Here is a 203375-nt window from a genome sequence, read left to right as displayed (position 1 = left end):
GACAATAAATTGCTTACCATTTAAGTGAACAGTGCACAAATTTAACTTCTCACTAGCTGCTACATGACCTATGAGATACCTGAAATACTTGATAAAAGGCTGTAGATATACAAACCCACCAATTGCCAACTGCAGAGTATGAAACTCCTTCCTTCAGCTCCAGTTGCACCTTCTCTATCAAAGCACCTGCAAGTCAAGCATTTATAGTACAGCAACCAACCCCTGTTCCTGCCCTGGGACTCCATTTGCCAGATCCAACTCCTGAGGACCTATGATCTGACAATCAACTGTATCTGTCCTGGAGGCAGATGCAAAGTGGAATAGGAAGGACTCAAAAATGGGAGAGTGGCAGCAATGTTGCACTACAGCTGCAGGAATGTGTTATTAGGAAGTACCATTTCCAAGATTAATCCAAAAGTTTCCAGGACTAGCATAGTGCCACAGGTTCTACACACAGGTACCTGCCTGTCAAATGACCCAGTTCATTGTTTAACTCTCAGCACATGCGTGCTTCTGCCCTGTGACCAGACACTCAGCTCTATCGCATGGCTTGACACCCAAGTCTGTTACTAGAGCTCTGATGCGACACAGGAGTTTTGGATGGGATAGCTGTGTGACAGCCACACACCAGCAAGATCCCCATCACTGATTGCATGCTCACCAAGATGGATCCAGCTACGGGTGCTTTACTTTCTCAGCTTTTGAACAGCAGGCACGTGGGAAGAGAAAAGTCACCGGGAAAATCCATTTATTCTCTCATTTTAGAGCAACTTCACTAAAATTGAATGCAATGGAGCCTTTCTCTGAGTCATATTAAGAGAACTCAGGTCATCTTGAAACAGGCTATGGCCAATACACATAGGCCCATGCCTCCAAAAAATAGTTTGCCTGAACACCAAGATAAAGATTATCTAATGTTCCATCTCAAAACTCGATAAAGAACATTAACCCCACCTGCCAAGCTAGAAGAAAGCAAAAATGAAACAGTATTACACAAAACAGTGCAGCTTGTTGGAAACTTTGGACTAACATAATACTATGCCCCCCCCTCCAAACAAACAAAGAGGAAAAATTGGGAAAAAAACTCTTTAAAAAAATCATAGTATTTAATAAACTACTTTCCATGACAATAGAAATTTTGAAAAAGATGAACATTTTCATTCATGGAAATCCTTTTCTCCATAGGTCTACATTTGTACCTTTATACAGATAGAGCTGTATTAGTATTACACAAATCATCTTTATATTTCATTTATAGAAATACAAAGATTACACAGAGTATCTATATTCAAAATTTCATAGACAAAACATGACAGTAGAAATAATAAAACAGACTCAAATTCATCCCTGTGAAACTACCTGTATTACTTCTTTCACTGAAAAGAATCAAGCAAAGTCAACTTCCCTATTATGCATAACTGGGCAAGAGATACCCCATGTTCAAGAGCATTGCCCATGGAAAATCAGAACAGAATTTTGTCTAAAGCCTGAAAAATGTTGCCTTTATTTATTAATGCTAATGATTAGATGAATCCAGTGCTGTTGCAATCACTAGATTGACATTCCCAGAGGCTGAAGGCTTCATTTAATCCAAAAAACTGGAATGCCCTAACCAACCAATGCACCTCATTTTCCTGAGAGACTGGTGATTGGGAGAGGAAGGACAGTTAAATATTCATCGGATTCCATCATTTGCTTTTTGCCAAGGCTAATTACAAGACTGCCAACCAAAAATGTGTTGGTGATGTCTCTGATGTAAGTAGCAGCACCCAGGAAATGAATGGAAACTACCAATCCATTTTGCTGACATACATTAGGAAAGAAATGCTAATTGTTATGCAGACTGCACCTTCATCTTTATAACTTCCTGAGCCAAACAAAACAAATATAATTAAAAGCACAACAAACAAGACACAAAGAATGGAAAACCACCACCAACAAAAACCCTCCAAAATTTCAATGATTTTTGAGGGTTCAAACGAGTAATGAATAAACAGATAAATAAAACAGTCAACTAATTGATGTTAAAATAAAAAGGAAAACCAAACCAAAAGGCTATACAACATGTTTTGACAAAGGATGTAGTTCAATCCCCAGAAAAACAGACCAAGTCTACTATAATTATCTCAATACAGCACAATGTCTTAAATACTAACACTGAGGCTGACCATGACGTTTTATGCTGGATACCATCCGAACCTCATGGTACTACAATGCACAAGGGAGTTATGTTTGGGATTACCTCAGTATCAGCTTGATGAAGCTCTCTATTCTCATACTTTTTATAATTTCCTGAAGAGGAATAAATCTGTGAAATTAATAATTACTATCTTAAGACACCTCTTCTTATTTTAAAGACCTTTATTTTTAATGCTGATAGCTGATTAACAGAAAACTCTTTATAAGTAGTTTCTGTATGTGTAACTGTGTGTGCACCTGGTGTGCCTATATATAATCCATCCCTAATGGTTAAACACTCCCGTCTCATTCCCTCGTAGTCTTTCCTGCACAATATGGTCAGGGATTATTAAATGATGCTAATGACCCTGTTATTTGACATTACAAATAATACATTCAATAACTTGAATGGCAGATGTTTCATTGCTTTTCCTTCGTAGATTTTTTCTTAAAAACAAAGAAAACCAATGAAATAAATCTCATTTTAGATGCATCTATTTTAACCTGATTGACAGAAGATTTAAATTACAGACACACAGGTTTAGTTTGCACACACATCAGTAACTGTGACACATGGAGACGACTAAACCAAGCAGAATTGCTCCTTAACCTTTTCATTTGAATCAGTTTACTTTCAAAAAAATAAAGCGACAGAGGGTTTTTTCTAATTAGTACTAAGTGAAATATTAGTACGCAGTTCTTAACACCCGGGTTTCCCTCAGGTAGCCCATCCACCTGCAACCGACACACATTTCAAAAAATAAAAAGATATTTTCACCAAGTGGAGTCGAACAGGCAGTTACATAAATCGGTGCTAAAAATAAACTTCAGGCACGCGGGGTGGGCAGGGGATGGGGCCGGGGCCCGCGAGTGCTGCCGCCGAGGACCCGCGGGCCGGGCCGCGGCCCCGCCGACCGCCGAACCGCCCGCTGCCCGCAGCGCCGGGGGCGCGGAGGGTCCCCGCCCGCCGGGCCCCCCCAGAGCCGCCCTGCCGGCGGCGCCGCTCCGGCCGGGGCCCGCGGCGAGCCTCGGCCCGGCCCGGCCCAGCCCAACAAGTTGCCAGAGCGGCAGCGGTCCGGCGGCTCCTGCTTACCACCAGCACGGGCACGCCTGCCGTCAGCGAGTAGAGGAGCACCGGGGGCACGGCACTGCTGTCCTCCGGGCCCGGGTAGGGCTTGCGGTAGGCGCCCTCGTAGCAGAAGAAGCCCTGCACGTTGACCGTGAAGGTGTCCGTGTACTCGAAATAATAAGCCAGCATCACGGTCCCTGCCATGATCACCATCTGGAAGTAAAGCATGCTGGTGAGCGGCGAGGGCACTCGCATGTACGCGGGCCGTGGCGGCCGCGGCAGCCCCCCTCCCCGGCGGCGCGCTCCGCCCGTTCCTCGGCGGCATCCACCGCGGGAGGAGGCGGCGGCGAGGCGGCAGCTAGGCGGCGGCCGGCAGCGCGGGCAGGCGGCTCAGGCGAGCCGGGGGCGCAGGGCAGGGAAGGGAAGGCGGGGGCCCGGCCCGCCGCTCCGGCACCGGCTCCAGCGCGGCCGCCGGCTCGTGCACCGGGCGGGCGGGCGGGCGGGCGGAGCACGGCGGCGGCGAGAGAGGGCGGCTTTGCCCCGCCCCGCCCCGCCCGGGGAGCCGCAGCCGCGCCGGACCCCGGCCTGGGCCGGGAGGGGAGGAGCGGGGCGGCGGCGGGTTCAGCGCCGGCTGCGAAAGCGAATCCGAAAGTTCTCCGGAGGGGCAGCGGCGGTGGGGGGCCCAGCCCGCCCCCCGACCACGATTAATAAGTGAGCCCTCCCTCCGCCCCGCAGGGTGCGGCGGGTCTCTCAGGTGCCCCATATCCATATACACACACACACACACCTGTCTCGGACGTGCACACGCGCCGAGAGCTCCCGCAGCCGCCTGCTGCACGGCCCTGCCCCGGCGCGGAGCTACCGGCAGCGGCCTCGCGGCGCTCGGAAACGCGGCCCCGGCTGGGGCGCGGCGCGGCCGGGAGCGGCCGGTCACTGCCGGCGGTGCCTGCCCCAAACGCTGAGGCAACCACGACACTAACTTCTCAGGGCAGGCAAATGGATCAGCACGATTTACCGTGGTATTAAAGGCCTTAAAATGGAAATATATTCTCTTTGGTATATGGATAACTAATAAAGCAATCAGTGTTTAAATCTTTCATTTAATAGCTATAAACAAAATACATAGCTAGATACGAAACTATCATCTTCCAAGCAGCATCCCAAAAGTAAAAGGAGAGTCTGCTCCAGTGCTGGGAGAAGTCATACATATATGAATCCAAACAAGTTCCATATAAAAAAACAAGAACATATATATGAACTTAAGCATAAACAAATGTGCCAAATATTTGTACAGATTTATCTCTGTATGGACTCTTGTCTGTGCTCCAAAAGCCAACAGACAAATAGATAAGTTACCTAAAGGCAGTCGCCCCAACACCAGCATGTGATACAGATGGCAAACAGTCTTTAATGGGACACATTAACCTTAAAGATTTCACTTAGGTTGCTAATAATGGCTTTTTGAAATTGCAAACTAGATTTGATAGACCTGTCTTTACAACATGTAATCATTCTTCTGGTTGTTGTACTTTGGTTTTAACTGTTTGTTTTCCTCCTCTTTCTGGAGAGTTTTGTTCATATTCAGTGATGTTAGTCTCCATGCATTTATTTTTCATCGGCCCTTGAAAGAACACATTATTCATGTCTGGATTCCAAATCTAGTTTATTTTTATGTGTTCTTAACCTATTCTCCAGAAGAATCTAAAACATGGCATTTGCATTGCATCCACCAGACTTAGCTGGATAGCTCCATGCCTTGTGAACAATATGTAGTGACACATGAGACACCTTGTGGTGAATTTTGCCTAGCATAAAGTTTATTTTCCCTTTTCTTTAGTGCAGGGTCCAATATCCATTAATGTCTACATAAAAACCTTAATTTCATCCTGTGTATTGCCTACAAATACCCACATTGCTAGGATTTAAGGTTGGATCCAAAGACTAAAGTCAACAGTAGGACTGTGACGAGCACTAGACTAGGTTCTTCAGATGTATTTAAGTAGATGCCCAAGAGGAACACTGGTAGCACCCAAGAATTAACGTGAGTACCTTTGGTACACTGCTGTGCTATGAAGCTCTTATACTTCTACTAATCCAGAATGTCCCACATTGGGGATACAAATATCACAATAAATCTGGTATATTTCTTTCAAAAATTTGTATTGGAGGAAACCCAAACCTTTTTTCAATATCTAGCTAATAAAATACTCCTGCATTCTGGTATCTATTACAAGCCAACTTCCACTTATAAATATGCCAGTAAAGCTACTGCATATAGGAATTACAGGACAGAAAATGTCCTGTTTTACAAAACTTTTTTGAAGGTCCTATCAAAATCAAAGAATCATATATTTTGGAAAGGATCTCCAAAGGTCATGTAGTCCAACCTCCTGTTCAAAGCAGGTACAGTTAGATCAGGTTGCTCAGGATCATGTCCAGTCAAGTTTTAAATATTTCGAAGGATGGAGATTCCACGACCTCTCTGGGCAACATACACCACATTTAAAAAAAAAAAATCCTTATCATTATTGGTCAGAATTTCCTGCGTTCCAACTTGGGTCCGCATCCTCTTTTCCTAACACTGGGCACCTGAAGAGAAGAACCTGTCTCTCTCTTCTCTACACCCTCTCATGAGGTAGGGGTAAACAACAATAAGATAACACTCTTGGCCTTTGCGTCTTAAGATTGAACAAAATCACTAACCCTTCTGGCAGTACATGTCCCAGGAGCGCTCTGTCCTTTTGGTTGATATGCAAATGATAGCAAGTGTATCTGACTGCCATTAAATGAAGCATAAGACTACTAAAGGAATTATTAAGAGACATTACAATGAACAGAGGCTTTCTTCATGATTTTCTTTTACTTTACAACAGTGACACTATACAGGCACAAATATGTAGCTTTCAGACATTTAAATACATGGTGTGCACCAGATTGAAATAAGTCTTTTAGATGCAATATTCACTTCTGTTATTTGGCTGAATCTAGTGCCTTGTGCTACAAATACCACAGGTGGACAGGTGCCATGTATTAATACAGTTACAAACCAGAGAATATAGGATTTAAGTCAAAGAGGAGTTTTAAAGTCAGCTTAACTGACAGAGGACTCAGATCACTGATGAAAGAAACTAAAACATGAAAATGTCATGCTCTGTTTTTCATTCAAAAATCATGGTGTTATGTAGGCAAATGTAGTGATTGTCAACTTGATGCTTTGCAGAAGAATTAAGCAGGCAACTGTGCTTATTTTGTCAAAAGATAGATGTATATATATTTTTAATCCAGGAGCTTCATACCAGGAGGACTTTCATGTTCAGCAAGGCTCATTCTTTTTTCCAAACTCCAACTTTTAGAACAAAGATCATTAGGCAAGAAAGTAGTCAGGTAACCTTAATGAATACCAAGGGGCTCAACTACAGAGTGGAAGACCAGATCCCAAAAAACTTTTAAGCAGAAAGTATACAAAATTTCAACACTTTTTTTCATTCAAAATTCTGTATGGTTATGACTGTTTGAAAATAATGATGAACTCTGTATTTAGTCTTACACAGGTAAGGCCTGCTCATATACTGTCATTCTCTCTCTGCCCCTTCCTCCTCTTCTCCCATTTTGGAGGGTTTGTTCCCTTAGGACAAATCTTGTCCAGATTAGTAAAACTGTGAATTTTACTAATTAAGAATTTGTACGTATTGAATACAATTCATTTCTGCCCCCAAATATTCACCTGTTGGCATATTTGACTAGGAGAAGCATCTAAAAGTTCTGCGGAAGATCTTTGTCAGGATTGGTGAAAGCTGTCTGAAGTTACTTTATGCCCACTTCTAAACTATTGTCTGCCTTTGTCACTGTTTGCATCCTCTCCTAAAGTGCAAGATGTGCAATAGAGTATTTCCTTTTATAATGGATAGTATCAGACTTCTGCACCTGTTCATACTCCTGCATAGTCTGGATGAAGCAATCCAATGTAGATTTTGTGTGTGGTTTCTTAACATAAAATAGAGATTTGTTTGGTGCAAGGCACGAAGAATAGAGTACATGGGGGACAGAGTGGTTCTGTGCTGAGGATTTCTCGGGATGGTACAAACTGCTCTGTCCATGTGATTAGAGATTAGAAAGAGGCAACAACATTCGCTTCTTCTGTACCTATATACATTGCTAGATGCAGTTGGTATCTCTGGCAGTATTGCACAGTCACCACAACATTCCCAAAGGCACTAATAACGCACATAAGACACTGAAGAAGATTTCTTGTTCTTTTGTAATCGTTATTTTTAATGGCATGCTGGTTTATTTGCGTATTGACAAATGACTGGTTAAAGCACTCCAAAAGATTTGGTTTTTAGCTACTGATAAAGTTAAGTCAAAATCTGGACTAGCCTCTGTCTGACTTGCACCAGTTGAAAAACATACATGTACTTGTTGCTTACTGCTGTTCTAGGCACAAATGTTGACTGTTCTACTATATAGGAAACTATTTGTTATAGCAATGAAGTTTAAAATTTTTAGGAAAGCACTGGGAAGGCAGATCTGAGCTCCACATGATGCTTAGGGAATTAATGAAAAGCAAAAAGACAATAATACCAAATATTGGTTTTCTTTGTATACTCATAAATTAATTCCCAATTTTGCAGACACACTTTATAAGCATGGCCTGTACACCAGTGGCTTCAGCTCATGAATATGCAGTTGGCTGAAGAAGTAAAACCAGAATAAACCAATACTTCTGATACCAGTAAAAAAAAACAGTAAAACCAGTAAGACCAATACTTATGATTATAATGGATGTGATATGTATTGGCTGCACAGTTAAATATACAAACATTTATTAAAACAAATGAATAGAAGCATAAGCACACAATCCCCAGTGGCTTATGCAGTCAGCTAAATATATTCTGCAATGACAGTATTCCCTGCTGATTTATATCAGTGATATGCAATGACAGCAGAATGGCAGAGAAGAGCCCAGAACAGGCAATTTTTGTTTCAGAAGGCTATTGGTAAAATCGTCAATTGAAACTTAGGTGACAGACAGACTGGTTTTGAAAGTACCTTTCTTGGGAATAGTTTCATTGATCTCAGAGCAGGAGTTCCCCTGATAGTCCTCAAAGATTTTTCTTGTTCTTTTCATTTGCTACCTAATCTTAAGTGAAATATCAGCTCAAGAGACATCGTGTAGAGCAGGGTAGACAAAGACACAGAAACCTTAGCTGCATTGTCTTGCAATACTTTGAAATCATGACCTTCATAGTAGGGACATGTTTCCAGTTCTAAAACAAATCCACTGACCTTTCATGTGCTTTACCATCACTTTTATGGTATTTTCTAGTTACAAAAGACTGTTATGGCAAAAGGCAATAAAGAAACAAAGCCAACCCTCTTTACTTATAGAAATAAAATCTAGCAATCCAAAAAGGCAAGAATAATCAGACCTCTAAAGAAGTTAAAAGAATGTATGTTGTTAGTCTATAGAAGGAAGACTGAGGAGGGATGCAACAGCTTTCAAATACTGTACGTTAAAGGTTGCTGTAAAGAGGAAAGCAATTCAAAGATATAATTGTTCAAAGATATACTTCATCCAGCAGTGATTTAAATTCTAAAGCCTGGTGCTAAAATTTATGCTTATAGGACCATCACAATGCAAAAAACAATTTTCTAGTATGTGGAGCGCAGCAGAGAATCAAAAATGGGGTCTTGCCCAAAATACCTGCAGTACAATTCAGACAAGTTAGGCACCTAATCTGAGTTTTTCATATGAGCTTATTATGTAGTTCACATAGAGAGACAACTCCAGTAGGTGACTAAGCTGTACTACATTAGGGCAGGATGAATCATATTCTGAAAGTGTCATTCATCCCATCCTGAGACATACCAAGCTCTGATGAAACCACTTTTCAACAACAATGAAACAAGCTTTGATGACTAGTTTAGGCTAGCACCCATCTTTTAAAGGGCTGTAGTGAGATGTGATCAAATTTACTCTTAACTTTTACTCACACATCACTGAACTAGCTCCAAAACAGGAATTATACCTTTCATGAGTCACACAGGGAGAAAAAAGGCAAATTAGTAGCATCATAAACACTAATACTGTATTTGTATTATAGTCTTATGTAGAAAACCTGCATGGCTAGACACTATGTACATAGAAGACAACATTTTGCCCCAATAAGCTTGGGCACCTCATACAATGCAGTCCAAATATATGAAAAAGCAAGCAGATGGAGATGAAACAAATGAGGAGGAGGACAAGGCAACAATGAAATGATTGAGTTTGATATAATGAGTAGCAGTCACAGCACATTAGTTGCCTAGTCAGTGTTTACATCGATAATTTATCTTCATAAAACTGCTTGCTATCTTCAAATTCAAGAAATGAAAAGTACTGTTGCATTCAAGTTCTTCATAGGTTAGAACAACAAATTCAGGATACCAGAAGGACACTACGTATCTAATGCTTGTGCATCTTAAGAACTAAAGCCTGTATTAGCATATCTACCATTATTCTTTCAAAATAAAAAATACAGAACATAGTTTTGTCAATGTAAAATGAACACTGATATTTGAAAGCACAAGTAATGGTTATTTAATCTGACCTAAGATAAACTTAGAAAGAAAAAGCCTACCAATTAGAAAATTATTACTACAGCTATAAAGTTATCATCACTGGTAAACACATTTTCAATAACTGCAGTATAATATAAACTGACTGCAAATTTGGCAATCTTTGGTATAATTGGTTTGATAAAAATTGTATGAGTAACCTCAGGAATTAGGAACAAAATTCCTGGTCTAATGCACCCAGAACATCATCTTTCTTATCTTATAATTTCTTTTGATGAATTAAAAAAAACTCTCAGAGGTAGCCAGTAATACCTTGGAATATTGATGCAGCACATTATTGAATCAGTAGCTAATACAAGCATTAGCTTACTCATGGTGCAGTATTCAAGTGGAAAAATCATCCTGACCTGCCCTATGCAGTACACTGTATGTATCTGTTCAGCTAGATTTTAGACATTATCCAAATTTAGTTCAGACATTTGTATAATGCCTGAAGACCAATTCAAAAAACTGCCTTTACATATTACTGAATTAATTTCACTCATTTGAATCTGGCAGTTTTTCTGTGCTGTAATTTGCCTTCTCCTCTGTAGATTTTTCACTGTAAATAGTGAGACTAATTAATACAACTTATCATTTAAATATTCTGTATAGCCATTACTGGGATGCCCTCAAATTAAATGCATTTGCCTGTTCATCAAAGTTATATCTTGACAATATGAAACCTCATCAATCTGCAAACACACATGGGTATGAAGCAAAGAAATGCTCAGCCCATCCAGCCTGTGGATATTTATGCTTTCACCCACTGCTTAGCCACCTATAGGAACTCTTTAACTAGCAGTCCCCAGTGGTTTTATACACACTGTAAGTGCATTGCTCAAAGATCACAGAATCACAGAATCACAGAATGGTTGAGGTTGGAAGGGACCTCTGGAGATCATCTAGTCCAACTCCCCTGCTCAAGCAGGGTCACCTAGAGCATGTTGCACAGGGTCGCGTCCAGGCAATCTGCGAGCAACACATGCAGTTACCAGAGAGATGAAGATAAACTTGTTTTGACTAAAGGAGACCTTGTTCATTTGCAGTAAAACTTGTATGGAAGCCATCCTCTGAATCAACCCTTTGGACTTTTTAAATTCTCTATTTAAACTGAAATGCAATTCTTATTTTTAGCTCTGCACACTTGCCATCCTCATCTTTTGCTAATTCCATGACTAGAGAATGATATATTCTGAGATACTGAGAAGGGGAAAGGTAAAACCATCTAGAACCATCTAAAAGAAGTTAGACTGCCATGTTGGCATGGGAGTCTGCGAGGAACTGTGAGATCTGCCTTCTGACACTGAGGATTCATCAATTCAGGAGAAATTGCAAGTTAAAAACTTGTGTAGTTATCTCTCTCTGTAACAGAGCTTGGCCCTTAACAATTTTATCATGAACAAGTAAGTTACACAAGACTCCAAAGACACTTTCAAATACAAGTCTGTGAGTAAGATTAAATTAACCCACTTACTAACTTTCTCGCAAAAGGAAAAGACAAATAGGTTAATATCATAAATTATGCACTGTAATCACTGCATACTTTCCGCTCTGGTTATCATTAAATGTATGCAGCTCATTCTGGCAGCAGTCCAATACATTTTTTATAACAGCTTCTGCTGGATAAGTTCAAACACAGTTGTGTGGCAGAATTCCTTATGTTCTTACAAATTATACCAGACATTTCTCATTAACATTACACCTGAAATCCCATTCCCAGGTTGGATATTATCCATTTACTTCATAAAATTAAGATAGGAGAAGTGTTGAAAGAACAAGTTCAGGATATTTTTAGCCAGTGTTTCAATGGAGATGCCCCCCCAAAAAACCCCAAACATTTCCCCCAACCCTGCATTTACTAGTCTAGAACAGCAGAATTGCAGACAGCATTCATTGCTACCATGTAATTGTTTAATAAAGCTAGAAATAGAGCTAATGATTTTCTTTAGATTACTTTGAAATTTTTAATTATTAAAAATCCTTGACATCTAATTCATGATGCTCATTAGCCAGAACACAGCTGTTCTGTACCCTGATTTAGCCCTCAGGATGCACCATCCACAGAGCCAGAAGAAACATGGATATGGTGTGTTTTTGTTCAACATCAACTCTACTTCATTACATTCATGTTGTTACACACACACTTACTCTGGAAAATGCCCTTTCTTTTGTAGCTTGTTCATGAGCATTCAGCTAAAACATAAGACTCAAAGAAGAGGAAAAGCTGAAATCTAATGGCAGTCTTATGGCAAAAAGCAGTCAGCTACAAAGACACTGAACATTTTTACAACCATGTGCTAATGCTGTGTATGACACTATCACCAGGTCAGTGAAGGCACGCCTCACGGGGATGCCCTACACTAGTTTGATTCAGAAACCCAGACTGTTGGTTCCCATTGCAGGACAGAAGCCTCTGTAATTTGAGAAGCTCACCTTCTTTAGAATGCCACCTCTAAAATATTGTTTGTGGTTTATAATGCTAAGCCCAGAAAAGGACTAAAAAGACAACCTTTGTTGAGGCATTAGGCCTGCTCATACTGAAGTTAGTAAGTGCATTTCTCTGAATTACTGGATTCCTACAGAACATTTTTTTGCAGGAAGCATCCATTTGCATCCATCATTATCCAGACACTTTCCTCCTATCACAGTATCTCTGTCCTTGGAGATATTCAAAACTTGACCGGACAAGGCTATGAGCAACCTGATCTAGAATCAAAATTAGCCCTGCTCTGAGCAGGTGGGTGGATTACATGACCTCCAGGAGTCCCTTCAAATCTAAATATTTCTACCATTCTGTGAATTAGTTCTGATCTACTGCGATCCATAGCCTTTATCCTTAATGACCATAATCCATTCTAATAGTGATTCACCACAATTATTATAATTCTCTTAATTATTGTAACTCATATCAGAAAGCCATTTTTCCTCAAAATCGGTGAATTGGTACAAAGTGAAACTAGCCATCTGCTTACCTACACAGGTAGCAATAAAGACATTGCTTAGTTTTCCCCTTTATAAAGGGACAGTCCTATACTGATCTATATGCCCAGAGAAACACAATCCCCTCCCCCTCTGCCCCCCATATATATATATATGTATACATACACACACACACATATATATACTCCAGGGAGCTGCTACATAAAGTCTATTACAGGATTGGTCTTAAAGAAAAGTCCAAGAGGCTATCCCTTTGACTTGATCATCATTTCTCACCATAATCACCTTTCAGGCAAAAAGCACACTATCAAGCTTTAGCAAGAAGCTCAGGAGGGTAGCATGGAAGAAAATAACTTCTCAAGAGTAGAAAAGTCATTTCTGAAAGATAGAACAACAGACTTTGCTGTTCTGAGAAGTGAATCCTGAGCTGCAAGAAGCAAGTGGAACGTTAAAGAGCCAGGGTAATAACAGAATGATAAATGAACAAGCTTTTGAAGATACTTTGGGATAACTTGCTATCAATTGGTATCATCAATTATTAATATCTGAAGCTTTCAAGCTCTTAACTAAATCAACTTACTTGAGATTGCTTCTCATTTAAAAATACTCTGTGTTTAATAAATTGTTAGGCTAAAGGGTAGGGAATTTATTAGAGTAGAATATGAGTATCACTGATACAATAGGGCACACTGTCAAATTATTATGTAATAAAATATATGCATGTTTAGTTAATATGAAACTCTGCTTTGGTCTCTGCTTTTGGAAATCCTCACTAGATGCCTTCTTCATCTAGCTAATCAGCTTAACTCCAGAGAGACTGTACTAAAGAGAGAAGTGGCAAGAGATCATTCAGGAAAAATCATTAAAGGAGGAGAAGTGAGGAGAGAGATTTGTCCAAAAGTAGATTTAGAAAGTAGGCAAAAACATCAGAAGTTCAAATTACAGGTTTCTTGTGGGAAAATGCAGTAAGTGGGGAATTCTGTAGGCTCCTCCCAGAGAAAAAGGATTAAAAGGTAGCAGCTGAAAAGCTCAGGCGGGTAATAGCACACTGGCATGACAGCAGAAGGAATGGAAGAAGCAAGAGCCTGAGTATGCGGAGTCAGTCTGGCTTTCCATGTCAGACAGTTTCTAGGCCTAGCAGGTGGCAGAGGGCAAAGGAGGCCCTATTGTTTGGACAGAATCCAGGAATACAAATGTCTTCCAAATTCCTTTCTGGAGAGGATTAATTGCTATCTGCCAGAACTAAGATCTGTTTTCTCTTATGGTCACCTAGTGACTTTGCTGTGACAGCCTTAAAGCATCATGCAGCTTTTGCACACTCCACTTTGCCAGAAACTATTGTTGTTCTTAGAAGTATCTAAGATTCCTTCACTTTGAACTGAATGCTGTGTAGGAGAGCTGTAAATATGAAGTACAACTATCTCAGATATAGAGAGACATTAAAATATTATTAGTGTTTGGTCTTTCACCTCCCCCCTCCCCAATAAGAATTCTGTTATTTTAGAGAAATTAAAATCAGTAGGAGATCTGAGTACAGAACATAAGGGCTACAAAAGCAGATTCTCACTAAGCCTGCATGAAACTTAACCTTTGGGAAATGGAGTGGGCAGTTGCTAAAAAGATACAACCATCTTAGGACACGCAATTTTATGGCATTAACCTTTTCTTCATAAAGCAATGCCAATATCCAACATACTGCTTCTATAGTAACTAGGAGAGTATCCAAATTGGATTTAAGCAAATTATTTAGCTTATTAGACATGCTAATGTCCAGCATTTAATTCCATTAGGAACATTAGGAAATTTCAGTTAGCAAAAAAAAACAACCAAACAAAAGAAACCACAGAAATGGGGACAATCTCTGATTTGTCCCAGCTGACCTTGACATTAATTACACAGCCAAAGTCAATAATAAGCTAAGTCATACATAATACACTGTACATGGTATTTTTAACAAATGCATATCATCCACACAGGCTGTATTCATGCACTTCCTACTTAATATCCTAACTGTCTTGCAATAGCTTTGCAACTAGCAGCTCCAGAAACAAGAGTAATGAAAATAGAGGCAAAGAGGAGCTTTTGTCATATACTCTTCCTCTAAAGATAGAAAAAATCTCAGAAAGAGAAATGTTCATTACTGTTGATACATAGCAATTTAATCCAGTGCCAGTAGCTGTATCTTACTAGACTAATGTAATGAATAGATACTTCTAGATAATCTTTTCCTTTCATTTTTCATGAGAAATATCACCAGTGTGGGTGTTTTAAAGAAATGCAGAGTAATAAAGCAGAGTAATAAAGCTTATAAATCAATTGGAATAGTTATTACACACAAGCTCTTAGAAACGACTTCCATTGTCTAAATATATCCCTAAGTATACTAAAAATATCCCACAGACAAAGGAAAGTTCAAGACCTTGTTCATATGCAACAGGTACAGGACTCCTATTGCTCTCCCTGTTTCTAGGATAACCAGCAGACAAGGTAAACCACAATGCATTCACTGGATGCAGGGAAATTTCTGGTCCCTGCATTTCTCATAGTCAGGGCTGGAAAAATCATTGAGAGAAGAGCAAAAAAAAAAATTGAGATTTCCATGCAATTATGGGTTTTAGTTTGCTGTCCTTGGCATCTCCATTTACTCTTTTCTTGTGCTTTGATCTATTTCTTATAAGTAAAAAAGGCATTAAGAGGAGGAGGAGGAGAAACAGTACCTGCTCCACGCTATTGACCAGTTCAGTTGCTTTCTTTACCAGCAGGCGAGGACAAACAAAGGGCAGGTGGCTCACTTCTACACTTGCCTGGGGTGACTGACACAGCACTTCCATGCAGGACATTTATTTACATCTGGTTCTCTGTTATGCAAGTCCTTAACAACTTAAACAATTATCTGTAGCAGCAAAATTGCTTACTATGGTGTTACGTTTATGAGAGCCAAGCTGAGAAATTGCTTGGGAAGATTACATTGGAAAATAAAGAACAGTTACTGAATTACTACGCTTTATCCATTTCAAAGAAGGAGCAGCCTTCCAATGCTTGCCTTGTCAGTAGAAGACGTTAAAAAGTTTCATTAGCACAATTAGTGCTTTTCATCAGCATCAGTTCTTTCTCTCACAGTTGCACTGCTCTCAGTGAATGATTAGCGCTGAAATCCTCCTCTCCCTGAATGTTTCTCATCCTGTTAGATGTGCTTGGAAGTTTAATTTTTCAGGGCATTGTCAGATAAAATGTGTTGCTGTTCTTGAAATTAAAATACCACACAGATAGCCAGAGCCTCCCTGCGGACTGTTTTTAACAGTGGACTATTCCTGTTTAACAATGATGGACCAAATATGTATTGCTGCACATACATTTTTCATTGTAAAATGTTACTAAAATAAACAAATTAGTAATAGAAAAGGATTGTGAAAGAATGTTTTTCAATTAAGGTTTTTCTGTTCAAAAGCAGATTAAATGAACAATGCAGCAAACAATATAGGCTAATCAATATTTGGCACTAACATATACAAGACTCAGGTTCAGAGCAGACAAACTCTTCCATTTTCACAAAGGAAAAGAAGGATCTATTGGAATGGGAGAGCAACACACAGATTCCACGGATGTAATTCCCTGGGTGCTCTTTGTCAAATTATCCATATATCAAATTCAGCAAAATTTTAAAAGGACTGATATTTTTTTTCTTTTTTGGGTGATTAGGGGACAGTCAATCATGACACTGTTCTGTAATGGATCTCTATAACTTTTTGGAAAATTTTAATGAGAAAGACTGTCTGAGCAATTCACTTTGTCCTTCAAAACTCATGTATTGCTCCAAAAGCCGCTTCTTTGTGTCACCTGTTGGGATTGTGTCTATATCTGAACTCATAAGCCAGGAGTAGTTAATGGGATGCCAGACTTGAAAAAACAATCACTTCCCCAATTCAGATGCTCCAAGAAATCCGCACAAGGATCAAAAACATATTTTCCCTAAACCAAAATGAGTAAAAGAGCTACCTATAATTGAAGGAACAGCTTCCCACCCAGAGAGCAAGCCAAGGACAGCCAAAGTCACTAAAAGACATGGAGGATACTTTTTAAGTGGGGTTTTCACCTACAATTTTATTCTTCCCATGAAGTCTCTGCATTTTCTCGATTGTATCAAATACTGTGCATACTTGAATCTGTCCTGATATTCTGCATTAATGTACGCTATTTAAAACCTTGCAGTGCTTTAAAACAGTTTGCATTTCCTTACAACATCATCAAAAAACCTGCCGAATATTTTTTATTATTATTAATACGTAGAACTACTATCATAATCTTTGCACTTTCTGTAATTCCTTCCATGATGTACATCTCACATGCAATTCTATTTTGCAAGCTGTAATACCTTATTTCAAGTGGCTATGCAGAACATAAGAGCTAAGTCATGGAGAAGAGATCCACATTACATAACAGTATTATTAGAAAAAAATCTGTATACCATTTTAATATTGCACTTCCCTTTCATGTGTTGTTTTATTTTGCATTGAAGAAAAAAGTTATCAGGCATCTTACTCAATACCTAAAGGGTATTACAAGTCTTGGAATGGCAATAAATATACAAATAAATGAACACTGACAAATATAGTTGGTAAAAACATATATCTGGTAAAGCATGCTATAACTCCATTCACCTAAGAGCAGACTCCAGCATACATATTTAGCATTTTCTTCAATGGAGTAGTTTAAGGGTCCATTTGCAAAAAAAGCTAACTGACCCTCTAATATATTTAATTTCTAGATTTAAAGAAAAATGTATTTTTGAAATTACAAAGAAAAATACAAATTATTTGACAAGTGATGATTTTGAGGGCTGTTTTTGGATGGGAGATTTCTTAGGGCGTGAAATATTTTTTGCTTACTTCCTTGCTGGAATTCCAATATCATATTGGATATCATATCTTATCATAATTTCATAAAACTGCAGCTGATTCATTCACTTGCAACTGGTTTCTGCATTCTATGTTAAATTCCTTACTGGCCAGTTTTTAAGACCATCAGCAAGCTACTTAGGTACTGAAAGCAGGAAAAAGGGGAGAAGGAAATTATAGGCTGTGAAAATTATACAAGAGAGAGTTTATAAATAATGCCCTTCTTAGGCAGAAAATAATTTCTGAGAACCCAAAGAGTAAAGGAGAAACTAAGATTGACCTCCTACTGTTGAATCAGCTGTAAATCATCTGAGTCATCTTGATGCTCAGCTATGAGAAACTCACAATTCAATGGAAAATAAATTGCATAAAGAGCTCTGCAGGGTGCATATCTGAGGTATTGACAAGTGTCAGCCAGGATCACGTTTAGTAACCAAATTATCTCCTGATGCAACACCATTGCAAAGCAAGGCTGAGCCTATGCTTGGAGGCAAGCTGTAAGAAGTGCAAAAAAAACCCAAAAAACCCTGTTCTGCCATATTGGAAGAGAGCAACTACTCTTAGCATTCCCCTAATATAAGTCACTCTGATCTCCTCCTCTTCTTTTCCTCCTAACCTGAAGGCTACTCATGAAAAAGTCATATTTTTCTGAAAAGAGTGAAATAGAACCTGACTAACATGTACATAGCTATTCCCTGCTATAGCTTCCAGCCAGCACCCTCACTTCTTCCAGGGCTGAGGTACAGACCTTTATATAGCTTCAGATGTACTGACATATGCTCTGCTACACCAGCATACCTCCCAGCAGGGAGTGCCTGGCGGGCTCCAGCTGAGCGTTAGCATCCCAGCTGCTGCTGAACTCAGGAGGAAGTGCTCCCAGGACATCACTGGTATGAGGTGTAACAGGATCTCTGACACGCTTCTCTGAGAAGCAAGTTAGGACTTGCGTACAGTCCTGTGTCATACCCTGTATCACATTTATGTCTGCTCAGATGCTCTAATACCCAAGTAAATAAAAGCTGACAGCTTTTCAGGAAATGGGATTTTTCCTAACTGTGTTCTATGCAAAACAAACTCTTGAAATACCGGCTGGTGAAGCTGCACACAGACACTTAGTTACTACTGGGCCTTTGCAGATAAACTGTCTCTCTGGCGGGTAGTCCAGTTATATAAATTTTGCCGAGATGTCAGGTATCCACAAACAGTCACCACCAACTGACAGTCACCACCACCACCACCACCACCTCACGTACTGTCTCCCTAGTGCATTACATGACATAAACATACACAGTAGTATGAGGATATCATCAGATTTTTGGATTCCCAAATGCCATTAGAGTTGACGTTATGGAGATCGTGCATCTTGATGCTGTCACAGGATGACATAACACAAGCAAGAAAAGCCAGTGGATCTGCAGTGATTTGTGTCACAGCAGATCATAAACATTATTTGAAAAGAGTGAACATAAATTGCCAAGTTACAAAACTAGTTGAAATGATGTGACAGAAATAATACCAAATAATGAAGCAATTTTCTATCCACTTGGAAGCAACTTCTAAAATGTGCTGATAAGAGCACAGCAATTTAAAAGACAAAGAAGAAAGACTTCATGGAGGAAGAAAATTTATTAAGGAAGGGTCACTTAAGTCCTAATGTTTACACCATGGCTAACTTTCTCTTGGCATGTCGCTATGTCCTGCCTCAATTTATGATATCCTCTCTCCCTTTTTCAGATGTCTCTAGATGTATCACAGAAAGATTTGAGCATCCCACAGCAACCAGAGCACTCACTTCCCAATGCCACTGTGAGGTAAGGAGATGGGAACCAAGATACAAAGACTTTAGGAGCTAGATCCACAAAAGAATCTTAATGTTCCTCAACTTTTACTTCTAAGGTCCAATATTAAGCCCCACTGAGACCACCAGGACCCAATTTAGAGGCAACCACACAGATTAGCTAAAATCCAGGCACTACAATGCCTAATTCTTTCCCTAGGTGTATTCAACACAGCACAGGAAGTCTGTTGTTGAGCAGTAAACTGAATGCAAATCCCTCATTCTCCCACAGCTTAAGTAGTGTTTATCCAAAAAAGTTCTTTGCACTGCACTCCACAGAATCCAATGTTCCACAAGAAATGTATTGTTATATAATACCATGGTTTATATATAGAGAGATATATATAAATAATATATATTAATAATATATTTGTTATAATACAATTTGGTCCGTACCCCAGAAGTGAGCCTGCACCTGTTATGGTAGCAGGAAATGGGACATTCCCACATCATAGACCTTGCTGTGACTGCAATGTAGTGCACTTAAATCTAAAAGCTAGCACAAAATTTACCACAGGGACTAAGGAGCTGTAATTGCCTCCTTCACACACCCAGGCACAATAAGCATACTCCCAGCCACACACAGTTATGGTTGTGCTGCATCCTCATCCATAACACTTCTGGATCTAAACCTGGCTAAGTTAGCTTTAACATAGTTCAGCTTAACAGTAGGATTACAGCCAGGCTGCCAGGCACTCCAAACCCCTCTCAGGTGGCTAGTTCTGCTGAGTTCATGGTGGGGCTGAAGCCACCCTCTCTAAAGACAGCTCAGATAGAGCTGAATAGATCTACGCTGTACAGCAGCTACAGCTCCACCACAGGGCAGACTGAACTGGTGTCATTTCTGTTATGAAGGTGACCTACAAGCATCAGAGTAAAGAAAAGGAACTCTTTATAGTCCTCAGTAATTATAGTGAGACTAGCCTCAGAAGTAAACCAGAAGCAAAACAATCTACTTAGATGGAGCTAAATTTTCTCAATATCGACTATTTAAAAATGTTTCCTGTTCCTAACACTGACTCACCTTGAACAATTAAAGAAACTTTCTGCTCCACTGTTCCATATCTTTAAAATGAAAAGGATGATACTCTCAACTGTAAAGTGCTTTAAGACTGATGAATGAAAAGAATTCTAGACCTATGGAGTGTTATTAGCAAGATTTAACCACCAATATCTATATGGGTCCAGCTCAGAAGTATTTCACTCTTGGATTCTGGCACTTCAGAACATTAAATCTACTTAAAATGAAAGTTCAGGCTTAAGTACCCCCCTTCACTCCATCTCATGCAAAAACTAAAACAAAAAATTACAGTTACGAGGACTGAAATTGTATTCACAGCCATAAAAAATGATTGCCACATAGCAGATAACACTCCATATTGGGATAAATACAAATATCTTGGTAAATATAAATCTGTTGCTGTTGAGAGCATTTTCTTAAAAAATACCCAAGTAACTTAGCAGTGCATCTACAGTGTTTTCTTACCTCAACTAATATGAAACATAACGACATCAAGTAGCTTGTCTGAGATTGATGCCTGATGTTTGAAATCATGTTCACCTGTGAAGAAAACAAAGTACATTATGTCTATCTGTAAAGAGCTGGCATTGTTGAGAATGAAATGCCCACAGCAGACTATAAAAGGCTTGAGTAAAACACAGATTTGTACCAAAATAAGGAAAGTGAGAATTACAACTGGGAATAGGACCAGGAAGAGTATGTGCGCTCCTTTATTGCAGAATAAAAGAGCTCCAAGTTAATTTATATCTGACCATTTTGTTAAATTGATTCCAGCCATTATTGTTCCAAATAACAGTATCTATACAAAGATTTGCACTTAAAATTGTTTTAATAATATCCCTGCATATTTTGACCTGCTGGGATTCAAAACAAATCTTTATCTCTTTTCAGCAGAGCTACTCTAATTCCATTGACTTCAAAGAAACTTAAGCATGTACTTAAAGTTTATACTTAAGGGCTTTGCTGAAGAGGCATTAGTAGGAGGCACAAGTTTTACAGAAATAAAAACTGTATCTACCAGGTGTTAGTATCTTCTACAGAAGCATGGGTACACAAGACTAGAAAGAACTACCAAGCTGTGAAGTCAAGTCCCTCATAATCACAGTACAGTAATATCTTATTCTGAAGGACCCACAGAATATTTATTCTCAACATCACAGCCGCAAAACCAAAGGGTACCTTGTAAGAAAGGCACCTTGTAAGAAAATTAAGATCTGTTCTTAAAAAAACAAAAAAGCAGTAATCCCCTGGAAGAAAATCCTACACTACTAATTTCTGCCACAGAAAGAGACCAGGAGAAACCAATGCATCACCAATGTGATGATCCTAGGAATCAGCCCATGACTGCAATAGTAAATCAGCTAAAATCTCCAGGGGAATAAGCATCCTCAGGAATTAAAAAAGTGCTTCCAAATGCTGGGCAGAATATGCTTTCAGTTATAGGCATGTGAATCCAGATGTATATTTTGGTCATCAGTGGAGTGGTTCCAGGTTTATGCTCATGTGAGCAGGAGAAAAGCCTGCCTCCTCTCTTCTTCCTTAAAAAAGTATGTATTTTAGATCATTTAATTTTTCTTAAAATTCATCTCCCATTTTTCATCTTTGTTTTAGTCTCACCACAAGCTCTCACAGGACCCATGATGTTCAAGTACGCTCTCCACATGGAGCTTTCCAGCTAACAGGAGCCCCTGAAACACTCTTTTCTATTAGCTCTTTTCAGACACACTCTGGAGTACACCTCTTGGATAGCCTGGAGCAATATATTGAATGGCAGGCCACTCTTAGGGCTTTGAGGACTGCCTTACCCACAGGAATAGGGCAACCCTGTTGGCCTGTTAACTTGTAAATACCTTCTTTAAGTGAGGTTAATGTAAGAGCAAATGAAATACACAACACGGTATTTAAAAACCTAGACCTACAGAGATTAACAGAATCCAATCTACCCCTATCTAGTACTTACACTGTCTTCAAAATTTTTTTTAACCCTCTACCATTCAGCCAATAAGTTGGCAGACCCTTCCTGTCTTCCCTAGTTCAGGAGGAATAGTATGAGAGAGTGTATGGGCTCAAGCACAAATAGTCAGGCTAACAGTAGGGCTACCTCAGAGAAATGGGGATGGACCCCATTTTAATACCAACTTCTTCAGGATTTTTTCAGATTCAGAAGTCCTCCACTCCTTAAAGATTTCTTAGTCCTTAATTGAATTGAAAAGTTTGAACTACATGTTCTTATCTACCCCCTGAACATTTGGAAAAATTAGTGTTACTAAGTCATGGCCTGCTTCAATTCTTACTTCCAGACAGTAAGTAAAGATAGTTAATGAATATTTTCATGTTCACCTACCCTGCTAGCTAATTTTAATTCACTGTTATGCAAAAACACTCTTCCCACCTACTGAAGTGATATTCAAGCTTTAGAATGAAGCCTCTTCATGCACTGAGCCTTATATTTCAAATCAGCTTTTTCACTGCTTTATATGTATATACAACCATGCTTTATAACAACATTTATTTACTTGCTCACTACTAGAGTTTGAGCCATATGAGTATGGCCGTAAACAACTGCTTGGTAGTAGTAATAGCTTGGAGGGGGCTACTCCAACAGCTTTGTCTTTAATGGATACTGTGCCAATTCTCATTCCCAGGTATTCCCAGCTTTCTCTCTAGTCTCTTCTTAAAGCCTACTAAAAGAGTCCTTTAGCCCTCTTCTGTTTTTTCTCAACTGTGTCCTTTACTGTTCTTCCTTCCTATCTCATCACTCACTCCTTTTTACTCTTTCTCATCCCTGTCTTCCTGTTTTCCTTCTCCAGTTTCTTTTCTTGTATCTTCCCTTCTCCTCATTCTGCTTCTCTCATGTAGCACTCTCAGCATCTTGCCTCTTCTTCACTCTCTCTTCCATGCCTTCCTAAATCCCTTCTTCATTCCCTTTCTTCCGCTGCTGCTTTAGTAAGCTGCAGCTGGCTCTTGTATTTAAACTGCTGCCTTTGGATTCACTCCCTCCTGTGCTCTGCCTGTGCATGTGCATACAGGGTTAGGGGCTGACAGGTCCAGGAGACAGCATACTAAAGAGAAGGCAGATGCTTCCAAGCAACATCAGAAAAACAAATTCTGCTATATGTGTGTGCAGCCCAGCTGCCAGCAATGCAGACAGCATCCCGGATAGCCCTCCTCCCCTCACAAAGGTGGCTGGGAGAATCTGACACTGCATCTTCCTCCCCTTCTGAGTGAGTTAATAGAAACATGGTGCCTAGACGTTCAGTGAGACTTGTGCATGCACCAGCTGGGTCTCCCTGGGAGCTATTAGCTTTTCGATTGGGACCTTGTCACTCTGGGCTTTTTTTGCACAGCCTTTGGAACCATCAAACACAGCAGTGGTTAAATGCATTCAGTTTGTGCTTATCCAAAGCAGTGAAACAGAAAAATGCTTCATAGGGCAAGGAGCATGGCATATGTTCTTGAAACCTCTCTTTGACTGTTAAAGGCTGAACATATTTATCAAGCAAATAGAAAATAATGGCTCTATGATTGATCAATTTACTTGTATGCATCCAGGGCCAACCTCAGCTGTTCATATTCCACTGGATTCAAATTCTCACTCAGGCAAAAGTCCCTTTGACTCCTCTGACACTGTTACATAGTTATATAATATAACCATTAATATTGGAGATATGCATGCACAGCTACTGTACATTGTATATAGGCTCAGCTCATTAAAAAGACACCAACATAACTATTATTTATTATTTATTGAGTGCTGACAGTGCATTGAGGATAAGAAAACAAGCTCTGAGCATTAAGGACCAATGCATGGCTGCTCTTCAGAAATCACCTCAGGAATGAGAAGGGCCTAAGATTCCTTTCCTCCAGCATAGCATCAAAGGAGAGATACATTGTTGTTAGTGCCTCCTAAAGTACTGCAGCTAGGTATGTGCCCATGTCTGAAGCTCTCAGTGCACCAAAATGGGGATGAACTGCACAGCCTGAGGTGTGTTCCAGAACTTCCTTTTTCATAACACGGAGACAAACACTGGCTGGAGCCTAGGACATCCCTTATGAACTCATACTATAGGATGAACACATACTATATCTGAAATTGCCTCTCCAGAGGTTGTTGCTATGAGCTTCGAGGAAGATGAGTGAGCTTGAATGAGGCATCAAGAAGCCATCTGTGAGGGCATAACTGAAATGCTACAGACATCCCTATAAAAAGCTCTACATAAAGAACCAGTTCCGTTTCAGTAATATAAAGTCTTTTCATGTAACTAGTTACTAGGCAGCCTATGAAAGTTTTTCTGGCAGTACCCCAGAGCATGCATTTGCCAGTCTGCCCATCTCCAGCTACTGTTCTGGGAGTATGTCTAACAGTAGCCTACAGGATCAGTCTCCACACAAGCCCATCTCTGCTATATGTCATCACCAATCTGCCTCATTACTATACTAGAGTCAGTTTCATATTTGTGCGCTCCCTGTTTTTGAGAGAGAGACTGCAGGCACGCACTTCCATGAGGAGCTCTAGACAACAGCGTTTGAGTGGAAGTACCTCCCTGCAGCTCTGAACAAAGGCTGGTTACAAGCCACAGCTGAATCTCACTCTTGGAAGCTGTAGGCTGAACATCCTCAATTTATGTAGTTCTCACCAACATGCTCACTGTTTCTAATCCCATTTGGAGGTGCACAGCACACTCCATTCAGCTTGTAAGAAGCCTCAGTATCTCTCCTCAGCATGAAAGAATTGCATTTGTGTTTCCAGGATATTTTTCTTACTTTGAACTATTATATAAAGGGTAGAGAAGCAAGACCTCAGCCAAAACAGCACGATGTTTTAACAAAAAGCAGTCACTGCCCTGCATTTTACCTGGAAACCAATCTTGTAGGTGATTAATAGACATGCCTATTGCTTCCAGTCCTTCAGGTTCATAGGAATGCCTCCTCTTTGAATGTGACATCAGCAATGAGCTGTGGGCAACTCTAAATGCTTTTAACGTAAAAAAGATGCCTAGAGCTTAGACACTTCCAGAGTTACTCAGAAACAGAAGAGGAAATACTTAGGCTCACAGCTTGAATACAATTTCAAGTGCCCTACTTAATATCACATTTCTGGCACAGCCACAGAAGGTTGAGAACTGAGGTATTCTCAGTTGAGAGAGAGTCCCCTAATCTCCTCACTGTGTTACCACCTGTATTCTCCACAGTTGCTATTTGTATGCCTGTCTTCTGGCATGTCCCTTTTTCAGTGAAAGCCAATTTGAAGGTAATTTGAGAGCTTGGTGCTACCTATCTTACAAAGCTTGTTATACAAGTGCCAAACAGATCTAAGACACCATCATTACAAGAATTCTGGTCCATCACAGGTTTGCCTATAATTTGGAATTCAGTTAGAAATACAAATGACATATTCTATTTCATCTTTCCATTTATGGGTGAGGTTCAGCTACACCAAAGACAAAATACTTATCAATAATTCAGGAGAGGTAAAGATATGCTCTGAGCTAACAAAATCTACTAAAATACAAACACAACTCGCTGGAGTTATGTGTAGCATTTATACTCCCTAGTGTGGTAAAAATGTAGCACCTTGCCAGAAGGTAAACAGAGAATGTGTCTGAAGAATGTTAAATTTATCAAGAAAACAAAAAACAAGGTCACTGTGTTATGAAGAAAACAAATCTTCATCACAGAAACCCTTTTTAAGTGCCAAATCTAGGAGGTCTTTACAGAGGCAATGGAGAACGGAGAAGATGATGATTTATTAATGAAGAAAAGGAGTGAAGACACTTTTCTCTAAGATACTGATGAACACCTCTTCGTAAAGAGGGAAAATGTGCTCTGTGTGCTCTATGAACATACAGCACAAGTGCTTAGAGTCTGCAGGCCTGAAACCTACCTTGATTTTATGCAGAGAAACAAGAAAAATCTTCTACAACTGGTAAGAAAAGGCAGTACTACAACAAGATCAGAGTAAGCACAAGTTCCCAGAACCCCTTCTAACCTCACCCTACTGGTGGCAATCCAAGCCACACCAGTTTCTATATGATCTTCTATTGCAGGAGTTCTGTTGTAGGAGTTCTTTAGCAATTCCTGGTCCCCCTGCATTTTTGCTTCCAAGTCCAAAGCAAGCGCTTTCTCACTTTGTATATATGTATGTCCGTGTTTGTGCATGTGTCTATACATAAACATATTGTAAAAGCTAAATAAAGCCTTTTATTGGCCCTTTATAGCATAGGTGAACATAATTCTAACAAGTTTTAATTGTCTCACTTTATACCACAATTTCAGGCAGAAATAGACTCCCAGTGAACAGGTGGACAGCAACCAAACTGAAACAAGTTGCACTGGGACAGAAGCTGCCAACAAACAGAACACGAAGACTTTTCTCAAGCTCCTGAGCTGAACTTTGAGCAGCTGGAAAGCCATGCACCATAGCTGTCAGATCAGATTATAGGAACATCTATGTCCACTTACATTTCCATTAGAATTCATCTTAGACATATTTAGGCTTCAATATAGGGTCAAATGAAATCTACAGCATGTGTTTTCTTATTCCTCTGCAACCTGGCCAGTGTGGTAAGAATAAAAAATGCTGTTCAACATCCATTGTCAGTTAAATTTACTGGAGAAAGACTGTTGTTGCCTACTCCTTCCCTTCTGCCCCCTCACTAGTTGTTTTTTTTCACAAAGGTTATATCTACGTTCCTGACTTCTAACTGGTATTTAGTTAGAAGCCAGTTCTATCAGATACCATGATCAGCTATCAGAAAAATAACTGGTAGTAACATTCTGAATGATAACTCAAAAGTAGGGGGTATTCCACACACTGAGAGTGTCTCATCTGAAAGGAGGCAAGCTGCTTTCCTAACTGCCCAGAGCTCTTGCTGCAGAAGTGTTTAAAATAAGAAAGAAAGCTTTTTATTACATCTGGAGACAATAACTGAAAAACTAAAATGAAAATGCTTTACAGTGTTCAGTGCCATGTTTGATTTGTGTTACTTTATCTATTTTTCAGTTTGATGAATAGTACTTGGCAGTGTAAATCTGTTGTCTCCTATTTCTTTTGATAAAAGGCAATTTCTACATGCTTTTTAAATGTTTGAGTAGGAAACCTCACCACATTTTGACATGCAGAGAGATATGAGTGTAAGGGCAGGAAAGACAGAGAGAAAGCAGGAAAGAAAAGTAGTCATCTAGGGACTATTTTGGAATTACAAGCTAAAACGGAGGTAGCTTAGGTCTTAATAGAAGAGCAATAGGGATTAGTGGTTACTGATGTTACTGAATCAAACACTACTGTTAATGTTTTGTCTTTTTTATCACGGTACTATTCAGCAATTTTTTTTTTTTTTTAGAGAAACATTTGTGGTCTCCTTTTACTGTTACAGTCTCTCTAAGAGAAAATTTTCAAGTACAGAATTTTGGGGCACACTGAGCAGTCCTTAGAGGGTGGCACAGCCAAGCACACTGCATAGGAAAAAAGAGGATCAGAGGCTCATGTCTACCATGCATGTATCTAGCACATATGTCTCTGGCTATGTCCTTACTGTCTTTGGCAGAGGAGCCTGAATTCTTCAAGCCAAATCATTTATCCCATTGTGTCCCTATTGCCTATAGTGGCAGAGCTCAAGTGAAGAGATTTGATGGCTTGACTAGAGCCTGCTGGCTTGCTCCAGACTGGGGTCAGAAAGTCACTTACAATGAAGGCAGTAGGAAGATCATGAATTTTGGGGTGAAAGTGTGAGGCTGAATTTTGATCTAACACAAAGTTATGGATGTAGCTAGAGAAACCAGGAGGACATGAAATATGTGGCAAGTCTTCTGGCCATAAGAAGGCATTACTTGGAGCACCTTTTCAATTTCTAGGACTATGATAATGCTGATTAAACCTGAAGAGCACTGACTTTTTTCTGATTCACACAGGCAACTATCAATTTACAGGTAAATATCAATTTAGATATTCTGCTAAAGGAGTTGATAAATTGGCAGCTCTAATCTTTCTCATTGCTCTTCACAGACAAATGATAGCACAGATGCTAAAAAGGGAACAAGCCCACCCAATTTCCTTGCTCAGCTAAGTTGTACAGACTCTCATGGATAAAGTGTTAAGAAAAGATCTAATTTACCGGGATCTTGGCATAGGGTAATGCTTGTGTGGGGAATCAAATCTCAAACAGGACAGTTGGTCACTGCTTGGATGGTGATGAGAGTCACCTCTGCAGGGTTCTTTGCAAAGGTGTCTTTAGCTGAATTGGGTGAGACTTCCAAACTGCTGTTCTGTTGAGTGCTTATAACCCAGTTGGCCCATGGTCCTACCTGACCACTTCAGCACATGCATGATCCATCATGGTTGATTATCTTAAACTACCCACAAAACACCTCCTAACTATCTTAGCTATGTACAAAAGACTGCCCTATGTGACCACTTCTGCATCTGCAGGAACAGTTTCTACTGACGACTAAAGAGAATGTTATCTATGTACAGTTTGAGCAATTTTCCAGGAGGAACTGCCTGGGAAGTCTCTGGAAGAGCCAGATTCGCCACCCTGGATGTTAATCAACACATTGAGACATACAAATTGGTCTAGGCACAGCAGGAGCTTCTGGGAGAAATCTTCAAGACAGTTCAAAAATTCCCAGCTAGACAGCTCCTGTGCTAGTCAAATAATTAATTGTGAAGGTGGCCAAGAGGTCAGTCAACCACCTTGTCTCCAGTTAGTTCATTGTTTCAAATTGTCCCTTACCTCATCTCTGCAAGTGACCAGACTAGGACTTCCTGGACCACCCAGTGGACTTCACTATGTGTGCAAAAAGGCACAACCATGATATCCAGCTACACAGTTATAATTATAGGACAAACCTGAATTTCATAACTTGAGTTCCATAGCTCCTGTCACTGTTGGAGTTCATTGGGGTGAACAAAACACTTTTTAAAGTTAATTTTTACAGCAGCTGATGCTCCACTCATAGAAAAATAGTGAAGATTTTTACCTTTTTCTTTTTACCTGTGGTTCTACCTCTCTGTTCCATACAAACATATACACACACGTACAGCTGCTTCCTAAAACTCTACTCAGGCTTTCACAGATAAGGCAAGTTGTTGTTCTTATATCAAAAAGAAGTCTTATATGATCTAAAGTTGCATCAGAGAAAAATCTTGTAATAACCTAACTACATTTTAAGGACTTCCTGTTTAGAGTGTCATTTATGGTGCAAATACTGAAATGTGCATTCAAAACAATCTGTAGAATAACTCAGTAGAAGAACTCAGGTTTTCCAGATTTTCAGACTATTCATCCTCTTCCTCCGAAAGGGTTTCTATTACATTTTAAGCTTTGGTGGTACAGTAATTAAATGCCTCTTTTCCCTGAAGCTGATGTTAGTGCTGATACTGGGGTGTGAGGATAGAGGACATACAAAGCAATAGGAAGCTAACTCTAGCTCTATCTGTGAACAGCACACTGAGCATGTTGACTAACTAACAGAATAGAGATGAACCTAGTTTCTAATGCAAACTGAATATCAAACTGCAGAATACCAAATAACTGATCTGCAGATATAAGTGACAGAAAAGGAGAATTTTATATAGTAATGTCTATACCTTTTTCAATAGTAAAATGCTGGAGAGTTTGCACTCAGACAAATATGTGACATTTTTCCAAATCAGTTTTCTCCTATGAAAATATTGTAAAATGAAAAAATATGAACAATTGTCCATTCAGGCTCAGGCTCTGCCAGGGTAAGAAAAGAAATACATGAGAGCCAAATGTCCACCAGTAGGAATGTTCTTCCATCAATCTCTCATATATGTAACAGGAAAAAGTAACAGAAGTAGCACAGCTTATATCAATGGTCAAGATGCTCAAGGAAGAAATTACTTTTTGAGGTAACTTGGACACAGACCATATGGATCAAAATCAATATTTTCAAGTATATCCAAAAATAAAGTGCGAAGCCAGTGAAATTAAACAGTGCGAGAGTAGGTTGCCATCAGCTGCCGAGATCCACATGAGAGGAGAACCACTGCAGAACTCCTTGATGAGAGCAGAAAAAGACATTCTTGACAGCTTTTGCAACCTGCAAATTCAGGCAGGGGTGCCCCTAACTGGTGAATTTTAGTGATGAACTTTGGATGCTCTTTCCCTCTGAAGCCCAGGACAGTTGCTCACTTTGCCACTTTCTCCAAACATTTTTCCACCTCACATCTATCTCATCTGGATTAATCCATAGCCTAGAAGGTCTCTGCAGCATCTGCCAGGCCCTCAGTGATTTTCTAGGGACAGCAGCATCTAGGTGAAGAACAAACTAAATGTAGAGGAGAATGTTATCAGCAGGTTGGTGACAGTGCAACTTAAACCATCACACCATCTTTCCCAGTGGTTTCCCCATGTTGCACAAATGTCTCTTGTCTCCTCATTATTTGCTGGCTTCTGATAGGTGTACATTTGTAATGATGTTGAGAGCTAAATGGTGCTCTCCTGTCTTGAATTTAAATGGAATGAGTTTTAAAAAAATGTAAAACAAAGAGCTGAAACAGTACTGAGAGACAATCTTACTACCATGAAAGATGAAAGTGAGGAACCAGAGAAGCTACAGCCACTTCTTTCTTAGATTATTCATTATCTAAAGATTAATAATAGGACAACCTGGAAGCCTGTCAAAAACAGAAACAAAAACTCCCACAGGAGTTCAAGTAGTAAAAAGTTTTATCAGCCAGAAGGGGATTCACTGGATTGCATTTGTAGTGACAGGATTAGGTCCTGCCCAACAAACTGCATTATCAGAAATAACAAGGTCATTTTTTATGTTAAGAAGATGAGGGGAGAATGCACTTGCTTTACAAGGAGGCAAATTAATAGGGGATTAACCAGTAAAAGAATTTCATAGAATGGCTTCATTTGTCTAATCAAGGCAAATCTTAATTCTATAGCTTTGTACTTAAAAAAAAAAAATACCCCACTGGAGTGAAGGAGCAAAGTCCTGGTACTGCAATGAAATCCCATCAGACATGGATGTGACAATGATCCTCTACAGTAACAACCGGCAGCACTTGCCACTTAGAAGGTATATACAGAGACACCTCAGTCAGGCAGCTGATTGTGGGAATCTCTGCAGAGTGACACTCACAGAAATAGTTATTATAGCGTAACTGTCTAGAGTAATTTCTCATGTATGTCTTGGAACAGCTTATTGTCTTTGTCTTTCTCTCTGTTTTAGAATAAAATATTCAAACATTGAACTTTTTAAGCATACTGTGTCTTAGTCTGCAGCTTGCTCTGCAGTCAGACATAGACTTACCATGCAAGGCAAACTGGGCTGCAGCTCTCTGTGTATTACCAATGCCCACTGAAGAATGAATGAGACAGGTCATGCAACAGTGTAGCAACATTGAGTCTGTTGCAAAGACAGCATAAACAAATCTTCCTAGAGGGAAGTTCTGAACAAATAATTCACAAAAAAAAAAAAATTCTGTGAATTTAAACTTCCTTTTTTTTAAGCTGTAGATTGATGAAACTACAATTACTGCTGCTGAGAGTCCCTCACAGTCAAGGCTGGTAGTGCTGTGGAGGAAGTGGTTGAGTTAAGCTGGCTTGATGCATGCAGGATTGTACAAACCTACGTATGATAAGCACCCTTTGTTACACCAGTCATTGCTTCATTCAGTGCTCAGTCAAGCATATCTTTAGGGTCCTTTAAGTCATTTATGGCCAGCCACACTTTTCTATTCACCTTCCAGTTTGCCATATAGGATCTACAGGGGCATTTACGCATTGCTTATTCCAACTACGTGACTGGCCCATCACAGTCATTACAAACGATGGACATGCAGTCAGCCCACTTCAAGCGCTGGACATTTACCTGTCTGTCATATTTGGAATCAAATGTGAAACAGTTGCTGGTGAAACTTCTCCAGCTGATGAATGTGCTTTCTGTATATCAATGGGGTCTCAGTAACAGTATTACTAGAGCAATATAACAACAGAATAAGTGAAGTCACACTGTGATTTCCCCAAATATGTTCAGTATTGACATTTTCATCCTGATTTTTTTATTCTCATTATGAACAAATGTCCAAATTTTGAGTTATGCTGATTAGTTTTGAATAGATGTAAAAATCATTTATTATTGTTTCAGTTACAAGGTTTGACAAGCCTCAAGCAATTCCATCTTGAATTAATTAAAAGTTACTTCACATGCCAGACTGTGAAATTTGCTATTTCTAAACATTTTTGCCAGAAAAACTCAATTGTTCTAATGTTCACCAGAAGTGTATACAAACAAGAAGCAGAAGTCACTCTGGTCACATGTATATCAAAATTTATGTGTTTTTAATAATGGCTGCGTTTCAAGTTGTATTGAACAGCTGATCTGAAGAATCCTTGAGGGTGATTTATGGGAAGCTGGCTGCTCGCACAGTACTGGTTTTCTTCCCAGCCTTTGATTATTCTTTAAACTGTATCTTAAAATAAGTACTTTCCTAATGTGACCATCTAAGCAAATTCTGTATTGCCAAAAAGATGTGATGCACTACAGGTGAGAGTGGTATGATTCTTCTTTTTGCAAATCAAAGACAAAGAGGTGCACCATGTCACCAATGTGAGAGTCTCTGTGCAGCTGCAACAATCTGATTTTCAAAATGTTACTCATTAAGACAATTTGATGGGGACAGTGTGTATAAACCTCTATACACTATTTCTTTAGATTCTGCTTATTTGTTCTACTTCCTGCTGGCCAAATCAACTCTGTTCATTTCTCCTCATGTAACACAAAAACTTGGCATTATTTCTGAAGAGATAAAATTCACTGACAATTCCTAGCTTCTGCATAATACCTAATATATGCAAAATAATATGTGTAAAAAGCCACAATTAAACCTCAAAGAACATAAACATGATAATCATCTTCATACTTCATTAAAATAGAGAAATGTTGGAGTCAACTGACTTGAAATTTGATTGCATAATTGTAAAGATTCCAGTTACCTGATATATAGCTTTCTTCTTCTTAATCTCTTTTCACTAAAAATATCACAATAAATATCTTAAAGAACAAAAGAAACAAAAAAGGTGATTTTTCTTCACATGGAAAATTTAAGCACTGACCCCTATATGAAGGTGTATGAGTTGATTGGCTCTATGTCTTGGCCCTGTTTGATACCAAAACACCACCCCCACTAGCCTCCTAAGTACATATGCTAAATCCTACAGACTCCTCAAATAAATCCACAGATTTCACAAATAAAATGAAATAGGACCTCTATGCTGTGTTTGCATTTTCCAGTGACAAAATTATGTACTTCTTACTCAAGCAACTGGGATACCTCTCAAAGGATGGTGTGAACTGCAGGATTTGTTATCTACTAAATGAAAATATGTACACATGAGTATATAGCCACATTATAACTTAAGGCCAAAGTAAACAGAAAATATAACCTCAGTACGCATATGTGAGGATCATCACAAGCAGTTTTGTGCTGTGGATCTATCCATGAAAGATTCATTTTCTAAATATGTCATCTCAGCCTGTGATTCAGAAGTAGAATACTTCCATCTGGCAACAGATGGTCAAGATGTATCTTATTTGTAGGAGTGTCTTCTGCTAAAAGCACTGGGTCTTCTCTGCTATCTAGATAATCAGATAAGCAGCTTCTTTCTAGTATTGCTAATGTGAGAAACCATACCAGCATCGTATCTCACAAGATCAATCAACCTTGTATATACACACCTACCTCCCTGCTTAAATATTAAGCACCCTTCCAAACACCATAGCAATTTACACATTCAGTCTTAATTTTATAGTTAATAAAATGCTTGCTACATATGTAACATCTGTGTGGCTTCTCTAACATGCTAGTTGATGTTCTGAATCTATTTAGCATTCAATCATAGGTTGTGACTAGCTTCTCAACAGCTCTTACTACCAGCTCTCACAGTTGCACTTCTACAAACCCTGACTGGAGCAAGCTGTTCTTACTGACTGAGGGGTGCTTGTAGCCTTTGCCAAGGGTTTGCAAAGCCATTCCCTCAGACGGAAGCTACTGCATTGTTTCACATGGTTTCAATCACCCCACACATGCGCAAGGCAGCAGTATCTGTGGGAGTAACAGATGGTAGCTAACAAGTTGGTTTATCCTATTTCCTTCCTCACTATCCAAGATAAGTGTTGCCCTTTGCTGGCTTCCTCTTCTAAAGGTTCTGGGAAGAATATCCCAAAGCTCAATACATCCTAACCAACTGTTTGATATTTACTTTCTGGTGGACTCCTCACCCTCTCAGTGTGACGGCATATCCTTCCAATTTACTCCTGGGTAGAAACCCCAATCTTAATCCAGAGCCCATAGAAATCCTTCTCTGGTACAACATTCCTTCTCTGCCAAGAGTAACACAGGCATGCACTGTAATGCCTGGCACTATTGCATTGGTCAGGACTTTCGCACTTTCACACTATGAATCTTTCACAGAAAGGCACGAAGCTGGGCAGCAGGTAGCCAAGAGATGGAGCTAGCTCTGCCATCTTCAGCCTAACCTGGTGTTCCATGCTAGCAACTCACAGAAAAGTACTCTTTAGGAAACTGCTTTGAGAAGTAACATTTTGATTTTAAAAACAAAAGCAATGAATCTGGAAGAACAATTATGGTGGAGGGGACAGGAGACCTGGTAATAGTGTACTTGATGAATAACGGGAAAAAAAATCACCATTTGGGGAATTCCAAATGGAATGTAACTCTAGCTAAGTTTAGGTTCCATTTAACTTTTATGAGCTCATGAGTGTACAGAGTAAATCCATAAATTACATTTCAGAACTATAATTAATATAGGTCAAAACATCCTTTTTGCCCTGAGATGGGCATAATTTCTAAGTCTTTTATAATGAAGAGCCAAGGAATGGACTGGATATCACATCACTTGAAAGCCTGTCACACTGCTGCAGTATCAGATTAAGGATATTCCCAGATGTATGGATACATGGGCAACTCCTATTCATAGGAAACATTTGGTATATCATTCCTATTTGTGAAAGAATTTGTAAAAGTCTGACAGATTCTGTTTAACAATAACTGGCAAAAAGAAAAAAAGGGTTACATTCACTAAATGAATTGTTCCTTAGGAGTTGTTCACTCAGCTCTAAGAAAAAGCTCAAACATCAGCTCCAGTGGAGAGTTATGAGTCATCTGATAGGAAAATCAGCTTCCTCATTTCTGTGTGATTTGGTAAACAGGAAAAGCAACACAGAATTAATCCGGTGCTTGCTTTGGTCACAGAATCTGAAGTGACTGTTGCCATGGGTACGTGGAATCAAGTTTTTAAAGGGGATTTAAGGACATGACAGAGGAAAGAATAAAAGACAACATGGACAACTTGCGAATTGTAGGTGAAGGAAATAAGGATCTGAAATACAGAAATCTAGATAAGGAAAGTCACTATTCATGCCATGAAGACAAGGCAGAAGAGACTGCTGCTTGAAAGAGCAATGTGCAGAAATAAAGAGAAGAAACAGGCAAAAGACGACTATGGGGGAACAGAATAGCAGCTAGCTCCATAAGAAGAGAGGAAAGGACATGAAAATAAGAAGGGACTGCATTATGAGGACAACCAACATATACAAAATCATGACAGATCAGAAAAGGAAAAAAAACTGATAAAGAAATAACAGATGAAAGAAAACAGAAAATGCATATTTATAACATGAAAAGCAGATATAGGTGACTGGGGATTCTTCATTAAAAAGAGTCAATGAGAAAGTCATCAGAACTGATCTGCAGGAAAGAAATACATGCAGTGTGGCAGGAGCAAGAATATCTGTTGTCCTGAATTACAAAAATTCTTCATAGGGGAAGGGAGGAATCCACTAACCCTACTTCATGGTGAAAAATGTCATTGCAAAATTCCATCAAGAAAAGGATCAGATGTCTCTGCCAGTTGGGAAAGACAGTGGTTTATGTGGATCTTTAATGGAATTCTTCCAGTCCCAAGAGAAGAAACATCTATGAAAGATAAAATGACCAGAAATGACTGGCTGATAGCTCAAGGCCTAATCTTAGAAGGAAAGTTTTAGGCTGCTTGACCAGTTTATTCATGGATAGAGAATTCTTTCTGAATGGAGGGCTTTTAAAAGAAGACACAAAAGATAACATTAAAGAAAATATCAGGTGAGTCGGTGACACAGCTATGAAAATCTTGCTTAAAGAAAAAAAAAGACAGTAAGTAACATCTGAAATGTATGTGCACAAAGAAAAAGAGGGAAGCTTCCCTCTAGAGGGAAGCATGTTGAAATAGCAGTTGTGACTAGGATACCAGCATTGAAAAGAACCTGTTGGCCAGGAAAGAGAAATACAGTGACATACCATTTCATGGTAAAGACGTGACAGACTATAAAGAAATAAGAAGGGCTACTGTGGATGAAACAGATTCTAGCTGGGTCAAAATCAGCATGTAAAAGCAGTTCCACTGAGTAGTGTTGAGACTGTGTGAGCACACCACTGTCTGGTTGGAATTTTGTTGCAAGATCAGTTGCTTTGCAGAAAATGTCCATGTAAGTGCTCTTACCTCAAGGCACTTACTAGAAAATACAGGGTTACTTGCTCTTCAGTGAAAGCTTACCTTCAGCACAGCTTTCAGCTTGAGAGGCACAGTCTGGCCTTTCCTCATCTTGCTATTATAGCATTCAGAAATGAAGCACTAAGAAGGGTTAAGAAGAAAAAATTTCTAAGAAGAAATGCTTTATTTCAGAAAGGTTGTTGGAATTTTTATATTCTTGTGAAAGCTAAAGATATGAAAGGGCTCACAAAAAGTTTAGACTCATTTGCAGAGGACATTATCAGCTTTTAAACATGATGATCTAGATGCAACTTCCAGATTATAAGTCACTAAACTCAGGTTGTCATTCCAGGGGAATGGATCATTCAGATATACATTCTATTTCTTTTACTTTTTCCTTAAGCATCCTTTAATGGTCACAGTCAGAAATGAGAGACAGACTAGATGGCCTTTTGTTGTAACTCATTGTGCCTGTTCTTTAAGATTGAGATTGAAACATGAAACAAACCTTTGTAACCAAGCAAGGGAATAAGAACATTCATATCCCTGTATGGGCAGCTGACTGCCTGAATACTTTATCCTATGGAGCAGGCAGATGCGGACACAGTGGTCAACAAGCCTTCACTCCATAATGCTTTTGCGGACAAAGACCCAGAAAAAAGGCTTAATTTGATACTGGTAAAAAGACCTTCTACTCTTAGAAAACAAGAGAAGACCTGCAAGTCAGAAAGCTGTCTGGAAGTTACAGTGCCATCCATGGCTACTTCTAGGACAAAACATTTCTCTACAGTTTATTCCCTTTTCTGCACATGAAGTGACAGTGCAGTTTAAAAGGATGTCCTGGAATATATGTGTAATTCATAATAGTGCTTGAAAAATAAAGTTCATGTGCTCTAGAAGAGAGTAAAGCAAAGGTAACCTACTGTTTAAACTGGAATGCCTTTCTTTTTCCATAAGAGATGTGCTGAGAAAAGCCTATTGCTAACAATTACCAAGTAACATTTTTTTTCAACAACAGTGTGCTAGTTTTTATGAGATGATTTGCATAATTTTAATCGCTGTGCAATTTACCACATGATTCAATCTTTTTCTACAGAAAGTAGCAAGCATATACTGTACCTATGAAGAGTAAGACTATCAAAAAAAGGCTCATTCACCCACCACTACTGTCAAATAATCTCAGATAGATCAAAAGAGAGTTAAAGCATTGCTACTGGAACATCTTACATTATTAAAAACACTTCTTTCCTCCTGTTCGAAGAACTGTGTGCTCTTCTTTCACAGTCAACAGATTTTCAAGCATTTAGGTCAAACACTTTTCAACTGGTTGAGACCTGTTGGAAAGCATCTTACTAATGTCTTACGTACTGTGCAAGTTTCTCCATGATAATGAATGCTGCAGTGCCATGTGGCTCTGTTGCAGCTTGTAATGAAGTTGCTGAATTAGTAACATTCATTAATGTTTCAATAGTGCTCCAAAAGTGTTAGCTGCTGTCCAGATCAGAAGAGACAGTCGTTGCAGTAAGGGGCTTGTAGTTTAAAGTCAGTAACAATGAATAAGGGAAAAAACAAAGTTGCAGGCTGACATGATGATACTGTCCATATTTTACAAGGACAAACATTTCACTGGAAACATCAGTTAGAAGCATTTAGCTTGGCTAACAAAAAAACAGTGGGACAATGGCAGTACTTGAAAATGTGCAATGACCCATACTCATCTGAATGAACCACTGAAAGCTTTAGCATACCCTGGAAGGACAACTGAGTGGGAGAAGAGGGATGCAACCCCAAATGACTTTTGCATAACTAAGTGCACAATTCATAATTTACCACATACCGTATTGAAAACTGACCTTTTCAAAAGTTTTTCAACTATGGATTAAGCCATGATCTATCTACAGTTAAGCTGAAGCTATGATTTACGTTCCTACGTGGCTTGTGGCTAACTTCTCCGAGAGAAATGCATAAATGGTAAACACCACACAGTAAAAAATGGTGCAAATGAATACTGTTGTCCCAGACAGTCACAAACTTTTCCTAGCTTTTTTCTTTTAACTAATCTTAACATAGTGTCTCTTTCTGAGGTCCAGATGCTACTGCAATAAAAACAGTACAAGAGAGAGATGGAAAGGCAGATTAACATCTTGCTGCATAGCTTGAAAAGGACCATATCACAAATAGATTTTTTTTCAAGGTAAGTAGCAATAGTAATAATAGAACAGACAGTGAATATCACGCACTGAAATTTCACACTGACATCTGAAGTTTAACTTCAGTTGTGATATCTGAAGAATTCTAGGAGAGAACTTAATGGTTCTTGATAAGGATTTATTTTTGCCATTCCTAACTCTTTTCAAGCTAAAAAAAAAAAAAGGTCTGGTCTTCTGTTGAAGTGAATTGGACTTTCCACAATAACGTGCAGAATAATGGATCTCAACATCCTGCTGTTTTCTGAACAGGTTTTTGTCTTTACTTTGGGGATATGTTATATTTGGTGCAATTGCTTCTGAACACTTGGTATATTTCTGTGCATAATTTCAAATACTTGGTGATATAATTTCTTGAGATATAATTTATACCTTTAAAAAAATGGCCTTTGACACTAACATTGATGCCATACAGACTTACCAGTTAGTAAAGTGCTAGCTTAAAGTACCTGAACACCCACTTGTTATTTCTACAAACAGTGAATTTAAAAATGCTTTTGCAGGATAACATAAGAATTGACTCTTGTGAGACTTCCTAGCCCTAGCTGCAGATCTCCTCCTGTCAATTCACAGAGGGTAGATATTCTCATCCTTTTAAACTTCTGTGTATAACTTTTATGCCATGAAGCCTTCAGGCTTTATGGAGCTCTAACCTGTATAGGGCATAGCTCTGTCAACATGGACTAAAGCAGGTACATCAGCTGTTTTGCTCTTCTCCACTGCAAAGCTTACCACTGTTTTCCCCCAAGCACTGATTCACATAGGTCTAAATTTTCAAAGTCAGCTGTAAGTCTGGGGATAAAGACAGGGACACTACAGACTTTTCTACACAAGGATACAGATTTTCACTGAAGGAACTAGAACTCCTTTCCAGTACAGACCAAGGCTATGAAAGAAGTGCCAGGAGAATGCATGTCCGGCACCAGTCTCACTGCCTCTTGCTCCTAGCAGCACAGTCTGAGAGACTGCCAGTTCCAGGATAAATACAGGGCAGCACGTGCATGTGTAGGCTGTTTCCTCTATGTAATGCCTATCACATGCAATTCTCACCTAAAGAAAATAATGAGGCAGAATGAACCAGTATCATGGGTTTTGAAAAAACTAATTATATGGCCTATTAATCTCCTGAGAGGCCTTCAAACTCTCTGGTGACTAAGACAATATAGGAGACAAACAAAAATGGATGAGAATTATACAGATAAAAGTCATATTAATTTGACTGGGATATTTTTGAGATCTCAAACAACATAAGTCACACTACTTTCTCTCTTTGAAGGCCTTTATAAAGCATTCCAAAAAGTGTAACACTAAATCATTGTATTTTCTGTCATATAATTTAAAAAACAGCAGACACCTACTCTGTAAATGATGTCAGGTTTCAAAATATAAACACTACAGAATCACCTGATAAATACGTAGCAAGTAGAAATTAATACATAGATCAGGTGGATCTTTAAAATCCAGTAAATCTGAGAGGAATTTTTAGGTACAGTGTAGGTATAAGTTTAAGAAAGACTATAAAGTACAGAAGAGGATGTAACAGAATGGATTAAACCATTACTCTTCACCTGCAGAACCCTGGCAAAAAGCCTGCCTTCACTTACAAGTGTGAAATGAATTTAAGAGCACTCTTAACCTCCTTTGTACTGAAAATTTGCTTATGCCTCATATTTCCTGCAAAGGTCAATATGACTGGTAGGATAGATGGAGAGCTCCTCTGCTAGATTAGAGCATGCAATCTCAAGAGCACTTTTTTCTAAATCCAGGACTAGCTAAAGCCCTTTGATACAAAGTGATTTAAAGCCAGGTTTCCTTGGGAACAGTAGTTCAAATAGGAATTCAGAAGCACCTAAATGAACATATTAAAGTACCACCATGAAAAACTATAGTCTAATATGTCCATTCCAACCTGCTGCTTTTGCGGAAAAATTTTCTGGTGTACTTCTTTGAACTGCCAGGAGGTCCACTGTCACTTAACATCTCATCTTGAACTCCCCGGAGGACTAAAACAGATGAAGGAAAGGAAACTAAAATCCATTCATACAGGATTAAGTATGGCTGACACCACTGGTCCAACCAAATGGTTGAGCATGTCTTTAGCCAATCTTACACCAGCCTGTCACACGTCATGCCACTACCCCCCATTGTTGAATCTATTCCAAGACATGTCCTCATTTTTCTTTGTATGATCACTTTCTTTAAGTTGTCCTGAGGTACCCAGATTTGTACCTGAAGATTTCCGAGAATAATCAGTTTTTCTCAATATTTCTAACATACATAAAAAATCCTCAGTGTTGACAGGTAGTAGAAAGTTAGTAGACAACTGAATATTATAACTCCTATAATAAGACCCATTTGTGCTCGACTTTTCTGAATTGTGTGCAAAGACAGTCAGAAGAAAACACCACCAATAACATCTATTTTAGCAAATGCAACTATTAGAAAATAAATCACATTGCCAAGGTTGTTTCTTTCCCAGCATAGTATAACATGGTATTGTAGAAATATCGGGGGGGGGGGTGTTAGAAAACAAATTCTATAAAATTTTACAGCCATACCTTTCAAGTAGGCATTACTACAAGGAATGAAACCTGTTTTAGTCCCCAAGCTCTGGACATTTCACACAAATTCAGCACCCCTCAGTTTTATGATTGAAAACCTTTACCACTGGAAACTAAGGAAAATGGATAAGAGACTCTAGAGTTTACACAAAATCTCAAGATTATTTTGTTATATGATAGATTACTATGTAATTATATGATAGATTACTATGTAATTCTAAATTTGAAAAAGAAGCTGATGTCTGTCTTTTGTACTTCTATCCATTACTGTTTTCTATACTTACATCTCCTAATGTTCCCAGGTATCTTTTCTTTCCTTTTGTACTTACACCACCACATAGATACCTCTGTTTCTCAGAGGTCTGAGCTGTGGGCATACAAACCACTAGGTTCTTCCATCACACATGCCCCTAAATTTCTATCAAGAGCACAGCCATCGAACCCCTAACATTGTGCCACAACTAACTGGCTGCTCAGAAACCTATCTGAGTCAAGCTGAAATAGGATTCTTTAAATCTCCTTTATGTCTTTTTCTAGTTTGGCCTCATCGTATAGGAAGAGCATCCTAGGCATGATTATGGTGGATGAATCTGGAACAAAATCAATATTGCATGTGTGAGTGGGAGAGGGAGAGGTATAAATAGTGGGCAGATGCGTATTTCATGTGACATGGATGGTTAGCATATGTGTGAGTGGTACACAGCTTAGTGAAAAATGTAAATGATATGTGATTCATCTGTTTAGTGGAAGTCACTCCTTCTAAGACCTCTTAGTGTGGTTTCTGATGAGAATTTTTACAATAAATGTTAGGAAAGTAGTTGTTTTAACATTCACCTGGGACACAAAATCCTCACCTTACCTGCGGTCATTATGTGGGAAGTGCTAGATCATGTGCACTCTAGGACTGTAGTAATGGTACATCTGGTGTTGGATGTACTGCCCATTATTTCTAATATAAAAATGCTCCTCTGTCCTGACCAGAAGGAATATATCTGTATGGTCTGCTTTTGGTCACTTCATTGATAATTATTTCAGTCACGCAAAATTATTTCAGTAACTAGTTTAACCTTCAAACTGGCTTATGAGGTCCCTTCCAAAGGTGCCTAACTATCCCCACACACTGCACGAGGTACCTGGGTACCTAGCTTAGAGTGAAGGATTTCATTAGGAAGTAGGGCATTATAGCTGTCAATTGCTATAGCAGTACAAATCAGGGCCTTCAGCAGAAATGCAATGGTAATTGCTAAGTCATCAGTGCATTTAATGTCATTGCTTTTTATTTTCTATTTTCAGAGAAAAAAATTTTGCGGAAGGGGTTTTTTGATGTCTGGGGAGTGAAATATGCCTTATCATTTCCCAATAAATATTACTGAAGATTTATTTATTATTTTTCATCTTTATAGAAAAGAATTCTCTGAACCAATTCCTACTCCTTTTATGATTTTGCCAACTGCCTTCTGTGGAACTTTTTGTGCAAAGGAGGCAAGTTCTATCTGAACCAACATTTGCAACATTTCTTCCTATTTTAGCTATCCATAGCAATTTAGGAACATCAGAAGCACCCTCCTGGAAAAGATCGAAGATCCATCTAGCTTTATATCTCTTCTGAATAATCACTGTTGCTCCAGAAAGCATTAAATCCCAGTAATTCACTATTTGACGGGGGATGAATTTCTTCCCTATATGAGCCGGTGATCAGTTTATGCCCCAAACCTTAAACATTCTTGGTACTGCTGTGCATGCAAAGCACATGCCAGCAAATGTATATAAAGTTCAATATGGAAAAGCATCATATCCCTCATAAACTGAATGCAACAGTTCTATTGCAGAAAATATCTTCTGTCAACATCCACAAATCACTTGTGAGTTTGGAATTGTATATTAGAAGAAAAGCCTATTGGAAAAAAGTGCAAATATAGAATATTTTACTTTTAAATCCCATATATTGCCTTGCAGTACACTTTCTTTCCTACTCGTTAAGCCCTGAACATCAATAAAAGCAGTACTGTTTACATCCTGCAAGCTTTGCACAGATTCATCCTGTTACATGAACGCCTCTTAGAAATCAGATTCTATTTTTCCCGTGGAGTTGCATCTAGTTTTGCTACAGCTGTGTAATGCTTTGTCTCCTTATTTACATAGCAATCTATCACTCATTGCATATAAAAAGCATTTTGTAAGCCATACAAATACACGTGTGCCAGATTTCAAAAAGGTAAAGCCTATTTTGTGTTCTATACACTAAAGATTTCAGAAAACACTGCAAGGGTGCATATCAGGCTATGCTCAGCAGAGCAGTCTTTAGCTATAATTAGTCTTTCTAAATACTAATCAACTTATTCATCTATATGAGTTCTTATAATATATTCAATTCCCCAATGCATTAAAGAGTATTTCATTGCATATTTCAATCTCTTTGGTTCATTTCTTCCAGAGGGAAGATAATTTAGGTAATTAAAAAATATTAAAGTATTGCTATCCTTATCAGCACTAGTTACTCTTTATGCCTGTTAATTCAACATTAACAGAATCAGGTGCAAAGTAACACCAGACTTTAGGAAGTTTCCATATGCACTAGGTATTCACGTAAATAAACTAACTTGCATGTTTTTATTGAAATAAAATACTTTTGTTGAAGCAAAATATGATGCCAAAACTTAATCAAATGACACTGTATTTTGCTACTTTTGCTTTAGTAAGTACTGTTTTTTAGAGGAAAGTAAAGGAAAAGTCATTAGTGCTCTCAGATGAAGAATGCCAGAGCGACTATTCAGTCACATCCTGGAACCCCTTAGCTGGAAGAACACATTTGTCCACAAGGGGGCCCTTGAAATGTAAAAATATTGTTCGCTGCAGCCATCTGCTTGCATCTGCTGGAAGAATTAAGAAGGAGAAATAACAGGATAAAAATAAAAGGGTCTAATATTACATAACTGCTTCTACCTTACATAGGTTTACTGATAAAAAGAAAAATGCATTGTTTTTGACCGAACAGGTTTCATACTTACTAGCTTTTGAATTTCAAAATTCATTTTGTTAGAGCAGTGAAAAATTCAGACAGTTAATTATCAGTGTCAGCTGAAATATTATTTTGCACACATGAATGAAAGTCTTTCATAACCAAGGAAGAAGCAACGCAAATCATTGCTGATAGAAATATTTTGTCTTTTAAACGTAATTGATCTGTAAAGAGCTATCTCATATAACACATTTTCTACTCGGTCATTTGGATTACACCATCAGAACTGGATCTGAAACTCTGCGTTACTCTAGGTCCCATGCATGCCTACTGCCCCCTAATCTGGCTTTAGTCCCCGCGAAAGACCCACCCGTTGGGGTGAGCGCGGCCTGCGGCCCAGCCCGGCCGCGGCAGGGCGGTACGCGCCCAGCGGCTGCCGCCACCGCTGCCCGGCCTCGCGCTGCCCACGTGCCGCCGAAGCAGCCCGGGCGGAGACGCGGCGCCCACGCCGCAGGCGCGCCCCCCGCGGCCCCATGGTGACGGCTCGCTGCCGCCGGCGGGAAGGAGGGGGCGCCTCTCGCCCAGACCACCTCCACTGCTCCAGCCGGGGCCTGCGTTTTAGCACTCTAGACCTCCTGGTACGATGCTTATTTTAATAAACTGCCAGGGTTCGGGCTCTCAGGCCTGCCCCACGCAGGTGGGGACTCCACCTTTCCAACCCCGCTATCGAGTCAAACATACATCCTCCAAAATAAGGGCAGTCTGTTACACGCATTTTTGCTCTATTGAAAAAAATCTACACTAACATCTCCCCTCTTTCCTTCTAAGTCCAGGATTTCTACACATATGTTTATATTACGTGGCCCATACTTTGGCTCCAAACCAGAGCTGTGTGACCATGCTAGCACAGCAGGACGCTCTTGGGCTCGCAGGGCTTTTGTTTAGCTCAGAGAGAATAAGAACAGGCCTGTGTCTGCCTGTAATATACAACACAAGTAACACCTACAGATTTTCTGGGGAGGAAAAATACTCAGGCCAGTAGCTCAGGAAATTTGGAAGTAAGGCACTGCATTTTGTTCCCGATTGTTAAATCATCCTTACCTGCGAAAGCCAGATTTGAACTAAGTTTGGGAGGCACTGAGGCCCTGCAGCTCCTGCGGATTTGAAGCATTGACCCCACACCTCTTTCACAGAACAGGCATAAAAAAAATATGCTGTGGTGAGGTTCAAATAAACATCAAAGTGACTGGAGCTTGCTGTAATACAATCCCATATTGTCATTCTGCTAGACCTCTACATTTTACTAGTAGAAGAGAGGCTGGGTAAAAATACTCATGACCTGTTCTAACACCACAGAAAAAAAAATAAGAAAAATGAAGGAAAGTTTGAAATGCCACAAAAATGTGCAGACAAATATACAGAGACCAATATCTGCATTGCATTTGCAAGAATTCGTTGCTCACCAGAGGCTCCAGCCTGCAAACAGGTGGGTGCTCACTACTCCATGTGTGGGGAACAGTGCTGCCATCAATGCAAATGCAAGCAGGGAATGCAGAGCTCTAGGAACTGTAAACCTCTATCTTAAAATTAAGGATAAAATATTCACTGACTTGAAAGGAGAAAAAAAATAGACTACATGTTTTCTGTTCATACCATTGTCTGAAGATCACAGTTATTCCTAGCACAAAAAATCTATGATGTTACTGCACTGAGGAGCTGCAGGGATTGAAATAAAATGGTTCAAGTCCTTTTAGTTTCTGTGAAATATCTACCACACAGAAAAAAACAGACAGCAGAGCAGGAAGCATGCCTGGGTTCATGTGTCTGTGCACTCTATATTAGTGACATACTGTAACTTGTTCCACTAGAGTGAGCTGAGTGAAATACTTGTTCTCTCTCTCATTAAGATGTTTGTAAAAATCCATGCCTGGATGTCAGTCACTGCCTTCGGTCTTCTCCTTTATCTAGTGCTTTCTAGGTTATAGAACAAACACCAAAGTAGTCAAATGTAAATGAAACTGAGCTTAAGCAAGGAAGAGCAGAACCACCTTTCCAGGTCTTGATAATACCACCATAAAGTGTAAATATTTGAAAGAGCTATTTAATCAAGCCTAACTTAAAACTACAAAAGCAACCTGACTGGCTTGATTTTGAGCTTGTGCTGAGATTAATCCCTTCACTGCAGTGGAGTTGCTCCTGAAGTGTGCCACTGCAAGTGGATAAGGTCTTACTCTAAATTAAATCTTCTTCACAAGAATATTCAGAGTCCGCATCCCATCCCTATAGTGCTTTGTAATATATGTGTCTAGAGGATAAGGTGAATAATTATTATCTATTTCTTTTTTATTACAGTCATATTCAGAGGTTCCAAAAAAGATCAAAACTTCTTTGTGCTAAGTGCTATAAATATACTCAGTAAGCACTAGATCCATTATTTGTATGGTCCTTAATTGTACAACGGAAAGGATCCTCTCCTCATCTTTTCCCTCCCTCCCCCCATACACTCACATTTTTATTCAGAGGTCTCCAACAAGCAGACTAATTGTAAGTGCACAAACATGCATATGGATTCATACACATGAAGCAAGGCAAAATTGCAAAGGAGTGGGCTTATTTGAAAGAATAGACCTACAAATATCTTCTTTTCTTTTGGACTACTATTAGAAGACAATTGCTGTATATTTTCCTGCTAAATACAAAAGATCTGAAAGAAGAAAGTCTAGAAAGGGAAAAAGCAGACTTGGAATGGGAGTGAAGTTATGGGCATGGCACAAAGCAAGTCTTGTATATTCCTAACCTAGCATAAACACAGATTTCTCACTCTTCTGCCTGAAAGTTCCATTTATTCCAAGAAACCTATTTAAATTAAAACAGGAAGATTTGAAACACACCATTCTTAAGATGCGCTTTCCTACCTTTCTCTGGCTGATTTTAATTAAGAAAAAGGGTGATATGGAGTAGGCCATGAAAAGGGTATATACTGAGTTATGCATGCACAAATGAGTTTTTCACTGAATATAGTCATAATGACTTTTTACAAGGTAGTACATTCAGGACTTCAGACTGTCATATCCTAAAGTACTGTAGCACTGTAAAAAGCAAGCATTTGTTATTTCAATAAAGATAGCTATTTTAATTACACCACCAGCAATTTGAAATACAAAATGTGCCTTTTAGAGCTCATTTTAGAGCTAAGGACTAGAGGTACTAAAAACACACAGTGCAATATTATACAGATTTTCCTCTTGGATTTGCTTCTTTTCTGTGATAATGGGAGTCAAAATTTTCTTCTTCTTTTTTTAAAAATAATAGAAAATACCTTTCAGGACTGAGTTAGCCATTTTCAAGGTGTTCGTTATCCTATTACTGAGATAGGAATTTAGTGGAAAGCATATTAGATTTCAGAGCAAATGAAGTTCTGCAAAGAAAGCCTGCATCATGGAATGCTGGATTTAGTACCTGAGAGTTTAATGCTAAAATAACTAGCTCTCACTGAGAAAGGACAGAAAACTTAAGCACTAGTGATTTATCATAAGGTCTTTTATCTGAGTGTAGTCTATGGAGAACAAAATTGTTTGAGCAAGATTCTCCCATATAATCTCACTATTTTGTGTCTTTCTGTGAGGGTTAAACAGCTTAAAGAACTATCTGAAAGTCCTTTTTCTGCTATAGGGATACTCAAGCTACTGATCTCCAACCCTTCAGAGGCCTGGAAGAGCAGGGACTTGGATGATAAGATACCTTAGAGCAGTTCATCTGTGTCAGAATGAATTTGACTTTGCTGATGCCATTATACAAAGGACCATTACAGCTTGACTTTGCAAGCAAGAAATGCAAAGTCTTGCTTTGCAAGCAAGAAATGCAAAGTCTTATTTCACAGAGGAGCTCTGGCTCAAGCACTACATCTCTTGTAAATCCAGGGAATTTGGACTACATCACTTTGGTAAGATGAGTGCCATTTTTTCCGCTTTATTTTGATCCATGCAGAATAGGATCTTTTTTCAAAATCTTTAAACACTCAGGTGCCTTGTTCCCTACAATACTCCACATAGGAATGAACTCCATGCTTTAGAGAAGAGAGAGCACTAGGAGAGAACTCTATGCATTCGTTATTCCCATATGTTTTACAAACCTTGGCAGTCCACTGGATACAAGTGGGTAGTGAAAGAGTCTTTTTCTAATATGATGCACATATTTTGTAGTGGTAGTGGAAAGAGGTAGTGGGATAGATAGGACGGCACCTCACTAACACATCCAAGTCATACTAGTATTATTGGCTGCTTTGTGAATTTGGTTTTAAAATAGTTTTGACTCCACTTCAGTTCTCTTTCACTTGCAGGAATGAAAGCCTCTCAGACATCTGAAAATACCATAAAGTTCAAATTAAATAAAAACCAAGACGACTGCCTCTGCATTGAGCCAAATTTACCAGTTATCATGGTGGAGCAAAGACAACCAGCTGAGCCATGAAATTGTAACTGGTGGATTTTTGCAATAGGGGTGAGGACAGACTCTTGTACAAACACAAGCTGCTGTAACAAGGAGGCTCCATTCTGTGAAATACGAGGTTGCAATTTCATATCCACCACAACTATAATTTGGCATGACATTAAGTGAAGATACGTATTCAAGATTGCAACTCACAATGGGTCTTAGTTTAATGCCACAAAATAAGATACATTCTTTACAGATTAATCCTGATACTCTAAAAGCTGGATTTTCCCTGACATAACCTGGGGGAGAAAATACACACCAAGACCTGGATTCATCCCACTCAAGTTTAGTTACTTAACTGAAGTACCTCAGCTAGGAGCTACCAATTCCCCCAAAAGTCAGCAGAACATGAACAATACCTCAAGGAGTAACCTTACCCAGTCTGCCTAAAACCTGAATGACTCTCTGGAGAGGCCTCTCTCTCTATCTCTCCATAGACTATATGGAAAACCTGGGAACTGAGTGCCTAAACTTAGGCAGAATTAATCTGTGCCCAAACTCTGGGCACAATCTCTGGCCTCCATGTGTCCTGGAAGAACACAGGACTAAGGCAAGTATACCATCCTACAAAGACTGAAAGAGCGAACAGATCACAGTTCCCAAGAAGCACCCAAGGACAATGCAGCTTACATACTACCCAACTCATTGAGGAGATAGCAAAATGACCCCTCTCTTTCTTTGAAGGACGCTTACTACAGCTTTACTTTCAATCCTTTTTTCCTTATACAAACTATTTTCATTAACTACAGATCACTGCACTGCTGGGTTGATAGGATAAAAAAAAATACTGACTGCAGAACACTCCATAACTTCAATTTTTATCTTTCCAGCATTAATAGACTTCATATAAATGACAAAATGCAGTTATTCTGCATGTCACCTCATGCACTTTCACCATAGCACATATCCCCTAAGAACTGGAGAGATCTTTGTGTTCTGGATAACCTTGTCTTTTCAAGTATGAGACAGAAAACTCTGATAGAGGAAGGTGAAGATAACCTAAGAGGACAAGCTCTTCATGTTTTGAAGTACTTATTGGTCTTTGGTGCTGTATCTTCAGGCCCTTTGTCCCAGTTTCTCCAGATCTCAAGTTTGGGGCAGGCAGGCAGAACATTCTGAGAAACCTGTGCCTTGCCAAGTCAGGACTGATTTAGTCAATAAAGGTCTAGGGCTGTCAAACTGGAGCTTTTCATGAGCATTGGAGCCAGCAAAATTACTTATTTCAGCTGTTTTGCTTTTTTGCTGTTACCACTCCAGTTACATATCTTCAAATAGTTTAGAAAGCTCAAATAACCATGGTCTTACACCACAGAATTGAAACTCTGAGGTTGTTTCCTTTCTAGGAAGAACACTAGGTTTATTTTGTACCTTGGTGAACAATCTTCATAAAGTCACAGAAAAGGCCTTTTTTTTTTTTTTAAACATAATTGATTGTTTTGAGGAATTGATGTAATTTACTGAAGTGACTATATTCAATTCATAAAAACAAAAGCATTTGATTTAAGAAGTTGTTGTGGCTAAAGAATGACTGGTAGAATCTCATATGGCCCTGGTTCTACAACAAATTTTAAAATTAGTATCACACAACGTAACCCAAAATATATCATTTATTTATATATACAATAAACACTTCTAAAATATATATTGTAAGGGAATGCACATTTTGTTCCTGTAAAGTGTTCTAAATAGACCTGTTGTATTATAACTATACTAAGCCAGCTCCTTCACTCAGTGGAGCTCTACAAATTTGCTGAATTGATAACCTTCTGTAATACATTAGTATGGAGAGCCATAATAACTAATTGGGTTCCCAAATCCTATGAAAATGAAGAGAGCTTCTCTGAAACACCTGTGAGTGATGTTTGGTTCAAAGGTTTTTTGCACATAAGTCAGTTATTTTCTGAGTAGCTCCTACCAGGAAGATATTTTGAAAGATTCATTAGATCTATTGACTTCAGTCTTAATACTAGTTTCACTGCCTTAAAATAAAAGTGAAGGCAGAATCAGGCTATACATACTCTCTTTCCTGGTTCAGAACACAGCTGTTCTCCACCTGATAGCATAACTAATTCATTTAATAATATTCAAAACATAGTATAGCAACATATTCTAGCAATTTCCAGTAGTCCATTATTTTTTCAGCTTCCTCATAATCAGACTTGACTGAGAGAAAACGGAAGGAAAAAATACATATTATGCATTACACATGCATAATATCTGAACTATGATGACATTTCCCTTCATTTGCACAGAGATGCAGAATAAATTACTCCTGGCTACACCAATCTTGAGTTTTTCTCTCCCACAAAGATGCATCACAAAGATACATTTTATAGTAATGATCTGACATTATATGGTACTGAAACAAGGTAAGCCATATGGGGAACAGGAAATATCAACATTATTACTGTAAAGTTTCATGTTCTGAAAGATGAATTAAAATTTCAGAAAGACTTAAAGAAAATTTTTTTTAAATCTCAGGCAACTCCAGACAAAACAGCGCTGTATGTATAACAAAAGAATACAAAGCTTAATGGATTAGTAATTTGGCTTTTTTTCCTCTTGTATCTTTTTTTCAGGTTAAAAAAAAAAAAGATTAGATTCATTTCAATAAGCTATTTCCTTAGAGAGACAAAGGAATGCAGGTCTCCATGAAATACTTTAAATTGTGGTTTGACTGAAGGCAGTGGGAACCTTCTCATTAATTTCAGTTGGGTCTTGGTTTTTACCTCTTACGTGCAATCTTAGTCTGAAAAGTCATTGTGTTAAGAGTCACTTTTTACTCAGTGGATCACCTCTTTGACATATTGAGCAGTTTCTGCTGACCATAGTTTCCTTTACTTCTTTTTAACTCCTGAGAAGACATGAAGGAGCCAAACTCTGTTGTTGTTTCTGATCAGCATGATCATTCACTGAGCACCACATTTTCAAAGAGGTTGTGGTTCTTTTGCTAAATACTATTAGTGTCTCCTGGTCCTAAACATAGTATAATCCCCTGAAAACAGGATCATTCTGGAGGCAGGGTCATCCACTGAAGATGGGAAGGGAAAGAATTTCTCTTAGGTCTCTCACTGAAACCTCTGCCATCTCAATACAGGCAACTTAATGCAACTGGTCAAAGGTGCAAGGCCAAACACATGGGGTCATGAGCTTCATTTTTGCCCTCCTGGGTGCATTTAGCCATCAGAAAGTTGTAACACAGCTAAGCAGGACTAACTGGGAGCCAAGACAAGCCAGACACAGCAAAGAGCACAGCTGAGCAGTAACCTGTGTTTCCACATACACCCTGCTTGGCACATTGTATAGAGTGTTTGGGCCTAACATCCATTAATAACTCTCTCACAAACCAGCAGAGGGAAAACAGCACAGTGTAGGGGACAGCTCAGTATAATCTGAAGATATTGATGTTGCCAGGTATAAATGAGTAACTAATACAATCTTCAGCATTTTAAATGTAGGCGATGGCTCACTGGAGGAAAGGACTCAGCATGACTCTCCCATCCAAGGTTCAGCACTCAAGGCTGGAAGCAAGGACAAATGACTTTTGCTGCTTTCCAACAGTTTTTACAGGGAAACTGTTGAGGGGAAAGATGTTGTCCTGCTATGCCGATTATTGTAAAATCCATTTCAGATAGAAATGGTAGTTAAAGTACCATTTCATTCCCAGGAGGTTGAGTAGGTTATTTGAAGGAGATGGGAGAGGGCAGAGGTGAGAAACAGCTATGCATACTTCCTTTTTGTTTCTTCCATCCCTCTCCCACTTCAGGATACTACATTTAATGCATTCCACATTAAATCAGATATGACAAAAATCTGCAGCTCTCTGTTCTGTATTTTGTTGTAACTCTTTTTTCTAGGGGTAGATTAACTAGCAACAAATAACTCAAAAATGCCATTTATTTTACTTTTTTTTACAAAGTAACTTGTTAACATTAGATTTTGTGGTAGCAGGAGCCACTGAAAAAACAACCAAACAAAAAAATCTACACAACTTGCATCTACATGGCTCCTTACGTCTTTGCTTCTGTGTGGTAGGCATCTAGCAGTTTCTTCTGAGCTAAATAACCCTTTCTCTGCCCTTAGAGGGTTCACTGGAAACTGTTGACTAGAACGGGCTTTCAGTCACCCCCTACAGGAGGTACACTGGTACAGATAATGTAAAGGGGTAAGAAAATGAGAGTATGAATTGAGACTTGGGGCATTCTATATCAGGAGTCTATTCTGATCGAAAACCAAAACTTTTCATTGTCAGTAGACCACACAGATGTGGAAGGAATTCTTCTCCCCTTTGACTGCAAGAACTTAGAAAATTTGGGCTGATGTCTCCAGTAATAGCAGTCAGTAGAAGGCCCTTTCTGAGAGAGAGCAAAGACAGACCACTGAAGAGCTTGAAGGACCCTCTGCATTCCTGTGCTACCCTAGCATCCTGTTTCTGCGCTCTGCCCAGACAGTCCTTTGTAGCAGCCATTGTCACCTGCTCAGAGCTTCAATTCTGAAGCGGGAAGAGCAAGGGAGGCCAGCAAGCATGAGACTCTGCAATTGCTAGTTTAACCACATTCCCATCTATAATGTACTGGTTGTCTTAAGCACGTTTGGTTGGATTGCTGTAAGCAGAGACTTCTAGTAATACCAAAAATGTTTAGAGGCCTTATGATACTTACGTTAGCAAGACCAGTGAGACTGTGAATTCCAGTCTGTATAACAAATGGCAAGCAGAGGGTAGGTAACGTAGGCAGCTTTTTAAGAGCAAGCAGTGACAAGTCTAGTCCTCCTAGTCTCATTTCCTGGTTATAGGACCCAAGTGGTCCTAGTCCCAAGCAGAGACCAAATGTGGAAAGAGTGCCTAACCCATGTGCAGAACTACATAGCATCTACACAACCATCCAAGGAAACCACCTTGAGGGCATGAGACAGCTAGGAGAGTGGGTAGCAGGTGCTATATGGTGCCTTCTATTTAAAGAGGGGAGAGTATGAAAAGAAGTTTTACAGGTAGTGGACTGAGAAATTCTCCAGGGAGTAGCCCAGTAATCACTGTACCACTTGAAAAGCATGTACTCCAGCTGCATGCTGTATTTGGCATTTGAGCAATTTGCTTCATCCAGTGTAAAACAACATGTAAATCTTTCACAGAGCACTGGACTTTTCCAGTACCTACACACTGCATTTTCAGCAGCTCACAAGGAAAATGTAAAATCAGATTGGCTGAATGGTACAAATTGGGGTGAGGAGGATGGGAACTGCAGTATACCTCCACGTCCAGCTATGTGGCCATTGCTTGGCTTTGCACACAGATCCATTGCCATGCCTGATGCTACATGCATTGGGAAAGAGGATTTTCTTTTCATACAAAAGCTGATCTTACTCAGAACTGATTTCCATGACATCTGGTCATTAAATAGCTAAGGTTTCTTGTGAAACTGCTGTTTCACCACATTTCCATAACGGGAACAAATTGGAAGAAGAGCTACTGCATTTGAAAAAAAAATGTCAGCAATCATCATCCCTCCTCTCTTCTCTTTCCCATTTTACATTATAAAACACTCCTTGGGGACCCAGAAAAGACTGAGGAACGTAGTCTAGAATTTAAGAACAGTCAAAGATGATAAAGTTATTGCATTTACATAGAAGTCATGCACTATATTTAAAAGGAAAACCTGTGATATATAATTCATAGAACAGCACTGGTAATAACCCATATTTATTGCTTGCTGTGAAATACCTATATGAAAAAACATCACTTTTGTGTCATAAAAAAAAGTCATTGTGTTAGAAGAATTACTAGCTATGGAAAACACCCAGCTGAAGGCACAACCTCAGGTTCTCTGTTTCCTGGGGGAACTTCCTGTATGATATGGATATTCTTCTGTAGAGGCAGAAGTAGCTAACAATTGTGCTGCCATTTTGTGACAACACAACTGGAAGAGGGGGCAAGAACATCTGTTATCATGGCTGATTCTAAAAATTCTAGGGACAGTGCAGGGTCCCCAGTAGCTCCTCTGGGGAAATGACTCAGTCTGTAATCAAGCTGTATAGAGAGGAAAGGATCATTGGTGTTTTTTTACAGGAATTCATCTCAAGCCTCTTCTGAAGTTCCTTAAAATTTCTAACTCCCACTAACATTGTTAAAAACCGTACACACTCAGCATCTTCAAAGATTAGAGTTACAATGAGCGACTTTCTTCTAATGATCTCTCAGTACTGAACTTAATTATGGTTTGCATAACCTCGTATCATCTCCTGAGACTGAAAAGGAAGTTATTCCCATTTTACAAAAGTATGAACTGCAGCACAGAGAGCTTATGAGATACTAAAAAACTGTCATGGGACAAAGTTAGTGGAAGAAACAAGGACAATTTTATGCACTGAGCCAATGCCATTCTCCTGGTTTCTGGAAGATCTTTTGGTGATTTTATAATCACATTTTTCTGCTTTCAAGAATAATCCTTGATCGATCTCAGAAAGAGTCACACAGACAACTGGGAAAACTGAGTCACTAAAGAAATAAACTGACTACACACAAAGAATTCTCAGATACACAAGCTAAGCAAGCTAAAAAATAGACAAACTTTCTCTAATTCTCCATGTAGAGATGTTACTTCCCAAAACAGAAAATTAAAATATTCTAGGCAAGAAATATGATTGCTTAGTTGAAAATGTCCATAAAAAAAACAAAGTATTATTTGGAGCAAGGACAGGTAAAGGTTGATCCTTTGTACCTGTCAGTGCCTCTCACATCATCTTTGTTCCTCTACACCAGATATCCATTACATATACTCTAAATGAAAGCCTACACCAACAGACCGGTAAAGAGTACGTAGGTGTCAGTTAGTTCATAATATTGATAGCAATGCAAGGAAGCACATTTTAAATGAATTTTCCCAAACATTGAAAACAATCACACTGGATGGGATGAATTGGATATAGAAAAAAAATACATTTGCATATCTGACATCTCTAGCTAGGCAAGTGATTAGGGAAGCAGGATAATTGCAAACTATCTGTAATTCCATCTCCTTGTAGAAACTGCATGTTCCTTCTGCCAAACTTTGCAACAAGAGATACTGCTTTCTACTGTATTCCTTATCTTCTCCAGCTAAAGTGGTGTCTGACCTATCTGCACTGCAAAAATCTACTGACTCCACTGCCTTCAAGATTGTAATCCTGGATTCTACCAGCCGGTCGCAGATCAACAGACACCTCCCCACAGATTGCAGTGGAGTTACTAGGACAAGAGAAATGAGAAGCTTTCTGGCTATGTCCACAGCAAGTTTCTTGAAAAGCTCAGAGCAAAGATACTGTAGAGGTGAGAGACAAAAGGAGAGGACAAGACCAGCCAGCCAGCCCTACCTTGGACAGCTCCTCAGCTCCACTTTCTCCTGCAAAAATGGAAAACCGTGTCACATTGGCAGGCAGTAACCGTGGTGTAGTTAATATTTAAAGGGGTAAGATGAGCACAGGGCAGAGACACAAGTAAAGAGAAGGGTGTTGTATTGCTCTTCACTTCAGAGCTTAGTCAGCTGGTTTCTGCTTTCTGTCTCAATTAACTAATTGCCCTAAGCAAGCCTGGTTGGCTGGCATCACCCAGAAGACAGCACAAGAGGGAAAAGACAGCATGTCAGATAAAAGCAAAGAAGCGAAGCACTATGGAGAAAGGGATAGGGAGTTTGGAAATAGACTTGGAGAAGGTAAATAAAAGAGAGAAGATTAAAGGGAAGATTGATAGGAGAGCTGAATGAGAGAAAAGGATAAGGAGGGGAATATGAGGGAGAGAGCAAGAGAAGTAAGAAACCATGTAGGAGGGAGTGAACAAGACATGGAGATGGAAGAAATGTAAGAAAAGATGTGTAGAAAAAGGGAGTGATAGAACTGGGACAGTGAAATGGCAAGGAAAATGGGAAAATGATATGGAAGTGAGATGAACAAGAGAGAGATGCAGAAACACATGGAGAGTACAAAATAACATACAGAAATGTAGCAAGCAAAGGGCCCATATTATAGTGACACCTGCTTCTGGGGCATCACATCCTTTTTAAGTACCTTCCTCAAATTTCCAAACCTTATATCCATGTCCCAGGACAAAACAATATTCACTGGTTCAGCCACCAAATCATTAACAGATTAATGCATATGCTTTAATCTCTGGCAAGGTGTTATGTTCTATCCTCTTAACACTGGTCATAATTTTGACACCACTCTGTGATTAAAAATGTAGCATTTTAACCTGTTTAATTATGGTGATAGGTGTAGTCATTGCTTTTAATTTTGCTTTTGCACCATAAATAAACTAGCTGATCATGTCAACGAGTCAAACAATTTCCATCTGGTATCCAAATGATAACATCTTCTGCATATTCATCAAGTGGCATGGATATAAATAAGAAAGTTTTACTGCTTACTTGGCCTACCACTTCTTCTCTAGTGAAATTTGCAACCCTTAGGATCTTCTAAGAGCAAGTCAGACTATTTGGACTTAACCCCAATGGGAATGAAGGGAAACATTCCCAGGCTCTTACTTGATTATTATCAATTAAGTGTAGAATTTCACATAAAAATGGCAATCTTTTCTGTAGCCAAAGAGGTTATTAGAAGCAGAAAAAAACAGTAGAAATAAATTACTGCTATTAGAGAGATGAGCTCATTCAAATAATAGTAAAACCAAGTATTAAGCAGTAATGAAAATATTAACCTCCTTCACATATTTTCCCTCTTTTTAGGCATGTAATTTGTCGTTGGTCATGGTTCCCTATTTACCTATCATAAGAATTTGTATCTGGAAAGCATTCTGCCAGGGTAGGAAGGCAAATAATAGTAATGAAAAATTCATGAAAATTACATTCTACCAAATAAGTGCTGATATAGATGTTCTGTTTTCAAAGCCTTTTAAATCCCAAACAAATAAATCCTTCAATCAACATAAATGGGCTCTTGGGGGAGATGAAGGAGGAAAACCACTCAGAAAACTAAACTATTGTATATATGGATTGGATTGCTTTAGAATTAAGAAAGTATTTGTGAAGACTTTTGCTTCTTCCAAAAATCCAACAATTTGCTTTTTAATATGAGTTAGATTAAGGATATAAATAATTATATTTCAGTGCAATTCTGCTGAAAATTGGGGTAGGATGATATTCATTTGTTCACAGAAGGGAAAAGTGATTTTAAATTTTCTGATGTCTAATTAGGCTGCACACTAATCTGAGATCCCAGTACATAAAATGCTCAGGGCGGGGGGGAGGGGAATCTGAAGTAGTATTTCAAATACGGAATGAGCTGCTTATTGTGGATTTACAACTGTTTGGATGAAATAATCTTTAAGCTCAGTATCAGTTTTTAACCAAAGTAAACCACTATGGGCTCTCTTCACCTACGGTGATCTGTTGCCTCAGGCACTGCACAGTTCCTTTCTCCATAATAAGCTGACAGCTGACTTATTCAATAAAAAGGTCTGTCTGTCTGTCTGTCTGTGGAAGATGTTTCCTTATTTTCTTCCATATTGTATAAAAGGAGCTTCTCCCCTCTTCATAAAGCCTAGCCTCAGGCTGGAACTCTCCGAGAATGGCTGCTGAATTTTTTTGAGCTACACAGCATTACCCGCCCCTCCTCCTCACCAAAACCAATTCAGATGTTGTGGAGAGTCTCTGCTGGGCCACCCTTCAAATGTACAAGTCAGAAAATATTTTCTTCTGAGATCTTGAGGTAGTAAAGACATTTTGAGCTATTCTGTCAGGTTAAGAAACAGTAAGTCAGTGTGATTTAATGTAACACTAAGCTATTCTTTAATCATTAGACCATAAAGAACTTGGAAAAGTTGATTTATTCAGAGTTGCTGGGGCATTAAAATATCTAAGCTGCTAAACTTTAGCTGTGGAACAAGTTAGGTGTAAATTTCAAGCCCATCTGAATGAGTAAATCATTGCAGAATTTATGGATAAAACATGAATTAGAAGGACTATAATCCACACAGCTCTCTGGATCTTGGCAAAAATGTGGAAAACATCACATCAGTTTATATTACTAAATTAGTAAAGCACAGTGAATGGAATTATTTACAGAATGATTAAAGTTATCAAAGTTGATTTATTTAAAACTATTGAGAGACTTGAGTTTTCCTGGGAAAAACTGTCTAGTTTTATAACTTTATGCCTGTGGAGTAGGATTCCTATTTTCATCTTTGTATTCAGAGATCTTTGTCTCAGTTAAACAAAACAAAAATCACACAAACAAAGGCACATAGTCAGGCTATAGGCTGAAGCAAACATACAGAAATTTAACTCCACAAACAATAAACAAATGAGTGTGGGTTTGGATAACATACCTCCTTACAATGATTTACAATTATGCATGTACCACACTGTATGGAGGCAAACGGAGTCAGTAGATGCCTCATAATGCTTTTATTTCTATACTGGGCAAGGTTTATTCTCTCACAGCTCAAATATGTGATGTGAAAAGCAATGGCTTAGGTCTGTGGGGTTTTTTGCATGCTGCTATGTAACACAGAAGTTCTTCTGGCAGTGTATATTTGCATCTGTGTCTACATCTATACAGTACTGGCTTTCTATATGGACAAATTAGTTTATTGCTTTTCCAGAAAGAATGGATTATATCATCAACAGAATCTGCCTTCAATTCTTCCACTTAGGGAAAATTTACAACTCAGTGAAATGATGTTGGCCCTGTGCGATCAATGCAGGTGTTGAATTCTGTATATACATCTACAAAATGGAGACTAAAGACTAACTCCTCTCAAGTTATATGAGTACAGCCTTTGTTGCCCATTTTGGGCTTTCTTACAGTTCTTTGGTTATACAGAAGCCATAAAGATGTCAGATGTCTCTTTGGAGAAATGTCAGTAAGCTAAGGGACACACTGCAGAGATATAAGGTCAGTAGAAGAACTCTCCACCAGCCAGCCCACAACACAGAGAGAACAGGGCAGGCAGAGGCCTGCAGAAGCTATGGCTATTATCAACAGAATTTGCCTTCCACCCTTCCACTCAGGCAAAATTTACAACTCGATGAAATGATGATGAGTTGAGCTATTCAGCATTGCTGAATCCTTCCACAGAGAATTGTTGCAGGCAACAAAGCAGAGGTACAGTTCAGGCTACTTCAGCTTATGTTAGATAACACTTTTAGCCCTAATCTCCCCAAAGTTATATGTGCCCATTTCCTTCCTAGACTGTATCAAATTAAGGAACAACCACTTAGGGAAAGCCAGGTGCTAAATGGAAGAACATGATGCCAAAAGCATTCATTAAGTCATTAGATATGTCTAATTCCCTGATCCTCCCCACTTCTTTTTATCCTGTCCATTGATGATTACTGGAGCAGCCATACAGAGCAAGAACTCACTGCTACACTGCGCAGTGAGCAACACAGATCAAGCAGATACACAGCCTTCATTTCTGCTTGTCCCATTGCAAAACCATCTTGTATTTTCTACACATTCTGCAAACATAACCAGCAGCAGCACAGTTATCTGTGGGGGCTGAATCTGGGACCATCAGCAATAACTGCCTACTCCCAAATGCTATCTGAAAAATCAGCAGTAAGAGCAGACTTTTGTAGGTATGTTCTAGAAAACAGAGACTGAATTTAGATGTAGAGTTGACAACTTGGAAATTATATATCCTAATATGCATATGCTCCCAAGTATGTGTAGAAATACCTATTTATTAAAGCAGTCTATTTACTGTAAAGGAACTAATTGTTAGTAATTCAATAGTTTTTTAAAAACAAGTTATTGAATAAGTGCAATTATAGAAAATGGCACCTATTTAACTCTCAAGCACATACAGTAGAAGCAGTAAGCAGAATATGGCCCACATTACTCAAGTGACAAACACACATCTCAATTTTTTGTGCAAGTTACACCTAACAATTACAATCCCTAAAACTCAGTGAAAAGTTGTAATGGCTTGTATATGTTTAAAATATTCCACTCAGGAGAAATGAAGAACTGCACCAAGACAAATCACCCTCTTCTTACATGATGGATATCTCCCCATTATTAGTCAAGATTACTTATGATAATTTTCCTTCAGTTATTAAGCTAATTCATTCACTCTGTTTTATTATTCTTTGCCCTAGCTTTTGGCACAGGAAGAAATGGAAGTTTGGTACAGTGGTTTAACATGCTGGCAAGACTCAGAAGATTCTAGTTCAGCTCTCAGTTCCACTTGAGACAGATTGCCACAGCACAGCTTACAAAGTTTGCTTCTGCAACTATGACGAGGAAAGAGCAAGATTTTTTACTTCAGAAGCCTTAAGGGCAGTTGTGTTTTATACTGGAAAAAAGTCTCATCACTAGAATAATGCATTCCTATTCTCCAAATGAGAAGCCATAAAGAGAATTTTTCTGTCAATATCACTGAATTGATACTAAGCTCTTTCTGGCAAAACTATGACAGGTACTTCTAACCAAAAGAGCCATTCCAGCAAAGCTAAAGTCTTGTTAAGGTCTTTGGTCTTTGACTTTCATATTTCAGTTTCTCAGCTACAAAATAGGAATATTTTTAGGATAAATACGTTAAATTATGACATGATCATTTACCGTGATAAGCTAAATCAGTATTTTAGATGAATAATCATAAAAACCCTGATACTGAACATGAAATGCCAAAGTTCTCTACTTAACATGGATGGAAAGCATGCCCAGTGTATGAGTCTCTACAGCCTCTCACTTCAAGTTGACTTCAGTAGGCTGAGAGTAATGAATAATTACTTAATAACTGATCCTTTTTTTATGGTGAACACCTGTTGACTGCTTGTGCCTACATTCCCTCTGGTAATAAACTTTTCCACATGTAATTTAGTAACAACTGATTTTAACAGCATTCTAAGCATGACTAAAAAAAGGATTGAAAGCCAACTGATTGCTCTTCAGCCTCACATTACATAACCAAGATACAAAATTAATGTATATAGTGTTTTATACTTTTGCCCAAGTATTTGCTTTATAAAGGATGTTCCCTCAGAGAATATTCAACTAGTTTTTACAATCAAGCTATTTCAACTCAACTTATTCACTGATTGATTGTTTTACTTTTAGTCTAATAAATGATAGACTGGTTCTCATGCAGTGGCAGTGAGTTATATTTTCATTTTGTAGCTATTTCTGCGTAGCATATATTGTTAATGAGTTTTTCTGCTGCCTGCTGAGGTAGAATTTTTTTCATGGAAAATATGTCCAGGGGAAAATAATGAAATACAACCATTTCATAAAAAATAAATAATAATATACAAAATATGTCCAATGGAAAATAATAATAAACAACTAATAAAATAAAAACATTTCATGGTTTTCCCTTTTCTATTAGCTTGGTGATAGAGTTCTCTGGTGCTATACAGTAAAAATTAATACTAATAAGTACTGAGTGCTATTGTGGAATTGCAGTCACTTCTATATGACATGCTGTCATTCCACTCTTACTTTGTATCTAAGCCTTATAGACCTCATAAGTTCATATATATATATACATATTTATATGCATACATACATATACGGTAGGTTCTATTGACATGCATTTAATAACTAACAGTGAAAAATCAGCATTTAATGGTGGAGGGTAGGAGTTTCCTTCAGTCTTGAGGCCACCTGATTCATGCCCCTGACAATCAACAGCACTGTAATTCCATACTTCCAAAATAATGGATGTTCTCATGGAAAAATTATTGTTGGAATTCAGTATTGGCAAAAATAAAAGATTTTTCTCTCCTGTAAATTCATAACATCTAAGAACACTCTGAAAATACACATTTCAGTATTTTAGACACTTGTTCTGTTACCTCCTATGAATAAGCTACCATCTTATGTTTTTACCATTCACTTGCTAAGTTTCCCTCTCAAAGCCATGTACGCAGTCTGTCTTGTTCACAGAATTTGAAGCATACATTTTTCATTAAATGTACTGAATAATATTGTGGTTATGCATACTACTTTAAGAAAAACATTTTTGAAAGGGAAGTTATTCAAGCTGGAAAAGTATGACATGAAAGTCTTGGAAATGGCAGGATTAATTTAAATGTGCAGTGGTCAGAAAGGACTGAATCAGGATCAAGTGGCTATAGTAGCAGTACTCCTCAAAATTTCAGATGTATATCAGCACTCTTCTGACATGGTGTTTAATACAGACTGCAGGTAAATGGGATTTGTGCTGAGATTTCTGCATTTTGATTTAGACCAACGGGTACTACTGTTAATTGCATAGTTACAATTTCCTTGCTCAACCTCTGCCCCAGCTAATGCACCAAATACATGATATTTAATTAGCTGGTTATAACTAACTTGTCCAGATACATGCAAAATATCTATAGCAGAGGGTCACTGCATAAACATCTGGATTTGTGGCCTACCGGTTTCTACACAAAGTTGCTTTAAATGGTATTGATGTCCCAGATTTTCAAATTCTGACATTTTCATGCCTTCATGCCTGTAACAAAGATCTTAAATCCAGACATATGCAAGTAACTAAGGATATACCATTATCTGAATCACATTAAAAGCATATCTGGTATGTTGTATATAAACTCCCTTTTCCATATTCCACACAAGCCATCCATGAGCCAGCTTCACCAAAAGCCATATAAACCAGATTTAAGATCAGGCTAAGAGGGGTTAACAAGGAATTCATATGAACCATAGTTCAGCATTATGCTTCCACAACCACATGGCTTCCAAACCAGAACTGACCCACAGCCAGAAAGCACAAGCAGATGTTTGCAAAAGACTATATATAGATGTGTTTGCAGGTGGTATTTAAAGCCACAGACTTAGAAGAATGACCCTAGCATGACTCATGCAAGACATGCAACATTCAGATTCTTGACCAAACATTGCAGTGTAAAATGCAACATGGAAGACAAGAATCATTCACAGTCATATGCTACTTTAAAGCTGTGACCTACATCTAGGAACCAAAGAAAGGGCATTAAAAAACAGAGCTTTATAGCAACAGGAGATTATTAAGCACAGAAGATAAACAATTGATTGATGCAATTGCAAAGGTAAAGCAGAATTTAACTTTCCCATCTGCACTGTGGATCTTCTTTGTATGCTTTGAACTTGTTCCACTACATAACTCCCAGTGCTGTCACATGCCATCTATTCAAGAGCAGTCTGTGCTTCTCACAAGGGAACTACAGATGGGTTAAAGAGGAAAATTTTGCCCTAATATGAAAAACTAAGCAAAGAAAAATCATGCACTTGCTAAAAGCTAATGCAAACATTAATAATTAAAGGAACACCCTTGATATCATTCAGCTATCCAATTTTCATATATCCTCCTATCATTTTTTCCCTTGATGACTTCCAGCAGGTTTAGAGGAAGGTTACCTTGTTAGAATGCCAGAAAATATTTTGTCCTGTTGTCTGGCATGGATTTTGTCCTGGGAGCCACCATTTTGTTTCATCTAAGTAACAGACTACATTAAAATAGTTGCACCAAAGATTAGAAAGCCTCTTGATGAAATATTTTTTAAAATTCCTGTTTTATAACCACAAAGACCTTTTAAATGGATAACTGTAAAATAAGCAACGTCCTCTCATTTGCTCAGGGCAGATTCACTTCTGGAGTAACATCTGAATTCAATACACAGAGCAAATTCCCCCAACCAGATATTTCCTGGGGCACTGAAAAGATACATATATACATTGCTGCATTTCTGAATCCTGATATGGCAAGCAAAGCAGAACAAAAATCATCTGTCAGTTCCACACCACAGTGCCCAATTCCCATATGCCACTCTTTCTCCAGAAGAGAATTACTGTTTTAGTACGATGAGCTCACATCATCTCTTCCACACTCAGCAGACAAAACAAAACAAAAAATTCCATCTATATAACATGAAAGAGCCAACCCTGATCCCTGCACACAGCCCCACAAAATGGACTGTGTGCAGGGGAATTCTGTGGAGACCAGGGGAAAGCAGGTTTCCTTAGGCTACCAAGCAACAGTAGCGGCAACTGTAGCTGCTACTGAAACTTCTGGCGAAACCTCCGACTGCTACAAATTGCTCAATGCCATTGTCTGGTCAGTGGGTCTGCACATGCACAGACCCTCTGTCTCTCAGGTGATTCCAGTTCTTCCCCGAACTATTTCATCATACTTTTGCGAGGAGATTTATTCAGTGATATAGCACAGGTCCCTGCTTATGCAATGTGCTTTCTGTTCCTATGGAAGCAGTAAAACCATTTCCATTGTCTGTGTTCAGAGCTTATCAAAGCCTGGGGATAAAAGACTTTGGTCCAGAGAGCACCTGGATAAAGAGATGATAATCTACAGTCTTATTTTATACAATGCACCTTTGCCAGCATGCTAGACTATAAGGGTAAATAATTTCAAATCGTGTTTCTAATAACTGAGGCAACTGCTCTCTGTCTGACAAGTAGAAGGAAAGGTGCTTTAACTGAAGAAGCTCCATCAATAATACTTCTTTAGCAGGGGCAAGGTTTTGTGTCCACTTGAGCTCTTAAAAATCAGCTTGGAATCTCCAGGGTCACCCACTCATCACTCATTTTCCTTTCTGTTGAGGCCAGAATAAATCACTCCTCCTAAAAAACTTATTCCAGATGAGTCAGGAGAGGCCTATTCTCCACATCTAGGACTTTTATTTTCTAGTTCCCCATTTTCTTAGGGTACTTTTAATTTTTCCATGAACTCAATTGTTTTTGCTGCAGCAGAGCATATATAGTTTTATGCTTCATGCTAACATGTTTCCATGACACTTTACTGTTATAGATTAATTGAAGGTGTGTAAAAAAAGCTGTCACCATTGGTTCTGACACTGTACATATGACCATCCTGCACACAGATAATAGGCATTCATAAGTCATGCATCACCACAGTTACTTGTAAGACTATCTTAACCGAAATGGACAGGGGGCACATTCTGAATTTTTGACCACCAACACACTTTCTTTTAGAAGGCTGTATGAATGAGATATTCACTTACACAAAGGCCATTTCACAGTGTTCTGTCAATGTTAAGGGATTTTAATATGCATATAAATGTATGTTATTCCCATCTGAAGGCTGCTTATACTTCTAGAGCAATCCAAAAAGCCTTTATATAAACACCAATCAATCCCATGATTTCTAGTAACTATCCTGTCAAAAGAGCTTTGGAGGACTTGTATATTTCCAGGTGTTAATATATAGATGAATCCCGTAGTCCAAAAGCCATATCATTCCACTCAGTAAGGGATTTTTTCCATCAACATTCATGTGCTTGAAAAGGGACACACAGGAATCTAAGCACCAGTCCTGAAAGGCAGAGAAGAGATACTTTTACTCCATTATGTTATTTCAGGACAAGGGTCAAATGACTGCAGCCCTGCCTGGATACTATAAGATGAAGAGACATACATAGCACAGAATTATCTCTACAGAAGTCAGTCAAACTCCACCCACCAAAGGCTCTGCTGTGTAAGCCATGAGCTCAGAATATGTTGCCATCAAGGGTGAAATGATTAAGCGACACCATAGCTGTACCTTAGTTACTTATTCTTGAGAAAGTGGTTGCTGTATCTGAGTCTCAACAGAGAACACATGAAAGCACAGTGAGAAGGGTGGGAAATGCAGCCTAGCCAGGGCCATACTTGTCCATCAATACCACCTTTGACTGGTGCAAGGCAGACCTGCCACACTCTGGGACCCAGGCATTGCTGTTCCTTTTCTCCCTCTACTTGACTAGACAAAGGACAGAAGTTGTTGTCAAGATCTGTCAAGGACAGAAAAAAGGAGCAAGGTGAGATCCCTAGCTTCTGGAAGCAACAGAAGAAGCAACAAAGATGGTAACTCAACAAGGGGAAAGTATTGGGGATGAGACTTTCTACCATATGAGGAAATTCTAGCAGCATTAAAGACCAGAGGCTTCTTCCTGTACAACACACAGGTAAAAGGAAAAAAAAACATAAAAATCTAGTACATGAAAATAGCTGCAGAGGCAGGCAAAGCTAGTTAGTCCCTTTACACCTGCGTGCAACATCTATACCAGTAAACTAAAAGGCATCAGCAAATGTTCCTGAACATTGAAAAGCAATCATTTGTATTGTTAAAAGATCCTTGGCAGGATTTTGGCCCAGGTCACCTAGCACAGTCTTTCACAGTTCCAAAGAGTGGTTCAGGAATTGCACAATCCAGGGACCAGACCCAACAGATGATCTGCAGGCAGCCACTAGTCCAGGAGGCTAACAGAGCTCAATAGTAAGGACACAGGCCATTCCCTTTCAGCCTACCTCAGTTGCCACAGTGCAGCTTTCCGAAGTGTCACATGGCTTATCCCTGTCCCATGCTGACTGGCTAATTCTCTTCATCTCCCCACCATACCTTCACCCTTAATACATACACAACATACATTTTTTCCACAATTGCTTCACTTCAGCTATATCATATATCACCCCCTTCCTCACTCCCTCTACCAGTAAACTCACAAAATAGTGAGAAGCAAAACCAGAACACTAACACGACTCCTCCTGCCCTTAAATCACTCACACAGCATGCATTGTATCCTTCCCACCACCCAGCAACCACCATCTATTTATAGTGAGAGCTTGCAGATCAAGGAGTAGCTACTGCTCTGTGTTCTACTGTACCTAAAAAGCACAGCTGCATGCTTAATTGGTCTTTAGGTGCTACTTTAATAAAATATAATTAATAATAGATTTTTGCCAACTTTTGAAGTAACACTACCATGTGAGTTTCTCAGTTTGCTTCACCAGAGAAGCACTCTAACCCTCCCTAGTCTTCCAGAGTGCAGCAATCTACCTGTGAAACTGGGAAGCAAGCAAAGCACTCTCAAGTCATTTTTAATGGTTTGTGTTCATGATTCTCAAGCCAGTCTCATGACTTCAGAACAAGCGAGACATATACAGTAAATGCAACTCTGAGTGGCATCGTTCATTAACCACTCTCCCCATTAACCATTAAATGTTTGGCAGTAGCAAAATCTAGCTGCACTTCCTCAACTTTTGCAGTTTTACTTGGAGTAATCCAACAGCAAAGCTAACAAAAAGGACTTTTTTACTTAAAGGCTAGACCACTAATGAGTAGAAACCACTAACAGCCACCCACACACGGCCCAGAATCATTTCCTGGAATTTGGGTCTGACAACCAGCCACAAAACTCCTCTGCTCACAGCTCCTCTACTCCCAGAAAACCTCCTCACCACCTGCTCAGCCCAGAGCCACCCGGCCTCCCTTTTACAGAGGTATTGCAATGAGACCCCTGCATCAGCGAGTCAGCAGAACCCCTTAACTATTTCCTCACAGGTCTAGGACAAGACTGTGTGTTGGTGTGGAAACACCATCAATGTGTCGCAGCTCTGAAAACTCTTTTTCAGTGATTTGGAGTCAGATTATAGATTTGCCTTCCATACCTGCCTGCAGGCACACAGAATGACGAGTACATTTTTGCTTTTATCCTCTTATTATGAAATGTCTTTGCATATCTGCTTAGTGCAGAGCATGGACTTGGCACTCCCTCTGTGTGTAAAGGAGATGGGAACAGCTGGAAAAAAGAAGGCCTGGAGAGAACCTTCACTCCATTGCTATAACACACTCGCTACAGCAGCCAAAATACCATGGACCATCAGGAGTCCTATTCCCCAGAAGCAGGAGGAACAGGAGATAAACTATGACTGCTTGAGTCACGCTTCTTTCCTAAAACATTAAAGCTATACACCACAACACAAGGCTACGTTTACAGGGACAAGATAACCTGTACAGACATTACAAATGTGTCACAAAAGAATGAAAATGCTATCCCATATAGAGAGCTCCTGCAGGCCTTTTCCAGGTTACTGTCTCATTGACATCAATGGGAGCTTGCCTGAGAAAAGACTGCAAGCTTAGATCCATAAATAGGATCTCAAAATAACATTTCACCATGGAGACAATTGTTCACATTAATTCTGTTCTTTTTAAGATATTAGCAGAAATTGCACAAGATCCTTCAGGGATTAAAGAAATCACATGCCTCCATATTGCACATGGAACAGAAGAGCTCTGCTCTTCCCTTGGTCCCCGACACACCACACCCTCTGGAGCTGAGGCCAGGATCAGCTGTTACTAGCAATTTGAGCTCAAAAAGAGTATGTCCAAACAAAGATGTTGGCCATACAAGAATGCTATTCCCAGTGCCATTCCACTACATATTCTGTTTCGGAGAAAGATTTCCCTGAAAAAAGAAAACAGCCCTAAATTCCTCTTATGTCAGTTCTCTACATCTTCCCCCCCCCCCCATGCCTGCAGGAATCTTTTTCAGGTTTCTCAGGCCTATATGTGGACATTTGTTGATTGCTTGCTGCAGCCAAGCTTCCTCTCAGTCTGAGAAAAGTAAATTTAAAGTTCTTGGGTTTACTGCTGATTTTTTTTTCCTCCACTAACTGAGTGACCTAAAGAGGAACAACTCTGGTTTGCTTTCAGGTCCTCACATACTGCCTGACCTTTGTAAGGGACCTTTCTGATCTAAACCTGTTGATGCTTAGAATGGACCCCTTCAGCAATCACATACAGTTATTGCTTTGGAAGGATTTGCAAGCACTTTCAGCACTCTTCACTTCCTTCAGTTTACTGGCTCCACTGGTTTCACCACTGCCGAAGACTCCCTTGTGTATAAAACCCTGTGAACAATTTTCCCCCATCACTACTCTCCACCTTACCCCAATACGTCCCTGGAAGCTCTCTTCTCCATTTCAAAGAAGGTATTTAGGTGATCCTGCCACCATCACCTCTATCACCAGAGCAAATAAGCACCTTCCCAGCATAAAGCTTTGCTAGGTGCACACGGCTGGTACAGAGAGGTTTATTGAGTAAAATGAACTGCAATTCATACTTGGACTCCAGGCCTGACACAGAATCAGCTGTGTTGTATGCAACACACTCTAGAGGGTTTGGTTTTGGGAACACAAGCATTTATGATACTGCAGCCAACAAGGATAATTAATTCAAATTCTGCCTAAGCAACTTCTAAAATGTTCTTTTTCTACTGAATGCACTGATGAATTATAGCCCACTCTAACAGAGGAAGCCCAAGCAATTACAACTAGAGATGAGAGATGTAAAAAAGCCTGCAAATTACCTGCTCTCTCCACCAGGAACAAGCTCATATTCAACCCTTTAAGAGAAACTTCCTGAAGACTAACCTGGTGCCAGATGCCTAGCCATCTACATGATCCAGCAGTGCACTGTCATATCTGATGTACTTTAAAAAAATTTTTTTCACAAAAAAAAAAAAAAAAAAGGAAGAAGAAACTCATGGTGGGTTTTGGCAGAATAATTGCTAACTGCAGACCGCCGACCCGGCCCCACGAGACCGCTAAGGCCCGTCCAGTCCCATCCCCTCAGGCCCGCCTCAGCGCGTGGCTCGCGAGCGTTACCTCGGCGGACCGTTAGGATTTGAACTCCGCTCCCCAATGGGCGGCGCGCGCCTCAGGCCCCGCGCGGGCGGGCGGGGGCATCGCGGCTGCGCGGGCCGGGGCCGGGCGGCCGCCGCTGCCGGCCGCGGGGCTGAGCTCGGGCGGCGGGAGCACAGCGCGGAGCCGCCGTCCCTCCGCAGGCGCGCTCTGAGGGGCCGAAGCCTCTCAGGGAGCAGCGCGGGAAGCGGCGGGGCGGGGCTCTCGCCCGTGACAGGTGCCTCCCGGCGGGCTGGGCGCCCCTCGCCCGCCCGCCGCGCCTCGCCCGCCTTCCCCTTACCTGGCCGGCGCCCCGCCCCGCCGCCTCCCCCGCGCTCCTGCGCCGCGGCGCTTCCCCCGGGCGCGGGAGCGAAGGGGTTAAGGCGGCCGGCGGCGCCCCCCGCACCCCGCCCGCCGCAGCCGGGCCCCTTCCCCCTGCCCGCCGAGCGGCTTCCCTGACGTCAGGCCCGCGCACGGCGCGAGGCGGGCCGCGGCCGCCGGCGCAGGGGACGCGCGAGCGGGGCGGCGCGGGGCTCCGCGCGGCGGCGGCGGCGGGAGCCATCGCGGCGGGCGGAGGAGGCGCCGCGGCTGTGAGCGCCGGCGGAGCGCGCTGCCCCGCGGCCGCCGCCCGCAGCCCCCGGCGGCAGCCAGCATGTCCGCGAAGGAGCGGCAGAAGGGCAAAGTGACCAAGGACAGCGTCACCCTCCTGCCCTGCTTCTACTTCGTGGAGGTGAGTGGCCGCCCCGGCGGGCCGGGCGGCGGGGGGCGGCGGGGCCGGGCGCGGGGGCGCCGCGCCCCGGCAAGCGCCGCTGCCGCGCGGAGACCGGGCGCGCTCCGGCAGCGTCTGATGCAACCTCCCTAGGCGCTGCTCTGCCATTTCCCGAAAGCAGTGTCGAAGCCCACCAGTGCTATTAGCAGCCGGCATAAATTCACCTCTCCTTTGCCGTCTTTTCAGGTGGGAATTATTTCTGAGAGTTACTCGGAAAATGAACTAAATCATGCAACGTACACAGTATCCTCTCAAGGGGAAGGCATGTTTCACGACAGGCTTTGGGCAAATTACATTTTTTGGTAGAATATAAATCACATTCGTAAGGGAATGCTTAGCAAAACAGAAATGCTTCCAAAATGGTAATCAGTGGTACATTTTAATTGACCCCTGGATTATGTGCTTCCTCCAATAGAGCTAAAAATGTCTGTTTTGAAAACGGAATGAGGTTCTCAGCAGGTCTTAAATAGCAAAACCTACTATGGCTGCTCAGATGGTAGCAGGTGGAGTTGCAGAGACGCCCGCTGCTCGGTGTGTCACTTGGAGGCATTCAGCCTCCTTGGGAAGCCCAGCCGTTTACATACTTCTAGCAGATCGTGAGGTCATGAGACACAGTTCAAGCTTCAAATTCACATCACACCAGTTTCCTGTCTAATGACACAGCAGTGTGAGGTAACTACCTTTTATGGATGGGCAAAGTGTTTCAGATGACCCCACTCAGGGAAGTAACTGAGGCACTTTGAAGCACTATATAACTTACCTCAGAGACATAGTGTGAAAATATTGTGAAGAGCTTTAATGGTAAAATATGATATAAGAGTTAATTATGACTGGCAGGCTAAATAAGAATATACAATTATCTACAATATTTAAAATGTATAAAATATAAAAATATGAAAAATATGAAAATGGGGAAATTATAAGGAAAAAGTCTTATCTTTCAGGTCTGTTTGAAGCACTTTGGTGGTTCTCTGGGATGCAGAAGGGGTCATGTCAAGATGGGATTTTAGGTAACAGTGGGGTCTTTCTGTCCCCTGAGCTCTCAGTAGTTACCAGGACATGGTTAGGCACTAGCTCAAAATAAATAGTACCTAGTGGAAAGCTTTGCAGAGGTTGTTTCTATGGAGGTACCAGGCATATATCCTATCCATGTAACTAGGCCCACTTAAGAAAAGCCCTTTGATGGAAGGATCTTGCTATGCCATATAACTTACGTTAGCTTTGTACAGGAGGGAGAGATCAAGCTTGGAGAAGCCCTTAAAAAAGCTAGGGTCTCATGAGCCTTCCTCACTTTCTGGGCCATCTTTCATGCTTTCAGAATCCAAACAGAAAAGAGTTCACTGGGCCTTGCTCAGCTTGGGTGAATTTCTCACGCAGGGGGCTGCTGTAGAGATCCTGCAAGACACAAGAGAACGGGGCTGTTCCGTGGGCTGTGATTTGGCCTGCAGCAAGATGAGTGAATTACAGAGCAGCAGCACAAAATGTGTGCCTGCTCTTCAAGAGTTGTCTTATGTAATATTAATTCCATACTTATAGTTCCCCTAGAAGCTCCCTGTAGCTGTTACAAGGAATAAGACAAATGATTCTACAAGTGATGAAGAAATTAGACTGAGCTTTGTGTGCTGTTTGCACATGAAGCATGCAAGTTCTCCACTCTGATGTGGTCTCTTTGAGATCTTTGGTAAACCATTTACAGCTAGATCTAAAAAGAGGTGGAGATCAGCACTGCAGAGCCTCTTCAGCACCCAGCTGCACTGAGAGGGAGTCACAGTCCTAAGGTCTCCCAGTGAACTTTTAGGACTTCTATATTATTCATTCACATGAGCAGAGTCCAGAATCTAAGCCCTTCTCCCCCAGGAGCAAGCCCTAATTTATTGAACTGTGGAGTTATGCCCCCCTTGGGCTACTGTACATTTAGGTATTCTATACAAGTTAAAACAACATCAAGAGGAAAAACTGAGTGCAATACACCTGACACCATACATTGATGAGGAAAGTCTTTGGTGAGCTATCAGTCCTCTCCCATTAGACAGCAGCAAGATTTGAACCCATTTCCCGCATTCTAAGTGAGGATACAGGTCAATGGGGTGAAAGGGTGACAGCAATTCAGATGGTATCTGGAGAGAAACACTTATCTTGTGTTTCTTGTGTACATCCACCTTGCATACACCCACATGCGCGCTAATTCTGACTGGACTAATGAGAATGTTTTCTTAGAGCTTAGTAGCACAGGAGGATACCAGCACTTCAGCAGCATCAGAAGAAGGAAATGATGGCTTAGATTCTTCCACTGTGATTGGCTGAAGGAGAACCAGAGATTGAGTTGTACCTCATAAAGAGGTTTTTAATCAAAGTTAATTTTATTGGCATTAGAAATTCCCAAGTGTAATGGATGGAGGGGTCGCCCTGTGTGGTTGACTGGCATTACTCTGTTGTAGGGATTTCTTTTGTAAGCAAGAGGTAGGTTCCTACTAAGATCCAACAAAAGCCAATTGCTTAGAAACCAAACTTAGCCAACTTAACTAAGGCTCTCTGAATTTATATAACAGCACATTATTTTAAAGCTTTTAATTTCATGAACTTATGTGTGTGTGTTATACAAATGAAAGTTATTATACAGTTAAGGAAAGAAAAAAAGTCAGTTGCAACTGATATATTTTAGGCATACAGAATTAGTAAAGACAGATTCTCTGCTTTAGAATGACCTGATCTTTTGAATTAGCAGCACACAAATACTTATAGCCCTGACACTGAGTTTTTCCACTATTACGATCCTTACGAATACATTATAAGTGAGCCTACTCTTATTAGTAAATATGTTTGGTGGCAGGAACTTCCAGGAGTGGATGAAATACAATTACGTGGACTGCATGCATGCCAACTGATGGTCAACTTTAACGGAAATACTCTGGGCCTGAATTTGATTTCAGTCTAAATTAAGAATAATTCAAACTAACAGATTTAAATAACAAAGTTACAGCATAAAACCAATATGCCCTTCTTAAGATTACTGTTTTCACTAGAGCTATTCCTCATTTACACAGGAAAAGTAAAGAGCTTTAGAAGACGTAGAAATAAAAAGGAAATTAAAAATGAAAAGAAGAAATGGAGCTTCTGAAAAATACTTATGGGTCATAAACCAAAAACAATCAGAGGCAAACAAATGAGCATTACAAAATACATCATAACACATTTCTAATAACATGTTTTCAATTTCATGATTCATAAAGTAAAACCTTGATGATTTATCTTAGGTATCAAAAGTACGTGTTAGAGGTTATTTTAAAATATTCAGAGCACACTCCTGAGAGCTGAATAGTTCTAGCTTGCCTTTTGTGTCACACTGCTCACCTGAAGTGTGTAGTAATCAGCACTACCAAGCAGTCTAACCTATCTTATTTCTAATTATGCTTGTGGCTTTTAGGATCTTGCAGACTGTGTGGATAATCTGAGCTTCATTTTCATAGCTGAGAAAGACAAAACTTGCCATGGAAATTCAAACTCCCTCTGGTCTAGTGGAAATTCATTTTCATGGTAAAAAGTCTACAAGCCTCTGAGAGAGAGAAATTGGCTATTCCTGGAAGAAGTTCTGCTGTTTGTTACCTGACTGTTTCTCTTCAGCATATTCAGAGTATATCATGAATATATTCACTTACAGATGAAATTTGCATGATGTCTCACATTTTAAATATGTTCTGGAAAACTCCCAGGTTTATGTACTTTCTGTTCCTGGGAGAATAGGCACACTTGCAGAGGCAGGACAGACAGATACATTTCTTCTTGGTGAAGGAAAACAACTGTCTCATTAAAGATCCATGAGTGTTTTTCTTCTTCACCCACATGCTCCCACTTCAGAAACTCTTGGTTTAAATCCTGGTTTTACAGACATCACTATGAATCTTGCCTTTGACTTCAGCAGCACTAATGCTTCACCTTCTGCCCAGGATGTGGGAATGCAAAAGCCCAAGTGTTGTCAGAATCACTTGATACGCTTATTCTCTAAGTAGAGATCTGGCCTCTGAATGTTTTGTTCCTGTGGCACAGTTTTCATCTGTTGGTTGCTTAACTTTCAGGGACTAACATAGGATACATTTCAGAGAGAACACCCACTGCACATTTAAATTTGTTCCTCACCTTGTCCTCTAGACTCCTGTGTATGGTGCATGCATACAGATACAGGTAGCTCTCTTCCTGGGCTTTCCAAGGCACAAATGGGAATTAATCAAGCCCAGACTGTTTGGGAACATGCCTTTCAGTATTGGTTTTACCGCTTACTTTTGTTGGTCCACAGATGAGCTGAAATCCTCATGACAGTGGTCCTAGCAGAAAGCAAAGATCTGTTACTGTTGCAGGACTCCAGCAGGTCATCAGCTGCCATTGAAAGAAATGCAATGTAGAGAGTGTTCACTGTGTCTCAGCACCAGACACTCTATTTCCATTTGTTTCTAATATATTCTGACAGAGCTAGGTTTGAAATGTCAAATGTTTGTACACATCACTAGGTAGCTGAGTGCCACTTCTCAGACACATCTGGATTTTTTTTCAGCTATTCAGCCACACATGACCCACTACATTTAAATTATGCACTTAGTTACCTGCAAGTCATGTACAGGCATGAGTGCAAGACACATGACTATCCAAGGGGAGTTCAGTGATTAGAAGAAGAGTGTGGGGAGAATAGGCTGTAGGGTTAAGTCTTCCTAAGAACAGGATGTTAGCATGCCAGTGTAAGAGCTAAACTACACCACTGTTTCCTGGAGGCACAAGGTAGTCACAGTTTTCTATATGTATTTTTTCTGTTATGCTTAAATTAGTCTTAGGAAAAAAAACTATAGAAGCTGAAATTATCCCCATACTGCAGCAGGAGACTGTGGAAGTAGTGTAATACTTTCCACATACATTGCTTTTTTGTCTCAAAAGAGTCAGCTATGTGTGAGGGAGGGGGAAGAAGAGAAATACACCTAACAGCCTGCTCATTAAGCTGACCTTGTGCCATGGCTGACTCATAGAGGACAGGTGTCAGTTTTATTCATACCAGTGCATTAGAGACCACTCCCAAAACAGTAAGGGGCAGTCTTGGGCCTGAGAAGGCTGCTGCTCATTCAAAGCAGCTAACACCACTCATTGGCAAAGCCGTCAATGTTGCATCCTCCCCATCATCTCTAGGTGCACAGAAGAGCTGTGCGACCTACACACTACCAGCTTTTAGCAAAAGCTAAGCAGAAAAGGGGAATGAAAAGGGAGGAGTGAGGACCTCTCCTCGGGCTGTCATGAGAGAGAAAACTAGCAAATAGTGAGATTGCAAAAGAGCATGGGAGTAAGCCCCTGGAGAAGGGCTGGAACCCACAGGGTGGGTTGGTATGTTTGTTTTTTCATATGCATGGAAACCAGTGGATTTGGGAGAGTAGAATAAATTGAATTTTGTAGGGATTAGCAGTTTTGTCTGCTGCAGATAGGTTTTGAGTAAATTTCTAGCTGAAATTTGGTAACGCTCTGACCTGAAAACAACCACCTTTTTGAAATGTCACTTTCCTTGATTCACCCTAACCTTACAGCAGAAATCTCATAATCAACAGTCAGTGCAAACCCTAACTGCATTGTTTATAATTAGTTATCAGTTATAATTACTCATCAATTAATAGATTAATTGTAATTAATTGTAATCATAATTAATATAATCATCAATTATATTTGAAGTCAGAGCAAAAAGAAATGTGTTCATGGTATTTTTTCATGTGTTGTAAAATTTCTACATAAGGGTTTGCTTTATATTTAAGTACATGTTCTTAATTAAATTGAAATCTCTTAAAAGTATTTTTAGATTATTCCTGCCTTAAAATATTTTTGTTAAACCATTTTTATTTTCTTGATTGCTCTCTGTGTAATTGCTACTTCATACACAGGTATGAAAACAAATAAGCACTTTTAGGATTATCAAGCATTCAGCATGAGTTTGAGATTTCTGGAAATAAATAGGAATTTCATCACTTATGTATCATTTACATTGTTTTGGTCTTACACATAGTAAGAGGTTTTCCATTAAGATCTGGCAAAAGATCAAGAGGTTTGAGGAGTTATACTAAGGTATCTGTTGTATTTCTAAAGCTACAGTCTAATTGGCAGTAGCAGAACAATTCAATTAAACTCTAAAATCAATGCTGGAATTAGGGATAATTTAATTCTACAAAAATGGCAATGATAGTAGATTAATATGGCACCTGGATTTAATTTGAACTCCAAATTTGGAATCCCAATAGAGTTAAATCTGGGAGAAGAAAGACCATCACATCATATCTCTGCAGTTAGTTTCCACAAAACTTAGACAATGGTGAGGTAAAAATCCTTTACAGGAAAGAGCAGTTCCTTACAGCCTCAGGCTAGATGAAACCTGCATCCAGAAAAGGTGCAAGAAGAAGCAGGAACTGGAGTTCAGAGAGAAAAGTTAAAAAACCCTTCACATGGAGCCAAATTGCAGAGTATGGCTTCTCTTTCAAGCATGAGGGGTTTAAGAATTCAGTTTAAAACAAAAAAAACATATTTACAAACCTGACTATTCTTTTAAAACAAGCAGGGGGAGATGGCAGATCCTCCACTCTACATCCATCCTGTACTGTCTCTTAAAAGTCCTCATGATAGCCCAGTTTGCAATGCAAATAAACTTGAGTCTTAATCCCAGCTCATCACAGCAGTCTCACCGAGGGCAGGGTCCAGCACTGGTATGGCTGTGAGGACTCTGCGGAAGAGCCCACAGATTGTCGAAAGCAAGAGAAAATGGCAGCATTTGGGCAAGCTTGGACAGAATCAGAACTGGATTTTTTTTTCTTTTTTTTTTTTTTTTCTCATCATGAAGATGGCTGCAAATGGAGTTCTGAGCAATGAATTCAGAGCAGCAAGCAAACAATCCCCCTACTGCTGCAACAGGCAGATTTGATCTAATAGTGAGGAGAGCAAAACAAATACTCCTGTCCTTCCTGCTACATTCCATCTGTTTAATATAGCTGGCTCCCAAGGGTCCAATAAAAAGATGCAGGAACATTTGTTTTCATCTTTAATTAATTCTATTTAAAGGCATAATATTGCTGCCATGAAGGGAGCCCAATCTTGCACAAGCGTCCATGTGTACCCCACATGGAATAATTTGCAAAATCAGGGTCTGTCTCCAGTAAATGTATATCCATTTTGAAAAAGGGAATAGGACCAGTCTGAAATGCGTGACACCTGTAGCCTTTGCTATCCATCAGTAACCTGTATGTTAGTGCACATGACTGTTTATCAGAGAGAAACATTTCTTGCATGTAAATACTGTAATCAAATCTTTCATTTTAAAGTTACTTCAAATACGTTGCCAGGAACTGACTCTGGTCCCATTAGAGCAAGTTTGGAATCAAGTCCCATTCTTGCAAATGGCAGTGCATGAAAGAAATCTGGTATCTTGTATTAATCAGAGACTCTGAAGAGCACCCAGAACTTAGATGCTTCAACTCTCTGTCACTTGCATTAGGTTTCATAACCAGGCTGGATAATTACTTAGATATAAGAAAATAACAGCAAGGCAAAATAATTGCTGGAATCCACTCCAGTTCAGTCTCTAACTTTTCTACAGACATCTTTTAGCAAAATGTCATAAACGTTTGTGATTACGTTAGGTTGTATCATTCCCATGTCTTTGTATATTTCAAAGTATTTAGCAATATTTTCCAAACCAAGAATGAACTCAAATCCCTGCTGAAGTTAACAGGAACCCTGCCAACTTTTCACCACTAATCTTCACAAGAGAAGTATGTAATACAACATTCATGTTCACATAATCACAATGCAAATATTACTTCATAGGGGCGGAATAGAAAAGAGTCGTGTATGAAAGGTACCATTTCTTCTGCTTACCGTATTCCTGAAAGGTGTTCAGACCTCATAGTAATGACCTCATTTCTGTCCGGATAAAAGAGACTTGTTCTCTTCCCAGTCTCTCCTCCTGTCTTTAGTAAAGCACACAGCAGAGTGTAACAGGACAACAGCTACAGCGGTTGAAAGCTGTAATTGCTGTTAGTAGTTGGCTAAGAATAGGAATACCTTGTCTCCTCCAACCCACCACAGGCCTCTTTTTTGTCTCATCCATCTGTTGTGCCTTTTCTTTTAGACCATGAATTCCTTGGCATGAGGACTGACATTTATGATACATTTTAATAGATTCTATCACAATGCTATGGCCTTGCAGTGCTAACACAACGTAATTATTAAATAGACAGTCCTCCCAAGCACTTGGCTGAAATTGTTTCCATGAGGATAAAGTGATGGCATTCATTAGCTATCTCTTTGAGGCAGTCCTGTTTATTTGCTTAATTATTTACAAAGATTCCCTGATTCCCAGAAGACAGGAGAAACACCAGGAGGCAGCTCCCATGCTCAGGAACTCCTTGCCTGCTGTGGAAGGGTTGCAGAACAGCCTAAGGATCTAACAGTTTCCTGGCCTCCAGTACTTGGCCACCCTGGTTCCCCATCGAAGTCTAAAAATAAGAAAAAAATTGTTTCCAAATATAAACAATCTGTTCTCCAAATAGCCTATCAGACTTCCATTAACCCTTCTCAACAGGCAGGCTAGTCATGCTGTCTTTATTCTGCATCTGGTAGATTGTGTCTTGGCTTTCTCTGGAAGCTACATCCACACACATATATACTGTCTCTCTTTCTCTGCCTACCTTATTATTTCATATACAGGCAGGTAAAACAAACGAATTCCACAGTCTTTGTATTTGCAGCCAGTCTCCAGGAAAACCACTCAAGTCATTCTGGCCTATGCACTGAGCAGTGACTTCAGTATTTAACTGTGATTGCACAAGAGGCACCTCATTTAGCCTGAGTGAAATATAGCCCAGGATAATTACTTTTGTAGCCCATATTTAAAGACCATCTGCTGGTAACCACCAACACAGTGCAATACAACAGTAGTGTTTTACAGCACAGGATCCAGATATGAGTTTACTGATAAAAGATAAAGCCTGTACTGCATTGTAGCAAAACAGAGGTCACATAACTGCATCTTGCAAAACAGAGGTTCAGATGTTTTACTTGAGTATGCGACACTCCATGGTTGCACTCTCACAGAGCCCATGGATTTTATGTTACTCACTTGAAGATAAATACGGATTCTTTGCTTAGTTAATTACTAGCAAATGTAAGTATCAGATGTGTAACTACCAGTGTACAGTTTTAGAGAAAGGGAATTTATAGAAGCTATGATTTTTATAGAGTTTTGCAATGCTTATGTGTACCAGATTGTGTATTCTTTCAAAATAATAAAGAAATTGTGGGGGCTTATTTGTTGCCTTTCTTCTGGTTTGAGCCTCACTATCTCCATGGTGTCATTTAGGAAACCATCAGTATTTGGTTGCTAATGACTTGCCTATAAATGTTGCTTGCGGGGAGAATGTAGTTTTAGGGAAGCTTTGATTATTTGGAAATTCTCCAGGAGGAGTGAGCACCTTGAATTAGAAATGTAGGGCTCTGCAGAGACGCTGTGGGATGGTAAAGTTAAAGGTCCTACATTTTAACTCCAGAGCAGGGGTTCAGTGTTTCACTCAGAACAACGGGGTGTGTGGCTGGCAGAAGGTCAGAGGCAAAAGTCAGTGACCCAGATTCTGAGCTGTCCAAAGGACAACTTTGTGCTATTTAGGTTTCCATCCACTCCAGTAACAGGATTTTTCCACTGTGGTTTGACCTCTCCCTGCCAGACCTGAGGTCATAAGAATAGTAATATCAGTATCTGAAGAAGTAGAGGACAATTAATGCTGCTCCTAATGGCACACAGTGAAGAATGATAGCTGCTTAGCTTGTTATACCCCAAATCTTGTTCTGGGCAAAAAAAGGAATATATAAAGCTAGGAATTTATTGTTAGTATAATTGAAATCTTGACAGTCTAATCAAAGAATTATTATTAGTCCAGGTCTAATTATCACAGGAAAATAAAGAAAAAATAAAGAATATTACTATACGGAAGAAGTCTCAACAATAATAATAGCTAAAATTGTTATACACGCACTTTTTAGTATCTATACCTTTTTCTAGTGTTACACTCACCTTTCCTCTGCCCCTCAAGGTCCTAACGTTGATGGCTGGTAGGGGAGTACAGCAAGAAATTAGCATCCCAGATCCTTTGTTGGGAGCAGTGTGATGGTGATGGTGATCACTTTGTCACTCTAGGGTTTACTTGGGTTCATTTTTATGTTTGCTAACATGCTTTTACGCCTTGCTCTTTCATTATTGGTCTGCCCGTTCACATTACACTCCAATTTACTATATGTGGTGTGGTTTACATATGTTGGATACTTCTTGTTTATACTCTTTGTTACTCCTAAAATCAGTTTTGTGCAGCTGCAGGTCTGAATTTCTTTAACTGACTAGTGGTGAGTTGTTTATAGTCTTAGGGCCTCCAGTGCCAGCTTATGCCCCATCCCTTATCATCTCATGCATGTACTGCTCCACACTGCATCCTTTGTCTCCATTTGCAAGGCCTCTGCTGTCATATCAGGCCTGTATTCTTGCATTACATTAGAGTCACAAATATCTCATTCCACACAGAATCAGTAGTTGTTACTACTGTCTACATAAAAATCATAGAGTTGTACCATACAAAGATATGGGAAAGTAAAACAAATTAGGCATAGCTTCCTGATCATTAGAAAAATTGCGGTTAACAGCTAAATCAAATAAAAACCATGCTCCTGGCAGATCAAGACAAGTTCAGAAAAAGCATGTTTGACAATCCTCAGTCCTGAGGCCTTGCAAACTCAGTACAAAGTCTGTGGCCTATTAACTAGATATGGCAATACTGTATTTACTGGGCTACATGTCTACAGATTCCTCTTTTCATGCATTCAAAGCCATGGAAAACTAATCATATGGAAATTTCGCAGTCCTGAGCAGGCCCAGCATGGCCCAGGTGTAGGCTATACCATATGACTGTCAATGAACTGTGCTGCCACTGTGGCTCTTGGATAATCTTAATCCTCACAAGTACATGAAGATGAACTGCCAAAGCCACTGTCCCAAAATGGCCCCAGGACTGAGTACAGCCTGTCCAGCAGTGGCATGATGATAACCTTATCTCCCACCTCTGAACTGCTCTCAGAGCTGTCTCTTCTTTCAGCCATCTGCAGTATGTGATATACATCTTGTGGCTCTTGGCCGCGAGGAAGATTTGTTACATATCCCATAGCTTCAGAGAGGTAAATCACTCCTGGGCTAATGGATGCTCTTTTGCTTTGTCCTGCAATATGTAAAAAACGGAGGCTTTTCGCCTTTTATTGTTCTCCTTACAAGATCTCTAGGTATTTCCATCCTTGTTGAGGATGATTTTCATCCTTGTTTCATCCTTGGGAATACAGATTATCTTTTCTCATGCTTGGACAATACCTAGCTCAATGCAGCAAGATCTTTGCAATGTAAATTCTATCAATAACACAGTCCTGTGGCTTAAGAAAGACTCTCAACTTACAGTTATAAAAACAGGAGGAAAAGAAAAAAAAATCCTTTTTGTACATACATAAACCCCAAATCAAAACTTTTCAGCAGCTTTGCTAATGGTCCTGATTCAAAGTCTCTGAGCCAAAGAGAGTTTGACCCAAATGGGTCAGATTCTACATTTCCAGGTCTAAGTTACAGGCTAAACAAGAATCTTTCTCCATTAGCCAACTAAGGAAGCAAGAGCATAAAAACTTATTAGTCCAGATACGTAAGCTGAGGTCAGCGGGTTTATTATTCTAATTAGGAATAGGAAAATTCCTATTCCATTTTGTAATTAAAACAATACACATATACCATCTAATTATATTTGACATTTTCAAGGTGTTGTGAGCTAAAGTCTGTAATTATAGAGCTACTGCTGCCTTAAGCAGAACACTCAATAAATATTCATATATTAAATAGCCACTTACAATCTTTAGAAGATTGTAGAAGGATTTGCTTTTCTTTAGCCTTTTGAAGATGCATTTTATATTTATATTTTTAAAAGGTATAAAGAAAAATGTACTGTGGAATCTGACATAACTGTATGTAGCAAATTGACTATAAACCTCTTCACTAGTATTGTAAGCAGTTATGTTGGGGATTCACAGTCCTTTAGAATTATTTCTTTTCTTTTAGGGGAATGGGTAATTATAGCCAGAAATAATATGGTAGTCATGTAGTGCACAGCTCAGAGGAGCCATAAGACAGTGAAATGCAATTTTTGTCATTCCTTGTTTTATAGTTAACAATAAAATTTTAGTTAACACAAACAGAAGTTTTTAAAAATCAAAGTTAACCACATCTTCTATTTTAATAACTCACAATGAAATATCACTTCAAATATGACCTATTTATGATAGTTCAGTATTGCCATTTAAAACAGTTGCTTATCTAAGAATACCATAATCAGAGTAATTACCTGTGGGTAAGGCAGGGACCTTTTTTTCCTGGAGAGGGTTTTCTTCTCTTGTCATTAAAGAAATGGAAGGATACACAATGGAGAAGAAGCTCTGAGTGCAAAGTGTCCCATGAGTCTTCCTGGTTTATGTTTCCATCCCAGGAAATGGACTTTTGGGGACATCTGGATAAAAGGACATCATTTCTGAAAAAAAGGGTAACAGACCCTTTGCTTATCTTGTCCATTTAGCTCATTGGAATAGGTTTGGGTCTTGCTGTAAGAGGCTTTGCCCCATGAGATCTGAACCCTGGCTAAATCATTTAGGTATGACTTTCAGATAATTAATGATAAAAGATGTTGCAAATGCCTCAATAGTTAAATGCTGTGCAGAAGTGAAGTTGCGATATGCACAAGTTAAAATGTTGTGCAGAATTTCAGTGCCCAGCAGGAATGGTGGAGACTCCCTCCCTCCCTCCCCAAGCTGCCCATGCACCAGGGCAGCAGTGCACCTTAGCAGCCCTCGGACAGGCCTCTCGGCCCAGACACCTCCAGGGCTTCTGTGCAGCTGTGGGGAGAAGGGCAGGCAGTGCCACAACTGAGTTCACAGTGTACCCATGGACATTAAGAAGGAACAATCTTCATTATTCCCTGAGTAGGGAAGTCCTCTTGGATCCCTGCACTTCTATATAACGACTAGAAACAGTCTACCCTCGGTGATCGATTGTGCATGGATGCATTACAGTCAATAGGGACTGCATCCAGCATGAAGTGAGAAGTAGTATTAAGTAATGCATCCAGCTAAAGAATTTGACTTCTTCCTCTGATGGGCAGGAAGCATGATTCAAATTAGTTAAGTTTTATACAATTAATCTAATATATTATAAATGTATATTATATAATATACAGTATTCATAACATATAATACATATTTTACATTATATATTGTATTACATATTGTGTATGTTTATTATAGGTTGTAATATATTATGAATAATAATACAAATGCATATATTATATAATACAATATTATCAATCTAAGCAAGTCTATTTAGTAGTTGCAAGCTTGTGCTTTTCAGCTGCAGTTAAAAGTGAGGAAAAGTTAATGTGGTAGCCATCTTAAAAAAAAGGGGGGGGAGAAGATGGACAGGTAACATCCCATTATCTATAGGTACCTTCACTGCAGCAGGGACATAGGAAGGGAGTCATTGCATCCCAGTGGAGAAGCAGGCAGTGACTGTAATGTGGCCTTCTTCAGTGAGGACTCTGGGAAATAAAAAACAAAAACTGATTTGAGAATTTACTAGACATTCGGTAAGAGGATGCAGGGAACTATCATAAGCTACTGGTTCTCCCTGAATGCCCCGCTACACACGGGGGCAGCGCTGCCTTGTCTACTCTCTTGTAAACCGGTGGCCGCCGAAGGCCTCCTTTGCTGTTGTTTCCCTTGAACGACTTCCTTCCACAGAGACCTGTTGGCACAATCTGTGCTTTCTGGAGCTGGTGACAAGCTGGGGTGAATTCATCCCCAGAGGGGCTAACTTCTCTCTTAATAAATTAATGGAAGTAATTGCAAAGGGTAAAATCACTAAATACCTAGAAGATAAAAGAATTGTGAACCATAATCATCGTGGTTCCATGCAGACTGAATCTTGCCAGAGTTTTTTGCTTTTTTGACAGAATTACAAAAATGAACAGGGGAAGGCAATACACTATATTATCACATATAACGTAGATTCCAGAGAAGCCCTGGATAGTTTTTTTTCATTAAATGTTACTTTGAAATTTAAATCCAGTTGGCTTGGGTACAAACACTGTCATATATATGACAGAGAACTGCTAAAGGCCCAAACAAAGGATGATGATGAACAGCAGAGCGCCATGGCCCTGCATGGGAGACTGCAGGCCTCAGACTTCCATTTGAAAAAAAAAATCAGAGTCTGCCCATGAATGATTCATAGATAAAAAGGCTAAATTATGTGGGTTGAAGATTGGATCAGGTATTTTGACTAGCTCAGTTGACAACAGGGGTACTTGATATCAACTCAGTAGTATCATGTATCTACAGAATTAATTATTTAAAGATGGTAAAATGGATATAACAAGCAGCAATGAGACATAAATAACAAACTTCGCAGAGATTAATAGACTTTGTTGTCTTTGCAAAAGCATTGCTATTCCATTTCTGAAAAGTAATTTGTTGCTTTCTTCTCTTCCTAGTTGCCAATATTGGCATCTTCTGTTGTTAGCCTCTATTTTCTTGAACTTACTGATGTCTTCAAGCCAGTTCACTCTGGATTTAATTGCTACGACAAGAGTCTGAGTATGCCATACATTGAACCTACACAAGAGGCTGTTCCCTTCTTGATGTTGCTTAGTTTGGTTTTTGCTGGACCTTCAATTACGGTAAGTTTGAAGTGCCACTGTCACTTACTAAGGATTTTGAATGGAGCTTCAGCTGGCATAAAGAAAGGTAGCTCCTTTGGCTTCAGTGAAGCTACAGAGCATCATCCAGGCTAATTACCTTTCCTTAGAATTTTAAACTCACCTTTTATTCTTTTGTAGCAGAAAAAGATACCCTCCTTAAAACATTCCCTGTAACACCTGTTCCACTCACAGTGCCCTGATTGTGGGCATTAAAGTGGAGAAACAGCCCTGTGGGCATCTACACTTGTGTGCAAAATAGTTTTAATCACTGTTATGCTGTACAAACATTCGATTGAGTTGAGCTATTTACAGACAGGACATCTCCATACTCTGAGATACACCATAAATTCAAGATCTTGCTGGAAATGGGAGCCTTCCATTTACAGCCCTGAACATGCCACTTTCTTTAGAGCTAGTTTTTTTCAGTGAGAAGTTATATTGGTCTTGTCAGTAGTACTGTTATGCTTTCCAAAACAGCACAGGGACTCTTCTAAATTGTGAGTTAATCAGCCATTAAGAGCAGGCAAAAAGGAAACTGATTTAATGACTCCTCCAAAGGGAGAACATGATTTCAGCAGAAAAGAAACTTCCTGTCAGAATATGAGCAGTTTGGACACTATAGTAAGTGAAATAAAATGTCTGATACAGATAAGTATAGTCCCTGCTAGAATTGCTGTGTCAATTTAAAATGAAATCTAAAGACCTTACCTTTGTATATCCCAGAGGGGATTCACTGCACCTGACTTTAGGCACCTCAGCTAGGAGCATTATTCTCACACCACTCCTCTTCAGCCAACGGAAAGAGAAAGTCACCTCCAGCAGGTGATTCCAGGCACCTAAAATCTGAATCAATCTTTGGAAAGGGTCTCTGCTCTCCCATGACCACAGTGACTGTGCTCCTTACTTAGGCACCTCCACAAGGCCAGGTACAAATGCATCCCTGCTGCTAACTCCACCAAATTCCCTTGAATTCAACCAGTTTTTTCCTTTGTGACAGTGGCCAGTTTGCAATTACAAAATCTCTAAAATGTGATACCCATATGAAAATCATCGATCACTGTCCTCCCTACAGTCACCAACATGTTTTGTTCTTTTTCTTAAACTGAACTCTTCTTACTGTGTTTGATTTTGGTTCCTTTGGAAAACATTTTGAATGGTTTTGCATAACTGTCAGACTAAAAATTGTACTTGGTTAGGAAGTAGAACCTAAGAGTTACAGTGCTCCAGATATAGGCGCTTGCAGCCAACACCAAATACTGAGAGAAAGTCACTGCTGACTGTATCAGACGGTCCTACTGCCTCCCCTACTGTGGTAGTCTGTTTCCTTGGAAATACCAGCCTCGGAATTTTCCTCTTGTCATAGGCCTTGCTCTTTCCCTATTTTCTTCTCTGTCACACAAGCTAATCTACCATTCTGGTGTTTCTCCCTATGCCAGACATTCCCTAGAGTTTGGCAAAAAGCTATTTAAGTTTCTCAGTTTTTTAAATTTAAAATACTGATGATTTCTAGTGGAAAAGTTTCATCTGTAAAATGACCAAATGGAGACAGATAATAGTGACTGTAGTTCTCATCTAATAAAATTCCTTAAATATCCCTTATCATTGACTTGGTAGTAATGGTAATAATTGGTAGTAATTGGTAGTAATGAGACTACCTTCACTACTTCAATTTTTCTGGGAAAGAAGTGGATCCAGTTATTATTATTAAAAAAGGGTTAGACTAGGCTTGTCCATTGTATTTCCCTTCTTCCAAGCCTAGGGCTCTTAATGTGTACAAACTTAATGTAATTACAGCAGATTCTTCATAATTCAGATGTTTTAGCATCTCAATGCACTGTAAGCTTTTTGCATCGTCTATGTTACTTTTCTGCTGCATCTGTAGATAGACACAGTGAATCTCCTCTTGCAGGTAAGAACTGCCCCATTCATTTCAACATAGCCTGGATTCAGCCCTCTAGAGATTTCCAAGTTGTTGCACTATTTAGCAGGAAGAACACTCAACCCTGAAATTGCAAACTTATGACTGGTTCCAGAATTTCCAGCAAGTAATATTTTGTTTTCATTTATAGTTTCCTCCTTATTTCTATTCTAAGCTCTTCTCTAGGGCTTCAGTCATCATCTCTTTTGCTTGGTGTGTTCAGAGGGCCATAAGGACAGAACTTCTGCTATTGCTGTGGATCTGGTTAAAACCCAGGCCAAATTAAACAATTAGGAAGATCAGGTGGCCAGGTAATTAGAAGCTGCTAAGGATTGCTAGGCGTGAGGCCGAGGCTGAGAGCTAAAACCACCTTAGAAGCACTAAGATATTGCCTTGGAGGACAGATTTTCTAATTATTGCTCTTTTAGTTTAGAAGCATCAAATTTCAGCTGTAGATCAAGAACACCATTCCACTGAGCACTTTATACACATAAAATAAAAAAAAGTTGTCCTTCCAAAACCTTATGCCACTTACATTCAATTTCAGTGCCACCTTACCGCCTGCTCCCACTCCAGCTAAACTGCATTAGTGAATGTTTACATATTGATACAGATCTTTTAAAAGCAAGTACTTGTCAGTGGATGGCATTTGTTGCGTTATAATTATATTTCAGCCCTTTAAATTCAATCACTGTCTTCTGAATAACCGCTTCATTTAACTTAACAACTCCTTTGTCATTGCAGATAATGGTAGGAGAAGGAATTCTCTACTGTTGCCTGTCCAAAAGAAGAAATGGGATTGGAACAGAGGCCAATATTAATGCAGGAGGATGCAACTTCAATTCTTTTCTTAGAAGAGCTGTCAGATTTGTTGGTGGGTTTCAAATGTTAGTTACAAAGAAGAGCCTTCCATGCACATTCAATTTTCATCATGCAAGTTTCCTTCTCTGAAATAGCCTTTTAGAACATTTTAGGGCTGTCACTGGCACAGATCTTCTTCTGCCAGAAAAATGTGAGAAGAAACTGTCAAATGGAATGACAGAGCAACCCCATATCCAATAATGCAGCATCTACACTCTCCATTTTCCCTTTCCTCTCCTATACTACTGTCAGTGTTGCTAAAAGAATCATTTGTTTTTCCTCCCTCCCCCTCCACCTTGAGCTGGCTTTCTTTTAATTGTTTCAGTGTGTAGTTTCTCCCGCATCTCTTCAATGCATTATAAGGTCTCAACGCAGCTAACAGAGTATTCAGGAATAGCATGACAGTAACAACTTGTCAGAAACTGTCAGTAGATTTGACATTCTTTTTCTGGGATGTGTTTATCTACCTCTTGAAAAATGGCTAGAGTCCATCAAGCTAATGATAGGGAGGAATATGGCGAATTGTTCTATTTTATTTTGCTTTAATTGATATTTACTAAAACTGAATTTGAAAGGGCAACTGGATTTTGCTCCCCTCTTACAGTTAAGTTCCTCTGTCACTGAGTGGCCTAAGGAAAGGTTTTCTGTGTTGCAGAAATCTTTCATTAGAGAGAGCAGCTTGAGCAAAAACAACTTACAGGACAGGCATACTGAAAGCCAAGGAGGACTATACGCTAGGTTTCTATAGGCTGGCAAGCAGGGAAGTGCTGGAGTGTGTGACAGAAGAGGTTATGAGCTACACGACTAGGAAAGTAAAGAGTGGCAAGGACTTGGTATGCGAGAAATACATCACAGAAGTGAAGGTAGCCAAGGTTATTGCCAGCTGATGAGTGTCTGGTGGTAAAAGAGAGCGCGGCTCCTCAGAGCAGTGAACTACTGGGTAGCTGTCTGTATTGTTAAAAACACCTATTTTAGTGGGCAAATCCAAGGATTGAATGAGCACATATGCTCATATAAATGCCTGTCCTTGAGTCAGCTCAGCAAATTGCTTTCCAAATGTGCAGCTCCAGTGTAGTGTACTTTTATGTACAAAGATGTTGGAGAATGACAAACCATCAAAAGTAAATATTAATTATCAACTGGAAGAAAACAAATTCTATTTTCTAAACATAAATAAATCTTTTTTTTTATGTTAAAGAATTCAGCTCTGCAATAAGATTTCATAAAAAATGATTCTTCAGTTAAATCCTCTCTAAAATCCAATGATATAAGCCACCAAATTGAAAGTATTTGTCACAGTGAATTCATCCAATTTACACTTACAAAGATTATAATAAAGTTAACAAGTTCCACCGATTTCTTTCCTAGGTGTTCATGTGTTTGGTCTTTGTTCTACTGCTCTTATTACTGATATTATACAGCTATCAACAGGATATCAGGCACCATATTTCCTGACTGTTTGCAAGCCTAACTACACATCCTTAAATGTATCCTGCTCAGAGAATTCCTATGTTGTGGAAGATATTTGTTCTGGAGCTGATGCCAATGTTATCAATGCTGGAAGGTTGGTTTTATCCTTTATTGTGTACATTTTAAAGTATTCTTTGTTATTATTTTCTTTCCTAGTTTCAAGACTTAATTTCTAGTTAAAGTCTGAATGAGTTTTGCCAGTTTTTTATAATGAAGCTGAGAATATGTCTTTTTAGTGATGTTCAGTTTTCTGTATAAAGATTTTAAGCCAACAGTGGGCTTTGGAAGCCTTTCTGTCAGATTGGGAAGCCCAGTCATGAGTAGCTAGTTATTTTCTCTCGTTCAGAGGAGACATAATTTTCTATACAATTATTAATATAATTAATAATTGTATAATAATTAATGTTTCTAATGCTTTTCCCAGTAGGGTCTGCATAAGTTTCCGATATCAGGTAAGGGAAGAAGTTACACAAGTACTTAATATCTGAGACCTCTATATACTGTGCATTACTGTCCTGGCGTTTTGGGCTTAGTTTTTCAGGTTTGGTTTGGGGTTTTGTTTGGCTTTATTTGTTCTCCATTTCTGTGCTTCATTAGATTTTTGATACTAACAGCTATTGAGAAAATTCATTCATCAGAGAAAAGACCGTAGCAGTGCAAAATGTGTATGTTCCCAAATACATGCCTCTGGTTTCACAGGATTCCTAGCTTGTGGTTCATCCTCCTTGGTCATTTAGTCTTTAGCCTCCCTACTTAGAGAGCCACAGTAGAAATTAATATTATTTGTAGTAGCAGGTTTTGGAAATTGCATATCATTCAAGTTGAAATATAACCTGGACTACATACCTCATTTTAAACAACTCAGATGTGATAAAATGGTGATAATTCTCAATTACTGATGACAGGTCATAGATTTAAACGAGGAATCTAGAGATTTAAGTCAGTAAGTTGTACATATACATTTATATATATACATATACACCTGCTACTCCCTAATTCAAGGACCTTATTACTATGTGTCCTAAATATATGTACTACCCCACTGAGAAATCATAAAGCTCTTCTCTCCACTGAATACGGTATCAGTCTTCCTTATCTTTTTCACACAAGGTTAACCTCTCTTGTCTATTAGTCATTTATACTGCATCCCTTTGAATGTTTTGCAGTCCTTCAAATTTTTTTCTATGTAGTGCTTTTTTAATTTCCAGCTCACCAAAAAAATATATCAAAATTATAGAACGTTTGAAATGTTTACAATTTCTGTCTCTGACTAAGCTACATAATTTCTCTGTGTACCAGATTAGCAGGTATGAAGCTGTGTCACTTCTGTCATGTCTTCACTAAAGCTCTGCACTCCTTTCTTATTCTCTGTGCAGCCCCAAATGCTAGCTTCCATTTTAACTTTATACCTCATAATATTAGATTTTTGTCAGATGGATATTGCTAAGCTGTTCTGTCTCTAACATTAAGGCACCTCTCCCCCGTTTTATTTGCTCTTCCATTGATTTCAATGGTTGGCATGCTTGTGAATCACAAAATCATTCACTTTGTAAGTATCTTCCAGCAAATCTTGTAATCCATTTCCTTTCATTGGGACAAACCAATTTCACAGATGTCTAGAGATCCATAATTTGATGTCTTTAGTCTTAGATGTGTCCAGTAGGCTAAGACTTGTAATTAGCATTGACTAATTTGTTATATTTTTTCAACTTATAAATGCAGGCAAGATTCAGAGCTGGCATGAAGGATTATAGCTTCATTTGGCCCAAACAATTTGGTGAAAGTTATCACCAGAATTACTGTCAGCCTTCATTTCACTGTCTCTTTTCACATAACCGTTTGCTGTTACTCGGATACTGCCATTGAAGTCTGATGTTTAGAAGCAGTCTCTTCTATCTACATGGAGCCCCAGTGAAATCAGGGTGGCTTTACATGTGAGCAGTCATCTATCTGTGCAGAAAATTTTCCATTATTACATCCCAGTTCATTTCATTATAATCTCTAATATGGCATCTCTTGCTATGTCACTCCTAAGTTTAAATATCATCACTTCCCAAAAAACAGTTAAATTAGTTATAACAGATGAAGGCTAAGCAGTCAGTTTTTGTATGTTCATATTTCCCTACAAAGATGACCTTATATTGATATCTCTAATTCATTCCTGTCACAGAGGATACATTTGGTGATCTATAATATTCTGGCACCGCCCTCAGTTTCTCCTTAACAGAAAATTAAGTGTTGCATAGTGACACACCTTATATACCACAGAAGTGCTGTCAAATTAAGGTTAAGTTCTGAATGGTACTAAAATTCATAGAATCAAATCTACACATTAGCTCCACAGAGATTGTAAGTAGATTTATGCTTACACTAAAACCTGCAAAGGGGAGAGGAGCTGATTAGCCATTAGAAACATTTACAATTATTTCATGTCTTTAGCTTCCTGTCCTCAACCCTGAGCTTGTTCCCCATGGATTCCATTGTGAAAGGTTTGTTCAGATATAAAAAACTGAAGGATTTAGATCTCTGTCTTTATTAATGAAAAGGAATCATGCTGATTTCAACTTGGACAGAGTCAAGGACCTGCTGGAGCCATGGGCTCAAATTCAGGTCAGCAGCATGCATTCACACTGAACTACATACACACATTTAATTGCCAGTGAATTATTTAGAACAGACAAAGTAAAATGCATAGGGAAGAAATTTAGAGTGCAGATGCTGCTGCTTTGTGGAAGAACGATGTCTTTGTCTAAGGGCAAAGGACTGTACTTCAGTCCCTGCTATTTTAAACTAGTTAACTTAGGTGCTGCTAGCAGAATGGCTGTAGGAACATGAAGCCCAGTTAGGGCAGCAAAAACCATCTGAGAAGCTAAATGACTGTTCAACCAGTCCAGACCATTCAACTCCCCAGCTCTTCAGTGGGAGCAGAAAGCCCTCAACAATTTCATGAATATACCTTGATTTTGCCTTGTCTCACACAGTTTTGACATACTTTCATTTGCCCTCTTTATCTGCACCTCAGGAAGAGGCTTCATAACTCTTAAAATGCCCTCTCCAAGTTCTTGCACTTCATTCACAACTACCAGGTTAGAAAGTTAGAAAGTTTGTAAAAAATAAACATGAAGACATAGCGAATAAGGATGCATCTCTCTCAGTGCCCTGTCATGCCCCCATAATTACAGCAAAAGCAGGGCACAAAGTGTAAGTCACACATTACGCAGTATCTCCATGTTGCCAGTGGGAGACATTTCAAGGGGCAAAGGGGTGCTGCAGATCTTAAGCCTTCAGATTATAAGAGGTCTGTAGACCCACTTATGCCACTGGAAAAAAGATCCTTATTTTCCCTATCATCAGTCTTTGCTGTGATACCCTCTTTTTTCATATTATTTCAGTTGCTGAAGTTAGGGCCTGATTATCAAAGCGTATATATAGCTGATGAGTCTTTCCATTGAAAAGAGCTCCAGTGAAGTCAGTGAGAATAATCATAAGATCCAGGTTCCTGCATTAAAGAAGTTGTATAACTAGGTACTTACTGAAAAATGATTACAGAAATTTATTTATAGAAATTTCTCTCTTAAAATCAAACATCCAGTCTTTAGTTCATTTACACTCTTTTCTTATTTCACAAAAAGACTTTCATGTTGAATATTTAATCCAAAAAAGGCATTTTATTAACTTTGGTCCTTTCTCCAGACTCTAGAAAAGAAATTTAGAAATGAAGTGTTAAGTATCATATATTGCTTAGGATGTGTAAGCTGAAAATGACTGTACCACCCAGTGTTTTTTTCAAGTGAACATTAGTACAGTGGTTTTGAACTGAGAAGCATAATTTGAGTGTCCTTCCTTGGCAGAAAGTCATTCCCTTCTCAACATGCCACCCTGGCAGCCTTTGCAGCTGTGTACATTTCGGTGAGTAACCAACTTTGTTCATTTTCATTTATACAAGAGAAAAGTCAGAATGTCATTTGCTGTAAAGTGGTGTGTTAACTAATGTAGTAAGGATATAGGTTCTTATCCTGTCAGTTTGACAGCAAAATCGAAATTACTAACAGCTAAAATAAAAGCAGGTCTACTAAGAATACAGTAAGGATATAACTGGTTCACACTCTTTGTTATGAAGCTACATTATCTGTTGTAGTAGAGTGTAATATTAAAGTATATTTAATGCTTCATGTTATTCACATATAAGATATAATGCTTACCTGTTTTATAGGGTGATATTTTAGTTTACCATTCAAATGAACCTTTATATGTTCTGCCTTTTTCTTTATTGCTGTCTTCACTTGACTCACTGTTTTAAACTTTAAGAAACAAACATTTATGTGATCTAGTTTCATTTGATTTCCATAGAATTGCAGCATGGATGAAATGGCACAACCACTTCCAAAGGCCTCCAAGGTGCTACTGCAGAGCAAGTGAATAGAAAACAGCAGTAACTAGCAGGGAATAGTAGTACATGCTGCAGGGATCACAGTTTATTTCCCACCTCTGACCAATGACATTTCTGTAGTTCAGCGTCCCATGTTTGTATGAGTGACTCCTTATTTGAAGGGAAAAAAAGGGGGAATTTCATCATAAAACTCAACAAAGAACAACAACAACCAGTTAATAATAAGATTTAGGTAATGGAATTGTGTGTGTACTGGGAGTTTGCCAGAGTATATTTATTCTGCCCAGGGAAAGGCCAAAAGGTGGAATAATACTGATGAACCATCTCCACTTAGTTCTTGTGACCTCCCTGGATCATGGCCCGCAGCTGAGAAATAGTTCTTTAAAGCATCTGGTGGTGGGTTTTGTTAGAATAGGGTACTGCTTTCATCTGGCGTGACATCTGCCTTCTGTGTTTCAGAAGTGGTGACTCCTTAGTCACATTTACAGAACATTTAAGCTCTGACTGAACAGTATTTAGGCATAAAATCCTTATCCTAATTGACCTCAATAAGCAACAATGCCTAAGCTTTCAGAAATCTGTCCCTTGTGATTTCAGATTTTTCTGCAGTAAATAACCAGATTTAACAAGGCTGTAAAACAAAATTAGTAAAAATGACTGTGTAATATTACCATATAATAGTGATCTATGTGTCAAAGAAATATTTAATGCAAGAAAAGTCATATCCTCTTATGTAAACTTGAGTTTCTTCAACCACTTTTTCTTTTTCTGTTTTTTTAAGATGTACTTCAATTCTACATTAACAGACTCCTCAAAACTTCTGAAACCACTCTTGGTCTTTGCTTTTATCATCTGTGGAATTATATGTGGTCTGACTCGTATCACCCAGTATAAGAACCATCCAGTTGATGTTTACTGTGGCTTTCTCATAGGAGGAGGAATTGCTCTCTATTTGGTAAATATAATATGGATGTAGTAAGTTTTAGAAAATAAAATTTCTAAGTATATAATAAGAATACCAGTATGTATTATGAAAATCTTTCATCATGATCACATATAATAATTAAAGATACAGTAAAAATGTGTTGAAGATGACTATGTTAGGGGTAGTCACTTCTAAAAATAAACAGGAAAAAGCAAATATGTATTTCAATTTGAAGTGCCATAACAATGCACATAGTGATGTATAATGGTCCAGCATTGTCCACAGAAACAGCTCTAACATGATATGCCTCATTAAATACTTAGAGATACTCGGCTTTTCTACTCCACACTTTTCTACTCTACAAGAAAATTATAGGATTAATCAGTATTTGCTGCCAGCCTGAATTTATATTGCTAACGTTAGCTTTATGATCTCAAAAAATGGTCAAAATTAATATACTGCAACTTAACTGAATAAACTGCTGAACTTTCAGGAAATCAAAGGCAATATCATGCCTCTGTGGTTCTTTGGAGCTCTTGGGGAAGGGATACATGGGAAATGATGCAGGGGAAATAGGCTGCCCGGAACAGGTTACTTCAGTGCTTTTCCTCTGTACTGGGTTGGAACAGATGCAGCACCGCAGAAGGGCCAGTAGGATAAGTCTCTTTGTATCCGTCAGTAGGAAGCTCATCAAGCATTTGCCTTTGCTTGCTGCTCTCAATATGTCTCCAACCTGACTGTTGCTGCCCTAGCTGTTCAGCAGAATGTCAACCCCTGTGCCTGAGAGCAATCAGGAACTTCTACTGACAACATTTTTGGCTCCAGTGTGGACAGCTGAACAGAAGGGTCTTAACAGCCAGTGCATGCAGTTTTGACCTCCAAGAAGTCAATGATGAATTTTTGTGTAATACTAAAATAAAATCATATCCTGTCACATTATTTTTGCGATATGATAATCTAATCTATGTGCAGATGGTCTACTAGGGTGACTGTGGGGTAGAAGTGACAGCAGCCAGGGTAGATAATAGAAACCCCATGAGTTTCTATGACTACACTGCGAGCAGAAAGGCACTCTGTTGGGAATATTATTTCAAATGATTAAGCTGTTAAAAACTCTCATAAACGGAGTTATTGTTCCCATGTTTGAATTGCACAAACAAGTATGTTCTTTGTTAGGTCTTCTCCATATACTGTTGCATGATGACACGCATCAAAAAGGTACATTGTCCTGGATACCCAATAGCCAGTAAATCTGTCCTGAAAACTACACATCGATAAGAGGAAGGGGAGGGGAAATACTGTGAAACTATAAATAATGCTGAAAAGGGTGTAAGGAATGAGTAAACTGAGTGATTGAGTCAAGTATTTCAGCCTGTCATAAAATATGCTCTCAGTTTTTTTTAAATGATACCATCTTACAGTGAGTCTGCTGAATAAGAAAATGTAGTGTAACTTAATCTTGTTACAGTTCTGTACAGCTTGAAAAGCAATTGATTTAAAGTTGATAAATTGTTTTATCATGTAGATATTGTATTACATGGTTATTATGCAGTAGAAAGGGCAGAATCACGGAGCAGAGAACAACTCAAGCTGGAACAAGATTCAATAAATCTGAGCAGACAATAGTGCAGCTGTAAAATATCTTTAACTTGCTCAGAATACTGCAAACATTAATTTTGTTATTTTTGTAACAAAACATTCTTATTTCAGCAGTATCTGTTGCTATATAAAGCAAAGAACATAGAAGGAGGCTAAATATTTTCCTTGTCTATTTATTGCCACGAACTATGTGCTCTACTTATTATACTGAGACCACTTCATATATACCTAGATGTATCAGAATGAGAAGAGAATTTGGAATAAGGATAAGGATTCACTGGTGAGGAAAGGAAAGTGAATATATCCTGTCAGTTAAACTGGACTAATGCTATTACTCTATATTTATTTAAAGGCAGAAGAGTGTAATTAAAATATCTTAAAATGCTTCTTTTTCCGTAATTGGTTGTTGATACTGCTGTTCAAATATCAGGGCCTGTATGCTGTGGGGAACTTCTTACCAAGTGAGGAGAATGTGTTTCACCCGAATTTTCACAGAGAACCACTAAGGTCTTTTACAGACCTTAGTCAAGATGCCAACAGAATCTTGCCTGGTAAAAATGGAAGCAGCAGCGATGGCATTGCCACTCACCGTTCTGAAAGTATCCTGAATAGAAACCACAGAGATGCAGGGTCTCTGACTAACATCAAGAGAGCAAATGCTGATGTAGAAATCATAACGCCACGAAGCCCAATGGGAAAGGAAAATATGGTTACTTTCAGCAACACTTTGCCAAGAGTCAACACACCATCCTTGGAAGATCCAGCAAGACGAAATGCAACAATTCATGCATCAATGGATTCTGCCCGCTCCAAACAACTGCTTTCCCAGTGGAAGAACAAGAATGAAAGTCGAAAGTTGTCCCTGCAAGTAATAGAGACTGAATCTGGCCAGTCACCACCAAGAGCTATTGAAATGAGGTCAAGCTCAGAGCCCTCCAGAGTGGGTGTAAATGGGGATCACCATGGCCCAAGTAACCAATACCTGAAAATTCAACCTGGTAGTGTACCAGGTTGTAACAACTCAGGTCTCTCTGGTGGGCCAAGGGTCTCTATTCAGTCACGTCCTGGCTCATCCCAGTTAGTGCATATTCCTGAAGAGACTCAGGAAAATGTGAACACATCTCCCAAAAGTAGTTCAGCTAGAGCTAAATGGCTGAAGGCTGCTGAGAAGAGCGTTGCATGTAGAAGCAACAGTCAGCCAAGAATCATGCAAGTAATAGCCATGTCTAAGCAGCAAGGAGTGCTTCAGGGCAGTCCAAAGAGTTCAGAGGGAAGCACAGTCACTTGTACAGGAGCCATTAGATATAAAACCTTGACAGACCACGAGCCAAGTAGCATTGTCAGAGTTGAGGCCCATCCAGAAAATAACAGACCTGTAATTCAGATGCCATCAGAAGGCGAAGGAAGTGGGTCATGGAAATGGAAAGGTCCTGAAAAAGTCACCCTTCGTCAAACATATGAGCTAAATGATCTCAACAGAGACTCTGAGAGCTGTGACTCCTTGAAAGACAGTTATGGGTCAGGTGACAGGAAAAGGAGCAACATAGATAACAGCGAGCATCACCATCATGGAATCACTACAATAAGAGTCACGCCAGTGGAGGGAAGTGAGATTGGCTCAGAGACTCTGTCCATTTCTTCTAGCCGGGACTCAACACTTCGAAGAAAAGGTAACATCATTTTAATCCCTGAACGAGGGAGCAGTCCAGAGAATACCAGAAATATCTTCTATAAAGGCACATCCCCCACACGAGCATACAAAGAATGAGAGGAGACATATCAGTTGATCCACACCACCACAAAGTAAAACACATCTTGATACAGGTTCTGCTCTCTTTGTTTTGAGGTGATATTTACCTTTGATGTGCCAAGTTACTGACCATCAGCCCAACTTCTGTTGAACACTGATGATGTGTAGTGTACGTGAGCCTGTGCAAATCATGTGGTGGGGGGGAAAGCACAATGCCAGAACCTAACTAATGTGAAACATTTTCATGCAACTTGCTTCTTCAGACTCAAAACATTTATCTGAGAATGATGATGTCAATCAAAACACTGGTCTTGAACACAGACACTTTATTTCCTGAATGTGCCAACTTTTTATTTTATTTATATTTGTGTCCAAAATCAACTGAATTTTTCACAGCAAAGGCTGTATCAGTGTTATAATACTCACCTTTGCAGAGTTTGCACCAAAACTTTAATACAGGATGGTGCTGATGGTAACTTTAAATGTTTTGAAAATTTGCAAACTTACTAGACTCTACAACACATGACATATTGATGTGCAGTTACTTTAAAAGTAATATTGCTAATACTATGATGATGCTGGCTGCATTCATTTAGAGTAGGAAATATTTACAGCTTTGTTATAGTGGATCTGTCACATTCAAAGATTGCAAAGGTTTTGTGTAGTTCTTTAAGATGTCTACTGCAACAAAAAACGTGTCGGTGACATTCCATTAGAATGGAATAACTATCTATTTTGAATAGTTTTGCTGCTACTGCTCAATTTTTGTTTAAGAACAGGTGCTACTAATGAAGAGGCTGCTTCTTAGTGGGCTAACTTGTAGAACTGTTTTAAATATTGTTTTTAAAGGGGTCTTTTAAAGTACTAAAAGTAATTCAGATTTTGCATTTTTAAATCTGTCATTCTGTCCTTCAGCAACCCTTCCATTTTTCTGTTAGTTTTTACCTACATGATGCGTGACACCAGTAACAGTGAGATGCACAAATGTGAAAGGTAAGCCATGCGTAGATAAAAATAAACTGCCACTTTCTGATCAGCTTCTAAGGACACCATAATTAATATTCTAGCTCACACTTAGAAGCAGTTATTCACCTCACTTGCTTAGCATGCCACAAGAACAATCACAAGTTTCACCCCAGTGACCATCATTTGGGGAATTTATGCTTCGCTTTAAAGATGGAATGCCTTGGTATTGCAGAATCCCTAAAGAGTGTTGCACTGTGCCACCACTACTGTTCACCTCCCTGGAGATACCCTCCAACAGACCCTCCTTAAGCATTATATTTTTCCTCCCCACTTAATAATATGGAGTGTTTCTGCACCTGAGAGAATATAGATTATTTTAGTAAAGTGAGCTCATAATATAAGGAAAGAATTTACCCACTTAAAATCTGTGTTGCCAGGAATTGATGAACTAGAGAACTCTAAAAGGAATAAGTATGGCATGTCCTGGGCATGCTAGAAGACAAACTCAATTTAATTTGGCTTGAACTTAAATAACTTAAACCATGAAGGAAGTCACTGGCAATGCTTGTCCAGTGCAGCTCCTCATTCTCTCCTAGGTCACTTCTACCTGAAGGAGAGCTGCTGTCAGATAGTCTTCCAGGATGGGGAGGAAGTGGCCTTGCTGTCCCCTCACTGAATAGACAGTAGCAGCTCAGGTCTGTCCTCGGGCTTTTTTAGTGGGGTGACTTGCTCCAAGTCCTCTTCTGATTCAGAGTATCAGAGAACCAGTTACCTACTACATAGCCAGTACCTGTCTACAGACCTTACTCCACAGACCTCTGAGGAAAAGGTGGAAAAGCCTACCATTCCCCAACCAAGCAGAAGGTAGAATCATCCCATCCTAAGAAGGGAAATAGCACAACACACACACACAAACCAGAAAAAAAAAGAATCCAAAACAAAATACCAAACCCAACTCCAATCCTAAGCAATCTCAGAAGTAGGAGGATGGTGTTTGCTAACCTGCATAGAGGAAGGGATTTAGAGTCCCTTTCCATAGAAAGCTTTATATACCTTCCCAGTTACACAGATGCTCCAGGCTTTAGCTGGGTGCCATCAACCAATCCTGTCAAGCAACGCTTCCCTCACCTGCCCATCACCCACTGCTGTGGAAGAGGGTTGGACCTTAAAGAAATGACCACCCTTTTCCTGCTAGTAACAGACAAAAACCCCATCAGACATCTGATGTTGGGGAGGGGGGATGTATTTTGCAGGCTACATGTAAGGAAATAACCAGTAGGGTTACAATCTGTTGTACACGTTGAACGTTATCTCAAGGCACAGTAGCTGGGAAAATTAATCAAAGATACTAGGGAAAAAAAAGTAATTTTTTAGAAATGTGTTCTCAGACTCTAGTATTTACAAGTCAAGATTTATTTTTGCTTTTTAAATAAATGAATCTTTAGTCCTTGGTATTTAATATCAAATTTTGTACAAGGTTCCTAGGAATTACAAACACTTGGATTGTCATGAACAAAAACCCTTTCGATTGAGCTTAGTTCAGGTACACGATAAAGCAGGTAGGATTAGCTTTAACAGAATGGCTAAGACTGGCCTATCAATGCAGGGAAGTAAGATGCAATCATTTGTTAGTTTGTAAGTGCAGGGGAAGGAACATAAGTAGATGAACCTGGAAATAATGGAAAATTGAAATGGAGAATAATGGCAATAAAGCAAAGATTAGAAAATGTTCCCTCTGGCAATTTAGCTGTTTTGGAAACAGCAGGATTCCTGGTGGGAGTGTTTGTTCTTTATTCCTTGGTTTTAGTCAGATATATATTGGCATATGTGTTGCTTTTATTACTCTAAAACTTGCTGCACTATTTCAAGTGCAGTATGATATTTTTCCTAAGCTTTCCTATTTCTTAACAAAAGATTTTAAAGCACTTGTGTAATCATTGAAATTGTGTTCTTTACATAAATATTGATATATTCTTTTTTTACTCAAAGTGCCAAAGGCTACTGTTTTTAATAATGGCTTATCAAATTATATTACATTAGAGAACAGAAATGTAATAATATATACATTGGAACTCAGACCTCTGCATGTATATTTGATATGGAGCCTTTTGTAAAATTACTCTTTGTTTACATTCCACTGATACCTTAATTTAAAATTAATCAGATAAATTGACAGGTGACATCTTCTTAGTGTTCTAATTTTCTTACTTGCTAACAGGCACGAATTTCTTTGTTAGGCTGTGCTTTACTGAGAAAAGAAAATACTCAAAAATAAACTGTTTTTAAATGAGAATTCTCTATATAAAGTATTGTGTTTAATAAAATGTTATGCAATGTTTTCAAATGGAAAAGAATTTGTAAATTGCTATATATGTATTTTGTTAAATAAGTACAGATCAATGCTACTGTGTGAGTTATTGTGCTAACATCATGAAAATAAAGATAAAATTCCTCATTGATGTTCAGTCATCTCATCTGTGGTAAAGTAGAGCCCCATTCCCCCCAAAACTGTTTTTTAATGTTAGGTATCCCACAGCATGTAAAAGTGGTCCTCAGTGAGAAACCTCAAAATCTAGCACAGCTGTAAAAAGTCATGCGGATGATGTCCAAACAAGGTGTCTCTGTCTGAACAGCATGGTACAGAAAAGGAAAGTGAGCGAATCAGGAGCTTAAGGCCATGTCAGCAAACATCTGCTAGCTCATTCTGCAGGAGCAGTAGTCACCAGCTACCCGCACTGTTCTGCCCCGATGTCACTGCGCCACCCTGCCAGTATTGCGCGGAGCTGCTGGCATGGAGAGGCCCCTCCTCGAATTTGTGAAGGAGACAGGGCAGGTGTGAGGACACCGGAGAGGAAAGGCTCTTCCCCAGGGTGGGCAGCTAGGACACAGTCATCAGGTGACACACACCTCATTTCTGGCAACCATCAAAAACATTACACCTAGCAGTCTGCTGTCAGAAACGCTCTCTTATCTAGAAACCACACAAGGTGCGTAACAGAAAACTCTGTCCCCAAGCCTGCGCTGAAATGCTCTGAAACGGGGCAGCCAGCAGGGCCCTAAGCACAGATGGTGCCTGCCCCTGCACAGACACTGCCGGTCCCACAGCAAGGTCCCTAGAGACTAGCAGGTCCCCTGCAAAACACAGCATCAAATCAGACTGGCTTTGCAGGAGAAGCTTTCCCTGCGCGTAGCTGAAGTGCTGCCAGCCAGCCGGGTCACCCACCCGTGGCTAGGGGAGCGGAGGGGCGCGAGTGGTGAAGGGACCCGCTGGCTGCAGCCCACCCGGTGCTGCCGCCAAGGGATTCGATGGCACCAGGCATGCGTGTGCAGGCGGCACTCGCAACAAAGGCGCGCTGGGTTTGGCTGGTGTCACACCAAGCTGCGGTGGCAGATCTGGGTCACTTGGCAATCCATGTCCCAGGATTGCCAGTTCATGACAACACAAGAACAGGTGCCTCCAGCAAGAGAGAGTTAGAAAGGGATATGTTGTTTGTGAAGGAGGGGAGTGTAAGCCCCGGCATGATGCTGCTTCCTCTGCAGCGACCTAAGGGACTCTGCTTCTTGCTGAGGCTGGGGAAGGTCGTGGCCACACCGCAGGAGTAGCCAGGTTCAGCAGAGGCCTCTCCTTTGGCCAACAGTAGATGGTGGGGTGGCAGTGGGTTACCTGCCTGTGCAGAAGGACCCTTTGAACGAGGCAATATGAAGTCCAGGGGAGCGTGGCGAGGGCCAGAGTCGAGATTACGCTGCGCTGCCTTCCAGAACAGACAGTGGTAGCCTGGGAAAGCTGCAGGGAGGGATGTCCCAGGTACAGGTCAGAAAGACCCTTTGTGGAGCCATCAGGGAAGGACTGCAAGGCCCTGGCTCTCCCACGCTTTCCAGGTAAGCTCTTCTCGATGCCTACAGGGACACTGCAAGGCCCAGAAAGCATGCACATAGCAACAGCAGGGCCTGGAGCGCTCTCTGGAGGTGCCTTAACAGGACAGGGTAAGCTGCATGCTGTTATCGTGGTTGCATTAGGTGATGTCATGGTACAGCTCTTTTATGGTAATTTTGTGTCAAGAAGTATCAACCTTCTTCCTAGACAAACAAAACTTAACTGAATGCCATCTCAGGGTTGCCAATTTGAGACATGCTGCCATCAGGCCGAGGTGAGACTGTACCACACTGCATGAGTTTGTCACATCTGAGAAAGTTACAGGAGGCGACTAGGAGCAGAGGCTCCTGTGAGGCACTTGCCAAAGCCTTTGTGAAGCTGAGCAAGGTTCTGTGTCCTAAGGGGCCAGTCAATTTTGGTCATGTAAAGTGGGGCAGATTCTCCCTTTCCCTGCACTAGTATCAGCTGAGTCTCTACCTTTATCATTCCAAATCTAGGACATTTTATTCACATTTCACATTTGCAGCAATGACTTCATGAGGAATAAATTAATAGTTCTGTCCATTTTCTCTGGATTTGCAATTTTATTTGTATATGTCCATATACAAATATCCTGTATATGTTCAAGAAGCTGATTTCGTATAAAATGCTTCTTGTCTTTTTCATGTGGAAAGACCAGAATTTATCCAATCAAGTACATATCTGTGTTTGCCATATAGAGACACTTTACAGCCTGCAAAGTAAAACAGACCCTTCTGGGGTATGCCTCTGGTGAAAAGTGGTGTCTAATATGTATCGGATGAGTTCTCCTCTGGCAATGCCCCTTTCCATGGGCTACAAAGGAGCCTAGACAATTAGTACAAATTTTTTAAAAAGAAACATTTTAAACATCTAAAGCTGGGTAAAAATGAAGCCCCCCCCCACCCTTTGAAGGCTAACTTTGACGTAGAGACTACATTGTAAATCTTGAAAAGAAATTACCTGTATCAAAAAAACATGTCTTATGTTTTTAGACCATCCTGGCTACAGCAACACTATCACTAAATTAAGTGAGCTGACTCCCATCCAAATTGCTGACAGTATCTAATTATGCAAAAGCATTTTCAAAGGTATGAAAGACTAAACTGAATCTTTTAAATCTATTTTGTGCTGGATTTTAAAATAGCTTCAGAGGTCCTAGAGGTGAGAAGCCAGATGACACAAGATTGTACTCTAATGTTTGGTATAAATTTATAAAGACCTTTTACTTGACAGATCAGTGCACAGCTAATTTAGCAGGAACATTTTAAAAGCATTACAACTGGGTTCATAAAATTGTAAATAAAATGTCTTCACAAATCGTATAGCGCAGGATGTATCAGGCATTGAATGAAACTAATAAATGCATCAATACTGCACATACAAAAGGAAAATAAGGGAACTCACCACTCCAACTCCATACACGTGCATGCAGACACACACACACAAAGTTAATGTATTCCTTTCTTCAAGCTAGGCTTTAGAGAGCAAAAGCTAAACAGCTAGTTTAAATCTAGGAACAAACTGTGACAAGGCTGCAACTACTCTCTCTAAAATGTCTTCACTTTGCCTGCAGTAAACTCTTCAGGCACTCCATATATGCCTAATAACATGAGCTGGTTACATCTCGCGTAGAAGAAATCTGTTCCTCCAGTGGCCGCCATTAGGGACAATAGGAAACATGCATATTTCATGGCTTTACCAGCACGCCGCCGCTAAAGGAAAGAGTTAAGCTGAGGAAGTCATCGAGAACTCAGGTAAGTCTGCTCAGACCTAGGTTAATGCCTTTTTAAAAAAAAAAAAAAAAAAAAAGGAAAAATCTCATTTCCTTCAGAGGCCAACTGCCATTCAGCTGCTTCAAACAGTATTAGTGTTTCCAGTGATGTTCAGAGAGAAACAAAAGTCATGGGGCCTTGTAAACCTGTCAAGTCCCTGCAGCTCCTAAATGATGCATAAAGGAAAGCTCTGTTCTCTCATCGAATCATTTGGAGGAGACTGGAGCACATCTGGGTGCAGCATGTCCAGCAAAACTTGATTTTTTTCCTTTTTTTTTCCATGCTGCAGATTGAACTTGTTAATTACAATATCTGTTCCCACTCGGTGTTGGGGCTGAAAACCAAATCAACAACCTCTACTATGAGAATAACATCACTCTAAAGAATTGAGGATTAAATATCATTCAAGAGCCTCTAATCTGATTTGTACAATGCTTTGCATCCTCAGAGAAATGAAAAAAACCAGCCTCCGATCCTTCATTTCTTATACAGGCAAAATCCCTGTAGAAGTTCAGCAGAAGGACTAGCATCAGTTGGTGCAGAGATGAATAAAGGGCATAAAGGGTCCTGAGAGCTGGATTTCTTACGTACAGGAAAGTACCACTGATTGAAAAGGAAGATTTTCTTGCATTAGAAATATGTTTTGGAGCTTCATTCTGTGGGACATAGGTACTAAACCTGCATAAGTAAAATATTCCTTAACTTCTACAGGGATTTTAACGCAACAGACTTGAAACATGTAAGTTGGCATTTGCTGGGGGGCCCACCCAAAAGACAAGGCATGGCTTCTCCCCCGCAGAAGAGGCTGGTGCTCCCTGACCTGCACGGGCCAGGGAGGAGACGACACAGTCAAACACCCCACACAGCGGGGGACATGCCCTTCCCCGGCACCTCCTGCAAGTGCTCTCCTGTTGCGATTCCTCGCGGGGGGTGCCTGGGCTGCTGCTGCTGAATGACAGGGAGCACAGGGACGGGCATTTCCAGGGACTCCTCAGCAAGTTAGAACTGCCTTTGCTTTTACTTTTTACATTCTCCTGAGTCCAACTTGCATGGCTTCGAATTAACCCCTGCCACTGTATTTTCTGTTTCTATGAAAATTCTGTTCATTGTATGAATACGAACAATAATTTATAAATCACATCTATGGAAATCCAATTTTTTATCATCCTTCTGAGGCAAGGGATGTCTGAAAGATTCAGATTCAGATCTAGGAATGTTTCTCAGCTTCTTCACGTGCTTCCCCACACTTTCCGCTCCCCTCTGCTCCTGGCCCAGGGCTCTGCACACTGCCTGCCATCACCCCACTTCTACCTCTGCTGCTGGGAAGTGTCCTTTCAGCCGAGCCTGGATAAACTACACACACAAGCTCCTTAAGAGCAGCACATATAGAAGTGTAGGAGACAGGAAAATGCAGTCAACTGTCGACAAGAGTTTAATTAACCTGACATGTCAAAACACATCCAGTAAAACGCCCCACAAAACTGCGCATCTGATCTGCTGTTATAACCAACCTCATCCCAGGCTTGTAAAATTTACCAGCCCGTTCACCTAAAGTACAACTGCTCTTCGTGGAGTCAATGAACTCTCTGAACAAATAAAAACAAGCCACTGTGTAAATCACTGCAGAAACAGGGCTTTAAAGGTTACTTGTAGTGAGGGGGGAAGATGACAACATTTTGAAGCCCAAATGTTATTTCCATGTTGTCAGTATCCCATTACGCATAATTCTACAGTGAAGTGCAGACATACTTCTGCTTTAGAATTATGGCATCATGTAGCTTTAGATTACCCAGAGGGAGTTCAGCATATATATATAGCTGATGCATTGAATTTTGTACCCACCAAATTCTCACTTCCTTAAAAGGATTTGACCATACAAAACAAATTAGTAGCGTAATAACTTACAGGGAGAGATGTAAAGTCTGTTATCTGTATTATATTTAGGGCACAAAGATGACATTTGCTAGATAGAGAGACATATAAATATGTTATAATCTCCTGAATCTGTATTAATCTTTACTGAGTGCTGCCAGTTCCTGGAAGAATTCTGATGATATCATTTAAATGGAAAAAAAAAAAGTTTGAAAATTATTCAGTTTTGCTCTCTTCATTGAGACCAAAATAAGGTGGTTCATTTAAATGCACTCCTACATGGATTTCACTGCATAATGGTATCCAGTGGCAGCAGGTTACATAGTAATGCTGCTTTGTGTTAAAAAGCATGAGTTGACCTCATATAAACTGCAGTAATTGTTTCCTGCATTAATGAAAAGATCTTCCATCTTTCCAGAACAGGAAATTCAATTGTATTAAGCTGCTATCAATTCAAAAGTTCAGATACTCGCATTATTTACACATTTCTGGTACCAAAGACATAGAACAACTTCTGCAGGCAGATGCCTCTGGATATGAATATCACAGATCTGTCATGGTAAGAGCAGAAGTGTTAAAAGCACCTTCAATCTATGTGTTTTTAATAAGACATATGCTTTCTAAATATGGAAGTAATTCACATTTTTAGACATTTTAGCTGAGCATCCAGTTGATTCTGGTGCTTCTTCACCTCGCTTAGAAGAGGACAGCCTTTTGGCTCAGCAGTGCTGTTCACTGGGAACACATTATGCCACCAGTGTCTACACTGGTTTTCCGCTGAACACAAAGTCCAAATCTATCTGTCTTCTTGCAATTGGTCCTAACTACCTAAAAGGAGTCTTAAGAAAAAAAAAAACTATCCCAGTTAGATTGGGGTTATTTTTACTCTTAGAGAGAGGTTGGTATATACTGGAGTAATGACTGCTAATTAAGAAGTTAAGACAAAAAGACAGAAGTATTGTATATTGTTTCTTTTTGAACTGCCATCTACATAACTTTGGGGGGGGGGGAAGGATGTAGTGTCTCTCTGTAGTGAAGACCCAGGACTCAGATAAAACAAACAAGATTCTTTAACTATGATAGTGGATGTCGAAAACTTCTGTAATTCTCTTACTGTTTATGTGTTAGCTAACATGATCACACAGTGTTTTAAGGATTTAAATTCCACTGAGCTGACTGGACCAGAAAAATCTTGGGGAAATGCATACTGTTGATTCAACTCTTCTGAGTAAATAAACTTATATTCATGTCTAGTTTCTGTTGAAATCTAACAGGGAATCTTCTAGGTGCTGCTGTCACCTATAGCTGTGCCCAGGTAAGCAATCCTGACATGAGAAAGTGTCAAAATATAACATACACACACTGACACACATATGATGGGTGGGTGGATTACGTTCATTTTTAAAAGATTAAAAATAAATAAAAAAAAAATTCCCTTGAAATGTCCAGAATTGGTTTTATAACTGCCAGCAAGGAGTGACACCAGTGAATCATCAACTGTCTTTACATTGTTATATATGCAAGTCAAACCAGATGAAAGATGTTTATGAGAGTTCATAGATATAGAACAGTCAGTTTGCTATATCTGGCATGATGAAGTCTGCTCTGAACTATTAGCAGCAGGAGGAGCAAGGAGACAATGCAATCCTGAGAGTCTTTTGCCCTTGACAAGGATAGCTCTTTCTTTGTAATAGCTGAAAAGTTCTTTGGTAGTGAATCACATTGCTATTCTCTTCTTTCACATTGCCTGCTTCTGTTTTCTGGAGACAGAAGTTCAGTAATAAACAGATGATTTTGTCTGAAGCTAAGAAACCACGTGCAGTTTGCTTGGTATGACTATACAGAATATCCGGACTCACACAGGCTCCCTGTGGCCCTGGCTGTCCTTGCTCCAGTGCAAGTAACCCGTGCGAGGCTTCGTGCTTTGCAAGTCGTTAGCAGTAAGAGGCTGGGAAATGACAAACCCAGGGTGGCAGTAGCAAAGGTCAGCGATTAACCAGCATGGATTGGCCGAGAAGAGAAGAGTAGGAGGAGATGACAATGAGGTCTGGAAAACTTTATCATCTCCAGTTTCATTGGTTCTCCTTTAATTCTGTTAGAAATGTGTAAATACAGATATTTCTTAACTTTTATACTGCATGAAACCATCTGGCACTCCTCACCATGACACTGATACCATGTCCTGGGTATCCTCCTTTCTTTTCTCACAAAATCTATGACTCCATAGAATAGGTAGTGTTTACTCATTTCTTTCTTTCACTCTTATCTTTACTTTTCTTCTTCCTTAGAATGTGCATATTCTGGGAAGGACAAATCTCTCCATGTGTTTGTCATTACACAGTGGAAAAGAGAGCGAGTGTAACCTATATAAATGGCCTGGGGAAGTGACCCAAGAGGTTAATCTGTGCCAAGCATTTAGGTGCCAGCAGTCAGGACACCACAGGTACTGCATAATCGGAGATAAACTGCTATCCCACAGCCCACCAAGACAGTATTGGGCCCTATAGTACTACTAGTATTGGGCCCTATAGTACTGCTAGCACTGTTATGCCCTTTTGTCTACAGAAACAAAAGCTGACTGACACACTTCTGACAAGCAGACACTATTTCAAGGTAGCCATTTTAAAAGTTCTCCATTCTTTCTCTCCTTTTCCTTCTAAGAAAGGACAAAAAGATAACTACAGAAGGAAAGTGCAAATAATGTGCAGCACTATCATACGTAGCTTTCAAAGTATGAAAGGATAGTGTCTTCTAAAGCAGATCAAATAATCAGCACTAACAAAACCATCAGTGTAAGCAGGGGCTAATTATTAACCCACCCTAACAAATGCAGGTTGCAGCATTTGGTGTTAAAATTAAAAACTGCGAAATCAGAAATGTTCTAGCTGGAACCTAGTAAACGTCCTAACTCTCTGTCTCATCGGTCTGTCTCTCATGCCCCTCAAATCCAATTGACTGACAGGCGGTTTGTATGAGCATTTGTAGCATGGAAGGTGTAAGAAGGAAAAAAATGCATCTGTGCGAACACCTAAATTTGGCAGAAATCTACCCATCAACTCCCATTAGCACCACTCTCAGACATAGCAGTTGGGATGGGCCAATGACTAACTACCACTATCTCATCATTTTACTTAACCTCTTGAGAAAAAACAATGAGATCTTATCGGCCTATTTAACATCTAGGTCTTGTCAGACTATCTTATCTCAGACTTAGTCAAGATTGTTTGGACAGATGAAGCTACAGAGCCAAGAAATCCTGAGAATGAGACATTTTATAACATGAATTGGTCATTTCTTCAAGGAAGAGTAAGGATTATTCCTCTCTTATCATTTCCCTAGCAACAGGGAAAATGAGGGCTTCTTTCTAATTTATAGAGGAGCCTTGATTTCAGGACTGCCGGAAAATAGAAGCATCTGCTTGTAACCAAGGCATCTTTTGACCAGCATGGGACTTTCAGTTAAAACCCTAAGAGCTTTTTAGTCCTTATGCCTTATTATGGCAATTATTTCAGATAAAAGGAAATTACAAAGCCTGAGGTATGGCAGGGCTTTCATCACACCACGTAGTGCTCATACTATAATCCGTCCCTAGGAGGGAGCTCGCTTGACAAATACTATAAATAGGAGCCTACATAAGAGGATAAATAATTATTCATCTGCTGATAACTTCTGACAGATCATCCTTCCTATGCAACTTAAGTGAAAGACATAATCAGAAAGTCCTTGATCTGTTAATAGGGAAATAGCATGCTAAATCCAAGCTACCTTGAAAAATACTGAAAGCTCTAAAACATCAATTTACATTTTTATCTTTGTCATTGACATAACTGTACAGAACTGTAAGCATCACATTGACATAAGACTGCCCTTTTTTCCTTTTCAATCCCATAATGTGTAGCAGAGTTATTTTCATTCTCATTAAATTGAGCCCAAGCTCTCAAGCACTGCTTTCTGTCAAGGAGGCCAGCCACTCTCTGAGCTGAGAGGGTTAAAATGAACCATACTTAATTCAGTAAATCAATGAATCAAAAAAAAAAATCTTACCAATTGCTACACTTGTTCTTTAGTCAGAATCTCTGTGTTGACTTCAAGTGGACAAGCAAATAATATTGGAGAAAACAAGCAAGAAAATCCTGCAACCTCTTACTACAATCCTGCTATGTAATGATTGTTGGAGGCTTGCAACTAAGAATTTCAGCTGCTTTCATTCCTTACGGAAACTGAAGAAATTCTTAGGCAAGGCACCCAAATGTCCATACAAGTATAGATCACTAAATAGAGACTAGAAATGGAAACAGGTCTCCAGAGCAGCTTTACCTTTGTCCTGACAATTCACAGGGAGGGAAGGTGACTAGTGGTGAAGATGAATAAGAGCATTTCTTTTTTTCCATGAGACCAATTATTTTTAGAATCACTGTGCTGCTGACAATTCGGGGCCTGCTACATAGCTCCTAAGCTAGCAGATCCAAAAAAATCAGAATAACACACCTCTCGTGTAGAGAGGATAATGTTTTTTAAGAGATTTAAAAATACTTGAATGCATAACAACCCGTCTCCCAAATATTTTCCACCGAAATCATGAAAAAACAACTTTTGAAAATGTAATAAAGGTTTTAACCACGTGATATAGTCACTTTTTCAGATATTTATAAGAATCTTGTGGAACAACTTAGCTTTTTTCTTTTTTGTCTGTGAAATGACACACTTAAAATAAAATTATAATTGTTCATATTCAAAGTGAACCCTCCATGCCAGATCCCTGAAGAGTAATGTTGCTAAAAATAAATGTTACTAGGGAAACTGAATGGAACAGAAATTAGCAGTAGGGCCTGAATGTAAAGCCACTGAAATAAATGGGAACAGGATCAAACCACAGCAAAGAAAATAAATCTGTGTTCCGGAATTTCCTCCTTTCACATTTCAGTGGTTTCTGTTCCATATTCATGAGGAAATTGGTCTGAACTGAAATAATACATAACCTGTTAATAGGAGATGAATTCCTAAGATTCACCATGCTCAGTACTGTGAATTCAGCAACAGGTGCTTTTGCATGGACCTTTGTAAGAGGACTCTGGCCCATTTTTGCTCCCTTCTTTAAGGCTACAGACTAGAAACAGGAAAGGAGCCTTCCACTGAGGCAACACTAGAGAAGACCAGGGAAGGAGACTATAAAGCTGACCGGATGGGAAACCTGTGAGGCACATCTTAGCTTGGACTTTACCTCCTGGAGCCTACTTGTGGAAGAAACATGATGGCAGATGGCAGGCACCGGTAACACGTGGCATCCCACAGTGACAGAGGAGAATCCACGGCTGGCTGGTGGAGGGATGGGGCCATCAGGTTGAATAACTGTCTCAGCAAGAACGTCAAAAAGGAAGGATGTGCACAGGAAGTGGCTGCATGGGAAGGATGAGCGAGAGTGAAGTCCAAGTTCCAGTGCTCAGGATGAGGTAGACACTGCAGAGAAAATTCAATTGTAAAATGTTCTTTATGCACGTAAATACAAAGAAAGCAACAAGAATAAATAGACAAACTGTCCTGATTGTGCAGTAAGGATTAAAGGTAATCTAACTGTGGCCCAAAACCTGAAAGAATACACTGCCTCCAGTGATGATAACAGCACTGAACAGGAGCCTAAAGGAGGTTTTAATTACTCCCACATAAGGTGGAAACAATATTGAAGCAGCACTATGATTGCAAATTGGAGAGGTAACCCCCACCCTGAAAACCCAAAAGAACTGAGTGATTACATTTCAGATCTGTTAGAAAGGGATTTTAGCAAATCTGTTGACCTAGGATGAAACTGTGTGCCTGGAGAAAATCAAAATAGATACCTATAGTATTGAAAAAAAGCCACAGCTTTCTGGAGAGAGGAAAAAAAAAAATCATATCAGGGTCATTTTTGTATCAAAGATGCTAAACAAAGGTGCTCAAAATATTTGTCATTTCCAGAATAATATATGGAGTATATAAATGGAGTGTGTATGCAGGAAATGTACACCAAATCCATCTCTCAAACAGCAAATCAAATATGCTATTACGAATTTCTAATAGAGTACATAAACAATATTTATAAATTTATAACAGAAACAGGAAATTAATTTATGAATATACCAATGAGGACAGATTTTGGACCTACAATGAGCAAAATCATAATTACTGTTACATATACCACAGGCTGGAGATCTTTACATCTTATGGATAAATATCCCAGCAGATCTGGTTGCATTTTTCACTGTTTCACAGATGATGCTAAATGTCCAGAGCAGCACGTAACCCGAGTTGTTGAACCAGACAAGTAATTAAACTCATTCTCACAAGTCACAGAGAGCGGGGCCGTCTCCTCCAGAACCTGCAGCCGTGTCAGAGGCAGTCCTGGGAGCCCTCGTCTCAGCTCACTCTCTCCAATCCCAGGTGTCTTCTGTGGGAGCAGCCACCATTTGCTCTTCTGTGCCAGTGGTTATTTAACAGTTAACAGCCTTGCTCTCAGACCTAAAAGGTATTGCCCTTGAGAACATTATTTACCAATTTGATCTTTGGTTCATTGACAGCTGCTGTTATTAATTACTTGGCTGATACTTCCAGGTCCTAGGGCCACAAGCAATAACTCTGTTTTGGAGAGGCAGAACATGAAAAACGGATAAAATCACACTGAATAAAATCCACCTCATTGTGTTCTGCCAGTACTGGAAGAAAAGCACATCTGAAAACTGATACTCTCAGGAGCCCTGAAACTCTATTCTTACAACACTAGGCCAAGTACACAGACCTCACAGATCTATTTAGCAGTATTCAGTAAACTCAGTAATTCTTCCAAAAAGTCACTGCAACCTGCAACACGCAGCAGAGATGAACAGCAGCTTTAACTGACACACGCCAAAAGTTCAAAGTAGCAGAAACTCAGTGCAACCTTTTCTGCAAAGAAATCTTTCTTCTCTTCTGATGAGCAATCTAAAATGGACAGCTCCTTTCACTTAAAACAATCATTAAAACCTACGGAAGTAAAAAACAAGTGAACTGGGCAGAAACTTCTGAGCTTAGCCTCATCTCCTTCTTTTCACTGTCCACTTCTGTGAAACTTAGAAGCAGTCTGCCAGCACACAATATTAGACTGGGAGGAGGGAAAAAACCTCAGGAAAGTAGGCTTTAGAGAAAGCTGTAGGTCTTCAAGTATAGGTTACCTACAAAAGCAAACAGGACAGAAGGAACAGAAACAAATTTCCCATCATTCATCTATCATACATAGACACATCATGGGGCCAGTATTTCAGCTTATGCAATTGCTCAGTAGCATTGCTGAAATCTCTGGAGTTACCTGCATTTGCTTTGGCTGTGTCAAGCTTTACATTTGCAATTGCATTCGCTTGGGAGTCATGAAGCTCTGACCCTGCACCTGGATCTCCACAGCAGAAATGCTGTGCCAAGGCAGGCATCCTGCAAAGCCACAGAAACTTTGGTGTAAAGATCCCTTTGCCGTTGAGTCCTTAGATCACAGCAACTATGGACATAGTCTATTTTATACGTGTACAATGAGTCCATAAGTCTCATCGTGATTTCTAGGGGCTGTGGTAACATAGATATTTATTAAACACTAATAATTACCCTGCTGTTATGTTTTTATTCTTGAAGTCAGCTGCATTATTTTTATTTTGAACTTTCTTGAAGTTTTTAAAGATGTCCCTTCATCTTCAAGAAAGGAATCATAATCCTCCTTTATACATAAATTATTCAGCTTTTTAAATTAGAAACAATAAAGAAATTATCAGCTGGAAAACAAAACTATTTGTCATTTCTATCAGTCTGAGTTTAGCAATTACTAAAGCTAAGACATGGGAAAGAAACATCTGAGATTTAAATCTCATAAAATTATGAAATGTTTCTTCCTCTTGGCTGAGTCACTTCATTTTGGTCAAGAAAGGGGGGGTAGGAGTTTGGTCTTTTAAAAACATGATCCCACTCTCACGTGTCTGCATTTGATTCATGATTCACTGATGATAATTTGGCTGTGCTAAACTAACACCAGCCATTCCAGCTGTGAGAAGGAAACCACGAGAAGCAGGATTGAGAGATCCCATGGAAATCCTCAAATCTCAGAATACAAGTAGGTGAATCAAAATCAAAGACAGCCTTATTCAAAGTCCACTAAAGTCAAAAGAAACAGCATTTAAAGGAATTTTGGATCAAACCTGTCTGAAGTCAAGAGATCCTCAATGACTCAATGTCATTTCTGTCATCAGCAATTTTTTGAATAGGAATCCAAACTAATTCTATACTATTATTCAGTGTCTGCATTTGTATTGTTGCAAATCTACATTTCTCATAGTAGTTTTGAGCTCTCAAGCTCTGCTTGTGACTCAACTTAATCACAGAAGTCTGAGATTCCCATCAGAACTAGGACACTATTCTGAAACAGTCATCGTGAAACATCTACCACTGAGTATTACAAATCCGACGGTGTTTTAAAGACTGACTTGCATTAAAGAACCTACACAATAGTCAGAGAGTGCAGCCAAACTGAGACAAGGCTCCATGCATGATGACTGTTATAAAAGTGAAAATTCCTTCCCCCAGTTTGTTTCCATAGTCACCATCAAGGAATATTACTCAGGAATTACAGTTTTTTCTACATTTGCTCTTCCAAGTCTTCTCCATCCATTCCTTTTACGAGATGACGTTAGGAAAAGCAGAATGTACATTTCAGTGCAACATTTGCCCAGGGGAGCACTCATTGCCCCCAACAGATTTGTTCAACACATGATGAAGTTTGTCGCTATTTGCACAGGTATGGTGACCAGAGCTAGGTTAATGCTAGCTCAGCTAGGCATAGCCATACTGCTGTTACACTTCCCGGTTGTAATGTGGACATATGGATAGGCTTATTCAAAAAATCCTCACCCTTAGTCTGGAGAACATTACTTATTTAGAATAAAGGCATTCAAGGAGCAGTCCATCTGGCTCTGATGGACACAGTATGCATTCAAATAAAAGAATTGTCCCTGCTTGTGCACTTAAAATTCTTCTTCTCCTCCTACTCCCTATATCAGCTTGCTTTTTTCCATCCTTACTGTAATCTGAATTATGCTAACCTCTCCAAATCCATGGACTTAACCAGTTTATGTATACAACTAGCGATGAAGAACATTGGCAAAAAACTTAGCACGTGTATTGGGTTACCTATTCATGACATCACCTTGGATTTTTTTTTTTTTTTGGTAGTAAAAATCATCACTACTCTCAGAAAGTAAAGAGTAAAACTAGACAATGTCAGAATAGGTGGAAATACATTAGAAAACCTGGTTCAAATGTGTGCCTCACTAGATATATTTGCTTTGTCTAAGTCTAGGAAATACAAGTCTTCCATCTCGCAAACAGTACAAAATATTTGGTCTTTGCGCTATCAAATAAGAGGACAATGGTCAAATTAAGAATTAATTTATCCTAACATAATCTGAAGCAACTTCACTGCACTCAGTGGAGCCCTAAAAATTACAGCTGCTGTTATACCAGATTCATGCTCAATGATTCCATAATCACTTTAGTTTAGTCACCTAGCAATTAAATAGTGCTGGCAGCTCTCTGAGCATTATTTTCACTAAAATGTTATTGGATTTTTGTTTTCTGGAATCTGACGCAAAGGATCACAATATATGTGTAATCAGTGATTTTTAATGGCTATTCATTTTACATATATTTTTGATTCTCAGGTCAGGTTTCTATTTCCAGCTCAAAACACAGCTTAATATTGTTATTATTATTAATCATTTGATCAGAGCTGTCATTGCGGGTTAAATCTCTTCAAGTTGATGCCCCAGGGTTCATCCATGCATTTACAAACTCAAGGGTAGATTTTCATAGTGCATTATCGACAGCATTTGCATCTTTTGCACAATTACTCTACCTCATACAAAAATGTAGGCATAAAGACCTCAGAGTACAATTTTTTTTTTCCTTACCTTTTAAAACATTTGTATTGACTGTCAGATCAGATGTTTTTTAATCAATTTAGACATAATTACTTCTGCAGAAACTTTATTTTATATTTACAAACATAACCACTTACTCTGGCTTGCCTGGCAACCCCTCTGCTTAGAAAGAGAACAATAGGTGATGTATGTCTCCCTTCTTCCGCCTCTCTCTTCCGCATGTCCCAGACACACCTCTTTGAATGGCAAATATCAAGACCTGAGTGAGATCAGTTCAGCACCTTAAATTAAATTAACAACACAAAAACGAAAAAGACAAAAAAGAACCTGAGTTGATCAGCTAGCCACTTTTGAGTTACCTACAAATCTAAATGCTCAGCTGTTCGCTATATTTCAGTACAAAATGAGATAAATTAATGATTTACATCTTAATTGTAAATACATCTTTTGCCCCCTATGGGTTTGAGATTATATTTGGCAAATGCTTTCAGTTTTAAATCAAGAGTAATCCAGGATACTCAGCAGTCTCTACTTCATCTCATTTTAACACTACCAAAAAATAAATATTCACTATAAACACTTTTTTTTCTACAGTACAGGTGCTCAAGCCTGTTCAAAGTTTTAAGACCACATGAATACTTTGATGTCTCAGCTGTGGGAGGGAAAGGAGTTTGAAAAACTTCAGCTCAGTTGCTGTGGTCCGACTTGTAAGAGACTGATATGACATGCTCATGATAATTCAGATATGTCCCCCTCTCTGAAAAGGTCAAACACTGAACACCAACAAGCTATACTTCCTCTGAGATTTCGCATATAGCACAGGCAGTTGAAGCAATGTCAGGAAGCTAAGCGTCTGATGACTAGTTTCAAATGCACAACCTTCTCTGCTCTTGCAAATTAATTAAGGCTGAACCTCCAGCTTTGAGGCAGGTCACTTGCTACTGCGCCTGATTATACAGAAATGAACTCAATGTGACAGTTGGCACTGCTAGCCTTCCCCCCAAAATCATGACACATTTTCCCCCTCCCCACTGGAACCCCAGCTAGATGTGCCCTACATCTACGACCTGTTCTTTAAGAGGAAAATAAGGCTGGATCTAGGCCAAGGCCTCAAAGTTTGAGCAATCAGACAATAGTATTAGTTACTGAAAACCATAGTGTTCTCTAGCACCATGTAAAAATAAAAGGTCATGTTGCAATTAAAAATAATGAGCTAATGAGGAAGTGACCTTACAGTATTGTTGAAACATCTTGAGGGACTCTAAGTTTGACTGTCACAAACAATATAAATCTGCACAGTTGCAGGCAACATCTTGAAAAAAGTAATCAAGACCTTGTGTATTTTCTGTGGCTTGTAAATGTTGATGACCTGATGTACAGATGGAAGTTACCATTCAAAGGAAATGCCCTGCAGTCATCTGCAATAAGCTGAGAGTACAGAAAGGAAAACAGGCAGATGAAATCTTGTAGCTTCATTTCATTTGATAGAACATGGATACCTGTAAAATAGCCATCTCTCTTTCTCTCTCTCTCTCTCTCTATATATATATATGTGTGTGTGTGTGTGTGTGTGAGTATGTATCTTTCTTTGTTCTCCCATCTAAATATAAACTATGGGTCACAACTATTTTCAGTAGTCATGTTCCTGTCCTCACTGGGTGTTGAAGGCATTCGTTTCCATGAAATACCATATCTATGTCTTTTTTCTCCTCTGTTGTTTGCAATATTGGTCCAATCCAGCAGCTTCAAAGGGCACTAGTTTGTACCCTTACACAAAGCATTTAAACCTCATGCCAATTTAAGCACATGAAGGATCTCAATAATTTCTGCATCTTTGCTGAACATCCACAGTATCAGCTTCAATAAAATTTCCACATGTTCACTGCCTTTATTGCACTAGAGAAGATTCTTCTTTATATCCATGTTCAAGTCATGAATATATGGGCTATATGTATGCAGTTAGGAGACATGATGTTGAATGAACTTTACCATTTGGGACAATTCAAAGCAAAAATTCAAATGTAAATTGTTCATGGATCCAATAATCTTTTCATCCCGTTGATACCTTTTTATTTTACTTTACATGGAATTGTTGGCAGTTCTTTTTGAGTCTGCACTGAAAAAATGAGTATTTGCACAAAGCCAAAAGATTTGTTTGCATTACAGTATATTGCAGTAGCTTTAAATATATTTAACATAACACTGAATAAACTTTACCCCCCCTAAAAAAAGTTCACCTCAGCTGCTCCCTCTTGCTGTATTTTCTCTTCTGTTTATTCTCCTGGCAAACTACAAACAACCCCTCTTTTCCCAGCAAAATTTTGCCAATTTTGTCTTACCAGTAAGCCAGTATACCTCTGTATCATAAAATGTCTGCATATAAGGATATCTATTAAGAACACTTGAAAACATGATAATATTTGTAACACAGTACAGGCAATGATAATATACAGAAGAGGATATTACTATTTTGTGATATAAAATATCATTAGTATGCAAAATACAAAGTTATAAAAGAAAAACAGACTGCAGCTTTTAGTACAAAATAGTCAAATCGCAGCTCTCCAATACAAAGAACATTCATAGCCAGCAAGAGTCGTAGAAAGAGCCATATGTTAGCTCTTCTGAATGGCTTAACTAAAGTTCATGAGAAACTGGGAGACACCCTGCAAGAAAAACAAGCTATAGCACAAGTCCACGCAAACTATCAGATACTGCATTTAACACCTAGTTGCACAGCCGTCCTTATTCTTCCACAGCTACAGAAGATACAGCTCAAGGAGATGGAGACAGAAATAGCTTTAAGTGCCCCTTCTGTGGATTCGCAATGTCTGAAGGCTGAGGCAAGCCTGAAGCCTGCAAATCTAAACCTCATTCTTCACACTGGCTCCAGCAAAGCTCCTTGTTGCAGAGACTCTACTTCTTGCCCCAACATGCTCCCAAACCTGTCCCAGACTGAACAGCCAGACAGCCTGGGTCCACCACACTACTTCTCTGCTAAGCAGCTTTTTCATGGCCTGCAAGCTACAGATTGAATTCAAAGAAATTGTGGCCTTGATGGCAGATGCCAGGGTACAGATTGTCATAAGGAAAAATAAAATGTCACCTCCAAGTCAAGGCAATATTAAAAGGGAAAATGCACACCTCTATTTTAGATGTTTTGCTGACTTTTAAATGAACAGAGTTAACAGAGACACTTTCTTATTTTATTTTTAGGATATAAACCTGATGAAATTAATCTTAAGGGTTATTCTGAACTGCTCAAACAGCATTATAATTAAGTACGTGGTCTCCTATCATGCTATAGAGCACAGCACAGCAATGAAGAAAGCTATATTTGCCTTTAAAAGTTCCCTTAGGAGGGCACCAGGATTCAAAACAGCCAAATTCTGATTTGGGTGATTCCATTAACAGCTTATTTGGTACTTAGGAATGTAATGAGTTAAAAATATAGACATTATAAATTGTATTTTAATTTGATTTTATCTGTTTTTCATTTCATATTGTAATTCTTATCTTCATTATTTCAGGATATACTAAAAGCAGTTGCAGGGTATAATTTGAAATACTTTTCCAAAATCATGAAATCAAATGCTAAAACCATAATATTGTGAATTTCCATTTGGGGGGGGAAGTTTTAAAAAGTTGTTTTGTTCTAAACTGAAATGAAAGCAAAACACATCCTTCATGAAATGGAAATTCAGAGCTTTAGCCAATACTATTCAGGGGCTATATAAGAGACTGGAGTAGAGTGCTGCAAAAGCTGTGTCATTACACATGTCAATAAACAGCTGAAATGCAGCTAACCAATATTCCACTTCCCTATATGGCCAAGATGTGCACTAAGCAGCATTACTGCATGACATCTTGCATTTTGTCACTTAATTAAGCATCCCAAAGAGCAAAAGAAAGTGTTAAAACTGTTCAAATCTGAACACAGTCTAAGTGATTTTCAGACTGCATTCAGATTTTTCCTACCCTAAATGCAAGTCCAGATGCTGAATACGTTAATGTATTCAAGCACAGAAATTGTCGAGATTCCTCTCCTTCTGGAAAAGGCTACTGGCTTATCAGAAAGGAAGAGAAAAAAATCCCATGACGCCAGCTTTTATTCCCTGCTTTTTTTTTTTTTTTTTTTTTTTTGGAAATACTGCAGTGCAGCGTAGTGGAAAAAGAAAGCTTACTGAACCTGACAAAACCAGATCTCTGCTTGAGATCAAAGCAAATGTACAGTCTGCAACAGAGCAGCTCTGCCCTCCTTGACAGCCTAGCTTGATGAAGGGAAATATCTACAGCATGTTCACAAAATGGACTGAGCAAAAGAACTGACTTATGAAACAACCTGGATAGTCTCCAAGAGGGAAGGCATCGGCTGCTCACTGAAAAATCTCTCTTTCTGGGCAGCACAGCAGCAGCAGCCAGGCTGAGGGCAGAACAGACGGCGGCGCATCCACCTGGTGGCAGAAATAATTATATCACCAACAAGTATTGCTGAGTTACAAAGAACTCTACAATACAAAAACAGCAATTAAAATGTATCCTCCTACAATTTTATACCGTACATGTACATTTTACATGTGCCTGACATAATGCACACCACAGTAAGAACCAACCAGCTGGCTATTACAAGAGATGTACAAGAATCAACACTCCTATAAATCCAGCAGGACCCACCTCTCCCTTTTACTCACCACCAGCCCTCAGTATTCTTCAATTCTGTATTTCAGTAAAATTGGGATTCAATCTTTACTGTTAACTATGGCTTGATATACACAGCATATCTCCCTGATGCACTAGATCCTGGTTTTGCATCATTTATAATGTTCTTTGAGACTAATAATCCTTTGTGCTTGTGGATCTTGTAATCAGGCTGAAGGGAGGTTCAAAGTAAAAGTCAGAAGTGCCACAAGAATTAGTGCTAAAATGGCTTGAGGGAGAAAAATCTCCCAAGAGATGGAAGACCAAGCAGAAATATTGATACAGTAATGCAAAAAACCCCTCAGTTGCTGAACTGTCCATGGTTCAGAGGGTTCCCAAACAGTGTCTCTGGGGCAATACATAGGGCCTGGTTCAAACTGGATTGTTTATAATGCAGGCACGCTCGTGACTGTGACGTTTGAGACCAGGGCCAGGTTTGAGGCCTTGCAAGAACATCTACCATGCAATTTCCTAACAGTGTCTATGCAATTTACTATCAGTTTGGTCATGGAAAGGAAGATGATAAAAACTTTCTTCTTCAAAACTTGCAACACTGCTGCTCTTATGTTCTTGCTATTTTGTTAAGCTTAACTGTTTCGCTAAGAAAACTGCAGCTGCCACTATGCCATTAAACACATTAAGGTTTCATATACAAGCGTACCTCGGAGATATTGTGGGTTCAGTTCCAGGCCACTGCAATAAAGCGAATATCGCAATAAAGTGAGTCACACAAATATTTTGGTTTCCCAGTGCATATAAAAGTTATGTTTACACTATACTGTAGTCTATTAAGTGTGCAATAGCATTATGTCTGAAAAAAACAATGTACATACCTTAATTAAAAAATACTTGATTGCTAAAAAATGCTAACCATCATCTGAGCCTTCAGCAAGTCATAATCTTTTTGCTGATGAAGGGTCTTGCCTCGATGTTGATGGCTGCTGACTGATCAGGGTGGTGGTTGCTGAAGGTTGGGGCGGCTGTGGCAATTTCTTAAAATAAGACAGCAGTGAAGTTTACTGCCTCAATTGACTCTTCCTTTCACGAAGGATTCCTCTGTAGCATGCGATGCTGTTGAACTTCTTTCAAAATTGGAGTCAATCCCCTCAAACCCTGCCACTGCTTTATCAACTAAGTTCATGTCATATTCTAAATCCTTTGTTGTCATTTCAACAATGTTCACAGCATCTTCACCAGGAGTAGATTCCATCTCAAGAAACCACTTTCTTTGCTCATCTATAAGAAGCAACTCCTCATCCATGAAAGCTTTATCATGAGATTGCAGCAATTCAGTCACATCTTCAGGCTCCACTTCTAGTTCTAGTTCTCTTGCTGTTTCCGCCACATCTGTAGTTACTTCCTCCACTGAAGTCTTGAAGCCCTCAAAGTCATCCCTGAGGGTTGGAATCAACTTCTTCCAAACTCCTGTTAATGTTGATATTTTGTCCTCTTCCCATGAATCACAAATGTTCTTAATAGCATCTAGAATGGTGAATCCTTTCCAGAAGGTTTTCAATTTACTTTGCCCAGATCCATCAGAGGAATTTATGGCAGCTATAGCCTTACGAAATGTATTTCTTAAACAATAACACTTGAAAATCGAAATTCCTCCTTGATCCATGGGCTGCAGAATGGATGTTGTGTTAGCAGACATGAAAACAACATGAATCTTGTTGTACATCTCCATCAGAGCTCTTGCGTGACCAGGTACACTGTCAACACACAGTAATATTTTGAAAGGAATCTTTTTCTGAGCAGTAGATCTCAACAGTGGGCTTAAAATATTCAGTAAATCATGTTGAAAACAGATGTGCTGTCATCCAGGCTTGGTTGTTCCATTTATAGAGCACAGGCAGAGTGGATTTGGCATAATTCTTAAGGGTCCTGGGATTTTCAGAATGATAAATGAGCATTGGCTTCAACTGAAAGTCACCAGCTGCATTAGCCCCCAACAAGAGAGTCAGCCTGTCCTTTGAAGCTTTGAAGCCAGGCATTGACTTCTCCTCTCTAGCTATGAAGTCCTAGATGGCATCTTCTTCCAAGATAAGGCTGTTTCGTCTGCACTGAAAATCTGTTGTTTAGTGTAGCCACCTTCATCAATTCTCTTAGCTAGATCTTCTGGATAACTTGCTGCAGCTTCTCAGCAGCACTTGCTGCTTCACCTTGCACTTTTATGTTCTGGAGACGGCTCCTTTCCTTAAACCTCATGAACCAACTTCTGCTAGCTTCAAACTTCACAGAATTGAGTTAGGGCCTTGCTATGGGTTAGGCTTTGACTTAAGGGAACATTGTGGCTGGTTTGATCTTCTGTCCAGACCACTAAAACTTTCTCCATATCAGCAGGAAGGCTGTTTTGCTTTCTTATCATTCGTGTGTTCATTGGAGGAGCACTTTGAATTTCCTTCAAGACCTTTTCCTTTGCATTCACAACTTGGCTACCTGTTCGGTGCAAGAGGCCAAGCTTTCGGCCTCTCTTGGCTTTCAACATGCCTTCCTCACCAAGCTTCATCATTTCTAGCTTTTGATTTAAAGTGAGAGATGTGTGACTATTCCTTTCACTTGAACACTTAGAGGCCATTGTAGGGTTATTAATTGCCCTAATTTCAATATTGTTGTGTCTCAGGGAATAGGGAGGCCCAAGGAGAGGGAGAGAGACAGGGGAACGGCCAGTCGGTGTAGCAGTCACAACACACATTTATCAATTAAGTTCACCATCTTATATGGGCATGGGTCATGGTGTCCCAAAACAATTACAACAGTAACATCAAAGATCGCTGATCACCCTAACAGATATAACAACAATGAAAAAGTTTGAAATATTGCGAGAATTACCAAAATGTGACACAGAAACATGAAGTGAGCACATGCTGTTGGAAAAATGGTGCTGATAGACTTGCTCGAAGCAGGGTTGCCACAAATCTTCAATTTGTAAAAAACGCGATATCTGTGAAGTGCAATAAAACGAGGTATGCCTGTAAACCAGTCCTTAATATCTCATCCCTGTCTCCACAGACAAGGCTGACACAAAGCCTTAATTTTTGTTTTCCCTCTTTTCATCCACCTCAGTTACAAATGAACACGCTCACACAGACGCTGTGTGATACCTCTGATAGACCATGCTACTCTGGTGGTACCTTTCACTTCAAAGAGCAATTGCAAAGCACCAAAAAGACAGACATTAGGAATAAAAATGATCAAAGCTGACATGATATTTCTGCACTGCTCTTAATGGTTAAAAATGTATTATCACTCCTGTTTGCTCTTGCAGACAGATTTAGGATTGCACCAAAATACTAATGTCAACTTCCATTTTCTAGTTCAAAATGAGACCTTGTTTATAGATCCTCCTGCAGAACGGCTCTAAAAGGCAACTTGGAAAACACAAATCATTAAAAAGGTGTTCATGCTGTCTCATTTAGAGTAGCAACACTATATTAAAGCAGTTGTGTGCCTGACAAAGTAAGGGTTTACAAGAAAAGTACTTCAACCAGTTACCTATTTAAAAGACGGAGCTTTGTCAAAATACAAGCTAGATTAAAAGTTAATATACACTCTGCATCTCTATGATAGCTAAAATGTAGAACTCTTATAAAAAATAAAGAAACTAAGTGAAAGTTAGTTCTCCTAAAACATGTCTAGTATGTCCCTGTAAGATGAGACAGAACTCCCAGAAATCCAGTTCTATTAGGAAAACATGCATGTGTCTGAAAGACTCAGACAGAAGCTATCCCAGTTAATCACACGTTTATGGCATGCGTTACCAGTGATAAACATCCTTATGAAATACAGTAACTTATAACTGCATTCCTCATGTCCAACGTGCCAATAAAATTACACTGGAGTAAGGGAAGATAATCACAGCTTGTGACTGTGGGAAATGCATTTGAATGTAGCATGTCAAGGATAGAGGATATGCCCATAACACGCCTTATCTCACCCACAATATAGGATGACCTATGGATTCAACTCAAAGCTTTGTAATATCCCAAATGAAATAGATCTAAAAGCAGCAGCAAAAAAACAGATTTTTTTTTTAATGAGTACAAGATAGGGAGTGCTGAGAAAATCCTCCAGTCTTGCTCAGGTCAATACCAAAACTGTTAAAAGAAACAAAGAAAAATTTTCCAAAAAAGATTTGCAGCAACCCTGTAGGAAACTTTGTACAAGAATGAAAAAAAAAAAAAAGAAAGAAAGTCACAAGAAGAGCATGCAAAGACATGCAGATTTAATGTTATTGCAGAAGTCTAGTAAGCTTCTACCTTGGTCTAGCTGATGTAATCATCATTAGCTACTGCCAGTGCAGAGTATTAATTTTATGTGGGGTAAAGTGCCCAATACCAAGACTATTTATGCACTCTTTCTTTTCATTTTTAGGAGATGTTTCAGAAGGTAATTAATGAAACATTGCCAGAATTTCACAAAAAAGTTTGATACCTACTTCATAGGTTTGTATCTTAAAATCACAGCTGTCATGGGATTAATTTTTGTAGTAACTTAATGTTTACCTCTCTTAAGTGGTCTTAGTTATGATTAAAATAGTTTCTAGCTGTAACTAGCAAGCGATGAAAACGCTTTCACATGTTTTCATAACAAATGGATTGAAATCACACTTGCTTTCACTATGGTTTTGTCACTCCTATTTCTACATAGCAGAAAAACAAGACAAACAAAGCCAACATTTTCTTAGACTTGCTGGGAAGTTTTTTTTTTTTTTTTTTTTTTTTTTTTTTAACTCCTTCTCTCTCTCCATCTACTGCATCCCTATAGCTGTCAGCTTCATCCAACCCCTTGCTTCCCCTGGCAATGTTGTTCACAGGACTGAGTACCATCATTTCCAGAAGTACAGCTCTTGGACGGGTTGTCATTCAAACAGGGAGGCAGTCATGATTTAAAGTTCCCACTTTCTAGCAGAATATTTCCACACCATAATCTGAGAGTGCAGAATGCTGCCTCTTTCTCTGCAGCATACTACATCTCTTCTTGCTTGTTAGCAGTGAATTTCACACTAAAATTATTCAAAACTTCAGACAAATCTATTCTAAACAATTCCATCTTTTGCAAAAAGAAACAAATCCTAACTCATGATGGTCAAATATATACTTTCCTTTACTTTTTCCTTTACATTACAGAAAAGCCAAAGACACCAAATTTAAAATATATTATTTGTGTGGGTGGCTTTTTTTTTTTTTAAATTAAAACATTATTCTGGTTTTCTTAGGGTGGTTTCATGTAGTTTTCCTTTACTTTTAGAATAACACATAGTTAATATGTTTATTCAGTGGTTCTAATTAAAACATATTCACCGAGGTGAGTTATTTCTTTAGCTGACCAGATGGCTCATTCAGATACGACATTTAACTTGTAAAGTTTTGTAAGCACTTCCAGAGGGTTACACAGATACCATAATGAACCTCCACAGACCCCATCCATGAAGGACAGGCTGCGGGCCCACATACAGACACAAACAGCTTGCCGTAAAAGAATATACAGAGGTAGTCAAGCAAAAAGCAGAAAACAATCCATAGATACAATTTTCTTCCATCAGTGATAAAAGTCTTAATAGCTTCACATTAAAGAAGAATGGCTGAAAAATCAGGAACTGAAAAGTATTTTGCCAGTCTGCCGCAAGTCCACTTCTTTTGGATACATCTCCCCACTGATTATGCCTTGAAACCGGCAGTGCAGCGGTGAGGTGAGTCTGCTCGAGACTGCGGTGGTGCTGCGCGCTAGCCCCAGGGAGAGGGCGTGAGGGTTACGCACGCGGGGCGTTAAAACACAGCACGTCACCTAAAAGCGAGCAGCTACGCAGGGGACAGAAGACTGTATTGCCTGAGGTATAGCCGTGGTATCCGACACTCAGCTGGGTGGTGATTCACAGAATAACAGTCCAAATATAAACTTCTGCAGAAAGATTACTTTATGTTTAAATAATCCCGTACTAACACCATTCCCAGCATTGTCAGAATGAGGAAAGGAGGCACAGGTATCGTGCAGTCTGAACAAGATTACCGATTCTCCTTTTCCCTACGCTTGGTGCAACCTCTCTCTCTGTCACACAGCAGGTATCAAGAGGAAATACCACAGATTCTGAATAATATTTTCACAAACGACTAAAAAATGTAATAGAGAATCAGACAGAATGGATATGGGAGCATCAAGGATTTCAACACTGCAGTATTTCCCTCCAAAAATTTAAATAAAAAAATACTGTCCAGTACTTTATCCATATTAGTTACTTAGCGCACTGGAGAGTCTGTGATTTTTTTGGAACAAATGTCATTTGAACCTTCAGCTTTGCTCAAGCAGAGATCTTAAATGCTTTCTCCTCTGCCTTCTGCTGTAAGAACTTTCACGACAACAGCAGCCTTTCTTGGAAACAATAACAGTAAAAGCACAAGCCTGACAGCTCTCTAAGAGTAGGTGCCTGTCAAACGCAATGTGACAATCAGATATTCATGCATCCATCCATCATGACACAGCCTAAAATTATTATTTTTAAGAAATCTTTGGTGTTGTTAAAATTTCTTATGCAGAAAGAAACATAATTATTTTTTTTTAAGTTAAAAGCTAGTTAAAACAGAATTCTTACAGCACGCACCTGTTCTTGAATTCATATGAAAAGCCAGAAGAGCAATGAAAAGACATTTTCCCTTCTGCTTCTGTGAGCTTCAAATGAGTTTTCTCTTCTCATCTTTGTAACCACAGCAGTGAACAGAGCTAAAGTAATGTTATATTAGGTTGGGATGTTTTAATAGCTTTCATTATTTCCTTCAAAGCCACAGTGGAAAGTGAAAGGTAATTTAATAACCAAATTGTTCAATATGAGTAGTGAGGTATAGTGGTTTTGACCTTGATTCTTCCTCTACAAGAGGCAATGATAAGCCCCTCGCACTGGTGAAAGGGCACAGGGTCACCCTGATAACTGAAGGAAAACGCTGTACATAAGGAGGAGCGTTGCCTTCAGTCTAAGTTGTCACATACTTCAGTACCTGATCCTAATGTTTAATTGCATTTTGGAATGTATAATACTCCCTTAAGACAGTGACTAGAGCTACTCTAAAACTCTCTCCCTGAATGGGAGTCTCACAGTTTTGCATACTGTTGCAGTACTAATGCTGACAACAATTCCATTAAGAATTTTTTTTAAGAAACAGCATTAATAGAAAAATATAAGCCCATTTTTGCAAGCAGAGGTAAAAGAGAAGAGTACTTGGACACCTTACAACTGATACAGTTTTTATCTCAATTCCCAACAGAAACACTGCTTAACAGAGTCAACAATCTACCAAGGACATCAATTACCACTGCTGCCTTTGACTGCAGCTTCACTGAAAAATAGACGAAAAAGATATAAGTAATATATATGAAAAGTGATACCAGTAGAGAGGGAACTTTAGATACATGAGAAAGATCAAAAAATCAAGCATCAGGAACGTGATTTAGGCTAGTTGCAAGTCCTGGAACACTTACATTTTTTTCTTACCAAAAGAAACAGTTTGTATAATATGGAGACTGACTCTGATCAGAATAGAAAGAAGAAAAACATTAATCCATTCTAGCTGATATTAAAAATAAACTTTAGTTAGGATTAAATGCTCATTTTAAACCATCCATAAATGGCACTGTAACAACAGACTTTTCAATTTTAGTGAAGTACCTTGCCCTAAGATCATCATGACTATGCTGCATCTGACTGTGTGGTACCTGGTTTGAAAATCATATTCTTTATCATTTGGACATCATGAATATCATGTTAATACTGATAAAACTTTGTACCAAACCTCTAAAATCTGAAGAATACTAATGTGGAAGCCCAGTTTTAGATATTTAATTAGTAGGTTTGTTTTCCAATTGAGAAAAATATACATTTTCAGACATGGGCTCTTGATACTGGGCTATGAGGGCAACAATTTCAAAGTACAAATGGCATACAAACAGCTGGTGTCCGGGCTGTACTACAACACATTTAAATCTCCAGACTGGATGCATGGTTCAACTAAAGGCAATTACATTTTTCATTATTAATACCAATGAAGTACAATTTCATTTTCAGAAGCACTGCATGCTTACACCTTCTAGTGAACTTAATGAAAGCCATGGGTGACATTTAGGTTGTTTATTTAGATAACTGAATTCGCATTGACTTCAAAAACCATGAGCTTCAACTTAAAAGACTAGAAGGCACTATCCAAACTGGGATGGATCAGACAAAGAAAGAAGGAAAGACTGGAAGTAAGCATTGTATAAGATTTAGTCATTACAGGACTTTCCCAGGCACTTGGCAAATGCACAATGGTTATGAGAGTGCTCAGAGAACCATATAGCCTAAGGTCTTGTGGGCTGTCCCAACAGTCACAGTGGGCTGTCCCAACAAGATCTGCTGAACTAATAAAACCTCTCTGACCTGTTTCTTAAAAGATGGTACCTATGGGCAGCTGTGAGGGCCAGGGAGCAGGGACTAAAGGATTTAGGCTAATCAGAACTCACTTTAATCTTTAACACCCTTAAGTAAGGATTTACATAAAATCCTCTCTTTAATACTTTAATTCTAAGCCAAGAGGAACAAATTCTGATCCACAGTGTCCACAAGACAAATTTAATCCATTTGAAGATCAGGATTTGTCACACCTACAAAACATTAGCCAAGTTGCTGGTGTGAAACAGCAAAACTTTCATTAAATATCATTTTTTAGCAGAAAATTTGATATCAGTCTGTTTGGAGACACACTGATTCAGGATATTTTGAAGAGAATCTATTTAAACTATAGGTCATGGAGCTGACAACGTGCTGACCTACAACAAGAAGTTCTTTTCTTCCACAGAGACACTAAAACACTCCTTGAAGAGGTCATCCTCTTGCCAGGACTAGCACGGCAATAGCGTGAGGAAGTGTCTAAGGGAGCCGTAAGAAATGGGAATAGAAGAGAGCCAGAACCACATGGGCTGGAACACAGTATTGACACACAAACCAAGCCCAGGTTACGTCAGGCTTGAGCCCCAGAAGCATAAATAACTTCTGAACCGTACCACATCTGGTATGTATGAAACTTTCTTATCCTATTTCACCTAACCAATCCCTTATAAAATGCTTAAGTAAATGCTTAAGCAAGGGGCCGGGGCTTCACTTTTGCTTGGAAGCACAATAATTTAAGAACAAGTGAGGAACAAACAATGACAGCCGATTGACTTTATGAATCGAACTAGCAGAAATATCTGCTGTAGCAGAACAACAGAAACCTTGGAGCTAGTTCACAGCTGGTCTTCCACATGAAGGTGGAGTGCGAGCCACAATATGCAGCTGAACAATACATAAAAAGAACGCAACTATAATTCTGGCCCTTGTGTTTACACTGGCAAGGATCTGAAAACTCAGCAACATTGATTAGTAGCAGTCCCAGCAGTTACCTAGAAGAAAGCGGAGTCATGGCTAAGCTGCAGAGAGCATCACCAGAAACTGCACTGCCTCACGGTACATGCCAAAGGCCTCCAGCACTCCCATGCCCATGTCTCACATAGGACACAGCAGTAGCTCCCCCAGAACAGCAGCTACAGTGGATGCCCAAAGAAAGTGGCGCCTGGTGACCCTTACAGGGATATCGATTCCCTCTCTTTTGTGCTTCTACCTCTGCCAAATTGCCCCAAACTCCCTCTGCAGTCAATGTAAAAATACAAGTTTATACAGAGGGTGATTCTGAGCCGCTAACAAAGGTCTTGCCTCGACCATGCTGCCCAAGTCATCTTACTCTGTAGATATCAAGCACTAGCATTTTTATATTCAGGATAAAGGCATAGCTTGTCCAAGATAATTCAGTACAGTGCCAGTATAAAAGCTTTCACAGAAGCGTCTCTCTGAGTAATGTCAAATTTTCATTATAATATTTTGGCGACTATACTGCTCCAAAGAGCAACAAAACAGAAGGTCTGCTGGCTTTACTGCAGTCATTTAAGTCATACCAAATTCTTTATAATAATACCAAAAAAAAAAATCTAGTATTGGTTAAATCAGAAATGAGTATGAGGGTAAACTTAACAGTTTTGGAGGCAGATGAGAATTATTGGACTAAATATTTTCAATCAAAAACATGGAATTGTCAGAGATGAAACATTTTGTGGAAAAGAGACACTTTAACAAATCTCTTGTTTAAGAGAAATGGAAATATCTTCATAGATATTCAAATAGTTCATGCTGCCGTTTTCAAAACGCACACAGAAAACCCTATGTTTGGTTCAAAATTCCTTTTATATCTAACAGTTAAAGTTACAATAAAAAATTAGGATCAAAGATAAAATTAAATAGTCTAAAATCATTTAAACAAAATGTTTCAGCTGCCCTGACTGATTTTTTTTCCTGATTTTAAGTTCATTAATATTTTCAAGAGTCCTAATTTCATTCTCCTAATAAAAGCATTTGAATACTAAACACTTATCAAATGGCAAAACAATTTCATGCCCTGTTGTAAAGAAATTGCTTTTATTAAAAATTGCTCTGCTTGGTTACAGCAGTATATAAAATCATGTTTTTCTTCTGTTCAAAAAAATGCATCAATGAATAAAAACTCTGTCTCCACAATCATGCCTTTTGTGGAATAAATGTTACATGCAGGGGGGAAAATTAGCACAAATACAGAATTGTTTCATTTCCAGCAGGTGAGTTGCCTGTAGAATATCTTATGCACAAAAAGCTGCCTAAATTGCTTCTCTTTTGCACTTGTATAAAATGCACAATCATTGAAAAAAAGCCGATGGGGATAATGACAGGCAGGCTAAGCATACAGCAATTGGCAGGAAAATTTCTTTTCCAAATCCAATGTATTTGGCAGGCAGCTCTTTGGAACACACATATTAGCTGTCATTTATATTGGAAATCAGGAGAGTGTTCTGGTAACAAGCACAATCTTTTACATTCTGAGAGAGCCCACAATATTTATTTTGTACAGCCCGGTCATCCATTTCTCAAACACTTTCTGTTAATATTTTCTGAAAGTTAGCTAGAGACCCTGCTGGTAGACATGGTGATATTAAAGCCAAGCAGAGGCCTTTAAGAAACAGCTGAGAAGACAACAACTACAGAATCAGAAAACAATTTTACTAGTGAAAAAGCACAGATGAGTTTTCAAATCTTTCCTGGTTTACAGGATAGCATGAGAAGTTTAGTTTTTAGAAATACAAGGCCAATTCCCTGAAATCCTAAAGTTAATTTTGACTTAGTACTTACTCAAATAAATCAGTTCAAAGTTCTCAGCTGGAGTTTTCCTGCATGAAGGTAATGAACTCTTTAAAGACTTGGTGGATGAAGCACATGGGTTTTTAATCATGTCATATCTGTCTGAGTCCATATTATAATTTAATTGGTATCCAATGTGCCATTCTCACCCTCCAAATCTAGCGTTTTCCCTCCAGGTACTTTTTTCATCTTTTCACTACCATTAAAAAAAAGATTTCCATACTGGGATCTCCCACCATGCTGTCTGCACTTGACAGTGTGCCACCCACACAGTTTTGTACAAGTGGTAAACCTACTGTATTCATAAGCTCTCTAAATTGCAATTCAGAATATTTTCTACAGCAGATGTTTTTCCTTACTTCTTCTTTCATATTTAGTAAGATTAAAAAAAAAAATCAAGCACAGATTAAAATGAAAGATGACAGCAATATAATTGCAGCCAGCTGAACGTTGGAAGGAAAACCTCCATTCAAAATCATCTAAAAGATCAGCACCCAGGACTAAGCCTAAACTCTAAGAAATGAGACCATCCTCTACCCCCAGTGCTCACTTCAGCTGACATGATTACAAGGGTGGGGGGCTGTCTGTTACAAGTCTTCCCAGTGTGCACTGCTCTAGTGTTTTAAGATGTATATACAATGGCTGAACTTATGTGTACAAGGCAAATAACCACAGATATGTTGGCACATGCTACTTGTGCATGATGACCTATTCAAACATCAAAATTAGTAGATGGTGACATTGAGAAGAGCCTGTTCACACCCCTGCCCTGCTCTTGAAAATGCGATCCACAGATTCTGCCTGGTAACAATTTGTTCATCTTTTTTATATGATGCTTTTTTTTTTCTCACTGAAATTACAATTTTTCAAAGAGTAGAGTGTTTACTGCATGCACTTAAGCATTCATGATTAAACATGGGCACACAAACTTTGGGTACTCAGGACTTATACAAGTACATGCATCACTTTCTTCCTTTGGGGCAAAGCTGTCAGCAAATCAGCCAGATCCCACTGCAGAGTAGGCTTAAAGTCTGAGACTCAAATCAACATTAAAATATGGAGTGTGGCTTATACATGTCGACATTCGAAAACAACTAATGTGTTATGTGCAGTTGATGTACTACTATACATTGAGTTCATGTAATTGTGTTAATTTCTCTCTCCTTTTTTTTAATTCTAGCTACCTTTTTGGAACAAGTGAAAAGAACTCAGCTGATAGTGATGAACTTTAAAACCTCTCTTAGGATAAAATATGTTAACTCATTAGAAAATTAATGTGGAACCATTAGTGACAGCAGTAGCAAGAGAAACTCTCTTGATAAATGTAGGGAAGAAAGTACCTAGTTCATATGAGAGGTCATTTCCAGTTAGTCCCACAATCTATTGCTTAAGGAACCCAAGAACACAGAACTGTAAATATGACCTGTAAGAGGAAGAACACTAAAACTAGAAGAGGAGAGTCAATAAATAAACAGAGCAGGTAGAATATCATTTAGGAGGCCACTGCAAAGGTCAGAAAGAGCCAAAGATTAGAAACTCCTGGGTGACCACATACCCTGTCAGGTAGTGCTGGTCATTACCATACAGATGTCACAGGGATCTTCATCTGCCACTTAGGAGGGATTTTGAGTGACAAATTTTCCTTCTTTTGGCAGGAAGGTAAAAATACATTAAAACTAAAACATTCTCTGCATAGAGTATCCATGTCCATCTCTACTGTAATTCTCACATAAATTACTTGCCCTGTAGCTCAGAGCTCTCCAGGCCAAGGGCTGAACAGTGCTAAGCTGTGAATTAGAACAAGTAAATCTTTATTTATATTGAATTCAAATGACCAAATTATTTTCAAAGCTAAGATGTGAGAGTCAAATCAGAGCTCTGGTTTAATTCCACTAGCTTCTGTGGCAGCTACATTTGTAACTAAATTTAGCTACTGGATTTTAAAACATAAAGACTGATATATTATGCCACTGCTTAACCTAACAGTCTGCCAAAGAGATGTTAAAGAACATCAGCAGCTTTAACTAAGAACCACAGGAAGCAAAGCCAAGAGTGCTTTGAGGACAATAAAGGAAAGCTGCAAGAGAAGTGTGTTCAAACTGAGCACGCTTCACTGACCTGTGTATGGTAGTCATTTGGTCTCTAACTTCTGGTAACTTACTGAAATGTTAGAGTAACACGAAGAAGTAAAAACATGGTGTTGAAAAACCAGCTTGCTACTTGCAAAAAAAAGGGAAAAAAAGGAGTAACTGATGTATACTTGATATTGTTACATGTGTTCCTATAATTACTATTTAGTTGGCACAAAAAATTCAACATTCAGTTACTGTGAGGTGATTTTCAAAGATTATGGTGTTTACTGCATGCACATAAGCATTCATGAGTAAACACAGGCACACAAAAACTCTGGGTATCCAGGCTTGATCCTTGATAGTACCATGCAATGTACAATCTCACTGCTGCATTTATTAGGAATCACAGGAATTTATGAGAACACAAGAGTTAAAAATCAAAGGGGCAAGTACCCAGAATAGGGAGTCAGAAAAACAAACTCTAGAATCGGTTATCTGAAGTATAAATGTAGGAATATTTAACTGAAAACACATGCTCAGCTGCTCAGCCACTCATTTCATACCAATGCATCTCAAACAGGGCAGAGTCCAGCAAGTGCTGCCTAGTGAAGCGATCACCCACTCCAGTACATTAATATTAATTTGCTACAATCCTCAGAACCAATTTTTCTATCCTTTGCCAAAATTACAAACAGCACTGGTATAGCATAGCAACAGCTGTGTCTACATCCAGCGCAGCAGATAACCATAAAACTGTTTCTTTAAAGCCAGTGACTTGAATGGAACTACAAGAGAGTATTCCTGCTGCTCACATAAAAATATAATATTCCTGTGCCACGTACAAAGCACTCCGTTTTCTAAGGCTTCCATGCGATTTCATTGTGTTTATATCTTACAGCCTACTTGTAAATACAAATATACTCAAGAAAAATGAGATACTCTGTGTTTGACCTTTGAGCCAAATCCATTCTTCACTTAGACAAGGTCCCATTGACGTTAGCTGAACAAGGACTTCAGGAATTATCTCTCTCTGTCTTTCATCTTGTCTTACAGGTTTTATTAGAACTGGCTTCTGACAGATATTGATTACTATTATTAAATAAATTTGAAAATACATCAGCACTGGATGTGGAGACATGGAAACAGTTGCAGTTCATTAACAATAGATTTAGGAAGTCAACCACTGATGTGCAACAGGAATTAATTTGTCCCATTCTGATTTCAATACTGTTCTTTATCATTAAAGATAAGATGGAAGAATGTCAGGCCTGGAGTAAACGTTATTTCCTATTTCATTGTATGTTTTTCACTGAGGCTCAATCTGATCTAGAGAGTTAAAATCTGAATATAAAAGATTAAACATCTGTCATTACTTTGCAATATTTGAGATCCTAATTAGGAAAAAAAAATCAGCTACATTCAGGTGCACCTAATGTGTAAGGGAAGCATTAAGACTTTACTGATCATGTAGCACATCAATATCTGTGTTATGAGAGGAGTTCAACCAACACTCTCTCATGCACACTTCACAACCAAACTGAATGTTAGCGTGAATGGAATTACAAATCCAGTAAGAAAAATCAAAACTTTTTCTTTTTTTGGCATGAGTTTTAAAAGTCAGTTTTGGAAGAAAGCAAAAGCACTGTATACTTACTCCTTCCATAAAATCTGAACTTATTTAAACTTGAGACATAAAAAGCAAAAATACTCAGGGATGTTGAATATAAGTTTTCTACATCTTGTTTGATTTAAATGCTGTTTCACATGCTGTTAGGCAACATTCAAGAGGAACATAGAAATACGGTAAAATAAATCAACAGTGCCAAGTATATTGCTTTGAACATATCTTCCAGTTCTGTTATATCTTCCAGTGAGTCATGGCCCTTGCAACAGTGCAAGCTGGGGCCTGAGCAGCTGGGGAGCAGCTCTGCTGAAACATCCCCAGGGGTGTGAGCACGAGCCAGCAGTGTGCCCCGACTGCAAAAAAGGCCAATAGTGTCCTGGGCTTAACAGGAGCATAGCCAGGAGATGGAGGGAAAGGATTATCCCCCTCTATGCAGCTCTCACTAGACTGCATCTGGAATATCGTGTCCATTTTGAGCCCCCCAATACAGGAGAGACACCAACAAATTGGAGCCAGTTCAGCAGAGGGCCACCAAGATGGTTGAGAACTGGAGCCATATGAGGAGAGGCTGAGGGCAGGGGGCTCATTCAGCTGGGAGACCTTGCAGCAGCCTGCCAGCACCTGCAAGGAGGCTATCAAGGAGATGGAGCTAGGCTCTTCACAGCAGCGCGTGGCAGGAGGACAAAAGACAACAGGCAAAAGTTGAAGCAAGAGAGGCTCAGACTAGATGCAAGGAGAAACTTTCCCACCATGAAGCAGTCAGGCAGGGGGACAAACTGACCAAAGAGGTTGTGCCATCTCCACCCTTGGAGGTTTTCAAGACTGAACAAAGCCCTGAGCAACCTGGTCTGAACTCACAGCTGACCCTGCTTTGAGCTGGATGTTGGACTACAGACCTCCTAAGGTCCCTTCCAACCTGAATTATTCTATGATCCTATGCTTGGCAATAAGATGCTATTATTACAAGGTCATTTCTTTGCAGGTATAGTAAAAGCATCCTGAAGTTTTCTTTTCTATAACTAATTCTAAAGGCTCAAAGTCCTCCTGAGCTTAGCTGGGTCATTAGACTGGTACAAGACACACTACCTTGTATAGCCAACAACACACAAGGAAATGGTATCATTAGCATCAGATCTGGTCATGTTTGTCTCCCCAGCCCAAATGTCCAGATACTCATTCACAGACCATTCATGCAAGTCCTTACCACAAGTCCAAGTGAGGCTTGAGTCATAATGAGACATATTAACCATTCTGCTCTGTGCACTTCCATATATAATTAGTATTGCAGATCTGAGCTGAAGGCAGTTACATGATTTATCTACACATTTTTCTCCCACCCCTTCAGTGTCAGCCTTAATGACCAGAATCTAAGAACATTGACTCTGATTTCCACTGCAAACATACCTGTTTAGCAACTGACCGAGTTCATTCCTGTGAAAGAGCTGCATATTTATCACAGATTTGTGATAAAAAGTACAGCTTTAAGTTCCCACAGGACAAAAGGCAACTAGCACATCCATGTACCTACATTACCTACGGTCCCTTCAGCTTATACTAAGCACTGTTCCTCTTAGACAGGTCCTCCTGCCAAAGACCGCCTAATATTTATTTGCTTAGAATTCTTCAATGTGCAGTTTATATCATCTTGCTCCTATGCACAAACTACTGCACTGACACTTTAAAATCCTAGGGAGAGAAAAGATGATAAAATAATGACTATAAAAAGAAGTACCCCTCACAAGTGCAGTAAACTGTAGAAGAAATATCATTTCTTCTCATTCATGCCTGTAAAGATTGGCTGGGCAAACACAGGACTAGATGTTTGCTCATAATGGTTCTGCATGAGCTGCTGTGAAACAGGCTCTAGAGAAACAGAAAGGAAGCTGAAGTGCTGTAAGAAAATCTCAGGTATTGTATATTTTATGTTTCTGCAGAGCTACCTCCCGGTAATGGCTGGTAGGAAACAGCACAGAACTACCAACTCTCTCCTGAATATTTCATCAGGGACATCTGTCTCAGAGCTCTTACCAAATATGGGACAATTGTGTTGAATTCATTTATAAAGTATGTTCAGCAAATTGCATTTCAGAAGATTTACTCTGTCTGGTTGCCTAAACTAAAAAAAAGAGAGAGTGTTGTGTAAAATTGTGCCTGGAAGTATTATTCTCACTAACGGGCAGTACTCTTCTACTTGGCTGATAAGCACACATCTACTCACCAGTTGAAAAGAAACCATTTACCGTACATTTTTTTGTTAGGGTGAAATAAAGTGAAACAAAAGAACGGAAGAAATTAAGCTGAACTGGTGCAACAGAAAACAAAAGCTGAAGTAGCAGCTCAGGCTGGTAAAATTTTCAGGAGTGGGTATAGGTCTTTGTGGGAACTTACACTCATCACTCTGCCCATCTGATTTCCCTCCTCCCCACTGTTGAGTATCAGTTAGCACCTCAGGAAAATGCAGTTCATTGCAAGGTTTTCATCAGGGAAGACTTTTCTGTCTCTTCTCATGTAGTCATAAAGTTAACCAGTAATTTCTAGCAGCTGACTTCTTTCAGCCTCTACATAGAGCAGACACTGGCTACCAAACTAAAACGCCAGTTTGCTAAACAAGCATCAATTAAAAACCACTTCCTAGCAATTTACAAGATAAACAACAAGCTGTACTATGCCAAAACATTGTTGTGACAACGAAGTTGAAACTATCTAGCTTTGCTACGTTATCGTTTATAAAGGAACACAAGTGTAGATGCTGTACTATTGAAATGAAAGAATATGGATACCATCAAAACAGAGCTATTCAATAGGGTTAAAATATTGCTTCATTCTTTTGAAAGCATATTGCAGAGCTTCCCTTGGGATAAGTATTCTGGGTTCTGACCTCTCATATTCAGGATTCTTGTAGATCAAAAAAATAAACAAGTAATTAGCAAAACTCCCACTGCAACCATAAGAATGGGAATTTGAGGGCAAAATATTGCCAAAACCAGTATCTTTTTCTTTCTATCTGCAAAAGGAAACAAAGGTTTTCTACTGTGCTGGACACACTTGTATAAAGACCTGCAGCAAAAACAATACTGCTGATTAATGTTCTGCTTAGAATATATTTTTAAGAATCTCTTTGAAGCGAGCCTTCTCTTACCATGAAATACCTTCAAAACATAATGAGAAAAAGTAACGAATGAACACTTCAGGAAAAGTGAAGTAGCTCTTCTTGCTGGTTGTGAAGAATAAGATTTCTTTTTAGTAGCTGTGCAAAGGAATCAGTACAGATCTAAGAAGGCAAATGAATATGGAGAAGGAATATTAAAATACTTAAATGCACCCTGTCCAGGCAGCCATAACGGTGTCTCTGGTGTTTTGTTTGTTTTTTCAACAGCCATTATTCCTATCAGTGTAAGACTGCAAGTCTTTAAGAGCTACCTAGTATAGGTCTTCATAATGACAACATAAATGTGAACAGATGAAATAATTATCTTCTGAATTTCTTACTAGGATTAGGCCTGGCATCCAGTCTAGAATAGTATGAGGTTCTGGAAAGGGATATGGATTTATCCTCTTTAATACTATAGAAAATAGTTAAATACACAGACCTCCATTCACCACATGTCTATTGCGAAAGGCTCACAACTTTCGTTGCCCTGCACCTTCACTCCATGCCTGCAGGAATGGCGCATGGCATGCATGGCCAGATCCCAGCAGTTCTAAGGTATTTCATTCCATTTCATACCCTCTCTATACCATTGCAGCCTGACAAAATATGGAAATTTGGACATATTTTGCACAAGAAGGGAGCATGTGGGCCAGTTTTGTTTTGTTCTTTTTTCCAAGAACATCTCCTAGGGAGAACAGCTTTATGCATGCTGCTGTTTAGAACAGTCTGTCCCAAGAAGAAAAGATGACACCAAGGGAAGAGTTGTTTACTGCCACATAGAAAAGACTTCAAATGGAGGCTTTTTTAATGGAAGCAATCATCATAAATAACAGCCAAGATATCCAAACTGACAAAAGCATAGCCACAAAATTACTGAATTTAACAGCACATCATTTCTCAAAGATTAAAAATGAGTTAGCAGATGCCAAAGGAAAAAAAAAAGTGATGTTGCATATTGCATCCTTTTATGACAGATGGTTTCAAATGGATTAATGAGGTGAGTGTTGAATTCCTAGGTTGTGGTTAATATTTAACCTCCAGCCAGCAGAAATCTCTAGGATTTTTACACCCGAGTGGTAAAGAGGCCTTTCTAATTGAACTGTTGGATACACAGTGCTAATTGGAAGAATCTCTTGCTAAGGAAAAAAACAGATGTTGGAAAGTAGAAAATAGAGACACCTTGCCACAACACTGGCATGGAGCTGGTTTTGTGGATTAACAGATTCTTTAAAGATCAAAAGACATAAATGCAATACTTGTCCCCTGGAGGGCGGTGATTAGGAAGGACACAAACTAGATGAGCTCATATTATACTATGTCAGTCAAGTGAAGAACAAGACAGGGATCAGTGAGAGAGAAAAATTTGTCTTCATTTCCACACAATTTTATAATGGAAAAGATTAAACTTATCAAAAACAATAAGACCCAAAACAAAAGAAGCTTCAGCTGCAATAATTAATCCTGTCAATGCACTTAGGACATCACATCATTCACTTGCTTGATATAACCAGCGCACATGGCATGCTGTCATCCCAAGTTTTACTCCTGCAAGAAATCCATTCCTGAACAAACAGGTTGTTACCGGTGAGGATAAAGAAGGGTTCACAGAGCCACTGAAAAAAATTTTGATTTTCCAAAGCCTTCATATTATCCCAGTCTGTGCAACAAAAAAAATTACTTATTTAATGCTGACAAAATAAAAACATTCAAGGCCCCATGCAGCACCTCTCTGATATTGATTGTTGTTGCTCCTAGTAGTATAAAGCTTTAAAAGAGATCGAGGTGCCAAATCAAGGAGTACAGGTGCTAGAATTAGCTAATAATGCTTTCTGATCATCAGCACTGCCCTGGAACATCCCATGAGTCGTTTGATAGTGACAGACCCATTCAGCAGGAAAACCAATTATGGTCAGGAAGCTTGGAGTTGCATGAAAGCCCACGTACAGTTTTCACTCTGCCTGTAGACCAAGCCCTCTTCCAAGAAGCTGCTGCTGCTCAGGACCATGTTACAATACAGGCTTCCCACACTAACAGATCTGCCTAGCATCCATCACCCAGTGCCAAGCATTTATTTTAACTCCAAATCCTGTGCATTAAGGGCTCCCACACATACCCCTCCTAAATGAAGACTATGAGAGTCATGGCTTTTCCCAGATTTTCAAGTTCACTATCTAGTTTTCTGGACACCTGGAACCCTCTGCTGTTGGACATTCAGAGAAGCAGCTAAGATCCCTTACACTACACCCGTTCATGCAACACCACCCCCAAAAAAGGGCATGCATAGATTTCTTTGTCTGGGAGTACAAAGAGCCAAGTCTGTTCCTAAGACCTGTAAAACACATTACACATCTATGTTTCTGCCCACCATTTGTTCTATATCCTGTACCTGTAAAGATGATCAGTCTTGCCTAAGCGTAGCATTTGTTCTTACTGAATTGCCTCCTTTTTTTGTTTTCAGATAATTCCCAATTTGCCAAGATCATCCCGAATTCTAACTCTGTCTTCCAACATCCTTGAAGCCTTTCCCAATGTGATGCTGTCTGCAGTCTTAACAAGCATATTCTCTATTACATTGTCCAAGTCTGTCTGTCTAATTCTGGTTTTAGTGCCAAAGCTATAAATCAAGAGATGCATCACTGTGAGAATGAGAGCAGAATCCATACACCTCTTCAGTATTTCCAAATGTTCACAGTTCTTTGGCTAAGAAGTTACAGAAAAATATATCGCTTTACAGTAGGCAGAATTTTTCAGACACTAAACATCAAAATGGTTGTAAGAAAGACCAAAAGTCAGGGCTTGTAGCTAGAACAATTTAAACTGAGTTTATATGTGTAGAGTTGTAGGTTAAACACTTCAAGGTGGTTACTTATATTCACTCTTCATTTACATTTTGAAGTAGCTATTGGAAATGCACTGTACAATAATATCTACAAGAAGACAAAGATCAATGAGAGCAAACCAAATCAGAAATAAACAGTCTTTATGTAAATATTTAATATTCTAAAAAAATAATTATTAGGCCATTTCATTTCACTGTCTTCTTCCTGCATTTACTCTTTTCCTAGAATACAGATGAAGTTATTCTGAAGTGACTTACTGTCCCCCTGCCTTTCTTCAAGAGAATGGAGAATACAGTGCCTGATCACGCACTCTTATACTGTATTTATCTCCCCAGTACCTGGTTCACAGAGAGCCTGCATAGGCTATAGGTAACTCCACAGCATTACCTCCCGATACTCTTTCACAGAGTAGGTTTTCACTATTCTGTAACAAACTAGGGAAAAAGAAATTAAGAAACAAATGAGTATTTCTTAAAAACAGAATTAATGATGAGAATAACCCAACTGTCTTTGAAACCTCCTTTGAACTCTTTGAAACCCAAAGAAATTTGTTTAAAAAACTTAAAACTTTTTCATTATAGACAAATACAGATTCTTGCTGTGGCAATCACAGCCAAAAGATACAGTCATATGGACCTTGCCTACAGAAAGCTAGCTATAAATGGCTGAAGTAGCACAAATTGCTCTCGGAAGGACCCCTGCTTTGGTCTTACAATTTCCCTAATTAAATTTCTTTTTTTTGCCATGTATTTGAGAACTAATAATAAACATGCCACACCTAGATACAACCCATTTTACATGATTCTCACTGCAAATCAATACAGGCTCTCAATACCGCAGTCACAATCCTGTTCCAGTGCAATGAGTGGGGGTCTATATCAGTGTCTTCAGTGCAAGCTAGGTTACACACAGTATGAATCAAATGCCCCCAACATTTTTTTCTTGGCAGGAAAGGGTAAGAAACTCCTTAATATTGTACGAATACTGCCAAATAATTTGTGACAAATGAAAGACTGATACTCTAATTCAAAGTATAGTCCATATATCTGTTCATCCTTCTTTACAAAGTCTTTATACATTCATTTCCATGGAAGGCTCTCACAGAAATTGTTGTATATTGTATTTTTGTAACTTTTGGAGATGAAAAATATGCACATATATATATATAAAATACATACATAAATACATATACACAAATATATTTTACATATAATATCTAAAATATGTATAGAATATTTTTACAGATTATAAAATGCAGGATATGCTCCTTCATGATTGGCAGTATCTATGGCGTATGCCATATTTGTTTCATGTGCTCCATTTCAGCATATCCTGGGTAGACATTCATGAGCTAAAATAATTAGCCAAACTGGAATATACAATAATTATCCAAAATGGTACTTATAATTCTGCTCTAATAAAAGGTGATGAGATCCTTAATGACTTCAAGCAGTAAGAAAGGGCAGGGGGGAAGAGAGCTAGAAGCTGTTCTCATTATGAAAACTGACAGCTCTTGGTTCCAATTTTGTCCCAAACTGCCACACAGATTAATATTTTTCTTTCAAAGGCACATTTTTATAAGAGATTACGTTTTCCTCTGAAAGCAGAACAGCTCCATTCAAAGTCGTTCCCATTTGTTGCTGCCTGTTTCTGCCTGGCTGGGCTGCGAGCCTACTGTAGCTCTGCGGATCTGTGACCTGCACTTCACTCCCTCTAGGCACTATAAATAATTTCCATGGAAACAGCGCTGAAGAGGATATCTGCAAGCTGAGAAGATATCTACAGCACTTCTGTTAGATTTATGTCTTGTCTTTTCTTCCCTCCATTTTCTCAGATAAACCAACATGAAACACATTTATTTTATAAAATACTTTACACACACAACTGAAGTTACGGAAGAAATAAAAGACACAGGAATACATGAAGGAAACTCCAACTCCACGATGTGTATTTATCTATTTATAGATTATCTTCACACCCTGCATTCCCATTTCCCCTGAGAAAAGAGTACATTGCATCTATACTGCACTTTTTTCACCCAGGGAAGGACTGTGCCTCGCTCATCAGGGCCCTGAGCTGGAACTACATGTATATATGAGGTTTTTAATGAAGATTGATCTAATTTATACCTTGAGGAGGCTGAGAGGCAGAATAGAAAGACATGAAATCAAAGCAACAGAGCCCTGAAATAGCCTCCCAAGACGCCCAAGGGAGGAACTGGATGCTGCGGGATGCCCTGCAGCCCAGCAAAGCGCGAGCAAGTGAAATCTGCAGCTCTTTGGGCCTGGATGGCAATTTAGGACATAGCGAAAGTCAGCTAACTTCCCAGCCCCTTCCCTTCTGGCAATGTAAAGGCAATGTTCACAGCGTGGGGAACAGTTAGGAAAGAATCTGGAAACCCACCAAATCCAGTTCCCTCGTGACCCCTACGCAACAAGAGTGGCTGCACCCTGGCAGCGCACCGTCCTCCCTGCCTGCCCGTCCCGCGGGGGAGGCCGCGGCCGTGGGCCTCCCAGCAAGCATGGTGGCGTTGCTCCAAGGGCCCGGGGGCCGCGGCAGCCTCCCCCCGCTGCAGATGCGGGGCTGCCTCCGCTCCCATGGGGCTGCCTCCGCTCCCGCCGGGCTGCGCTCGCCCGGGCTGCCTGCAGCACAGGAGCTCAATCAAAGAATCACAGCAAACCCATCCAACACAAGCACCGAAGGAAAAATAACCATAACTACTGCTTTGCTTGTTACTTTTCAGTATAATAATAGTTGTCACGGAATGCGACAATATATTTAAATAATTATCCTTATATGCATTACAGGAATTTTTTTGTAGCTCCTTCTCCCTTCCATGTTTCTCTTGCGGGATCTAATGTATTCTCACATGAGTTTCAAATGCTGCCTCTGAGGTTTTTTCTTTATTAAAATATAGCAGAGATTCCACACCATCCTTTGCAGTTTTGCCAAGCATTTCAATCTCTTTTTTGTGATCCAAAATACAAAACATTGCTCTCACGTCAGGAAGAATTCCTACAGTTCACAGTAGTACCAACACATTAGCACCAAACAATGACTCAGGTTTCCTCAAGCCACTCTTCTAAAGCAAATAAGACTTTAAGAAAAGATTGCCTACTAATACATAAGCCATATATTCATTGCACATTTGCAGGCTTTTCTTTGTAATATAAACTTAGAAAAATACTTGAAAAGCCAAGACTCTCCTGGAATTTATTTAACCAAAGTAGTTCAAAAAAATAACAAATAGAAGATAATTCATCATAATAGATACCTGTAATTACATCTTTTCCTGTAGTTACTGAAGTCCAGAGATTACTATTCACCTAATGTGTTTGACAGTTCTCAGGTCCAGTAGTTACACAAACAAGAGTTTCAAGATTAGAAAATGATTTCTTGTTTTCAATATAAGATATCCTGAAGGTAGCTATTTTTTAGAGAGTTTTCAGATCCCAACTCTACCTGTCAGAATTCCCACTGTAACTACTTCAGGTACTAACAAATTATTTAACATTCTGCATATTACTTAATTCTCTGTTCCTTGTTTTATCACTCTAAAATAAGTATCAAATAATAGTTACCAATCTTCCTTCACAGAATTATCAAGAAGGTTAATTAATGTTTCTAGCACTCTTGAGATTCTCAGATGAAAACACAGTGCAAATATGAAGGGCTTTGAAGAAAATTTGAATTAACTGTCATAATCACCAAAGACATATTTCATACTGTTAGTCTCAGATTTTCTTTAGTTTACTATTTATAATATTCTTCCTAAAGTTACCATTTGCTGCAAAATATCTTCACTAATTTGAAATCCCTTATTATGCCTTCCTTCAGAAAAAAAAGCAAATTGCATCCATAACACATTAATCATAATTTTATCTAGGCAACATAAGCGAAGCTAGATCATGTTTTTGCAATCACCTCTGTGCAAAGAGATGGACTCGGCACCTTTCACTTCTTTCATGCCTGGAAGCAGCCACAGGAGAGCAAAAAGGATGCATAGCTGCATAACTATTTCTTAACTCCTGACACCAGCTAGATACCCCATTTGAATTTGCTCATTGGGAACAACCACCCACAACAATAACATACTTAATTTACCCTGTTCTTCCTGCCACTATAGTTATGTACCCTAACATTCAATCCCTAGTTTCCCCTATCAATCATTTTGAATTAACAACAAAAGAGTAACATAGGCTTTTTATGAAATATGGTCCAGGTATTATTAAAAAAAAAAAATCAAGAATATGTGGATTAAGTAACAGTAAAAATACATACATTTCTACTAGATTTTGAAAATCAAATGTATCCCAGTTTCCTTCTGGCAGTTTTCAGTGGAAAGTCCTTTGATTTACAACTGAATGCTCATGAGAGACATTCATTTAATAACTGGAACAATCATCCAATAAGAAATCCTATAAAGGACAGCAAAAGAAATAATTTTCAGAATTTAAAATTGTGATATTTGATTCCTGAGAAATCATAAACTGTTAGAAAAATTAGATAGTCTGGTTTTAAAATTCTGCATACCTGGTATTAGCCAATAAGCTGCATTTAAAAAAAGATACTGTTCAAAAAAAAGTTCCCAGAAGGTTAAAATGCAGTTTTGGTCACTGGAATGTGCGCCTCCAAGAAGGCGATGCTGTTGTGTCAATAGCATGCATGTATTCAGTGTCCTCTTGATTTTATTTACAACTGAATCTGATGCAGGTTCTAATCTCTGTTGTATCCAGGGTAACCCCTTAGATTTATTTCACTAACAAGAATCTGATTTAGCTTTATAATTTGGAGTTTGGACTTACCATTATCATCTAAGCATGTTTTAGCCATATTAAGATATTTCATTATCACACAACAGAACTATATTTGTCCAGTATGTAAATATTTATGAGACTCCAGTCCACATACTATCTGCTTTAGCTTATTATTTGGTGTGGGAATGCAGACCAATTAGATATATTAGGGGGCTTTTACAGACACACATGGAATTGTCTTATACTAAAATATCTTGCTCTTTGTTCAGTAACCATATCAGTTTGAACTCAAATTCTGTGAAAGCTTTTTCTGAGTCCTACAATTCATTTTTAACTAATAGCTATTGGCTGCATTTGCTTCGCTTTCTGTAAACAGCTTTAAGATTGGATTTTATGTACGAGGGCTTACAGAAAATGCTGAAACACACAGGAAAACCTACTCACAGAAAGAACTGCACAATACAAACACAAACCTGGTTAAACACTCACAGACCATTACCATGTCAACATGTGAAATCCATAACAACCAAGTAAAAAACCTAAATCTGCACTTTGGATTACTAATGAAATCTGTTACGAGTTTTACTGTGCTTCAAATAGATTCACTTCAGAAAATCCTGACCTATTTGAAAACATGTTGAGTCTCTGTTGCCCAGCATCTCACACATCATTTCTAATGAAACAAATTTGAGATAAATGCTACTAAAGCTGAATGGCAATGATTTTATTCTTACAAATTTTTCAATTATACTCTTAAATTTGCACAAATGCAAATGACCTTAGAAGGCAAAGAGTAGCTCTACAGACCAAAACTTAAAGTGGTTTAATTAATCTAAAATCAGTAACTTATCACTGAAATAGCTACTCAATTTATTATAATACACAGTTGACCACTATGAGATTAATTCTTTAGTCCTCAGTAAGGAAATCAAGAGAGGAGTCCTGCCGCAAACCCCAGTCACTGAGGATATCACTAGCTGATCTTCTTCCGGGGCCTAACGCTGCTCCACGCTTCGTGTTTGCCACGCAGGCTGCTCTTGCAACGCACCTCCCCCAAACCCGTTGTTCATGTGAGCCAACCGTGGCCTTAACGTTCACGTATCATGCCTGACACTGACTCTCATTTTACACCTAGGCCTGGCTATGAAATTTCCCATTAACCAGTATAAATTCCCACTTACCAACTAGCTGTCACAGCCCCTCTTTTTTTTTCAAAATTTCTCTCTAATGAAACTTTTAGTTGAATCTTTCCATGGGAATTTTTTTTACTTAAAAAAGAAATATCTGAACACCCCAAAACTCAAAACCTTTACACTTTTGGGAACAAAACCTGAGAAGATCAGCTTCAGGAACGTTCTTGCAGTGAGAAGCTCCCCACGGGAGCCGTGCTCCCAACTCCTCACTTTGCTCCCTCCGTTTCCCCGGGGGTCCTGGGCGGCCCCACGGGGCCCCACGCTCCCGCGGCTGCAGCGCTGCGCAGGCTGGCCCAGCGCAGCCCGACGAAAGAGAATGCGACATAAGCCATTGAAAACACAGAACTGGCACTGCAGCTGCTTTATAAGCTCCTTTTTTTAGTTTTCAGCCAAATGTTTTTAGCTGAAAACTTTCTGAATTTCAGTTTCAGCCAACCAGGAAGCTCCCACAAAGACGCTTTCTGAATTGTTCTACAGAGGCAAAAATTAGTAAAAGTATTTCGTAGCTACTTATACCTGTGCAAGTTACTCCCATTCTAATATACCTAGGAAATTTTCCCCTTTATTGCTTTTTTCACTGTTTAGCTTACCCCAGACCTTCATCTACTCCTTGCTAACTCATTCCCTTTGAAGTAAGGGACTCAGACAGCGATTCCCCCCCCACCCTTCATTCATTATGGCCCCTTGAAGTTGCTGAAGCAGCACAAAATTCTGGAAAAGCCCCAGTTCTGGAAACCCCAGTTAAGGATGCTGACAAGTATTTCTGTGACAAATCTTAGATTTCATTTCTTTTAATAAGGTTTTGACTTTAGTAGCTACTGAGGAAAGTTTAAAACATGAAATAAATGCAACTGTAAGCAAAAATGAGGGGAAATAAGAAGAATCTTAATCAATGTTTTTACTCTCATTTGGGGGGGCTGACTCGTGATGTTGAATGAATGCAGCCAGTAATAATAATCAAATATTTCATTCTCAGTCTATTTATAAGACCAGAATATTTTCAATTCATTAAATCTAAGAGTTAGTTTTCTTCCCTCTTCCTATCACACTAGAGATTTTTCATACAAGTGACTACTTTTTTGCACTTAAATGCAAATGATTTCTGATGAAGTTTTAACATGGTAGTATAAAAATTGCTTAAAGCTCTTGACATGTTAGAAATAAAATCTATTTATATCTCCATTTTTAATGACAAAAGAGAGATGAAATCATTTTTAGAAAACTCTATTTTAATTCTGTTTTATAGAAGCAAATTGTGACAAAAAAAATTTAGCCAAATCCTTAAGGGGAAGTGACCGTAATCTGAACCATAACCTTCAAGACTAGCTTAGATTCCATCAAAATACATAGATAATAACTAAAGATGTTATCACAGTTATAAAAGCATCACAGTCTAGGTGAAAAAAAAAATGGGAACACAAATATTCTCCTCTACAGCACTAATACAGAAGGCTTAGGGTGACTTAACAGCAGCCTTCCAATACAGGGCTGTTGGGAAGATAAAGCTCTTCACAGAGATGCATGGCAGGAGGATGAGACACAAAAGGCACAAACTAAAATGGAAGGTTCTGACTTGACATTAGGAAAATGATTTTCACCACGAGGACAGTGAAGCACTGGAACAGTTTGCCCAGGGAGGCTAAGGAGTCTCCATCCTTGGAGTTTTTCAAAACTCTGAGAAACCTGGTTTGAACTTAGTGTGGATCCTGCTCTGAGAAGGGGGTGGGACTGGATCCTGGGATCCCTTCCAACCTGCATGACGGAGTCTATGGGTGTGCAAAAGCTGTAAGTATAATTTCTCACACATACAGATTCTGAAGCATCCCAGAGTCTGGATTTTTTCCTATATTTCTCTTTTTTTATGAGAAGGAACTCCAAGGATACAGGAGAAACATGTTAGAAAACTCTGTCAGCTTTGGAAGGAATGGGCAGATGATCACAATCATGTCGCCATGACTCGGAGCAGCTACTTGACTTCTGAGCTATGGCCGCTTCCTGCATACAAGTTCTCCAGTACCACCCACCGCCACACGAAAGCAGTGGTCTAGGCTTTGCCAGTGTGGCGGACCATCCCAAGATTCACAGCTTCAATTCAGAAGCAGTGGGTAACACAGTATATGCCAGGCCTCCGTGCAACTGTTTACACCTCTGAGCATTCACATCTTCCCTATCTGTTTACATCCATTCTAACTACCGTTTGACATAACTGACCTATCTGGATATCTTATCTCTTCAGCCAAATGCAGTACTGAAGCATAAAGTCTAAATGAAAACAAAAACTCCAGAGATACTCAAGTTAGTGCAGTCTTTAAGGTCTTAACTGACCCTCTTTCTATGAGGGGCCTTTCTTTGCTGGTAGTTGCAGAAACTCATCCCCTAAGTTTGGGAAGTGCTGTACTGTCAACTTCCAGTTCCGTTTTCACTGCCAAAGCAAAAAAGCAGGACAATTTCTGATGCTATGGTGAATGAAAACTCAGCTGCCCTCACCATGCTTACTGGTGCCTGGTAATTTTTACATCTTTGGTAGCATACATGTAAAATCATGGCTGCAAACAATAATAGCCAGATACCAGCAGGTTACAGCCACTGGTTTCTGCTGTTACCTGTGGGTAACGGCCACTGGTTTCACACCTCAGCTGTCGATTTGGAGTGGCACAGGAACTAGTTGATACATTTCTATCTCAGATGATTCATCTCCTTTTACAGATATTAAGTTCTATAGTATAATTACCAAATAGTCTTTCACGATCTGCTTGCCCAGAAATGAGTACTCAGATCACCTGGGACTAGGCTGTAATTAATAATGAACAGTTTTTTGGGTTTTTTTTACATGAACTAGTTTCTGCAATAGTTTTTCCACCTCACAGCTATTTGCCTGATAATTGGGCTAAACAGTCTTCAGTTAAGGGTCTCCTTTTGTCATTGTACAAGGGGGTCATTGCCGTATCTTAGAAAGTAGGCTTCTTTCTGCATTATTCCAAGACATGAGAAACACTTAAGATGTCATAGTCCTTCTGTAATTGGGTATGGCATAAGCCTTAGGCTCCTACTACTGTGTTTTTACAAAGGACGATGTAATGCTGCAGTTTTGAATTATAGTATCTAGGATTGAACTTCCCTTTTATTTTCAAAGGATGCTCAGGAAAAATAATAGCTAACATGCTGCAGAGGGGATGTAAAACACCACTGCTTTTTACAGGATGGGAAACATACACATTTATTATGTAGATTTGTATAATGATAAAATACTTCTTCAAATAAAACATATGGCTTGTGTGTGGGGACACACAGTATCACAGACATACATCCATATGTAATACATATATTCAGTGAAGCAGAAGCCAATCATTGTTTACAGACAGACAAAAAAAAAAAAAAAAAAGCAAGCCAGAAAACTCACTTTCAATCAGACATACTGCTGCAGAGATTGTAGTTTTGTAGAAGCTGAAGGAAAAAAAAAATAAAAGCAGGGCTGTTGGGTGTTTTTCCCCCCTTAATGACTCTTTAATTTTTATCTCATCCTGCCCCCTAGTGGGAGTGCATGCCACAGGTTTGCTGATTTCAGAAAGGCAAATTGGTAAAATTCGGTAAAATTCCACCCCAAAACAAACTAAATGTCATATATAGCTATTTGTAAGAAATAACATGTATCTAACTTGCTCCAGGGAGGATATAATGAAGTAATAACAGAAAGAGTACGTTAGTATCATACAACAAAAGGCTATGTGTTGAGCCTGCCAAAAATTAACAAAACACCTGCATTACTTTCACATGCTCTCACTTTGAATCTGTTACCTAAGAAGCAACAATGTTACTTGCAAGAAATATACTTTTTATTCCAGATAGATATTTAATACTCATAATTAAATGAGACTGGCTAGTAAATATATATAACTTACATAAATAAACACAAAATGTTCATTATTTGCTGGTGTTTTAGTAAAGGCTCAGGATATAGCATTATCTACAGGGGGACAGAAAGTTTATTTGTTTATTTACAGATGAGATAAATTCTTCTATTTTACATCTAAAATGATCAAAGATCACAGATCTGCTGTGGGCTACAGCTTGGTAGTGGAAAGGGTGCTTTAGCTGAAAAGTTAGCAAGGACAAAAGCAAACTCAGAGGCCTTCAAAATGCTAGCATTTACCATTCATTTAATTGCTACTACTTTGCTCTCACTGAATGACTCCTCTAAGAGTTACAAAATAAGACACCACCAACACACTCAAATCCTAATTTTCATCTCTTCAACACATTCAGCCACGCTTAGACTTTCTTTGACATACCTGTAGTGCAAACTCAATTCCTTCATCCCATTTCAGCTGGACACTTCCATATACTCAGGAGCTCCCCAGCTCAGCCACCTCACACACCAGCATTTCTCTTGCCCTGAACTTCAGCTGCTGCAGACCCTAAACCCCATGTACAGCTCACTCTGCTCTTGTCTACACTAGGTTTGCTCTGGGGGTGGGGAAAATCATCCAGCTCCACTTCGGTCAGTGAAAACACCAGCACTGCGGTCTCTAACACAGCAGAGCCTTTGAGGCAGCAATGCTTGCATCACCCTAGGCAAGTCAACAAAAACAATTCCCCTGGTATTCTCAGGTGTGACAGAGATAGCCAAATCACCTAAAAAGGACATTAAATGAGGCAGGGTGGGAGCCAGGAGAAAGAGTGGGATCTGCAGCTACTGGGGGAGCAGTGTTGCGCAGGCTGCTGAGCCTGTTCTTGGGCCACCGCAGCCCTGGCAGATGGCTGCAAGGGGATGTCAGAGATCCTGGGTCAACTCCCAAACCAGTGCTCTTCACAGTTTCTCCAGGAGATTCACAGTACAGTTTCCCTGAGCGCTACTGTAACACTTTCTCGGTACGAACCCTTATTTAGCAAGCTGCTAACATATTCTGCAGGAAGTCCAGCCTCCAGCTGGTCTCAAGGCACCTCTGGTCGCAGTAATAATGGCAAGGTCAGCATGTTAAATGGAGCACACTCACCTCCCCACACTCCAATAACGACTAGGCCACTTGATAAACTAGAACAGTCTCAGCAGCAGCCAGAGCTCTCTTCACCCTCCTTTCCTTCAGGTGCATCTGCTGTTGTCATCTGTCCAAAAAGCAAATGAATGCTTACACCCTTCCTTGGTTTCCTGCTGCAAATAGCAGGAGTCACTTTTTTACAAATATATATGCTATTTGACAGAAGAGCTCAATTCTGATCTCATCTAGATATATAAACCAGGAGTAACTATGGACATATGTAAGTACAAAATACTGGAATACTAGAAAAGAGCAGAAATGAAAGGATATATGATTTCTATATGCACTGTGGCCTGGATTCTCAGCTGGTATAGATCAGCGTGATTTCCACTGCCTTCAACTTAACTGCTTTACACTCAGCGAGAATCTAGCCATGTGTGACAGCTTTGGGCAAAAGGAGATTAGACATCTTACTGCAGTTACATAACAATTTGCTATGTTGTCAATTTACAAGTTACAATTAGAACGGTCTATCCTGCAGAAACATACCTGTGTGCATGTGAAAATGCCCTAGGCTACATGACACAAAGTTCCATAATGTCTCTAACTAATCAAAAATGTCATAAGAAGGGGTAGGTTGCAGATGAAGATGATCTGCCAGCTGCAGACTAAAACAAGAATGTTTAGAGAACAATTTCTTATGGCTCTGAATTACCACAGTACAACCTTTTCTCTACATATCAACCCAAGGCAGACTAATTTGTGCTCAGACATTTAGGGATTACATGCTTTTATGAACTGCATGCACTGGGATACAAAGGATTGTGTTTTCAGTGCCATTTGACAGCTTATTTTAATAATGCTCTAACCACATAATAAAAACCTGATGAGATCTCAGTTTAGTTAAGTTCAGTTAAATTGCCCAGGGTACGAGTAGGTGCTATAGAGGCTAATTAAAAAAAGGCGCTCTCTCTGTTTTCATTGTAACACAGAAGGATTCTGGTGCATCTCCACTGACTGTAATTGATTTAGCCTCTGATTTATATAAATTTATGCTCTAAATAATTCAAATAAGGACCTGATTCTGCAACCCCTGTTTGTTTCAAACAGGGTATACTCAGGTGAATAACAGCATCTATGTTAATATTCTAACTAAACAGTGGAAATAAATAGGTAAATAAATGAAGAGAGAGCATCGCAAAGGGAGAAAGTCTCTTATTTTCTGTGATACTATAGATTATAAAACACTGCCGTGTTTAAAGTTGTTTGGTTGGGCCATTTGGCCCATAAGCCTCTTTCTTGGCACATTTGGGGAAGAGGCAGATAGACAAGCCCTGCCTACTCACAGACTGTCTATGAATCAGAGAGAGAGAAGCCCAGCAAAGCAAGGGCAATCTTCCTGAAGCAGGTAACACATCTATGCCCCACCTCTGGGCCACAGAAAGGATCCCTCCGAGAGCACCCCCAGGGTTACTTTCTGCTGGACCTAGAATGGAAGAAATTCTTCCTAGTGAGCTCTGGGACTTCCAAGGCCTCTTTGCATCACACCTCTCCTTTACCTGGTGTAGAGGAGCTGAATGCTGTGATGCTTTCATCCCCAAACACAGAGCTGGAGCCATGGTAGAAGGCAGCAAAGCCTTTGGGCACAGCTCCCTGTTAGGCTGCTTCACATCTGTGGTGTTGCTGACCAGGTGAGCTGACTTCTTTTATCAGACCAACAGATATAGCTGGAGAAAGAAACAAGTTTTCAAAACACATGGTCCTTAACAGACTTTCTGTGCCCCGAAGTTTGTCTTTTTTCCAATCACCTGGTCTGTCTGATACAAGGTATCACCTCTGCATGTCAATCTTGCACCTTTACCAAGCACTTAAAGTCATCTGAAAAAATAGAAAAGCTTTGGCATTAGAAAACAGATACTTCCTTTAATGGATAGGGCTGGTCATTACCAGTGTCTTTGGTCTGGCCTGTTCCTGCTGCTGAACACTGGTCAGTTGCCCTCATCTAAGCAGTGTGCAGCAAATTCATTGTGACACTTGTATCTGTCCCTTCTCACTAACATCACACAGGACAGCCCCCATAACTTCACAAATTCTTTCACTCAGCCCATAATGGGGAGGAGGGGGGGAGCAGGCCTAAAGGAGGAAGGTGTTTCAGTCATCTTGTAGAATGTGTGAAGAATTCCATAGAAAAGATTACGTCTATATAACCATTAAATGGCTTCTATATAACCATTAAATGGCTGAATGAATTCTACAAAAAGAGGAGCTGCTTGGCATTCCAGTCACCCCACTGTGATACCATTAGAGGACTTGCTCTATCTGCCCAGGATGCAGAAGTTAGCTAACTCCCAGACAGGACATTTAAGCTGCTTAAAGGAAAGAAGCAAAGTACATGTTTCAAATCCAAAAAATGATTATGCATTTTCCTGCAGCATCAAGTACAGCACAAACCATCCATGTGCGTGCGTGTGTGTGTGTGTGTGTGACTACCAGTTGTCTGGACAAAGGAAAAAATAAAACAACTTCCAATTGTGCAAATTTAAAAAATCTATTTGAGCTCACATTCTGTAAGACCGCATCAGACAAAACATGTCACATTGACAAAGCATATCACAAATATTTGTATTCAACATAAAAAGAAACAAACCATATCCAATTAAATATCACACTGCCTTTGAGAAAGAAAACAGAGAGAGGAGGCTAAGAGGGCTATCTGAACTTGGCTCAGTGACCAGAAACGGTAACTAAGGAACCTACCTCACTTCTTGCACATGGCACTGATTTGTTTTTTCACTGTGGACTGAGGTCTGTGGCAGGGATCTTGCTCTCTGCAGCAATTCAGCATCTGAAAAGACTCACTGAAGAGATCTTGTGGCAATGCTTGGTGGGGGTGGTTGGGTTTTCCATGTCTTTGGACTTCAGTCAAGTGCTTCAAGCATTATGACCAAAAATTGAATGACCCAGTTAGGGAATGAAATATTCATAATTGTGTATCTTCCATCTCCTAAGCAACCGCATTTGTCATCTTTCTTGTTTCTGAAGACCTAAAATATAAACACACACATTAAAATATTAAAGCAAAAATATGCATTATTATTTCTTCAGAAAGACATATGCTCCCTGCTACCTGAGGGATTTTTTTTATCATGGCTTATTACTACTGGATGCTAGAAAGACATTTGTATCATTTCATAGGAGAGGTGCAAAAGAACCTGCTGGCTTGTTTTAGAGAGCTCTCATCCCATTTACATTATGCTTTTTTGCGGAGAAAATGCCTTTTGCTCTAGCTGGTTTTGGTGCCAGATTATTTAATATCTGTTTTCCCCTGATATTTTCTAAACCCAGAAGACAGTCCTGGAGCCCAGAAGACTTTAAGAGCTCTGCTGAATTTATTGCAGGATAGGAGGACCTGACTGTGGACTGCAAATTCCAACCCGGTTCTCCTAAACCATAATTTTCACCCTGAGAGGGAACGTGAACTGCTAGGGTTTTGTCTTAATTCAGGATGAAAAAAAAACTTAAAAAAAAAATCATTTGAATGTTTTCCTGGAGAAAAATTCCTATTCCCAACTGACCAAAAAAAAGGCCTAGAAGCCACCACATAGAGACAGAATCTTACTTTTATGCACCTACTTCTTGATCCATGATAAACTTTTAATATGGTTAACACTTACCGTCCACAAAGGGACCTTTGTAGCACAAAGGGTCATTAAATCTTCTAACTTTACCTCTAAAAGCTTATAGAATTTCTTCATAACCAACAACCACCCAGTCTTGATTTGAAAGAGTCAAGCAATGGATAGTCCATCACCTCCTTTGATAGTTCACTCCAGTCATTAATCCCACTGACTTACAAAAATTTTGCCTGCAACACTATAGAACCACACAGATATACTCATGGGAGTCACCCTCTTTCCTGGACAAGGATTACAAGTAGGAGCACTGCTGCTAATGTGGCTGTAGGTCTGCAGTCCAGCTTCTCATTGCTTGGGGGTAAAGAAGTGGCTGCTTCTGCCTGGGCAGAGGTAACAGTTTTGAGACATCACGCTTTAGAAATACGCTGACGGCCTGTTCCCTCAGAGCTAAGAGCCATCAGGGAGCCCAGTTTCCCTTTCCTACCTTCGCCTCAGGTACTACAATTATTGTTTTTATGTTTCTACCAGTACAGATAGTCTCTTCTCATACTGCTGTTTGCTACATTTGTGCTTCCATTTGTCATTAGATTTCTACAAACTATATTACCTGAAAATCTGGACCTTCACTATAATAATGAGGTAACTTTTATACCAGCATTCAGATATTAAAAAATACAGCTATTTTTAAGAAGCTGCTAATAAACCTAGGAGTGACATCACTATTCCTTCATTCCTGAGACGTCTCCAAGGGAAAAAAATTGTTACTTTACTGCAGTAGTGATTATATACCCCCTGACAGGGGTCTGACTGTGCTAGGCACAGTAAACACATGATATAACGAAGTGCCTTCCTGGCTCAAACATGTTACATTTTCAGCATACATGACAACAGATGGAGAAAACCCTGGAGTATCAATATTGCATGCACCAGAAGGGATTCTTCTCACAACACATGAATTACACTGTTGCTACTTGTACTATGAGTCCTTGGTCCAACACCATATCTTGCAGGACTAGAGGTGGAATTAGATTTTCTTTCAATTTCTGCAGATTGAGTGCTCCCTCCCACACATTTCATTTTACTGCTGTCAAAGTTCATTCTCACTGGTATTGTCATTTTTATTTTGAAAATGTTTTCAGATTACAAGAGGCTGCAATGGAAAGAATCACTGACACAAACCTGGCATGCTTTTCAGCAAGCAGTAGAAGGAAATTGCCTGCATTGCAGCCATGACAAGCAGCACAGCCCACTGGTAAGACAACTTGTTTTCCTCCTCAGAAAGCAGCACAGAACATGGCTGCAGCAACAGTCATCACCCACTTTGGTATCTGCCCACTGGAGGTCAGCAACAGGGAAAAGGACAACTTAGCAACATGTTGTGCTTGAATATGCAGGGTCGGGAGTGTTTCTGCAGCAAACGACTGACCTGAAAGCCCAGATGGTTTGTAAGCAGTACCCCTTACAAGCAATTTTCACTCAGGCCAAGCCAATTTAAAATTTGTTAGGCTTGCGTGTACTGAGAGCAGCTTTTGGCATACCTCAAACACACTGTATAGTGTTTTTCATTTTTGAGAGGCTTTGTTTCTTCTTCTGATGTCTAATACATTTGAACTTTCATAGAAGGACTAATCAAACCAAAAGAATACTCTTTCATAGCCTGTGTGTGGACCAGATGCACTTCTGTTGATGTTGCTGAGAGATTTCTCCCAGTGGATTTAAATTGGGAAAAGGAACAGGCCATATGGTAGTAAAGATAATTTACATAGCACCTTTTATCACCAAATATCACAAAGCACCTTGCAAATCATCTACTGTACAGGAGGAATTTCACTCAGTACTGAAATGCAAATACCTTTGGGGTAAAACTTGGCAGATACATAATAGCACACAGTAACACTGTGAAACAGCTTGGAACTAGTTGTGAAGAATAAAGTCATAGCAAACTGAAACCATACAGGGAATGTAGGTTGACAAACTATAGGAACAAATTGTGCAGTTTTAGTCTGCACAATTTGACTCTCTGTGTGAAACAACAATTCATTAAAACTATTTTCTTCCTTTTGACACATGCAACTCTATTAAAGTGATATGCAAATAGACATTCAAAATAAGACACAAAACTAAGCGTGTAACTTCATACTAGTTTTGCAGACTTACTGTACATAGACACTGTAAATGTGTATACATTATCTTAATCTGAATGTCCCAGAAGCTAATATGGTCAGGAAAAGTTACACTATTTTTAATATTGATCATTATGAGGTAATGTGGGAGACACTGACAATTTTTGATACTGTCATGCATGTCACTACATAAGTTAGAATAATCAAGAAAAAGCAATTGTTTCAAATGCTATAAATTTTTCTTTCTATCTACCCCAGCAAAAGTGAACAACAGGAGAAAGAGCACATGACAGAGTCTAATATCCATTAGAGTCAGCAAAGAAAACAGTCACTATTTAATTTTCAAATGAGACTCAACATAAAGTTGCTTTAATGAGTCCCATTTCCTGAAAATGTCACCTTCTTTGCTTACCATTCTACCACTGATGTTTTGTTTCACACTAGATTATTTGTCTTAAACTATCTCCTCTAGATGTATTCACATTATTTTTATGTGCTGTTAGAAGTCAATTCTAAATCCTGCTCAACAAATTAAATGAATATTAAGCAGACACAAAACATAATTTAATTTATGCTGTATATTTATAGGGCTCCCAGAACAACTTCCCACAGAATCATTCACTGTACTTAATAGGAAACAGGAAATTTAGTTTCATTTAACAGGATTTTGAGATGAGGTTTTCAAAGCACCCAGGAAGTTCAGCTGCCAGATCCTATCTTTTGAGCTTCTCTTTCTAAGAATTGCTGTCCTCTGCCTGCAGTAAGCCAAGCCTGGTCACACAAAATCACAGCACTCTTAGTATCATGCTTACCCTCATTATCTAAACCTAACCACAGTGGCCTTTCTCCTCCCAGAAAGGATCAAGATGTATTGACAATGTTACTGATCCTTTATTAAATGACCAAAAGGCTTGTCCTTACTCAAGGGGAGTACCAAGGGCATCAGCTTCCAGCATGAGTAATCTTCTGTAGCCCACAGTGCAGCATTTTCAGCGTGGCCATGTGACAGCTGCAAAACTTTTCCATATTAAATTAGTTGCTAATTAGGAACAAAGTGTTTTCTTGGAGATGTTCAAGTGCTTAAAATTGACTGTGACAAGATACAGTCTTAGGATATTCCGGTTCACTCCAAAGGAATAACAGCTGAGACTGTACACTATGAACACCAATACTTTGCTGTCGTGAAAATTATGGGTTAGAAGAGATGCCCAGAATACCATGAAATTCACATCTCTGAGGGGAAGCGGTGTGCTGAGGTTCTGGGTGCCTCTTGCTACCTGTCACGCGCCTAATTAGCATTCTTGGAAAATGGGCACTAGCACTATCACTCCACAATTATGATGCCCATTTTCATGGTCATGTTTTGTTCACCCTCCTGATTGTAGTACTTACAATCAGAGTTGCAGACTAGCATGAATGCAGTGCACTCAACCCCCAGGAGTGATCTGCTTTTTTTATTCTTAAAGTAAGAATCACATGCACTAAAAGGACGTGAAAAGACTATTATTAAACTACCTTTAAATATGTTTAATGGTACCACATGCTGACTCAAAAATTCCTTTCCTCCAAACCTATATAAAGTGCAGGGTCTAATTGTGAATGCTTTCATTACTGTGTTGATAAATGTACCATATCATTTGTTTTTTTTCAGAAAAATTTCACATAGGCCATTTTTAATAAAATGTTTTGAAGAGAAAACTCCAATCTATCTATTTAGAAGAGCAATCTTAGCTTCTGTAGTAAAAATAATAATAATAGCACTTACAGTATTTTAGATCTTCCAAGCACTGTATGGATATTAAGTAATTTGTCTGTATTGGCAAGGTTTGATTTTAGTTTGTGTTGGACAATAAGTAACAGCAGGCATCTCATTTCTTTCTTCCATTAAGGTATTTTCCCCTTCCCATTTTCTGCACATATGCCAGATGAGGGCTCAGCCTCCCTGTCAATGGGAATTCCAGACGTCACTCACTGGTGCCACTGCATGGTTTGAATTTGCTTTCACCAGCCAGAGGAACCCACCTGACACCTACCATCTGTAAGATCTCTTATGAACACAAAGGAAAAGATTTCTTCTGAAGCCTGCTCTATTGCCATAACACTGAACTGTCCTAGGTATAGTTTCACAAGGGAATATCCCAGAGCTTCAAAGCCCTTATTTTTCTAGCTCCAAAGCCCTTAGTTACCACCATAACTAATGGAACCAGAATAAGTCAGAATCCTGCTTCCAGAATCCAGCGTTAGGGTGGAAACCCATGATGAACACAGTCCCAAGGATGGTGCTTACACAAATGCAAGAAGAGAAATTATTCTCTTTGTTTTTTTTTCAGTGTAGTCCAATGAGGCAGGGTTTGACAATTTCTGTGTGTAGGGGAGGCCATTTCCTTTGCAGGTAGCAGGAAGTGTAGGCAGAGAGACTTAATTCTGCTCCACGCACCAGGGCCAACTGGACAATAACTGCAATTTGTAAAGCCAGGGCATGTCACAGCAGCAATGAGAGAATCTGCTATTCCAGAAAACACTTGCACTTAAATGTCCTATACGCCCATTGCACCCAGAAACTAGGAAGTCAGTACAGTCACAGTTCCTCTTCAATTACACAGCATCTCTTCATTTGAAGGGCTTCAGTAATGTAAACTACCCATGTTCTTGAAATTTCAAATTAAATCAAGGAAGTTGAGGAGTCTGCAGATGTAAGGAGCATTAATTTAGTCATCTCTATTGGCAGAAGAGCATTTAATGTTCAAGTGTATTACAGACATTTATCTTTTGCTTACCCAGTAAACTTACTTCTATGAGTTTGTGAGGGGAACAGTGCCAATAGACATTAAAATAAAACCATTGGAGCAGCCTGAGCTTGTAGCACTTCTCCCACAGTTGAGAACTACTAGCAAGCAGAGGTGGAATCTCACTTCCAAATGCTACCAACACAGAGGTGAGGCATGTCCAGAGTCCCCAGTGGCTGTGAATGTGCTTTGACTTTGTGTTGCTCCACTGTCTCCCCTATCTCATAACAGTGCATGTCCTGAAAGAGCTTCACCACATGCTTGGTTCCCCTGGGACTGTGTGGCTGCCTCTGCAGAAGGACTTCTGAAGGGTTGTGCAAAACCCTAAGTCCCTGCTGTGGTGGCCAATACAAACCAGCGGATCTAGAAAAAACAGCCCTTGCACTGTGATCATCCTGTCTTTTGCCAGTACCAGTAGGCAGTGCTCCACTAAGACACAGGTCTTAGGTCTTGGGAATTTTGCCACAGACACAGCAATTCTCTATCACATGACCAAAGCAAATACTAGTTTCTTAGGTGCTCAAGTCAATCATCTTTGAATCAGACATTACTTGTTAAGCTTTTCTCTTGAACAGCTAACATTTGGGTGTGGTTTGTATTTCCCATTATATTCAGTTGTGTTCTGAAGTCTGTTTCAGAGGCTGCAGTGGTTACAAATTAGGTTTTGATGACAAGATTTAGCAGGGTGGGATTTGTAGAGGGTTGGATTTGCTACAAGAACCTATACAGCTAAGGGAAAAAGACTTTTCTAGATCTGAAGCAGCTGCTGAAAGGATAAAGCAGAACTGTTTATCACTGATGACACACAGAAAAGATTTCTGAGCTGATGTGTTGCACAGCTTATGAAAGATCAGCACAGGTACACAGAACAAATTCATTGTTTTCTTTTCTTCTTCCCAAAGCCATAAACCTATGTTTCAAAAGTCACTGTTGAAGTGGAGGATGAGATGGAAAAGTTGAACTCTAACCCCATTTTCAAGGACAAGCCTCTTGCTACTTAACCCAGGAATTTTCTGTCTTCTGTTGCATTCTATGCTGCCATCGTCTGGCTCTTTTTATAAAATGCAACATTTGGTAAATCTCTGTCATCTCCAGGCCTGAGTTTTTCCCTGGGTAGGAAACTTCAATGCTTTTTGTAAAGATTTTTCACAGTAAGGATTTCCCTTTGTCCAAGCAGCAAGCCTCTCTCTCTAGCCACCACACTCCCCGAATATTTACCCAGACTCTTGGCCAGGCATCCAGCTCCTTTTGCCTAGCTTAGCACTCAAGGTAGAGGGAGGATGTTGATTTATAGGTCTTTCCATCCTCAGACCTACTATTCTGATTCCAAGTTCCCTCAGTCATCCACCAAGGATTTCTTGATAGCAAGCCAGGCAGTTTTAGCATGCCAGCCACCAGGGTCCTGACTGCATGCCCCAACTCGGGGAATGCAGACATCTCGCTGTGGACAGTGCCTTTCCTCAAGACAGTAAATGGGTGTTACCAACTCTTCCAGTGATTCACTTAAATATAAACAAGTAGTTTATTTACTCTGAGGTAAATTATTTTCTGCCTGACAGGGCAAGGACCAAAGGTGAGAGAATTTTTCCAGTCAGCTTACGCTGATCTGAGGCCACACAGCTTCCAAGAGATCACAACCTTCACCTCCTTCCCATTTGACTGGCAACCAGAGTCCGGTGTACAGATTCTGAAACGTTGATCTGGCTAGAAATTAGTTTTCTGTTAGCTGATAAAACTCTCAGGGAGCCATGAAAGCATTTACACTAAAGCAAACATGGGGGAGGGCAATACATACAGTAACCTTTGCTACATGTCCAGATTGCAACAAACCACCCTGGGTCCCCAGGAAAACCTTTTTTCTTCCAGCGCTTCCAAGGCCTGTCTTTGTGTCTACTCCCTCTAGTCTCTGCCCATGCCACAGGCTCCCTGCCTGCTCTTTCTGGCCCATCCTGCGCTCCAGAAAGCCTGCTCTGCAGAACACACTCAGGTGCTCCCAGAAAAGGTGCTGCTTCATCTTTGTGCCAAAGGATTCACCCCAACTGTCGTGGAGGCAAGCAGGGCGAGGAAGGAAGGTTGCCTGCCTGCCTCTGTGCTGCCCAAGCGCCCCCCTGCTGACAGAGCGGAACAGAAAGGCACCGCACGGTGCACTTGTGTCGTACACGAACTGCAAACAAGCACACACAGCAGACACCTCTGCCACGCAGCACATCCACTGGATTAATGAGTGCAGTTCTTGACAAGTCACTAATAGACCACCACAGGGAGACAACAGCATGGGGTTACTGGGAGACTTTCCAATATGCTTTCCTTCCTTCCTTTTCCTGAAACATTGCTCAGGAGAGTTAGGTTGGATGAGGCTCTGCTGGAGCTTGGGACACACCTTTTTTGGAGTGTGGGGAATTTCTGTATACAAAGGAGACAGTTTGGCCTGTAAAATTAGAATGAACAGTCTTGGGGCAAACCAGAGAAAATTGCATATGAACTTGAGGAAAACCAGAAAAGACATACCTGAAAAAAGAAAAGGAAGACTTGATCTTAAAAACATTAAGAACTGCTGCTTGGATTTAATCCCCACAGCTGAGTCCTGAGGAATTCTGCAGAACCTAAACTGAATTAAATAACAGAAATTTCTTTAATGAACAAAATAAGAAAACGATTAATACTGGATATGCAGAAATCACCACGCATTCTGCCTGGGTACTAACTTCAGTCACAGTGGGCTGACATTTTCAGTTTCTCCATTTGTTATTTATTTTTGTACTGACAGCTCAGAGGTGGGAGAAATAGGCTGGAGGATACAACAGCTGAATCAAAGCTTCATTCCAAATTCAAACCCGAATTGGACCTGAATCAATAAACTCAGGTCCTGAGCACCACTGTGTGCCTCCTCTAAAAAGCTTCACTGACCTGAATACAAGATGAATGCCTCTCTTGTTCATCCTGGCAGAACTGGGCTGAGATTTTCAGGTCCATTTAGGAATTGGTAGAAATGGAACTGGCCTCCCAAGTTTCAGTCTAAAGAAGCAGCACAGAAAGCAAATGCACAGCTCTGTAACTATACTCGTCTCAGCACAGCTAAATATTGAAGGCTTAAGGAAACACCTAAAATACAGGTATTTGCAGAGGAAATGTAGGAAAACCATTTATTGGTCATAAGTAGTTTTCCTAGTCAGTTTTCCTAGTCTTGACCTGTGTAACTCTGGAGTAAGGAGAACTTGGAGAAGAAACATATGGTGTAGAAATCAGTGCGCCACATGTTCCTCACTTATTGGCTTAAAAAAAAAACAAAGAATGCTTCATTTCATTTTTCAAGCAGGGTCTCTGTGCTTCTGGAGAGTGCTGATGCCCTGTGATATCTGTGCAAGATAGCGTTAGGACTGTACACACTGTATTCCTCCTTGCTTTCTTAACAAAAGAATCATGTCCTCAGTGGTGCAGAAGCAACACAACACACTGCTATGGAGGAGACCTCAAAGCCCACTCAGCTGCTTCACTGGTGTGTATTAAAATTAATGAGTTTCTGTTACAGAAGGAAAGAGGTGTCCTTACATGGGAATGAGATCTATGATCTTTGTATGGTAGCACAACTGCTGAGCAGCATGCAAATCTGCACAGCTTATTCTCAGAAAATTAATTGCTTTTATCAGGAGAAAAGTGGGGACAAACTGAAGATACTTACTATTTGTATTGAAAGAGGGGACAGGAGAGCTTTTCATTTGCATCTTAAGCACCTTCCCATTAGCAAAAATTGGATTGCTGCTAGGGCTCTCTTTTTTTCCCCCCCATTTATGGAACTAACGGAGCAAAAAAATGGCCATATTGAATGCCAGCCAGCACCTGAGGCTGCTAACTCAGCCAATACAGCCACAATACTTAACGGGTCTTAATTATGGAGCCCCATATTTTTGTGCATGGGAACATATATCTGGAGCTCAGCACATTTCATTAATAAATTTAATTAACACATCCTTCACAGTGGTTTTGAGCTTTTAATGCTTCCCAGTTAAAGCAAAAGCAAAATTTTGAAGCACCTATTAGCTTGGTACATAATACAATTATAAAAAATGCAGTTTCATTAAGATTGCTCAGTTTTATCCCAAATTCTTCAAGCCTTCAAGCAAGTGCAAAGAGGAATTAGTAACACATTGCTACATTGACATCTCTTTGAAGTTTATTTCCTGCCTCTGAGTTCCAGTGATGGATCAAAAGGACTATTCAACATCCAGAATCAGAAATCAGAAGAGACTGGCACCCACCAGATCATTTGTTCGCAGAGCAGCGGGAGCCTGATGGCTGTTAGAGGACATCCTATCTGTAGATTGATAGAGTTTCAGAGGAAGACCTGCAGCCTTCTTACTGAGCACTCCCTCCCTGCAGTGACTCCTGCCTTTGAACATCTGACATGGCATACTTTGAAGGACCCTGAATCTCAAAGGAATTGAGAGGCAGCTCTCAAAAACCAGGTGCTTTTGCTGTGCCTCAGTCTGAGCCCTTCTACAGCCCCCCAGATTAAGGGAGCTAAAATAAACAGTCATTTTTGAAAAAAAAAATCTTATGAGTTAAGCACTGAGTCTGTCCTGTCTCCATTAAAGCCTGGAGCTTTAGAAGCGCAGATATGGTGGGCCTTTGAGTTTCAAGCTACAAAAATACCAGTGAAGCTCAATGCAAAACCCAGTCAGAATTACCTTGTTTCATACCTGAACAGCACATCAAGTATTTTGTGAGTTCAGCACAAGCTGCTAGCTTGAACTGAACTTCTAGCTGGAGGATACTTTTACCATAGACACTTTACCTAAATTCCACTAAATAATTGTCCAAAATCTTACAGAAGATCACTTTCTTTTCTTAGATTCTAGACACACATCCACCTCAGATATATCAATGAATGCTAGCTTCAGCCATAGTATAGAATTGCAAGTACCAAATCATGGTAATATCAGCAAACAAGGACCACCTTACAACTGCCCTGGACTGTCCCATAAACACTAAGTATTCTTGTTTGGCTGAGGTATCGGATTGTTACATTTCTGCAAATTCTGTGTCTGAGTTCACTGCAATCTATAAAGAACTCAAACCAAGCTTTTACAGAGGGGAAAAGAAAAAAAGAAAAAACCTTGGAGAAGCATCAACAACACAATCTGCTAATGTGGGCAGCTTTTCAAATTTAATTTTATTTAGGCTCCTGTGGCTATGATTTATACCTAGAAATCTTTGCTATGCCACTGATCTTGAACTCGGTGTTTCCACAATATATTTGCCTCAGTCTGCAAATTGCTTCCGTTCTAATTTAATCAAATTCAGCCTATTAATAGTATGATGTAAAGGGCAGTTACTTTGTTTACCTCATTAAAATAAAGAAATTTGTTACACAGCCACAGCATTAAATTCCAGTCCATCTAGGAACATTCCATTAGGGCAGCATTAATTCATCATTACTGAAATTTTTTTTTCATTTAGTCTCGCTAGAGTCAAGCTCTCTCAAAAAAGATACTACCTGAATAAAGGTGACATCAGAAGGTCAGTCTCTATCACTTCCTTTTTGGGAGAAGGTTCCTGGGAAGGGAAGAAAGAAAGTGAAAATGAAAATGAAAATGTGTCCCAGAAGACTCCAGAGAGTTATTTATAGGAGACTGCTCCATGCTGCTTCCCTGCATCACTTCCCTGCTGCTGACAAATCTCTTTTTGTGTTTTTCTCTACTCGCCTACTTTTCTAGGAGAGACATGCCTGAAGTTAAGCTCTAGACCAAGTTTCTGAGGATATTCAAACCCAAACACAGTTGATCCCAGCTTCTCTAGTTTAGGCAAAGCAGAATCCTAGCACTGAACAACCAGCCACATATTCAGTAAACACTCAGACTGGGCTCTGCTTCTTTGGCAGAGAACTGATTTCCTTCCTCCTTCCCTCCTGTAATAGAGAAGGCGCAACTGGATGTGTGGTCTCACAGAAAGATAATTGTTAAGCGACATTTCCCCTTGGCCTCCCAAACCCAAAGAGAAAGACACTGCCTCTGCTAAAAGGAACAACACTAATAAGATGGAGGCCATGTCTACGCTAGCAAATAGTGGGGGGTCCACTGGAAATGGATCTGTTGAATTAAACAGTTGGTGCTGAGGACCTGACATCCACACCAGGAGTGGCTGAGGGAGGGTTACCGCAGACAAGAACTGCTCAGGTGCCATTACGGACTGAGTGCAGCTGGGGAGCATTAGACGGACTCCTGGAATGCATTTCCTCTTCAGTTGCACCTGAAAGAGATCCAGTAAATGCACCCCAAGACTGCTCCGTGATGTGAATCAAAGCATGGTTAGCAGGACAATCAGATTGGCTTCAGAAGCACACTCCTGATCTGAACTAAACCACTGATTTAGACACAGTGGAAGTATTTCAGTGCGAGGCACTCATAGCAGAACACACAGAGAAACAGAATATGCTCTGCATGATGCCCAGACACACACCTCAAAGCGGGATCAAGATGTGTCTTCCCAAGTGAGGTGAAGCTATGTGAAAGACAAACAGATTGACATGCAATTTTTCAAATTAGAGATAATGCAATAAGATAATCTAAAGTAATTTTACTCCCTCTAAGAGGGAAATCTGTTTTTATATTTTAATTGAATGAGAACAGCTATTCAGCATGAAGCCACAAAGCTGGGCACCAAAAGGTATGCTGGCCTAGATAGGCTGTTTAGTAAACTAGCACTCCCTTTCTACTCCACTGTCTTGGCTCCTTCTCCAGTGACATTCAGCTGAGAAAAATAGGGATAGGATTTTTGGGGGCTGAAGACCTTTAACATGCTTGTTTGTCTGTATCTAGGTTTTGTCACAAAAAAATAATTGAATGTATTTTGATATGCCTAGCTAGAAATAAAATTCTTGTTTTACTGAGACAGAAATGAAATATAGTTACAAAACTTCAAAGTACATTCTTTACAGCACTCTAGAAGAGGCTGGAAGACATTAACTACTGTATTCATTTGTTTGAAAATGTTTACAACGCACTTCAAAAGCAGGCAACTAATTTAGCCCAGAATCCTAACACTGAGAATCAAAATCAAATTCAGAGGGGAACTCCAGTGTTTCAGATGAAAGTTTGGCAGTTCTTCCTCTAGTAAAATGACACATAGGAAATGACACTTTAAGGTTGGATCACCTTCACATAATACAAAATCAAACAATATATTATCAAATGTAACATAGAAATTGATTTCAAGAATACTAATGTGAGAGGTGATCTGGCACCAAATGAAACACAATTCTTATCAAAGTGGATCAATTCTTGATTATCACGGATGAAACTTTCAAATCTGTGTATACTTCAAGTCAAGCTGTAAATCTGCATTTCAGCATCCCCATTTTAAAGAAGTATCTAGAGATCCTCACTGAATTAGGTGGCATTTATGAGAAATATACTGGAAAATGGAGGCTTTACATATTTTGCTATTGCCTCTGATATCTGATCAGCTGGACAAAAAATAATGAAGTAAAAATACATCAACTTCTCTGAGTTGTTCACATGCCAACCCACCATGCTACCCCTTCTGGATGATCTGTTAACAGAGAAAAACAGAGGAAACTAAGGAAAAAAAAAGATGTTCTTTTGCTTTAAAGCTGTTTTGGTTTAAGATTCAATAGCAGCAAGACTCAAAAGAAAGTCATGAAGACTGTATTATCACATCTATGATACTGTATAGCAGTTCTGGAAACAAAATTCTCAGATAAGCTAAGAAATAATATTAAGATGCTTTCAAGCTACCAACACTACCTTATAAAGACAAGAGTCTCAATATAAAGTCAAGTCAATGTGATTTGTGGTCTTAATGTATATCTATGAATATTTTTGCATGTCTGCCCCAAATGAAAGCTGTAGAGCATAAACAGCATGTTCCTGTTTTTGCATCATACAGACCCAGGACATGTTTCCATGAATAAATAAGAAAATGTTTATAATATAAGGGAAGGGAGGTTTTCATACCATTCACAGTCTGGTGGGTACTTCTCTGTTTTGTCCAGTCTTTTCTGAATATTTGTGTATATTTGTTACATTCCCATGTGCTTTTGACAGTAATCTTTTTTTTTCTGTGCATCAAAATCATCTTCCTGATGACCTTTGGCTTTACTATGCTTCTTATTGATTGCTGCTACTCTGTCCATACAGAGCTGCCCTGGAAATCTTGTGACAGCAATCTGGCCAGGACAGAGTTGAGGGCATTTCACTGTGCCCTCTACATGCTTCTACTTTATGTTGCAATAGGCCTCCAATTTCCAAGATTCCAGATACAGGTATTTCCAGTGTATGTGTAATCAGAGATGCATGCATTCAGAAGAGATCCAAACTAAGATCCAAATACTGCTGTCAGTTACTGCATATATATGTTAGTAAAACACCAATGTTTATTCAGGGAGTAGTCTATTCCAGTTTAATTGAAGCATTCACAATGGACCAAAAATAAACCTTTGCTAGTAATGCTTTAATATGCCACAAAGTAAGTCTAACATATTACAGGGGTGCATATAAAATCTTATTATTATAATCTCATAATTACACTTCCGACTCACTTTGTAAAGGCTGACAGGCCTACAGCAAAAAATAATCCAGTATGTATGTTTTCATAGATATTCAAAAAGGATATAAAAGAGAAATATCCAAAAATAAGCTATATTGTTTCTGTTGAAGTAATACGTATGCACTTTTTAAATGAATTAGGACTCTTAAGTTGCTCTAAAAATAATTGTCTTGAGGCATTAAGTATTTAACAATTAAGCTTGAGATTCACTGTTCCTTTCCTTCTGCTAGTTGCCATTCTGAGGTGCCAAGAAAATAAGCATTTGGGATAGCCTCTATTTCTGTTTCTTATCTGATAGTGAAACATCGCTAATCATTTTTCCTTGCCGATTTCCCGCAAGTCATTCAGCAGCTATCCAACAACAGCACGTCTCGCAGACACGCGGCTCCCACAGCTCTGCTGCAGCTCAGCGGGGCGCTCGGGGCTGTCGCGGCCCAGCGCCGCGGCCCACCTGCCCCCCGCGCCCGCAGGGCCCCTTCCCGCAGCCCCGCGCGAGCACTGCGGGGAGTCGGCGCAAGTCCCTGTAATACCAGAGAGATCCCGTAAGAGGGAGACTTCATCGCACGACACCTTGTAGGTGAGGTACTTAAATACAACCTTTAGAAATTATTTTGTCAAGATGCAATCCACACTATCGCCAGATACACTACAGATACTCTGACAAGATTTAAACGTAATGTATCATTTTTGATAGGAAATATTCTGAAAATAACAGCATCTGGGCACCTGTGCAATCTAAAGATGCAAATCTTGCATAAAGCAGTTGACATCCCACTCATTCTAGCAGAAGATACTAAAAAAAAAAAATTTTTTTTTAATTATTTCCATGTCAGTATTTAACATATTTTTCCTATCTTTCTCCTGAAGACAAATAGCTGTGGTTTTATATACACACACAACCGGCATGGGATTTTAGGAGTTTTACCTCCACAAGCTGTAGAAAGGACACCTACAAAGTCATGTTTTCAGTTCCTTAAGTTTACCTACCCCAAATATTGGAGCATGAATTAAGAAGGAAGGCTAGGAGGTGGTGCTACGACAGTTCACTAGCCTTCAGCTCTGCTGGTAGGAGACCAAAACCCCGGCACTAGTGAGTCTCATACATCAGCAGATCTCCCCATCAGCAAAGAGCAGGCTGTGGCAGCCTTACTTACAGCTGGCAATCGTGTGCTGCAAGAGTCACCCTGGGAAATGGGGAACGTTGCTTGAAGAGTAAGGCTTGTATCACCCAGGACAAGTATCATAGACTTGGACCCAGACTGCCATACAGCTGGTGTTGTGTGAATAAATAATTCCTGTGCTAACCTATCTTATATTAAAAAATACAGAACAGTATCCCACCTGTCCACTGAATATTTCAGCATCTCAGAGATTCCAAATTGTCAGTCTGGAAAGAACTAAAATAAACTTGTCTCTTTATGATAATTTAAAGACAGCCATTTCAGATTCCCTAACCCCTGAGTTTAAACCTCTACCGCAGTCAGCATATGCCATTCACATTTCTGACCTATTCCCCAAGCTGCCTGCATCCCAAAGTCTTTGTTCCCGAGGGGCCTGCTTAGAGAAGAAGCTTTTACAGATTTTCAAGCTGTCTAATATACAACATGAACATTTGAGAGTGCACATTCTTTTGGCCAAATCCTTTGCCAATTCAATGCAGACATTGTCTGTAAAGGAAATGTATGCTGGATCTTGCACAATCTGAGATGCGGCTCAGAGAGCCATGAATGGCATCCTGTCAAATATGGAGCCATGCTTCCTTTCATTCTTCACCCACCACAGGATCTATAAATCAAGGTGTCATGAAAGATGACATGGGAAAATTGAACAGTTGCCATGAAATTATTGCTTACAAAGCATTTTTCCATGAACCAAAACATACATTGTTTCCATATCCTATATAGCCTTCTCATCATATCCCTAAGAAAATTGAGATGCATTCCTGATCACAGAAGTTCAATTTTAAAATGCATTTGCTATGATTTTTCCTGAAGACTGTTAATATATTTATTTAAATTATAATAGTTCTTGAGATGGGAAAGATTTTCATTTTTATTAAAAATGACCTTTACAACCTACCTAGCATTTTTATCAGTCCAGAAATTACAGTAAATCACAGTGATCTTTACCTCAACTGCTATTTTAGTTGGGCTTTGTCCAGAACAAAAGGCCACAGTAAATGCCAAAGTAAAGCCTACACCCACTTATAAATCACACAGCCTCAACTGTCACATTTAGTAAGTTAAATATTTACTAGACTATAACTGGCAAGCAACACAAGTAGATCCCTTAGATGATAACTGATTTATTAGAGGAAATATCTTTAGCAAGTATTTTTTAGCCCTACCGTGGGCATTTCTAAAATATCTTTCTCCATCTACTTTTCTTAACTCCATGAAAGAAGGTCAAACTTCAAAGGGATGTGTGCATGAATAAGGAACAATAATACAGTATCAGAGGGATTTATCATCTTCAGCTGTACTTCTCCTTTCAATCTCTACCCTGTTGTCATTTGCAACGTGGTAGTGATAAATGTGACACCAAATGCAGTCTGATGCTTTTGTTTCTGCACATCAAAGACAAAAAAGGTAAGATCCCAGCTTCTTAAAGTCTGTTTAGGCTGCATACTACTCTTAAAAAATGTGGCTATCAAAATTTGTGTCTTTCTGTAGTATTTTGAGTCTGCACTTCATTCTGCTTTTCTATTACTTATTTTAAGGAAAATTTGCCTAGTTTATGTATCAACAATTATGGTGTGGATTTGGATTAAGAGTTCTTGCACTTCCAGATGTGGAAGAAAAGGACAGAGCACTATTTGGATTAATCCAGCATACCTTCAATGCAATTGTGCCAGTTCACAATAGAAGAGTATCGGTTTCAAAGTCAGAACTATACAAATTCTAAAATATCTGTGTGACTGTAACTGTTCTTAGGAGACAAGAGGAGAGCAGGGAGAGAAGATGGAAAGACAGGTGAAGAAGAGAGGATAAAGGGGTATTGAAATGTAGTTAAATTCAATCCGACTGTTCTAAACTTGCTTCTGTCTGACATTTTTGAAAATCAGTCTCTAGTACTGGTTTAAAGAAAAATCATTGTGGTCACAGGAAGGACTTGACCATCAACAGAGCAGCATGCACATCTTACAGAGATACAGAAATTGTGTGCTTTGGCTTTAATTTGAACCACAACTTTTCACTCTCAGAACCACAACTATTTATTTTAACACAGCAGTCTAATTAGCCAGTTCTAGTTTAATCAGTCTATATATTCAGGAAAGGCAGCAAAAAGCATGGTGAGGAGGGCCATCACTGAGAAAGTGAAAAAGTAAAAACGAAGTAGACTTTTGCCTTTCTTTGGGTACCTACTTAGGGCATCAGAGTTATATCCAGCAATGGTGTCCCTTCAAAGTCCCACATGCAGGGTTTTCTGTCACATGTTTTATGTCTCAATTCCACTATCAGAAGTTGCATTCTCACAAAGCTCGTGTTTGACCAAACTGCTCAGTCCCTAGCCTTTATGAGTTATAACTTCTGCCCAGCCTTGCTCACTCTCAACATCAGTTATTTTACCTCTCAGACACTCTGGCACCTCAGTCTTCTCTAAGTTGCTGAACACAGATAGTTTCAGTCTTTCAATCTTCTCTCTCTGATCTCTCTAAATTAAACCCTCAAACCACTTTTTTATTTCCATCTCCCTTCAAATTTTCTCTATTGTGTTTTTAGATGCCCCCCCCCAACCCCTCACTTTGTCTATCAAATTTTCTTGCACATACAGGGCTTCTTTTAAATGCATGTTCTTTTGCAAGACAGTGAGTCTCCATTAGCTGTTTTCCTTTTGCTCACATCCTACTTTAATACTGATGCTCTGAATTTTCATTTCAAAATGAACTCTCAGAGAAGTAAATTAACTATAGCCATTTGTGCCTATGTTGTGGTAAATTATAATCCTGGACATCTACGCTTTTGGATTTGTTTTGGTACAGACATTTGCCAGCTTCACAGAAATAAACAAATTTATTAGAAACTGATTTAAAAATTACCCACGCTTTTCTCTTTCGCACTCATTTAACTATGGATGTTAGTGTTCATTATTTTATTTAAATAATAAATACAGCATAATATATTGCATTTTTTCCCCTCATATGCTTAGTCACAAATTTAATTAAAAATGTTCCTACACAGATTACAATGGATTATTATATCTACCTAGGAATGTAGAATCTCAGTCCAATTATCAATAAACATGCACTATGCACAGCAGAAGAAAAAATGAAATTATTGCACAAAAGGATCCAATCACACTAGGTGAATGGACATAATAATAAGAAAGGAAGATCAAAGTTGATAAATGCAAGCTTCATTGGAGGAAAAAGTGTGAATTACTAGTACACTTGCTGAACTCCAAATTAGCTGAATTAGTAGGTATGTTTACATGGCAGTATTTACTCAGGAAAAGGATATCAGCATTATTTCAGGCAGATCAGTGACAAAGTATTTCTGTGCACAACTGTAGTCAAAAATGCAAAGATGATGTTAGAATGAGAAATCATTGGCACAAATTTGTCTAGAATATTACACGCACTCTGTTTGCTGCATCTATGGAAAGGATTTTGGAGAACCAGAACAGACTTGGGGAAGGACAGAAAAGACATTCTTCCCTGGAAAACAGATACTATTAGGATCACTCTGTTTTAAAAATGATGCAGAAAAGAGTAGACAGAAAATCAGGAACATTAGAAACTCCTAATCTGTGTGCGTCTCTGTTCAAAAGCAAGGAGGCGTTCCATAATAGTGAAAGGTGGAAAATCAAACTTATACAATGCAATACTTTCACACTCACTGTGTAAACAAACTGCAGAACCTGCTGTCACATGAGACCATTGAAGCCTAGGATTAAATATTAAGAAAAGGACTAAGCAGTTATTTCCAGAACATTCAAGTACAATTCAGGTATCAGCTACATAGAAAAAATATTTAATGTTTCAGAATTCAAGGCAGTCATTCATTGGTGCAGATCAGGGAGCGGGCCAGCAGAGAAGGCGGAAGGGTGGAGTATTCCCTCCCCGCCTGCTGTGGGGCTGGCAGCCGCGGGCAGCAGTATCTGCGCTGGGCTGTGCAGCGTTGGTGACGGGACAACAGACGTAGCTAGGTCGTGGTTCTGTGCCAAGATGGCACTTTTGTATTCCTCAGTTTGACAGCATTCAGCAGTCCAACACAGTTGAGACAATTGAATGCTCACATTAGGGGAATAAAGAACGTACAGTAATGTGAAAATGTAATACAGCTGCTTCTGCTCATGTTAAAATGTGATTTAATATATTTGCAAAGTCTGTGGACTTTCATTTCCCACATATTAGAAATATCCTAAACTGGAATTTTTACAAGGAATCAAGAACATTGTTTTGTCAACAGGAAAACAAGTACAGCAGAAAGAGGCTCTGTAGTCAGCAGAGGGAGACGCGCTTTTAGAGAGCAGCTCATCTATTTTATGAATGGCGGAAGCGCCCTCTGGATTTGCCCAACTCCAATGACTGCAGTGGAAACCCAGCCTCTATCTTAAATTTGTAGCGAATTTGTACATGGAATTAGTAGAAGGATACTCTCCCATAATCTCCTAATCAGTACTGGGACGGGAGTAGTTTATTCTCAAGATGCCTATCTCAAAGTTAGACTTTGCTAACTTCCTGCGAGAGAAATTAAGCAGATGCCAGTTGATACACAGTGAAGATTTTCACCGACTATGATTTTAGAAATACCACTCACTTAAAAAATGAAAATAAATTCAGCCCCAGGCACAGGGAAGACTGAAGTCAAATTCTAGCAGCTTTAGTCCAACAAATTACCACTGATTTCAGTAGCTTTCTTCCTCAGGAAAGGATGCCTGAAGTTGTCCAAGTGTCTGCATGCTCCTGTTGGCTGAAGCGGCATCGTAAACTCCTCTCAGAAATCTAGGGTCTAGATGAACATAAGGCTTTCCAGTTTTTCAGCTGTGCAATAGTGCTATTCCTCTTCTACTTTGTACCAGAAAAATACTTTTTAAAGATCACCTGCTATTATCTCCCCTGGGTAGCGATAGCCACTGGCCAGCTGCGACCGCCATGAAGACATGTCTCAGACTGGCCCACCACAGTGAACGGATCCTCAGATAAACCCCAGCATGAATTATGACATAGCAAATCAAGTCATAGTAGGTTCAGATCACAGAGGGAAGATATGCCACAATCCAACTTCCAGCAGCACATTAGAAATATCCGTAGCCATGAAGACTTTAGCAGGACACTTCTGGAGGATTTGATTTCACTTTGGAGCTCCCAAAGAGTTCATCTGCTGCTGTCACACCCAAACAGACAAACATTTACTGCATCAGGATTCCTGGTGGAACCGCATCAGAAATGCACAGAACGTGGCTATATAGAGCAAAAGTCAGATAGCAAATAGCAGAGCTGTGATTGCCTGGCACTGTCTGTATCACCCTCAGGGTTCAGGATGGGACTTGTATAAATCAGTCACAACTAGCTACACAACTGATAGCAAAGTTTATCTGCACACAGAGCAGCAGGAGCCTGTATGATTTCACTAATATAAGTATTTGCAAGCAGCAAAGAAAAGGCATAATAGGTCACGTCATTAAAGTCTGTGAAGGTAGAAGGGTTCAGAAGAGGGTAGGAAGGCTGGAGCGTTGAGGGGAAGTCCTGTACTGACGCAGAGTGACAGTAATAACAGCCTGTTTGACTATGGGATATCAGTGTACACAATTTGCAGCAGCGCTACATAGCGGGACTCAATAGCAGTAATCACAGTTCAGCGCCTGCCCAGCTGTTTCCACATGGTATTTTCTGTAAAAGTACAAATCAACTTTACATTTCAATCAGAGTAAGCTGGCACTTACAGAACATGCTCATGACTTAAGACTCATGCGAGCTTCTTGTATTTGTTTCAAGCTTTGGAATTCCAGAGAGATTGTTCAGAAAGACACAGCTCACGATCCAGTGTAGAAATACAGATTCAGATTTTTCTCCACTGTACATTTCCATACAGGGCTGTGGACAGTGTGATTCCTAGCAAACACTGTAAAGATGTAGTTATAGATGTTTGTATCTATAGCTTTTCACACTGATGCTTTACTTATCCTTTTGGAAAAGTTTCCTTTGCTTCCACTACAGACAACATCTTTCTCCTGTTCTATTTAATCCCTGTTTCTGCACACCTTAAAGTACATTTGGTCATACAGATTACTAAATAGATTACAAGAAACAAGTTTCCCAAATACTAGATAGCAAGCAGTGAGTATGAAAGGAAGAGCTCTAATGAGCAGCACTTACCTATTAGCGAGTAGCTAGGAAGATTCAATAATCATGCCACTTCATCTGTTGACTGAGAGAGATTTCAACAGGAAGATTACCAGATCTGATAAGCAATGCTCCCAGCACAGAAAGGTCTCATGCTTAACAGATGGTAATAACATTAGTCCAAAATTGAAAGAGCATGGAACAGTGCAAACAGGATCAGAAGTATTTGATTATAGATTTACTGTGGCATAAATGAACTGAAATTCAGTTGTGCTGTGCTAATAGTCTAATTCTTAAATTCATATATCATTTTCCACTTCAGACAACTCAAGCATTGAATAAAAAGTCAGTGTAGACCTCTGGACAAATTAAATAATGGGACAAGAGGTAAATTTTTTCCTGGTTTACTTTATAACACTATACTTACCTTTGGCCTGTAATAAAATCCATGAAATAAGCATACCATAGCAATTTCCAGGCAATTGACAACTGCAGGAAAAGGCTTTGGAGGGATCATTGACACAGCAAGCACTTGACAGGCCTCTTGTTCACCTTCTTATGAAAAATAATACACAGGAGCCACTGCAGAGTTCCTGAACTTCTCAAAACGTCTGCTGGGTGACCAGACATCAAGTGATGGGTGACTCTTGGCATCCCCTGTTCCTAAAAGCAACCATTTCTAGTATTTAAACAGCCTATTTAAACATGCAAGTAAAGTTAAATAAACCTTTATGCTGGTTTCTTTACTTCTTCCCTTGTGATGTATAACCATAACCAGAATGACAAACAATGCATTCAGCTGATGTTCCATCTCCATTTACTATTCTTGTTTTAAGAACAGGGAGATCACAAGATATTAATATTTATTTCAAACTGTATCTGGTCTATAGCTCATCACAGAAAATTGGAACATTTTTACATGTCTGCTTACTTGTAGTTTCATTTTTGTGGGTCTGTTTTCTAACTGAGGCATCCTGCATCCAAAAAACTGCCTTAACTATAAGTTATTGTATACACTGCATACATGTGAGAAATTGCTGAAGAGCTCAGCATTTAATATCCTTAATGCAATGCCATGCCACCCTCTGGCTGCAGACTGCAGAAAAAGAAGGAAGACAGCAGCCATGCTGTTTTGGGAGCCCTAAAAATATTGAAGAGAGAATAAAGAAGGGCCAGATTTGTAGCATCATGAATCTCTATCCCCAAAACCACACAAGGCCCCTCTTTAAAGTATGTTACAGGCATCTCCAGGCACTGTCATTGCCCCCATAACGCCTGACCATTTCCCATTTGCAGAACTGGATCAACCAACTAAAGTTATGTCAGGACACAGGATAAGAGTTCCTTGCACTTTAACAGCTCCACATGGCAGTGGACACGTGGCCCCCATGCCCAGTGCTAAAGTTTCTGCTGATGACTGCAGTGGAATTTGGGTGTGAATCCATTCATATTCCATTCCTCTAACTAGAATGTGATAAGGCCAAGCCAACAATTCAGGCTACAGTCTTGCTTCTTCCTTAAATGCCTGCTTTTCCTGTTTGCCACATTTCCTTTTTCAAAAGGCCATCTCCTGTGGGAATAAGAGCTCAAGAAGCAAAATAAGAGAATAATCTTCTCCATTTCATGATGAGTTGTTTAGAGTACTCATCCTCCTTCATATTGCCAAACATTTTTCCAGCTCACAGCTATTCCAAAGACATATTTGAGATCTGGGCACAAACAGTGCTTTGCTTCTATATTTATGGTAAGATCTTATTTCTTTGTATATAAAGAGTACAAATGTTTTCCATTTTCAAATAGATGGCAGTACAACTTGCTTCATTCAGAAGAAAGTTTCCATTAGTCTGGAAACAGCTATTGTTAGCAATGCTAGTTGAGGAAACAGTGAGCTGGAAAATACAGCAGCTGTTATATGGAAGAGAACAAATAGGGAAAACTAACAAAACGTTTGCCTACCAGTTTGGGTTTGCCATCAGTTAGAGTTTAGGTGTGATGGCCTCCCAAAATCAAGTACCTGAAGGTAACTATTTGTCTGCTATATACACCGGAATGCCAAGTATTTGTAACTTGCTCTAGCTTGTAAGTGATGTGTGTCAGTCCTACTGAAATCATTATATTGTGATGCTAAAGTCATGGTATCAAAATCTAGCACGGGGATTGTCAGGTGTAGAAAAGCTAATCTCGTTCTTCAAAGAAGCAGCAGTCCCAAGGAATATGTAGCAGCCCGTAGAAAAAGTCTGAATCTGGATTGTCCTAGGGTATCATGTGGACATTTCTACAAACAACTTCTACTACTTTGTGCGTCAGCCCAAGAGTTGGATAAAAATCAGTCCTTGCATTAAGGGTGAGAAAGAAGAACAGACATTTTTCCTTGCTAGCGATACTGGTTGTAACCTAGGCCTAAGACAGCAAAGACGTCAGGCCTATCTTCACTTTTGATACCCCACAGAGTGGATGAGGTAAAGAGAGGACCCCTGCTTTTCCCATATTGAGCCAGCACTGCCCGTATTTGAAGTATTCTATCTATTCTGTAATAGCAGAAGGAACCTCATGAAGTCTTTTGGGCATTAGGAGCCCTTTAAATGCAGTAATGGAAATAAAATATTGTCAGTGAAATGACCTGTATCCTAAATGGCCCATCTCCTCATTAAACTACAGTGTACTGATGGGCTTAACCATGATTCTCAATTGTTTTCATATGCTTTTTCTGGTATCTCACTGAAAACTGAGAAAAGACAAGACCACTTCTTTGCAAATGCAACTTTTGAACAAGCAGGAAGGTGACTCATGATGAATAATGAAAAGCCATGCTAAAGATTGCATTCCATTAGAGAAAAGTTCTTAAAAGGGGATTCTCCTGCAAGACTTAGCACAATCATTATACTAACAAAATCGGGACTTAATACAACTATAACTCTGCTAACTTCAAAGATACCCAAGGATGAATTTGGCCTTGTTTGTTTTGGTTATGGCTGACTAGCCAAAAATGAAAGCTAAAAGACTCAGGAGACACCAAGGTAATCATATTTCCCCCTCCCTTAATGCAATGAGTACAGATCTCCCAGTTGACTGCAGAATAACCAGGCTGATGTGTCTTGACTGTCATTTGTTCACATGCTGCTGTTAGAGACCAAAGATTTATCCTCTTCAAAAAACTGCTTGGCAGATACTCCCTACTGCTGCAGAGTAACTCAGCATAGTGAAGCATATGAATGCAGTTTGTCTTGTATTTGAGCAGGGACAAATATATTCTGCTATAGACTTAATCCCTAGCTGCCATTTCCCATAAAGATTCTGTGTCTCAAGGCAGACACCTTGACCTTGGATCTGCCCGGGCACAGCTTGCAACTACATGTTCTCAACTACAAATATTTCCTTTTCTGGTGCTCTTTGCTTTCTCTGCCCCTGCATAACAGAGATCAGCATGCCCTGAGGTTACTCACTGGAGTCCAAAAAAGTCAGCAAATTCAATAAGAGAAATTCCTTATGATGGGACTGAAAGATGAGAATTTTTTCTAATTACTCCTTATATTGCAAGGTGTTCTTTTCACATAGTGAAATGAAAAATAAACTAAATCTATCACCAGATTTACCAAAAAATTTTACTTAGGAATTAGATCTTTGAGATGCTTAAAGTAATAAAGGATGACTGCTATTTTGGAACATGGACTATGATCTGTGCAAGGCTATGAGCATAAAGACGGTCACAGTCCATTCTCCAAGTGATATTTTTTGTTGATGTTCAAAAAGTTTTCTTTCAAAATAAATAGGTTCTTTCCAAGAGGTTCACGGAATACGTAGAAATTACCTTCTTTGAGGTGGGAACTAAGTGCGTAAGAAGTGATACTTCCCATCAACGAGCAGCTTTTCAAAGGCTCCCAGGTAGAGGATAGATCTAAGTTGTTTATTCCTAGTATAACTCTACATCTATCAAAGCAACAGACAATGATACTCAATCTTCCTTACAAACTCCATGCTATGGGTGTAAAGACTGTTTGTGTAGCTTTAGAAAGATAACCAGAAGAAAAGCTATTTTAGAAGACTACCCCCAGGAGCCTATGAATGAGCTAAAATCTTCTTTTATCTGTCCTACTGAAAATTACTTCTAGCTTTCCAGTCAACTCCGAGCATTAAAAGGGTAATGTTCTTCTGGCTGGCTCCCTCAGCACGGACGAGATAAGCTGTTTAGCCGGCCCTTTCTCCAGTCCAAGCTTGGAACATCTCAGGACATGCTACAAAGAAGAGAAATTAGACTGCATAGTCAGAACCTCCTTAACAAATTTGATCTCTCCAAATAATTAAAGCTACCTTTTTCCCCCCACCAAGAGCAAACTCGGTACTGTAACTCAGTGGACTAAAGCTCTTAGGAACTTAATGCTGATCAACAGTGGAGTCGACAGTGCTCAGAGCTGCTCATGAATAGCAGGCCTGATTCTCTGCGTTATTTATGCTCACATAAACCTGAAGTAACTCTGTCAAGGTTACACATCAGATTTGGGGGGTGTTAGGCTAGATCTGTACTGTTGAACAGATGTAGAGAATCAGGCTCTATGTAATGAGATTCAGCTATAATTAAGTCCTAGCCACATTGATTTGTTAATACCACTTTTACTATGCTGCAGGCTGGAAGGATCAGAATCAGTAACTGTGAACTATGTGCTGGTACTCACGTGGCTGTCAGAGCCATGGTACTCAAGCACCTATGAACACTTCCTTGGCAACATTAGTTTCATCCAGCAGAAAAACATGCAAACGGAATTGCTAGCAGCTGTCACAGAAAACCATCATTACACCAGGACTCCAGAGGAGGGAGAACTATCTCTTACATTAAAATCCCAGCTCAGACATTGTCCCTCTGCTCTCACTGAGTTTCATGCAGCCTGATGATTGTGTCATTGTGTTGTTTCCACGCTAAGATAGTGTGCCATCCCATCTTTACCTGCCAGAACACAATCCAGCTCTCTTCAAAGGCAGTATAGACCCTGCCAGGATCTGATGAAATGTGTGTAGACTCCACCCATCCACTTCAGACAGCTGACATCTACAAGACCTAGCAGGTTCGTTCCTGGAGCAAGGCCAGTTTCTGCATTTCCTGTTTTGAAAGTGCTTCCTTTACTCCAGCTGAACCAGTAATACTAGATGTGCTGTCAGTTAACCTTTCCATGCTCTCACTTCTCTTACAAATAGTGATTGGTATGGATTTACTCAGTTATTATTCTTACTGATGCCACACTGACTTCTGCTCAAAGTTCTTCTTGTAACACAATTTATCTGTCAGAATGAGGTATCAGCTGAGCAAGCCCTGCCTCATTCCCAGCATGGGAACTGAACAGCTCATGAAAGAGCTTTCTAGCTTTGTTATTATATACCTGCCATTGGCCAACCAAAAGACCAAATTATAAATCATGCTGCTTCTTCAGCAACCTACTTTCTCACTTATCAGCCAACTTTTTCCTAGTGTTCACCATGATCTCTGATTCTCTTCATCTCTTCCCTGTTATGTTTTCTTGAGGTTACCTTTGCAATAAGATCTCATCCAGAAGTTCAAGCTTGCTCTGTTTGAATGTTTTCAGAGGAATGAAGCCACATTTATAAACTAGTCATTGACATGAAACAGTGCCAAAAATAAAATGAAATCAAACCAATCAACAGGAAATAGCAGGCTTCCTGTATATTTTTTAATTTTTTTTTCTGGTCTGCATTTCCCTTTCTGGGGTTAATTTTTCCCCCATCTCCTCATACAGCAGACCACTGCCAGTACTACAGACAAACTAAATCTCCCACAGTGAGGTATGTATTTCTGCCAATCCCTGTGATTGCTAATGAAAAAATTCAGTTTACTCTCATGTTGTGAGTTTTCAGGACCATGACTCACCATGCCCTACCTTTTCTATTAAATTTTGTATCCTTTCAGGCAGCGTTCTCTGTCCTTTTCCAATCTGGGGAAGGTACTCCTTGTAAAAAACACTACAAGCACCATAAAACATGCCACTATCTAGAATAAACAGGAACAGCTGAGTTTAAATATGAGTTATCTAGTTAAAGTTAAAGGAGTGGAATGCTAACTAGGTCTAGCTAACTCTTGATGATCTTTGGTCACACTAAGCTTACACTGAATCATGTTATATTATTTAAGGTACATTAAATACGTGTTTTCTAACACAGTGCACTTTGCCCAGTATAGCTATAGTCTCTAACATTATCAAAAAGGGTAGCACATACAAAGCATTGCAGATTCAAAGCCAAGCCTTTTATGAAGGCCCCTTTTATTTTCTGAGTTTATAAGCTCACAGGAGAGACCATCACCTGCCCAAGTGTTTGTGAAACAACTAGTATATCTGGAACACAATATGCTTCAGCAGCCATAGAAGCCTCTGCACAGCCTGTGTTCTGTCAGCGAACAGTTCTTTGAAAGAAAGGGGTGTATTTATCAAGGTACCTGCATAAGAGGACTATCTGGATTTGTGGATCTTACATTCATAGTCACATACTTTGCTGATATACACAAGCAACTAGAAAGAGCTGTTGTTATCCCTTCTCCTCAGTATTAGGTGGCTTGTGCTGTATATGCACCATACAACGATTATCACCACTGACTACCACTCACCAAAGTACAAGGATTTAAATAGCAGATTGGAAGCTCAGAAACTGACATTTTTCAGTCACATTTTTCCTTTCAAGAGCCAACAAACAGCCCCTCCGAAAACAAGAGGACTTGGGCTTGCTCCTTGCACACAGCAACAGACTCTCAGCACCGCTGACAGAGGCAGAGCTGCTAGAGCTCTTCTCTGTTCAGAGCGCATTGCCCTGGGTCTTCAGAAAACTCTGCCCTTAAGCATCACAACAAGAGCTGATTGAGTCCTCTTGAAAGTCTGACCCCGTCACATGTGCTGAGCCCGTCATGCAAAATCTTTGCATTTGTAAAGAGCAGTTTTGCCTGCTGCAGCAAGCATCCTTTTCACAAAGATTAAGCTGAGGCAGTGATACTGCTGTAACGCAACAGAGCAGGTGCTTCTGCCAAGTGAGAGAAGTGCTATTATTCCCCTGCTAATTCATCTCCATGCCATCAAGCTGACCCCTAAGGAAACCCTGAACCCAAGGAGACATAAGATTTACCAGAAGCCCTGCCTATTGTTTGCATTTTCCCTTCTGTATCAAAACAGGCAGGGAGTCTTGCACAAGCTGTGACTCAGGAGAAGCACTACGGCAGCCCCTGGCTCAGCCTCCAGCCTCACAGGTTGAAAAACGCCACTCCTCATCACCAAACCCAATGCTGTCATCTGCTAATGCATAACATCTGGTCTCTGAAGGGTACCGAGATGAGATCTGAACTATAGTCCCGACTGAAGACAGCCAGCCTGCTATATTCAAATAGCCTCAGCATGCAAAGAATTGAGAAACCAGCCAGGCAACACTGAGACATTTTTTTGAGCAACACTAGATCACATGACAGGACCTTCCCTTGGCAAACTGACAGGGGCAGGTTGCACTTAGCAAATGCACCTACTCCTGAAAAAGAACGGTGATATCATAAAAAGATTAACATAGGAGACTCTTCAAGGGCAGATCACATTTGCTAAAGATGACTACAGTATATTAGCCTCTTACTGGGTCTGTGCCATCCAGAATAATTCATCAAAAATAAGTTATGGTGACCAGTAGGGCACAGCAGCCCATTGCAACAGAAATAATACAGAATAGAGAGACCCTTTCAAACACAAACAGCTCATACCTTATGGTAAGCACTTGCTTAAAACTTCCAGGGTTCAACAGGAGACAAGCAGTGGTTTCAGTGCTCTTCGGGGCTAGGATGTCCTATGCTTTCGTAGCACAGTTTTGGTAGTATGCCATTATTGCTCTGGTTGGTTGCAATTGTTATTTTTCATGAATATCTGTGAGCCAAAAAGGTTGCTTCAAGTGATTTTTTTCCGATGCTTATTTTACCAAATGACTGTCACTTAGCTAGATCGTGGATTCAGATCTCATCCAAACTGCTGTGCAGGGAGTTATTCCACATTAATGGCACTCCCTCCCTCTGAGCTAGGAAAGCACTATCTTCCCTATCTGCCAGACAGGAAACAGGAAATCCATAGTGGAGTGGGTCTGATTCTCTTCTGTTTTACGCCGGTGTAGCTCCATTGACAGAAACTCATTCACTCTTGGTCTAGGCTCATAGTAAGAGAATGAGAAGACACTCAGTCCTTACCCTTGTATTTTCATAATTAAGACGACCAAACAACTGGCAGATCCAGTCCCCATTTGAAAATTGCTGGTTGTTTTATAAAAGACTGCTTAAAAAGTACAAAGTTCAAAAATGAAGGTTGCAAGCAAGTGGATTCAGCAACTGTCATAATATATATGTTCTATAAATATGTTCTGCAGTCAATATAATAGGGCTGTAGCTGCTACTATAATACTGACAGATAACTGCTAAGAATACCACCTACCTGTGACAAATAGCAAATTCTGATGTGTTACATTTTTCAAATTTCTTCTGGTAGTGCAACAAGTCAGAAGAAATTTGAAAAAATATTGGTAGGGAATTTAAAAAAATTCTGGAAACAGTGGTTTCAATTACACAGTGAAATATATATGTCCTATTATATATATAAGTATTATTGTATATATTATATATATAATTTTATATAAATATAAAAGACTTTAAATAAATTACTAGGAACTGTGTATTGGATGTATTGATTCATTTTGGAGGTGAAAACTGTTTGGTTTGGTTTCTTGCTTTTGTCAATGTTTTTACTATTGCCACAAAACATACAGTTATCTTATTTCTAACAAAAATGTGAATAATTTCACCTGTTTTCATTCATCCAATGCTAATTACATGTAAAGAGGTAGATGTAGAGTTGAATGTAAGTATATTGTTTGGGTGTAAGTCTTAAGTAAACTTAGTTTAAGGGAAGAGTCCTACTCCTACCTGCACTCTTACTTGTGTCTGTCAGTCACTAGACAACTGTATCTTCACAAAAAAACAGGGAAATGTTTCATTAAAACCAAAAAGTACCTTCTGAGAATCTAGGGGAAGCTGAGGTGTTGTCACAACTTAAAAATTGCTCTAGAGAAACTGTGGGACAGCAAAGAACGTTTCTGGCAGGTGAGGTGGCAAAATGGCTGGAGATGAGTAATGCCAGCTCCATGTCAGGGATTTGCAATACCCTTATTTCAGTAAGAAATGCCCAAATAATACTGACAAGTTTGATGGATCCTTGACTGAACTATTTTTGTAACATCTTACTTGCCATTTTCCTGAGCGCGCTAAGAAATTTGTAAGGTTTTGCCATGACTTTCACCATTTTGCCTTAGCCACTCCTCAGAAATTATTGTCCATTGATTATAAAGCCAAAGAAGTCTGCTTTTGTAAGTCTGCAGCAATGGAGACTGCACTCAGACCTTGTTGCATTAGCTACGTAACATCCCCGTTAAAAATCTGCCTCTATTCCAGTGTGAAGTAATTCCAACTTTCAGCTTCCAGTCACTGACTTTCATTATCACTTAGCTGAATTAAGAAGCCCTTTATTGTCAAATTTCTGTTACTTATGAACCACCCCCAAGGAATCACTTAAAAGTTAACTAAGTAGTTAAATAAATTGAGCTCCTTCTGTAGAATATGGTTTCTAAACATTAAGTCTTTCTATCATTCTTCTCATAACATTCAGCTCAGATTCTAGCATCCTTTTTCAAACATAGCCAGCAAAACTGGACAAACTATTTCCCACAAGAGTTGCATTCATTCCAAAATACAGAGGAAGTTTAAATCTGTTTAGACCTACTCAGGAATCCTATTGATATTTCCTAAGATCACATTAGCCACTCTAGCTACAGATTTGCTCTCAAAGTTAATATTCAGCTGATTGTCCAGCATGACTCTCAAGATCTCCTCAGCACCAGAATTTTCAAGACAGTGGAAAACATCTTAGTGTTCTTACATCTTACGAGTTTCTTTGTTCCTGAACATATAACCCTGCATGTAGTAGTACTGAAATGAATGCTGTTTATCAGCACCCAGTCGGCTAGTGATGCAGATCACCTCATGTCAGGGAACTGTCTTTATTTCTTACCTCTCACAGTCTGTGTTCTTGTATTGGCTATTTGTAATTTTGGTTCTTAATGAAAATATCAATGAATATATTAACTCTATTACCTTCCCCCAAAGAAACATCAAATTAGAGTGATAAAATTTATCTTCCTTTTATTGGTGCGCATTATATCACTTTCCTTTAATGCATGATTAGGTCCTATATCAGCCTAGCCATGGAACTGATGATGTTACATTGACAAGCCAAAAATTATCTGGGTCATCCTATCTACCTCTTTTAACACCAGTGCACATTTCTCTCCAGAATTTTAAACTATAGTATATGCTACAGATTAAATCACTTTTGTTCAAGACTGCAATTCTACCTACTGTACTAAAGAATGGCTAAGAGAAAATGATTCCTCTCCATTCAAGAGAAAATGACACCTGCAAAGGATGGAAACCACATCCAGGGCTTTAGGTTTTGTGAAAGAGGCTATTACTGTCTTTGAATACCACAGGAGTTCAGTTGGAAAGTAACAAGTCAGAAGTCATTAGAAAGTCTGTCAAACTCTAATATGTAGTAGTAGATGTATGAGCTGCTTCCTGACTGTGGAGCACTAACCATTTTTCACTTACTGTAGAACTCTGAATACTTATTCTAAACCCTTACGGTGTCAGGAAAGAAAAAAAAAAAAAAAAAACTAATTTCACTTTTCACTCAAGTCTTTTACAAAATGCTGTCAATTTATTCCCTGCTTCTATTTCACAAGTTTCTCTTGCAAAGGGTTCTTCTATGACAATGAAGATAAATTGTAAGTTGCTAGCATTTTTTATTCTTATTTAACGCAACCCAAGAAGAATTTGCAGTGATGATTATTTTCCCTGCCAATATATTAATCCTAAAGCAAAAGACAGTCTGATTGAGTTACCTAACAGGAAGCCATTGCCAATTGAATCAGTCATTTTTAGATTCAGTTGCGTTCAGTCAGTTCCTATTTTTAAAAACATGTGCCATGGATTAACAAACTACAGAGTACAAAAGACCTCTTCTTATAATTTAAGTTGCATAGTCTTCCTACTGCATAATGGCATAGAAAAATCTCAACGACTGTTAATACTGTAACATTGCTTTAGCTCTAAGCAAAACTAGTTTTGAATTATAATAATCCTAAGCTAGTAGCCATTTGCATTATTCCTTTTGTACTATGAGACTTAAGAAAAACATTAAAATTCACTTTCTTAGAACTGAAGAATACATGTGCAGCAGTTTGTTATTTTTGAATTGTACATAGAGCCACTGCAAAAATATACGTGCCCCCATGTAGTCATTATTGTCAGAGGAAAAATACAAAATACTACTTTGACTAAGAATCTTCTATACATAGGAGTCCAAAGGAGAATAGAGATCTTCAGCTGTTCCTACGCAATGCATTATTGTCAATGGATCTTGCAAACCAGAATTTGAAAGCAAAAAAACCCAAAAGCCTGATTAGACAAATCTAATTGTTTTGTAATTAAGCAGATTGGAGGCAGATGCCATCAGAGATTCTCTGTAAACTTCTAAAATGATGAGATTAACCCAGGCAGACTACTAATGTAGTCCACAGATAAAAGAGAATGCATGACAGATCTCAAACTGTTTATTCATCACCCCTCACACACATGGAAAGAGATGGCACCTTTTTTAAGAATTGTTATAAATCTTTTCATTACTCAAAGGATCCAATTATTCAGGATGCTTAAATGATAAAATAATTGAATAATCAAAGCTGTACAAACCAAAGAATTAAAATAATTCTTATCCCACTTTCATGGCTGAAGCTGAGGGTATCTAGGGATTAGAGTTAACAGTAAATAAACAGAAATATGTGTTTAAAAAAAAAAAAAAAAACAGAAAGTGGATCTGAAAGTGTTGATTTGCATTGAAGAATTTGTGGCAGAAAAAGTCTCCGATAGATGTCTTCCATACCAAATGTTTTTGACAAGCGATACTACTGATAGTTTTTACCTACAAGAATTAGAAAATCACAAGTGAATCGTACTTAACGGAAAGGTTAACTAGAGAATTTAAAGAAACTTGCTAGAAGAGCAAGAGCCAAGAAGCTTTGTTGAGTTGCATTTCTTTTTGAAAGCTCTGCATAACAAGAATAACATCCCAATAGCTTCATTCATACTCTTATTCTCTTATTATTCATGTTATTTTCAAAACTGGTGTTTAATTTCACCCACTCAAAGAGAACTCTACAGCACAGGCAGTACACAGCCATTACTGAGAACACAATCTAAGGGAAAGATACTTATGGAAGACTTTTAAATATCCTACAGGTGCTTAAAGCTGCTCTGAGGGCTTCATAATTACTTAGGTCAGGGATAATTAAACCAGGGGGTTCAAGTTGTGGTCAGTTTTGACAGCAGCCTGTCCATGCAGACTGTGCACACTGAGAGCTGTCACCCTGGAGAACAGGACCTTCCTCACCAAACACAGACAGAGGTAGACAGATTTGCTCAGGGTTTATAGGATTAAAAAAGGATAGGAGAAAGACTCAGGATTAGGCTAATGTCTAGAAGTGGGAGGAGGAAGTGAAAGAGGCTGAGACTCACAGAAGGTTTTTCAGAAAACAGATGTGCCAGTTGGGAGAAAGTACCAGCCAGCAGCTAGGGTGCTGCTGCCAGTTTTGCTGGAGCAGTCAGAGTAATAAGGCAACTAAGACAAAAGGCTGTAGTCAGCAGAATTAGGGCTTGGAAGACAACCTGTTTCTAAGCCCCTAGTAGGAGCCAGTGAAGAGGCCCATTCCAGTGCAGGCATTGCCAATTCCAATTGCTGATTTGCGTATGCTAGCACACAACTGGCAGTGTTAGCTCAGTCCAGGTGATCCCAGTTAGTGCAAGCATGGGATGTTCACACAGGTTAGGGCACCTCATCCAGCTTTGAAAATCCCCCGCCATACGCTTTTACTTGATTTTCCGGACAGCTCCCCACACCACTATCTGAATGCAGCTAAACTTCTAAGAGTTTTGGCAAAAATGTGTAGAAATTGCTTCTCATTTGATCTATATTGCACTTAAGAATTCAAGCACGCATCTTAAAAAGGTGTTTTAACCTAACTTCAGATAGTCAGTGATCAGCTCTCCCAATAAAAAGGGAACTGGTTTCTGCAGTTCTCTCTGAATCTTGATGATTATGAAGACATTTACTGCCTCTGTCAAGAGCCCCATATCCCTTGAGATATCCTTTAACTGCAGAAGTTGTTCCACTTGCGTGGGGGGAATTCTTAAAAAATGCAAATTCATTTTTATTCTGTTCAGTCTACTTTGCTACAACCGATATTCAGAATAGGAACCTGAAACCATGGCTTATCGATACTTTGAGATATTTTAAGAATTATAAAATGTGTGTGGAACTGTGTGGAAAATGTGAGATGATCTATATGATTAATAGGCATAAAGGTCTCTAGATGTGACCAACATATACGAAATGAAACTGCATCAACCATGAAATAAATTCCATACACTCTCACTGGTAAAAAGAAATCAGTCTATAACAATATGACCTTGATGTAGGACACTTCTTGGGACTAATAAGAGCTAAGGTCCCTCCGCTGTGTTTAAGCCATCATTTCCTTCAGGTTGATCACTAGGTCCCCAAAAGTGCGTTCCTCTGCTAGCTGGAGGTCTAAATTGATGTTGTTAAACTTGCTTGATATATCTACCTTCAGCTCTTCAATTTCTGAGCTACCGCATTAAACAACTCAACAATATATCAATGTAACAGTTATTGAGATTTATGGTATAAATTCCAAGCAATACCAATATAAGTAGCTGTCTCCTAAGAGAATCAAGCATTAATATGAACCTACATGAATATATATTTCATATAATAGGAGAAAGTGTATTTGCATGAAGGACTTTCTTGAATCTCAGCACAAAAATACAGATATATAAATAAATGCATTATTAACTCTCTACTGATGCTTGAAATGTAGACTATGGGAAAAGATGTTGATACTAACACTAGCATGTGGTGTGCTTTCAGTGAAAATACAGATTTGTCTGTGTGCTGCTCATTCCTTGTTTTTTCTCCAAAGATTACCCAAAGTCTGGGTCCCATTGCTGCCAGTCCACTTGAGAATATAAAACTTGTTATCTAAGCACTGAGCAGCTACTACATAATGACAACTTTTGATTACAATCTTGAGCTGCATTGGCCAAAACACATAAGAGAATGACCCAGCTAAATTAAAGGATTATAGCAGTTAACTAGAACTTTTGGAGTGCTTCTGACTTTTCCCTTGAACACAAAAGCTAATTGTGTCCAATCCAGTCATGATCACAAGCAAGAAATGAGGATTAATTTTCGAATCCAAACCCCAAGAACTTCATGAAATCTCTAACTGCATTGACACTGACTATAATGTCTGACAATATATCTAATCATCTTTATAGCAAGCTATTATAACATTCTGTGAAAGGAGAAAGTACGTGACAAGCCCCTTTTCCAGATTCACACACCAAAACCCACCTTAAAAAGATATTTCACCTACAGGCTAAATGTAATAGTGATATTATCAGAATTAAAAATGCTTTGCTAAAACCAATAGATCATTAAAATGGTATCCAACTCCAGGCTTTGCAAGCTATGTGCCCTCCAGGTGCATTTGGACAGTGAGAAATCTATACAAAGACCATAAGGAATCTCCTACCCAACCAAAGTTCTCATATCCTGCTTGCTAGGCTGAAAAGAAATTTGCAAAGACACTCTTCAGAAATCACATCTAATTAAGCAGTGCCATGAGCTGCAGACTACCTTCTCTCTCCTGAGGTCACTGAGTAAAGAACTTGTTCACAGCTGAGAAGATATGACAAGCAAATAGCTTTAATATTCCCCAAAATATCCTTTCATACAACCTGCAGCCAGATTACTCTTTGCATTATTCATGGATTACAATAAAATATTAACCTTTGGTCTGCCAAAAGTGTTTGAAAAGCCTATTCAGCCTTCAGAAAACAAAGGTTTCCCACACTGTGTTAAATAGAGTCTCTTTCTTTAAAGGTGAATTTACATATAACAGCTAAGCTTATCTAACAGCTTATCACCACTTCCTTTTCTCCCTACTCCTTCCTCCCCTTCCCCTGTTCTTTCCTCCTCCTTTGCATTTTCCAGCAGCCAGACAGTCCCAGCCTCCACCCTCTTCCTTACCACACCTCACCACTCATCAGACTTTTCTTGACAATGATTTGAATCACTAGTTTAGCAATATCCACTTTTTTCTTGATTATTTATCTGCCATTTAGGGAGTTGATTCAGTGAGCTGACAGCTAAATAAGCTGTGGGAATGCATGTGCAGGACTGAGGGAGAGAGAGAAGCAGGATGCCTCTTTGCAGCAGCACACAGTCATTATATCAGTTCAAATTTCCCATGTAATTTCACTGTAAATGACTATCAAGCATGCAATATAGTATCATTCACTTCAGATAAGAGGAAAATATGACCTTTCTGGTAAGAAAATGTAGCTGTGAAACAGGTCCAAAATCCTGACAATTGAAATAAATCTTACAAGGAAATTAAGGGAAACCATATTAGACCAAGTATTCCTTGCTCCTATTAAATCATTACTTCTTTGAGAAAATAGGTTAAGTAAATATATAGTGCCAGGAGAAACAGAAGTGAAATAAGTGAATCTATTGCAAATTCTAAGATGATGACATATTCTCACAAGTATCTAGATGACTTCAGCTCTTAGTGGTGCAGTATTCAGTATCCCTTCTGGTAAGCTTCAGCCATTCAGTCAGAATCTCTGTGTTATTCAGATGACCTATCCAACACTACAAACAAACAGGGAACAGCTGAAGTTAACAGCGTGAATGACTGACAAGTTGAGAGTTTTTATCAACCTATTTAACCACTACTTCCAAATAACAAACACCTCAGGAAAAAATGACTTCACTGAAGAAAATAGGCCCAAATTTGCAACTAGTGTTATCTGCCATAAATAATCTTATCAGCTCTGCTGACAATAAAGTTTTGCATAATCTTATCATGTATTTTTTCCATTAATACTTGGAAAGGCTTACGCAAAACAAACTGTATGTGGGATATTTTTTGCCCGCCCACAGGGCAGGATACTGAATATCTGAAAGCACAGGAAGGATTGCCAGCATCTGAAGTCATCATGTTTTCATAGCAGTTTCAAGTTTCAGATAAATAGCTAAGCGTACATGCTTACATATGTCAGTGTAAGGTCTCTCACAGTCCCTGGAAGGCTTAGGTAAGGTAAGCCTGAGGCCTGCAAGACAGCTGAGTTCATCTAACAATGCACTACTGCCAAAAGAGTCAAATTTTCCCCTTCCTTCTCTTTTCCCTGCACACCTCCCAGGCAGAACCCTATTGCCTCTACGCCAATGCTCATGTTGCTCTTGCCCCTCAGTGAGCCTATTCAGCTCACTGACATAGCAAAAGACATTCACAGAGTTGGGTTTGGGGGGATTTTTTGGATTACTTCCCTGACAGATTAGCAAATTAAATTAGTTCACATAGTAGTTACAGGAAGGAAAGTGGCTAGAAAATGCAGCTGGAAGTGTGTGTGGAGAAAGCAGTAATTCTTCTTTGCTCTGCTGTGAGCTCTCAGGTAAGGTTCATCACGCCTTGCAGAACACCTGAGCTCCTACGGTGTTCAGGATAGAATCGGCTACAGGCACGGGCTGGTCGTGAATGTCCTGCCCATGCCTCAGGAGGGGGAATCAGCTGATGGCACCTGCACAGCTTCCATTCTTCAGCCTGCTAACAAGAGCTCAGTAATTAGGGGAACTTGCTGAATGGCTTCAACAAGCAGTGTCTTCCCTGAAGCACCATTGCAAATCTTGTCCCTTCCTCTTCTGCACACCCCAGCTGCAGAAGTAGAAAGGTGGTCTCCTAAAGAACACCTATTTCAGATCTGCCTTCCAGCTCCAATTATCTATATGTTCAAGGCTTCCAGCAGCAGCAGTCATTCTCAGAGAAACTACACCTGACCCTAAGCATTCACAAAAATAGTTCTCCAAGGCCTTACTTTTCCTCTGCTATCCTACCTGCCTGCAAGACCCAAACACCACCATTTATTGTTCTCCTTGTGTTCTCTGAGAGCATCTGAAAATGAGAATCAGATGAGCATGTCCTCCAGTTTACATTATTACTGTGGAGAGCACAGTACCTGTGTAGGTTCTGTTTTATTCCCCAGGATTTGGCCCTGGTTATAGGGTGTTTAGTTTCAGTTAATGAAACATAATTAAACCACACAACAACTAAAGCCTGCTTCTCAGAGCCCTGCTAAAAATTCCCCACACAGTTGGCGGGGTAGGATTTAAAACTCCACACTATTCTTAGAAGTGTGTATCTGCAGCAGTTGGGAAATGCTAGGCTGCAATCAACACATTCCCCAACATGTTTAAGGCTGTGATCCTGAGTATTGCAAACTGTGGTTTTACTTATTGCAGTTTACACTAAAAAATAACCACCCTATCTCACCTACACACCTGAACATATTTTGTTAAGAATCTCACAATTGATATCACCAGAGCAATTAATTTGATAACTCACTGAGTTATAAAATTCACTGAATGACTTAAATGAGTGACGGAACACAGTATGTTAAATTTGCTTTAGAAAACTTCCCACATTCAGAGTTCCACAAAACGTTTCCAAAACATGTAAGGCCAAGAATTGACAAGTGTCTGGCAACATACAATAGGCTACAATAACATGTTTAACTGATTAAAAAATAATCAATAGACTTTGACATAGTCCACCATGTAATTTTAGAAAATAGGGGCAAGATGATTCATATTTAGCACAACAGCTTGTAGACTGACTGCAGTAATAACATATATTGTGCACATAACCTGACATGCAAGACCCAGTAGAGCCTGTGCTGTGTTACAAAAATATTCCAAGAACTTTTCTATAATATTGAGAGATATCTGACGGGATTTAGTATAAAATATGAAGAAGATAATGTTTTAAAAACAACTGAAGGCAATGGCCAACAGCTCTTTCTTTAGTTTGATTTTAAAGATGTAAAATATTCAGCATTATGAATAGAAACAGGAAGGGAGTTGCACCAACAAGAATATAATAGTTCAAAGCTTTTCCTCCCAGAGATTCAGTGCATGTGTATACTCAAGCAAGTAAAGAAGGTAGAATTTGGCTTCATAAAACTGTACAAATGAAGACACTCAGATTTTTTTTTTTGCTTTAGAGAGAAGACCCAAGAAATTCATTGTGTTAAAAGACCCTCCTGATAGAGAACAAAATTTTTCAAGTCTTACTTCTCCAAAATTTGCCTTCAGGGCAAAATTTTAATCCCTCCTAAGAGCTAGTGGAGGATTTGTCATGAACTTCCTCTAAGATCCTAAAAAATGTATACAATCTTTTATAATTCATAATATTGTATAATTTGATGGAGGAACATGTAGCATAATTTTTTTTCAATGTATTATGTACCTTTAAGCATACAGGCTAATAAATTCCAGACTCTGAGTAAAACCTAAGAGAAAGAACTTCAGTTTTGGTCACATGAAAAGGGCCAGGCAATCTCGTATCCTTAAATGGCTGTTAGATTAAAGATTTAGTGACCAGCAGAAACTAAGGCTAGAAAGCTTTAGATGAAGGAGCCACAGAAAGAACACGAGCAAGGGGATGAATGACAAAGTCTCCCACAAAACACGCTACACACAACTAGTCTGCTAGCCACAGTTACAGAGATGGGACACCTTCAATCTTCCAGCCTGAAAATAATTTTGAAGTGGTTAGAAAATGTAATATGCATCAAATATGCACATCCACAGATGCAATATTTAAATCTGTATAGGTGTTCATTAAGATAACCTAATATATTTACTAATTGCCAATAATTATTTACATTCCACAGATGGTTTTTAACTTCTTTTGTCTCTAGGTTTTCCTCACTCCTTTAAAGCTCTTTTTCTCTGTATATTTTAGATCATTATTGACACAGATATTTTTCATGAAACACCTTCCAGGTTAGCTCAGAATTTGTGACCTGATGGATACATAAAATCATATTTAATGTGATAGGTGCTGCTTCTGATTATCATCCGTTCCCTCAACTTAAGGCTTTTCATTTACTGAGGGCTGAGTTTTCCATCACTAAGAGAAATCTTGTCTGTCTTACGCTTATTAGCCAACAAAAGTGGCACCATGCTGAACCCCAGAAGAGTTCTTCAGCTGGACATATCCTAGATGAAAGCTTTCTGCTGCTTATTGTGCAACTTTAAAGCACAGTTGACTGAACCAGCTGAAATACTTTGTAGACTAATGGTGAAAATGGCCTTCAGCTTTGAAGACATTAAACTAGCCTCTGAGTGAGACAACTGAACCTCATTTCTTTTGGGAATGCTGTGAAATAACATACAGTCAATGAGTAAATCTCTCCAAAAAGTCACTTTTGTGAGCAAGTACCCAAAGATTTTAGATGTCTATTCATATGCCTTTCATCTAGAATAAACTACATTTTTTAGATTTTCAATTTTAATTTCTTGTTAGCTTATTTTTCACTTTTAAAATGCAAAATCTTGGTTCTGGCTGTTGAAGACACCACTTCCCAATCAGCTGAGGCATCCCAGATCCCAGGCCTTTGGTTTAATTGATAGGTGGCTGTGGCAGACATTTACATTAAGGGACCTTTAATAAACTTTCTCTCCCCTCCATTTCTTTGCTGTCAGAGACTCAAGGCCACATGCAGACAAATGCATAGTGGCAGTATATTTTCTCACTATAAGAATATAAAATCCACTTTAATACCAAGTATAAGAACCCCTTTTCTGTTCCAAACGCAGCTACAGAAGGCAGCTCATCAACAAGCAAAATAATCAGATTCATTATGATGTACAAAATGGTGAGTCACAAACTCCCTAACCATTCTTACCAGAAAATATAGGCTATATTTTCAGCTGGTAACAATCTGATCACCTCCATTCACTTCAAACTCACTTTTTCAAACATAGTTTTTAAAATGTGAGAGCTTCTGGCCTTTTACCTTTAATCAAATATTTGTTCTGAGAAGCAGCTGTTTACTACTATAACAACCTATAATTCATTATACATGTAGTAGCTTAAGTTACTGATTTGTTTAGAAGGAAGTCACATTCTGATGAATAAGTGTAGAATTGAGGATGGTTTGAGTTGCAGACTATGCCAGGGACAGCTGCTGCAGTTCTGACATGGCAGGATATCTCCATACCAGTATTCAGACTATGCTCTAAAATGGACAAGAGAATCTGCGCTTTCAGCTGTAAACGTTCTTCTCTGGGCCTACTTCTAAATTTTTATTCGGGATGTTCCATTCTCATAAATTCCCACCCACTTCGTTGTATGACTTCATTATGCAATTCTTTCGCCATTTGCTCTGGATTCTCATTAGGCAATCTGACTCCTACGCTAGGAATCCAGCACAAAATGGAAGTGAACAAATGAAGAGGTGAAGCCAAAAGAATAGGATCTGCACGACAGACCGTGTGATACAACAAACATTTTCTGCGTAACTCAGAATATCAGTTTCACTAAAGGAAAATATACAGTTGCCAATTATAGAAAATACAAATTAACACATTTTTCTTCCAAAATACTTTTTGTTGCTTAAATTTGCAGAGTAGGTAAATAGTTTCCTCTGGATATATTTCTGGCAAGCAAGTTCTGAAAATCTTATTCCAAGAATCCTGCAGACTGAAAGCACAGCTGTTTGGATTTACTGATCTGACAACATATAACACGTTGGATACTGCACTCGTACTGGTGAAGCAGGCTTAAGGGCAGACAAAATGACAGCTGGCCCATTTCTTCTCTTACATGTAAATCGCATTTAGAATAGGATTAAGATAACTGGAAAACAATCTACTGACTGAACAACAAATTCTACCTAGCAAGAGGATTTAAATAACTCAAAACATTTAGAGTATACTTTAAATACTTCCATAATAATGGTCATTTAAAAAGGGATGTAACATTCTAAGGATCGTCTTCAGTTTCTTTCAAAATCTGGGGGGTTAGATTAGGGAAAGACATGTTAAATTCTCTTCTGGTCTGTAAATGGGTAATTGTCCATAAACAATGCTTTTAAAAATGTTGAAATGATTTTGGAGTATAATATTTGGAAAATATTCATTGATCGTTAAAATTCAAAGGAAGGGAAAATCAATCCCATTGATTCTAATTTGAACTTGAAATACTGGTCTCACTCCTCCATCCACTGAGAATGGAATCCCATTCATATCAGAGGACAGATTCTGACCCAAAACATACTTATTTATGATGTTATTATTTGCTGTTTTTAATGGTAAGTAAATTTCTAAACATGCTGAGATTCAGATAAGCCCTTAAATCTTAAGATGAACTCTACAGAACAGAAAGATGAAACATAAGGGTTTTTTTTCAAAATGTAATAAGTATAGTATAAGTTAGTATAGCTTTAAAGGAAAGCTATACTAACTTATGAAAGATCAAAGAGAAGGACAGTTTCTCTATTGGCTTCTGTAGAAAGAATGTATGCATTTAATTCAGTGAGTTGTTTAAACTTATTCTCAGATCCATAAACTGAACACATTTAAATTCCCATGTAATCTGGCTCTTGATATACTTTGGTCTATTTGCCTTTGAACTTCACATTTGTCTTTCTTGTGGTAATGTTTTAATTTTGGGTGCTGACCAAATGAAGCACATGTTAATATTTAAAAAAAGAGAACAACTCTTAGCTGGCGAATCAACACGGGGTCTTTGCAAGTTTGAACAAAACCTCAGGGTGAGTCTCAGCATAAACAAAACAAACAAATGCATCCTTAATCTTAGTATGGATGGAAACATCCTGCTTGGGTACATGGGCTAGTGACGACACAGTAGAACGGTGGAAATTGAAATTAAATAATGATTCACATTAGATTCTGAGGATGTAAACTCACCATCAAGTGTTGAATTCTGTAGCAACTTAGAATTTCCTAGTAATCAGCCTGATTTGCCACCCAGATTCAGGTCACTCTATTGACATGTAAAGTAAAACCCCTCAGCAAATCCTGCTGAGTTTAGTCATCTCAGAGAAAAAAAACATGCTGACTCTCATGTTAGTGTCCTTACAGAGACTGAAGTTACATGATACTGAGGGAACAAAGGGACTCTAGATTCACATTACACTTCAATGCTGTTTGAATTCAGCTTTATCTTGCTTATATACCAGGATTTCTTTCATGACTGGATTTTACTAGAGGCAGTTCCACTTGTTTTGCAAGCTTCCTAGATTGATTTTGGAAGGCTGGCTCCCACTCATGTAACTGGAAAGGTCAAAACGCACGCCATCCCTTACAGAGCATAATGCTGTTTTCAGCAAAAGTCCGCAGCAAAAAACCCTTCAAGTCAGCTGAACAGAAATCCAGTGCAAGAGCCACTGCATTTTAGATTCATCTAACACAGCACTAGCATTTTAGACTCATCTTGGTAACACTGAAATGGTGATCCTGAAATCCTTTACTCAGACAAAGCTTCCACTGAGTCCTGGGTAGCTGACCAGTAATATGCACAGATTAACACTTGCACTTAATGACAGAGCAGATTGCTTCATTTTTATTTCTACTTTATGTTAGCAGGTCTAAAACATTCTTCCAGCTATGAATATAGAAAATTCATCTAGGAAACTATATTAAAAGTGCCATCTCAACAAACCCCATACATCTACAGCTCTAACATCGCAACAAGTTGAAACATACATGTGAAACATACTTCTAAGAAAGAGGAATATTTAATAAATTTAAATTATTTATTTTTCACCACAAATATAGATGAGGGGAAGAAAGAGGAACAGGAACATAATTAAAGTATACCTCTACCATGGTCCTGGAAGATTCTGGTTTGGGCATTTAACAGTTAAAGAGGCTATGGCATGCTAACTGAGCACACTGAAACAAAGAGTTGGCAGCTTCTGAAGGAAAAGGGCTTGTGCTCCACTGTTCCAACTTGTCAGTCAACTCATGCCAGGGCTCTCCACGTCTGCCTCCTCTACACACCCTCATTACATGCGTCTGTCTGCACTGATCTGCTCAGGGACTCTTTTGATAAGTCAAAAATTCTGCCTTCTATCTGCTCTGGAATTGGATCAAATCACCTCAGCTTTTTTTGTAGCCCCACCAGGAGGCTCTTTGCTTATGGTTTCATTCTGTTTTCCTTCACTACTTGTCTGTTTTTGACTTCTAGAATGGAGGAAGCTGAATTGCTGAAGGAAAGATTCCAGGCCATAACAGTAAGTGCTTATAGTTACAACTTGCTATTTAAAAAGAAAAAAAAAAAAAAGGAAAAAAGCTTTGAAGTAACATATTAATGAGCTGCTGTGTGTTTGCTGAAGAATCATTTATCCCATGAAGGAAAAAGAAAAAGCACTTATATCTGTTTGAAATGGCTACTTTTTAATTCTGGTTTATAAGCTATTACTTCAGGACAGCAAAGTTGCCTTTACTGATTTTATTATGGGTTGAATTTAATGTAAAAATATAATACAAAGTAGTGAAAGTACATGTGCAAATCACTACTAGATAGGCTAAAATATGTATTACTATCATCATAACTGAATGCTTGCTTGAAGGACAGCAGGTCAAAAGGCAGCTAGAGAACTCCAGAACAAATCAATTTTCCCATTTCACAACAAAAGTGATAGATGAAAGATTTTCCTTTTTGCATTGTAGAGTTAAATAAAATTGCTGGATTATTGATAATCTATCTTCAATAATGCTGTTTGAAAAAGTAAGAAGGAAGAGCTTAGAATAATCAAATTCCTACCTGTCAGTTTTCCGGGAGGGTGGGGGGGGCAGAGAGATACAGTGAGTGAAGTTTATGCTGAAGACTTTAGAAAACATGTTCAGTTCCTTTTCTAAAGGGAATTCTGCTTTAAAAATTTTGGGTTTTTTTTTTGGGGGGGGGTGTTCGGGGGGGCTTGGAGGTATGGGGGTTTTGTTGCCCCCCCCCCTTTTTTTAAGGAATTACTGGAGTCATTTTTTAAAGGAATATATAAAGTTGATGCAACAAAAGTGGCTGAGTACACCTCTGATTTTATTTCCCCTGAAAGCTATTGGGTCACAGAAAGATTAAACAGAAAGAATTTGGCCTTTCAGGATTAAAGGAAAATTGTAGAAGGAGCACTTGCTTATTGTCACAGGCAATATTTATGAACATATAATGGAAACATATTTTTCACACTCTTAGCATGATAATGAAGTTAGTTGTGAAACAAATACTACTATCAGAATAAATGGTGAACAGAGTTAAAACATACCTTACTGGAACTGAACATATTAGGAAAATGTGAGAACCAATAAATGAAAATCTAAATGAGTCAAACAGGATTTTAGGCTGTTTTTAAATATGTGACACTCAATAAAGGCCAGCAGGCCCACTTATATTCACTTGAGACTTGATTCAAATCCACAATAAGGCAATTGGAAATGTCTTGGGGTTGGAGGAGGGGTTGTTTGTTTGTAACTGTAGAGATGTAACTTTCTCTAGTGTCTGGGCTCAAAAGATAGGAAATGCTTTGGAGCTCCAGGGAAGAAAGAAATCCCCGCCTTGCAATGTTTTATACTTCCCAGTATCTGGCAGAAGGAATGAGGCCTCAGACTTGCTAACGCAGGCTCCTCTGTGTGGCACTGGAGTTAGTGATCTCTGGCTGCACCTTTGCCTTCAGAGGAACACTGGAGAAGCATTTTTTAAAAATCTGTGACAGCTTCCAGTGTCTTGCATTACAGGAAATGGGAAATCATA

General features: G+C 39.3%; 2 protein-coding genes and 2 long non-coding RNA genes across 6 annotated transcripts in view; 1 reads left to right on the top strand and 3 right to left on the bottom strand.

Annotated features, from left to right (window-relative positions):
* Window positions 1-3684, bottom strand: part of PLPPR5 (phospholipid phosphatase related 5) — a 46020-nt gene extending 42336 nt beyond the window's left edge. The window contains exon 1 of the mRNA XM_067300876.1: window positions 3272-3684. Within this exon, the coding sequence (XP_067156977.1) occupies window positions 3272-3502 (231 nt within the window). The 5' untranslated portion in view covers window positions 3503-3684. The remainder of the gene's footprint in view (window positions 1-3271) is intronic.
* A 17363-nt stretch (window positions 3685-21047) lies between these two features.
* On the bottom strand, window positions 21048-75769 carry LOC136992550 (uncharacterized). Its single transcript, XR_010884862.1, has 3 exons — window positions 75590-75769; window positions 72670-72850; window positions 21048-21083 (listed from the first exon to the last, which is right to left on the bottom strand). It is a non-coding gene; the product is annotated as an uncharacterized lncRNA (long non-coding RNA).
* Window positions 71267-99579, top strand: PLPPR4 (phospholipid phosphatase related 4). Of its 3 annotated transcripts, XM_067300871.1 has the most exons (8): window positions 71267-71416; window positions 86074-86259; window positions 88943-89072; window positions 90428-90623; window positions 94381-94438; window positions 94880-94927; window positions 95701-95874; window positions 97874-99579. In XM_067300871.1, exons 1-8 carry the CDS (start codon window positions 71339-71341, stop codon window positions 99209-99211), a joined length of 2208 nt encoding a protein of 735 aa, XP_067156972.1. In that variant the 5' UTR covers window positions 71267-71338; the 3' UTR covers window positions 99212-99579. The 3 variants fall into 3 exon arrangements, with proteins under 3 accessions (XP_067156972.1, XP_067156973.1, XP_013816770.1); XM_067300872.1 differs by lacking the exon at window positions 94880-94927; XM_013961316.2 differs by lacking the exon at window positions 71267-71416 and having other exon boundaries at window positions 86183-86259; window positions 90481-90623.
* On the bottom strand, window positions 82557-169175 carry LOC106499756 (uncharacterized). The gene is made up of 14 exons (XR_001295246.2): window positions 169157-169175; window positions 168195-168253; window positions 165608-165715; window positions 165209-165308; window positions 156914-157200; window positions 155716-155883; window positions 154175-154283; window positions 121964-122075; window positions 117759-117902; window positions 114017-114205; window positions 112920-113155; window positions 85029-85119; window positions 83878-84060; window positions 82557-82719 (listed from the first exon to the last, which is right to left on the bottom strand). It is a non-coding gene; the product is annotated as an uncharacterized lncRNA (long non-coding RNA).
* Window positions 169176-203375: the final 34200 nt, after the last annotated feature.

Source organism: Apteryx mantelli, chromosome 8, assembly GCF_036417845.1.
Source record: "Apteryx mantelli isolate bAptMan1 chromosome 8, bAptMan1.hap1, whole genome shotgun sequence".
Lineage (NCBI taxonomy): Eukaryota > Metazoa > Chordata > Aves > Apterygiformes > Apterygidae > Apteryx > Apteryx mantelli.
The sequence above is the reverse complement of the archived record's forward strand: the minus strand, read 5'-3'. Positions and strand labels throughout refer to the sequence as shown.

Bases quoted from the DNA above. Each gene is read 5' to 3' on its own strand.
- PLPPR4 (XM_067300871.1), top strand. From the start codon at position 71,339: ATGTCCGCGAAGGAGCGGCAGAAGGGCAAAGTGACCAAGGACAGCGTC. The intron at 86,260-88,942 runs GTAAGTTTGAAG...TTGTCATTGCAG, and splicing joins TTGCTGGACCTTCAATTACG to ATAATGGTAGGAGAAGGAAT. The intron at 95,875-97,873 runs GTAAATATAATA...TTCAAATATCAG, and splicing joins GAGGAATTGCTCTCTATTTG to GGCCTGTATGCTGTGGGGAA.